The sequence below is a fragment of the Xenopus tropicalis genome, chromosome 9 (assembly GCF_000004195.4).
Source record: "Xenopus tropicalis strain Nigerian chromosome 9, UCB_Xtro_10.0, whole genome shotgun sequence".
NCBI classification, from domain to species: domain Eukaryota; kingdom Metazoa; phylum Chordata; class Amphibia; order Anura; family Pipidae; genus Xenopus; species Xenopus tropicalis.
This window is the reverse complement of record NC_030685.2, coordinates 18,495,069-18,783,426: the sequence shown is the minus strand read 5'-3', so window position 1 is coordinate 18,783,426 and position 288,358 is coordinate 18,495,069. Positions and strand designations below refer to the sequence as shown.

Below are 288,358 nucleotides of genomic sequence, written 5' to 3'. Positions count from 1 at the left end.
TTCTTCTAACCATTTGGCCTTATTCATGGTCATTTCCTATTCTCTATGGCAGGGGTCCCCAACCTTTCTTACTCGTGAGCCACAGCCAAATGTAAAAAGCCTTGGAGAGCAACACAAGCACCATAAAAGTTCATGGAGGAGCCAAATAAGGGCTGTGATTGGCTATTAGGCAGCCTCTATGCACACTATCAGCTTACAGGGGGCTTTATTTGGTAGGAAATCTTGTTTTTATTCAACCAAAACTTGTCCCCAAGTCAGGAATTCTAAAATAACTCCCTGGTTTGGGGGCACTGAGAGCAACATCCAAGGGGTTGGGGAGCAACATGTTGCCCCGGAGCCACTGGTTGGGGATCACTGCTCTATGGGAACAAATTGACTAAATATAAAGAAGAATAGATTATAGTACATAAAGATAAAAACTAGGAAAATATAGAGGTTGAGTGATAAGTGGATGAAAAATATTTCAAAGGGTGGGCCCATGGTCTAAAGTTTTCTGGTGGGCCCCTGGCATCCCAGTCCAACACTACTAGTGATGAGGTTTCAGGTGGGCCCATATACCCCAGTCCAAAACTGCCATCGAGGTTTAACCAGTGCATTTCCACTTATACTGGGGCACTTGTGCCTGGGGCAGTCCTCCCGATGCTGCCCCACATATTTACCTATTCTGTGCTTTGATGGGGGAGAAGCAGGTCCGCTAATGCACTCTCTGCACTAGAAGAGACAAATTTCTGGTTAAAAAAATGGAATTTCACCTGTATCATCATTACCCGCCCCTCATCCTAAGGGCCAGTATTAACAGCGCACAAAGGTGGCAACCCTACAGATAATAAAGTTGCAACCCTACTATCCCAAACAGACAGCAGTTACTGTTTACCAGTCTACGGTAGTGCAATAATACAAATAATCTGATAGCCCATTATGCATTAAAGCAGGGGTCCCCAACCTTTTTTTCACCACGGACCGGTTGCAAGCCAAAATTTTTTTCCACGGACCGGGGGGGTTGTTGCGCGCGCACGGCGTTCATTCGCACGTTCATGCGCGCCTTCTGTGTCTCTTTGCGCGTCTTTATATGCGCGACGCGTAACTTTGAACGCACAGCACTTTATTTGGTGGTTTTATATGTGCGCCGCTTTGTGTCGCCTGCATTTTTACTGCGGGCAGGAACAGAGGCGGCTCGCATGAAAGCCGCCCATGGCAGAGTCGGCTCGAGGGTTGGGGACCCCTGCATTAAAGGACAAATTTCTAAGTCTATTTCTGTAGGCACTATTTCTGTGTCGGTGCATATATCTCCTATTATGTACTATGTACCTCTATATAAACATTTATATATCATATATTGTGGGTCAGGGGTGTTTATATTGCCTTGTACTTTCAGTGAGAACCCTAGCGGTCAAGACTCCCACAGAAAAGAATGAAACCTCAAAAAAAAAAAGTTTGCTTTGGCATTCCTGGGTGATGTGTGCCTGTCACTGACTGTGTGTGCCATAGGAGTATTTGTAATGCTTCTTTATGGGAAGCAGTGGCCAGTGATTAAGGGTTTTAGCCACTGTGGTTCTCCCTAATAGCAAAATGCAATCTAAACAAACCCCGTGCCTGGGCCTTAAGGTCTCCATACACTATAAGATCCGCTCGCTTGGCGATGTTGCCAAGCATGCGGATCTTCACCCAATATCCCCACCTACGGGTGACCCTGGGGCCAAACAATCTGATTACATTTGCGGCCATGGGGCACTCGGTTCGGGGACCGCATCAACGAGCCGATGCGGTCCCCGATCCGACTGGATTTTCTAACCTGGCCGATCGATATCTGGCCAATTTCAGGCCAGATATCGGTCGGCCAGGCCACTCGGTTCTGCCCATACAAGGGCCGATTAGCTGCCGAATCGGTCCAAGGGACTGATATCGGCAGCTCCTATCGGCCCGTGTATGGGGATCTTTAGCTCTGCCTAAGCAGCCATTTCCTCTTTCCAGACTGCTCACAAGCCCCTCCTACTCCTATAACAGGAAGCCAGAAGGAGCCATTACTGGAAGTTTCGACATTACCTCACATTTCTTATTATTGCTTACATTACCGTCTACGCATAAAATAACATGTAGGGGATGCTTGAATCAACCTGGTTTTATTGATGATAAATTCATATAAAGCAAACATAAAAAATAAAAGGACATATAAATAACATGGTATTGCTAGCAAGCTATTTCCATCTAAAAATAAAATGTTTTTCTTTTTTTTTTTTTGTATTTTTTTTACAACAATTTTCCCTGTTGAAACATCACAATGCAGAACTGGGAATTATAGTAAGTTCCAAAGGTGCAACCATTAATAAATTCACAGCAAGTGCAGGCATATAATGTGAATATGACAAAAACAATATTTTTTTATGTATTATAGGATCAGGCCTCCTTAGAGCCATCCATTGTATGTCACGTCACACCACAAAACAATAGGCTCCACCCATTTACACAATATTCTATATGAAAAACTAAAAAACCTATGAATTGGGTACACAATTTAGTACAAGGCTCCTGGAGATCTTTATCCCCAGTCACAATTAATGTCTTCAACCTACCCCCACTATCCTCCCACATTTCTCAGCCCAACATTTGGGATTATGAGCTGGCCACCGGCTCACTGAAGCCCAGGGGTAGGGTTGGGGTACTCAACTGGGTACTCAACTTATATGGAACTTCAGGAGCAACAATATGGAGTACATATTCATTCTTGGAGTACAAAAAAACCATAGGATTGTTAGATAATGTCCCTGGGATGGGAAGTTTGCCTTTTATTATCTTCGGCAATCTTCCTTCTAAGTTGTGCCCTTGTGTGCCCACAGACTATTTTCAGCCAATGGAGACTGTGGCAAACACACATAATTTTTATGTTACTTTTATGGTACTTACTGCACCCAACCACTTCCTTCCACAGATTTATGAAACAATAGTGGTCCAGCTGGAAAACTTTGTTGGATGGATTGGACTTGGGATACATTAAACTCTATGAAAAGTCATTGTTGGACTGCCCCACCAGGATACCAGGAAATGTCCTAGTGGGCCCTCCTTCTCACCCACTATTTTGGCTTTATATAGTTATACTATATTCCTGTATCAGAACAAAGATGATAAATGGAGGGAAGAAGAGGGGATGTAGAACAGGGGTGGGCCAAGCCAACTGGGCACCCTAGGCAACCTGGTCAGCCACCTTGCCCACCCCCCACCGTGCTTTGGCATGCATGCGCAGTTCGAGGGGGGTCGGTGCCATGCAATGGGTCATTGCCCTCACCGCTAATGACAAGTGGCGGGGGCAATGACAAAGGAGGAGGACTAGGGGTAGGCAGGAGAGGCTCCTGTCTGGTGCCCCCTAATCGTCGCACTCTAGGCAGCTGCCTCTTCTGCCTACCCCTAGTTGCGGTCCTGATGTAGAATAGACAAAGAGAATAAAGGAAAGGAGATAAAATAGTACTGAAAATAGGACTGTGGTCTAAGGTTTTCTGGTGGGCCCCTGGCATCCAAGTCTGACACTGTATACAGGCCAGTCTTTGAAATATATTGTCAGCCATTTTTACAAAATCACCTGTTCACATAGGAATGAATAATCAGTTGACAGAGAAAAACTTAGCAAGTTTCCCTCTACTCAACTGGAGCAATTACAACTTGTCCTGTTGGGGAATTGAGTCCAAGGGCCGACCAGGAGTGGAGAAAGTTTATAGGGACAAAAATGCAAACATCCTAACATATTATTTGGCTAATAGACACCATACCACATGCATTAACCTTAATGGTTGCACCAATGGATACAGATAAGTTTGGTCAATGACAAGAACCACATTGAGTTCAACCTTGAGTCCAACGGCCTATGTGTTTTTAATGGAGCCCTTCAAGTTCATCTGTTGTACTTCTCTGTCTTCTGGCTCTCAGTGGGGTCTGAGACAAAAAGCGGAGGCTGGATTGACAGAGGAACTTGTAAAAAATCAGTTTGAAGTCATCACAGGAGATATGGTCCTCATTCCAGGATCCAGAGGGAACGCTCTGTGAAATAAATATGGGTAAATATGATTTAGATGGAACTAATTGCACACTTGGAGATTGTTATCTTACACAATCAACCTGGAGCTATAACGGGGGATAGTTATAGCAATGTCCCTGAAGCCAAGCCAAACTCAAGCTGGGGCAAAATGAGCACAAGGGACACAGTAGAAACACATTTAAAACTAAAACCTCTCGTATTATACATAGGACTGGTGTATGATTATTATTGCTGAGCTGGAAGGTGAGACAAAAAATGTGATTATACACTGTCCATGTAGGGGTGAAAATAGTGGCAACAACCCCCTGTTCTGCACATGGTGGAATGTCCTGAAGAGCAGCAGTTGCAGATAGCAGGAGGTGGCAGTATTATAATATGGAAACAGGTGGGGAGATGACTACTGTAGGTCAAGCTGGCACTGAAGGACAAGTTGGCTGGGCACCAGGGCAATATGGTTGCAGTGCAGAAGTAACACTTTATTTTAGTGTGCTGCCCTTCTGCTCTTGTTAAAGTACTGCCAGCACCCACCACCACCAGTCAAAACACTACAGATGAAGTTCTGTACCCCCAGTCCCCATTACTACTGAACATGGCCCCGATAAAAAAGCAGATAAATTAGATACCTCATTAGAAGAGCCAGATGGCTGCTGATATTTCATACACTCTAAAGAGACATCAAGCGCTATTGCTTCTGCCTCACACAGAGTGGAATTGGGTTATTATACAGAATCCCTGTGTGCAAAGTCCAACTGTTTTAATGCAAGAGCTTAGATGACAAGAAGCCCATAATGATAATAATGTGACAGTCCTGGGAACGATTCCTCAGAAGGAACCACATATTTTGACACATAAGTAGCCCCGCCGTGGGAGAACGGCCACACGCTATTACATTCTATTTGCAAGGACAATGGGAAGATATTAGCAGGAGAATATTATCTCTCCAATAGAACATTAGTCTTGATACACTCATTAGTCATGAAGTGCCTCGGCCTCCCTCGGAGGCTCACACAATAATAAGTTCCAGACCACACGATGGCTATGAACACTTCATTTGTCTTAAAAATCCATAAACATTCCCATATAATAACTTATGGATTTTAATAAACTGATTGGATTTTAAACTCTTGAGGGCTGGAACCGTTTCCCTCTACTAATCTCTATGGACACCTGGTACTTCATATGCATTATCAAAGGGAATGCCCAACTCTTACATCATTTGCGGCTGGTATTCCCTAATGAAGTGATATGCTGGAGTGGTAGTACAGCAAGAGCTGGGGGGCTGCAGGGACATTCCTGATTTAAGAATCTCCCCCTTCCAGCATTGCTAAAGGCAGCCATAGTGGGGGGAGTTAAAGTTATTTTTCCAACTGAAAGCAGTATTTGTTTACACCTTTCTGCACTCTGGTGCTGGCCCCTAATGCAGTAGAAGTGACTTCTACTCAAGGTTTGTAATCAATGAGCAGTGTTTCAGTAGTCAGAACCAGCAGTGCAGAGAACAGAAACAGCCACACTGCTTTCAACAGCAATTGCAGTGTATCAAAATAATGATATTTTATTATACAGTTATGGTTACTGAGGTCCCCCTGTTGTAGTAACATCTGTACTATTTATACTATACTGAAACTAGAGACCAAGGTAGGATGCCTCACTTTATCTGCTACTATGCCTGGTGCCCCTGTTATTGCCAGTATGTGCATGTTTGTTGGTGTGTATCCCTGAGTCTCCCTGTACACCATTATATGATATCAAGGAAAAAAGTGGTAATTACCTCAGTGTCCAAAGTGTGAAGATCTGCCCTACTTTGCCTAGTCCATGGCTGGTTGGACTCCCCCTGCATTTGCAGCTCCCTCTCTTGGTCCCCTGTCCCCTGTTCCTCTGGTACAGAGAAGTTGTCCAAGGCTGGAGGTCGGTCCTCTCCTCCTGGGAAGGTGCTTCTTTCCTCTTTGTATAGACCCAGATCTTCTGCTGGTGAGGGAAGTCTCCTCTTCTGCTCCCCTGAGCCCTGAAGGCTTCTCCTGCTCCACTGGAGCTCTTCTTCTTTCTCCTGCAGGTCCCTTCTCACCTCCTCCAGGCTCCTCTCTTGCTCCAGCTGCTTCTCCCACCTCTCAGGGGTCTCCCTGGGATCTGAAAGGAAGTTGCTTCTCTCTGCACCCTGTGTCACCTTCATGCCCTCAACTTCTCTCTGCTGGTTCTCTTCAACTTTGTCCTCTGTCATTTGTCTTCTCCATAAATAAGGCGACCTGCGGACCCCAATCAGAAGTCCAGAAGCTCTGCCCACTGTGTGATATCGGGGGCTGGCCGAATGCTTGTACCAGGGGGTCCCTGGATGGGGGAGAAGAAGCAGCAAAAAGCCAAGAAACCACCAACCGACCGTAGCAGCAGGTCGCACCATCGTCTTCCACAAGTGAAGGAGCGGTACTAGTGCGGAGCGCTATTTCCCTGTGAGGAGCGCTCAGTGCGCAGGAATGTTCCAATGCTGTGACAGCTGTATGTATATACGGGCAGGGAGCTGCGCTATATGCAGGGCACAAGGCAAGTGGGCGCTACTGGAAATGTTCCTCCAACCTGCAGAGATCTGGAATTTAGCGATGTGATTCCCCCTCTGGGAGTGGCGCTTGGGGTCTCCCACTGCTGCGCAGCAATAGCTTGTGTGTGACCCGTTAGGCTCCCACCCTATATACCCACATGGGAGGGAGGGGGAGTCATTACACTCACAGACTCACCCAGCTCACATGGATCATCCTCAGTGTTTGATATTCATACCCCCCCCCCCTCCCAAAAACACAGATTTTCTCATTTCTGTGTTTTCTGTGCCAAAAAGACACTGGGGGAGTCATTTATAAAATTTGCCCAGTGCAGAATTATTTGCCCAGTGACTATATCTGCCCTACATGCAGGGGCACTTCTGTATAAATTCCACTTTTGGGATTCCGTCCCTCCTCGGCCCCCCACACTTACCTTTATAGCGCCTGAGGGGGTCTGGGGGGGCATTGTTTATACAGGTCCCTGTATTAGAAGAGCCAAATTTCTCAACTTGCCTTATGGCAGCAGCGCTCCTGCCTGTCCATGTTTATATTTATAAAGCTGGACAAGACTAGTGCAGTTAATGTGCAAATATAATTGTGAATTTTTATTCACAGTGCCAATGTCTTTAAAAGCTTTTTAAATATAAAAAAATATATACAAATTGCGAATATTTATACGCACACTCTACGTCCTAGTGTGGCAGACAAAAAACACGCTAAAATGATTTGGCAAATTTATATTCACAAAGTGAAAATCGACGCTATCTTCACACACAATAAACACACACAGAGGCAATGCTTACACAAGCCACAATCTTATTTGCAAATTTTGTGCGCAGTTTGCATTTGACTGCGATTCGCTAAAAAAGGGAGAATGGGAAAAAAGGGAAAAAGACGGGCACAGCCGTGCAAAGGGTAAGTGATTAGGGGAAAAATGCGCAAAACAACCATTTGTGAAAAAAATATGTGCTGCGAAAACGTTATAAATTTCCCCCACTGTCCTGTAGTTAGACTGCAAGCTGCTATATGAATTCTAGATGTGTAGTTATGTACCTGTACAGTAGGGGGCAGCATAGTAGGTCGATATGGGTCCAACACAGTGTTATACATGCTCATTGTACTTGGACCACTGCCAGTCATACTCTGTTACTTACAAACTGAATTGCCCACCATTTTTGCCTGTGGCCCCTGCACCAAGTGGCCTTATTTGGAATAGCACAGGTACAAATACAAAGGTACCTGTCGCCCCCCCCCCCATCGTTGGGCCCTAGGCAGGTGCCTCTTCTGCCTACCCCTAGTTCTGGCCCTGCATTTGGCAGCCCTTTTTTGACAAGCTTTAGGACTGTTCATGGGGCACAGGCATGTCTAAATGCAGAGCAGGACACATGGTGGTTTGCTCCCTAGTGTTTACCCAGGCAGAAATGCAAGAGCACTAAAGGGCAAATGAGCTTGTACCCTAGTGCCTATCCCGAGAGCATTTCTGCACTGTAGGGCTGGCACTAGGGGGTGGCAGAGTAGGCAGCTTCCTAGGGTATAACAGGATGGGGGGGCAACTTGGTGGTAAGTGCAAGGCCCCATTTTGGCTTGTGGGCCACCATCACTTCATACCTTGTGTAGCTGAATAGGGTTCAAGTTAAGGGATGGGTAGAGCGAGGGGGGTGTCTATAGAATGGTGCAAAAAAATGGTGGATAGCACATGTTTTTTGCACTTTGCACCCTGCATTCCAAATCATAAATGACCCCATCAAATTTCCTTTTTCCGACTTGCCAGCCTGAGATTTTCTACTGTGATCCTTTTGCATGGCTCACATTTCTGCCGAATTATTGAAAATTTCTGCAAAAACCCCACTAATCCCACCAGCACTGTAGGACAGGAACCAATCAGCCGCTAGGCTGACCTGATAGGGAACTGAAGCCTGCCTTTGCTTGTTCGACTGCGGGGCTGTGATTGGCTCTCTCCCTCCTACTGTGCCTCTGGCAGGGACCATCAGGCCACGCCCACCCCTAATTTGAAATATGTACAGGGACCTGAGGGGATCTATAGGGAGCTCCAGTAAAGGGGCCATTTTACAATTAATATTAGTGAAACCAGCACCATATATTATTTATTATTGTTTACAAAATAAGAAGTTTTTTAGTTTATCCTATATGTCTCATTTAAACGTACAGGGAGTGGGGGCGCCTGGAACAAGTACTCATACAGTATCCCCATATCACTGGAAGGCATATTTAGGCTCATCTCTCATCAGGGCACTTTGGTAGGAGATAAGTATTTCTAGTTTGGCAGTGAGACATACATGAAGCCTACAGTGTGCAAATAGTGACAGATTCCATAGTCCCTGGGTTGCCATATACCTCAGTGAAATAAAATCCAATATAAATGCTTCCAGATAATGGCATTTTCCGGTTCTTGGGCATGATGGGTGACACAAGGCTTGCTCAGTATGTTCTTATGAAGAGAACAGTTCATAATTACCCTCTATAGTTGATTTGTAATTCCTGCTATTGTGCCTCGTTTGCCTAACTGAACACATGTCGGAATCCTATTATCTCCCAAACAAATGGGCCCCTGTCTCTCCCGTTTAATAATGAAAATTCTAAGCGAGCATTAAACTTTCGGAACATGAGAAAGAAGTGTTAACATTTGCGATAAAAAGCCTATAATTGCTCATTGTAATGGGATTTAAATGGTTGCAAATGTCACGCCGTATAATGGAAGCTCGTTTGGGATCACAAACAAAATCATTTGAATCATCTGACATGAAAGACGAAGTATTGTTCATATATACGTGCTGCACGGATCTGCGCGTTTTGCCTCTCGCGGCCTTCAGGAAAACTTAAAGGGAAAGTTTACAGGTAAAGATAGTATTTGGGTTTTATACCATTGGGTTCAATTGGAGGCTGCGCCAGGGACCTGACTCAGTGGAAGGCTCTCCTCCTCTCTGTAGTGGAGAAGTAGCCACAGCCATTACTTTTATATTATCCTTCATCTATCCTGTGACCACAAAATTCATACAGACAGCAACAAGAGCCCCTCTGCACTCTCCCGCTATCAATATATACAGGATATTAAGACATTCTGTGCATTAAGCTACCAAGCTATGCCCTCCCCCCGTGACACACAGCGTCATTGCACCCTGATCTCACTGAGATCAAGTACAGGTATGGGACCTGTTATCCAGAATGCTCGGGACCTGGGGTTTTCCGGATAAGGAATCTTTCCGTAATTTGGATCTCCATAACTTAAGTCTGCTAAAAATCATTTCAACATTGACTAAACCCAATAGGATTGTTTTGGCTCCAATAAGGATTAATTATATCTTAACTGGGATCAAGTACAGGTACTGTTTTATTATTACAGAGAAAAGGGAATCATTTAACCATTAAATAAACCCAATAGGGCTGTTCTGCCCCCAATAAGGGGTAATTATATCTTAGTTGGGGTCAAGTACAGGTACTGTTTTATTATTACAGAGAAAAGGGAATCATTTAACCATGAAATAAACCCAATAGGGCTGTTCTGCCCCCAATAAGGGGTAATTATATCTTAGTTGGGATCAAGTACAGGTACTGTTTTATTATTACAGAGAAAAGGGGATCATTTAACCATTAAATAAACCCAATAGGGCTGTTCTGCCCCCAATAAGGGGTAATTATATCTTAGTTGGGATCAAGTACAGGTACTGTTTTATTATTACAGAGAAAATGGAATCATTTAACCATTAAATAAACCCAATAGGGCTGTTCTGCCCCAATAAGGGGTAATTATATCTTAGTTGGGATCAAGTACAGGTACTGTTTTATTATTACAGAGAAAAGGGGATCATTTAACCATTAAATAAACCCAATAGGACTGTTCTGCCCCCAATAAGGGGTAATTATATCTTAGTTGGGATCAAGTACAGGTACTGTTTTATTATTACAGAGAAAAGGGGATCATTTAACCATTAAATAAACCCAATAGGGCTGTTCTGCCCCAATAAGGGGTAATTATATCTTAGTTGGGATCAAGTACAGGTACTGTTTTATTATTACAGAGAAAAGGGGATCATTTAACCATTAAATAAACCCAATAGGGCTGTTCTGCCCCAATAAGGGGTAATTATATCTTAGTTGGGATCAAGTACAGGTACTGTTTTATTATTACAGAGAAAAGGGGATCATTTAACCATTAAATAAACCCAATAGGGCTGTTCTGCCCCAATAAGGGGTAATTATATCTTAGTTGGGATCAAGTACAGGTACTGTTTTAGTATTACAGAGAAAAAGGAATCATTTAACCATTAAATAAACCCAATAGGGCTGTTCTGTGATCCCATACCTGTACACAGTTCTGTTTTTAATATTAAAGAAAATCATTTGTAAAGAAGAGAATTATTTGCTTAAAATGGACTCTATGGAAAATGTCCTTTCCGTAATTCAGAGCTTTCTGGATAAGCGATTCCATATACATCAAGATGTCCAACCTGTGGCCCTCCAGCACTTCTTAAATTGCAACCCCCAAAGCCAAAAGCTGGAAACATCCTGCATTGCCAGGGGCCTCCCCCTTCTCTTTTTTGATTCTGGTCGTCAGGTTAAGAGCCATGTGATGCACGGGATGGTGACCAAGCCTAAGACAATGTAGCATAATTCTTACTTTTACACCAAAGCTGTTATATATAAATTCCTTTTGGTTGCAGCTGGTATATTTTTGGCAGGGGGTAAGGGAGCAGGTGTTGGACAAGGGACTGGCAGCAGTGTCTATTCACATGTAAGCTCTTGGGGCTGAGTTCTCTTTCTTGGACTAAGGCTCACTGCATTTAATGGACATATAAATAACATGAAATACATACAAGAACAAGGCCAGAAGTGAATTAAAACAATTATTTACTATGTCCTTCCCAGAATAATACTTACTTTTGTCATTAAAAGCTGTGCTTCTCCTGGGAATAGTTAGTTTACCAATCGCAAGCAGTAGCAAAAATAGCTGGTTTGGTCCTTCTCCATCCATTTGAACCTAAAACCATTATTTTAGAGCCTCTGGTTTTATATCTACATCGGTGGAGATGGAAGAGAGTGATGCATTTATGTTGTAGCAGAAGTTGCTGGGAACAACCAAACCTTTTCGCCTTTTGCAATCCTTGCTCAAGGCCACCCCTTTAGAGATCTTCTTTCCCTATTCTTTAACCCTTAGGTGATCCATCTTGAGTTGGAGGCTAATATTCAGTATGAAAGCTCACATATTTCCCCCCCCCCCAAACTCTCAGGTGATTTGTCTTGTGGTGGTAGCTCATTAACCTTCCTTTCATACTGAATTTCCTTTACATGCTCAAAGCACCTTAAAGGAGAAGGAAAGCTGTTGATGCAGTTCCTTCCCAATAGATTAGCCACAATAGTGCAAGGTAGAACACTATATTTATTCTGTAGAAAGCTTAACCGTACCTGAGTTAACAGCCCTAGAAGGTCCCTGTATTTGTTTAAGATAGCATCTGCCATTTTAGCTTGGTCTCAGTAACATCTATGCTGCAGCTTTGGCAGCTGGTAGCTCAGATTACACAGCAGAGAGGGGAGGGGGAGAGTGGAGATATAGGAGGGGGGAAGGGAGGGGGAGAGGGAGAGAGGAGCAAACTGAACAGACTTGTGCCTTCCTCTGAAGGATTTTTCGGAGAGAAGGAAGTCTGATACTGACGTGTATACAAAAGCAGAAAATAAGTTTTGTGTTTCTTTTGATAGAGGACTCAGAGCAGCTTCTCTGTGAGTGGTTATGGCTATATATACTTAGACCTTTCTGATTTTATTTTTAACCTTTACTTCTCCTTTTCCATTAGGGCTTTCATGACTATGACCACACCTTTCCTTTCACCAAAGTGTGGTGAGATAAAAGGCAGTAATACATTGATGATAGGGGTTTCAAAACCAACTATATCATTCAATGCAAAAAGAGGGTGGAGTTCTTTGTAAATAAAAGAGGGGCATGAAATGCTAGCTTCCTTTCCTATTGTCAGCAGGAGGAGTGGCCTGTGAGTTCACACTCTGAGTAATTACAGTAGCATCCATTGACAGCTGGGAACAATCAAAGCTTTTGGCCTATTGCAATCCTTGGCCAGGGCCGCCCCCAGAAACATCTGCTTCCCATAATCTTAAACCCTTGGGTGATCTATCTTGGGTTGGCCACACATATTCAGTATGAAAGTTCACTCATTCTCCCCCGAAACCTTCCTGAATTTCATACTGAATCTCCTTCCCATGCTCAAAGCACCTTAAAGTTAGGGGATTCATGACTATGACATACTATAACCACCTTTTTCCAAAGCATGGTGGCATAAGGGACAGTGATATATTGATGATATATTGATGATAAGGGCTCTATTACTAACTACATCATCCTATGCAAAGAGGGAGTAGAATTCTATATATATAAAATGGGTTCAAAAGGGATGGTCACCAACCACTTGGTAGCTCCTGAGGTTAACCATCGATACCCTGTTAAAAAGGGTGGGCGGGGGCATATGTAAGTGCATTACAGAGTTTTGTAGCGAAACACATTTTAACAAAAGAGGGGTTAAAGATTTGGGCAATATGTCCCTCTCTAAAATATGGATGTTTGTACGGGAGGAAATGACCTAGGAAGCCTTCTGTGCAAAATTAAATTGTGCTTTCCCCAAACACAAGCTACACTTACAGGTTCCGGCCCAGTGTCACTTGAGCTTCTGAGCCTCAGAACCAATGCCCTTGCCAGAACCAATGCCCTTGCCACACGGTGGGCAGTTCTGCCCTTAGACATGTTCTTCTTGGCACGCTAGTGACCAATACACTATGCTTTTTGGTTCTGACAATGAATCTCCTTGTGTGACTCAAACCTAAGCATTGTCATTAGATGACAGTGCACCAAACAGGAAAAATAGTCCTTTTTATTCCAGAGGAGATATTGCTATATTTATTCACTATACTGCATAATGAAGGTGACTAAGAAAAAAAAACAAAGGCAATTTCTAAGAAATCTGCATAAGTTAAAAAAAAACAAAATACATTTTTTTTGCAGCTTTAGAGAAACTCTTTCCCATTGGGCAGCAAATTGGTTAATACATTTCCCCATTCAACGTTTAAGGTATTATTGCAAAGACAACATCTCCTAAATCCCAGACAGAGGCAGCAAAGTGCACTTTCCATCTGCCACGTACAAGCAAAGTCGCCCACTTGATTAAAAACAGACAATACATTTTTAGCTCTATTAATATGTGCATTAGGTAATTAACCTGCCTCATTATGTCGCAGGCACAAATGTGCTCTTAAGAGATCAGTTCTGAGATGCATCGTATGAACCATGAATAATTTGGCGTCAGTAGCAATTTAACACTTTATCATTAGAAATGACATGGGGATCGGGCAGTCTGCGAAGGAGGTAGCCTTCTCTTTCATGGTGTCGACATGGCGTGCCTTGCTGAGCTTCTGTTATGGAAAGCTGTTCATTCTAGTGGCTGCATGTGCCATTACCCAAAGTGCAACCCTCTGAGCTGGAACCCTTATCTCTTACTTGATCGCCTTCTCTTATTATGACCTCTTGGCTTCCCTTGTCTCCCAATGTTACCTTTTTCCCAGGGTGTTCTTTTTCCTTGGGTTCCCCTCCTTCCTCCTAAAGCAGTGATCCCCAACCAGTGGTTTGTGAGCAACATGTTGCTCACAAACCCCTTGGATGTTGCTCCCAGTGTCCCCAAAATAGGTACTCATTTTTTAATTTCTGGCTTGGAAGCAAGTGTTGATTGAATAAAACCCAGTGTAAAGCCAAACAGAGCCTTCGTTAGGCTGCCAGTCCACATAGGGGCTACCAAATAGCCAATTATAGCTTTTTTCCATTTGAATGTGGCTCACTGGTATAAAAGGTTGGGGATCCCTGTCCTAAATATATGAATTGCATAGACTCATTGTGTTCCAACTGTGACTTTTTCAACTGGGTTTATACTCTACTACTATGACTATTGTACCAATCTACCTTTGGTCTAGTATTACATGTCCTTCTGCACTGGTCTTCTTCTAGTGGGACATTGATCATTTGATCATTGATCCTCTTTGTACCAGCTGGATACTCTGCACAATGTTTCCTGTTCCCCACTAGGATCTTCTGTACTGAACCTTCTTCCATTGGGACCCTCTTCACGCTGTCATCTTTTCTCCCACTGTGACCTCCTACACTAAACCTCTGTCTCCATTTCCACAACATGATCTTCTGCATTAAACCTCCTTTTTGCGTTGGGGCCTGGGCATATTTTCTTCTGTTTCTTAATGTGACCTTCTACACTGAGCCTCCACTTTCCAGTGAAGTCCTCTTGTCTTAATTTTAATTAATCAGTTACATTCTACACTGCACCTCCACCTTCCAGTGTAAGTATTCTTTACTGTGCCTCCAGTAAAGAATCATGACCTCCTGTACTTCTTCCAGTGAGACATGTTGTCTCCTTTTCCCACCATGACCTCTTGTGCTGAACTTTCTTCTATTTCAAACTATAACCTTCTGCGCTAAACATCTTTTAATGCAACTCTATGCACTGTGCCTTAATCTATGCCTTAAATTGTGCATCAGTCAAGACCTCCTAGCCAAGCCCACCATAGTCCTGGGCAACCAACTAGGTCTGCTGCCTCCATCACTACATCCCTGATAGATTTTATTGTACTAAAAAAAGCAGAGGAATATACTCAAGCTTGATCTAAATTTCATTTATGCTCTGCTTAAATTAATCAGTCACATTTTTTAATCTGCCAAAAAAAGCACTCAGAGCTAATTGTAGTATGAATAAATATAAACAGAAAGGCCTCATTTTTAATTAGTGGTTAATAAAACAGCATTGGACTTTACAAGCGTGACAGATCTTCCTGAATGGCGATGAGACATTTATATCAACAGCAAAGTCATTCCAATGGGTTTTAAAAATAAACCTTCCGGCCATGCATTAAAATAATCACTAATAATGACAGTGATCCACAGCACATCACTAGGTACCATTCCTCATTTATATAATCACATTGCACTTGCAACAATCAGGATTCTTTAAATAAATAATAAAAGCTTAAAAAGGAAACATACCTGTTTATATCTTTATATTAAGCTTTTTCTGTAAATGCTTAATGAAAGAGCAAATCCACCCCTCAATTTCCCCCTTAGTATACTGTAATTAATATGCTCTTTTTTAATGATATGTAATTGCAATTGCTCTCTTAACACCATCTTGGCCTTCTGTCACCCACTTTCCCTACTGTTGCCATCTTGTTCTGCCATTGTGATCTGGCTCTACTGTCACCATCTTGCCTTACTAGAAACATCTTCCACTGTTGTTGCCATCTTGTCCTACTGTTATTATTTTGCCCTACTGTTGCCATCTTGCTCTACTGCTGCAATCCTGTTCTGTCCTTGTAATCTTGCACTGCTTTTACTATATTGCCCTACAGGAACCATCTTGCTTTACTATTACCATCTTGTCTTACCATCAATACCTTACCCTACTATCAGTTTCTTGCCCTACTGTTGGCACCTTGCCCTGCTGTGCCATCTTGCCCTTACCATCACCATCTTACCCTACTATCATTATCTTGGTCAACTGTTGCCATCTTGTCTTAAGGTGGCCATACACGTGGCGATCTGACGATGTTTCGTACGACCATCGGTCGCACGAAACATCGTAAGATCCGCCACACACCATTCAGGGCTGAATCGGCAGGTAAGGAGGTAGAAACAATAGGATTTCTACCTCCTTCTGCCGATTCAGCTCTGAAAGGAGAATTTTGGTCAGGCGCCTTCTATGGCGCCCGATCAAAATGTTCAAACTGGTCCGATCAGCGAGTCGTCCGATATCAGCAGCTTCCTGCGATATCGGTCGACTCGCCGACATGCCATACATGCACCGATTATCGTACGAAACGAGGTTTCGTACGATAATATCGGTGCGTGTATGGCCACCTTAACTGTTGCCAATTTCTTCATTGTTATCTTGCTCTTATTCTGTCACAGTGGTTTTGTTTTACTTTACCTTATCTATCTTTCTTAACTGTCATTGTGTTATCCTAGCGGAACCATCATATAGTGTTGCAGTCTTTCCCTGCTGTTAGCGTCTTGCCTACAATTGCCATCATGTTCTGCTAATGCCATCTTGCTCTACTGTTACCATCTTCTTATGCTATTGCCATCTTGTTCTACTGTTACCATCATTTTCTGTTACTGCCATCTTGCTGTACTGTTACCATCTTCTTATACTATCGCCATCTTGTTCTACTGTTACCATCATCTTCTGCTACTGCCATCTTTCTCTACTGTTGCCATCTTCTTCTGTTACTGCCATCTTGCTGTACTGTTACCATCTTCTTATACTATCGCCATCTTGTTCTACTGTTACCATCATCTTCTGCTACTGCCATCTTTCTCTACTGTTGCCATCTTCTTCTGTTATTGCCATCTTGATCTACTCTTACCATCTTCTTCTGCAATTGCCCTCTTGCTCTACTTTTACCATCTTCTTCTGTCATTGCCATTTGCTCTACTCTTAACATCTTCCTTTGCCCTTGCCAATTGTTCTACTGTTACCATCTTCTACTGCCTTTGCCATCTTGCTTTACTGTTACCATCATTTTCTGTTATTGACATCTTGATCTAGATCAATCTTCTTCCGCCATTGCCATGTCACCCTGCTTTACCCATCATTCCCTACTGTTCCCATAGTGTTCTGTGCCTGGTGCAATCATCAGTATCTGAACCACCTGACGACAACTGTAAATAAAAAAAGGATAATTAATTGATGACAGCATATCCAACATCAATAAAAAAAATTCACACCATACTGGACAAACAGAATAATTATTATTGTGACATATATACAATTTTACATTACATGCCCTTTAAATTATTACAGTGTTGAGATTACCAGGGGAAAATGGATGTCTAATTATTTCATTTTCACTGGCCCCAATGACTCGCCTGATCCATTAAAATATGGTAAGGAACCCTGATTCTGTCACATAACTCAGCTTTTCCTACAGGTGGGCAATCCATGTTCTAAAGGGTCACATGGCATCAGCAACTTGGCTGTAGAGTTGACACCATCTCATGGGAAAAAGAATGTGCTGACTGTCAGTAGGTGTAAGATGTGCTGACTGTCAAATTCATGTGACTACTCTTAAGCCTTTGTCACATCCTCATTAGCTGAACAATAAAAGCCATTTTTCTGGGGCAATTAGTGCAATGAGACAATGAAAGATGTGGTAATAAAATGTATTTGATTGGTGTTCAGGATGCGCAGAGAGCTGAATGGGTGAGTCACGCTGAATGATATCACTGTACCGGTAGTTTCAATATCTCTTTTTGTATTGGAGAGAAATTGGTTGATTATTGAAATCCTGGGCAAAATCTGAAATTGTTACTCAATACTGTAGATCTGACATCTGCACACATCCAAACAAGGGATGAACAGTTGTTGGTCCTCTTATTAAGGATGCGGGGTGGAATAAAAACATCTGCAACAAGTCTTCTATTTATAATACGGATTTACGGAATACGGAATACAGAAAACAATCAATTATGCCATCTTGCCTCACAACATACACTATACAAAGGCTATAACCCCTTCTTGTCTCCCTATGCACACTGTCCCCCAGCTACAGGCCCTTTTCTCGACATCACCTTCTATTACTGCACACACTATCTGTGCTTCTAAATAGTCAAATAACAGACAGGCTTGAATTTGTGGGAAGGCCACAATGGCCTTGGCCTTTAGGTAATTATGTAGCCCACAGACAGCAAGGCAGACCATCAATAGTTAATGTATTGATGGTCCACCTTGCCATCTGTGGGCCACATGGTTACTGGGCAGGGAGTCACACTGGGGATTGGGTAAACAAGAGATATGAAGATATGACAGAATCACCTAATGCAGGTCCCTGTTTTTGTTTTCTAGTATGAATGTATGTATATCTTTATTTATAAAGCGCTACTTATGTACGCAGTGTTGTACAGTAGAATACATGCCCTGCGACAAATCTTTGTTGTGGTGGGTGAGTAATCTCCCTGCAATTCCATCCCACCGGCTAGAATGTAACCTCTGATAAATTGGCCACTGTGGGGGTGCAGAGACTGGCGCACAGGGCTGCATGGCTTGTTTTCCCTATGTGTGCCTGTACAAAGGGAAGAACAAAGGAGAATACAGCCCAGCCCTGCTCATTACATTGAGTTTTACAGATACGGCAACCAGAAGCCCCTGATTTACAGTATCAAAACAATTGTCTTGCTGAATGCAGCTTTGGTCATTAATGAACAAATACCCTTGTTATTTTGGAAATACATCCCTATAGTTTCATTTGTAATCGAAGATCAAACGTTTTCCAAGAATGCATAATGAGTCTGATCTTTTATGTGAACTCATTTACCGTACTAGGACCCCCTTTCTATGTCCCACCACCTAAGGCTAAGAGGAATGACCGTGCCCGGTGAAGCCTTTGAAGTGACTCTTTATTACAGCTACAAAGCAAATCCGGTACCTGACATGGCCGGCTCCGGCTTGTGCTTTTAATGAGGCTGATCTTGTTGCCTTCCATATCAGGCCGGGGTTATTAGAGCCCTGATTGTCTGTGTGTTTGAAATGGAGAGCTGCCTCTTCATATAGAGCCATTAGTTCTGGTGGGTCTGAGCTCATTTCACGCTAATTGCTCTCTGCAAAGGGTTATGGGCTATTTTGTTATGAAATCAGATTCCACATTTCTATTAGTCAAAAATAGGGGGGACTTTTTATTTTTATGCTATAATTACCTACAGCGTCCTCGTCGTGTCCTTTCTGTTCTGCTGCCCGCCCCGATGGTTTCTGATCGCTGAAAAAGAGATGGAGAGTTTGGTGCAGTGTTAGAATTGTTTATCTACACACAATGTGGGGTATTTTCCCTTTGTCAAGTGCTGACCTTTGGGCTCTCCTTAAATCTTATCTGTTCTTTATAAATAAGTAAACCTTTAAAAAAAATCTCTAAAATGACTCTGCATAGCCCCTAGAATAACATACCTTTCTCCCTGCAGACAGATTTATTTAGTTTCTTTATTACAGCTAGTTCAGCTGCAGCTGTTTTAGTTACTTCCATGTCTAGCATGATGGCACCTGAAAGGGGTTGATTTCTTTTAAAGGAGAAGGAAAGGCTAATAAAGAGTTAATCTCAAGCTGCAGGCATACCTTCAGCTCTCTCAATAGTGCCCTTAAATCTCCACATATTTCTCCCATTCAGATGATCAGAAGCCTCAGGGAAAAAAAACTGCAGAGCTCTGTAAAGAAAGTTCCCATAATGCCTCACTCCTGCACCAAGACCAAGACCGGTGTACATGCTCAGTTAGTAAGACTATGAGGAAGTTTCCTGCTGATTGGCTCAGATCCACATTCCTAAGGGGGAGGGAGTGAGTTCTTAGCATTCTTGAGAGAGGGGGGAGCAGGAGAGGGGAGAGAGGAGAGAGCTGCGTGTCTCTAGCATTGGAAAACAGAGACAACAAATCTTTTGACAGAGGACTCAGTGCAGCGTTTCAGTGAGTGCTTATGGCTGTATTTACATAGACCTTTCTGATAAAGCTTACTGAGTTTTTACCTTTCCTTCTCCTTTGTCCAAATGTCCAAATCTTATTAAATCACCTACAATGCTCTGCACGTGTTGGGTTATTTAATTTTCCATAAAAAAAAATGAAAGAGACAACTGTAAAAGCTACTTTTTATACCTTTTAAATCAGTCCTTGGATAGGCTTGTCAGAGGAAAAAAACTTTGGCTAGTTTCCAAACAAAAAGCCAAGGTGGGTACCTTGGTGCGTTTGTGCTTTGGAAACCCACCTGGGCTTTAAATTAGTAGCCCAATTTGACGGAAAACCCGCCAACCTGGCAACCCTGGTGTTATGGAATCACAGGAATTACCTGACAGGAGATGCAGCCAATAGGAGTCAAGTCTGCTGCCAGTACTATGTGTACAGGGTCTGTGCCGAAGTGAAGGCTCAGCCAAGGGATGATTCTGAGGTGAATATCTCCTCAGCTGCACATTTTTTGCTCTATTAATGTGAACTCTTAGGCTGATGCCACACGTGGCGTTTTTACGCTGCATTTTTTCTCAGCCTAAAAACGCAGCACAAGCCACACAGCCCCTGACTATGGCGTTTTTCAGCCTAGTACTGGTGACTTAGCAAATCCCATTTCCCATGGTGCTAATAGTGCAAAATAGTAAAAAACGCTGCGTATTTCTGCTAGGTCTGGCAGCTGCCTTTGTGTATACATAGGAATAGCTTGCTGTGCAAATACTGGCGTATTTCGGCAAACGCTTGAAAAATCTGTGCTAAGGCGTTTTCTAGCTTATTTCCGCATTGTGTGGTTTGCTTCGAGTCTTTTCAAGTTATTTCTTTGGATGATGATATCAGGCGTTTTTCAGCCGCTGAGAGAATTAGAAAATACGCAGCGTAAAAACGCCACGTGTGGCATCAGCCTTAGATTTGCAAATGTGGTAAAAACTTGAACAACCCCTCTAAGCCGGTGAATTAGCATTTATTTCCCTTCCAGACCTCATTATGGAAAGCGTAATATTTCCTAGGGTGAAATAATAAATTGACAAAAGGGCTCAATCTGCCATATAAAAATGACTTTTACATCCAAAATAGCAACATAATATCCATACTGAATAAATAATCAGCGTTAATAGAACTGATACCATAGCACGGGACTAGAAGCACTGATTTATAAGCCATGCTAGGCAAGCAACTGGATTAATCATCATTCTGTATTTATTATTTCAAGAGAGAGGCAAGCTGTGATACTCCATACACACATATAGCACAGGGTGATGGCTTAGTTAATACAAGCCCACGGGGAGCATTGATCAGGCCAAGTCCAAGCAAAGACAGATGTAATGTCACATAATAGCCATACTAGTCATGCTTATATGAAATCACACCAGTAAGCCCAGAATGACTGACTGAGCACTGATAATGCCATGCACTCAATTTTGCTTTATGATTGCGTAGTAAATACGAGCCTGCAGGGACAGACGCCTATGGGCTCTGACAAATGCATGGGATAATCCTGAGTCTTCATAGCTGTGGTAATGGCCTCATACATACTAAATACAGTGAGGGAAACTATGCATATAAAATATGCATTGAATCACGGAATGACATCTGAATAAACAATGTGATATCACAATGATGGATTCGTTGCGCCTGCTGCTGATCTGGATGAAAGATGGAGGATGAAACCGGAATGCAGCTGTATTGGATGTATTTACCCCAGGATTAAACTGGATTATCAACCAACCAGATACTGTACAGGTTAAATGCTGGGAGTTGCAGTGCAGTGGGTTTATTTGCCCATTCCTATAGCAAACTAGCCTATTTCCATATAAATATTTGTATTGATTCTCATGATTGTGTGGCTGGAGCTATTGGTGTCTGTACGCAGGTACACAGGGCCTGGGAGCCAAATGTCCACTCCATTTCACTTACCATGAAGGCAGATTAATTGCCAGTGGACCACATGGCTCTTTGCAGAGATTTATTTCTGTATGTTGCTGCCCCAGCCACCATCATCATCATTGTTCATTTATGTAGTGACATTGAATTATGCAGCGCTTTACATTAAAGGGGTTGTTTACCTTTGAGTTAATGTTTAGTATGCTGTAGAAGGTGATATTCTGAGACAATTTGTAATTGGTCATCATTTTTTTAGTTTGTGGTTTTTTTAGTTTTTTCATTTCAGTTCTTCAGTTTGGAGTTTCAGCAGTTATTTGGTTGCTAGAGTCCAGGTTACCCTAGCGACCAGGAAGTGGTTTGGATGAGAGGTATATGAACAGGGAAGGGCCTGAATAGAAAAGAAAGTTTAAAAAAGTAACAATAACAATAATACTGTAGCTTCACAGAGCAATAGGTTTTTTGGCTGCCGGGTCAGTGACCCCCATTTGAAAGCTGCAAAGAGTTGGAAGAAGAAGGCAAATAGATCAAAAACTATAACAAATAAATAATGAAGACCAACAGAAAAGTTGCTTAGAACTGGCCATGCTCTAATATGCAAAAAGTTTGCTTAAAGGTGAACCACCCATTTAATTTATAGCTGCCACCCTAGGCATGGGTCCTGGGGTGCCTATATATATATATAAAAATGGCTCTGGGTCTTAGCTTGTATAACATTATTTTCCATGGTTTTCTAAAAACATCAATATTAACAATGTTCAGTGTATAAATGATTTTTTTAGGCCCAACAGCCCAGTCCATAACTCCAGTATAGTCCAGTATAATAAAGTGCCTCTGCATGTTTTGAATTGAGCTTATTGGCACAAATTATACCAAAACAGAGGCCTCATGTGTCTGACACGCTAACACCTGAAGCCATGGAGGGGGGTGGTGTGTTGTCCCATATACAAATGACAGGATATTTATTGCATCAGGCTGGGTCGGACTGGCCTACCAGAGTAGCCCAGTGTGCCCAGCAACTAGATAATTCCAATTCCCTGACACATAGAGGTAGGCAGTCAATAACTTTTAGGTGGCACTGTTGGGTATGGGATGGCCCCAGGAGAAGCTATAACAGGGGATGTATAATGAGCCATTTTGGCCAATAAAGAAGGGAATAGTGTATGACGCCAGGGAGCCTGTGGTAGACCACCTCAGTAAGGTATTCTCTCAGAGAGGAGAGAATAGGAGAGCTAGTGATAGGAGAGGTTTTTTGGAGCACCCTGCAGGTGGCAATTGTGGCAGGTTAGAGAGATAAACAGTTGTGGCTCCAACGAGGAGGAAGTCAGGGACCAGTGTCCTGGTGGTACTTGCCTAGTTAGGGACCCAGAGAGATAGGGACTAGGGTACGTAGAGCCTATATACCTGAACGCAAGGTTGACCCCCAATGTTGAAAGTCTGTAAGAAGGCACAGCCTCCCTGGAGAGAGAGAATGAGAAGGAGTAGGGAAGTGAGCATCAGGCTGGGGCCTAGCGGCCTGGGGAACCCTAACTGTCATAAGGGTTAGAAGTTTTTACTTAGGGCTGTGCTGTAAATAAATTGTTCTTGGGTTCAATGGTGGCAAGTGTAAGCTTCCAGGTTATTCCAATCTACAGTGAGATACCTATGCTGTGACCATGGTGGGTGAGTCACTCGGCCTAATATCCCAGGGAGGGTACAGAGCACCACATTATACACTAGAATCTGCCCATTGTGCCAATACACATTTTGGTTGTCACATTTCACTGCCTTCAATCAGATTCTATACATTCAGTGAGAATCTCTGCAATGCGCCAGGTCCTGTCTTATGAAGGGCGTGTACGAACAATACATGCCTGTCCCTTGCACTTCACTGACCTAGCTGGAAAAACAATAGCCAAGGCCATTTATTGGCAGTGTTACTGCCAAGGAAACCATATATACAAACATTTGCATGAAGAAGGGATCTCAGTGTCTAAGAAGCTTGCAATGTATTTATTGTCTAATAATCCATTAGCCGAGGATGTTGTGGAGGAAGTTGTCAGGAGAAAGAAAGAGGGCTGGGCTGATGTTCTTCTGGTCAGGGAAGAGGGGAAAGTTATCTGGGGTTTCTAATGTTTTTCCTAACCAGAAGAACATCCGATTAACTTCGACTACTTCATGTGACCAGCAGGTGGAGCTGTTTGTAACAAAATGCATTCATACTAACTACTTTTTACCCTTAATATCTTGGAATTAAAAATAAAAATAATGAATGCAAATTGCAAAAGTGCTTAGAACAGCACTCTCAACAATTTTACATCAACTTATTTTAAAGGTTTACTTATCCAATACATTATGCTTTCTTTTGCCCAAATGATTATGTCTCCTTTTAATTGCCCTGAAATTCCCACTTGATAAAACCACACCTTGTGTCTCAACCCTTTCTCCTTGTAGATTGTAAGCTCTTTTGGGCAGGGCTCTCTTCACCTCTTTTATTGGTTATTGATTGCTTTATATGTTACTCTGTATGTCCAATGTATGAAACCCACTTATTGTACAGCGCTGCGGAATATGATGGCGCTTTATAAAAAAATAAATAATAATAATAATAATAATAATAAAAGAACATCTACTATTTTGTTTTGTCACAATTAGAGAATGAAACCAAAAACAAAATACCAAAAATAGACTTTCCCAAAGTTTAGCTTTCAATATTAATCCTCTGGTGCCACCTTGTGACAGGAAACAATATAATCACCTATATGATAAACATTTTTTTTCATTAAAACACTTGACCTTAACCTCCTGTAAGCAGAATTATAAGAGATGCAGATGTCGCTACAACAAGAGATTCACCAATATTAACCTATAGGATTTTTCCACCCGTAATTAGTATCCTTTACATACACAGCCCCGGTGGAATTTATAATCCCATTCATCACATTCATGCACAAACTATAGTCAATTAACTGCATGTTTTTGGACTGTGGGAGGAAACTCAACGCAGACGCATAATTTTGTAACTGAAAACCCCTGTTTTCGTAAATGTATGCACTTGCTTGGATACTAAATCGCTGCAGAAATGGGACCAGGGAATGTGCATTGATCAATCCGCCTTCTCTTTGGTATGCCCATGCTACCCAGAAGCTCAGTCCATCTCAGAATGGTGCTGATTCCAGGTTACACATCCCTGTATACGCCAAGACTGCACAGGATCACCACTGGGATGGCTGGGGATAATCCTATCTAGTCTGTGGGCTCAGTGATCCGATTGCACACAACTTTGCTATACATGTGTATTGGCAAATTGTACAGATCCATATGCTAACCTTGTGGCTGAACAATCAGAACCCATTCCATGCCAGGGATGTGCATTAGGCTTCTAAATATCTAATCTACAGGGAGACTGCCTTCTAGAGGTAGTGTTTGCATGGTATGTAAAACGTAATACACAGAATGTAAGAAGTTGGGCCTCCAAACATAGCACAGAAGCAGATAAGCCTTAGAAGCTGAATTATGTGTTTAATGCTCCAGCTACTAAGCTGGTCAGGTTTGATTGGGCAGTTTGGTCAGTTTACCTAGGGGGGCAGTGTTTCCCTAGTGCTAACATCCAAACCCAACTAATTATACTCCTAATTTAACTGTAACCATAGGAGATTTTTTACACTCAGGATCCCATTTGTGCACCATAAATTGTACAGACAAGTGCAATATCCCCCCTACTATAGTTCCAGGGTTATTCTAGTAATGGCTGAATGGCTATAAGTAACTATTCACCCCCAAATAGCACCGAACTAGGGTTGGCAAAGGCCAATGAAAATATTGCTTTTATTATTAGTGGTGCTTGCGAAGCATTGTTATCTCACAGGCTTATTTTTCTTCTTAATCGTGCGGCCTATTTGGGAATGGGGTGCTATGACTTTTCTAAGGGGTGGGCAGTTATCCGCCCATAGACTTATCATTGAGACCAACTTTGACTGAGTCCCGCACCGTTTGCCCAGCAAGGGCAATTGTCACAGAGAACTGAAGGAAACATTGCCCCGCAGGGGGCAATTAACCGGCCCAAAAATCCCATAGACTTAACATTGGGGCCAACTTTGACAGATTGTAGCGCAGAGAGGGAATTTTTTAGATACGTGAAATTTACCACATTTGAAGAGGTTAGCAACCTGTGTCAGAAGATACCCTGCACAAGGGTATAAGTTTTACCCCCAGGGCAAGAGAGGTCCCCAAATTTGCCCCACAGACTTATAATGGGGATTTTGGCAAATAACTAGTTTGTCGTAGACCCATGAATGAGGTGTCAAACCGTGCGGCTTATTCGGGAATGGGGTGCTATGACTTTTCTGAGGGGTGGGCGGTTAATTGCCCCCACAGGGGGCAATTAACGGGGCCAAAAATCCCATTGACTTAACATTGAGGCCAACTTTGACAGATTGTAGCGCAGAGAGGGAATTTTTTAGAAACGTGAAATTTACCACATTTGAAGAGGTTAGCAACCTGTATCAGAAGATACCCCGCACAAGGGTATAAGTTTTACCCCCAGGGCAAGAGAGGTCCCCAAATTTGCCCCATTGACTTATAATGGGGATTTTGGCAAATAACTAGTTTGTCGTAGACCCATGAATGAGGTGTCAAACCGTGCAGCTTATTCGGGAATGGGGTGCTATGACTTTTCTGAGGGGTGGGCGGTTAATTGCCCCAGCAAGGGCAACTGTCACAGAGAACTGAAGGAAACATTGTAATATTGGGGCAGAAGTTTTGCCGCGGCAAGCACCACTCACATTTTCTTCAGGAAATGTACCTCTCTAGTTATTATTACCATTTATTTATAAAGCGCCAACATATCCCGCAGCGCTGTACAATAAGTGGGTTACATACATTGGACATACAGAGTAACATATAAAGCAATCAGTAACCGATACAAGAGGGGAAGAGAGCCCTGCCCAAAAGAGCTTCTCAGCAGCGTCATTAAAGGAAAACTATCAAACAATTTTATCAGACTGGGAAGTACACATCAATAATTATTGCTCTTTTACAATTTTTCACTTCAGTCACCATTTTGTGATGTTCTGTCAGGCACTAATCACATGACAGGAAGTCAATAAGAGTGTAAGTCACATTTCTGTCCATTCATTGGCTGATATAATGTAGGCTGTTCAGACATGTCAACACATGACCAAAGGAATTTAATAGACTTTAAACACTATGGCATTAACCAACTACACAACAGAAGAATATTTTATATAGAGAACGTTCAGGGAACTAGTTTCCTTTTAACATAGAAGGTAGGCTAAAAAAATGAGGGTGGACTGTCCCTAGGCACCACTACTGTGCTCTCAGTCCATCCCTCAGTCACAAATAACACGCTGCAATTCTGTGGGCGGGAAAGTCCACCTCATCCCAACGCAGGGGATGCTGGGAGTCGCAATTGCCAAATAGCCGGCCGCCAATCATTGCCCATTGGTGGAACGGAATATTCGGATGACGCGGTGCGCAGAACCAATGGGGAGCAACGAACAAGCGAGTTGGGTCCTCCAGCCGCCAGACAGAACGCACAGGCGCAACTCACTCGACGGCCAACTTCCGGGAAGATGCGTCAGAACAGTGACGTTTCCCTCTGCCGGTAACGTGGGCCGGCGGTGTGGCTAGGGAGGAAAGCTGTGGAACCGAGGAGATCCAGCTCCTCCCCACGGAAACCGGCGGCCCGAACAAAGCGCCATTCCTCTGCGCAATACCGCTTCCCTCTGTGCGGGGCGTAGTTACTGCGGAGCCTGACTGGACTTGGCCCTGTCACCGGGCCCATTGGGTTTATTGGTTCTACTTACACTTGTGCAGGGCGCCATTCCCTCTGCTGTCAGGCCTCACTTTCCTTATCCTTGTCTCTCCTGCCCCTCCCTGCCCTAAGCCTCTCTCAGATTGCCCCCAGCTTTCTGCCCCCACCCAACTACCTACCCATCTACCTACCCACCCACCTACCTACCCATCCACCTACCTACTCACCTACCTACCTACCCACCCACCCACCCACCTACCTACTCACCCATCCACCCACCTACCTACTCACCTACCTACCCACTCGCCTACCTACCTACCCACCCACCCTGTGCTCCCAGTCCTTTGCTCTTTCATATCACCTGTCTGTCTCTTTTCCTGCCCCCTCTTTCTTTCCTAAGGTTTTGCCTTTTTACAGCTCCCCCCATAACACTGACAAGGCCTTGCCCCCACTAACTTTCTAAGGCCCCTCCCATATCACCTTCCTCTTCAAAAGCTTCCCTCCACCATTTGGTGACTGTTTTCCCCACCAAGCATATATATATATATAATCACCTCCTGTCTTCCCTGACCTACTCTACCCACCTCCCTATGCCAGTGCCATAGTTGCCCTTCACTTTGCCCACTTGTCCCCCTTGCATACCCGCTCTTCTTTGTGGCTTTTCTTTCCACCTTCCTCCCCCCCGGTAACTATGGCTTCCAAGGTGGGGAAAACCGTGGACTTGGAGCGAAGTTGTGTGCTGTGCTGTCAAGACCTGGACATTTATGCCGTGGGAAAATGTGATCACCCTATCTGCTACCGCTGTTCGACTAAAATGCGGGTCCTGTGCGAGCAGAAGTACTGCGCTGTGTGCAGGGAAGAACTCGATAAGGTGAGTTTTTAGCTCATTAAAGGCAACCTAATATGTAACCTAATATGTCACTCTTAGCTGGTGCTTATCTTTAAATGCCTTCATTTGGAGTACTGCTTGCTCAGTTCTGCCAACTTCTTCCAAAGTTCCAAGCTTAGGAAGCAAAAGGTCTCAGCTCAGAGTACCCTGGGTGTGTGCCTAAAGCTGGCCATACACGTGGCGATGGTCGCACGAAACATCGTCAGATCCGCCACACACCATTCAGGGCTGAATCGGCAGATAAGGAGGTAGAAACAATAGGATTTCTACCTCCTTCTGCCGATTCAGCGCTGAAGATAGATTTTCAAACTGGTCCGATCGGCGAGTCGGCCGATATCAGCAGCTTCCTGCGATATCGGTCGACTCGCCGACATACCATACACACACCGAATATCGTACGAAACGAGGTTTCGTACAATATTATTGGTGCGTGTATGGCCACCTTAACCGCTCGACGCCTCCAAGTGAGTTTACTTTTCCTTAATGAGCATGAACTACATTATAGCAATATGTCTTGTTTTTTTTCCCTCTCAACTCCTGTTTCCAATAGAGATCCTCCTTGTGTGAGTTTTATCCCAAAACACCTTGAATATGTAAGTGCTATGATTTGGCACATGGGATACCCTTTTTTTTTTTTTACTTAATTAAAACGGCAGGCATATGGGCCGCTGGGCTGAGAACCCCATTGAATCTGACAGAAGATCAAACCTGCCCAACTTTACGACAGATATCGGTCGGGTAGGCCCTTCGGGGGTGCCCATTCATGGGCAGATAAGCTGTGGAATCGGTCTAAAGGACCTGAGTCGCCAGCTGAAATCTCTGTATAATGTAGCATGATTATCCCTCACTATGCTGCCATAACCACAATGGATTATTAATTGACAGTCTTTATAGGCTTGTGATGATGGTGCTGTTCGCATGCCTTCTAACTGATGCGGGTGAAAAATATGTGCTGTTTTTGAGCCGCCCTTCAAAAAGCTGATTTTGGTCTTGCCCTAAAAATGATTGTTTCTTTAATGTGCTCATACTTGCTCTTGGAGTTTGGCAAAGAGAAAAAGTAATATTTTTCCAATGTAAGAAACACAATATGAATTATATGCAGTTACATGTTTCCCTTCAGTGAAAGGAACTATTGTAGGGATTGGGTCATGCTGATCTAATGGCCGAGGGACAAGGCTGCATGTATGACTTCACCTTGCGTAACCTGTTGGCATTTGTGTGTTCTGACTCATACCAGGAGTCCTTCTGGCAGTACAATAGGTTAGTCTGTTGCTGCGTTTAGAAAATTAGATAAGGAATCCGTACTGGTAATAACCACTGGCATTTTATGGGGTGCGTCATCTAGTCTCCATAGGTATAACACCCCCAAATCCATGTCCCCGTTTTAGAATTAGTTACTGTCAGTAAGCACATCCCTACATTCAGAAGAGACTGAATTCAGTTGCAGTTATCGAGGATTGAAATTCTCATTGCAGGTTTCCTTGCTCTTATAGGAATTGACCTTTTGTACTGTTGTTAACCTTTATGGGTGTCCACATTTTGTGGCATAATTTTACGTTCTGTGAAAGCTCTTCCTTGTAGGGGGAGGCCAACCTCGCGTTGTCACCTTGTGCCACAAATGATGTGTTTTAATACATGGCCGAATCTGCAGGCTTGTTGGTAAAGTTGGCAACAGGCTGACTATTGGGGTAGCTGGTCGAATGCATAATCGCATATCCAATTGTACTGATCTGGTCAGTTGTCCAACAGGTTGATTACAGAAGTGCAGCCCTATCTGTCTCCAGGTTGGCTAGTAGAGCCTAAAGCTGTATCTAGAGGCCTAAATGTCCAGCCGATGACTGTGCTTTTTGTTAAACCCAACAAAGTACAGAGGCTTATTAGGTGCTGAGTTGATGTAATTCAGCTGTATTGGTTGTTGTCACAACAGATAATTCATTTTGGCCCAGCATTGTCAATAAGCCATCAGCTGAATTTTACTCTAACAGTGTGGATAATGTGGGCTATAAAGGAATTCTTTTATGAGAATGATTAACCGCCAGATATGGAAGGTAATGGAATGTTTAACAGGCTATTGATTAGATTAGATTTGTTGGTAAATCAAGTACAGGTATAGGATCTGTTATGCAGAAACCTGTTACACAGAAAGCTCCACATTAGACTTCATTTAGACTTCATTTTAACCAAATAATTATTATTTAATGGGGACCTTTCACCCTAAGAAATAATTCTAAATTGTTTTCTTTTGTGTTTGTCAAGCAAATATACTTCACTTACACTATAGAAATTATTTTAATCTAATTTTCTTTAGCTTTGGAATTTACAATTGCAAATTGCAGGCATGAAGGCGAGCTTTGCAGCCTGCCAAAATCTTTTTTTTTTTGTGCCAGAATAGGGGAACCTGATACCCATGTCCGTGCACTGGTTACACAATTAGATGTTGCGGAGGGAGGGGGAATGTGAGGAGAGAAGCAACATCTAAGAAGTGAATTGAAAGCGAAAGTATCTGTCTGCCCCACCTCTAAACGTAAGGCATAGAAGCAGGGCAGGCAATAAATAATTGACAGCTGGGCAATTTAAATGCTTTTAAAATGGATAAGGAAAAATAAGTTTCATGTTTAATTTGAAAAGGGTTTTTATTTCACAGCTTTTTATGTCTGAGTGACAGGTCCACTTTAAAAAAAAATGATTTCCCTTTTCTCTGCAATAATAAAACATTACGCAAAACAATCCTGATAGGTTTCTTTAAGGTTTCAATTATTTTTAAGTAGACTTAAAATATGGAGATTACAGAAAACCCCAGGTCCCAAGCATTCTGGATAACAGGATCCATACCTGTATTGTGAAGGCCATCTACTCATGTACGTCGGTTTAGCAATTCATATGAAGTCTAACTATCGCTGTGCTTTGAATGGTGTGTCAGTTTCAGGACGCCTAATTTTACCTTTGACCACAATTTCCAATTAAATGTACAGGTTTAATATTGGCTGCCGAGACACCCAGATTGTATATCTAGAGCAGTGCTGTCCAACTGGCGGCCCGCGGGCCGCATGCAGGGTAGGGCAGGCCGAGTATGGCACACACAGGCCGAGTATGGCACACACAGGCCGAGTATGGCACACACAGGCCGAGTATGGCACACACAGGCCGAGTATGGCACACACAGGCCGAGTATGGCACACACAGGCCGAGTATGGCACACACAGGCCGAGTATGGCACACACAGGCCGAGTATGGCACACACAGGCCGAGTATGGCACACACAGGCCGAGTATGGCACACACAGGCCGAGTATGGCACACACAGGCCGAGTATGGCACACACAGGCCGAGTATGGCACACACAGGCCGAGTATGGCACACACAGGCCGAGTATGGCACACACAGGCCGAGTATGGCACACACAGGCCGAGTATGGCACACACAGGCCGAGTATGGCACACACAGGCCGAGTATGGCACACACAGGCCGAGTATGGCACACACAGGCCGAGTATGGCACACACAGGCCGGGTAGGGCACACACAGGCCGGGTAGGGCACACACAGGCCGGGTAGGGCACACACAGGCCGGGTAGGGCACACACAGGCCGGGTAGGGCACACACAGGCCGGGTAGGGCACACACAGGCCGGGTAGGGCACACACAGGCCGGGTAGGGCACACACAGGCCGGGTAGGGCACACACAGGCCGGGTAGGGCACACACAGGCCGGGTAGGGCACACACAGGCCGGGTAGGGCACACACAGGCCGGGTAGGGCACACACAGGCCGGGTAGGGCACACACAGGCCGGGTAGGGCACACACAGGCCGGGTAGGGCACACACAGGCCGGGTAGGGCAGGCCGAGTATGGCACACACAGGCCGGGTAGGGCAGGCCGAGTATGGCACACACAGGCCGGGTAGGGCAGGCCGAGTATGGCACACACAGGCCGGGTAGGGCAGGCCGAGTATGGCACACACAGGCCGGGTAGGGCAGGCCGAGTATGGCACACACAGGCCGGGTAGGGCAGGCAGAGTATGGCAGGTTTTTGCTGTACTACAACCATTAATACGGGTATGGTCATGTAATAACATGGGTGTGGTTTCAAGTGGGTGCGGTTTCAAAAAGGGGAGTAGTCAAAACTGGCTTCCATTATCGGCCCTCCACTATGTAGGTCGGAAAAATTCCGGCCCTCGGTACCACAGAAGTTGGACAGCACTGATCTAGAGTAACGATGTTAAACACACACTGTGCACACTGCAAATACACGGAAACACAAGATTTTGTCCCCGAAATGCAGTTTTTCCTCTCTAATTTGGGCCCCCTTAGGAGAATGTGTTTTTGCACTGCACAAAGTCTGCCCTTCCAAGAAAAGAAAAGTAGCCTTTTTAAGATTGTATTTGTCTGCTTCCGTACATTTTTCAGTTTCTAATACAGTTTTTTTTTCTCTGATATTTTTCCTTCTAGGTGGTGTTTGTGAATAAGCTGGCTCCTTTTACAAGCCTCCCTTTGCAGCAGTTGCAATACGAGAAGAAATACGACATTTACTTTGAGGATGGAAAGCTGTTTTCTCAGTTTAGGTAGCAGCATATTGTGCATTGCATGATTGGCATTAGCAGCTGGCAAGCAGGGGCACCAAACACGCACTCATATTTTTCTGGCAACATCTCACTGAGGGACAACTTTGCGTTTAAAGAAAAGCAAAGATATGTGCCAAGTTGTTGGGCAACCCACAGTGATTCCATTTGCTTACCTCCTGTCCTAGAGCAGCACTTGTCTGGTACTTTATTCACAGTACTGTAAAAATTGTGTTCTAGAAAAAAAATGGCAGTACAGCAGACAAAATAAAGTACTCGAAGCATTGCATTTTTTGAAGAAGGTGGTTGCCTGCCTAGCAGTGCCTAACAACATAGCACCTCACAGTGATTTTATTTTTCCTTCTCATAAGGCAGAGGTTCTTTTTGGTTAGTTTGTGGTTTAACATTTATTAAAGCTCTGGTAGTTGGCATGTATCTGTGCCTAATATCCTGCCGTTCTGTGTGTAAACAGGATGCAACGTGCACATAGAAATAATGTTTTCCAGTTTGTTTTATGACACGTGCAACATCATGAGCATTAAGTCATTCAGGAAGTGAGCTCTGTACAAACAAATACAGTTTTAGCTTTTGTGCCATCTTGCTGAAGTTCAATGTGTCTCACCACTTGTGTTCTTTCTGTAGGAAGCTCCTGCAGCACGAATGCACTCTGTGCCCCTCCATGCGACCCTTTCATGCATTTGCTGACCTGGAGCAGCACATGCGGAAAAACCATGAACTGTTCTGCTGCAAGCTTTGTGTCAGACACCTAAAGGTGAGGTCCATGGCTTGCTTCTGCACACTGGAGGTGGCTTCAGGAAGTAGAAGGATTGTATCTTGTATTGGCTGTTATTGTTGGGCACCACCCCAGTAATTATAATTGATTACATCAGACCCTGGGCTAGAGATCCCCTTCACTAAAAAAAGCACCGGCCTGGGGTAGTATTCTAGTTAGCGCTGCACTGCCATCATCTTGTCCCCAGGGTTTTTGCTTTGGCCCTGGGCTGCGGGCTTGTACAGTAGAGCCAAATATGGGTTTTTCACATCTCCAATACCTAACACTTTTATAAACCCCAGTGGTGAAACCTTTTGATCTCCTTTAATATTGCCACTGTGATATATTGTGAAGTGCAAAGAATCACTTCCTACATTTGTAAACACACTCTTTGTAAAGGATAAACAATACAAAAAATATATAAAATTTGAAATGACCTACTGTACATGTCAATTTTTTCCTTGAGGTAGAAGTTATGTTTCCTTATTGTAGTGTGTTTCTAAGAGCCCTATGAAATAAATATATATATATATATATATATATATATATATATATATATATATATATATATATATATATATATTTAACTGCCCCCAAAAGCCCTGCCTTCTAGAAATGGTGCAGAATTTCATCACTTTCATTGTACTTCTTTCAGAACTTTACATATGAACGAACGTGGTATACGCGCAGGGACCTGGCACGGCATCGCATACATGGTGATCCTGAAGATACCTCTCATCGTGGACACCCTCTGTGCAAGTTCTGCGATGAACGCTACCTTGACAATGACGAACTGCTCAAACATCTGCGGAGAGACCATTATTTTTGTCATTTTTGTGACTCTGAAGGTGCCCAGGAATATTACAGGTTTGGGATTATTAATGAATCTTATCTGTGCCGGTATTCAGAGGGGAGGAATTTACTGAATCAGTGCTTGCCATTAACAATATAAACTCTAGATTAGAAGGGAACCAGCTTCATGCAGAGCCTTCACATAGTTACTGGGAAGGTGTTTAAAGACATCTGCTGGGATTGTGGCAAGTTTTAAGACCTATTGATGGTTGTGACCCATTCACTAAGCAGGTGCCAAAAATTATTTAAAAAAACAAATAGAGGCAAGCGCACTGACATTCCAATGGGAAATGACATCCCTTTCATTAAAATAGTTTGTTGTAGATCATGTGTGGCATGCAAAACTCTTTAGGGGGCTCACGTCACCCATTTGCGCCTGAGAGGCACCCTGAAACTTTTTATGCATGCCTAGAGTGCAGATAAGGAAGAGCTAGCTTCTGTATTTGCTGACAGATATCAAGGCTACAGCCTAGGCAAGCCAAATTACTTTTATTTTTATGAGAGAAATTTTAATTTGTGTTCAGAACTTTTTGGTTGCTATAAATGGAAGAAAAAACTTAAGGAAATCAAAAAGGGGTGTTTTAAAGGGGTGTTTCACCTTTAGGTTAACTTCAAATATGTTATTGAATGCCCTGTTCTTAGCAACTTTGTAATTGGTTTTCATTCCTTTTCTAAAAAAACTATTGCTCTGTGAGGCTGCAATTTCATTATTATGACGTTTTATTTCGTATCTGTCTATACAGGCTCCTCTACTGTTAATATTCCTCCTATATATATTTTCCAGTCTTTCATTCAAACCACTGCCTGGTTGCTAAGCTGCTGAAATTCCAAACAGAAGAGTTGCTGAACAAAAAGATAAATTAACTGAAAAGCCACAAATTATAAATACTGAAAACCAGTTGTGATACTTTCCTTCTAATTAATGGTTTTGGCCAACAAGCACGGTGGTAACAGGCAGTTCTGCTCCTATCCAGGGCAGGAAATAAATATTCACCCTTATATGTCTCAGTAACGGTCCATCAGTTTAGTCTATTCACTGCCATAGGCACCACAGTATGGCAGATGCTGCTTTAAGTGGTATCTGTGCTGACCTCCCTTATTCTTTAAGTTTTACTGCCTGTGTCAAAGTACCCATTCTCTCACTACCTGACTTTATAAAGTTACTTTATTTTTCTTAGCTAAGAAAGCTGATAGCCCGGTTTGGAAAGGAGGCATTGTGGTTTGCGTGAGAAGGTGCTCTCTTTTGGGCCTGTTTGACTAAATTTTCAAGCCAAGCTATTAGGTTCCACCGCCTCCTTTACCCCTCCTTAGAGATCAGGGATACTGTGGATTGTGTTAAAGAAAACAGTTTATCAAATCATACATAATAACTCCTTAGTTGAAGTTTAAACGTGACCTTGCACACCCCCAGTCTACTGAAGTCTATTTTGCCAGCTTTAGCCATGCTGGATCTTGCCATGATGTGACAGGACTAGCCATATAGTGGTGTGAAACAGCTCAACAGCTGATTACTTATGTTCAGTTCTACACAACTGACCTTGTGACTGAATCATGAGGGGTCATTCTGTACTAAGAATAGTCCTGCTGGAATAGTTGGTGACTCTTTAAATGTGATTTACATGCTGATTTTAGTGTGATTTAAAAAATAAAAAACAAAAAAACCTTCATACAAATACCATGTCTCCTGCAGTGAATACTCCTTCCTAAGGGAGCATTTCCGCGAGAGCCACTTTCTGTGCGAAGAGGGCCGCTGCAGCACGGAGCAGTTTACTCACGCTTTCCCTACTGAAATAGACTACAAAGCCCACAAGACTGCTTGTCATAGCAAAAACCGGGCTGAAGCCAGGCAGAACAGGCAAATTGATATCCAGTTTAGCTATGCGCCCCGGCACAACCGCAGAGCTGAAGGTACTGTGTTTTTTTGTTTTATTTTTATCCCCTTCTCTTATACTTATTTTATGGGTCTGTGTAAGCTATCTATAAAGCAGCTTGATAGTGTAGTTTGTTCCACTCCATCAAGCAGTCATTACAGCTCTCTTAAACTATCTTACACTGTGAAATTGGAAATCTGCTTATCTGTACACATTGTACTGGAAGGATGTTGCATTCACTCGTATATGTTGAGTTTGCTATTGAGACTGTAAAAGTCTGATTTACAGTGTACAATTTGGGAAATCCTATCCACTAATCAATGCCAAACAAGCGGTTTTGCCCTGTGTCCTCTCACGGAGATGTAACTGCCTTTTGTGAAGTTTGCCTTTTGTCCTTCCATAATTAAATATTCCAACTCTGCACTCCTCTCTAGTAGAGATGAGCGAAAATTTTCGGCATGTACAGGTTCGCAAAAAATTTTTGTTGTGTTTTGCCGCGGACAAAAAGTTTCACAAAGTCGCTCCAAAAATTTGCCACACTTTTAGTTTTAGGCATCAAAAAAGATGTGCGATGGGTGTGAGAAAAACAAGGGCTGGGTTTAGTGTTTGGTAGGTAGGAGTGAGGACCCAGTATGAGGGGCTGTGGAAGAGAGAGAAGGGGAGGGAATGGTGCTGGGCATGCTACCCACAACAAATCTATCTCAGGATCAGACACACAGAATATATTTGTTTTCAGCGGTGTGTGCATTTTTATCGTTCCAGTCTGAGGAACAGTCTGTAATGGTGTGCCAACTCTGCAGGCAGAAAATTTGTAAAGGTCAGCCAGGGTCATACACAGGAATTTCAACTTTACTTTCCTATATGAAACATTATCGCAGCATGGAAGTGGCAGGGAACAGGGCAGTTGTGCTTCCTGCCCACCTCCTGTTCCTCAGGAAAGTGGTGCTATATCCCCATCCCCTGGAGCAAGGGAGGAGGATTCAGAGACTCTCAGAGCAGCTCTTTCTCTTCTGCCACCTCCTCACTCTTTTTCTGTGCAGCCCCTGTCCATCCTGCCCAATGAGGAGAATGAAGGAGAGAAGGACTGGGTGTCTGCAGAGCAGGAGGGATCAATAGACTCTATTGATGTTTAAGACAAAATCTCTGTGGCAACTGCCCAAAGATGTGTTTTTACACAATTTTTCACCATTCTGCAAATTTTTGTGTGGTTTTGACAATTTTTTTTGCTCATCACTACTCTAGGCTGTCACCTCCATGCTATATCCACTCTCTGCTCTCCTCCCTGCATCATCTTCCTGCAGAAATCAAATTCAGCCCTTCTGTCCTCCATTCTTTCTTGTCTGTAATTACATGGGGCCTACATACAAATCTGACACTTTGCTTAAGGTGACCCTACACAGGCAGATTTAAGCTGCCGATTTGAGTCCTTTCGACCAATTCGGCAGCTTATCTGCCCCTGTATGGTACCCCCCGATCATAATCTGGATGAAAATTGGGCAGGTGTCGATGGGGCAGGTTTGATTATCCCGTTAGACCGGGGGACCGCATTGGCTCATTGATTCGGTCCTACGGGTCCTGAACTCGTTGTTGTATTTGATCATTTGGCCCTAGATTTAATTCTTTAAATTATTGTAAAATTACAAAGACAGGTCATTACTTTTGGGCCAAAACTATTGCTGACGAGTGGTGCTGTGGCCATGAACTTTCTACATGTGTACCTGTCAGTGAAGACCACCAACCACTGGTTTATTGCACAAATCAATGTGGCTTTCTTTCAGGGATCGTGGCAGGTGATGACTATGAAGAGGTGGACAGATATAACAGGCAGGCCAGATCTGCAAGAGGGGCGGCACGTGGAGCTCAGCAGCAGAACAAACGGGGGAGCTGGAGATATAAAAGGTAATATATAACTGGCTTCTCAGCAGGGTAAAATATTCATCATTTGTATCAAATCATCTAATTAAGGTCCTGCACAGATGGTTCAAACACTTATGGGTATTCTTACAGGGAGGAAGAGGACAGAGTGATTGCAGCAGCAGTTCGAGCATCCGTGGCGGCCAGGCGGCAAGAAGAGATGGGGAGGAAGCAAGCACCGGAAAATCCTGATACCACAAAGTCCCGACAGGAGCACTCACGAGATATTGAGGAAGGGAGTAAAGGAAAATCCTCCTCCAAACCCACAACTGATATGTCGGGTAAGGTTTTGGTTTTTGAAAATCATGGCCCTTCTTGGGGGAAAAAAATTAAAGTGAATGGAATCACACCCCACAGTTGATGGTGGGTTAATTTGTCTGTACCATGTTTTAGGGGCTTTCATCCCAAAAATGTCTGTCAGTGATCACTCTTTATCGGCCCTGTGTATATTTCTGTATATATTTTCACATTTAGGGGCAGAATCGTTAATGAAATCTGTGTCGCTGGGACCAAAAGACAATGGTAAAACACAGAATGCTACTAATGGAGTTTTAAGTACGGATGATTTTCCTGCAATAGGCTCTGCGCCATTATTAAGGTAAGAAAAGCTATTTACTGCTCTAAAATTGTCATTTAAAGGGTAGCTCACTTTTAAGTGTACTTTAAGTGACACACTTGGAACACGATGATACAAATAAGGTGTAATTGTATGCCAGAGAGCCAGTGCTATCCGCCTGAATTATTGGTGTAACTTTCATTGCATGTAATTGGTTCCCCCAATGCATATTTTCCTATATGGGTTTAGTGTTACCTTCTTTTGCTAACTTTTAAATTGTCTGGGTTCTAGAAATAACACTGATGTTTTGCTTTCATAGCTCAACAAAACCTGTAGCTACTAAGCCGAAGGAAGAGGACTTTCCAAGTCTTTCTTCCATTATCTCCTCATCTGCCAGCTCTTCTGTGCCTGCGTTCTCCACTGGGATCTCTTACACTGCGTCGGCAAGGTCGTCCAATAAGTTTCAAGAGGAGGACTTTCCAGCCCTGGTGTCAAAAATTAATCCAAACAAACCACTATCATCTGTTGGATCAGCGTGGGCCACTGCCTCCTCAAAAACTGCCCCCAAGGCCACAGGGTCCAGCAACGCTGCACCAAGCAAGGTTGTGAAAAAAGCTGCTCCCTCCGGCAATGGGAAAGGGGCAGGCAAAAAGATTTCAAAACCTTCTTCCATTTCAGATGATGATGATGATAGTGTTGGCATGACCACACAGGAATTCCGCAGTGCCCCGACCATGTTTGACATCTCCAAGCTTTTAACGTCGCCCACAGCTCAGTCCTGTGGAAAGGTGAGCAAGAAGAAGAGAGTGGGATCTGAAAAGCAACACTTGTCTTCTGTCGCGCAACCTGCGTCGGACAAACCTGCCAGCTTAAACTCTTCCCTTAAAGAAAATGCCTCAGAGGTAGAACGTACCCCAACTCCGCCTGCCAACTCCATCCTCAGTGACAAATCCAACACTGTGGCAAATGGGCTCCCTGAGAAGAAACTGCCCGATAGGAGCAGTACGTTTAAGGAAACAACTGACCTAAAGAAAGGTCCCATTTCTGTGCATCAGTGTCCCCTACCTGAAGAAGAGTTTCCAGCTTTGATGAACAGCAGCATGATAAGGATGCCACCCCCAGGTAAAATCTGTAACTATGGGACGGAAAAATACTGTTCCATGTGAGTCTGCATGGGCACATATGAGACCACAAGATGTAAAATCTATGGCGCTGGTACTGTGGTACTTTAGTGCTAGCACCAATGATTTTGTTGATCCCTAACACTTAAAGGGCTAACACAAACAAAACACCTACTACCATATTTATCATGGGGTGTTTACCTTTTTATTAATTGTCACTTCAGTTGCAAATTGGGAGGAAGTAAGTTGTATCTGCAGATTAATATGACAGTCCCCACACATTTGTATGTGTGTCTCAGTGTAAGCATGCAGGGAAGGAATAATCTGCGCACACAGCTGACTGTGCCCCTTATACACCACTATATGTTAAAAAGAGGTTGTTAACCTTTGAGTTAACTTTTAGTATGAAGTTGTTCTGCAGACTCCAGTTTGGGATTTCAGTATGTATCTGGTTGCTAGGGTTCAAATTTCCTTAGCAACCAGGCAGTGGTTCTAATGAGGCACTGGGTAATGAATATGAGTAGTTGTAAATAGAAAGATTGGAGGGGTTGGGCTGGGGTTTACAACACCAGTGGGGAGCGCCTGGGCAGATTTAGACCTGTGACCAACTGAAGGACCTAGGTCCTATGGGTTGAGATGCATGGGTGGCAGCCAGGGCTGTATATGCAGAATATTTTACCTCTTTATTGCACACTGAGTGCTTCATGCACTGCTTTTTTTCCCCCCCCCTCTTTAGGTTTTGTTCCTGTTGTCACCGTTGCTCCACTTGCACCCCCTCCAGGTCTGTCCTCATCTGTAGGAAAGCCTCCACCTGGCTTTAATAACTTACCTCCTACTGCTCTTCCCAGTGAGCCACAGAACAAGGCAACTAAGCAGTAAGTACCATAACCATTTCTGCTTTAACATCTGTACATAACCTGCCCTCCTTTGTTCTCTTGCTTTAACTGCATCACTTTGCTTTCCCCAGGCCTCCTTTTTGCACTCGCACTTACCTTGTCCCCGAGAACTTTCAGCAGAGGAACATACACCTCATTAATTCTATTAAAGACTTCCTCGACAGTGATGAGTCCAAGTTCAACGAATTCAAGTCACTCTCTGGAAAATTCAGACAGGTAACAGTTGATTCACAGGGATGCACAGACGAGTCATTCTATACACTGAATGCAGTTTTTACTTTGTGGATGATGGAACCTCCTTTCCTCTAGGATCCATGATTGTCACTTGCACAGTCCTTTAAAAATTTAGCCAGTTAAAGTTAGTCCTATTGAACTTGTATATCCACTTTGTATACATGCAGATGGTCCCAGCTAGTAAATCACCAATATAATTGCTGGTAAATTTGTAATATCCTATAAATCCCCCTTGTCCTTTCAGTGATTGTATGTGTTGTTCTACTTCAAAATAAATTCTATTTCCTCTCTTTGTGTGTGCAGGGCCTAATATCCGCTGCTGAGTATTACCAAAGCTGTCGGCAGCTACTTGGGGACAACTTTAAGCTGATCTTCAACGAGCTGTTGGTTCTTCTGCCAGACACGGGCAAACAGCAAGAGCTCCTCTCTGCTCATAAAGAGTTCCATGTGGAAGAAAAGCCCAGCTCAAACAAGCCCAAGAAAAACAAAAAATCCGCCTGGGTAACGGACTCCAAGTCTCTCGATCTGGACTATTCCGTGTGCCCCAGCTGCGGCCAAGTGCTGGCCCCCAGGGACCTTGCTTCCCATAAAAAACTGCACCTAGAGGACCATGATTTCCCTTCGCTCCAGGCAACCAGAAGGATTATCAGTTAGGAGCCTCGGGAACCCAGCAAGCTTTGTGCAGTGTCAATACAACAACGAAGAAGATCTGTCGTGAGAAGCAACAGGTTCATCGTGTTTTGCCGTTTAGGAGGTTTCTTCCTGTTCCAAGTCGCCAAATAAACTGTTACTTCTTGTGGATGAAGGGTTGTGCCAAGTTAAAGTCTTTATAACCTTGCTGTGCAAGTCTGTGTATCAGATCCTTTCATGGGACACACCAAGCAGCAATGCAGAGAGGGATTCACTTTAAATAAAGTTTGTTTGGATTGGTCCAAAGCCTCCGTTATACAACTTTTAACGCAAGTATTGCTCTGTGGCTTTCAACCCGAGTTCTCCAATGCTGCCAAGCTGCAGCCAGAAAATGGCTAACCGGAGTGGCTGGAAAATTTTGGGTTGCTTAGCACAGAAAAGTGATTTTTTGGGCTGTTGGTACTGAACTACAATTCTCATCATCTGTACAGCATGGAACTTCTAGTAGTTCTGCACACTTGACAAAGACTGAGTCTGGCATGCCTGCTGTAGAACATGGGGTGCAGAACCCTGGTGCTGTTATCCCAGGTTTAAAGCTATGTTAGTTAGTAGTAGTAGTAGTAGTAGGTTTTTGTAACGCCATCAGGGACCATTTTTGTCTTTTCCACTAAAAGGGAGAAATATTAGCAGGTCCAGACTGGGATACAAAATAGGCCCTGGAATTTCAAGTACACAGAGGCCCAAACAGCCCCCCCCAGCCCAATAAATAGTGACTGTCTGTGGCATCTTACAGCAGCCCCTCTGGCATTTGCCAGAACCTACACATTGTCAGTCCAGGCTTGCATATTAGCCGTTACACAAATAAGGATAGAGTGATTATAGTACATACAGTTTATTAACAGCCCTAGAGGAGATACTTTGTATTGAAACACCACTTAGCCTTAGGTCAGTTGCTCATTGGGGCATTATGAGAGAGTAGATCTCTACGAGACTAAATGCTCTGAAAAGGCTTTCTATTGGCAACAATAGGAGTTGTTGGTGGAAAGCCCTTTGCATTGATTTGGTAATCTGAAGTTGCACAAAGTTTCCTCCTGCAGGCAACTTTGTGCAACTTCAGATTATCATAGCGATGCGAAGGGCTTTCCACAGGCGACTCCAACTGTGTGCCGCTGGAAAGATCTATTGCAGGCGACTCAACTGCTCCGTGGGTTCTTGCCCTTATTTCCCATGTCCATAGTTCTGCTCCTGTTTATGAGAAGTCTTCCAAACATTATCAGGAAATCACAGAGATTTAGGGTGAAGACACACGGAGCTACTAGTAGCAGCTACTAAAATAGACAATGCTGATCATTTACTGATAATTGTCTCTATGTGTGTTTTAGCAAAGGCAATTCTCTGTATTGTCTATGGCAGGGGATTTTTTGGCGTTTAGTAGCCGTTATAAGTAGCTGCTACTAAGTAGCTCTGTGCGTCTTTCAGCTGTTAAATGAACGGTTGGTTAAAAAGTGTTACTTTGAAGGGGTTGCTCACCTTTAAATTAACTTTCAGTATGAAGTAGAGAATGCTATTCTGAGGCAATTTGCAACTGGTCTTCATTTTTTCTTTTGTTACTTGCAGTTTTATAATTATTTTGCTTTTCGTTCAGCAGTGTTTCCAGTTTGGAATTTCAGGCGATATCTGGTTGCTAGGGTCCAATTTAATCTAGCAACCAGGCAGTGGTTTAAAAGATAGACAGGAATATGAATAGGCAAGGGCCTAAATAGAAAGATAAATAATAAAAAAAAAACTAACTATACCAAAATTATAGAATCACAGAGCTATAGTTCTTTCTGAAGAGAGAGGCAAATAAAAAAAAAATGAAGACCAAATGAAATGTTGCTAAGAATAGACCATTCTATAACTATAAGAGTTAACATAAAGGTGAATCAGCCTTTGAATGTCAGTGTTTCTCTACTGAATGCCAGTTGTACATGGTGCATGTTCAGTTACTCTGCAGATATGATGTCCTCTAGCTCTGGCCTTCCTGATGTTGGACTACAACTCCCACCATCCCTCTGCAGCCAGTGCTTGGGACCTGTAGTGTGACCGAAGCTGAAGGGCTGCAGGTGAGACAAATGTGCTTTATAGAGACTACTTTCCCTTTAACTTGGAACATACTCATATCTACTGGCCATTCCTATACCCCCAGTAACAAAGCATGAATGAATGTGATGGATTACAGCATAGAAATATAGGCAACTGATGGTTAAATATCTATGTGTTTAAATATCTATTTTTGTATATGGATGAAAAGATTAATGATTAGTATTGAACTGTTCTGCTTGGTTTGTGTATAATTATTATTATATCCAAAACTGTTGCTTGAGCCCCAAGCAGTGTTTGCAATGGACGGGGGAGCTGTGCTGAAGGTAATGGGCAGGTCCAGCTAATGGAACTTACTGCTGATTCAGAGAATTGTTCATTATAGTTGCTGGTCCATGTTGAGTAGATTTGTATTTTTCTGTGGCCACTTATGAATATTAGAAGCAGTGGCACATAACTTGCGTGTTCTAGGGTATGAGCCCCAAGTGCCAGCTCACTGCCAGCTGCCCAACGGAATAATGAAGTTGCAACTGTTAAATAAAAGATTCAAGTTCCATTTATTAAATATATGTAGGCCTGGATTCTGTTGTGCACAGGTTTGACTGACCCACAGGACTCCTGCAATGCGGGGATCCCCCCTGTGTTTATTCCGTCATAGAAACAAAGACGACCCCCCTCAATGTATGTGCTGGAATAAGCACGGGGGGGGGGTCCCTGCATTGCAAGAGTCCTGTGAGCGGTCAGATATGTTCTGTATAAGTTGTTGGGGTTGCCAATCCTTCTAGACTATGTCAGAAGTTAACTTTTAATATGTTAAAGAATGGCTATTTTGAAGAAACTTTTCAATTGGTCTTTACTTTTTTTTTCTTTTATAATCTTTGAGTTATTTGTCGTCTTCTTCTTCTGACTTTCCAGCTTTCAAATGGGGGTCACTGACCCCGGCAGCCAAAAACGATTGCTCTGTGAGGCTACAGTTTTATTGTTATGGTTACATTTTTTATTACTTATCTTTCCATTCAGCCTCTCTACTATTCATATATCGGTCACTCTCTCAAATCACTCCCTGGTTACTAAGGTAAATTAGACCCTAGTAACCAGATGACTGCTGAAATTCCAAACTGGAGATCTGAGGGAATAAAAAGTAAAATAATTAAGACTATCAGTAATAAAGGATATTTCCCCAGCTTGGAGGTGTGGGCTAACAGATTTTGCCAGAAAATGCCCCCGAGTTGCTTGTACTGGGAGGCAGCCCTTGGTATAGGTAGCCATATTGGATCCCGTGCATAATGAGTCCTGTGGCTCACATTTGGGGGAGGAGTCAACTTGCAAACCAGATCCATGTAAGCATTTAACCCCTTTCCTTCAGGATCCAAGTGTTGCATGAAAAGGAATACATATTTATTCTAATGCCGGGCTGCCGGTGAAATATGGGACACTTTTTGGTTACTTTATATTTGCTTGGTAATAATAATAATGAAATGTAGTTTTGTAGCGGTCCATATTGAGACCTTTCACATTAAAAGGGTAAATAAACACTGTTTGACAGCACAGGTCAGCTTCAGTTTATTTTACCATAAACCTGGAAGGGGCATTGGCTATTGTGTAAATAAGAAGCTTTATCTCTGCTTGAATTTATACACAGAAGCTGCCATGTTGCTTGCCTGCGATCACTGCCTGCGCAGTTACATAGGGTTGAAAAAAGACCCACACTCAGTAGGTAAAGGCTGAGTTGTTTTTATTTTTTCTTTGTTTTTTTGAGGCCTGACTTGCATTTGGGATTCCAGTTACATCACACAGGTGCTCAGTTGGGTTAAAGGGATACTGTCATGATTTTTATGATTTACTTTTTATTTCCAAATTACACTGTTTACATAGCAAATAATTCCCTCTGCCATTTATAATGTTATTCTTGAACCAACAAATGTATTTTTAGCTGTAATATTGGTGTGTAGGCGCCATCTCAGTGCATTGTGCCTGAGTCTGAGCTTTCAGAAGGAGCCGGCGCTACACATTAGAACTGCTTTCAGCTAACCTATTGTTTCTCCTACTCCCATGTAACTGGAGGAGTCCCAAGCCGGACTTGGATTTCTTACTATTGAGTGCTATTCTGATACCTACTGGGAGCTGCTATCTTGCTCCCTTCCCATTGTTCTGCTGATCGGCTGCCGGGGGGGGTGGGGATATCTCTCCAACTTGCAGCGCAGCAGTAAAGTGTGACTGAAGTTTATCAAAGCACAGGTCACATGGCTGTGGCACCCTGGGAAATGAAGAATATGGCTAGCCCCATGGGGCCTAAAACACAACTTTTTACATCATATTGTTACTAAATTTATAAGGCTGTAACGCACTGGCACATTTTTGTCCCCAGCCCAGGCCGGATATATCACTTATTTAGAAGCGCTGACCTCTTTCTGTGCAGCTTATAAACATCAAGACCAGAATACAGAAGCTACTCTCTCCTATACTTACAAAGGAAAGCTGGCAGTTATACAAATCTGTATAAAAGAAAAGGCTGAAGCGGAGGTAGTCGAAACTACAAAATTAAGAGATGCTGTGGCCCCATTCAAAAATCAGTGTTTAGCACTGATTTTAGGAATTAGGCCTGGCTCACAGTTTCTCTAGTGAGGACATGTCATTTTCGATGTGTTTCCAGATAATTTTGGCCAAGCGGTGTTGTTTCTCAAGCTCAGGGGTGGGCAAACTACGGCCCGCTGGCCTTTTCAATCCAGCCCGCTGACTTGTGCCCCCTTAAAAGAATTATGGCCCCTGATTGGTTGCGCCCCGTGCGTGCGCGTGGGGGTGGAGCTGGAGAATGCTGGGGGTGGAGCTGGAGAATGCTGGGGGTGGAGCTGGAGAATGCTGGGGGTGGAGCTGGAGGATGCTGGGGGGAGCTGAGAGGCCCCGTGATTTGTGACGCTGGCCCGGCCCGTTGGCAAGTCAATGTGGCCCCTGAGCCAAAAAGTTTGCCCACCCTGCTGTAGCTTATCTTCAAGCCTAAGCAGCTATTGGTATCTCTGATAGATTCGCCTGTGGTGTTGTGTGATCATGTAACATGCTCTGTTGTATGTACCTGCCAGAGGATTGGCCAGTCCGAGGGCTGTGGGCTCTATGTTGTCCACCCCAATAGAGTGTCAGCCTCGAGCTTTAGGTGGCCATAAGGTCCACTCATTTGGCGAGCACCAAGTGAGCAGATCTTGCCACCAATATTTCCACCTAAGGAGGCCAAACGATCGAATTACAATTAGAATGCTTTGGAGCAAGGACTGCATCAAATGAGCAATTGCGGTCCCTGATGTGACTGAAAAATGAAACCTGCCAATTGTCATCTGCCCGATTTTCAGCCAGATAAGCTGCCAAATGAGCCCAAAGGACCCAAACCGGCAGCTGAAGTTTGTTGTGTATGGTCACCTTTAGCTTAATGGCCCCACAGTCAGCTGGTTATCCAGTATTCCATCTTTGAAGGCAGGATTGCAACATGATGATTTCACACACCCAACGTCGGGAGAAAAAAAAAGTAGAACCCTCTGAATGAACCAATAGAAGAGTGAGACACGGAAGCCACTGAACGACCCATTCCGTCCCAATGTCATTTCTTTTATTTCATTTTTTTTTTTTAAACTCTTTTAGAATGTACAGAAAACAACAAACAGGTCGACACAAAGACGCTACTGAAAAATACACAATCACAGATTGTTCTTTCAGGTAATACATTATATACAGAGATTTGTAAACATTTCACTTGTTCCCAGACACACCGGCTACTCTGCGTCAGAAATTGCACGCGTTTGCTGAAAATGGAGGTGAAGTCTCCGAGCGTTCCCGCGATGATTTGGTCACTGTTCGACCATAGAGGAGGAACTATGTTTGAAGAACACTAGAGATGGTGGGGCTATCTATCTACAGCCAAGTCTTAACTATTGTTACTCCTCCCTGGGCATTAAGAGAGCAATATGGCAGCCTGCAGCATATTGGCTACTACAATTATATAGTCTGAGCCTAACACAGTTCAATATGAGCATCTATGAGGAGCATGATCAAGGTGCCATGGAGCTCTTCCCATTCTGTTCCTCGCAGCCTCAATAAGGCCAAGATTTTAGTATACTAGTCATTCCAAATGGGGGTCATTTCAATGGCAAAGCCACTCCCACCAGTTGGAAACTCTCCCTTACCCCAAAGCAAGGATGGGCGGATCTCCAGCGTGCTTTTTTGGAAGGCTGAAGATTGACCACTGAGGCTCATTCAGTAGCTCATTTTGGTTATTTTGCACCTATCGGGAAAAGGAATTGGCAATTCTATGGCACACCATACACATCACCTGAGGATATTCACCCAATCAGCAATCTTTGTTCAACGTTTTGCTCTACAGTTAATGTTTAGAGGACCCCTTTGATTAAGTACTTGATGGTTTGGCACAACAGCAGCCTTTACATGTGAGGGACCTGGACAGCTATGTGTAAACAGACTCTCTGGGTGTTGGCTGAATTTGGTTCAGTCCATTGAGAAGACCATAGACAGGCCCATATTTACTGTGCCATGATAAGTGGAATGCATAGTGGAATGCAGGAGGCCTCCTGTACGCAGATATGTGCTCTTATGGGATAACATTCATGAATACCTGTGTTCTTTATAAATCCCATGCCCTTCTGATACCACACGGTTTACATATTTTGAAATGCCAGTGGAATGTGCCATATACGACATGCATAAAAGGTCTGCTACTCTGATGGCTCTGGTTTAGCCAGTCAACAAGCTTAGACCACATGGCATGGTCTATATATCTTCAGTGATAAATACAGGCCTGGTCACAGCTACCACTTCTCTTCATAGAGTCCCGTCTTAGTTACCTACTTCGACATCAGCACTTTCTCAATGGTGGTGCGTGGGGTTGAGCATCATAACTGCTTAGGAACACATACTGTTGTGACTTTGGGTGCAATGTGGAAAGCCCTTTCTGGCAGTGTCTTCTCTACCTCTGGCAGTAGGTTTCTAATTGGCTTTCGGGGGGGCGGGGCTCCACTGATGGAAAACTACTGACCTCTGGAGTTGTAGTAGTGTAAGTCACTTTCATTCACAAGTGTTGCAGAGTATGCTGTGGTAATGAAGGGACTCAAAGGTTCCCAAGTACTGGGACACTCCCATCATAGTCCTAAGCATCTGAACAGTACAGTATGACTTCCATCAGAGTCCTAAGCATCTGTAGGTATAGTACAACTCCTATCCGTGTCCTAAACATCTGCACAGTACAGTATTACCCCCCTCAGAGTCCAGTGGATCTGCAGAGTACAGTACTGCTCCCATCAGAGTCCAGTGGATCTGCACAGTACAGTAGTACTTTAATCAGAATATTAAGCATCAGAACAGTACAGTAGTACTCCCATGGGGGTCCTAAGCACTTGCATGGTACTGAAGTGCTCTCATAAGAGTCCAAAGCATCTGCACAGAACAGTAGTAACATCAGAGCCTTAAGCCTCTGAACAGTACAGTCATAGTACAGTAGTACTCCCATCAGAGTCTTTATCATCTGAACAGTACAGTAGCACTCCCATCAGAGTCTTAAGCAACTGAACAGTACAGTAGTACTTCCATAAGAGTCTTAAGCATTTGAGCAGTACAGTAGCACTCCCATCAGAGTTTTAAGCAATTGAGCAGTACAGTAGTACTTCCATCAGAGTCTTAAGCATCTGAACAGTACTGTAGCCCTTCCATCAGAGTCTTAAGCATCCGAACAGTACAGTAGCACTACTATCAGAGTCTTAAGCATCTGAACAGTCTAGTAGTACACCCATCAGAGTCTTAAGTATCTGAACAGTACAGTAGTACTTCCATCAGAGTCTCAAGCATCTGAGCAGTACAGTCGCACTCCCATCAGAGTCTTAAGCATCTGAACAGTACAGTAGCACTACCATCAGAGTCTTAAGCATCTGAACAGTCTAGTAGTACACCCATCAGAGTCTTAAGTATCTGAACAGTACAGTAGTACTTCCATCAGATGGTGGATAGTACAGTAGTACTTCCTGCAAAGTCCCTCAAGCAAGGATTGGCATTAATGAAGCCTCCTGACCTTCTATATATTTATTTCTATACCTATTATCAATGTTTTTGGCACAGAGAAGCATATTTATATTATAAATCAACAGCTCTCCATCATCGACGGCTGGCTAGCGGTTACTATGAGACATCCGCCTTCCCCCCCCCCAAAGCCCTAACTGTTAGACAGTCCAGCCTTCATATATCTCATGATATTTATGCACAGGTTAGTAAATGTGGGCCCGTTTCACACTGAACACACAATAGAGGCGCTTTACATTCAGACTGTGCCACGTAACACGCTGAGCAGGCCACCAACCCTGAAGCCACGTTACCTGCCTCCTCACAATTACACAGTTAGCTGTAAAAAAGAGATACGGTGCACAGAACACACATTATCTGACAGGCACATCAACTGAACAGAACATTAGTCATAATATAGCGGCCGGAGGGCCGAAGGAATTCTGCGCTGTTGAAAGGTACAGTGTTCCCTCTAAGGCAAACAGATATTGCTTTTCGGTTTATCAGAGGATAAAGGGCAAGCAATCGCAGGAGGCTGCTACATATTTACAAACGTCTGCCTGGGAGTAGGAAGCATTCAGATGGCTGGGAGTTTTTGGTTATTCCCAATACAAAGGGCAGGGTTATAGTAAAGATCTGTGTGATCCCTTGGGGAGACCCGCACCCAACCCACAAGCTGCACTTTTACCCTCTAGGACCTGCTACCCCATCCCACCCAACCTGACTTATTACCTGCTGGCCACAGTTAAACCAGCAATGATGTCATCATATACTGGATGTGACATCACTATAAACTGGAAGTGATGTCATGAGATTTGGAGGAAGATGGAAAAGGAAGGTGTAAAAAAAGATTTTATTGTGATCCAACCTGCTGACCTTCACCCATACCCTCTTCTGTAAAGCCTACTACAACTGCCAGATATTGGATAGACCCCACCCAACCCAATTGGACCTGCTACCCTATCCGACCCACATTCACTTTGGACCAATTGTCCACAATTAAACCAAGATTGATGTCATCGAATACTGAAAGTGACATCACTGTAAACTGGGAGTGATGTCAAATGAGGTTGGAGGAAGATGGAAAAAAATGTTTAAAAAAAGTTTTATTGCATCCCAACCTGCTGACCCGCCAACCTTCACCCATACCCGCTTCTGTAAAGCCTACTACAACCGCTGGGTATTGGGTAGATCTGCAGCTGACCCACAACCTGCATTTTCACCCTCTTGGACCCGCAACCCACAACCACTTTGCCCGCAACCCAACTTGCTACCTGTTGGCCAGGAGTGATGCCATCATATACTGGAAGTGACATCACTGTAAACTGGGAGTTATGTCAAATGAGGTTGAAGGAAGATAGAAAGTAAAGAAAGGTATAAAAGTTTTATTGCAACCCAACTTGTTACCTGCTGGCCACAGTTAAACCAGCAGTGATGTCATCATATACTGGATGTGACATCACTATAAATTGAAAGTGATGTCACCTGAGGTTTGGAGGAAGATGAAAAAAAAGGTGTAAAAAAAGGTTTTATTGTGATCCAACCTGCTGACCTTCACCCATACCCTCTTCTGTAAAGCCTACTACAACTGCCAGGTATTGCGAAGACCCCCCCCGACCCACAACCTGCATTGTTACCTACTTTGACCTGCTACCCTATCCGACCCACAATTACTTTGGACCAATTGTCCACAATTAAACCAAGAGTGATGCTATCAAACACTGGAAGTGACATCACTGTAAACTGGGAGTGATGTCAAATGGAGGCAGATGGAAAAGAAAGGTGTAAAAAAAGTTTTCTTGCGTCCCAACCTGCTGACCCGCCAACCTTCACCCATACCCGCTTCTGTAAAGCCTACTACAACTGCCGGGTATTGGGCAGACCTGCAGCTGACCCACAACCTGCATTTTCACCCTCTTCGACCTGCAACCCAATCCAAACCACAACCACTTTGCCCGCAACCCAACTTGCTACCTGTTGGCCACAATCAAACCAAACTGTAAGCTGGGAGTGATGTCAAATGAGGTTGAAGGAAGATAGAAAGTAAAGAAAGGCATAAAAGAAGTTTTATTGCAACCCAACTTGCTGACTGGCCAAACCTGCTGTTTGAAATCCTATTGCAATCGGTGGGTGCCTGACTTGCTGCAGGACCCAATTGGTGGCGAATAGATCACACTGACATACTGGTTATATTATCTGTCATAAAGGGAATGCAATGGCCGCCATTACCTTGGCACGGAAGGTCTATCCACCTAGTTTTGTTTAGTATAGGGCTTTATTATAGCCATGAAGGGTATAGGGTGAAGGTTGAAGGATGAACAAATATTATCATTCATGGACTTTGCCGCTATTGTATAGATTTATTGCAGCAGTCGGAACCTGGTTCCTCCGGCATATGTATTATACTGCTTGGAGATTGGAACATATAAAGGATAGACACTACTGGGATGGGGATTCCAGATGATACAGACTGATGGTAATGGAAGACCAGTAAATCCCCAAGTCATGATTCTGAATATGTGGGAAGCATGAACATTGTAGGACCACTATACCTTTAGTTTGTACTTGTCCTTTAAGGTATAAGTAGTTTACTTTTGCTGTATTGCCCCAATAGCTTGGATGAAGGTGGCACTGGCTCAGCTGGCAGTTTTATTGTTCACTAAGCATCCATTGTTTTTAAGGCTGGCTTCCTGATCACCTTCCATAGCCCTCCTGTTGTGTTATAATTATATTACAAGATACCAGTGAGGGATATGTTCTTAAAATCCAGGACACGGTGTGACATAATTGGGGTGGGATAAGCCAAACAGGACCATTCATGGCAATCTTAATAGCAGGGAAAACTGCCTTGTGATCTTGTAGCCCAATGGTATCGGCACCTCCCTGTACTAAGTGCAATCCAGCAGGAACACCTAAGGGTATAGTGGCCCTTTCAAAATAAAAATAATGGGTGGGCACCTATAGGGCGGGGGATTTTCAGGGAAACAATGTATTCCTTCCTGGCTTAAAAAATATTGATTTATAAGAGGTATCTGCATACAGAATCCATTTGCCAACCAGTATGGCAGCAAAGGGCTTCTGCCAGCTCTAATCCTTAGAGGGAACACTGTATTTTTCAACCCCTTTGGAGATATCACATACAAGCAATCGAGACCACTGTACAGCAGAGAGGACTGTACATCTAGCTAATAGAACAAATCACCCAGCACTGGAAATCACATCTAGAAAGTAGAACACTTGAGTTTTCAGCCGATTCTCTGCATCAGCACAGCTGCTCCCTCTGCGTCCAAACATCCCCGGCTCCTCCTCGGCCTCAGTACGACGGCACTTGGTAGCCCTTTGTGCTTGAGTCCATGTTCTCAGTAAAAGGGGGGCTCTGATAGGTATCCGTGGTGCTCTCGATCCCGCTACCCGTGGGGTACCCTGGGTATCCGGCGTTGGGCGCAGAGCCAAACTGGTCCCCGGCAAAAAGGGACATGTCGGTTCCTAGGCGGTATCTCTGCATCGCTTTCACCGCCGATGCGCACTGTGTTGGGGGGAAAAGGGTTACAAGTTTAAAAGGCAATTTAGGAAATAGATATCAATATGGTATCGATAGGGTTTAGAAGGAAAAGGGGAATAAGCAGAGGTAAAATGGCGAGGCACTCACAAAAGGCGTGAGGCTTTGCACTACATACTATATATTGTGGCACCCATTGGAAAACATTGGGGTGAAAATATGCCAATGACTTCACACATTCTACTCTGGCAAGGTAACCCTCTTAAAGGGGAACTAACCCCCCAAATATCAGGCACCCACAGTGACTCTAATCACTTCTATTCTTCTATTCTTAAATAAAACACTTGGACTCTACTTAAGTGCTGCCATCTTGCTATCCCCTCTGGCAAATAAAGCTGGGCACATGAGCAGTACAGTTATAAAGAAAGTCCTGTTCTGGCCATGGTCAAACATAACTGAAGGGACAGTGGGAAAAAACCCAGTGGGCCTATTGTAAAAAGTAAAGATCCCCTCAGTGACTTCTAATATCCTTATCATTTACAGTAGGGGGTACATTATCCCTTATAATACATGAGTGATACTCAGAGTTCCCTGTATAACTCAGCCTGCAGCCTTGTGCCTTTATATGGGCACAGAACCCCTCAGTGACTGCTAATATCCTTATCATTTACAGTAGGGGGTACATTATCCCTTATAATACATGAGTGATACTCAGAGTTCCCTGTATAACTCAGCCTGCAGCCTTGTGCCTTTATATGGGCACAGAACCCCTCAGTGACTGCTAATATCCTTATCATTTACAGTAGGGGGTACATTATCCCTTATAATACATGAGTGATTGGAATCCTCTGCTAAGAAACACATCACAGCTGCTGCAATTCTGACTTCTACCAGAAGATGGCTCTGACTAGCTGCCCATACCAGTGGGCCAGTTCTATACAGTGTGTATGAGAATGTGAGTTAAATAATGTTCCACTGTGTGCGTTAATTTGGAAGCTTCAGGCTGGAAAGTTATCCATAGACTGTACCTGGATCTGAGTTTTAGCCCCCAGTTGGAATCCTGAGTTGGGTGCATGAATTGATGTAAATCAAGCCTACTGGAGATACAATATACAGTGCCACCCAAATCAGCAAATCAGCAGGACACTCACCCAGGAGAAGACAGAGAAGAAGGAGAAAACAATTCCAGCCCTGGCCGCGTCGGCTCCTTGGGGCACATCGTAAGACGTCTTTCGCCATTGGTCAGCCAGGAAACAGAACGACACAAACCACAGGAAGCTCCATATCGCTGCAAGGGCCAAACACACGTTACGTCATCAGCGGCCTTTGGGGCATGTATGGGCTGTGTGGCCCTAAAGGGGAACTCCACCCAAACAGCTTAAACTTTTTGAAAAGTAAACATCATTTCAAGCAACTTTGCAACATACATCAATTAAAAAGTATGCAGCCTTTACATGGTTTTGGTTATGGTTTGTAACAGTTCCCTAAGCCCCACCCCCTGTTCCCCTGCTGATCTGGCTGGCTACTTTGTGACTCAAATTAAATATAACAGTAGTCGACTGTCCTCAGTCTGCCTTCAGCCTGCATCCTCCCAATCCCACAATTCCCTGTTGCACACGTGATGTCAGTAAGGAAAGGAGCATCACAGTGCAATGCATTGTGGGTTATGTAGTTCCTGCATGCTGTCTGTAAACTGTGAAGAAGTTACAATTTGCAACATCAGTGTTTTAGTCCCTCCTCCCCTGCCAGCTTTTCAAATGATGCAGAAAGAGAAGAACTGTTTTGCAGCTGGATTTCAGCCTATAAATATGGTATTTAATTATTTATATAATTGGGGGTTCTGTGTTGTGTGGGGCTCTTTAACACATTTTCGTTTGGAAGCTGGGGTATATAGGGAATATATCTTGTGATCTTTTCCTTGTACAGGAAGGTACCAAATAGGAAGGAGAAGCAGCGAGAAAGGAAGTTCCATATTTCAGTAGGAGCAAGGAAAGATTCTTCCCATTTGTAACGGTACAAATCACATAGTACGACACCCCAGACATATATATACAACACAAGGCAACAATGGAGAACACAGAAACACGCACATGCATGCACAGCTCAGCCACATTTCGCACACAATCACGCAAGCCATCTGTGGAGGGAAGGGACTGATTATCAGCCAGGCCATATGAGTGCAGCCTTTACCTGTGCCCAGTTATAAACGCACCTGCCTACCCTACCCGCCAAACTCAATACAATAAAATGGTAAATGAGCCCATGACCTAGATATGGTAGAAGCATAAAAAAACATATAAAATATCTTTAGTGACGAGTCGTGGTATTCATTTCTCATAGGTGTCTTCCCTTGGCATTGTAATGGCATTCTATATGTCTCAGTATCACCTGTGTTCTGCCAATGGCTAGACCTGGAATGTATTTTGCTATCTTCCTCCCCCCGCTGCTGCCTGCCCTTCAGGTTTGACTGCTTAGTCTTATGAGATTTTATTGCCAAGTGGGAATTTTAAAAGCAGTAAACAGGTCAGGAAGGAGTCTGCCTGGGACCAATTCTAACGAAATGTGCCCCACAACGGTATATTCCACTGGGGAGGCCAAGCTTTAAAGGAGAACTAACCTCAAATTACAAACCCCAGAGCTCCTATACCGGCATGTCTTGACTAAAGGTCCCCATACACGAGGCGATTTCACTCGTTGTGCGATGAATGATTATATCGACAAACGATCGTATGGCGATCGGGTTTCCATACGATATGCCATCCAACGATAATTTGCAAAGATTTCATCGTATCATTATCGTAAAATACGTACGATCGTACATCTACGTACGATCCAATGTCGTGGCGGAAGCGGTATTTATTTATTTATGTTCGTTGACTTCCGCTGCTGGCAATCATGACATGCGCAGAGAACAATCGTTCGAAGACAAATGTCTGACACTCACACCAACTGGCAGATTTTATCGTTAAACGACTAAAATTTTTAAACCTGCCCGATCGATTTTGGGGACGATAATGTCGGGTCGATTAGTGGGCCGACGATTGTTCGCACACCATTAACTATACAATAACTTAACGATAGTATCGGATCATTCGGGAATCGGTCGTTTGACAGTAAAAAATCGGCCCGTGTATGGGGGCCTTTAGATTCAAAGCAGCTTCCAGGCCTGTGTGTAGGTCGCCGTGCCCTGGAGCTTACACCCTTTGGACGGTGCCCCCGGGAAACATAAAATCAGGGTTCTACTGTATATAGATTGTAAGCTCTACGGGGCAGGGACCTCCATCCTCTTGTGTCTTTGACATCTTATTGCAACTGTATCTTGTATTTATTTGTGTTTATTGTAATACTTTGTATTTATCTCAATAACCCCCTGTTTGTATTAATGTATTTTACTGTACAGCGCTGCGTACATAAGTAGCGCTTTATAAATAAAGATATACATACATACATACATACTGTATCTCCCAGATAGAGGCCACTAACCTGAGAAGCCAATATCGATCATCACGGCTTTCTTCCGATCCTTCACGCTGCTGATCTGTGGGAAGTAGATATCCACGACGAAGAAGCAGATGGAGGCGAAGAAAGCGACGACTCCGATGGTGATGGCGTAGTTACAGGCATCGTCGTTTTGGTTATAAACGCAATAAAGCTCGGGGCTGTCGACGTTAATTGATCCCTCGTTCACTAACGAACCGAAAACCACAATGGAGAACACCTGGAAATCAAAGTTGCAGAGGGGGCAGATTAATAGGCTTTTCCTGCAAGGGTGGGGGAAAGAAATCTTCCTGGGTTTGATTTCTTGGAACATACATCATAATTCTATCCCCCATATGTAATAAAAGGCATTAAGTTTGCCCAGGAGCAGTAACCCATAGCAACTAATAAAATGCTTTCAAACAGGCAACCAGTAAATGCTACCTGCTGATTGGCTGCTATAGGTTATTGCTTCTGGGTAAACTTAGTGCCTTTTATTACCTAACCCCTGATGTATGTTATACACTGAGAGGGAATGAGTTAATAAATCCAGAGGCAGCATTGTACCAAAATCCCATTTATTTTTCTCCATCATGCAGCAGGAGAGCGAGCACCAGGTGCTATTTACCCTCAATAACCATAGCAACTGTTTGCGTCCGCTTAGACCCCATCAATGTACTGCACAGTCTCAGCTCTCCCCGCTGTGGCCACGTGGAAACACCCCCTCAGCTTCTGAAAGGGACTAATCTGTTGGAAATGTGGCTGCACAGAAAGACAAATAGCCGCTTATAGCAACAGTGAGAATAAATGGCAGCAACCGCTACGTAGCGACCAATAGCTGGTGAGAATGATTTCATAGTTTGTAGATTGTAAGCTCTTTTGGGCAGGGCCCTCTTCACCTCTTGTATCGGTTATTGATTGCTTTATATGTTACTCTGTATGTCCAATGTATGAAACCCACTTATTGTACAGCGCTGCGGAATATGTTGGCGCTTTATAAATAAATGTTAATAATAATAATAATCCTTCCATGGTTCCTTTTCAGGAAGATCAAAGCTGTGGCCCTTAAGGTGCTACTTTTCTGTGGCTCTCAGGGGCTGTGACCCCAATAGTGAGATTAAACACTCGCACCTCCTGCACGCTTGCATCCCCCCTTGGAGCACCTCCCTGATTGGCCACAGTGGGGACTGGGCAGGTAGGAGATTCAAATATTTGTCAAAATCTCCCATCCAGTTCCCAGTGCAGATGTGGCTAATGGGCAACATGTCGCCCCCAGATCTTTGCTGCCCTAGGCCTGGGCCTTTGTGGCCTGCACACTAATCTGGGCCTGTTGCCTGCTTTCGAGAGCAGTGAATTTATATAGAGTGGGCTCGGGAGGCATGGGTAGCTAGAGATCCCTTTACTCACCACCCAGTTATAGCAACCATAAAATACAGGGTTCCCTTGCATCCAAGAGTGCTATGGGAACACCCAGGCCCGGACTGGCAATCTGTGGGTTCTGGCAAATGCCAGAGGGGCTGCTGTAAGATGCCATAGACAGTCACTACATAGTAGGCTACTGGAGGGTGGTTTGGGCACCTCAGGCATTTAACCTTAGCATAGCAAGGAAGCAGCTGCAATCACTTTATCTGTAGCCGCTGGGCCAGCCTGTGACCCACATCGTTAATTTGGAATCTTATAAAAATCCCCTAAGATTTTTGTGACTTCCATAATTTCACTGTAGCCGTTGTATCTATTACACTGGGTACAGTCAGCCATGAAATTGAGTGGGAGCTTATCATAAAATGGATTGATATGTTCTGGGCATGGATGTCACGCTCAGACTGGGAATCTGTGGGTTCTGGCAAATGCCAGAGGGGCTGCTGTAAGATGCCATAGACAGTCACTATTTATTGGGCTGGAGGGGGGGCTGTTTGGGCCTCTGTGTACTGGAAATGCCAGGGCCTGAATGGGGTAAATTAGGGCTGTGCCCCAAGTGTCATTCTTTTTCTATTCTAATGTTGGGAGGTAATTGCCCTAAATACATAGTGCAAAAGCACAGGCTCACTGATACAAAGCATGTAAGGCTGAAAGAAAATGTGTTTAAATAGCATGAAAAATGGAACAACAATAATTAAGCTCTTCTGCCCTGGAAACCAATCCAGAGACATTCTTTCATGTCTGTCCCAAATATCTGCATCCAACCCATATTGTGTGCAGGGTTATTCTGAATATTCCGGCACAGAGGCCTCTCCCATAAAATGCCAGGTTTGTGTGCTGGGACAGTGGGGGAAGATTAGGCTTTATATTTAACTGTCAGTTACTAATGAATCCTGAGATCCTGCTCTGTGTTCAGTAAGTGGAAAGTGCACCGTCCATAAGCTGATCTGATATTTGCTCTTCTATCACAATATGAAAGACTATTAGATCTGAAGATGTGTTTGCTTCAGTAAATATAGCATTCCTTCAGGGTTGGACTGGCCTCTCAGAGCATCAGAGGTTCCCCAGGTCCCCAGGCCCTAGTGAGCCATATTATTTCCACCACAGGCATTTATATATACACTATCTTCTTTTATATATAGAGAGAGAGGCCATGGCAGGGGGTAGGGTCAGGGGCAAAACAGGAGCAGGAATGGGACAAATGAGGAAAGGGAAGGGGCATGACAGTTGTAGACTCCATTTGTATTAAATAATTCAAATCTTCAAAAATCTCCCAGATTTTCATTTTCTCTGTAATAACAAAACAGTACCTGTACTTGATCCCAACTAAGATATAATTACCCCTTATTGGGGGCAGAACAGCCCAATTGGGTTTATTTCATGGTTAAATGATTCCCTTTTCTCTGTAATAATAAAACAGTACCTGTACTTGATCCCAACTAAGATATAATTACCCCTTATTGGGGGCAGAACAGTCCTATTGGGTTTATTTAATGGTTAAATGATTCCCTTTTCTCTGTAATAATAAAACAGTACCTGTACTTGATCCCAACTAAGATATAATTACCCCTTATTGGGGCAGAACAGCCCTATTGGGTTTATTTAATGGTTAAATGATTCCCTTTTCTCTGTAATAATAAAACAGTACCTGTACTTGATCCCAACTAAGATATAATTTCCCCTTATTGGGGGCAGAACAGCCCTATTGGGTTTATTTAATGGTTAAATGATTCCCTTTTCTCTGTAATAATAAAACAGTACCTGTACTTGATCCCAACTAAGATATAATTACCCCTTATTGGGGGCAGAACAGCCCTATTGGGTTTATTTAATGGTTAAATGATTCCCTTTTCTCTGTAATAATAAAACAGTACCTGTACTTGATCCCAACTAAGAAATAATTCCCCATTATTGGGGGACAAAACAAGCCTATTGGGTTTAAAGAATGCTTACCGTATATACTCGAGTATAAGCCGATCCGAATATAAGCCGAGGTACCTAATTTTACCTAAGTAAACTGGAAAAACTTAATGACTTGAGTATAAGTCTAGGGTGGGAAATGCAGCAGCTACTGATAAGTTTCAATAATCAAAATAAATACCAATAAAATAACATTAAATGAGGCATCAGTGAGGTATATATATGTTTTTTAAATATTTATTTCAAAGAAAAACAGTAAACTAGTCCTGAAAGTGGAGAAGAGGGTCAACAAAAACAATATGGTCTCAACAATGATACTTTAAGAGTACTACCCCCTTAGCTTAATCAGCAACCCAGCTAAAATACAAAGAGTTAAAATCCTTCAAAACTATATATAGTTTATAAAGAATATAAAGTGCAATGTCTGTTGCAGAATGGGACAGGTGAGGATGGTAGATGAAGAAGAATTTGGGAGCAGGACAGGGCACTGGAGGGTCTGGTTGCGGGCGGCCTAATTTGCACACAAAGGACAGAGGGTGCTAGTCTGGAGAGACCCATGGCACCCGACTCGAGTATAAGCCGAGGGTGACTTTTTCAGCACATTTTGGGTGCTGAAAAACTAGGCTTATACTCGAGTATATACAGTATATCATATTTTAGCAGACTTAAGGCTATGGCTAAGGGTATGGCGATCCCAAGTATGACAAGATCCCTTATCTGGAAAACCCCAGGTCCTGAGCATTCTGGATAATGGGTCCCATACCTGTATATCTAACACCCAGAGAAAAATGGTTGCCCTCAATATACATCAGCTATGGAGGGAAATATATATAATCATTAAAATCCTGTCTGATAATTGGGTTTGCCTGCTACAGTTGGGTTCTACTCCACAAACATAAAAGGCATTTATTCTATCAAACAGCAATGGATTTCTTATCAATTTGTATCTTATCAGTAGTGTACTGGTTTATAAGGTTTATAGATTCTATACCTGTCCTATACCTGTGCTCATTGGCCTGATCCTGGGGCTGCGGCATTCACGCTTACAACTTTAGCGTTGGAGCGGGGCCAGAGGGGGCCACATTGCTACTGCAGAGAGCCCTGTCAGCCCTATTTTAAAAATGAAAATTTGGTTCTTAAAGTGACCAGAGGCGGACTTTTAGAGCCCCTGGTAACTGGCCGCTCACTGCCGCCTGGAATTTTCCATTGGTCATTGGGAAATGGTGTAGATGACTGTATATGCTGTAAGGGGGGGGGGGCTTAGTGTGGTTAATTTGTTAAATTTAGCAGGAGGCTGATGCATTTTATGAATGTGCCGCGCCGAGCTGAGTCATTCTGGGAGATGCTAAAAACTGGCGTTTCAGTCATCTGTCTGATAAGCAAAGTGGGGGCAGTTAATTGAATTCTCAGTAAATCCTGCAGCACCATAAGTACCGTAAGTGCCCAGAGTGTGCGTATAACGTACTAAATGGGACTTACGAGGAAGAAATCAAACTTTATTACATTTCTGTCTAACAATAAGGCAGCCCTTACACCCGGGCCCTAAGCCACTTGTGTTTAATGGGCATCAACAGGGACGCAGTGGTCATCATGGTGCAGCGCCGACTCCTGAGTGTCTATAAAGTGTATGTATATCTCCCTGGGCTTGCATGGGCTTCTACACAAAAACATACAGGTAAAAGGAGCTATGTAATAAAAGGCACGTTTGTCCAGAAACAGTAACCCATAGCAACAGATAGCGGTTACTGGTCACCTGTTTAAAAGCAAACATCTTATTGGTTGCTATGGGTTCCCGCTCCTGGGCAAACTTGGTGCCAGCCTGGGGGATAGAGTGCAAGCTCCACTGGGGCAAGAACTGATTGTTGCATTGGCGCTATAAAAATAAGGTTAATGATGCACGGCAGGCACTCATAATTACAAAGGAACCAGAAAGTGCATGTATGGGAATTGCAGCCTTGTTAGGTCACACAAGTTGGAGGGACTAGATTCTCTTTTTCACATACCTGTATGGTAGATATGGCCCTGCCCAGGGGCCCGGACTGACAATCTGTGGGTACAGGCAAATGCCAGAGGGGCTGCTGTAAGATGCCATAGACAGTCACTATGTATTGGGCTGGGGGGGCTGTTTGGGCCTCTGTGTACTTGAAATGCCGGGGTCTATTTTGATTCTCAGTCTGGACCTGGCCATCCCATTTTCTCTAGGGCCATCGTCAGAAATACTGGCGGCTCTCAATACAATATAATGGTTTGGGAACCTTCCCTACAGCAGTCCCGTCTTCCCTTGATCAAGGCCCAGGCTGTGTGTGTGATGAGAAAAGGAACCGACTGTGAGAGACAAAAGCCTCTGAGAAAGTCCCGTTGTCCATTGTACGAAAAATGTGACCCTAATTGCAAGGGCAATGAAACAGTTAAGAGTTTATATAAACAAGAAATACATTTGTTCCACTTTTTACTTTCTGTTGGCCAGTTGTTTTATCAGCCTGTGCTGTGCTTACTCACCTCTGCCTAGCAACAAGAAGCATCACTCCCGTTAAAGGCTTTTGATTGGACAGTGTTAGAGCAGATATAAAAATCTGTTTTTCTTTTGAATAAGGAAATGATATGTGATTCTAGGCAGCCTGTCAGTATGAGTTCAATGTCATTTGTAGATGTAACTGCTACTGATGTAACTGCTGGGCTGCCCAGCAAAATACAACTCCCCCCCCAATATGTATGTTTTTTTTTTATAAATACTGCAATTGCACATTAACACGACCTCACCATTTGGGCCCTCATTACTATTGCCCCCCCCACAGTCACTTCTATTGGTTCCCCCACTTCTATTTTCCCCCTCGCATTTGTGCCATAGCTGTAATAATGGACAAAGAGATTCCTATAAAACAAAATGTACAGTAATTGTGTGAAAGCCCCTGTGGCCCCTGTGGGAATCTGTGTGGCTTAGTGGGAAAACTATAGAAGGAAGTATTAAAGTAGTATTAGTATTGCAACACTGCAGATTTTAGGAACACATTTATAATAAGATTTACGACTGATCTACACAAAAGCTTCTTTGGATCGTGTCCTAAGGGCCAAGAAACTTGACTCCTATTAGGACTAGAGATACTTCTATGGTGGCCATACATGCACAAATAATATGAATTCCGTGTATTACGGATATCAGCTATTCTGGGGACATTATATCAACTGCTGATTGGCTATGGTGGCCAATGTCACAGCTCCTGTCACTACCTGCTGCTCCAGTCATTTGTGTGAATATAACAGTAGAAAGGCGGCCATATTGTGTGTCCCTACCAGTCAGAGAACATAGGACATCGGCCCATGCATGGCCACCATTACTCCCAGCATTTACAGTGAGGGTAAATGGGTTTTTGTGCTGCCAATATCTAACAATAAACCCTGGCCCCAGTGGGCACTAGGGGAAAATAGGGCCACCACAAGGGGTAGGCAGCAGAGGCTATAACCTATGGAACATAGGGCTTATATCTGTTTTAGCCAATCACAATGTTTTTTTCCCTCAGGCCGGTGCTCTTTAGACTTCTTTGGCACCACAATGCCATTTTACTTACTTTTTCCAAACATTTTTATGCCCAGTAGAGTAATATCAAAAAGCTTTACTCTACTACTTATGTGGGAGCCCAAGGGGTGCCTGGGAATATGGCAAGATGGTAGCATGGCCCTGAAAAAGCTTAGTGAATGGATTCTTTGGGGGATCCAAGTGAAAGGTTTTTCCCGGGGCACTGTTGCTTTTACTTGTCCTAATTGTTCCATGTGGATTCACCTGCATAGGGAGTGCAGATTGGCACCATTGCCTTGAGTGCCAAAGTTCTTTGGCTTGGCTTTGGGGGCTGGGTTTATGTGATCTTGGGTCACACCCCTACACCGTGTGGGGAATGGTGTCGGTTGGGGGTGGCCTTCTGTTTAAAATCTCCGTGCAACCACCCACCTGGACAAGATTAAGATAAAGTGCCCCGTGGGACCCTTTGGAGAAGGGACTCAATCGGCCCAACCAGTAAAATGAATTTTAGGGGAGCTCCAATTGTCTCAATAAATATAATAAAATAATCAGTCCCATGCTGCAGGCAAAAGGTTGAATATTAACCAGCAAAGAATTTGTTTCTGGTTTCATTTTTGAATTTATTGGAGCTTTAACATTTCACAGCCCTGCCAGACTGGAATTTCCCTGGTTATCTAAGCAGAAAAAAATAGATTGGGGATTTATATATATAAATTAAATTCAGCTAACAGCAGCAATTTAGTAGCAATGTGACCTGAGCCCTATTCCAGACACAAGAGCTGGAAGTTGTATTTGCAGCCCAATGACTGGTCCCCAATTAGTTTCCATGAGAAATATTAGAGATGGGATTTACTCGCGGGTGTGACGTTTGATCCAGGTTGCAATTAACTTTTACAAATGAAGCAAATGTTGCCAACAAAATAACCCCTGCAGCTATCATATTCACTGCCCGGACAAGCTTGGGAGGCTCTGTATAACCTTATTGTCTCCCATAGCACCAAATGCCTATTCTCTGGGGCACACCACCCCAGTTCCCTGGTCACATGATCCGTGTTTCCATTTTAAACTTTAGTAAATGCTAGCTTTTGATTGGTTTCTATGGTTTACTAGACTTGGCCAGACATTGCCCCTTTTATTACATAATTTGAGTTCCTGATAATGGCTGTTTGGGGCCTTTCATCAGAAGAAGTCAAGCTCGTGCTAAGTAGGCTTTTCATTGGAGAAAATATAACTATATCTATAGCAAAAGCTAAAAGCTTCTAATGCTTCTGTATTGTCCATCAATGGTTATGGGTAGCAGTTTCTGAAGAAAGCCTTACGCCTTACAGAGTTTGGGGTGTCAGGGAACAAAGTGCAAAAGATGCCCCCACCCCCATTTATATTGATAAGTGGGAGTATTTCTGTAATCAAATAGGGGCCTGTGCTCAAGTGCCCGTCATAGCAATGCTGGGGTTTAGGTGACTGGTGCATTGTGGCATATTTACACATGGCAGCCACCTGTGCCATGCACATGAAATGACTAGATCCAGAAACTAGAAAGCACTGGCGCTTTGGCACGGCTGCTAATGTGGGCAAAAGATGGAAGCAATACTCTGTTTACGCTCTGTTCTCTCCAAGGAAGCAGAACATTGTGGAGGCAATAGATATGTCACAGATTCCGTGGGGACCTAAAGTGTTTATCTGCCCCAAGGCACCGTGACACAGATAATTGGCACACACAGTGGGAACACATGGCAATATGCTGTGATAAAGAATTGCATTATCGGGACTGTTCCCCAGTTCCAGCATACGGATAATACCCAAAACCCCATAACGATACAGACTGGTGCCCATGCTGAGCACAAAACGGATGCAAAACACTGGGCTCATTTATAATTCTAAAATATAGAAAGAAATGGCACTCAGAGCAATTACAAGCAGGGCAAGCCCTTGCAAATTTTATTGTGGAAGTGCAACGTTTCGGAGCAAAACAACCCCTTTATTAAGCCGATCCCTCCAGCATTGTGCAACAAGCTCCTCACCTTGGAGTGCCAGGGTGTGCGAGGAAGGTCTCCAAGTTGTCATTTATAATTCTACACATTGTGTGTCTAAATCAATATAAGCACCACATGGGCATGGAGCTGGCATTCTCTTACACCCCTTTCTTTGGCATGTAGTTATTTTGGTTTAAAAGGAAGACAATGCGGGCACAGAGAGCAATTTAAAACCTGGATGTAAAAAGGTGTGAAGTGCTGGTATCCCCCATTCACAAATAATAGCCTCTTAGGAATATGGTAGCTGGTGTGCCCTAACTGGCACATTTCCAAACAACAGTCACTCGAACATTCAGGCTAATGCCATAGTAGAAAATGGAAAGTGATTTCTGGCAATTAAACCCCCCCCAAGCCACTAAGAATCGCAGGTTCCAAAGATTTCCCAGTGCCACATTTGTGAACCTTGGCCCAAGTGGCTACTACAGCAAATAAAGTGCTGTCTTGTATAAAAAAGGGCATTGACTCAAGGGATGAGAACATAATTTTGCCCCTTTATAGGTCCCTGGTAAGGCCTCACCTTGAGTATGCAGTGCAGTTTTGGGCTCCAGTCCTTAAGAAGGATATTAATGAGCTGGAGAAAGTGCAGAGACTGCAACTAAACTGGTAAAGGGGATGGAAGATTTAAACTATGAGGTTAGACTGTCGAGGTTGGGGTTGTTTTCTCTGGAAAAGAGGCGCTTGCGAGGGGACATGATTACTCTGTACAAGTACATTAGAGGGGATTATAGGCAGTTGGGGGGTGTTCTTTTTTCCCATAAAAACAATCAGCGCACCAGAGGTCACCCCTTTAGATTAGAGGAACGGAGCTTCCATTTGAAGCAGCGTAGGTGGTTTTTCACGGTGAGGGCAGTGAGGTTGGGGAATGCCCTTCCTAGTGATGTGGTAATGGCAGATTCTGTTAATGCCTTTAAGAGGGGTCTGGATGAGTTCTTGATCAATCAGAATATCCAAGGCTATTGTGATACTAATATCTACAGTTAGTACTAGTGGTTGTATTTATAGTTTATGTATGTGAGTGTATAGATTGGTAGGTGTGGGTTAGGTGTGCTGGGTTTACTTGGATGGGTTGAACTTGATGGACACAGGTCTTTTTTCAACCCTATGTAACTATGTAACTATGTAACTATGTAAGTGGCGCTTGCCAGGGGCAGTATAAAAACCACCCTGGTAACTGTAACCATGCAATTTAGTGAAGAGGGGTTAATTTAGCACTAGCACTAGCGACCCAATGCCCTCGCCCCCGATCCAAACACAGGAGAATTAAACATGGGGAGGGGGTGGCACTGGTTGCCACTTTATGCAGAAGGAGGGCCAGAAGCGCCCCTGGGAACACAAATTCCCCTCTGACATGCCAGGATAAAGGGCACATCCATTTCTTGCCCAGCTCAAGCTGTCAATACAAAAAAGTTGCGACCAACATCCAGATTTTGTGGAGCGGTGCGGCGAGTGTGTGCCAGGCGTGTGGGCGTCTGTTTCCTAGTTGCCTGAGCATTACATGGAAACAAGCCTTAGCACACAGACTGCTCTTTTATGCGGAGCTGCTTACAACACAGAACCTTCCGCATTTCAGCAGAAACAAATGACTGAGCTATTTCCAGTATCTAGAGGCTTCAGCCTCAGCTCCCCAGTTCTGGGAGCACTGTGACATTATTCTCCAAACTGATTGGCTGACCCAATGCCTGGATTCTGGGCAGGTATTCAGTCCCAGTGACACCGCACATAAGGGCAAAGGGCAGTATTAATGAAGATTTCCTCCAGGAGACAGGTGCTTTTGGAAAGTATTATTGCAGTGGCTTGGCCAAAAACAGCTAAATGCCAGGCCAGGGATTTTCTAGGTAATAGGAGTTTACTACAATATGAAACCCTATGCCTAAGGCCAGGGCTGGGCTCAGAAATCGTGGCACCCAAATAAGGTTGCCAGCTGGCAAGATTAACTAAGGCTGAGTCTGGTATTAGAAATTTACCAGCTAAATACTACGTTTACAATGCCCAGCTGTGGTCCACAATAGCCTCCCAATAGGAGAGCAGGGGCAGCTTTTAGTTTTGCGGAACATGCAGTGCCAGGCATATAGGCAGTTTGCACCACTAAGCCATAAAGCATTGTGGTTTATGTAACGTTAAGCAGATTAGGGGATCCGTATCCTGGGTATGAGCCCAAATAGTGCAGATTCCCCCACCAGCAGCTTGTACTGTAATTGTGGTTTCACTTTCCTGGAAACTGGGACTCACATGAAAACCATTCAACTGAATTTATATTGCTCCATCTTGTAACAAGTGAGCCGTAGATAAGAGGTGCAGCCTCCTGGGCCTTTAAGACTAGAGCTGCGGATACACTGTATTTAATTGTATTATAGGGAACGCATATAGAGAAGGAACTGAGAAGCAGCGGAAGGATACTCAGTGAGGCTCATTCTAATTAAAAGAAGCCTCTTTCCTTATGAGAGATAAATCTGCAGGCCACAATGGATTTGGTTTTATTCTGCATTAAAATTATGCTCTATGGGGGCCAAACAGGGGTAAGGGGTCTCAGTCACAAGCAGTTGGCATGAGAATCTGGACCCACAGATCACTTAACCTTCAAACAAAGCACTAAGGGCTACAGAACATGGGGCGCATTCTCCACCAATCCACCGAATCCACCAATGCCACCTCCCATTTACTGGAATAGGGAATGCATGGCGGCTCTGGTGCTGACGTCACTACCAATGCTGCCACACATTCCTATACAAGTGATGGTGGATTGTAGCGCTTCTCTGTGGGCAAATACACCCCCGGTGCCGTCAGCCTACAGACTGCATAGATGGCAAAGGCTGGTGACAGCATCTATTAGCTTGTGAGCCGGATCTACTCATGTGGAAGGGCACTGCAAGCCTCGGCCCTGCGTAAGGATTCTGTTAAAAGGGCTGGTAACACCCAAAAGACTATATATACATTTTATTATACTAATTATTATTATTAACATTTATTTATAAAGCGCCAACATATCCCGCAGCGCTGTACAATAAGTGGGTTTCATACATTGGAGTAACATATAAAGCAATCAATAACGATACAAGAGGTGAAGAGAGCCCTGCCCAAAAGAGCTTACAATCTACAAGACTGGCAGATTATCGGCCCTTGAAAAGGTCTTGTCTGATATCTGGTCCAAAAAAAATCCAAATAAGAGTTCTAGAACAGGTAGCCAGACAAAAAACCCTATCAGGCTGCAGCTTTTGTAAGACCGGATAAATTAACTTGGTCATATACGGGCCAATAAAAGCTGTCAGCTTGGTCTGGAGAGAGTTTATTGGCCAGTAAACAGATCTATTAGGCAGGTTAGAAAACTCATTCCTCTTTGTCGATGGACCTGCCTCTTCCAATGCGGCCCAACCATTGGCCTAGGTGCCAAACGATTAGATAAGCCAAACCAGGCTACCTCTCCAATGCCTAGAATTTCCAGCCTGACTCATACTAGGGTGACCAAATAGGACTACGTCAGGCCGCTATTAGACCAAGTGCTGCTTCCCCGGCCTTCATGTTTGATTGCCGCTAGGGGTAACTGGTCCAACTGCAGTCACAGTCAGCAGTAGGAGTGGATCCTATGATAGAGCTGCCATGCCGCCACACCATAGCAATTCTTTCATGATCCCACTGTAGGTGCAGACATCTGAATTCATTTAAAATCTAACTAGAATTATCTAGATTGTAAGCTCTACGGGGCAGGGACCTCCATTCTCTTGTGTCTTTGACTCTTAACTTATTGCAACTGTATCTTGTATTTATTGTTATACTTTGTATTTATCTATTATCGTAATAACCCCCTGTTTGTATTAATGTATTCTACTGTACAGCGCTGCGTACATAAGTAGCACTTTATAAATAAAGATATACATACATACATACATTGCTTACAATATATATGGATATATAATATGGCAATTTAGACGGTAAGCTCTCCCGGGTCAGGGACTGATGTAATGACTTCTATTAGAATATATATAGAATATTTTCTATACACCGCTCTTGCCAACTCAGATTGGAATGTGACAGATCATGTATGCATCCCATGTATGTAAGGTGTGGCGCATTATTTCCCCTTTAAACACAGTCTTTGTAGTGGCTCAATGATAACATTTCCCTGGATCTCTCAAATGCCATCGACTATGTGTGAGCCACCGTGCCCCTCATCGCCATCCCCCTGTTGGCGCATATGAACCCCACACACCTTTAGCACATACTGACTATGTAATTAAAGGGGAACTCCACCCCAAAAGTAAATATAATTTTCCAATACACATTCATTACAGCTTTTCCCGGTTTTAAAGTAAAGTAAATCTGTAAACGTGATTGCTATTGGACCCAATGTCTGTCTGTCCCTTTCTCTTCTCTGGTTCTGACTCTTGAAACAGTGTAGGAGACATCATTGTACATTGTTTCGGGAGTCAGAACCATCCGTGCAAAAGAATATAAACAGCTATTGCTTTCAATAGCAATTACATTTACAAATATATAATAATATATATAATAATACTATATATAATATATATTTATCCACAATACCATTTCAGGTGCCACAAATATCTCTATTTATACCGGAAGCCAAGTCTCACACCTGACGTCGGTACTTCACATCTATTCTGGGCCTACAAAGCTTTCATGAGTCAGGTTTTAAAAACAGATTCATTCATAGCATTGGCCGGAATCCCCATAGCAGGACGCACATGTTATGATATTGAATATTCACCAATACCCCTTGGCCTTTATTGGTGATTCCTGCAATACACATTATTGACTGGCCAAATTAAAGGGGAAATAACCGTACTAGTGGTGAATATGTAAAGAGAATAAATACAATTAATGGGTTTGCACTCAACTGCAGAGCAAAATGCACCATTAGCAGAGCACATATCTCTCCCCAGCTGAGCAGCTGCAAATGATATGCATGCATATAAAACACATAATTGCGGCCCCCAGCCTGCCGGTAGTAATAGCCCCCCCTCCCTGCCCTGGCATTGGCTCAGCAGCCTTAAAAAAAAAAAAAAGAGAGGAAACAGACACAAAGGCTGTGGGTAAAACAATATAATCCCCGTATAGTGTGACGGCACCCATAGCGCTGCTTGATCTTCTGCACTCACAGGGACCACCTCTGCATATAAACATTGCACCCTGTCCCCTCCAATCCCATTACAGCGGGAAAGCCAAGGAATAAACCCATAAATGGGGGGGCCCTTTGCAGTCTATTAATGATTTCATCCAGGGCTGTAGCCTCTGGCCTCATATATAATCTTGTTATGGCCCATGTCCAGGCTGAAATAGCAGGTAGACCATAGGTAAAGCAGGGAAATGGGGCCAGAGATGGAATGGATAACACATTGGAATACACAGCAGCCATTCGGAGACCGGTATATATCTCCATCAGCTCAGATACTGCATGTATATATATATATATATATATGTAATATTCACACACATAGTCACACATAGTCACACACGGTGGGTTTGGGAACTGCCCCCCCAGCACCATGACATCTCCATTCTCCAACCCCATCAGAGACAAGGGCATATGGTTGCATGGCTAATGCCAAGGGTGAGTTCAACAGGGGGCAGTTCCACCAGTGCAATTAGACAATTATTTTGGAAATATAATGATAAATGGCTGGTGTATGTTGCACTGGCTTACGTGCTTGTAGACCCTGCCCATGATACATGCTCTGCCCTTGTGATGATCGGTGGTCTGACGTACAAGGACAATATGTGACAGCGGAGGAGACTTACCCAGGATATGATTCTCAGGATGGTCTGGGGCTGCTTCAGGAATTCCACTGGCTCGAATCCTCCACCTGCCCGGCCAGCACCAAATGAGGCTCCTTCCATGTCTTCTGTGTCAGCACTGAGCCCACTGCCTGTCTGTCTGGTTTGTGTCCCTGCTCAGCCCAACCTGCACCTACACCCCCTGCCCTGTCACTGTGCCAATGTCTGGCTTGTCCTGGTCTGTCTGTCCTTCTCCCTCTCCTCCTCAGTCCCTCACCCGTGCCTGTCTGCCTCCTCCTCCTCCTCCCAGCACTCTCAGTCTCTCCCTATTCCCTGCCACTCCGTGCTACTGAGTGTGTGTGTGCATTGCACTGTGCATTCTGTTTGACACTAGCACCTCCTCCTCATCGCTTAGCTGCCAGCCACCCTCTTCTTCCTCCTCCCCTCATCTACCTTATCACTCCTCTAGACTCTTCTTCCTCCCCCCTTATCTTCTCACTGGCTGTGCTGCTTGTGCTCTCAGCTTCTACTCTCCTCAGCATCAGGCTGCCCAAGGAGATGGCAATTTAGCATGGCAGCAGCCTCCCCATCTGTGGGTGCAGAGTGTCTATCTGCACACACTCCTATTTACACACACACACATAATTATAGATCAAGTGTAGGATTTAATTAATAATTATATAAAGCACTGCACCCTCTTAAAAGCAAAAAAATATTTATTTAATCAAAAAGATGAATGCATAGAAAATCCCTACGCGTTTCGACCATCATGTGCTCTTCATCAGGGGCACAGAAAAATAAAAAAATATTTGCGAATCACGTGATGACGTTGCATGATGACGATGGTTTGCGTGATGATGTCATCGTGCACGGTGCCGACATCATCACACACTGTTTTATTATTTTCCAATACGCATTCATTACAGCTTTTCCCGGTTTTAAGGTTATTCGTAAATGTGATTGCTATTGAACGCAGTGTCTGTCTGTCCCTTTCTCTTCTCTGGTTCTGACTCTTGAAACAGTGTAGGGGACATCATTGTACATTGTTTCGGGAGTCAGAACCATCCGTGCAAAAGAATATAAACAGCTATTGCTTTCAATAGCAATTACATTTACAAATACATTTTGGTTTTAATAGATATATATTTATCCTCAATACCATTTCAGGTGCCACAAAAAGATGAATGCGTAGAAAAACCCTACGCGTTTCGACCATCATGTGGTCTTCATCAGGGCACAGAAAAATAAAAAATGATTTGCGAATCACGTGATGACGTTGCATGATGACGTTGATGGTTTGCGTGACGATGTCATTGTGCGCGGTGCTGACATCATCACACACTGGTATGTGCTTTGTCAAGTAACAATGTATGCAGGTATAGGATCTATTACCCAGAATATTTATATATAAAGATATACATATATATATATATATATATACACAGTTAGAATCCTTTCCTTTCAAGAACGGAGGGTTACTGGTTCAGTACTATTTCTCCCAGGCTCCCAGTCGCACTAACGGCTTCTTAGCGTTTTATAATGAAATATAGAATAACACAGAGGGGTAGATGTATGGGCTGGTGGGGCAGAATGGTCTGTGGATTATGTAGGGCAAGGAGGCAAGAGAAACAATATAAGTGCCATTGATTTCCACTTAGGGTAATGGGACGCCGGGCAATATCTAGGATTTTGTCCCCCAAAAGCTAGAAACTGCTCCCCCCCATTTAAAGTGAATGGAAATGACTGCCATGTCCTGGGTCCTCTACTCTATAATACAGATATATGATCCATTATCCGTAAACCTGTTACCCAGAAAGCTCCAAATTAGGGGAAGCCCATCTCCCATAGAATCCGTTCTAAGCAAATAATTCAAGTTTTGAACGTAATTTCCTTTTTCCCTGTGAAGATAAAACAGTAGCTTGTACTTGCTCTCATCTAAGCTGCAAGAATCCATATTGCGGCAAAACCATCCTGTTGGGTTTATTTCATGTTTAAATGATTTTTAGCAGACATAAGGTATGGAGATCCAAATTAAGCAAAGATCCCTTATCTGGAATACCCCAGGTCCTGTGCATTCTGGGTAATAGATCCTATAACTGTATATATTGTTACTTGACAAAGCACATACCACTGTGTGATGATGTCGGCACCACGCACAATGACATCATCACACAAACCATCATCGTCATCATGCAATGTCATCACGTCATTCGCAATTCGGAGAGGCCAATAATTGACCAATTTTTTTTATTTTTCTGTGCCCCTGATGAAGACCACATGATGGTCAAAACATGTAGTGCTTTTCTATGTATTGATCTTTTTGGTTAGATAAATATTTTTGTTGCTTTTAAGAGGGTGCAGTACTTTATATAATTATTAATTCAATCATACATTTGATCTATAATTATGTGCAGATCCAGGCAAACCAGAAGTATAATTCCTCTTAACTGACTTTAAATAAAACCTCAGTGGTACTTTTTATTTTCACTTCCCTCCTCTCATCTTCTTCTCTATTTCCCATGGCCAGCACCTCTCTGGAACCCCCCATAGCATTCAGAATTCTATTGTGCTGCCCCTCTCCTCCAAGGGGATGTAATAAATACATAGTGCGTATTACCCTTCGGTATGCCAAACCTTTGCACCCTGGGGCAGCTTAACTAGAAGACTGGGAGGATGAGGGCTGCGGTATGAAGAAGTTAAGGGTGGATATGCTCAATATTGCTCCCCCATTCACTGGAATGGTAATCACCTGATAGAGTCCAATGCATTTGCTTGATGGGTTGTTACAGTGTCGGCGAACCAGGATACCAGGAAAACTCCCGGTGGGCCCAGGTGTCAGTGGGCCCTCCTGCTCCTGACCATTTGGCCTGTTTCATGGCCATTCCCTATTTCTGAATGGGAACAAAGAGGAGAAATAGATGGAAGAATAGATGCATGATATGTATGTAAATCAAAGAGACTAGGAGAATAAAGAGGTTGGGTGAGGAAAGGAGGAAAAATAGTCTAGAACAGTACTGTCCAACTGGTGACCCCCCTCTGTGTGCCCACCCCCCTGTCTGCCTGCTTTGATGGGTTACCTTTGAGATAAACTGCCCCCCCCCTGCATTGTTCACACCTCAGATTCAGGCTGTAATCCCCCTGTATTGTTTAAAAATGTAATCCCCTGTACTGTTCACAACTCAGACTGTAGGAGCAGTGCCAGCATTATGTCACTGTATGTACTGCCTGCCCTATGCTGCCTGTGTGTATGGCAGACAGAGTATGGCACACACAGGCAGGGTAGGGCAGGCAGTGTATGGCACACACAGACAGAATAGGGTAGGCAGAGAATGGCACACACAGGCAGCATAGGGCAGACAGAGTATGGCACACACAGGCAGCATAGGGTAGGCAGAGTATGGCACACACAGGCAGCATAGGGCAGACAGAGTATGGCACACACAGGCAGCATAGGGTAGGCAGAGAATGGCACACACAGGCAGCATAGGGCAGACAGAGTATGGCACACACAGGCAGGGTAGGACAGGCAGTGTATGGCACACACAGGCAGCATAGCGTAGGCAGAGTATGGCACACACAGGCAGCATAGGACAGGCAGAGTATGGCACACACAGGCAGCATATGGCTGCATGTGTGCCATACTATGTCTGCCCTATGCTGCATGTGTGCATTGTGTACCCCTCCCCCCATTGTGTACTACACTTAGGGGTGTGGGTGTGATTATATCTTTTCTCTAAATCTATTAACAAAGGCTAAGTGCTAAAATGGGTGCACAAATGCAGTCACAAAAATGGGGTGCTCAATGTCATTGAGCTTAATGTGCTGCGTGCCAATTTGCCACTTGCATTCTATAGGCACTGTTGGGAAATTGCCCCCCCCCCCCCTTCCTTACAGTCATTTGTGTCCAACTACCTGCATTTCTTTTGCCAGAAGGAAAGTGGCATTGTGGATAAAAATGGTGATATGTGTCATTTCTTTATTAAGGGCAGCATCATTTGCAATATGGCAGGTAGGTGGCCAAGTGGAGTTGTTGAATACAATAGTGTTTTATCTGTTATCTGCTATGTGCCTGTGCCTTTTCTCCTTTGAATGGCTGCCTCCATGGCTACACAGCAGCTTATTTATATAAATTATAGTAGTGTTACTGTAGCAAACACATTATATTTTAGTTACTTTTATACACTTTCATTTTTTGGTGTTACTGTTCCTTTAACAGCTGTAACCCTCCCTTGGCACACTTCTGCTGAATAGGATCACACTCTCTTTTCTTTGCAATCCAGCAGACCATGAAAACCCCTTTGCTTATCTGTAAGGTACTGGGAACTGGGATTTACAGCACAGTGCCTCCACCTAGTGGGCATTGAGGTGAATTCCGCTAGGAAGTAAGTCACACAGTTTTGCAGCAACTATAATCTTTAAATAAAAGTTTAGAAATGGCAATAACTATTAAATGCAAGCACAACAATATGGAAACCCAGAAACAGAATATCCAAGGCTATTGTGATACTAATATCTACAGTTAGTATTAGTGGTTGTATATATAGTTTATGTATGTGAGTGTATAGATTGGTAAGTATAGGTTGTGTGTGCTGGGTTTATTTAGAAGGGTTGAACTTGATGGACTCTGGTCTTTTTTCAACCCTATGTAACTATGTAACTACGTAACCCATGTGGTTGATCCAACTCTCACAGGACACAGTCCTACACTCCACTCCTGGAGGAAATACCCTTTCCCAGTTCAGTCTCTGGCAAAGTCCCTTCCCCAAGAGCTCTTTAGTTACCCCAGGTAGAGAATTGGTCAAACTGGTAAACTGGTGCAATCTGATAAAGGGTTTGGGTTAGGTCTGGACTGGCATTTCAAGTACACAGAGGCCCAAACAGCCCCAGCCCCATAAATAGTGACTGTCTATGGCATCTTACAGCAGCCCCTCTGGCATTTGCCAGAACCCACAGATTGCCAGTCCGGGCCTGGTTTGGGTTTATGGCTCCACAGGTTCTGTTGCCTCTACTTCAGGGAGATGATAGCAATGCCAACAGGCCCAGAATTGTGGGGAGGCCACAGGCCTAGGGTGGCAGAAATTTAGGGGCATCATGTTGCCCCGCCGCAACTAAATTTTTACATTTTGCCCCCATACGGAGCAAGGAGGACCTCTCCCCACTGCTCCGTATGGGAGTTTGAGTGTTTGCGCTGCAGCGGCGGGGGGGTTCACGCGTTCGCACTTGCGCGCTTGGGGAGGGGCGATCAACGGGGGCGACCTCAGGGTGCCCGCAACACAAATCTGGCGCTGAATGCCAATATGATAACAATGCCAATACTCGACTGTGTCTACCAAACAGCGCATTTGTCACAGCATGGAAATACCCCCACCCAGAGGTACAAGGGAGAAATGAAAGTCTAAAGCAATAGTGAAACTTCCACAGTGCAAATATGTAAGAACGACCTGCTCAAAGTACCTCAGTCGTGAATCGTGCGCACAAATAAGCATAAAAATTCGCATTTCACAATGTAATATTGTTCATTAGACTGTTATTGCATTGCGAACTTTAACTGGGCATTGCAAACTATTTAAGGCATGCCTGGAGCGTAATCTTTTGGAGCAAACGCAACTAGTGATGAGTGAATCTGTCCCGTTTCGCTTTGCCGAAAAATTTGCGAATCTTTCAAAAGATTTGCAAAATGGTGAAAAAGTTGCGCGGAAAAAAATAAATTGTTGCCTGCAACAATTCTTTTGACGTGCAACAATTCCTTTGACGCAGGCGGCAAATTTTTTCATCCGTTTCGCCAAAAAAAAAAGCCAATGGCGAAGCGTGGAAATTCCCTGCGAATCCATGCCCGGTGAAACATTAAACATTTCCCCCATCACTAAACATAACAACTTTTTAATTAAGAAGTTGCATTACATACACTGCGCACTGCACGGCCCCGCCTCCTTCCCACCCCCCCCATGACGTCACCCCTGCCCCCTACCCGGCCTTCTTAGCTGGCAGAGATGGCAACCCTAATATGAATTCAAGCAGCACCACTATCAGGGGGCTACCGGGGGTACTACAGTCAGGGGTGCCACAGCGTAGGGGTTCCCAGGAAACAGGATTGCCACCTTTTCAATACAATTGGTCCAGGCAGGGGCCGGTGACATCAGGGGCAGGGCTATGACATAGTGATTGATCATCTTATCATTTATCTTAGAGTCCTATCCAGGTTTCCTAATTTAAAAATCCAGACAGTCAGTTTTCACCTGTACAGCCCTTCTTAAAACTGGATGGTCTGCGTGGCAACCCTACCGGGGCACTTGAAAGTTACAATTGCAGGTTGTAAAGGGGGTGGGGCTTGTTGTGAGTGGGCAGGGCTTTGACTGATCATGGGCAGGGTTTTAGCATAAAGGGGTGTGGTTTGGGTTGATTAGGAGAGTGGGCATGCATGTACTTGCTTTTTTATTTAATTCTATTTGTTAGCAGGGTCAAGTGGACTAGTAATTAGTGCCCCCTGGGGGGGGGGGGGACTGCAAATTTGGTATTATGGGGTCTTATGATTACTGATGACATTTATGAATCTAGAAAAGTTCTTTAGAGAAAGAGATAATGTGCTGGGTACAAAAAAAATCAACCTGGCCCTTTGTCTCTTTGTCTCTGATGAGGAGGAGTTTATTTAGGAGGGTTTAACTGGGGTTTAACTGAGCTGAAGTCACTCTTTAACATTACAAGATGTTGAAAAGTAATTAAAGGGGAACTTTACCCAAGAACTGTTGAAACCAGTTGAAGAAAATGTTATTCTGAACAACTTCTTTGTATAATTTCAATTCAGATTTTTACAATTCTGTTTAAATTCAATTGCTATTGAAAGCAATGTGTCGCTACCCTCTCTGCACTGCTGCTTGTGACTTTCAGTGAAACGGCCGCAAAAATTCACAGTGACTGAAGTTTGCAAGTGAGGAAAAAGTTGCAGTCGTGTTAAAAAAGTTGTGGTTGCATAACAAAATCATGGTTGCGTAAAAAAAGTGGCGCCATCAGAAAGTAGTAGCACATTGTGCAAGTTTTTCTGCTGTTTCGCAAATTTTTCAGTGAAGCAAAACGGGATTCGCTCATCGCTATCTATAATCTCATAATAAAAGAACAAATACCAACAATTTAATTCCCAATATGTAAGATATACACATATAATTACATAATAATTATATAATTAAAATAAAAGATAGTTGGTAACTACTGACCCCCCCCCCAGGTAAAACAGAATTACACAATGTAATTAGTTAATGGGTCAGCTGCCCTCACTATGGGCATTAGATGTGCCAATTAGTCTCTCTATTATCTCACTAACCCAATACCCATCTCACCCAATACCCATCTATCCCAATGCCCATCTCAATACCCACCTCGCCCAATACCCATCTCGCCCAATACCCATCTCGCCCAATACCCATCTCACCCAATACCCATATATCCCAATGCCCATCTCAATACCCACCTCACCCAAAACCCATCTCACCCAATACCCATCTATCCCAATGCCCATCTCAATACCCAACCTCGCCCAATACCCATCTCGCCCAATACCCATCTTGCCCAATACCCATCTCACCCAATACCCATCTATCCCAATGCCCATCTATCCCAATGCCCATCTCAATACCCAACCTCGCCCAATACCCATCTCGCCCAATACCCATCTCACCCAATACCCATCTATCCCAATGCCCATCTTTATACCCATCTCACCCAATACCCATCTTACCAATACCCATCTCACTCAATACCCACCTATCCCAATGCCCATCTCAATACCCACCTCGCCAAATACCCATCTTGCCCAATACCCATCTCATCCAATACCCATCTATCCCAATGCCCATCTCAATACCCACCTCGCCCAATACCAATTTCGCCCAATACCCATTTCGCCCAATACCCATCTCGCCCAATACCCATTTCACTTACCCAGTAATGGTGCCTGTGTGCGAGGTGGTTGGGCACATCTACATAGGCAAAGATCTCTAACACTGATTCACATATCTCTGATGTCTGGGAACTTACAGTGGTGTGAAAAACTATTTGCCCCCTTCCTGATTTCTTATTCTTTTGCATGTTTGTCACACAAAATGTTTCTGATCATCAAACACATTTAACTATTAGTCAAAGATAACACAAGTAAACACAAAATGCAGTTTTTAAATGAGGGTTTTTATTATTTAGGGAGAAAAAAAATCCAAACCTACATGGCTCTGTGTGAAAAAGTAATTGCCCCCTGAACCTAATAACTGGTTGGGCCACCCTTAGCAGCAATAACTGCAATCAAGCGTTTGCGATAACTTGCAACGAGTCTTTTACAGCGCTCTGGAGGAATTTTGGCCCACTCATCTTTGCAGAATTGTTGTAATTCAGCTTTATTTGAGGGTTTTCTAGCATGAACCGCCTTTTTAAGGTCATGCCACAACATCTCAATAGGATTCAGGTCAGGACTTTGACTAGGCCACTCCAAAGTCTTCATTTTGTTTTTCTTCAGCCATTCAGAGGTGGATTTGCTGGTTTGTTTTGGGTCATTGTCCTGCTGCAGCACCCAAGATCGCTTCAGCTTGAGTTGACGAACAGATGGCCGGACATTCTCCTTCAGGATTTTTTGGTAGACAGTAGAATTCATGGTTCCATCTATCACAGCAAGCCTTCCAGGTCCTGAAGCAGCAAAACAACCCCAGATCATCACACTACCACCACCATATTTTACTGTTGGTATGATGTTCTTTTTCTGAAATGCTGTGTTACTTTTACGCCAGATGTAGCGGGACACGCACCTTCCAAAAAGTTCAACTTTTGTCTCGTCGGTCCACAAGGTATTTTCTCAAAAGTCTTGGCAATCATTGAGATGTTTTTTAGCAAAATTGAGACGAACCATAATGTTCTTTTTGCTTAAAAGTGGTTTGCGCCTTGGAAATCTGCCATGCAGGCCGTTTTTGCCCTGTCTCTTTCTTATGGTGGAGTCGTGAACACTGACCTTAATTGAGCCAAGTGAGGCCTGCAGTTCTTTAGATGTTGTCCTGGGGTCTTTTTTGGCCTCTCGGATGAGTTGTCTCTGCGCTCTTGGGGTAATTTTGGTCGGCCGGCCACTCCTGGGAAGGTTCACCACTGTTCCATGTTTTTGCCATTTGTGGATAATGGCTCTCACTGTGGTTCGCTGGAGTCCCAAAGCTTTAGAAATGGCTTTATAACCTTTACCAGACTGATAGATCTCAATTACTTTTGTTCTCATTTGTTCCTCAATTTCTTTGGATCTTGGCATGATGTCTAGCTTTTGAGGTGCTTTTGGTCTACTTCTCTGTGTCAGGTAGCTCCTATTTAAGTGATTTCTTGATTGAAACAGGTGTGGCAGTAATCAGGCCTGGGGGTGACTACACAAATTGATATTGAAATTGAAAATTGAAATTGATAAACCACAGTTAAGTTATTTTTTAACAAGGGGGGCAATCACTTTTTCACACAGGGCCATGTAGATTTGGAGTTTTTTTTCTCCCTTAATAACCTAAACCTTCATTTAAAACTGCATTTTGTGTTCAATTATGTTATCTTTGACTAATAGTTAACGGTTTTTGATGAGCAGAAACATTTAAGTGTGACAAACATGCAAAAGAATAAGAAATCAGGAAGGGGGCAAATAGTTTTTCACACCACTGTAATAGAAGGAACATCAGGTTTTGCTGAGTTCTGTAGAGAGGAAACATTAACCAGAATATTAACCAATGCAAAATCTGTGTGTGCATGCTCTCCCCCTCTCTATGCCAGCAGTGTCGGACTGAGATGGCAGGGGCCCACCCAAAAACCCTGGACTATGGGCCCGCTCTCAAAACTTTAACTCCTACTCTCCTCCTTCATACTCTTTATTATCCTAATCTCTTTACTCTACATACTATACTCTATTCTTCCATCTATCAAGCTTCCATGTTCCCATACAGAAATAGGGAATGACCATGAAATAGGCTAAATAGTTTTCCTGGTATCCTGGACCAGTCGGACACTGTATGCCAGTTCTGTGCGCAGTTTAACAAATACAGCAAAGTGATCTATATCCCTGAACAATGTAGGTATCTATTAAAATATACAGCATAAAAAGCCCATACGTAAAACCCTCCTCCATCTAAATAAACCATTTTCATAAAATAATACTTTTTAGTAGTATGTGCTACTGGGTAATCCTAAATAGAAAACTGCTGTTTAGGGACTAAGGGCCGCCCCCTGGGATCATAGGATTCACTGTGCACACAAACAAGCCAAGACACACACACATGCTATGTCACATCAGCCAATTAATGAGCAAAGTTCTGCCTTTTTCTCCCACACTACTTCCTGTTACAGATAGAGCTGCATTATTTCCTGTCAGCTGATCTCTGAGGGAGCACACAGCCCATCACTAAATGGCGGCTCAAGGGAAAGGATGTAAAAGGGCAATATTTACTGATATATATATATATTCCAGTTTGGTGAAATTCTTTAATAGGCCACTTAATATGATTTGTGAACTGTTGGTTAATTATTTATAGTGTCGGTATACTTTTTCTTGAAAAAAAACAGGGGCTGTGGGGTTTAAGTACCATGCATTGGTCGACTGAGATCAATAATTACATGGACATGGGGAACCCAAAGCATTTGATACTGCTGCAGAGGAGGCAAGCAAGGAAAATATTGTTTTTGCCCAGAAGATGGCGCTGAAGGACAAGGAGCTGTGGGCAATTTTTCAGTGAAATTTTCACTAGTCATTTCATATTCCATACTGAGCAGTTTGCCTTTCTGAGCTCAGAGTTAAAGTGCTTGTAAACCCAACCATAACACTGGCCCACAGCGCCCCCTAGTTTTGCTATAGAAGTTGCCAGAAAACGTAATTATAAATGCAAGAAAATTCACCAATAAGAATTCTACTGATCAAAAACTCAATTATAAATGTAACAGAACTGACCAATGAGAATGCTGATTCCCAGCACTGTGTCAGGCATCTTGCCGGTACCTTACATATAGAGATAATTATGTCATTATTTCCCCTCATTATATGGCACAGGAATCAGAGGAGGATTTTTTGCATTTTAATGCAGTCGCTGGCTGTGGAGATTTGGGGAAAAGTTTAGGAAAAGTTTTATTGTAGAATATTTTTTTAAGAATACAACCCTGATGTTGCCGGACTACAGCTCCCAGCATGCCTCTACCTTCATTATATGTTACATTATTCTGGGATTTGTAGTCCAGCAACAACCAGTAAAGTTTGGTTGAGCAGTGCAGCAGGGTTTATATCCCCTTTAAGTCCAGTTTGTCAGCACTCACTCACAATCCTGCATATGGTGCCCTAGAGCAAACCAATGAAATTAATGCAAACACAGTGGATCCACCATTGCGCAAAGAATCACAAACTTGTTCCGTTACTAATGAGTGGATATATCTCTGCTCAGGTCTTACATGTTTGTATATCCTTTAGGGTGACAAGTGCTTAAGGATGTAGACATGCCTCACACCTTGTGTCTCAACCCTTTCTCCTTGTAGATTGTAAGCTCCTTTGGGCAGGGCCCTCTTCACCTCTTGTATCGGTTATTGATTGCTTTATATGTTACTCTGTATGTCCAATGTATGTAACCCACTTATTGTACAGCGCTGCGGAATATGTTGGCGCTTTATAAATAAATGGTAATAATAATAATGATAATGCCCCTCTTAAGGGACACGTGCCCCTTACACCTGCCTGATTATGCCCAACCAGGGTTGGACTAGGCTGCCAGGATACTGGGAAAATACCTGGTGGGCCCCGACCCTGTTGCTGCTTCCCCAGTCGCCGATGTCCTCCCCTGATGAGTTTCACATATGCGCATTCATGGGAGGATGTCGGGGGGTCCACACCTTGGGGGGTATGGGGCCTCTGGGGCGGTAGCCCTGGTGGGTCCTGCACCCCCCAGTCCAACCCTGTGCCCAACTCTGCCCACCATCCACCCGAACGCCACCTTTTTAGCAAGAAAACCCACCCATTTTGCAATAGACCAAGATCCCCCATGGGGCGGACAAGGGGTAACGCTACATGGAGGAGGTCCAATTTTTTGCAGTGGCTCCAAAAGTAAATTTACTTTGCTCCTCCCCCCTACCAACTCATCAATATGCAGTCAGTATGCGCTACAATTAGACATTGGTGCAACTCTTTGCAGTTTATTGTACAAGCCTACGGGAGCACCTTGGGAAGGGACAAACTGCCATTGTGTAAACGTGTAGTAATGTAGTCGGGCAGCTGCTTTCCCCCTTAGAACAACCACTGCCATAAGCCCACCACTTGCTTTTATAACAAACTTTGGCCAATCAGCTATAACAGCACTCTGCTACTATACCAAATAGTTAAATAATTCAGGGGGGGGCAAAAAAAAAACCTATTGGCAAAGAAAATGGTGAATGCGCCAAGCTGCACAGCTAATTCCATGTAAAATGATGGCTGCCTGTGTACAATATCTCATGCAGGCATCATTTGCCTGAAAATTCATAAGAAATTCACAAAAAAAGTTTACACTGATTTTGTCCCCCTTTTGGGTCGGGAAATGTTTTCACAAAAACAAGCTAAGAAAATATGTAATTACGTAATGATAAATACGCTTAAACTGTAGCATGTGATAATATATGCAAAGGATTTGCAGTAAAGAAAACAGGCAAAAATACGTGTGAAATCAAGTTAAGAAATGACACAGAGTGAAAATCCGCAGAATGAAAATGTAAATGAAAATTGTACTTGAGTGAAGGCATCATAGGGACCCTCCCCAACTGCAGCCAGCGACCCCCCCAAATAACCCCAGATACCCGAGCCTGAACTCAGAAGGCAGAGCTGCACAGTGGGCTTGGCAGCCCCATTTGGCTGTACAGGTACGGGATTTGCTCTGAAATACGGAAAGGCCATCTTCCATGAACTCCATTTTAATCATATAATTTAAATGTTTCAAATTGATTTCCTTTTTCCCTATTTTAATAAAGCAGTACCTGTACTTGATCCCAACTAAGATATAATTACCCCTTATTGGGGGCAGAACAGCCCTATTGGGTTTATTTAATGGTTAAATGATTCCCTTTTCTCTGTAATAATAAAACTGTACCTGTACTTGATCCCAACTAAGATATAATTACCCCTTATTGGGGGCAGAACAGCCCTATTGGGTTTATTTAATGGTTAAATTATTCCCTTTTCTCTGTAATAATAAAACTGTACCTGTACTTGATCCCAACTAAGATATAATTACCCCTTATTGGGGGCAGAACAGCCCTATTGGGTTTATTTAATGGTTAAATTATTCCCTTTTCTCTGTAATAATAAAACAGTGCTTTGTATTTGATCCCAACTAAGATATAATTACCCCTTATTGGGGGCAGAACAGCCCTATTGGGTTTATTTCATGGTTAAATGATTCCCTTTTCTCTGTAATAATAAAACAGTACCTGTACTTGATCCCAACTAAGATATAATTACCCCTTATTGGGGGCAGAACAGCCCTATTGGGTTTATTTCATGGTTAAATGATTCCCTTTTCTCTGTAATAATAAAACAGTACCTGTACTTGATCCCAACTAAGATATAATTACCCCTTATTGGGGGCAGAACAGCCCTATTGGGTTTATTTCATGGTTAAATGATTCCCTTTTCTCTGTAATAATAAAACAGTACCTGTACTTGATCCCAACTAAGATATAATTACCCCTTATTGGGGGCAGAACAGCCCTATTGGGTTTATTTCATGGTTAAATGATTCCCTTTTCTCTGTAATAATAAAACAGTACCTGTACTTGATCCCAACTAAGATATAATTACCCCTTATTGGGGGCAGAACAGCCCTATTGGGTTTATTTCATGGTTAAATGATTCCCTTTTCTCTGTAATAATAAAACAGAACCTGTACTTGATCCCAACTAAGATATAATTACCCCTTATTGGGGCAGAACAGCCCTATTGGGTTTATTTCATGGTTAAATGATTCCCTTTTCTCTGTAATAATAAAACAGTACCTGTACTTGATCCCAACTAAGATATAATTACCCCTTATTGGGGGCAGAACAGCCCTATTGGGTTTATTTCATGGTTAAATGATTCCCTTTTCTCTGTAATAATAAAACAGTACCTGTACTTGATCCCAACTAAGATATAATTACCCCTTATTGGGGGCAGAACAGCCCTATTGGGTTTATTTCATGGTTAAATGATTCCCTTTTCTCTGTAATAATAAAACAGTACCTGTACTTGATCCCAACTAAGATATAATTACCCCTTATTGGGGGCAGAACAGCCCTATTGGGTTTATTTCATGGTAAAATGATTCCCTTTTCTCTGTAATAATAAAACTGTACCTGTACTTGATCCCAACTAAGATATAATTACCCCTTATTGGGGGCAGAACAGCCCTATTGGGTTTATTTCATGGTTAAATGATTCCCTTTTCTCTGTAATAATAAAACAGTACCTGTACTTGATCCCAACTAAGATATAATTACCCCTTATTGGGGGCAGAACAGTCCTATTGGGTTTATTTCATGGTTAAATGATTCCCTTTTCTCTGTAATAATAAAACAGTACCTGTACTTGATCCCAACTAAGATATAATTACCCCTTATTGGGGGCAGAACAGCCCTATTGGGTTTATTTCATGGTTAAATGATTCCCTTTTCTCTGTAATAATAAAACAGTGCTTTGTATTTGATCCCAACTAAGATATAATTACCCCTTATTGGGGGCAGAACAGCCCTGCCCTCTGAGCTCGTGTATGGGGTAATAGGATGTTTGGGGAGTCCTCTGAGTGTGTTTGGGGAGGAGGGACTGTGCTGGGGCCTTTTGCTATATTCATATCATTAAAGAAAAACCCAAAGCAATGTAGGTCTCTATAAAATTATACCTCATAAAACTCATATATAAAACCCTGCTCCATCTAAATAAACCAAAGTAGATTGTGCTGGCTCCCACACTACTTCCTGTTACAGATAGAGCTGCATTATTTCCTGTCAGCTGATCTCTGAGGGAGCACACAGCCCATCACAAAATGGCAGCTCAAGGGAAAGGATGTGAAAGAGCACTGATATTAGGGTTGTCACCTGTACGGTGTCGATCCAGACTGCCCAGTTTTCCGGAGGGCTGACCTGGCCAAAATGCCTGTCTAGTTTTCCAAATTAGGAAAACTGAACAGCGCCAAAGTCACATCACACCCCTCCCCCAACATCACCCACTTCACCCCAACATCACTTGCCCCCTGTCGTGAGTTGGTGAACCTGGAAGATGGCAACTCATTGATACATATATATATATATATATGTGTATTCCAGTTTGTAGGGGGCCAGGCTGATTCCGAAATGGCTATGAAATGATGCCCCAAGGGGGCTATATCAGTAAAGAAGCTGAATTTCCCAATTGTCTCAAAGGCTACTTCATCTTTAAATTAACTTTTAATGTGATGTAGACGTTGATATTCTGAGACAACTTGCAGTCGGTCTTCATGTTGTGTGGTTTTTCAGTTATTAAGAGTTTAGTTCAGTAGGCCCCCATTTTGGAATTTCATCTGTTCTCTGTCAATGTGAAAATGGAAGATGAATAGGAGCGGGTCTAAATAGAAATACATATCGGGCCCGATTCACTAAAGTGCGATAAAACGTGCGCTATTTATAGCGTGCGGTAAAAATTTTATTGCGTCTTAATTTTCGTGACTTTTCGCACGATTCACTATAAGCCTATTTTACGCGCGGTATTTCATGCAATATTTTTGTCGCGATAAATAGCATGCGCGGTATTTTTCGCATGCTCGCTATTTATCGCATGCGCTAATTGTCGCGACATTACATTCGCGACAATCGGCAGCATAAAACTGGTGACATTTTGCCCTGGGAGAGCTAGAGAGGTGCTGTATAAATGTTTATTTGAAATGAAAAAACCCCAAAAACCAATAAAAATATAAGTAAGAAAAAAAAGAAGTGCTAGAGTTATCACACTCGGCAGAAAGTACGCTACGTACTAATTAACGCAAGTTGTTGCCCGCGACTATTATTTTTTGAAGCCTTTGTCAATTTTTGGACGTGCGGGGAATTTTCGAGTGGCGAATTTATTTATGCGTTTTGCCATTGGCGGATTGTTTTGCGAAACGCATGGAAAAATTTGCTGCGGAAAAATTCGCCGCACGTCCAAAAATTCGCTGCGAATCCATGCCTGGCGAAACATTTCATCACTTGTAGCCGCATATAAATAGTCGCGCAAATGAACGCACGCCATGTTAGCCATACACGCCAATACTTTCGTAAAATTACTGTATTAAAAATGACCATTTCCCTGCAAACTGGCGTCTGCGTCACTCTAGGGGAAACACATACTTGAATAAAGTCCATATTTTATTGGCAAAAGCTCATTTACTGTACTTTTCTATAATTATTATACCTAGTAATGTATTTTGTGCGACTAAAGATTTACCGCTATTGTACTGTATAATATCGCGACAACATATTCAGCGCTATAGTACTGTATAATATTAGCGAAATTCCATACATGCCAAGACTTTAGTAAAATTGAGTAAAAAGACACAGACTTGAATAAATAACACTGTAAGTCCATATTTTATTGGCAAAAACTCATTTACTGTACTTTTCTATAATTTTTCGCCTGCCTGTAGTAGGTGTTAATTTTTGCATAGCCGAATGCGATATTTAGCACGCCTAAGTTATAGTGAATCATGCGATTGTATTCTTTTCAGCGCGGAAATTAACGCATGTGTTAAAACTAGCGCGAAAAATACCGCATGCGAAAATGGCGACTTAACGCACGCGCTAATACTATAGTGAATCGCACGCTAATTTTTGCGACTTATTTGTGCGATTTAGTGAATCAGGCCCATCATGTTAGAACTAATTATACTTCATTATACTTCTCTAAATACAAAAGGATTGTGCTTAAAAAAGTTGTGTTTTGCACTGAATTATTGAGAAATTCCCCCAAAACCCCAGCACCGCATATTATTCATAATTGCCTACAAGATTGGGGTTTTTTTCATTTATACAATATGTCTCCTTTAAAGCTAGAAAGATGCAGAAAAGGAATCCAAATAATTAAAAATAAATAATTAAAAACCAATATAAAAAAAAATAATGAAGACCGATTTAAAAGTTGCTAGGAATAAGAGTATGTATGTATATATAACTTTATTTATAAAGCGCCACAAGGGTACGCAGCGCTGTACAATATTACAATATACAGAATTACACACAGGGAGGACAAGTGTTATAATAAATACAATAAATAAGTATAAATACACAGGGAGTAAGTGCCATGTGGTATGAGACACAGTAGGAAGGAGGTCCCTGCCCCGTAGAGCTTACAATCTAAGTGTATACTATAACATACAAAGGGGGTTATGTAATAAAAGGCACTGTTTGCTCAGGAGCAGTAACCCATAGCAACTAATCACCATTGACTGGTCACTTGTTTATAAGCAATCATCTTATTGGTTACTATTGGTTACTGCTCTTTTATTACATGGGGGGTAAAAGTTAATGTAAAGTTAACTTTTTGCCACTGCCATGCACAAATATATGGGCCCAGTCTGTATTGCCTTAAGTTCCCAGGGTGCATTGCTGCATTGCTCTCTACTTGCACCAAAGTCACTGGAAATCAGAATCAGAAAATGGGCACTTTGGGCATTTCAAGTCTACCCACTCCTGTGATCATTGGTTAGAAAAATATTTGTTTTAAACGTGAATATCCCCCTCTACCCAAGGCGCTAATGTGAGATTATACGCTTCCATAAGCTCATTGCGTGGTGCTGCTTAGAATTGGCAGCAATGAATAAAGCAATAATAATAATAACATTGTTCTGTATGGTACTGAGAAGCAAATCAGAGAAGGGCTACTATAACTGGAATCTGAGCAGCAAGAGGCATGCCTGCAACAATCAATATATATATATATATACACAAAGAGAACAATTAGCAGCAACGGAGGAGGCTGAGTATTTGCTTCAATGCCTCTGTGCTGCCACAGTGTTTTTAATTTTGACTTCCTGTCATCTCTTTAACTAACAGAAAAAAACCCTTTAACATAAAAATACCAGCCCTCTTCCTCTGCAGGCTCAGCGGAGCATAGAGACAGCCTGAAGGCAGATAAAGTCATCAGTGCAGATGTGGGCATCTACCGAATAGTTCCCAGAAAGGAAGCATGTAAGCGGGTGAGTAATTCTTACTGGTTATATCCCCGCAGGGTAGGTTTCTATTAGGTTGAGACTTGGAGTTCTGCTTTATTTTGTGGGGGACAGTGTTGGGAAGGTGAGCCGATATGGGAGAATTGTACTCTATAATGTATAACAGAGCTATTCAGTATTCGCTACTAGATCATTGCAGAGGATATGGGGGGGATATGTGAAGGAAGGGGGGTATTACATTCAGAATGGCAAAGTCATGGAAGTGTCCCCCTGAAACAGCTGTAGTAGCAGATATATTAATAAAAAAGTCATTTTGTAAAGGAATCCCTTTTTAGCCTGATAACTATAGGCCTGTTTGTATGACATCGGTGGTTGAAAAGATTTTGGAAGGGGTAATAATACATAAGATAGTCAAATACATTTCACATCAGAATACTTTGAGTTTTTGCCAGCGTGGTTTTATGCACAATAGATCTTGCCAGACTAATTTAATTGCCTTCTATGAGGAGGTGAGCGGGAACCTTGACTCTGGGATGGCAGTGGATGTCATCTACTTACACTTTGCTAAAGCGTTTGATACAGTAGCACGCAGAAGGTTACTGATTAAATTAAGCAATATTGTACTGGAACATAGCACTTATATTTGGATAGAGAACTGGCTGAATGATATATTACAAAGAGTGGTGGTAAATGGCACTATTTTCTAACTGGACCAGTTTTGTTAGTGGAGTACCTCAGGGGTTTGTCTTTGGCCCTTTGCTTTTTAACTTGTTTATTAATGACCTTGTGGGTGGGCATTGTGCTGCGTTTATTTTTGCTGATGATACTAAATTGTGTGAAACTATAAGTTCAATACAGGATTTTGCCACTTTGCAGAGCGATTAGAAATCTGGGCAGTAAACAAGCAAACAAGGTTCAATGTTAATAAGTGCCTTTGGTAGAAATAATATAAATGCAAGTTATATACTAAAATTGTGTGTTTGGGATATTCATAGTTGAGAAGGATGGGGGGTTGTGGATAACAAACTGTGCAACTCTAGGCAGTGTGAGTCAGTGCATAAAAAAGGGCATTGACTCAAGGGATGAAAACATAATTTTGCCCTTTATAGGTCCCTGGTAAGGCCTCACCTTGAGTATGGGGACAGTTTTGGGCTCCAGTCCTTAAGAAGGATATTAATGAGCTGGAGAGAGTGCAGAGACGTGCAACTTAACTGTTAATAGGAAAGGAAAAACTATGAGAAATGACTAGCAAGGTTGGGTTGTTTTCTGTATAGAAAACGTATTTGCAAGGGGACATGATTACCTTTTACAAATTCATTAGAGGACATTATAGACAGATAACTGGGGATGTTTTTTAATATAGAAAAGAACAAAGACCCATAGGCTGCCCCTTAAGACTAGAGGAACTGAATGGTCACTTGAAGAAGCACAGATGGTTCTTCCTGGTAAGGGCAATGAGTTGTGGACTATGCTGCTAGGTGGTACTCTAATAGAACATTCCCTTATTGGCTTTAAGAGGGGATTGGAAGACTTCTTGGACATGCATAATATCCAAGGCTATAGTGATGGAAGTGTTGGAAGATCATTTTGAATGGTTGAACGTTGTGTTGATCAGGGGTTGGTCTGACTGCTGTTTTGTATTCTTTCTTCCTTTTGAAGTCTCAACTTTTTCTAGAAGAGTTTTTCTTACCTGTCTCTAAATCAATTAGAAGGTAGAATTTTTGATCCAAAGGTTTTTTTTTCATCCTTTGTTATTGTGTTACTGTGCATCAACATATATAATAATGACTTCTTTGGTTTACTCAATGGGCAAAACAAAATCTCATTCATTACATTCATAATTGGTACCTGGCTAAGAGTGGGGCCAATCAGGCTGGCAAAGTGGATGTGCTGATTTCACCCAACAGTGATGGCTAAAACTTAGAAGATGCCCGGGAGCTTTTCAAAAGATCCGGCGAACAGGCCTGTAACTAGGGCATGCATTCAAATGCTGGACCAGCCTGTTTTGCCTTAATGTACATGGAGCATAGTGGCCTGAAAGTAATTGTAAATGCCATCAAATTCCAGAAGGGTTTGAGAAGTAGAAAGTTCAATTTCTAAAGCTAAATGAGGGAAGGTGAGCTAATAACCATGGGCACAAATGCTGTTTCTCAGACCCTTCTTCTCTAACTTGGTGATGTTGTTGCAGGTTGTTGGATCAGTTCTCTTTCCAAGAAGGTCTCTCCACAATCAGCACTGGCCTGCAGACTCCGTTGTTTCATAGATATGGCTGATGTTTGTCCATCCACCAGATATCCAGGGATAAAACTGAGAGCCTAAGGACGGACCCACCCCCGCATCTTTCCCACCTCTGCATGACTTATTGGTACAACTGGCCACACTGAATGTTGGTGACTCCTCTCAGCTGACATGGAGGCAACGGCAATATACAACTTTAAGACTACAGAAAGGGATGAACTGCCATTTAAAAAAGGGGATATAATAAAGGTAAATGGTTTGGGAGGCAGCCTATAACAGGTTGTGCAGGTTAGACATAGCTGATGTGAGCCAAATTAGGGTAAAACAAAAGATTCTGCAGATGCACCCAAAATTATGAGATGGCCACTTTTCAATAGATAATCTCGGAGAATACCAATAAAAGTTTTTTTTTACTCATAGACCACTGGGGACCTTAGCATACTGAAGAGCTCATTTCTAAGAGTGGGGGAGCAAGTGTCTATGTCTCCATGTCCAAGGTCAGACTGGGCCTTCGGGACACCAGGAAAATGCCCGGTGGGCCCCAGCCCTGGTGGGACCCAGCAGCCCAGACCCGACCATATTGCTGCTTCCTCTGACCTCTGATGTCCTCCCCTGACGCGTTTCACATATGCGTTCAGGGGAGGACATCGGACAGGGGCCCCTGCGCAGGGGGGGTTTTAGGGGTGTGCGGCCGGAGGAGGCACCTTGGGGGGTGCGGGGCACCTGGGGTGGCAGCCCCGTTGGGCCCTGCACCCCCCCAGTCCGACCCTGCCCATGTCTGATAATGGGTAATATTTTACATTAGTCTCTAGCAAAGCATATCATCAGTATTTAAAAATATCCATCTTCTTTAGAGAACTGACCATGGGACAGTGATCCCCAACCAGTGGCTCCGGGGCAACAAGTTGCTCCCCAACCCCTTGGATGTTGCTCCCAGTGGCCTCAAAGCAGGTGCCATTTTTGAATTTCTGACAGATAGGCAAGCTTTGTAGGCATTAAGAACATGTACTGCCATGTCCACATAGGGGCTGCCAAATATCCAATCACAGCTCCCCTGGAACTTTTTTTCAGGCTTGTGTTGCTCCCCAACACTTTTTCCATTTGAATGTAACTGAAAATATACAATATGTACAATTATTGTGTGATTACAATTTCTTTCCGACATTCCCATATATGTTTTCATGTTTTGTACAACAACAAAAAAAAAAACTGTTTTGGCTTCAGAGTGAGTTTTGTGTTGTTGTTGAGTGCAGACAGGATGTTTCCTATCTCTGCAAACACAGCACTTTGTCATTTTCCTGCAGCGCTATTGTACTCATCACAGACTGTAAATTATGGGGTTTTCTTTATGTCTCTTTGCTACAGGAAAGCTAAAGGAAAGAGAAAATGCACACGTGTGCAAACATGAACTCTTCTTTTCTAACCCTTATACCATTCCCGTAAGTTTAGCAGGGCGTGGGTAGGGGTGACTGCTCTGGGCTACACATATAGTCAAAAGAAACAGTTGCAATCAGGAAAATATGGGACAATGAGTATAGAAGGGCAAGGTGGCCACAGTTTTGCTTCATACCGATGCTGCCTCGTGTGTGGCCCAGTCGGCAGCAGAGCCTTCAGACAGGTTCTATTAGTAGGTTCCGTGTGTTTTAGTTCCACAACAGCAGGATGAGTTGTATATTAAATAATGGGGCCCTGCAAAGTTTGATTTCCCTCTCTCATGCCCTGACATAGCTAAAAATGGCCTTGTTTTGGCTTGGCTGTCCAGATAAAGGCAGGCTGAGGATCCTGGGAGCTGCCCATACATGGATCAAGTTCTTTGAAATCCAGAAGATGGTCCCATGTGTCGCAGTTGTATATTTACATGATTTTGCCTCATTGCAGTGATTGGCTGGATTAGCCTGCAGAATAAGGTCATCACTGATCCAGTTTTCCATTGAATTCCAAGGGTTTTGATGCCACATTTTGTGTTTGACAATGAAATGGGCAAAATGAACAACATTGTTCCATGGGGAGTTCTGAAATTTTTGATGAATGTTCCACATAGTAAATTATAGGTAATAGAGTATCTCTTATCATTAAGTGCACCCTGTGTAACCTATGTACATAACTCTGCCACCCAAACTGTTGGCTAACTACAATGGCTTCCCAAAAATGTTCTTTACTCCAGCCTCCTCCCTTGTTTCATCATGTAATGCCTTGACACGCCATCTTTTGTTCCCAGATACTCAACATGGAAGATGACCAAAACTGGTTTAAAGCAGAACTTTTTGGAAGAGAGGGCTATATCCCAAAGAACTACATCAAAGTGAAACCCCATCCGTATGTACATTTCAAGCCTGCCTGGTCTTCGTATCACCAAACCTAACCATTCATTCACATGCATTCTCCACCAATTGCACAAAAGGGGAATAAAACATAAAAAAAGCTCAGTCCTAGATCCAAATGCTAGTACTCTAAAACAGGGCTTCACGGCTGGTGGTCCTTTCCAGGGGATAGCCCCCCAACATGCACACAATCTCCATTTACCTCTTTGCATGATATCAAGGTTCAGTGGAAACCTCAGCCCCCATAAATGTGAAGAAGCAGAAAACTGTCCCAAGTCATAAAAAATATTGAACAAGACACAGGTTTCTTTTATGAAAAGAGATGGGACCCTTCTACACAAATGACATGCTTGTGTGCACATAGATACATATAAACCATGATGCACTTGTGATGATAACCACAGTCCACACCCCTGCATTCTGTTCTTTCTCAGTAATGGTTATGCAGCATAGGCACAAATAGGAGGGGTTTGTTTTATAAAGCTCGTTATCTCTTTTTCATCAAACTCTGGTGATTGTAGTAGAAAGCAAACCATGACCCTGAAACTATGGATTAGAAACTGAAATCCTAGTCAGATTTTGTTATTTTTGCAATCCAGTATGAAGCAAGTTGTTTGGGTCAGACATGTCACTCATTCTACAAGACAGAGGCCTGTGGTCTGAATGTGGTCACTAAAGGATGTGTGTGGCCCCAGCCTGTTTATGGGCTCTATACACTTTACTGTAACAGATCATCATGTTAATATAACCCAGCTCACTGGGAGAGAGTTGGGCGATTTCAATCAGAAGGAACAACCACACTCCTAGTTAGACATTGCACCAACACCTATTGGCTGAGTCCTATGTTGGTCAGTCACTAGCTCTGCTCTACGGATTCCAATTCTGTGTGGCTTTTGTCTTTGTGCCAGACACGGAAACCGACAGTAATCACACATCTCAAAACACATGAAACTGGCAACTTGGTTTCAGCAAGATAGTTCCATTAAAGAGCTAATGCAAGAAAATTGAAGTGCTTATGCTACATTGTTTGAAGAGTCAGAACTGAAAACAGAAAGGGGCAGTCAGATACCAGTAACCATAGTAATTACATTTACACGTCATTGATCTCTATGCCATTCAGTCCTTATGGCCTTTACTGATCTTTTACTTGTGTTTCATGTCCCAGGTGGTACGCGGGCAGGATCTCCCGGCAAGTGGCAGAAGAGATACTGCTGAAACGGAACTTTGTAGGAGCCTTTTTGATCAGGGACAGTGAGAGTTCCCCAGGAGACTTCTCCATCTCTGTCAAGTAAGAGCAACTGATTTCTACTCATTATGAGGGATCTGGGGTTTTCCGGATAAGGGGTCTTTCTGTAATTTGGATCTCCATACCTTAAGTCTACTAAAAAATCATTTAAAAATGAAATAAACCCAGTAGGAGTGTTCTGCATCCAATAAGGATTAATTGTATCTTTGCTGGGATCAAGTAGAAGGTATTATTTTATTATTACAGAGAAAAAGGAAATCATTTTTAAAAATTAGAATTATTTTCTTATAATGGAGTCTATGGGAGATGGCCTTCCCGTAATTTGGAACTTTCTGGATAACGGGTTTCTGGATAACGGATCCCATATCTGTACCATATTCAGTTTTAGGTTTCCTGGCAGTCATCTCCAATCATTTCCAACCTGACTCTGGCTTCCAATGCACATTCTCCATATAGAAACAGGGGCAACTTCTGCACTCTGTTCTGGAGTAAAGGCACGACAAGGTCGTTTGTGTTGGGCAGTAGCACTGTGGATCTTTGTGTCTGTTTGTATGCATGTTGCTGCCCCCTTACTTGTGGAGCCCAGATGCATATTTATAATAAAAGCTAAATCCAAGCTCACCCTACAGTGTGCTGGCTGGATTCTAACTTGGGAAAATAATCTCACCTTCCACCAGAGGTCAGTGGAACTATATATATATATATGGGTATGTATACCTGTATCTATGTTATGGAAAGGTCAAGGAGAGTGAAGGAGTTTTGCTACGGTACTGGAAGGCTGCTACTTTTCTTGTACAAATATGGGATCCGGAAACCCAATAGGGCTTGTCCTTTTCTCTGTAATAATAAAACAGTACCTGTACTTGATCCCAACTAAGATATAATTACCCCTTATTGGGGGCAGAACAGCCCTATTGGGTTTATTTAATGGTTAAATGATTCCCTTTTCTCTGTAATAATAAAACAGTACCTGTACTTGATCCCAACTAAGATATAATTACCCCTTATTGGGGCAGAACAGCCCTATTGGGTTTATTTAATGGTTAAATGATTCCCTTTTCTCTGTAATAATAAAACAGTACCTGTACTTGATCCCAACTAAGATATAATTACCCCTTATTGGGGCAGAACAGCCCTATTGGGTTTATTTAATGGTTAAATGATTCCCTTTTCTCTGTAATAATAAAACAGTACCTGTACTTGATCCCAACTAAGATATAATTACCCCTTATTGGGGCAGAACAGCCTTATTGGGTTTATTTAATGGTTAAATGATTCCCTTTTCTCTGTAATAATAAAACAGTACCTGTACTTGATCCCAACGAAGATATAATTACCCCTTATTGGGGGCAGAACAGCCCTATTGGGTTTATTTAATGGTTAAATGATTCCCTTTTCTCTGTAATAATAAAACAGTACCTGTACTTGATCCCAACTAAGATATAATTACCCCTTATTGGGGCAGAACAGCCTTATTGGGTTTATTTAATGGTTAAATGATTCCCTTTTCTCTGTAATAATAAAACAGTACCTGTACTTGATCCCAACTAAGATATAATTACCCCTTATTGGGGGCAGAACAGCCCTATTGGGTTTATTTAATGGTTAAATGATTCCCTTTTCTTTGTAATAATAAAACAATTAATTGTACTTGATACCAACTAAGATATAATTACCCCTTATTGGGAGCAGAACAGCCCTATTGGGTTTATTTCATGGTTAAATGATTCCCTTTTCTCTGTAATAATAAAACAGTACCTGTACTTGATCCCAACTAAGATATAATTAATCCTTATTGGATGCAAAACAATCCTATTGGGTTTAATTATGTTTAAATCATTTTTTAGTAGACTTAAAGTATAGAGATCCAAATTACAGAAAGATCCCTTATCCGGATGACCCCCAGTCCCGAGCATTCTGGATAACAGGTCCCATACCTGTAATAGAACAGTCTTTCCAGCTTTCAAATGGGGGTCACTGACCCTGGCAGCCAAAAACTACTCCTGTGTGAGGCTACAGTTGTATTGTTCTTGTTACTTTGTATTACTTATCTTGATATTTAGGCCCTTCTCTATTCTCTATTCTCTATTCATATTCTGTCTCTTTCAAACAACTGCCTGGATGCTAAGTTAAATTGGACCCTAGCAACCAGATAGCTGCTGAAATTCCAAACTGGATTGCTGCTGAACAAAAAGCCAAATTATTAAAAAAAACCACAAATAACTGAAGACCAAATGCAACTTGTCTCAGAATAGCATTCTCTACATCATACTAAAGTTAATTTAAAGGTGGACAACCCCTTTACGGTCTTAATATTGGTGCATTTTTGTTAAAAACTCCTGTTTATGCCCTGTAAATGTTAGTTTTTATGCATTTAAAGCCTTTTTTTGCACTTTACACCTTTTCACAGGAAACCCCTTATTTTATTTAACCTCATTTTACGTATTCCCAGATTTTACGTTTTTTATTTTCCAGTCCCCTGGAAAACGTAAAATCGGGGTTGGACTGTATGCTATAGCATAGTGTGATTCTTATCAAGGGGAAGGGTTGCCACCTGTCTGGTCTTGGCCTGGACAGCCGGTTTCCAATTTGGAATAAGAAGACTGACATGACAATTGCCCAATCGCCGACCGCATAATAGCCCCCCCCCGCAGGGCCGGAACTAGGAGTAGGCAGAAGAGGTACCTGCCTAGGGCACAACGATTGGGGGGTGCAAGGCAGGAACCTCTCCTGCCTACCCCATGTCCACGCTACCTTGTCATTGCCCCCGCTGCTTGTCATTACACGGTGGGGGCAATGACCCTCCCCCTCGCGCTTGAGGGGTAGTGCAGGGGTGAAGAGGCCGACCGGGTTGCCTTGGGCGCCCGGTCGTCTTGGCCCACCCCTGCAGCCCCTGTGATGACGTGGCCTGTCCCTGTGATGTCACGCCCTGCCGCCATGACGTCATGCCCATCCTCCTTGCCCAGATTTCCCTGGCAGGATAGGTGACAACCCTATCAAGGGGGCAGGCTTGAAACCAGACCACAAAGGGCTCACTTCAGGGCAATAACTTGGGCCTAGGGTTGCCACGTTTTGGAGAAAGTTACATGTAGTTCTGTACAGGGAGTGGGATTAGGGTGAGTTATGGCTGTGGCCTAAAGGATTGGAGGAAGCTGGCTAAGGAATTTTTACCGCCTGGGCAGGAACCCTACATTCAAAATACATTTGCCCTTGGATTCAGGCCTACCAGGCTGTCGAGATCTGTAGGCCTTGGGGGCACTGCTATGCCCAGTCATTCACTTACTACACTTATTACATACATTTCTCAGCTTTCTGGAAGGTTTAGAAAACTGTCAGACTTGTCAGAGATTGCTGTAATAGTAAGCTGTGATTTGAGATAGCGGTGGGGCTGTTTCCATGGAAGATCTGTTTGGCAGGTTATCAGAGATTTTCTGCCGATCAAAACAAATGACGTGGCCCTTATCTGAGATCTTCTCAACTTTGCCCTCGTCTCAACACTGGAGATGTGCAGGGGTGTGAAACTCAATCACATAAGGGGGCCGAAATCTAAAACACAGGCTAAATTTTTTATTAATATACTTAGTAAGATACTAAGGGGTATATTTATCACAATGTGTAAAAAGTGGAGTAAGACATTACCGTTATGTTGCTCATAGCAGCCAATACTGTTGAAATCTGATTACTGATTGGATGCCTTGGGCAACATTCCTGGTAATGCTTCACTCCACTTTTTACACAGCATGATAAATATACCCCTTAGTCTTAGTTACTATGTGAAAATGGAAATTGATCAGGCTGGATGGTCAGACACATTCACCAAGGGCCACATAAAACAGCCAGGTGGGCCGGATTTGGCCCCTGGGCCTTGTGTTTGACATATATGTGCTAGGTGGATAAAACCGTTGTATCCATGATTCATTCTCATGTATATCTCTACTTCATATGTAGCACCGCTGGTGAACAGAGCGTGATTTAACCCTTTTGTCCAGATGCTAAAGTTGGGCATACAGACTTGTTTGGGGAGGTCAGCAATGCATTGGGCCAAACTGGACTGTTCTGATTTCTTAGCCCTGGGCCAACAACTGAATTATGCTAGAGACCAATTTATGCCCATTGGAATAGCATATCTGTGTGCCAATGTAATCCTCCTCTGATGGGATTTTCTAACCCGTCAGAACTTTGACCAGATATTGATCAAGCAGGCCTATAGAAGGGCCCTTAAACCTTCTGCATTGACCCTTCCAGCTATTAACAGGTTGGAGGGGGATAACTGAATATAAATATAAAGGTGGTCTATACAATGAGAAACTGCTTTGTATACCTAGAGCTGTGCCCCCTGGTATTATGTGACTGTGGTGGAGTATGAACCCCTCACATGCTTTTCTTAAAAAGGGTTCCCCTCCCCAACTGCATAATGGTCTCCATGTGTCCAATTGTGCCTTACCTGAATGACGTAGCATAGTTGGTGGCCACCATGTCTGGTTGTACCTTGTCCATGTTCAGCCTCCCCGGCACTGATCCACCAGGTCCTGGGAAGCTATTCTTCTTATTCTGCAGTCAATTTAGACTAGTCAACGCATACAGCAGAGGTGGGGGGTGTATGAAGTGTGCAAATGTGCAAGAAGTAACCTGTGGCTTGTCTGGCCCCTATGTGCAAGGAAAAACTGATCCCACTGGATCCCATTTACATTCATGTGCTGATCACCTTAATCTCCCTGTGTTGCAGGGTAACATTATTATATGTGAGAAAGCCCCCGGCTTCCACCGTTTTTGGGCTGTGGGTGAAACTTGTTCAGATGGGTCATTTTATACTAAGCCCAAAAATATATAGAAAAGTGTTCATTATATGGGAGTGTGGCCTTGGGGCCAATTTATTGTCTGAACAGCTGCTGCCTTTGCTGATCATATGTAATAATAATAATAATTATAATTATAATGATACTGAAGAGTGGAATCATTCTCCAGCTTGGGTAACAGAGACTCTGGGCTGAAAAGGTTAAAACCCAGCTCTGGTCCTAGAGGTGGCTGGGGCATTATAGGATTGCTACTAGGGCATCATATTGAGTCTGGGCTGAAGAGCTTACAGCAGTGGGGTAACTAAGTCACCTTTGCATGGAGCCTGGCTATAGGGGAGGCGATTTCCGCAACATTCTTTCGATTGTCAGGCAAGCAGTGATGGCAATAGTAATTACATTTACAAGGGCTGTTTTTGAAAGGTCGATTTGAATGATAATGTATTTCTTTATACACACAAAAAAAAAATTCAGGTGGTCAACCACTTTAAAATGGGGATTCCCTATCCTAAAGCCAGACGTCAACCGTATCGCCCCATGCTGGATGCCCCTGCCCTGTGAGATGCCCGCACTATAGTGTGAGACCCAAGAACATTAAGCCCTGTTTGCTCACTTCTCTAAACAGATAAACGCAGCCACCCACGCCCCGCGCCCTCCATCCGCACTCTGTTCCTCTCTATTCCCAGGTGGCTTCAGCAGTATCACATGTGTCACCCACCTACACACTATGGGGTATATTTATCATGCTGTGTAAAAAGTGAAGTAAAACATTGCTGGCGATGTTACTCATAGCAGCTAATCACATGCTTTGCTTTGGTTTTCTAACTTTTTACACAGCATGATAAATTTACTCCTATGTATATATATATATGCACATACTGAGGGGCATATGCAGGGTCGGACTGGGCCGCCGGGAAAAATCCCGGTGGGCCCCTGCTCTAGAACCGACCCTTGCCGGCGCTACCCCTGCCTGACTGCTTTACGCGTTCGGGGGAGGACGTTGGGTGGGGGGCCCTGCAAGGGGAGTTAGGTGGGCCCCTGTGGGCGGGGGTGTTAGGGGACGCAGCCGGCGGGAGCCCTGGTGGGCCCTTCACCCCCCAGTCCGACCCTGAGCATATGATAAGGATGGGTTTGTACATAGGATTGCTTTCAGCAGTGATTGGGCTAGTATAGTCATGCAGCACTAAGTTCAATACCAGCCCGGGCACTGTCTGCAAGGAGTGCGTGCCTCCATTGGTTGTCTCCAAGTACTCTGGTTTCTGAATATACAGACTGGTCAATTGGCTGCTGATAAAATCGTCCATAGTGCATGTAAATGTGATAGGGACCTTAGAAATAATTGCTAGGTAAGGTCAATGTACCAACTGGGCTGGAAGACTATTGATTATTTAAGTAATGAGCCCTTGTAGTGTGCTTGTTTGAGTAACCTGACCTACGTGTCCCTCTTCACCCTCAACAAAAAGTCAAGGTGTAAGGCCCATAGACCTTTGCGCCTGTAGATAAGCTGTGCATACACTTGGCTACTGTGTACACTGTTAATGTAAAGCAGCTTTTGTTATGGTACATGCCAATAGAACGAGAGAAATTAGAACCAGTTCTGTTGCACCAACAGCAAAGAGTTTGGCCTATCCCCTCATTACCAAAACAGTAGGGCCCAGGACAGAACTCATGCCGTCGGGCACTTTGATGTCATGTTTTATCATGTTGGATTGTGGCGTCAGAGCACAGCCAGTCCCAACACGCAGCAAATGTCTGAGTCACTGATCAAACAACTTCATTCAAGCCATAGGGCAGAGAGGGAAGCATGCGTTGCACAACTGCTGTTGGAAGCTGAACCAGACTTATATCACAGATATCCGGGCAACCCAAATACGGCTTAGTGTTGTGCAACTTAAAGGCAAAATTACCTCACCAATTTGTTTTAGTTTTTGTTTTACACATACAGCGTGAATGCTAGCTATTGTGTTATGTTGTGTGTATTGTGTATGAGCGACCATAGAGTGTTGTTATGTCTGAGGTATGCTGGCTGCCATTATTCCAGGTTTTATAGACCACGCCCCTGCTGATGTCATCCCGCCCCTTAAGCCACACCCCCTGCTGGTTTATTGTGAGGGGGTTATCACACTCAGATTAGAATGAGAATTATAGGAGGAAGAGAGAAATAATGGCTTTAATAACATAAGGAATAGCCTGGCAACTGCTATATCATTACACAGCCTTCATTATCTCCATCCTTCAATTAAACAAATAAAAAGGGATTGTTATATTACATTAATTATATATTAATGATATCCAATGAATGTCTGTGATGCTAATGATGAGTAAAAGGGGTGGAGGTGTGGTGCCGGGCATTTTTATACTATGGGTCAATGACAAAGGATGCTGGGAAATGTAGTTTATCAGTGGCTGAAGGTTGATGAGATGTGAGTCAAGCCATGTTTATGTTACACTATGTTCAAATCTATTTCATTTATTTTTAATTGTAGCTCTGTCTATATACACACAATCAGTATATGGATACCTGCATTGGGAATGCCACCCTAATGCCCCATACAAACGACTGAGAATAGACTGGCGCTGATCTCCCTGGTGCCCATAAGGGACTGATAGCATCTGTTTGTGGAATCTGTGTGGGAAAGAGTCCAGCCAATACCAACACAAAAACCACGGTCACAACGGATCAGTGCTCTCCATGTTTAGATCAACATAGGGTTGTTGTTTCAGGATGGCCGCCCAGGTTCACATAAGCAGAGCGGATGAAAGAGAGGTGTGGTGCCAGTGTATGGAGTGACCTTAGTCAAATCAGGTCAGAGCCTGTCTCTGTATTGTGTGTTATTAAGAGAATGGATAACAATCTTTGTTTATCCATCCAGTTCAGGAAGTAGCATGGCAGCTCCAGCCTCCTGCTATATCATAACAAAACATAGTGTTATCCATCTGCTATCCTTCCGCTCTGACAGAAAGCACTGACTCACTGATACAACTGCTGCCACTGGTTCCCTAGCAACAACTGACAGGCCTCAGGTTGGGTGACACTGAATGAAATGAAATGAATGAAATGAGTTACTACTGCAGCCATCTTGTTTCTCTTGGCCTGCTAACTCCCTTTCCCTCACACCAATACCCCAGGCTTTTGTCACCTGTTGTAACAAACAAACACACCCGAATGTGACTGGCATTGGAAAAGACAGCTGCTGGTCCTACCTTTACTACCCATAATCCTCTGTGTTACCTAGTGATAGACAGTGATGCATCTGGTCACAACTGTTTTTGAGGGGTAATAAAGGGGATATAAACCCTGCTGCACTGCTTAACCAAACATTACTCAGATGTTGCTGGACTACAAATCCCAGAATAATGTAACATATAATGAAGATAGAGGCATGCTGGGAGCTGTAGTCCAGCAACATTAGGGTTGCTTAAAGCAAATCTCCACAGTCAGCGGCTGCTTTAAAATGCGAAAAATCCCCCAATGAGAATCCCAGCTGATCTGTGTAAATCCGGCTCCCTGTTCTCTGTTCCTGCAATTGGAGTTGGGAGCATTAAGCCCAGTTTCCCAGCACTGAACAAGTCTGTCCCTTTATCCCCATGTCTGATTCCTGTGTCATATAATGAGGGGAAATAATGACATAATTATCTCTATATGTAAGGTACCAGCAAGATGCCTGACACAGTGTCAAACTAACAAACCCCTGTATCATACCACTGATTTTAGTAATATTAAATGGGGTTAATAACGCTGTCCCACTGCACCCCCTAGTTTTGCTATAGAAGTTGCCAAAAAAACATCATTATAGATGCAAGAAAATTCACCAATGAGAATTTTACTAATAAAACACTTCATTACAAATGCAGAAGAATTGAAAGGCAAGGGGCAGTATCCCCTGGGCCACCTAAGGGAAGCACTAGGGGCCAAAACACCTGATGGAGAAAGTGCCAAATTGTGCCAGAGTTTATATAGGTTATATAGGCTTATGGAATGAATAAGAAAGGGCTGATGGGAATCCAGGATAATTCGATCGTTTGGCCCCAGGGCCAAATGACAGGTATAGGAAAAGTCGGTCCGGGGACCGCATCAACGAGCCGATGCGGTCCCCGATCCGACTAGATTTTTTAACCTGCCCGATCGATATCTGCCCGTTTTCAGGCCATATGTGGGTCAGGCAGGCCCGTCGGTAGTGCCCATACACGGGCTGATTAGCTGCCGAATAGGTCTAAGGGACCAATATCGGCAGCTAGAATCGGCCCGTGTATGGGGACTTTAACCATGCTTATAAGAGAAAACAGTAAGTCCATTATCACTTTATTTTATGGACTTCCTAACAGGGTCAGACTGGCCTCTGCAGGGCCCACCAATGGTTCCTCTCCAGGGTCCCCACCATGGACCCCACATCACCCTAGAACCCCCACTGCATTCCCTATCCCTTCCCCCCCAAACGCTCTTTTTTACTTATCTTTGGCGTTTGTTTGTGAGTGAAGCATGCCTCAGAGATAGCCAACCTGTTCCCCCAGCAGCCAAAAATACTCCTATCAGGATTGCCAATACAAGGGCTGGGTCCTGCTTGTGATAACACATGGCACTCTCAGAGTCTAGGATCCATAAAACTGGGCCATCCAGTCGGGATAGCTGGAAACTGGGAAGATCCGACGCCCAAAAAGAAAAGCTAGAAAATGAGGCAAGAACGTGAGTGATGACTGGGCTTGGCTGGGGTGGCAGAGCTATGCCAATAAGCCACAAACTGGCTAAGTAAGCAAACGTATTGCTAGTGAGTCACATCTCTGTGTGATGGATACACCGCCCTGCTTGGCCGGCCTGTGTTCCTGTCTCTAAACCAACCTCCTTGCACTTCTTCCTTAGCAGAAGGAAAGGATCAGTCCAATGCAAAAAAAAATCTATTCAAACTTTTTTTGTTTTGGAATCATTTGTTAATGTAATTGCTAATGAAAGCAGTATCTAAATGTTTGGTCCTTCACTGCTGGTTCTGACTCCTGCAATGTAGCAGGATCTGACTGGTGAATAGATTTATGAAGAAGTATTGCGGAAACTGGAGTCTTGGTTTGAGGTGACCTGGCTTCTGCTACATTGTGCAAGCGACATAACCGGCAGTGCAGAAAGGGTGCCAAAAAAATTGCTTACTAGGGCAATGACATTTACAAATAAATGTAAAACAATAAAGAACTGAAAATGGCACCCCCTTTGTAAGCTGATTTTACTTTTCTGTTACCCTCCTTTTATAGTTCAGTATGGGGTGATGGAATACATGGATTTTGCACAAAACTGTAAAAGTGGCCATACACAGGCAGATTTTAACTCTGATTTGGTTCCTTTAGACCGATTCAGCCTAAATTTGCCCAGATCACGATCCGGCAGGTTTGATTTTCCGTTGGATCGGGGACCACATCAGCTCGTTGATGTGGCGACTATGCCACCCCTGCTCTCATAATCTAACCACGCCGTTACCCTCTGATTGGCAAAGTTACCGACAGAGCAGATGACATGGAAAGGGCAGGAAGAGATAAAGAGTTGGTCTAATGAGCAATGTAACCCCTATTAATACTCCAGGCAGAGGGAAAGAAATGGTGTGGTTTGTGCGTGATGTGGCCAAAAAACTCACCTGGATTTGGTCCCCTGAAATTTGATGTCACTTTACACATGGAAACACCAGTCCACAGGGTGCGGGGATTCCTTAATCAAGTGGCCGAACCTATAGGATGTGTTGACATCAGGTTGTCAGTTGCTGGGAAATCACACCTTCTGCCAATATGAAATGGTTTATGCGAATAGAACAACAAATAGACGCCAAGTAAAAATATTCCTGCCAATGGGCCTAATCCTGTGCCAGCAGTACATGGGGCGCCTTGCACCCTGCCTGTTTTGCTACTGTTGCACTGAATCTTCACAGCACACAGCAACAAGCTTGTTTGTACCCTTGTTAAAGAGGTAGCTTACCTTTTTAGGTAACTTTTAGTATGTCATAGCATGGCCTATTCATAGCAAATTTGCAGTTGGTCTGAAATTAGTTGAAGTTATAATTATTTGCCTTTCTCTTCTGACTCTTTCCAGCTTTAAAATGGGGGTCAGTGGCTTGGGCAGTCTCTGGCTGGCTGACCTGGTTGCCTGGGGTGCCTGATTGGCTTGGCCTGCCCCTGGTTATTGCTACTTAGTGTTACTTGCCTCTCTATTTAGGCCTCTCCTATTTATCTCCAGTCTCTCTTCCAAACAGCTGTCTGATTGCTAGGGTAAACTGGACCCTACCAGCCAGATACCCACTGAAATTTGAGCATTGCCTCATTAGCTTGTGATTGGTTACTTGTTAAGAATTAAATTGTTAGACCTAGTTATCAGCCAATCACCTTGCTAACTTAACTGCTCTAAAAATATGGCCAATGCATAGTTTCAGTCATTAATGGACAGAACTCCTCTTATAGGTTTTTAACTGGGAGTCATGCTACTGAGATACATTTGGACAAAAAGGAGACTATTGTACAGATTTGCCTGTACGGTATAATTAATATATTATATTGGCACACATACAGCTTTATGTATGTATGATACAGCTACCATATTTATTAGAATATACTGTCTGAGATCATGATTGGCTCTTACCTGTTATGTATAGTTGCTTGGCAGTGGCTGCTGCCTAATTCTTACCCATGTGTACATGCTGAGTTATGGATGAGGAAAGGGGATGGAAACTGTCTGCTCCATATGCCACCCTGGGACAGTCTGGTTTTTTTTTCTTGCTTTTTGGAAAATAATGCAACCCCATAATGTTTGGAAAACAATGTAACCCCATAATGCCCTGCACACTTCCATTCACCTTCTTTACCAGCCTGTTCATTACAGAATATGCATGGCATTGTGGGAACTTAAGAATGGAAGTCTTGGCTGGAGGAGAACTGATTCCATGGTACATGTAGTCAGGACCAGCAAAGCAAACGGAGTCATTGGCTTTACATTCAATTTATACTAATTCACATCTCCCACCCCTAGCCCTATGTAGACTAGTGCGGGCCTATATCATTCCAGCCTCTTGTCAAGCACACACTCTTATATCTGAAGGGGATAAAATAGAGCAATATATATCTACATATGCTCTGGGGGAGTAGGGGGGCATATTGTCCTATCAGGTTAAACACTAGCAGAAAGGACATACATCCCTATTGGAGCTGCCCTGAGCTCTCCTACTAATTCTACCCATACTGTAGGTAGGTTCCCTCTCACATACAGGGGCTTTATTCTGGTGGCAGGAGGGGGACTCAATATAGCCACAGGAATACATTTTCCCCTTTAAACAGAGAAAATGGGGAAAACTGTTTTAAGGACAGGCCTGCAGCATCCTATTATTACATAATAAAACCTATTTTTACCTTTAATATAGGACCTAGTGCCTTAACTTCCAGTGCTGCCCTGTAATATGCATTTTATTAAGGCCCACAGTCCTATATTAAAGGTGAGGTATGGCTACCCTACCCATGTGGCTGAGCCCTCCTCTGGTTACATAATATTTAATCTGAGAGTCAGCATGAATCCACAGGTTGGTAAATGACAGCCGCGTCGTTTTCTCCTTATTTAACCAGCAAGGTATTTAATTAGAGTAAGGGCGACCCATGAAATTACTGGGCAGCGTCTTTCAAGAATAGGCTTCTGGGCAGGCACCCCGGCTGTGTCTAACCTGGCACACGTGTCCCTCTTTGGGAGATTACCCTATGGTTGTAGCTCTTAGAATTGAAATTGCTACTGCGGCGTATTAAGGGGGATTTGCTTTATATAGAGCCCAACATGACCTCTGTTATTTGGAATAAACTGCTTATAAAGGGCTTTTCACATTCTTATGGGAGGCGGCTGCAATTGTTCTTGTTTTACTACAGTCAGAACCTCCATTAGGAAGGTGTTGGCACCCACAGTGGCAGCCGGGGCACCATAGTTCCTCACAAAGCCGCTGACTACATGTTGGAGCATTTAATGATTGGTACTTTGGTACCAGGGCTGGGATTGATCCCCTGAGGTGACACTACCATAACGTGACACCTACCCTTTCTCTAACTGACGGGGGAGAAGGGATGGTTCCAACTTGAAGGTCATTTATGGTTAGACTCTTTTAGATACCCATGAATCCCAACTAGAAGGGCAATTGGATTGAGATTTGTTTATTTGCTCCCCTAGATATTCTTGGAACTATGACCAAGACACCAATGGTTTCCTAAATATGTTCTTGGGTGATACCCATTACTTTTATTTTATCACTAATTGGTAGCACATTGTCAGCTCCTCCTTGTATCCTCCTGTTCATGTTTTTATGGGAAAGGGGAGTACTTTTTTAAAGATATTTAAATAAAATGCAATATGTGGGCTTATCTATAAGATTTTTTCATGCAATGTCTGATAGTGGCCTTATAACTACCAGGGAAATGGTTTAATTCACTGAATAAAGGTTATATTATTTGGTTCCTATATATGTATATATATATATATATATATATATATATATATATATATATATATATATAAAACACTATTATAAGATAAGGCAGGGGTGGGCAAACTTTTTGGCTCAGGGGCCACATTGACTTACCGACGGGCCGGGACAGTGTTACGCCATTGTCAGTGTTGTCGCCAGGCCAGATTAAACAGACCAAGGGGCCAGACGTGGCCCGTGGGCCGTAGTTTGCCCACCCCTGAGCTAAGGGAACCCTGAACAAAGGTTGGTTTCCAAGGGGGGCTAGAACCTAAAAACAACCACTGATCTAAAGGAAGACTGTGGCTGTGTTTGCCCCATCCCACAAACATATCAGTTCTGAGGAGAATACCATACAGGCACTTGAGGGCCCGTGCCTAGTGCAGCAGCTTTAGAGGGGAAGCCCTTGGGTGCCTATAGAATAAATAAAATTTGTCTGCCCAAATCCAGCAGTGGAGTTGAAGGGTGGTGGTACATGATTTTCTGAGAATTTGCTGATCAAGGGGTCCGAACTGAAATACATCTCTGAAATCACTGGGGGTGCATGATAATGGGGAAAGGGGAAAAGTGGAAACTCTACAAAACAATGAGTAATGGAAGCCACTAGATTGACAGAGAGCACGTGGGAGAAAGTGGGGTCCAGCAGATGGAGGCAATATAATAGGGGTCTGCTACATACACTTGTATGTGACTAAGGGCCCGGTCTCGAATATAATGCATCGATGGCTCACAGGATATATATGGGTTGCACCTTTGTTTTCTCACGCATTAATCCTGTGAGTCAGTCTAATGACCCAGTTATTAGTTTACAATTAATTATGCACCTCATTTTAATTACTACTGTACCATGAAACTTCACTTTTGTAGGGGGGATCATCACCGACACCCACCTTACACAGGCTGTCACAGGCCACCTTACATGGCGTCACCAAATATTAGTCATTATAGAAAGTGCCCTAGAGTTGCTGATTTGTACCCACCCTATGCAGCACGACACTTCTGATGTAACCAATTAAATAACGCTAAAGCATTAAGAAGACTATGGTTAAACTGCTGCATTTTATATACTGGATTTACTGCACTAGCCCAGAGGCTAAACAGCCCTATAGCAGTAATTATCCAGGCCTTCAAAGTTGCCCCAGCAGGTCCCCATCTTGGATATTGTTATGCCATTGATTGTGTGCCAGTGGCACTGCACATGCTCAGTGTGCTCTGGGGCTGCAATTGGAAAGCTCAGCTTAGGGGTCGTGGGAAATCATCAAGCTGAAAATGAGGTTCCATCAGTTATAGAAGCTGAAGGGCTGAGTATGCACTGGTTTGGAACACAAATCTGTATACTTGAGTAAATAGTCTTGCCTCTTGACTTTTATAAACTCTATAGATATATATACAGTATATTGTGAGTGGGTCCCAGAGCTTGTGCTGGGAATCAGAAGAAAAGAAGATGGGGGGCTACTGGGGGCATCTTCAGGGGCACAGTCCATAGTTTTCACGCTGGATGGTCAAAGTCTAACTTGTCTCCACCCATTGCCCTCCCATTGTTTCATAATCCTCTTCCAAGAGTTAAGAAAGGGACAGGGCCCAACAACACAGGGGCCCTGGCCTGACATCATGGCAGGAGTGACTCCCCAAAAAGGGCCACATAGCTATTGCCAATGCAGTGCGCCATGTTGAGGCTGGCCCTACAGAGCATATGCAATGCATACATTCAATTACACATGAAATAATGTGGCAATGCCTTGTCACACAGTAGCAGAATGTTCCTTAGCTATAATTTTCCCTTAATGAATTAGGGCTTGTGATGCCCTAAGCGGCATCACAAGGCTCTTTCAGACAGATTTACGCCTGCCTCTGCCATTGTGGTGTTTACATTAGTCCATTTATGTGATATATTTATTGCTGCTTGTAACACAACCGGTTCTGATCATTATCAGTTAGTGCCTCTTGTGATAACAAATAGCTAATGTGTCTGACCAGCCTTCAGCATATACATTGCAATTACCTCTCCCTGCATTGCTTTTCTTTCCTTGGGTTTCATATCAGGACCAACCGAGGCACCTAATATCCAGACCTAAACTGGGGGGTAATATCCGGTGTGAATGTAATATATCACCCCTATGGAGTCTTGAAGGAGGTCATTAACTGTAATGATTAACATTTTATGATGTATTGATTTCTGTGTTGTATTCATGTCTGCCCCTGCCTATTATTATTATTACACTTACTCCACGTTTGTCTATTCAGAATGGTATCAATATGTGGGTCCTACCATCAGCAAATACTGGGTGTTCTTAGTTAATATTTAGCACTTTAGGTGCTGTAAAACTGTAATTCCCAATTCTTTGGAAGGGGGATGATGAGAGCTGTAGTCGTACGAGACCTGGGGAGGTAAAGGTTGTCATAATTCTGCAGATATTCCTGCAGAATTGGGAGTGGAATGTGCATTAGTTGATAGTTTGCAGTGTTGGGAAGAGGAACTTGTGCATTATCAGGCAGTCAGGACCAGCAGTGCAGAGAAACACAAACCAATGAACTATTTCCCATACTCCTTTTAGATATTCATTTCATGAAAGGTTGGCAGGTTGTTTTTGTGTGAAAATCCCCTTAAATACGTCCAAGAGACAAATGTAAAGCACGTTGGGCTTGATACCTGTATGCAATTCAGCGGCAAGATCCGGCATGTCTCACTGGCACTGGGTGCAGAGAATTTACTGACTGGGTTGGAAGCCAAATGATCATTTTCCAAGCGCAGTTTCTTTTTCTTGTATCAGGGAGGGGAAAGTCCTATGGCGGTGTTTACATGGAATATCTTAAAAAAAAGTTCTATGTTTCTGTCCTACACCCAATATCATTTTTCTCTATGGAAGGGGCTGGAGCCATTTATATGCTCATAGGGTGTTGGTTTCATTACAGGCAGCCTGATTGTCATTACTTAGATATTAATTTTATATATGGAATTAGCATATGTAATATGTGGCATAGCTGGAAGTCTTTAGCTGGGAGTCAACTGACAGCTTGGTGCCCTGGCTTTGAAATTATTCTCCCTGAAGGCAATGGAGGGCGATTTGGGGCTTGTTTATGTCCCTGCTAATGATGGGAATAAACATCTTTTAGAAATGATCTACCAATGGAATATATTTAGCAAAAGGGAAAACTCATTAAAATTAAGAGTATGTGCAATTATTCTTTTAAAAGTTATTAAATATGAATAGGCTAGTTGTAGCCCCTTGTCCTTCAGATATCCATATTACTAAAGCAACCCAATGTAAGGTGCTGCCAGTAACTTGGAGCTTTCCCATGTTGCCAACATCAAGAGACTTACTGCTCCACCTTCATGCATTGGATCTGGGCTAACTCAAGGTTAGACTATAGGTCCACCCTGGCTAACCCGGTTGCTTGTTTAGCCCAAGCCAGGAGTACCCAACCTTTCTTACTCGTGAGCCACAGTCAAATGTAAAAAGACTTGGAGAGCAACACAAGCACCATAAAAGTTCATGGAGGAGCCAAATAAGGGCTGTGATTGGCTATTAGGGGCCTCTATGCACACTATCAGCTTACAGGGGGCTTTATTTGGTGGAAATCTTGTTTTTATCCAACCAAAACTTGCCCCCAAGTCAGGAATTCAAAAATAACTCCCTGGTTTGGGGGCACGGAGAGCAACATCCAAGGGGTTGGGGAGCAACATGTTTCCCCCGAACCACTGGTTGGGGATCACTGGCCCAAGCCTATAGCTAACCGTATACAGTACAAGCAGATATTATTGTTACATACAATTATTGCTTGGGACATGTGTGTCCATGGTAGGATTGACCAATACATTATTATACTTTAAATACCGCTTTGTCAATGTCAATCAGTTTGACTTTACAAAAGAACAGTGACAGAGTGACATTCCCCATAGTTTCCTGGCCGGCATCTTTACCTACATGGCCAGCCTGCCCAACTGTCTTTCCTGTGAAAAATGACATTTTGAAGACTGCACTTATGGCCATTCATACAATAATATCTATGGCCAGATTAAGGTAAAAAAGGAGGAGTAGAAAATCCAGTTGGAAGGGTTGCACTGGCTGCATTTTACTTAAACATAAGCCATCATCAATCATGGCAACCCAGCAACTCGTACTTTTTAGAAGGGTTCCTAATTTTTCATATGACCAGGTGCTCAGAAGCACAAATAGCCCCCCACCAGTCCAATGAATAGGGATTGTTCAACCCAGTGATCCCCAACCAGGGGGAACATGTTGCTCCCCAACCCCTTGGATGTTGCTGACTTGGGGGCAAGTTTTGGTTGAATAAAAACAAGATTTCCTACCAAATAAAGCCCCTGTAAGCTGATAGGGTGCATAGAGGCCCCTAATAGCCAATCACAGCCCTTATTTGGCTCCTCCATGAACTTTTATGGTGCTTGTGTTGCTCCCCAAGTCTTTTTACATTTGACTGTGGCTCTCAAGTCTATGGCATCTTGCAGCAGCCATTTGCCAGAATACACAGATTGCCAGTCTGGACTTGTTTACATGAGAGCTTCTAATATCCTTCAAATACATCATACAATAAATGACTATACAGCAGGGGAATGACATACCTTACAGTAACCCTTTGACTAGTCACCTATAGTTAAACTATGTGACGCTCCTAACTACAGCAAATAAACTGACGGGTGGAATACAATCCAAACTGTCTGCCACTGAAGGAAATGCAAATGACAAAGCCCAGACACAGACAATACGTGCTTGGAGAACAAATACAGAACAGAGGGATAATTAGAGCTGACAGGATAGAAACACTTGATCAAGGTGTTAAATCAGAACATTCTGTCTTGGCCGAGGGGAAGAGATAACACATAAACGTGCACCTAATCAGTAGAAAAACAGAACTGGAGGAGGCTCAGTGACTTGTACAATAGCAGTTCATCATTGCTGTAGAAGCATTCACACATGGGTCTATTTATAACTGATTTAGTTGGCCGAGGAGCAAAGTGGGGCTGCCCTGATCATATTACTGCAGCACAACCACTTGCAACTATGGGGGCTTTTTATAAAACGAACCACCACAACATTTCTGGGTTTAGAAGATCTAAGACTCCCATTGGCCAGTTTTGCTCATAGTGGCCAAAGTACCTGTAGATGCCATCACCGTGCTTTTTTGTACATCATTGGTATCTCATTGTCTCTACAGCTATGGGCACCACGTGCAACATTTCAAGGTCCTGAGAGACACTGAGAGCAACGGGAAATACTACCTGTGGGAGGCCAAATTCAACTCCTTGAACGAGCTGGTGGACTACTATAGAAGACACTCAATTGCCAAGTTCCACGAGGTCTTTCTTTGTGATGAGGAACAGAAGGTATGTGTTCACAGGGATGGGTTTAAAAACCAGCAATGGCCACTTTTTAGCCCTTCAGGTGGCCTGTTAGTTGCCTAACCGTAATCATTTCTTGCTGAGGTTGCCATGGGAGATAGGAGACACATGGAACTGCTGCCTAGCCAACTTAGCATAGATTAGAGGTGGCAAAATGTATTTTTCGAATGCTACCATAGTATTTGAAAGTACTCTGAATCCACTCTGGTCCATTCTGGTCACCACATACCCTAGTACAGACTTCTTCTGTTGCCTTTGATATTTAAAGAATTGTCCTTTTCATATTTGTTTAATGGAAACCATTTTTATTTCCCCAAACTTTCATGAGGCATTTGCTGGCTCAGTCGGCAGTTTCAGCCTTGCCTTTGATATCACTGCTTCTGGTTATTTGTCCACAGTCTTCCCTACCAACTCTCCTTCCTGTATTACTTATTACCCAATAGCATTTGTTCCATGATTGGTGGAAATGTCTCTGCTGGGAGGTATTGAAACGATCTTATGACCAGAATTCAGTTCTCCATGTCTGTTACCTATTGTGCCTCTCAAGTGGACTTTTATGAAGCTTTTTGGCACACTACAAAGATCAAAAAGGCCATTAACTTTCCAAAGTTCACATACCTTGACCTTGGGAAGCACCACGGGTCTTTCTTTATAAGAGATAATTGCCTTAAAGTGCAACCTGTGACTCTTTCAACCTTGGACTGGCTCCTCTTTTCCTAGAGAACCTGATATCCAAGTCCTCCTTACATAACAAGTCTTACAAGGGTTGATGAGAATCGCCATTGACCAGGGTCCACCAGGAGATCCTCTGGTTCTCTGAGAGGCCAGTCGACCTTTGACTCTTCCCCCTTATGCCAATAAGAAGCAGTTAGTAAAGCTGTTTAAACCCCTATGTGCCATAACTAAAGGCCTTTGATCTTTACTGGCTCTGCTACATTGCAGGAAGGGATCACCGAACCCTCTGATAAATTCCCACAAAGAAACCCTCAAGGAAATCCTCCTGCATTTAGGGTTAACATGAATTTGCCTGCTCTGATTAAGATATAAACCTGTTTATTTTCTGACAAAGTGATCTGTTGCTTGATTCTCAGGCAGGAAGCAGGTGTGCTCTTTCATTTACTTCCCCTTTCATATTCCATAACAATGGAAAGTAATTCGCTGACAGCATGAAATGTTATTATTGTACGAGATGCAAAGTGTTCTGTACATTTTTAGTTATTTTTATTTTCTGCCCAACTGCTCGGAAGAAAGGATGTCTGGCAATGCATGCCACTTCAGAGCGTAAGCTCTTGTGACCAGCGCCAGCCATACTGTTTCATTCTGTAACCCTTATGTGTTAAGGCCCTCTGTATGTTGTAATGGTATAGTAAAGCTCTGTGAACCTTATTGACACTCTATTATAAAATAATGAATATGACGGTGATAATGAAGCTAAGGGGCCATTCCAACACTACAGGGCCATATTTACTCATAAACTTAGTAAAGCAAAACAAATACCCATCCCTACCTACATATCCTCTACTCTTTAGAAGAGTTTTTCTTCATTATGAAGTTATGTATTGTTGTATGAGCAGAACATTGCCCCAAGTAGTACTGGAACCCAACGGTGAGGCATATGCTGACCCCAAGCCTGCCCAATGCTAACCCAGCTGCACCCTGAACTGGTCCTCTAATGATGTTTTCAAACCAGAATCTGACCCACCCCTTTCAGTAAGGTCACAGGGGATAGGGCCTGAATAGCCACCACCCATCTGTGACTTGCCACTGGGGGATAATTTGCTAGCTCAAACCTGCCTGACCTGTAGGTAAGCCCTTGGGTAGTATTGCCAGTGTAACAAATTGCCGGCCTTTCTATATTTTTGTCTTTCTTCCCTATTAATAACATTGGCATCAAGCATTGCTTTACCGGCCAAGTGGTAACCCTACCGATCGGCATTGGGCTGGCCCGTGCACCACTAGTTCCCAAGGCTATACTACTGACCCGTTTTCCAGCCAGTTAATCCCCCCCCCCCCCCTTGGTCTGTATGTCTCTTCCGGCTCTTGCTGCACCAAATACCTTGGCTTTCACACCTCCCCGTCCGCACAAGTCCCTCCTCCATTTTCATGGCCCCTCCCCTGGCTCTCCCAAGCCACTGATAAAACATGTGTCTCACCTTCCTACCCCAAGTTGGATCCATGATTCCCACAGTTCCAAATGAGTGGTTGGTTCATCTCCAAAGAATATTAATGGGATAAGCACATGACAGGTCCTCTTTAATCATCGTCTGTTTTGTACACACAGAGTTTTGCATGACAACCCTCAAACACAAATAAAGCAGTTTATGAATTATATTAGGGCAATTTCAAGGCCAAGCCTCTGATTGCCGTGCTGCAATAATGATATAAATGTGCCCTGCTATAATTGCCCTGTGATACAGTCTTTATATGCCCAGATGCCAAGGGCAGAGTCTAATGAAGGCTTCACATACAAGTCATTATCCTCTGCATGTTATTATCTCACAGAGGATCAGGAGTCGGCATTATGGAAACCACAAGCAGCAGTGCAGCACTAGGAGGTGCTTATTCCCAGCTAGAGCAGTAATGGTTATTTGCAAATGGCTAGTAAAGCCCTGTGATAACGAGGATTTGGTAGACAAACAATCTCTGGTGAGAACTTAAGTCCATATCTTCTTGTCAGATTATGCTGAATGCCGCGCTTTTCCACTCTATCTGTGGTGGACTAAACCTCTCCATATCTTCTGCAAAGCCACCTTTAGGACCGCGTTGGCTTGTTAATGTGGACTTCGCTCTGCTTGTATTGCGTAGTTGTAATCCTAAAGTCAAACAATGTGATTAGCCTGATATTGTCCACCTTAGGTCGGTGTATCAGCAGAAACATCTGGCCTGAAATTGGGCAGATCAGGCAGGTTTAACTTTTCCATTAGATCGGGGACCGCATTGGCTCATTTATGTGGTCCCCGATCTGACGGCACCTACACTGGCCCTAGGGCCAAATGATCGAATTAGCCAGATATCACCCACCCATAGGTGGGCATATAGGGAGAAGATCTACTCTTTTGCCGACCTCGCCAAACGAGCCGATCTTACTATGTATTGCCACCTTTAAGCTATGGAGATGTTGGATAACAAATCCTTTGAGGTGTGGACACCAAAGACATGGGACTTCTGTGTATTTTAGTGGTATCTCTGTGAGGATCTACCTCTTCATTCTGATTCTTCTTACCTCAGTACTCTCCCAGTTAGTTTTCAGTTGAACCCTCTGTGGTGGCATCTCATGGCCCACATACAACAGGAGAAGAACATCTTCAGCAAGTGTACTCTGAGGGAATGAAGAGCAACTTAACCCATAAAGGGCAGTAAAGGCCACGGGACTGCGTATGGCCTCCTGTACCCTAAATCCAGCGTATGGCCTCCTGTACCCTAAATCCAGCGTATGGCCTCCTGTACCCTAAATCCAGCGTATGGCCTCATGTACCCTAAATCCAGCGTATGGCCTCCTGTACCCTAAATCCAGCGTATGGCCTCCTGTACCCTAAATCCAGCGTATGGCCTCCTGTACCCTAAATCCAGCGTATGGCCTCCTGTACCCTAAATCCAGCGTATGGCCTCCTGTACCCTAAATCCAGCGTATGGCCTCCTGTACCCTAAATCCAGCGTATGGCCTCCTGTACCCTAAATCCAGCGTATGGCCTCCTGTACCCTAAATCCAGCATATGGCCTCCTGTACCCTAAATCCAGCATATGGCCTCTTGTACCCTAAATCCAGCATATGGCCTCCTGTACCCTAAATCCAGCGTATGGCCTCCTGTACCCTAAATCCAGCGTATGGCCTCCAGTACCCTAAATCCAGCATATGGCCCCCTGTACCCTAAATCCCAACAACTGCCCTTTTTGCTGCGAACTGAAACACTTGCCTTGAGTAAAACAATGGCTGGCAAGCGTCCCCACCGTCTCCATTATCAAAGAGATCCCTTCTCTATCTCTGTCTTTGAAGTAGGGAGATATTTGCCTAACAGCGATCATCGGGCCGATAGCAAGCAATTCAACTTGATTAAAAACAAATAACACTCCCATCGCTCTCACAATGGCTCGTATTATTCGCTTTGCCTACACAATCGGAAGATTGCACATATCCTTGAGAAAAAAAAAGGACCATCCCGAAAATAAGAAATATTTCAAGGCTAATCAGCCCTTTGCACTTTGATTAATGTATTAAGTGCCTTATTAATGACGCTGGAATATCTCATTAGGAGAAATTACAGGATCTTCGTATTTGGAAAATGGGTGGAACTGTTGTCTTACAATTATATCCTATGATAGGTGCCACTAATTATAAGGTTAAACAAACAATCTAGAGGTTAATGTTACCCAAGTGACCCTGCAGGAGGCAGATATGGGCCCTGGTATTTCTCTGCCAGGTAATGGGCCGATAATAGCTGCCGATATAGGTCCCTTAGAGCTTAGACAGATTCTGCAGCTAATCGGCCCGTGTATGGGCACTACCAACGGGCCTGCCCGACCGATATCTGGCCTGAAATCGGCCAGATATCGATCGGGCAGGTTAAAAAATCTAGTCGGATCGGGGACCACATCGGCTCGTTGATGTGGTCCCGAACCAACTTTGCCTATACCCGTTGTTATAATTCCATCATTTGGCCCCAGGGCCAAACAACCGAATTAGCCTGGATTCTCCCGATATCGCCCACCCGTAGGTGGGGATATCAGGAGAAGAACCGCTCACTTGGCGACATCGCCAAGCGAGCGGATCTGAAGGTGTATGGCCACCTTAAGCCTATATAGGGGCCCCGCACTGGATTGCATTGGGACCCCCAGTGTTTTGTATGTATGTGCCCTTGGGTTATATTCAGGTGCAAAAGGGACAGTTGATTCTTTTGGTTTCTGACCTTTCCCTTACAACGCTACAGTTCAGTCACGCTTTATGGCTGAGGATTTAGCCACGGCCTATAATAAGAAAAAGTTACGTTCTCAGCCGCCCAGTTACATGGGAATCTGACTGGGAAAACGAAGCCACATTCCCAGCCGAGTGTCGGAAGAGACACCTGCTTTATGCCTAACATCATAAGGGGCCTGTAATTAAAATTCCTCATAACAGGGACTGACCATAACCTTAAGGGAAAATAAAAGAAAGGCAGTGTGTATTAATGGGTATGAGCAGTTTGTCAGACTCAGAACAAAAGATGCCATAAATCTGTCCACGGTGCAGGAACGTTGTCCATTTGCTTCTAACAATTAGGTGTGACAGTGTCAGTGCGTTAGTAAGTGAAGAAGATTCCATCTGTACAACATTCAGCTCCGGAGCACTGACGTCTGTCAGCCAGGCTGCTGGCACTCAGTGTTCTACATTCTCAGCAGGGCAATTTATATGGCAGATTTCCAGTGAATCTCATTTGAAAGCTTGGCTCAATGGGAAGGGTACCCAAAGAATGCCAGTAGTTAGGGCAATAGCACACATACTAATAATGGGCGACGACAAATGGATTTCTGTTGCTATTATGTGCAGCATAAATAACGGTAACGAGCAGAACCCAGATGGGCATCACAAGGCTCCATCAAACCCACTCATTTTATATGTATAAAAGTGAACGTTATAAAGTGACCACAAAACCATACAAACGGGTATCTGGAAGATTATCGGAAATGTGCACATTTGCTGAAAAATTACACCTATACCTTCTGAAAATGTCATCAACGTAACTGATTCCAGGAAGCGATTGTACTAAACATGAAAAGGGGTGTTTTGTACATATATTTACTTATTGGGGTGGTCTTCCTTCAAATAATATAAATTTATCATTAAGTTGCCAGAAAGCTATGTGTTTGGGTTTCTGGGGGGAGTATCTGAATTGTGTAACCAGTAAAAAAAAAGTCATCATCATATCTAAGTGATCTAAAAGACAGTATTCCAGGAAGTAATTGTACTAAACATAAAAGAGCATCGTTGAGTCCCTATATTTAGTTATTTGGGTGCCAGGTGAGTTGACTGCAAATAATGGGAGATGTAGTTGCCAGTGGCGGCACAGCCTTGAGTTGCCTGCACTTAGATAGGCGGCCATTATAAATACAGTATATAGCCTGCGGTCTCTCTCATAACAAGAAAGAAAGGTGGGAGACCACAAACATGCAGAAGAATAGTTTCACTTCTCTGTCCTGTCCAGTTTCCTCCCGCGGGGGGGTTTAAGCGGAAGCCTGAGAGAATGATGAGTAGATTCCTGCAGGTGGAGGCAACAGAGCATAAATAAAATGTACTTACCCTCAAGATACATATTGCTTGTGGTATAACTATATATTCCCCCCTTCTCCCCGATTCACTCTCTCTAAACCCAGTTATTTTATACTTTCCTTCTCTTTGTTTTCAGAATATGAGTCAGTATCCTGGTGGCACAAGTTATATAACTGCTTCCCAAACTGCCCCTCAGAGGAGCCCAGTCCAGTGGGGCCAAATAAAAGCCCAGTCAGTGTTAAATAATGACTGAATTTGGTGTAACTGCTGCCCAAGGCCCCACCCCAGGCCAGAAACATCCCATGTCAGATTATTATTCTTTTCTCTCTAAAGGTGGCCATACACGCACCGATATTATCGTACGAAACCTCGTTTCGTACGATAATCGGTGCGTGTATGGTATGTCGGCGAGTCGACCGATATCGCAGTAAGCTGCTGATATCGGCCGACTCGCCAATCGGACCAGTTGGAAAATTTTGATCGGGCGCCATAGAAGGCGACTGACCAAAATTCTCCCTTCAGATCTGAATCGGCAGAAGGAGGTAGAAATCCTATTGTTTCTACCTCCTTACCTGCCGATTCAGCCCTGAATGGTGTGTGGCGGATCTGACGATGTTTCGTGTGACCGATGGTCGTACGAAACATCGTCAGATCGCCACGTGTATGGCCACCTTAAGAGGAACCTGGAAGCCCAGCCTGCAGGTGAAACAGGGCGACCTATGGGAATACATTTTATTAGCTGTCCCAAATACTCCTGGAACTGTGGTGGGACTAAAATTGGACTTTAAAGGGGGTTTCAACTGAAAAAGCCTTTGGTCATAAAGAGGCATAATAGTGTGACTAGTGATGAGCGAATCTGTCCCGTTTTGCTTCGCCGAAAAATGCGCGAGTCTTTCAAAAGATTCGCAGAAGGGCAAAAAATTCAAGAAGCGACGAAAATGTTCTTTTGACGCCGCAACTATTTATTTTGACACCGCGACTATTCTTTTGGCTCTGCGACTTTTTATTTTGACACCGCGACTATTCTTTTGATGCGCGACAATTTATAATGACGCCGCAGCTATTCTTTTGACACCGCGACTATTTATTTTGACGGCACAACTTTTTATTTTGACGCACGGCTATTCTTTTGACGCCCGCGACAATTTTTGGACGCCCGGCGAATTTTTTCATCCGTTTCCCGAAACAATCCGCCAATGGTGAAAAGCAGAAATTCACCGCAAATCCATGCCTGGCGAAACATTTCGCCCATCACTAAGTGTGACCCATCAGAGTGGCTAGTCAGAGAATACCACAGTTGCCCAGGGGTGCCCAGACTCGTCTGCTGTTAAGCCTACCACTAGCGAAGCTACTCACTCTTAACCTGTGATGGGTGGTTTCCATTAAAGTAAATGACGGGTGGCAGTGAGCGGTAGCAGGTGTTTTGCCTTCCAGTAGATAAACATTACATGGGCCCTAGTGCCTACTACTTAGATCTTTGCAGATCCATAGTGGAGCTACTAACATTTCTTTTAATAGCAGTTGGGAACCTGATGACAAAGGAGGGCTTGCTTGAGCCAAAGAAGTCTAACTGCTTCTGCATTAAGCCATTAGGATACTGGAAGTTACTTGGATTGCTGTGACTGGTGCAGAGGAACCTTTGCTGGTGGAAATCAGCAGTAGCTCCATCTCCATCTGTCAGCATATCTAGTAATAATAATAACAGCAGCACAATGTTCTAGGGCAGGGACGCCTAATGCACTGAACAAATGGTCATTAATCACTTTTACCTATTGTGCGTCTGTAGGTGGTTGGGCAAAGCACAGTGTTTGGCATATAGTGTGTTCCCTGCCAAGAACCTCTATTCCTTGTGTGCCACTGGCATAGATCAACAGCAAAGCCCGGGTTATAGAGGAGCTTGAGGAACGTTCCTGTGAGTTGTAGTTGTTTCCTTTATAATAATGCCCAAATACAAGCACAAGGTTATTTTATACAGCAAATACTGCTCTGCATAGAATATCCCTGTGGGTAATCACAGACACAGCAGATAGCTATGAGGCCCCTTGAAAAGAGTATCTGGAGTTACTCCTATTTCCCACTCCCCATAGGCTCACAGTGTCGACCAACCCCTCCCTCACCTCGGCCCATTGTGAAGTGATGAATTCTTTCCATAGTGGGAAGTACATAAATTCTTTGGAAAGCAGAGAGAGACGTTAAGTCCCAGAATCCATCACTTCACAATGCAACAAGCTGAGGTTGGATGACACTATGAGCCTAAAAGGGTTTAGATATGGTTTGCCAGAGCATCATGGTTTCCTTTCAACCTAAGGAATTAGGTATCTCTGTCAATAAAATACATTTATATTTATTTCTGTCAGTTCAGATAGTGTCTATGCTTCTCTTCTACAGAAAAAGGAACAACAGATGTCCGGCCCCAAAGGAGCTTTTTGTTGCATATTTCCATGCCCCTGTGCTACTCGCTGTTTATAGGCTGAACCCATCAAATGTATTTTTAGTCAAGGGACAAGATCATTTGAATTCTGGCAAGCTTGTATCAACTCCCCTTCTCCAGAGACTCCATCTTCTGGGCACAGGTAGCATAGCAGCTCCACGTAGCAATCTATTGATGCACTGATTTCCACATTAAAGCTTTTAGCATTCACTTGTTTTAGTTTTTAGTTTTAGTAGTTCACTTGCTTGGATCAGTGTTTTAGGCCAAGAAAAGGTACATGTTCCATCAGCATAACATATAACCTAAAGCTTCCAGTGTGAGACTCACAGTAGATGAGATGTAACCATGGAGGCAGTAGATGAGATGTAACCATGGAGGCAGTAGATGAGATGTAACCATGGATGCAGTAGATGAGATGTAACCATGGAGGCAGTAGATGAGATGTAACCAAGGAGGCAGTAGATGAGATGTAACCATGGAGGCAGTAGATAAGATGTAACAATGGAGGCAGTTGATGAGATATAACAATGGAGGCAGTAGAAGAGATGTAACCATGGAGGCAGTAGAAGAGATGTAACCATGGAGGCAGTAGATGAAATGTAACCATGGAGGCAGTAGATGAGATGTAACCATGGAGGCAGTAGATGAAATGTAACCATGGAGGCAGTAGATGAGATGTAACCATGCAGGCAGTAGATGAGATGTAACCATGGAGGCAGTAGATGAGATGTAACAATAATGAAAGTAGAAGTAAAAGAGATGTAACCATGGAGGCAAGTAAATGAGATGTGACAATGGAGGCAGTAGATGAGATGTAACCATGGAGGCAGTAGATGAGATTGTTAGCATGGAGGCAGTAGATGAGATGTAACCATGGAGGCAAGTAGATGAGATGTAACAATAATGAAAGTAGAAGTAAAAGAGATGTAACCATGGAGGCAAGTAAATGAGATGTGACAATGGAGGCAGTAGATGAGATGTAACCATGGAGGCAGTAGATGAGATTGTTAGCATGGAGGCAGTAGATGAGATGTAACCATGGAGGCAAGTAAATGAGATGTGACAATGGAGGCAGTAGATGAGATGTAACAGTGGAGGAAAGTAGATGAGATGTAACCATGGAGGCAGCAGGCCCTGTAGTTGCTATAAGGCCTACCTGTGTTCTGACTGGTGTGCAGTTTCAATATATATTTGGAAAACAAGTCACGTTTCCCAAGGTTTCTGATACTAAATTTCAAGTACTGACATCTACACTGGTACAGACATCACTGATTTAAGGCAGATCAGATTTTATTGGATTTTTCACTTTTGATCAAGGTATCAGCCTCAAACTGGCAGTGGTTCATCTTATTAATATGCATATCCTTCACAAGACATTTGATCCCCACGATGCAGAACAAGGCTGCTTCCACCCATCCTTTAGAAATCATAATTAGACAAGTCGCTCTGTCTCTTATTTAATGGCGGCGTCAGCAAAATCTGAGGAGAGTATCACTTTAGAGCTTTGTTTTGGGGATAAGGAGGCAGAAAATCAAGCCATCTCCAATTAGTATCTGTTTAGGGCCCTGCAATCAGCCCTGCACCAGAAATGTTGCAATTTATATCCATGCTTATTTGGGCAACATCTTGTATGACCATTATAAAGTCACATAAACCAGAGAGAGAAGCCAAGCAAATTTTGTTTGCCCATCAGTGGCACAAGGTAGCCAGGTAACCATCTCATCACTTCTAGAGGGACCCATCAAGGTAACATTAGGGTAGACCATGTGGTTACTGGACATGATGCACCAATTCCTGCAGCTCAATACTTAATACCCCCACGTGGTCTTCCAGTCAAAGGTTCTTTTCTGCTCTCCCAATGCAAATAGTTAATAGAGTTGGACAGTATCAGACTGGCCCATCAGGATACCAGGAAAACTCCCGGTGGGCCCAGGTGTAAATAGGCCCTCCTGCTCCTGACCATTTGGCCTGTTTCATGGTCATTCCCTATTTCTGAATGGGAAGGAAGAGTAGAAATAGATGGAAGAATAGATGCTAGCATGTAAATAAAAGAGACTAGGAGAATAAAGAGGTGGGCCCCTGGGTTCCCAGTCTGACACTGGAGTTGGATCAGCTGTGAAAAAGTTGGTGGGAGCTACCATATTTTTGTCCCAGTCATATGTAAATGCTGAAAGTATCTCTCTGATAAAACACTTTTTTCCTGTAATGATCTGGGAATCCCATAGATGGATTTTAGGCTCGGGGATTGTCTGCTCCAGCATGGAGGTGATGATTTATTGCAAGGCTGGCTGTTTTGCAAGGCGTGGGTGCAATATGATCCACACAGCAGCACTTGCAAGTTCCTATTAATGCAAGGGTTATTGGGCAATAACATAGAGGAGCAGACAGGGATTAGGCTGGTCCCTTCTGCTGATACTGCTAAACATCACAGGAGTGGTGATTACATGCGCTCAGATGGCTGAGAATTCGGGATCAGCCGTAGCCTTGGGCAGCCATGTGGAAAGCACCAAAATAATTGTCTTTTATAAGAAATACGCTGATCTGAAGCAGATGGAACCCAGACTCCTTTATTGTACAGTATAACCAGGCATTGTGTTATCAAAGGGATTCTGATTGGTCTAGCCACTTAACTTATCAGAGCCTCGTAGGAGATAAAAGGTGATGTATAAAGTCTTTGGAGGGCCTATTTATTAGCATAGAGCTGGAGTACAACTGGAAACGTACTCAGGGCTCCAACAACCAGGAGCTTGTATGGTGCTGCTTTACTTTGTGCCCAGCGTTGTCTAATTGGCTTGTCTGCCTTGCAGGGTGGGGTATAGACATGTACCTACTACTACAGCACAGGCAAGCAAAGCTTTTACATTCTTTCGCTGGAGAAATCAAGGATGATATGGAACTCCAATGTTCAGTTAGATCAGTGATCCCCAACCAGTGGCTCAGGGGCAACATGTTGCTCCCCAACCCCTTGGATGTTGCTCTCAGTGCCCCCAAACCAGGTAGTTATTTTGGAATTCCTGACTTGGGGGCAAGTTTTGGTTGAATAAAAACAAAATTTCCTACCAAATAAAGCCTGTAAGCTGATAGGGTGCATAGAGACTGCCTAATAGCCAATCTTAGCCCTTATTTGGCACCTCCATGAACTTTTATGGTGCTTGTGTTGCTCTCCAAGTTTTTTAATATTTGACTGTGGCTCACGAGTAAGAAAGGTTGGGGATCCTTGAGTTAGATGAACATCTCTCTCTCTTTGTATCCTTACAGAGAAAAATACGCTATGTCCAAGCTCGTTATGACTTCACCCCAGATCAGCCCACAGGACTTTTTTTCAGACGAGGGGACATCATTGAGGTCCTGGACTGCTCAGATCCAAACTGGTGGAGAGGGAGGATCTCTGGAGTGACCGGCATGTTCCCACAGAACTATGTGCACCCAATCCATGTTAACCAAATGTGAAATGTCAATGTTTTAGTGTCATTAGTAGATTAAATGTAAGGATGGTGTGTATAAATGTATAGAAGGCTTAAACATGGCCGACTTTGACTTTCTGTTTATGAGATTGTAACCTCTGTCTTGAGAGTAGATTCCTAGGGATGGATTTGCCTCTCCTGTATTATTTGTTATATTTGTGTTGTAATATGTCACTCTGAGAATGTATGCGTGCTGTACAATCAATTATAAGTAATGATAAACACATTGAGGAGCCGGTTCCTTTATAATATTGCAATTCCTTTCAGCACCAATCAACGTTCGTTGGCCTGGAGGTGTGTTGCTCCTCACAGTTGAGATCAAGGGCAACCAATCGATACAGGCAAGGACTGCCCTGAGGTGTTGATGCTGATGGATCTTTCTAGGCCCCTATAATGATCCAATTGGGGGAGCTGGGGGAATCAAACATTTGGAACAACTAATTCTGCCCAAATTGATGGCCAAATTGTTTAAATGTCCTCTTATTTGGTGACCTTTCCAATTAAGCAGATGTTACAGTGTGGGACCAGCTTTTAGCTTGTGCTGCCCTTGGTCATTGGCAGTGGCCCCTAGCCTTAAGGTGGCCATACACCTTCAGATCCGCTCGCCTAGCGATGTCGCCTAGCGAGCGGATCTTCTCCCGATATCCCCCCCACCTACGGGTGGGCGATATCGGGAGAATCCAGGCTAATTCGGTCATTTGGCCCTGGGGCCAAACGATCGAATTATAACGACGGGTATAGGCCAAGTCGGTTCGGGTACCACATCAACGAGCCAATGTGGTCCCCGATCCGACTAGATTTTCTAACCTGCCCGATCGAGATCTGGTCGATTTCAGGCCAGCTAGAATCGGTCCGTGTATGGGCACCTTTAGAGAACTATTCCCTTTATATATGCCCCGCCCATTCTGGCTCCTTGCTTGTCTCTCTATTCAAGTCCCCAGAACAGAATTTCCACCAAAACCTGGGTCTCAACTATTGTATTAGGGAATGGGTTACAACAGGAAAGGTGCAAAATACTTTGTTGATCGACATGGAGCTACAACTCCCACCCACTATAGCCACCGGCTAATAAGAACTGGCATTTGTGATTCACCTACCGATTTAACTTTCATTGTGATGTAGACAAATGAGACTACGAGACAATTATGAAACCACAAAGATTAAATGATAAAGGCCAACCGTACGTCTCGGAAGACCGCTGCCTACATCCTATTAAAAATTCATTCCAAGCTGAACTGCCCCTTTCTCCGTCAAAAGGGCACATCTGGGGCACCCGGGAAACATGTCTGCTGGATGAGAATGATGTAAATCATCAGTTCATTTCTCTTTTAAAATAGAGAAGCAGCTGATGAGGAGACAATTAGCAGATGCACGGAATGCCTGCCTGCTGCCTCATGGCTTTAATCTCCTGGAAGCATCTGAAAACTTTGGGCCCGGTGAGTATAATTCTCCTAATGAGAAATAATTTCACAGGTTCTGCAGGTTTGCAGATGGCACAGCAATTTAACAGCAATGTTTGGACTTGTGTTTATCCGTGTGGCGCCATATTCGCCCAGAGTCACAGACAAGCGAGTCTCCTGACTGGGGCCCACTAGGGCCTGGACTCAGCGAGGGACCTTGGGTGCTGTATAGAGCTGTTTCGTGTGAATGGGAATATAATCGACGTGTGTTACGGGTTACACTAGGTCTGAATCATGTAAAATAATGGCAGAAATCATGGTGGTAGTCAAGGTCAGACTGGCCCAGTAGGATACCAAGGGAAATTCCAGGCTGACTGGTCTGTTGTTGCTGCTACAAGATTTCCCCATTGATGCACCACCAATCTCCTTCCCCCCGCTCACTTTTATTCCTGCTGCAGCCAGACACGGGTTGCCCCTGGCCTGTATTTGAATGGCCTAACTGGCAAATAACAAGCTTGGGCTGGCACTGATATAACAAATACTTACAATTACAATGTACTTGCTGGTAAATTTGTAATGGACCCTCTCAGCTGCCAATCAGCCTTTATCATTTTGGGCCCACCTCTGCTCTGCCAGTCCACCCATTTCCCCATCATTTATCAACCCCACCTTCCCCCCCATTTCCACGCCCCTCAGGTCATAGCCCTACCCCAAACAATGTCACATCCCGCCCCCAACCCGAATGGCCGCCATTCAACACACAGGGCCTTGAGGTCAGGCTCTCTGGTGGGACCAGGCCAACCCTGCTGGAAGTCTGGTATAAAATAATCTACTCACCTTTATAATTCAGCCCAAGATCTCTGCTATGAATTATTTTAGCAAATGCAAATCACGCTCCTATAAACTTAAAAATAAAAAGTTGTCTAGTACAAGAACATTTCCAGAGCAACTTAAATATACACCATTTATTTTCCGCCACTTTTTATGACATAATTATATTTGTAACATACCCAATGTGGCTACCGTGGATAAGCAAGCCGTGCTATACTGATGGGACCCACACTGCTTGCCACTTTGTTTTATTGACCCTAGTGGGAAAAGCAACTTGTGACCTAATATAAAGCAAATGCAAAGAGTGCAATGAGAGACTGCCCCCCCCCCGTCCAATTGCATTTGAGCAGAAAGTTGGTTCCTTTTGGGCACCCAAGCTGGCACAACCTTACCCTGGCTACACATGGGCTGACACTATTACTACTCCTTGTGGCACGGCTATATACGTCTATGGCTATATACGGCTATGGCTACTGTATATACTGCTATGGCTATATATGGCTATGGCTATATACGGCTATGGCTATATACATAGAGTTATCTGCCCTAGAAACTAATGGACTAATGACAAACCAACAAAAGAGTCCAGTTGTACATTTTTTGCTTATTAAAGTATAATACATCCATATATATATATATATATATGTATATACCTATGTAGGGGTTTATGTGGATCTCTGCTGAGCGTATGACTTCTACCTGAAGAGTTCGTAATGCTCTTTGGTTAAACACACGAGCCAATAAAGCCCTAGGGGCGTCCAACACGCTGAGATCCCCCCACTTCTTGGGCTCTTCCTTTTCTGCTCAAGCAAAGTATGCATAGAAAAAGATGTTGACACATATCAAGATGATGGCGTTGATACAGCACACCCGCGCCCAGAATGGATCTTCCTTTATGCTTCGGGGTGGGAGGGGTTTGGGAGATTCCACCGTTGCTTCTGGGGTGCTGCAGAACAAGGTGCTCCACGATCTGCTGCGAGGGGAGCAATTAGTGGGAGCTGCTGACAAGAAAAGAAAAAAAATGGGTTCAATGGCAACGAATAGAATTAAAACTAATAAAGAAATCAAGTAGGGTTGCCATCTTTCAGGCTTCTTCTTTCCAGCAAGGGCAGGGGAAAGGTCAACAGGGGCGGGTCTATAAGGTCAGGGGCGGAGCAAAGGCATTAATGGGGCAGGTATAAAGTCAGTGGGCAACACTGAAAGGGAAATAGTTTGAGGGTAGACTAGAAAGGGATCTGGGAGAGGGGAGATGGGGCTGTTGGCAGATAGGAGGTGGGCTTGGGGCAGGGAACAAGGTATTACACTATTTTGTAATATAAGCCCCGGCTGGTATATTACTGGCTAGGTTGGTGAAATACCGGCCAAGTGGCAACCCTAAAATAAAGAAGATTCAAATGGAACAATGGTGCAAAAGAACCAATTAGATGTTTAGACCAGTAAATCCTACTTGCCTATTGGTTGCTATGGACTGACGCTGCTCAACTTACTAAATGTAAGAATGGAAGCCGTTATTTAGAATACAAGTTTGAGCTATGATGTAGGAGAGAACCATATTGCTTTCATCCCACCAATTAATATTGTTATTATTATTGGCTTGAGTGGCTCTTACTATTAGCGTACGTATACAACTAGAACCACCCAATAGATAGACAAACCGCTGGCCTTTTCTTTATATGGCCAGGGAGATGGTAAAAATGGTCAAATACATTGGGCGCAGGATAGGCTTCCCATTAGTGCACATTTCAACTCAACTGAAAAGGCCTACTAAGCGCTTGGGTTTGTAGCCTGAAAATCCCAGGGCATTGCCTAATAAAATACAATCTAGGAACCGTCCCATTACCATCATTGGCTCCTTGTGTTGATTGGCTTCTAGTCGACACTTTCCTGAGTGTGATTTCAGCCGGGGCTCGTCCCTGGGATATGGTCCACCATGTCAGGTTTTTTATCTGCACAAAGTACATGGGACAATGGTCAATCAGCAGTTGAAGATAAGACATTGCAGAGGCACGGGCAAGGCTCTCCCTAGTGCTCCTACTGGTCTTCATACTGGGGCCATAGGTCTTTAACTGTTTATTAGCAATGCCAATGTTTTGCCATGGGAACACGGGTAGAAAGAAATTCAGTGTATGAGAGAAATGGAATTATCCAGTGATAATACATAAGCAGGACTAGGGCTTATTGACTAAAGGAGAGGGAAGAGCCTGGCCTATGATGGGGCCCATGTTGTGCCCAGTGAAGATCCTGTGTATATTTTTGTCTGTGTTTTTTACCTCCAAACCACTCGCCAATCAATAAACAATCCAAACCACAAAATTTGCTCAAATCTAAATAAAATAAAGATGTTTTTGCCACAGCTAATAAAGCCCAGGCAGGGATAATAGAAGCACAAGGACATGTGAAGCCAAAAAAACCATTAAGTCCAAAGATACACACCCATGCACAGCCAGTAAAATCAATTCAAATTAGAAAGCAACTCATTAAAGGAATGTAAAAGGAACCCGGACTCCCCACGCCCCTAACTGAAGATGAACAAATCCCGACACACCTAATAGAGTTATGTCAAGCTGCTGCTGTATCGCTTGTATGTCTCCAAGGGTGAAGACACACAGAGCTACTAGTAGCAGCTACTTGTCACGGCTACAAAAATAGACAACGCTGATCATTTACTGATAACTGTTTCTACGTGTGTTTTAGCAGAGGCAATTCTCAGTATTGTCTATGGCAGGGGATTTTCTGGAGTTTAGTAGCCGTGACACCCTTAGGGTGAAGACACACGGAGCTACTAGTAGCAACTACTTTTTCACGGCTACTAAACGCAAAAAATCCCCTGCCATAGACAATAGTGAGAATTGCCTCTGCTAAAACACACATAAAGACAGTTATCAGTAAATGATCAGCATTGTCTATTTTAGTAGCCACGATAAGTAGCTGCTACTAGTAGCTCCGTGTGTCTTCACCCTAAAGGATACTCAGCACCTTTCTGCATGACCGAGGTGCATGTTTATTTGCTCTTTAAACTGGTGTCGATGTTGGCGCAATGCAGCAGTTACTTACTGAGGCGCCCATGGCCATTTTTGTAATTGCTCTAGAGGGAATTTTTGTGCTATGGTGACTCACATTATAGTATTTATACTTTACAATTAATAATTCAATTCTAAAACAAATATGGCTAGAAATGTTATACTTTATATACAGAACTTACTGTACCAGCCCAGAGGTCCGGCAGCCCTATAACAGTAATGATCCAGGCCTTTACAGTTCTCCCCAGCAGCTCCCCATGTTGGATTTTGTCAGGAGAGTCAGTGGCACTGCACATACTCAGTGGGCTCTGGGGCTGCTGCTGAGAAGCTGAGCTTAGGGGCCACTGGAAATGTTTAATCCATTATTAGAAAGTGAGGTTATATTTGTAGCTGATGGTACAGGGCTGTTAGATGTAGTTGCTGGAGACACTGGTTTCTGGGCAGCCATGTAATGTGAATCTGCACCAATGACTAATTGGCCTTTTGTCTTAGTTTTTATATTATATTAATGCAGTATATTGTGAGTGGGCCCCTAAGCTCAGGTAAGTGACAGCAGCACAGAGAATGTGCTGGGAATCAGCAGAAAAGAAGATGGGGGGCTACTGGGGGCATCTTCAGGGGCACAGATCTTCCCTGCTAAAGGGCTGTTGAAGCCCCAAACATACACTGTATTATGTCTAAGCTGATTTTTTGTTGAGCTTTAGTTCCCCTTTACATTCACCATGATTAATCTTCATGCAAGGCCACCATTTCATTGTTTTTCTCCTACTGGGAGGGTGGGATTAGACCCAGAGATGCTGCTCTGCGGAACCCCACTATGCCCAAGGCCCTGGGGTTGGACCCCCCCATTTACCCCTCCCTACAGACAGCTCTGATTAGGTTATTAATGAAAGACACATTAATTTCTTTTTTAATTAAGTTCTTGGTGGTTCAGGCCTTAGGGTGCTGGGTGGGGCAGTGACATCACTGGCGTTTATATCCCATTCTGGGGTGTCCTCGGGCCAGTGATAGTTATAGGTTTGCTAAATGGGTGACATTATTTATTTGCTTTTTTTATGGAAAGCGTGTTTGGAACCTGCCCGCAATTAGGCTGGAATTATGGGAAAAGTTTTGCATTGTGGAAAAAACCCGCTGGGTTCATAAAGGAGCCTGTTTGTAATTAATGGTAGCGTTTCTGGAAGGGGAAGGAAAGGCGTCAGTTAGTTGGACACCAAACAGGGCTCTACTGTAGGGAAGGCAGCATCTCCTGCTCTGTCTTACGTTAGGGGACGGGTAGGAATGGGTGGGGGAATGCCTACGTGCCCAGTGTCGGACTGGGAACCCAGGGGCCCACCAGAAAACCTTAGACCCTAGGCTTTCCAAACTATTTTCCCTCCTTTCCTCACCCAACCTCTTTATTCTCCTAGTCTCTTTTATTTACATGCTAGCATCTATTCTTCCATCTATTTCTACTCTTCCTTCCCATTCAGAAATAGGGAATGGCCATGAAACAGGCCAAATGGTCAGGAGCAGGAGGGCCCACTGACACCTGGGCCCACCGGGAGTTTTCCTGGTATCCTGGTGGGCCAGTCCCACACTGTACGTGCCTTCCATTGCTAGTCTCTCTTAGATAGAGGCTCATTTTATACAAGAAGATCCTTCACGGAGCCAATCACCTTGTCCTTTTCTCATGGGATCACATTTTTGGACCTATGGCTGCCCTTTTAAAGGACAATGAAAGGTTAATATAAATTAAAAGTAAGTCTAAAGGCATTCTTTTTAAGTACTTACTGCATATCTAAATTCCCAGATCCCTGCTTGCTTCTCTGAGATATGGTGCTGGCAGCCTACAGCAGTGTGAAGCCTACAGTGACATCACTGAAATCTCTCTCCCCTTCCTGTAGGTGAAAGCGGCAGCCTTCCTATTCTCTGAGCATGTGTGTAACTTGATCCTGTCTCCTGTTCTGAGCTACACATACCCACCAGCCAATCAGAAGCGGATATGCCAGAGGGGGGGGGGGATGAAACACATGTGCAGTATGAAGCAAGGAGTGAAAGGAAGGGAGAATACCTTTTTAGAGATGGCTGCCTGTTCTAGAAAATGTGAAGTAAGTGTGACTGAGTAAATATGTGATTAGGTGATCCAAAAGTGTGGCGTTTTTACTAAACAATAGGAGGACTATTGGGCAGTATGCTTTTTACATTTTGACTTGCATTCTCCTTTAAAGAGTATTGTCATCAAGCCACAATTGCCCAGTACTCTCCCTAAGTTAGATGACAGCAAAATGAGTTGGGAAGCAGGATTCTTATTGGAGGCTCTTTTTGCATCTGTAATTATATTTGGGCTGCCAACCCTGGAGAGACTGGGAGCCTCAGGTATAAAACAAGGGTGCTGATAGGGAGACCCAGCACCTTAGACTTTACCTTTCTGGTTCTGTGTAACCCAGTGGGACAAACACATTGCCGAGCACTCACACAGTTAAAGTGTAGCTTTCACACAGAGAGCTGCCAGTGATTATTTATGCATATGGGATGGATTTATGGGAAACACGCAGGGAATGCTTTGCACTATTCTGCCTGCGTCGGACAGACACCTTTGTTGAGGTTTTGCTTTTGCTCATCCATCATTCTACAGCCGGCAGGATCACATGGCAAAACAAGAAAGGCATGACTTAATGTCTGGGCACTCTCACTATGTACAATGTGTCCTTACCGCTACTATTTAAAGGCCCACTAAACCGTCAACATTTAGTTGCATTTTAGAAAAAGACCTACGAGTCACACAACCCGTAAAAACACTTAGTATTAAGGGCTAAACATGCTGTGTACAAGTGTCTTGTTTCAATCAAACAGCTAAACAACTGGAACTTTCCCCTTCCAAATCTTAAAGGGGTTGCAAACCCAACTGTAATGCCTCCCCACTGCGCCCCCTAGTGTTCTATAGAAAAAAACATATTTATAGAGGCAAGAAATGTCATTAATAAGAATTCTACTGATCAAACACTTCATTATTAATGCAAAAGAACTGACCAATGAGAATGCTGATTCCCAGCACTGTGTCAGCCATCTTGCTGGTACCTTACATACAGAGATAATTATGTCATTATTTCCCCTCATTATATGACACAGGAATCAGACATGGGGATAAAGGGACAGACTTGTTCAGTGCTGGGAAACTGGGCTTAATGCTCCCAACTCCAATTGCAGGAACAGAGAACAGGGAGCCGGATTTACACAGATCAGCTGGGATTCTCATTGGAGGATTTTGTGCATTTTAAAGCAGCCGCTGTCTGTGGAGATTTGGAAAAAAAATTATGAAAAGTGTTTTGGGCAATATTGCTTTAAGAATACAACCCTGATGTTGCTGGACTACAGCTCCCAGCATGCCTCTACCTTCATTATATGTTACATTATTCTGGGATTTGTAGTCCCGCAACATCTGAGTAAAGTTTGGTTGAGCAGTACAGCAGGGTTTACATCACAAAATACACAAAAAAACCTCTGGAAAACAATATACAAATGTTACAATTTTTTTAAAACCTGTATTTAATATAAGAGAAATATAAATAAAAAAAAAAAAAAGGCCTGGACACAGGGACATTACACCTAGAGAATCTGGCACAGTTAAAAAAAAATAGCATCCAAACAACAAAGATGTGCGCAAGTGCCCATTGCACATTATTATCATTATTATTATTAACATTTATTTACACTAAACTTGTGGACATTAATGATTCCTCGTGTTTGGTACCCCCTCCACTCCGCTGCCATATTTAGACGCAAGTGTCCAGCGGGGGAAGAATTGTATATATATATATACACTATGTATATTGTGGACCCCCAGGCACCCACCCAAGGCGTGCATCTGGCTGACCTACACAGAGTGGTGGCAGATGGAAAGGCAGACACTTGAGCATTTTTGTATGGGGTTCCATTTGCCTCTGCTTCTTGGGGGTCAGCAGGATCGGACTGGGCTGGCGAGACACTGGGAGAAAAGTTGGTGGGCCCCAGACCCCACAGTATAACACTGTGCCTGCCTTTATATAACATTAGGAGCAGAGACAGGTGGGCACTGGTGTATTGGCAGGCAGAATGCTCCTCGTGCCCCAAACACCTGTAATTCTCAACCAGGGGCGGGCCAAGCCGACCGGGCGCCCTAGGCAACCCGGTCGGCAAACTCCACCCGCCCCCCCCGAACGGTGCATGCGTGCCAAAGCACAGGAGGCGGTGCAGGGGGGGCGGGGCGATTAGATCGGTCATTGCCTCCGCCGCTAATGACAAGCGGCGGAGGCAATGACAAAGTAGCACTAGGGGTAGGCAGGAGAGGCTCCTGCCTGGAGCCCCTCAATCGTTGCGCCCTAGGCAGCTGCCTCTTCTGCCTACCCCTAGTTCCGGCCCTGTTCCCAACACACGGAGGGGCCGACTTATGCTGTGTGAAAATGATTAATGCCAGAAAAAAATGGTGTAAAAAGCTGTGTAAGATAAATGCTGAAGCTATCAAGGTACCGTATGGCTTATATTTTATGCAGCCCAATCGCTGCTGTTATTTTATACTATCACAGACCTCATGTAATGGGGGTAATGGGGATAATTCAAGCAGCAAGTAAATTCTGGGCAAAAATATAAAACCAAGATGGATGAACACTAGGGTTGCGACTGTCTAGACAGTTTTCGGTAGACCTGTCCGGGTCAAAACTACCTGCCCGGTTTTCCGAATTTGGAACAATGGGCAGGATTCGCAAATCCCTGATTGCCGCGGAGCTCCCAGGCAACCCAGGCAACCCAATGAACTCCATATTTTCACATAGTGTTTTTAAATGGCTGCTTCCACTTAAACCAGATTTTTGAAAATCAATACACAGCTTGATAAGTATTGCCATTTTTTTTCCACAACTTGAAAAATGGGCCCCTGTGTAAAACTCTGGCGTAAATGGAAGCAGCCACTTGAAAACATTTGTGAAAATAAGCCTTCATCTGTCGCAGATTTTTTTTTTTAAATTTTCACACTGAAATGTACTTACTGCTTGAATGTTTCCCATTCACTCTAATGGATTATGCAAGGTCTGTAGTGGTGTCAATAATAGGGTGGTGTAAAATAAAGAACACACCTTGATATTATTTTACACTGCTTTTTACACCGTTTTTCTGGTGTTAATCATTTTACCATTAATCGAAAACCCATTATTCAGAAAGTTCCAAATTACGGAAGGGCCATCTTTAATAGACTAAACAAGGCAAATAATTCAAGTTTTTAGAAATTATTTCCTTTTTTCTCTGTAATAATAAATAATAAAACAGTACCTGTACTTGATCCCAACTAAGATATAATTACCCCTTATTGGGGGCAGAACAGCCCTATTGGGTTTATTTAATGGTTAAATGATTCCCTTTTCTCTGTAATAATAAAACAGTACCTGTACTTGATCCCAACTAAGATATAATTACCCCTTATTGGGGGCAGAACAGCCCTATTGGGTTTATTTAATGGTTAAATGATTCCCTTTTCTCTGTAATAATAAAACAGTACCTGTACTTGATCCCAACTAAGATATAATTACCCCTTATTGGGGGCAGAACAACCCTATTGGGTTTATTTAATGGTTAAATGATTCCCTTTTCTCTGTAATAATAAAACAGTACCTGTACTTTATCCCAACTAAGATATAATTACCCCTTATTGGGGGCAGAACAGCCCTATTGGGTTTATTTCATGGTTAAATGATTCCCTTTTCTCTGTAATAATAAAACAGTACCTGTACTTGATCCCAACTAAGATATAATTACCCCTTATTGGGGGCAGAACAGCCCTATTGGGTTTATTTAATGGTTAAATGATTCCCTTTTCTCTGTAATAATAAAACAGTACCTGTACTTGATCCCAACTAAGATATAATTACCCCTTATTGGGGGCAGAACAGCCCTATTGGGTTTATTTAATGGTTAAATGATTCCCTTTTCTCTGTAATAATAAAACAGTACCTGTACTTGATCCCAACTAAGATATAATTACCCCTTATTGGGGGCAGAACAGCCCTATTGGGTTTATTTAATGGTTAAATGATTCCCTTTTCTCTGTAATAATAAAACAGTACCTGTACTTGATCCCAACTAAGATATAATTACCCCTTATTGGGGGCAGAACAGCCCTATTGGGTTTATTTCATGGTTAAATGATTCCCTTTTCTCTGTAATAATAAAACAGTACCTGTTCTTATTGGGGGGAAAACAATCCTATTGGGTTTATTTATAATTTAAAATATTGTAAAGTAGACTTAAGATATGGAGATCCAAATTACAGAAAGATCCCTTATTCAGGTCTCGAGCACTCTGTATAGCTCCCATACCTGTATTAGGGACTACAAGCCTTAGGCTAGTGCCATGAGGGGAAGAACAAGGGGGCAGAAAGTGCCAGTATCACCCCACATCTCAGCATGTTGCCCGAAGAAACTAAAGGAAGCCCAAGGTCTCTTTGAGGTGAGACATTCAGCAATAGCCTGTGAATTCCCTCACCCAGCCTTTGTCTCAGCTTGGTGCCCTGTGTGTAGCCAGGCCGGCATGCACAACTGCACAGTAGCCTCTATACAACTATTCTTTAGTGATATCTACTTCTCCAGCAGGCCCGGACTGGCAATCTGTGGGTTCTGGCAAATGCCAGAGGGGCTGCTGTAAGGTGCCATAGACTATTGATTGGGCTGTGGGGGGCTGTTTGGGTCTCTTTGTGCTTGAAATGCCAGGGCCTATTCTGAATTCCAGTCTAGGCCTGTTCCCTGGTTCCCCCATAAGCAAAGCGGGGCCTGTCGGCTGCCTGCGGCTGAAGCTGTGGGTTACCCTATTTTCCCTGGATCGTCATGAAGGGATTCCTGGGTTGCCAAAATGCATTCCAAGGTAAAGTTGTCTGGGTTCTATTGTTCTGTGTGGGGCAAGATGCACACCCTGGAGACATTTTGCAATGTAAATAAATTATGAGAGCTGCTAGTATTATTCTTGTACAGTGTTTAGATGTCAATGGCAAGATCAGGTCAAGGGATGAGGCTGCACTTATATTGGGGTTGCTGTTATTTCAAGGGGAGATTCTGTCACTGACGGTGCCCTCTGGGGTTTCCTCCATTCTGCCTGGAGTGGGGCGTTAGGGACGGATTGTTCTCTCTGCTGTATTTATGCTTAAATCTCAGCAGCAACAACAGTTCTGCCATGCTTTATGGTTGAGATTCTGCCTATCCTTATAATACAGAGTTCAGACCACAACGGTCAGGGATCTTCATGCCTCAAAACCACTGCTTGCACCAAAAGTACAATCTACTGCTCCCACATGAAAAGACCTGAGAGACTGTTCCTTAGGGCTGTGACACAGGGGGGGATTAGTTGTCTAACTAATCTCCCTGAAATGCCATCTTACTGGCTAGAATGTAAATCGCTGGTGGGATGGCAAACGCGGCGCCATGATTTGCTGAAGTCATGGAAGTTGCCTTGAGAGGACACTTCGGCAAATCGCGGTGCTGCGTATGCTATTTACATTCTAGCTGGTAGGATGGCATACGCGTCGTTGCAATTTGCTGAAGTCGCCCGAAGTTTCTTCTCAAGGCAATGTTAATGTTATGATGCTGTGCCCGGGAAAAGGCTACAGCATGACAGGAACTTACCTGCGACTGCAAGGGCGGCTCTGTCAGGAGACTGACCCCCACTACTACCCCCACAGTCAGGGCGCACAGGATGATGGCAAAGTGCAGGTAGTGCACGTCCTTGAGCACCGACGGCCTTTCATCGGGGATCCCACAGCGAGGGAAGGGGTACACAAATTCCAGGATCATCCGAACAAGGCCAACGATAAGTCCCACCATCAGCCCCCAGAATGCCCCCTGTCAGGAAACACAGAAGGGGGATAAACATGGAGATAGAAACTCTGGCACTTGAGTCCCAGAATGCCCTGCACTCCCTACGGGAACAGTATTATTATTGTGAGTAGCTGTGTATGGAGCTACACTTTATATTTTTCTTTTCCCATAGAGGTTACAATATAAAGCTGCCCATACACACACACACACACACACACACACACATATATATATATATATATATATATATATATATATATATATATATATATATATATGTATATAAAGTCTTGCTTGGCTACATCTATGTATGACAGGGATTGGTGTCTCTTCGCCTGGTTGGTTTTGGCTCAGTGCAATGTCCCTTTGTCCCTTTAAATAGCAAATCTAGAGTCATCATTTTAGCAGGAATCCATATCTGCATTGCTTTGCACCAGAACACTAAATGCCTGACCCATAATGCAAATATGCAGTTCTGCAGAAATACAGTATAAACGCCGGATTGTGACAAGCTAATAAATGCCGTCGTTCAGAGCCAATTCAGCTTCCCATACTAAAAACTTTAGTGCAACCCTAAAACTGGGGCAATTGCTCTATAGTAAATCACCCCCCCCCCCCCCCCGTCTGCACTGCCTCAGGCAATCACTCTAAAAGCCAATAACTGAATTTGTACAACCTCCCCATGTATAAGGGTGAAGACACACAGAGCTACTAGTAGCAGCTACTTGTCACGGCTACAGAAACAGACAATGCTGATCATTTACTGATAATTGTCTCTACGTGTGTTTTAGCAGAGGCAATTCTCAGTATTGTCTATGGCAGGGGATTTTTTGGCATTTACAGTAGTAGGTGTGAAAAAGTAGCTGCTACTAGTAGCTCAGTGTGTCTGCACCCATTAAGGCAGTGCAGCTTTCCCTACTTGTGTCCCTGGGGCTGTTGCTAGGATGAGACCATACAGTAAACTAGTGAAATCCATATACAAATACATAAAGACAATATAATCCTATGTTTAACATACACCTGATACATGGGTTCTGTCTATTGTTGAGATGGATATTTAGGGTAGTGGCTACTAAAATAGACAATGCTGATCATTTACTGATAACTGTGTCTACGTGTGTTTTACCAGAGGCAATTCTCAGTATTGTCTATGGCAGGGGATTTTTTGGCATTTACAGTAGTTGGTGTGAAAAAGTAGCTGCTACTAGTAGCTCTGTGTGTCTTCACCCTTAGGGCTCTGGCACATGGGGAGATTAGTCGCCCGCGACAAATCTCCCTGTTCGTGGGCGACTAATCTCCCCGAGTTGCCATCCCACCGCCGAAAATGTAAGTCGCCGGTGGGATGGCAACTCGGGGAGATTAGTCGCCCGCGAAAACAGGGAGATTTATCGCGGGCGACTAATCTCCCCGTGTGCCAGAGCCCTAAGGGTGAAGACACACAGAGCTACTAGTAGCAGCTACTTTTTTTCTGTGCCAGAGCCCTTAGGGCTGTGACAGACTGGGAGATTAGTCGCTGCGCGACAAATCTCCCTTGTCGCGGGCGTCTAATCTCCCCGAAATGCCATCCCACTGGCTAGAATGTAAATGGGCAGTGGAATGGCATATGCGGCGCTGCGATTTGCCGAAGTCGCGGAAATTGCCTTGAGAGAAAATTTCCGCAAATTCGGCAAATCGCAGCACCGCATATGCCATCACACCAGCGCTAATCTCTCCGTCTGTTACTGCCCTTAGGGTGAAGACACACAGAGCTACTAGTAGCAGCTAGACAATGCTGATCATTTACTGATAATTTTCTCTATTTGTGTTTTACCAGAGGCAATTCTCAGTATTGTCTATGGCAGGGGATTTTCTGGCGTTTAGTAGCCGTGACAAGAAGCTGCTACTAATAGCTCTGTGTGTCTTCACCCTTAGAGGAGATAGTGTTCAAGAGTAGCTCTGCTGTCAGACAGGAGGACATTAAAGAATAAAGTTATAACAGAATGTGAATGAGGAATGGAGGACTATCTTATTATGGGCAATTTAATGTGTGTGTGGCCACTTGCCCTCAGATCTAGGGTTTCAGCCCAATATTCACACAATTCTGCTAATTTCATGGAACCCTAGCCATGTTTCTCCAGCCCAGAGAGCATTTAATAAGTCCCGGCTGTTAGGTAATCCTCACTGAGCTGAGCAAGGCTTCCTGCATACAGGTGTGGGCAGGTCAGGTTTCATAATTGTGTAAAATACAAATTCAAAGCAGGTAGGGAAGTGTGTGTTTAATTAAAGAGATTATAAAACTCAATACAAACTGGAGAGGGTAATTACCCACTTCAGATACGCCTGCCTCATATCTTTGGATTCCAGCAATGGTAGTACTGGGCTATACAGTGGGCTTTTGGGTTGTTAACTAGTAACAATAGCCCATTCTGCTGCCCCCTTTCATGTGACTTGGTGGTAGAGGTGTTTGCATGGTCAGAGAGACCCCATGCCTAGAATGTTATCTAGTAATCAGATCAGGGGTGGCCAAGACATCGATCACGGTCCACCAGTCAACCCCCCGTGGATTTTTGGTGGACCACAACGAGGCCGGGGGATGCGGAAGTGTGGCGTGAATGCGTACGTACGCTGCGTCTTAGATAATGTAATCAAGCCTAACAACTCGTCAATCATCATTGGGGGGCTACAGGTTGCCCAAACCTGCTCTACATGGAAGAAGCTCAGTTTAATCCCCATTACCTGCTCATTGGCTCTTCTCCAGAAAACCGCCAAGGCAAAGACAGCTGTAACCGGGGGGGCCAGGTAACTTGTAACAGACTGGATGTAGACGTAGAGCTGCCCACTGTTAGCGCTTTGTAGAATGGGAATCCACACTACGCTGATGGCCACCAACACCACGGTGACGATCCTGCAGGGAAGAGCACAGAACTCATATCTCAGGCTACGAGGGGCCATCAAATGTCCCACCCAAAACAGGCAACAACCATGAACGTAGAAGCAGGTTAATGACTATTTATTAGATGTGATAGATCTTCAAGGGGATTTCATACATAGTAAAAATCCATAATCACCAGACATTTTCTCCTGGTTTTAATCATTGTTACTTAATAACTTAATTAATGTCAAGCTTTAAGTCAAGACTTAATTATTATCAAGATTAAAGAAACCTTATTACTTAATTGCCAAAAATAATACTGAATTGTGGAACAACAGCTGGAGGCCACAGTATGGATATCTCAGATATTGGTCAGCTCAGCCTCGTTGGTGGTGAATGTGGTGGATTCAGTCAACTAGTGGTTGTCTCTGCCATTGCTAGAACAAGTCCGGTTAGGACCAGATGGATTAAATATGGCTGCCCAATGCAGCTCTAGCGTGTTTAAAGCAAGAACCTCCTATGTCGGAATCAGTCGAACCTCCCTTTGTTCGTGCCAAGACGATGACTTGCTAAAACTGATTTCATCTGCAGCTTTGCTACGCTAAATGACGGTGGAAGCTAATTGAAAGTTTTCATCAAGCAACAAAGGCTGAAAACAATTAGAGAGGTGTGCCCATGTACATTTTAATAGCTTCCCTCTGCGGGGCGGATTTAATAGGCCAGTGACACCTTGGGCGTGACCAGAGCTCTCAAACTCTAGTTCTCCTTTTCCAGGCAGATGGTTATAAAAATGGAAAGGTGTAGAACTGGAACAGGATGTGGTGCTCCACTACAGCTCCCAGAATCCTCTTTGGAAATGGTACAGCACTAAATACTGAGCGTCAAAACATGTTCATAAGTTATTGAAAGGTGTCAAATCTCTTTTGAAGGAGTTCATCTTTTAGTTGCTTCAATGTCATACTGTTTTCAACTGACACCCTTCGGCCTTCGGCCAGGATCCCAACTGAAGGTCCATGAAATGACAATTGATATCGGAAAATATCAGTGTATAGTCACCCCGAATCTCACCCAAACCAACCTTCTACCTGGACTTTTAGGTATATCAGGGGGAGCAACTGGCAAATCTCCCTAATTTTCAGGCTAACTGGACCTCAGACTGAGCCCCCTTAATCCATATCATGCAAAAGAGGCCAGAGTCAATTGTGTATGCTGCCAGAGGATACTGGGAAGAGTTGTAGTTGATATCAATTCATGGAAACATAATGGCTGCTTGGTGGGATCTGAGGGGTCACATCTACTTATAAAGGTGCCCATACACCTTCAGATCCACTCGCTTGGCGATGTTGCCAAGCAAGCGGATCTTCTCCCGATATCCCCCACCAACGGGTGGGCGATATCGGGAGAATCCAGGCTAATTCGGTCGTTTGGCCCTGGGGGGTATAGGCCGGTATAGGCAAAGGCGGTTCAGGGACCGCATCAACGAGCCAATGCGGTCCTCAATCCAACTAGATTTTTTAACCTGCCCGATCAATATCTGCCTGATTTCAGGCCAGATATCGGTCGAGCAGGCCTGTCCGTAGTGCCCCTACACGGGCCGATTAGCTGCTGAAACGGTCTAAAGGACCAATATCAGCATCTAGAATCGTCCCGTGTATGGGGACCTTTAGACCTCCCTATAGCCAACTCCAATAGAGAAAGATAGTGAAGTAGTGGTTGGAAAAGAGGGAACGCAGAATGTTAGGTCTTTAAGTAGAAGACTGTGGCCATATCAGTGAGCTTGGAAAATGTCCCTCAAATGTCTACAAGCTTGGACCTAAAGCAAAGAGGAACAATAATTTGTTCTTCTTACTTGTACCACTGAATAATGAAAGCAAAAACAAATAATTATCCATCTCTGTTATGCAACAATCATAAAACGTCAGTTGATAAAGTTAGGGAAGTTTTACTGGAGCACTTTGTTAAATAGGAAGCTGACCAAGGCCTCCTCCTGTAAGGCAACCACTGTATGGTAGGTTCCTATTCTCTCAGGTAATGTCAGCCAATTACAACACATTGCTTTCTATGATCTTCAGCTGTGTAAATAGACATTTATACATATGACACAAGCTACTTGACTTTGTTTTGTTTAGGCCAATCCCATTTTAGGTGTATTTTTGCTATTTTGTCCCTCTCTGGAGAAAGGAAGCGCAGTCAGTATGAATGCAGAAAGCATCTCACCCACACAACGTCTTATAATGATGGGTATTACGCAGTGAGTCAGTGTTGTCTACCCAAACACTCCTCCTTAATTAGATTCATTTAGATCACTATCCAGGTCAGTTGGTACCAAGCTTGCCTGTAAGCAGCTGATGTCCTACAGCTAACTAAATAGGACGGGGCCGCTTATTCCATTTCCATAATTTGACTTTCCCACGCCTCGCTTACAAAAGGCCTCTGTAGCTACCTGCAAACATGCAGAAATCCCTTTGTACACAAACACACAGTAAGTTCTTGTAGAGTATTTTGGATCATTGGCGTGAGTGGCAGTCCCAGTCAGCAGGAAGTTTTGTTCCCGTCAGCAAGCACAGAATTACTGCAACCAGACTAGCTGCTCTGCTAAACATGGTTTGGAGAATGGGGAAGACCATGGGGCAGTATTGGTATAACTTGAACTCACTCAGAGCACTTCTTAGGAGGCAATTAGTAACCTTTGGCACGTGGATCTCATCATCCCATCCAAGCCCTGGTTAGGAAGGAAGCATTCACTCTATATTATCAGTGAGCCTAATATTACAGTTGAGGTTCACTTGCAGAGAGCCGAAAACAAAGGTTCCCATCATAAAACAATACATTCTAGAATCGGATTCTACGTAATGAGACTTTTTGCACAGTGAAGTGATTCTTCTCCAGCCCAGCTGCTTCTCCAATGTAACCTAACAATCATAGAGTCCTTCAGACAGGGGCATGAATGTAGTCAGGAAGGCAACAATAACTTGCCACTCTATAATTTTAGCCATTCCTTTGGAGGCAGTTAGTAAACTTTGGAAAAGTCAGGGGTGGCATATGGACCTTATCAGCCCATCCAAGCCCCAGTTGGTAAGCAAGAGTTTATTCTATTCTAACACTATCAATGAGCCTAATATTGCAGCTGCAGTTTACTTACAGAGAGCCTAAAACAGGATCTCATCAAAAAATAAGACCTTCTAGAATCAGGCTCTGTCAGTGATGTGCTGTTTGGATGGTGAAGTGGTCTTCACTGCTGCTGGTACGTCAGGCTTTCTTCCTCATAGAGTGAGGAGTCCTTCAAGATGTGGCACGGGTGTATTCAGGAAGAACTGCAATGCCATAGGTATGTAGTCTGGCAGACCCAACAATGCCAAAGCCATGTAGTCTGGCAGACCCAATAATGCCAAAGCCATGTAGTCTGGCAGACCCAATAATGCCAAAGCCATGTAGTCTGGCAGACCCAACAATGCCATAGGTATGTAGTCTGGCAGACCCAACAATGCCATAGGTATGTAGTCTGGCAGACCCAACAATGCCATAGGTATGTAGTCTGGCAGACCCAACAATGCCATAGTCATGTAGTCTGGCAGACCCAATAATGCCAAAGCCATGTAGTCTGGCAGACCCAACAATGCCAAAGCCATGTAGTCTGGCAGACCCAATAATGCCAAAGCCATGTAGTCTGGCAGACCCAATAATGCCAAAGCCATGTAGTCTGGCAGACCCAACAATGCCATAGGTATGTAGTCTGGCAGACCCAACAATGCCATAGGTATGTAGTCTGGCAGACCCAACAATGCCATAGTCATGTAGTCTGGCAGACCCAATAATGCCAAAGCCATGTAGTCTGGCAGACCCAACAATGCCAAAGCCATGTAGTCTGGCAGACCCAATAATGCCAAAGCCATGTAGTCTGGCAGACCCAATAATGCCAAAGCCATGTAGTCTGGCAGACCCAACAATGCCATAGGTATGTAGTCTGGCAGACCCAACAATGCCATAGGTATGTAGTCTGGCAGACCCAACAATGCCATAGGTATGTAGTCTGGCAGACCCAACAATGCCATAGTCATGTAGTCTGGCAGACCCAACAATGCCATAGCCATGTAGTCTGGCAGACCCAACAATGCCATAGCCATGTAGTCTGGCAGACCCAACAATGCCATAGGTATGTAGTCTGGCAGACCCAACAATGCCATAGGTATGTAGTCTGGCAGACCCAACAATGCCATAGCCATGTAGTCTGGCAGACCCAACAATGCCATAGGTATGTAGTCTGGCAGACCCAACAATGCCATAGGTATGTAGTCTGGCAGACCCAACAATGCCATAGGTATGTAGTCTGGCAGACCCAACAATGCCATAGCCATGTAGTCTAACAGACCCAACAATGCCATAGGTATGTAGTCTGGCAGACCCAACAATGCCAAAGCCATGTAGTCTGGCAGACCCAACAATGCCATAGTCATGTAGTCTGGCAGACCCAATAATGCCATAGTCATGTAGTCTGGCAGACCCAACAATGCCATAGCCATGTAGTCTGGCAGACCCAACAATGCCATAGCCATGTAGTCTGGCAGACCCAACAATGCCATAGTCATGTAGTTTGGCAGAACCAACAATGCCATAGCCATGTAGTCTGGCAGATCCAACAATGCCATAGCCATGTAGTCTGGCAGACCCAACAATGCAATAGCCATGGCATTCTGAAAGTACTCGAACCCCACCAGCTCCCTATAAATGTTGTCCATAGACTGCCCACAAATGTGGGAAATCAGGAGTTTTCTGCCTTCTAAATGATCAATTCATGGCCGTTATTCACTATATAGAGGTAGAGAAAGAAGGACTTCTGTGTTTGGGGGTGGAAGTTGGGAAAAGGAATGGAAACTGAAGGAGGCATTAGAAGAGAGGGTCATATGACACATCACACGAGGGACAGAGGTTGGAAAGACAGGGTTATAATAGAAATAGTAGTAGAGTAAATGCTAGAAAAGATAATAAATAGTTGAAATGCAATAAAGAAAAGAGATGGGGAAAAAACACAAGTCAGTAGGATAGATAGTGAGAAATTATGTTTTTTTGGACTAAATATGGGCGGGGCTGAAACGCTAGTCCAACATTTTGTTCTGCCCCAACCCCCCCCCCCCATTCTAAAACTGGATCATTGTAAAACATCCACCAAAGTATCTAATAGAATGCGCATTTCACAGTCGCAAATATTTGCTTTCAAGGCAGGACCTGCATTTACGAATCTGAGGTTATTTTCATACAGTATTTTGTTACTTTGTTTTTCCCTAAAATATTCTGGGCACAGCATGGTACGATTTGCATAGCTGGCAATGACACGTTTGCGTATGTAGGTCAGATGCCCAGGGCACTTGTCATGTGATGTGGCAAATATAGTTTGTGTGCCATCCAAACAGGCACTTAATGGCGTGTCTGGGGTGCTTGGCATTCCTTAGCTTTTATTAACTCATATACAGAGGGATGACAAATGCAACACTGGCAACAATGCCATCCAAATGTCATTCAACCTCTGTCTCTTCCCTGTTGTTGCTGTACTAGGACTCCCAGCACCTTCAGGCAGCGACTCAACTCTCCTCTATGTTTATTTTCTGAAACCTGCTGCCCATTAAAGAACAAACTGAATGTTACAGATGGCAATTGTGTTGCTCACCAACCCAGAACTAAATCCACTGGCAGAGTTTCCTATAATCTCCAGCGGGTACCTGGCACAGGAACATTAGTGAGAAGTAGGGAAATGCTAACAATTCCATAGTAATACATTCATTTCTTCTCTAACTTTTACTGAGATTTCTTGATGACTTTGCTTAATATCCCCACCTGGTGGGGATATCGGGTGAATTTAGGTTAATTCAGTCGTTTGGCCCTGGGGCCAAATGATCGAATTATAACGACGGCAATAGGCAGAGTTGGTTCGGGGACCACATCAACGAGCCGTTGCGATCCCCGATCCGACTGAATTTTTGAACCTGCCCGATCAATATCTGCCCAATTTCAGGCCAGATATCGGTCGGGCAGGCCCGTCATTAGTGCCCATACACGGGCCGATTAGCTGCTGAGTTGGTCTAAGGGACTGATATCGGCAGCTAGAATCGGCCCGTGTATGGGGACCTTTATTTAAACGACTTAGGGGCAGATTTACATTCTGCCCCAGTGAAAATAATTCAGGAAATTTCCCCATATTTATTGCTCTTTTCTAGTTTCAGATCTATCAAAGGTCGGGAAGAAATATTTCCTTTCACGTTTTTTTCACTGGCAAACACAGTTTGAATTGTTTGGACATTTGTATGTATTTATCATCTTTTCCAAGGTTTATCCAGATTTATAGGTTGGGGGAAAAATTTGCGAAACAACAGGAAAATTCGCAAAACGGCAAAAAATCAGCGAAACGCATTTGTAGAGCAACTTTTTTGTTGCCCACATCTTTTTGTTGACGTGACCAATTTGACGACACCAGGGCCGGAACTAGGGGTAGGCAGAAGAGGCAGCTGCCTAGGGGGCAACGATTGGGGGGCGCCAGGCAGGAACCTCTCCTGCCTACCCCTAGTGCTATTTTGTCATTGCCTCCGCTGCTTGTCATTAGCGGCTGAGGCAATGACCCGATCTAATCGCACCGCCCCCCCCCCCCGTGCTTTGGCGCGCATGCGCCGTTAGGGGGGCGGGGAGGTGGGCGGAGTTGGCCGACCGGGTGGCTTGGCCCACCCCTGGACGGCACCACACCAAGAAAATTTCATTTCATGGAAAAAAATTATTTCATTTCGTTTTATCAACGGCGAAAGCATTTATTATCTTTTCACATTGTCACAAATCACTGCATTCCATGAAAATGAAAATGATTTCATTTCATGTTTTATCACCAGAGAAAAAACTGAAAGATATTCCTGTATTTATTTTCTTTTCATTATATTTTTTCCAGATATATCAAAGGTTAAAAAAAAAATTTCTTCCATTTCATGTTTTGTCACCAGTGAAAAGCATTAAATGGTCAGGAAATGTTCCTGCATTCATCGCTCTTTATGTACTTGTATTTATCAAAAGTTGGAAAAAAAATATTATATTTTACATTTAATCACCAGTGAAAACAATTCAGATTGTCGGGAAGTTTTCCTGCATTTATTACTCATTCCTGAAAAAAATGAGAAAGAAATGATACTGAGCTGCAGGGCTTTTCCAGAGGCATTTTCATCCATTTCACCTCAGTTGATTGAAATACATACTTTTTGGCTCATTTTTGTGGAGAAGAAAATAGTAAGGTGCTTTGATAAATTGGTAAATTGTTTTAGATTCTGGAAATGTTGAGAAAAGTTTTACAGATGCAAAAATGTTAAAAAAGCATAAACATAGCAAAATTCTTCCAGGAAAATCGATTTGATCTTTGATACATTTGCCCCTCAGGGAAATAACACAACGTGCAGGGATTTTTTTTTTTTTAACCTTTGATAAATCTGCACCAACCTATTTAACACATTAGTATAAAACCCTATTTGATACATTTGATTTTTTTCTTTTGTTAGTTCATTTTTTGTTTTCCATGATGTCAGCAACATATTTTTTTACATCATTTAGTAATCCCCATTATAGTGGAATTTATTTTAGTGCCAAATGCAATTTACAGGGAGATCATTACTGTGGTGCAACAACAATGTATCACTACATGTATGTAGCAGTAGTCAACAGAATGCTGTAAGAGTTCCCATTGGCTTAAACCACTTTAGGGCAGACAAACACTTCTAAGTGATAAAAAGGCTCAACAAAAGCAGGAACATGAACATGCATTTAACATGAGCAGTTTGTATTATATTGTGCCACTTTCAGCATTAGTAAATAACCCCTAAATAAACAGTAATATACTCTGTGATTGGTGGGCGATATCAGGCGAATCCAGGCTAATTCGATCGTTTGGCCCCAGGGGGAATTATAACGACGGGTATAGGCAAAGTCGGTTCAACGAGCCGATGCGGTCCCCGATCCGACTAGATTTTTTAACCTGCCCGATCGAGATCTGGCCAATTTCAGGCCAGATGTTGGTCGGGCAGGCCTGTCGTTTGTGCCCCTACACGGGCCAATAAGCTGCCGAATTGATCCAAGGGACCAATATCGGCAGCTAGAATCGGCCGTGTATGGGGACCTTTAGGGTGAAGACACACTGGGCTACTAGTAGCAGCTACTTTTTCACGGCTACTAAATGCCAAAAAATACCCTGCTAAGACAATACTGAGAACTGCCTCTACTAAAACACACGTAGAGACAATTATCAGTAAATGATCAGCATTGTCTATTTTAGTAGCCACTACAAGTAGCAGCTACTAGTAGCTCCGTGTGTCTTCACCCTTACAGCCAACGACTGATAAAGCAGTTAGGTAATTTAGGACCTATGTTCTTATATTGCCCCTATTACCTTGTATATTTATGAACATGAGCGTTGCAGTGATTCCATATCAGTTATATAAGATGGCCTTGATTAGTTATGAGTATACTTTCGGAGTTTCACTTTCTATAAGTTCACAAAATGGAACTCTAGAACTTGTGAGAGAAAAAAAAAGTCAGTCGATGTTTCTGTCCCACAGAATATTCCTGAGGAAGATTTCCTTGAGGGACAGAAACACACCAATAGGATTCTCTTTATAGGAGTTATATCCCTAGAATCATTCTATCATGTTGCCCCAAGGCCTCCACTAAGCCACTGCTTGATGGAGCAGGTATAGTCCATCAAGCAATGGTTATTGCTGGCCACTGTGTACCTTCCGACCAGGAGTAGCTCCTTCTCATTGGCATTCTTCCTTATCTTCCTCCAGATATCCATGGTGAACAGGGTGCTGCTGCTGTTGAATATGGATGTCAGGGAGGACATGAGGGCGGCCATCATAACGGCAATCATCAGCCCACGCAGACCTGGGAAAGGCCGGGACAGAAGGAATAGACAAAGAAAGAATGGAGAAGATTTAGATGGAGCTCATCATTATGTATGCTCCTACCCTTTCTACCCCTTTCCACCCCCATGTTGTACCCACAGGGTTTCCTACTCATCAGAACCCTCTCTGGCATGCCCCTCCTCCCATGTCCCATTCTAAGTCCAACTTACCGCTAGGCATAAGCTCAATGACCAGCTTGGGATATGCAATATTGGAACAACCGGCCTCCGTTCCGCAAACCTCCTGGCACACTTCCGGAACTACGCACGCCACAGAATCTGCAAAATGTCACATGATCACATTATTAGAGACATTATTGGATGGTCTAAAATATTCCCAAGCAAGGATTTCCATCCTCTGCCCTTCTACCTCCTTCATTTGCTCTACCAGAACTAAAGGCTGTTAGGGGATGCTGGGAGATGTAACAGCTTAAAAGGGCCCTGGTTAGATACCAATGAGTTTGAATTTAAAGGGACACTCTCATTTTTTATTCAATGATTTATTCTGATGGTGGTGGTCTTCTAGTATGGGGTTTCAGCCCTAAGCAGGGACTCGAGACTGTGTAAACCTATTGGCCATGCAAGTGGCCAAACCACAGGGCAATGTAATGTCTTATTCCCAAATTTAAGGGAGGGGAGGTAAAATTATTTTTGTGGGGCCAAGCAACTCTAGACCACAGCCTATAACTACAGCCAAAAATGTGTACAGGTATGGGATCCCTTATCAGGAAACCCATTATCCAGAAAGCTCCGAATTACGGAAAGCCTGTCTCCCATAGACTCCATTTTAATCAAATAGTACAGAATTTCAAAGCTGATTCCCTTTTCTCTGTAATAATAAAACAGTATCTTGTAACTGATCCCAACTAAGATATAAATAATCCTTATTGGATGCAAAACAATCCTATGGGGTTTAATTAATGTTACATTATTTTTTAGTAGACTTAAGGTATGGAGATGCAAATTACAGAAAGACCCCTTATCCAGAATATCCTTGGTCCCGAGCATTCTGGATAATGGGTCCTATACCTGTATTATGAAGCAGACAGTAAGGGAAAGTACTAACAATACAGCCCCATTTCTGCCTGCACACTTCCTGGTACATACAGGGGCTGCCCGCTTTCTTTCGGTCATGTGACCCCAGCTCAGTGTCATCTAAAAAAATAGTTGCCCACGATACAGTCCATTTTCCTTAGAACAGGACCTACTGATTGGCCTAATTTTTTGCCTGAAGGAAATACAGAATCCTGGGACTTGGTGGAGGCTTACGATTTATTTCACAAGGCCACTTTTTATATTTGGGTTTGCTTACCCTTTTGAATTTTTTTCAGCACAAATTACATTGTTGTCTTCACTTGTAAATGAAATATGTTTTGCCCCTATGGGTGCCTGGCAGATTATACCGTGGCAACCCCACCAGGCGGATCAGCCTGTACCTGCTGTTTAACCATCTCTCTGTCCTCACAGGAACCTGGGAAGGAGAGTTCAGGCTGTTTGGCATCGCTGTATGGAACCTTTGTTCCTAATAACAAATCCCAGACTACAGTCCAAGAACATAAGATTCTCTGGCAGACCACAGACCGTCTGTTATAGCTGCTAAAGGGGCCGCGCTGGCTATTGTAAGTGCAGCTGCTGTGCTGCATTAGCTCTCACCCCCCCCCCCCCCCCCCCGACTAATGCTGCACCTTGGCTATTGGGAATGGCACCGTGCCACTGCAAAGATAACATCAGCTCTACATTCTGTGAACTCTCTAGGCCCAAGTGCTTTGCTTTCCAGGCATATAATGTTATCTGGCATACTGCCTTGTACACGGACTTCCTCTAGGGGTAAGGAGTGCAAATGTAAATGTAGATGTATTCTGCCTCCCAGAAAAAAACAAATTGCTAATATGATCTGCACTGCAAGCAGAGGATAATACAGATACTGTAGGGAAGCCGAATGCATCTACATTTGTGCCCCACAACCCCAGTAGCTCCCTGCCCATTGGTGTATAATCTTTGTGGAATTGTTACTGTCCTGTTATATTTCCACATTGCTGTTAGACGTTAAACGTCTGTTCTTTGCCCTCAGCAAATCTCAGGTCTAGACACAGATGTCAGTCACTTGTGGCACAGCAAGAAAGGATTATTGTTCCTGCCCGTTCCCATCCGTGTAAAACCGCAGTTTACAGTATCTGGGCTTAGGCCATGTCTGTGCTGCCGGTGTGGAAACTGACAGCTCAGTATTATGGCACCCACATTACCCACAATGCTCTGTGTGCCAGAGCGCAACCATTGGCAGGGCATAGTTACAGGAATCAGATCTGTCCCTAGGGGGAGATGGTAGGGACTGGGGGATAACAGCTATAACTTGACAAGATGGCGGCAGAGGGGTGAGGTGGCATCTGATGCCCAATTCAGCTGTTGGTAAAGTAGCAGGGAGTCCCACCTTAGTCACAGTTGAAGGGCCTTAGGTTGGAGAATACAATAATAAAGAATGATTGTGGCCATCACTAAGGACAAGCTTGGCACCTTTTTATAAAGGGGAAGTTGGACCAAGAGATAATAAAATGGCTAATTCTAAGCAACTTTTCAATTGGTCTTCATTATTTATTTCTTATAGTTTTTGAATCATTTGCCTTCTTCTTCCAACTCTTTCAAACGGGGGTCACTGACCCCGGCAGCCAAAAACCTATTGCTCAGCGAGGCTACAATTTTATTGTTACTGTTACTTTATATTCCTTACCTTTCTATTCAGGCCATCTACTATTAATATTCCAGTCTTTCAAAGCCTGGTTGCTAGAGGTAATTTGGACCTTAGCAACCCGATAGCTGCTGAAATTCCAAACTGCTGCATTAAAAGCTAAATAATTAAAAAACCACAAATAATAAAAAATGAAGACCAATTGCAAATTATCTCATAGTAGCACTCTCTACATCATACTAAGAGTTAAGTTGAAAGTGACCAGCCCCCATAATGGGACAAGGGTAGGGGCAAGGGTTCCCCTTGTTATTTATGGAGAACTCGCTGCCGACAGTATGGGGGCCCCCATATATCTGTACTTAGGCACCCACGCAGAAAAGGGGAGAGAACCTATAGTTAGAGTTAAACAATAGTATTATTATTATATGTTATTATTTATATATCATAATTAGAAAAAATTAAATTATGATTCCATTGTAATTATTACATTAAATGAAACTAAAGGCTTAGTTAGGTTGTGACTGACAGACGCTTTAATTTTAAGCTTAAAATGTGCGTGTGTTTCACTTTAAGTAAAAAAAAGCTATGTTGAAATTTCTCATGAAAAGGTTAAAAACAAGCCATAAATGTAGAGGGGTGAGACTGAGGGCACTTGCTGTTACCTGAGTTGGGAACACAGTCAAGGCCGGCAGGTAATAGCCTGGAGTGGGGGGGGGGGGAACAGGGATGTGAAAATAACTGGCTGGGGAGGGTAATTAGGATGCACAGATGGTGGCTTCTTATTATATAGGATCAAAGTATGCTCTGCTGTTACAGCCCCAACATCTTGCCTTACTATACACACCACCCCACAGTAACAGTCCCTTCCCCTGCTTGCCTTACTATACACACCACCCCACAGTAACAATCCCTTCCCCTGCTTGCCTTACTATACACACCACCCCACAGTAACAGTCCCTTCCCCTGCTTGCCTTACTATACACACCACCCCACAGTAACAGTCCCTTCCCCTGCTTGCCTTACTATACACACCACCCCACAGTAACAGTCCCTTCCCCTGCTTGCCTTACTATACACACCACCCCACAGTAACAGTCCCTTCCCCTGCTTGCCTTACTATACACACCACCCCACATTAACAGTCCCTTCCCCTGCTTGACTTACTATACACACCACCCCACAGTAACAGTCCCTTCCCCTGCTTGCCTTACTATACACACCACCCCACAGTAACAGTCCCTTCCCCTGCTTGCCTTACTATACACACCACCCCACAGTAAAAGCCCTTCCCCTGCTTGTCTTACTATACACACCACCCCACATTAACAGTCCCTTCCCCTGCTTGCCTTACTATACACACCACCCCACATTAACAGTCCCTTCCCCTGCTTGCCTTACTATACACACCACCCCACAGTAACAGTCCCTTCCCCTGCTTGCCTTACTATACACACCACCCGACAGTAACAGTCCCTTCCCCTGCTTGCCTTAATATACACACCACCCCACAGTAACAGTCCCTTCCCCTGCTTGCCTTACTATACACACCACCCCACTGTAACATCCCATAGCCAGAAAAGACAGAAGTCTAATTCTTTGTTATTCCCTTCTATAGAGTGTGGGGCAAGGTGAGAGCCCACAGAGTATCTTGTTTTTATCTTGACTGGAAAACCCCAACTCCAAAGTAAAGGTGAGTGACTCATCCTCTTTCCAAATTTCATCCAAAATTCACCCCAGAAACCATGAATATCTGCCTGTGATTCATGGGATTGGCTGAGTAATCCAATAGGATTCAATTTAAATCCATAGGAAATCCATTTAAATATTACACAATCAGGCTTTATATGAAATCCAGTTTATACCCCCCCCCCCCCCCAATGAATCACTTACCTTCACTCTCAGCCAATAGGGGGAGTTGATACATGTGTGCAGGGTGTGAGTATCACTAGGGGGATTTCTATGCATTTATATTTAGCGCTAGTTATTGGCAAGTGCAATGGGCACAGCCTTTGTCTGTGGGAGGGATGCCAGGGAGCAGGCCCAGACTGGCAATCTGTGGGTTCTGGGAAATGCCAGAGGGGCTGCTGTAAGATGCCATAGACACTCACTATTTATTGGCCCTATGTGGGGCAGTTTGGGCCTCTGTGTACCTGAAATGCCAGGGCATTTTTGTATCACAGTCCAGACCCGTTAACAGACTTTTCTGCCCCTCACCCTATAGGCATGTCCTACAGTCGGCCATTTTAGAATCATCTACATTTTAATATTTTCTCTAATTGGATAATGTCATCCTACAATATCGCTTTTCTTTTAAGTATTTCTATTTCAGTTTGGGGCTGGGCAGTTTTCTCTAAATATAAATTTACCGTTTACTACAATTATACATATTAAGCCTGCTGTGGAGTCATTTCCTTTTCCTGCTAAACTTTCCCATCCTAAACACTTTACTGACTGATGCTGTTAAGGTTAATGGCACACAGGTTGTTTTCACCCATTAGCCATTTGCCTGCGCTACTCTAAACAATGGTTTTAGGTAAGATCTCAGACCCCTGTTGTCTGAATGCTCTGTTCTAAAGGTAGGTAGAATCTCAGCCATAAAGTGTAACAGAACTGCTGTGCTGGAGAGAAAGAAATAGAAGGCAGTTGGAAGCCACAAGAGAAGAAGCTGACCCACTCAGGACTGTGGGAGGCCCCTTCAGAGCCCAGACTTACAATTTCAATAAATGTTTATGGATAAGATCATTTTTAGTAAGATTTGGAAGGACCTAAAATACTTTTCATGTGTTCTATAATTTTTTTGTGGCTGGAACTGGAGGAACAGGAGGCCCCCTAACAATACAGGAAGGTTTGGGCTCCTGTTTGGCCAGGGCATTATATATGCTTCCTCCCACACTCCAAAACCATACAGGCAGGTTAATTGGCTTCCAATAAAAAAAATGGCCCCTCTGTATCTAAATATGATAGGGACATTAGATCAAGTCAACAGCTGAACTGGAGTATCTATAGAACATTGCCCATGGTGATAATGTCCCCTTACAGGAGAACTCTACCTGAAAAAGGAGCATCTATCTATCTATCTATCTATCTATCTATCTGTTTATATTGTCTATTCTTCTGCTTCTGACTCCTGAAACAATATAGCAGATGTCAATCTTTCAATGAACTTTTAGTATGAAATGCTATTCTGAGGCAATTTTCAATTGTTCTTTCATTTTTATTAGTTCAGTTTTTGAACTATTTAGCATCCTGTTCAGCAGCTCTCCAGTTTGGAATTTCAGGTGCTATCTGGTTGCTAGGGTCCAGTTTAACCCAGCAACCTGGCAGTTATTTGGAAAAGAGACAGGAATATGAATAGAGGAGGGAGTAAATAGACAAATAAGTAATAAAAAGTAACAATAAGACTGTAGCCTCACTTGTTACTTGACTGCCGGGGTCAGTGACCCCCATTAGAAAGCTGGAAAGTGTCCGAAGAGAAAGGCAAATAGTTTATAAACAATAAAAAATGAAGACCAATAGGAAAGTTGTTAAGAATAGGCCATTCTATAACATATTAAGTTAACCTAAAGGTGAAGCACCCTTTAAACAGGACAGACCGCCATTACTTTGTTTTGCTAGTCAGAACCAGAGTGCAGAAATGGATAACAAAACAGTTTTCAATAACAAATAGTTTTAAAACGAAAGGCAATTTTTAATGAAACTATGGTGGAACATTGCTTAGAAAACACGTGTTCTGTTTTTATGCAGTAAACAGTGTTTGGGTGGAGTTGCCCTTTAGAGCAGAGGCAGCTGAGGAACCAACTCATTACAACTTTGTTTAGGGCGTGTCAGTGCCGGGATGGGCGGGGTTATGGCTGCACGTCACATGATGGGGCGGTGCTCTGTTCCCTACCTGTAAGTTGTGTGAGGAGAGGATCAGTGAGGGGAGCGCTGCCGGCAGGCAGGAGTCGGGGAGAGAGCGGGTATCTGCCGAGGGGCAGCAGGGCACACCATGGCGCTGTCACAGCTCCAATGCCTGGACAATAACCATGTGAACTGGAGGGCCAGCGAGAGCAAAGCCGAGTTCTTCTACAGCGAGGAGCAGAGGCTGGCCCTGGAGGCGCTGCTGGCCCGGGGGACCGACGCTTTCTATGGGGTCGTCAAGCAGGAGAACATCAGGGACTTCCTCTCCGAGCTGGAGCTGAGCAGGATCGCCGGCCGGCTGGAGCCCTTTGACCCCGACTCTGGCCACTGCAGGGCGGCCGGGGAGGATGGCGAGCTGGATAGTGGGGAGGAAGAGGAGGATGGGGGGCAGTCGCTGGAGTACTGGCCCGAAAGATCGGACTGTTCCATTCCAGAGCTGGACTTGGGCTGGCCCGAAGCTGTAGCCTATCGGGGGGTGACCAGGGCCACGGTGTACATGCAGCCCCCGGTAGATGGGCAGCCCCATATCAAGGAGGTGGTCAGGAAGATGATCAACCAGGCGCAGAAGGTGAGTTATAGTTGCACCTATGTAACTTCTGTCTGCCTGTCCAGCAGTCTCTCTCATTCTGTCTGTCTGCCTGTCTAGCAGTCTCTCTCATTCTGTCTGTCTGCCTGTCCAGCAGTCTCTCTCATTCTGTCTGTCTAGCAGTCTCTCTCATTCTGTCTGTCTACCAGTCTCTCTCATTCTGTCTGCCTGTCCAGCAGTCTCTCTCATTCTGTCTGTCTAGCAGTCTCTCTCATTCTGTCTGTCTACCAGTCTCTCTCATTCTGTCTGCCTGTCCAGCAGTCTCTCTCATTCTGTCTGTCTAGCAGTCTCTCTCATTCTGCCTGTCCAGCAGTCTCTCTCATTCTGTCTGTCTGTCCAGCAGTCTGGCTCCTTCTGCCTGTCCAGCAGTCTCTCTCATGCTGTCTCTCTGTCCAGCAGTCTCTCTCATGCTGTCTCTCTCATGCTGTCTGTCTGTCCAGCAGTCTGTCTCCTTCTGGCTGTCTGTCTGTCCAGCAGTCTGTCTCCTTCTGTCTGTCTGTCCAGCAGTCTGTCTCCTTCTGGCTGTCTGTCTGTCCAGCAGTCTGTCTCCTTCTGGCTGTCTCTCACTTTATACATATCTCATGTGTCTGTCTATCTTTCTCTAAGCCTGATATAGACAGACAGAGGGAGATCTATAGGAGACTGCCAGGCAGTGGAGTGATTGTCTGTAGCCACCTGTGACTCCATCTCTCCAACAGTCTGTCTGTCTAACAGCCTCTGGCAACTTGCTGCCCTGCCAGCTGTTGAACTACAACTCCGGCTGTCAGGCAGTCGCTGGGAGTTGCAGTCCATCAATATGGTGAGATATTGCCAGAGGCTGATCTATGGTTTTGCCGTGTTGGCACGTTGCGCCTATCTATAAACTGACACAGTCGCCAATAATCCACGTAGCGCAGACCAAGGTATAGTCATTGAACTCCCATTCTGCTTATATAATACTCTAGGAATTTCCTTCTTGCCCTTGGTCTGTTGGGGGTGCTGGGAGTTTTAGTTGAAAAACAAGATTCCGATACAACTCTGGGAGTTTTAGTTCAACACAAGTGCGTGGATTCCGATACAACTCCCTGTAGGGGTGCTGGGAGTTTTAGTTCAACACAAGTGCGTGGATTCCGATACAACTCCTGGTAGGGGTGCTGGGAGTTTTAGTTCAACACAAGTGCGTGGATTCTGATACAACTCCCTGTAGGGGTGCTGGGAGTTTTAGTTCAACACAAGTGCGTGGATTCTGATACAACTCCCTGTAGGGGTGCTGGGAGTTTTAGTTCAACACAAGTGCGTGGATTCCGATACAACTCCTGGTAGGGGTGCTGGGAGTTTTAGTTCAACACAAGTGCGTGGATTCCGATACAACTCCTGGTAGGGGTGCTGGGAGTTTTAGTTCAACACAAGTGCGTGGATTCTGATACAACTCCCTGTAGGGGTGCTGGGAGTTTTAGTTCAACACAAATGCGTGGATTCCAATACAACTCCCTGTAGGGGTGCTGGGAGTTTTAGTTCAACACAAGTGCGTGGATTCCAATACAACTCCCTGTAGGGGTGCTGGGAGTTTTAGTTCAACACAAGTGCGTGGATTCCAATACAACTCCCTGTAGGGGTGCTGCCGGAATGGGTTGATCCACCCGTGTGATTCCCCTAGGGACCTGCTTCATTGCTCAGGAATGCTGACATTCCCCCGAGGTGCAAAGCAGGGGAACATGGGGGTGAGACACTTCCCGTAGGAGGAAAGCCATTTCCTGTAGAAGGGTGGTGCCACCCATTGCCCAACTTGTTTGGGAGAATTGCACCCATGCCCCTTGATTGAGGATTCACCGTAAGGTGATGCAATAGAAACCTTCAGCCGTATGTATTTAGAAGACTTGGGCACGGCTATGGGCACACAGGGCAATTTGGCAACTATGGTTTAGGTGCTGGGGTCCATCTCACCCCCATGGCATAAGCTTGCAGGGAACAGACATGTGACTCGGGGTACGGGCACCAAGCTGCTTGTACGCCCAGGATGTGATCCTTTTATTGCCCGGCAGGCAGTGGTGCCAACCTGTATGCCAAACCTTTCTTCACCTTCTGTCAACAAAAGCAGCAGATTAAAACTTTTTAAAGACGCACAGCTCTGTTATAGAGAGAATAGCCAGTGTAGTGAGATCCTTGCAGGGGCCCCTGACGTACATTGCTTTTGTTTAACGGACAGAAGTCTGTATATGAGCCTGAAAACAACCTATGATATTCAGTAACGCAGTAAGTTGGTAACTGGATGGGGTTTTGCTTTCTCAGAGAGCAGCATTTCTGTCACACTTTATGGCTGAGGATCTAGCTATCATTATAACGGCGGTTTTCAGACCACAGTGGTGTGATATCCTGTATCTGAGACCTGCTGTTTACATCAGTGCAGACTCTTTATTTAGGATAGTGACATGTTTTATGCACTTAAGCAGCACTTTTACCATTTACACCATTTACTTTCCCCTGCCCCAGTGAGCTTACAGTTCAGTATCACATACACTCACGCACTGATCCTGTTTTTGGTGTTTATATAGTAAGGCAACTTACTAAAGTGCCCTGACTGGAATTGAACTCAGGCTTGCCCTTCTGGGGGCCTTAGGTTCGATTCCAAGCAGAGATACTATTTATAATACAAATTATTTGTTTACTGCGTGTCTGTGTATACATTGAAGCAGGGCCATTAGGGAAAATGTTCCAATTAACGTACATCCCATGGCTTCTCCTGAGTCACATATGCACTGTGTGTCCCAGTTAGACGTTGGCAAGCTCCCATGTTAGATTAACAGCCCTGATAGAGGCTGCCATAGCCTCCAAGTCATAGCGCAGCTGTTAACTTTGCTCAGACACGCAGGCAGCCATGCTGGGCTGGAATGCTGCACCAATCGCCTGTCTATGGCAGAGGAGATAAGGTGATATCTGCACGTGATGCGCTGATTGCTTCTTTTTATGAATCATCAAACCCGGTAATAAAATGCCTGGAATCTCAAACCGGAGAGGCACCTTCCGACGCAAATACATGTCCCAACTCACTCACAGAAATAAAGGGGATATAATAAAATCATTGCTTGATATAAGGAGCTGACCTAGTGCTTTAGTTGGGGGCCATTATGACTCCAGGTGAGGCAGTCGGTGCACAAGGGAGTCAGAATAGTCGGCATTTAGTTGGTGGGCAGCTACTGTACTGTGAATAAAGGTCATTGGCTACTGAGTTGGCATTGTCTTAGCCATGTACTGTGATGGCGCCTCCCCTTCAGCTCTTCAATTGGATCTCCATGCCCATTGTGTGTTATTCTGAGACAAATTGCAATTGGTCTTGATTTTTTTGTGTTTTTTTTACTTACGATATTTAGATTTTTGTTCAGTATCTGTTCTGTTTGGAATTCCAGTATCTGTCTAGTTGCTAAGGTGTTATTTACCCTAGCAACCAGGCAGCGATTTGAATGAGAGACTGCAATATGAAAAGGTGAAGGACTGAATAAAAAGTAAAATTTTGTTTGCCAGGGTCAGTGACCCCCCCCCCCCCCCCCATCTGAAAGCTGGAAAGAGGTATAAATGCGAGGGAAATAATTAAAACAACTGTAATAAATAAATAAATATAAGACCAATTGCAAAGTTGCTAGCAATAGGACAATCTATACCATACTCAAAGTAATCATAAGGGTGAAGACACACGGAGCTACTTGTCACGGCTACAGACATAGAGACAATGCTGATCATTTACTGATAATTGTCTGTGTGTGTGTGTGTTTTAGCAGAGGCAATTCTCAGTATAGTCTATGGCAGGGGATTTGTAGCTGCTACTAAGTAGCACTGTGTGTCTGAACCATCCCCTTTAAATGCCACAGCTTAATAAATAGGTATCTCATTTCAAGTCTTGCTGGAAGTATTCGAGAAAATAATATCCCTTATTTTTTTGGCCGGCCAACATTCCTTCTGCATTCCTCTTGGTGTGGGAACCCTTTTGGGAACGCTTGTGCGTTATGAGCCTCGTCTCGCTGTAATACAGCAGAACTGAAACGCACCGGGGCCAAATGAATAAGTGATGACAAAGGCTGTTCCAATTGCCCCTTGCAGTTAGGAACTAATTACATTTTTTAGGATTTAGTGTCCTGTTTCTCAGGCCCGGCGAGGCCGACTGGAAACCCTACCTGGCCAGGGTGGAAGGCAGATCCCACAGTAATGTCACAGCTCTGTGGCTAACCCGGCTATTGTTTACCCACAACTCCCAGCATCCTTGGGAAAGTGTCAAGAACCTATAAGGTAGCCCATTTTTATTACTTTGTTTAGCAGGGATAGTAATAATCCTGGCTATACCTCTTGGCATTTAGAAACTACAACTCCCAGCATCCTTAGGAAAGTGTCAGGAACCTCTAAGGTAGCCCAAGTGTATTACTTTGTTAAGCAGGGATGAGGCTTGAGGTCATAGTAATAATCCTGGCTGTCCCTCTTGGTATTTAGAAACTACAACTCCCAGCATCCTTAGGAAAGTGTCAGGAACCTCTAAGGTAGCCCAAGTGTATTACTTTGTTAAGCAGGGATGAGGCTTGAGGTCATAGTAATAATCCTGGCTGTCCCTCTTGGCATTTAGAAACTACAACTCCCAGCATCCTTAGGAAAGTGTCAGGAACCTCTAAGGTAGCCCAAGTGTATTACTTTGTTAAGCAGGGATGAGGCTTGAGGTCATAGTAATAATCCTGGCTGTCCCTCTTGGTATTTAGAAACTACAACTCCCAGCATCCTGCAGGAAGTTGTCGTTTCAAAGAGGCTGCATTCTAAATCCTAGCATATACAAGGGGTTAAGCAGTGGGATAATTATCCTGAATGCAGAAGAGGAATTTACCATCTCCCTGCTGTTTTTTTCTGTCCAGACATGGAGATAGTGGTTTAACCCTTGTTTCCTCATGCTCCTTTGTCAGCTCAGGGCTGGTAAATGCTGCCTGCTGATTGGTTGCTATGGGTTACTAGACCCTAGGATTAGGTTGAGGCTCTGGAGTTTCTGCATTGAAAATAACTGAACTGAAAAGATGAATATATGGGTGCTAGCGCTTATGATGGCACAGAGAGGGTTAAATGTATAATGCCCTTTTATATTTTTTAAACGTATTACAAAGAGAGTGGGTGGTGTGGGAGCTCTTGGGCCCACAATGATGCTCCTGAATCAGCAGACAAGGTCATTCTATTTACGTAAAGGGGTGTCTGTACGCTCAATAGATAACCATGAATGGTGGAAAGCGCTGAGTAACTATTTTAGTACCCCCCCCCCCAACGCACCCAGTGAGTCTGAGATTCCCAAGCAAACGCGTGAATAAACTGCGGCACGGCAGAGCGATTCCCATGTAAGCTGTGCTTTATCTCTATTGATAGCTAAAATAATACAGCCCTTGTTTAAAGGGTAACTTATACCAATTGATACCGGTTACAAGGGGAAGTAGCACACGGTGTATAACTTGCTTTATACAAAGCAAACTGAATTGCAGAAGGGTGGCATTTATGGCTATAGCGCCTCGTACGCTGTTTATAGCCGTGTTTTACTGGGGGTGGGGGGATTTGGGAACACTGAAGGGGCCTTGAACTAAAGACACTGTGCATGGAGGGGGGTTTGCTGGCATGGAGGGGGGTTTGCTGGCATGGAGGGGGATTTGCTGGCATGGGGCTGCTGTGTGAGTTTGCACCTACAGTCGCTCTGCGGAAGCACAATTAGAGTCTTTTGGCCCCAAGGCACTCTTACTTTCGGGGTGCAGACTCTCTGTGCCTGAGGGGCACCCATAAATATGGCACAGGCCATAAATGAGGACATCCCTCCACTCTCAGTAACTGGATTTTTATGGCCCAAAAAACCATTACTTTTGTTTAGTGACAATTCCTTTGTCCCCAAACACTGACCCACTTTCCTGGGAAACAGACAGATTTTTTGGGGCAGAGAAATGAGACACAAAAACAAGACAAACAGAACAGACAGGATGTTCAGTCCTCGGGCTCTTCTGTAGCTCAGTGACAGTGCAGCCTTTCCCTCTGTCCCTTTATTATTGGCACTAATAACATATAATGGTCACCTCACAGTAGCTAATAGCGGTGTGTGTAATTGCCTGCAGCCTTGTGCCTTTATATGGTCACAGAACCCCTCAGTGACTTCTAATATCCTTATTATTTACAGTAGGGGGTACATTATCCCTTATAATACACGAGTGATACTCAGAGTTCCCTGTATAACTCAGCCTGCTGCTTTGTGCCTTTATATGGTCACAGAACCCCTCAGTGACTTCTATTATCCTTATCATTTACAGTAGGGGGTACATTATCCCCAGAATTCCCTCTAATATCTTTCAATTTCCTATCAGCCAATAGCTGCTCTGCTTGTTATGCCCCCTGGCTGGAAGATAAGGTGTGGGACATACCCAGCAATCTCATTTCCTTCTGGAAAAGCTGGAATTCACGTTTCACACCCTATTGGGTCAATAAGGCAAAGCGCTGACACCTCCCTGCTTAATACCCCTCTAGGGTTTGTACACATGGGCAACTTCGCAACTTTTAATCTCTCAGCCATTTGTCACGCTATTTAATGTTTATGTAACACTTCTGTGTTCACCCTAGTCCCTGCACTCTCATGTAGCCATGATGTGTGTGTGTATATATATATATATATATATATATATATATATATAATATAGTTAATATGTGTACACTGGTCGGTTGGGGAACACACAGGCAGCCAAATTGGCCAGTACAGACCCTGAGCTGTTCAGTTGCCCAAATGTGCCATTTTCGGTCACTGGGCAGATTCTGGCTGGAATTTTGGGTTGTTTGGGACTGAAGGCAGATGTCAGGCACCTAGGTCAAACATTGACCCACAATTGTGTGTGTATGTGCTGGGCTTCAGAGGATGAAACAAAGAAGAAACAAAGCAGAATGTGAAAAAGAGCCATAAATTGTGCCGGATGCCGGTGTCACTGAGGAATGGGCAGTATGGGGAGCAATGAGGGAGGGAAACTAGGCCAAATGGCCAAGCACACACACAGGGCTGGGCAGCAGAGATAGCGATTAGCCTGTAAGCACCCTGGGGACCCAAACAGTTTCAAAAGTGCTGAATAAGTGCTGATTAGTTTCCTATTGCTGATCCTGATCATTTCCTGATCCTTCTTATCTCTCTCATTATCAAATCCTGTTAAGGGCTTAGTATTCTGCACTGATGGAATTAATGAACTTTAGATAAGAGGGGTCATTTACTACCTGCGGGGCAGAGTGCAAAAATAGGTGCAATCGCCCATGTTTTTTTGCAGGTAGCAGAATTGCTGCAGGTCTGAGAGACTTACATTCACCCCTGAATACAACATTGCCTGCGTGTGGCACCATGAAGGTGCCCAAAAAACCTCTCTTGATAGCCTGTTGGTCCATGTATGGAGCCAAACTGACAACCTGGCCAACATGTGGATGAAAATTAACCGCATCTATTGGATAGGTTAATCCCATAGCGTGAAGACCACATTGGCCCAATGATTTGGCCATATAGGATCTTCATAGGTCCCCATTATTATCCTGGGGGTCAAATGACTTAGTAAGTTCCATTTTGGTAAGCCACACTGGTGGGCAAATTAGGGATCAGTGTCCCATTATTAGTATAGAACCTCACTGTACTGTATGATGGAAGTATGCCTACTAAGGAGGCACCGTGGTTGGTGGCACAATGCGCCTATGGCTCAGGGTGGCATTTGAGTCCTAGGCCGGCTAATCCTGTGCTCACACAGCGATGCTTTATTAGTTTGTGTCCTTTGTGCCGAGTCATAAATGAGCCGGAAAAGGCCAAACAATAAAGGCTATCAGACGGCAACTGTTTTTGTCACTTTTTTTTAAAAAAGACCTTCAGGGGACGCGTCAGCCGCTTCTCATGTTACCGAACGCTCTCTAACAATAAGAGCCACACGAAAATACACGCTCTCCTTCCATGCCCAGTAGTCTCGCTTCCCCTGCCTAGCTATTAGACAAAAACTCTCATTCCAGGTACCGGCACTTTAAGCCGGGGTGACCTTTGTTGCAACAACAAAAAACAAAGTGCCGCAACACATCACTTGAAATAAATCACATGAGAGATTATCATGCCGGGTCTTGTAGCTTCAGAAACTAACATGTTGGGGGCGTCTGGGCAACAGGTTCGGGGATCCAGATTGAGTTTAAAGGGGATGTAAACCCTGCTGCATTGCACTGCTCAACCAAACTTTATTCCGTTGTTGCTGGACTACAAATCCCAGAATAATGTAACATATAATGAAGGTAGAGGCATGCTGGGAGCTGTAGTCCAGAAACATCAGGGTTGTATTCTTAAAGCAATATTGCACAATAAAACTTTTCCCCAAATCTCCACAGCCAGCGGCTGCTTTAAAATGCAAAGAATCCTCCAATGAGAATCCCAACTGATCTGTGTAAATCCGGCTCCCTGTTCTCTGTTCCTGCAATTGGAGATGGGAGTATTAAGCCCAGTTTCCCAGCACTGAACAAGTCTGTCCCTTTATCCCCATGTCTGATTCCTGTGCCATATAATGAAGGGACAAAATTATATGATTATCTCTATATGTAAGGTACCAGCAAGATGGCTGACACAGTGCCGGGAATCGGCATTCCCATTGGTCAGTTCTTTTGCATTTATAATGAAGTTTTTGATCAGTAGAACTTCCCCTTGTCATGTATTTCATTAGCTCAGGTAATTATTTTAAAGCTGTCAATGCCATTGTTTTGGACACGCTATCTGTCTCCTTCCTCTTCACCTTATGTTTTATAATGCTTTTAAGCCAGCAGAAGGCATTGTCTAGTAGCCCAGGGGTGTGGCCTGACCATTGTGGGTTTGGCTTGCGGAACAGGGCAGCAAATTTGAATGTTCTATGGCTTGGGACAGCTTGTTAAGTTTTAAAATAAAGCTGAAGCAGCATACATATTCCCCTGTGCTAAGCAGAATTCTGCAGGGTATTTAGGGCCACAGTGGCCCTTTAAGACTATAAATGTTAAACATACATATTAGTGAGCTAGAAGCTTAGCTTGCATATTAGTAGCCTCCGAGCAGGCTGGGCGAGGCTCCTGAGTATTTATACAGCATTTTTTATCTGCTGAATTAGCCACATAACGTCATTGTTTGAAGCCAAACAAACACATTGTTTCTGCCCAGGGCACTGAAACAGACTGTTCCGGCCAGGGCACTATCTGACGCTTCGTGGGTTTCCTCCCACACTCCAAAAACATTACACGTAGCCAATCGCCCTGCACCTTTCTAAGAAATCGGCTACAAGAGACCGGGACACGGAGCCCCAGTTTTAAGCTTAATTTGTGCTATTACTTGATTTCCTTTTTAGTGGCTCAAGGAATGACGAGATCCTGATGCCCAGTGTTGGCCCATGACTAAAGGTCGCCAAGTGAGCGGATCTTCTCCCGTTATCCCCACCTACGGGTGGGCGATATCGGGCAAATTCAGGCTAATTCGGTCGTTTGGCCCTGATACCGACCTGCTCGATCGATATCTGCCCGATTTCAGGCCAAATGTTGGTCGGGCAGGTCCATCTTTTGTGCCCCTACACGGGCCGATAAGCTGCTGAATTGGTCTAAGGGACCAATATCGGCAGCTACAATCAGCCCGTGTATGGCCACCTTAAAGCCCTGCAGTCTTGACAGTGCTACCTATTGTTGCCTGCCATCCCGCAGCATCAGTGCGGTCATTATTACACCTGCCTGCCCCCAATAGCCATACGCTGAATACACTATTAACATAGTGTTATGTTGTATTGAGTAGCAAGATACCAACCAGAGTTGGCTAAACCAGCACAAGGTTTGGGCACTGCAGGCTGGCATGGAGAAGGCTCACAGCATTTGGCAGCACCAACAGGTATTGTAGAGCAGCCACGGTTGGTCAGTTCCAGGACTAAAGGTGCCCATACACCTTCAGATCCGCTCTCTTGGCGATGTCGCCAAGCGAGTGGATCTTCTCCCAATATCCCCCACCTATGGGTGGGCGATATTGTGAGAATCCAGGCTAATTCGATCGTTTGGCCCTGGGGCAAACGATCGAATTATAACGACGGGTAAAGGCAAAGTCGTAACCTGCACGATCGATATCTGGCTGATATCAGGCCAGATATCGGTCGGGCAGGCCCGTCGGTAGTGCCCCTACACGGGCCGATTAGCTACCGAATCAGTCTAAGGGACTGATATCGGCAGCTAGAATCAGGACCTTTACAAGTTCTGTTTGGGAGCAGAGAGATCTGCTGAAGTGGAACAGTGTAGCACCAGCAAGGGAATGTTGGGGGGCAATTCAATTAGGCACTGACCCAATGGCAGTGGCACTAGGGTGGCATTTTAGTCCCTATTACTCGCAGCGAGTTGGGGACCCAGTAGTAGTGGTAAGGGTAGGACTCCTTTTGCAGGAACAGAAACTCTGATTTAATGGTGGTCAGCAGGTCAGGCTGTGAGTCCTAGAAGGAAAAAAATATGGGTTTCAAAAATTAGACCCGCGCTATGGGTCTTCCAAGCACCAGCTGACCCCACAAGGCTTCTGTAGGATGTCAGTGTGAAGCAGGGGAGTAGGAGGAGATCTGGTTACCAGTATAAGCAGCAGCAATCAGAATGCCCATTGTGACATTGCCAAGGTGTAACAACCCCTACTTTTATACCCAAAACTCAGAGCTGCACAGTGAGGGTTACATTACAGGCAGCGGGTTGGTGCTTATACCCTTCACAGTGAAACCCATTATAAACAGATGTATTCTCTTGTCTCAGCACAGATCCTGCGGTGAGTTTCCCTCACATGTCGGTGTACGGCAGCTCCATGGCACAGACTGGTATAGGAATAATTATACAGCAGCAAGGAGCTTCCAGTTCTAACCCAGACACGGCACCAATTAGATTTCTCGTTAGCTCGGCTGTGGGTGTGTGGGATAATGACACAGATGAAAGCGTTGTTGCCTTTAAACAGACGCCACCAATTTGGAAGTTGCTCAAAATGACATCACATGCGTTCAAGCAGAATCTAGAACATTTTGGGATTAATGAACCAAAAATAATTTCCTCCAATTATACACAAAACCAGCGTCTTCTCTTTTAAATCCGAAGCTCTCATGTGAGGTTTACAGTACGAATGGTCTGGGCTATTGCACAGCTGCTGTATAATGTAGCATGTACAGGGGCACTAGTAGCCATGGCCCGGTAAATGGGAAAGTGGCCAGTAGACCGAGGGCAAAATGAAAGGAGGCTAAAGGAGGCAACCTTATCAGTAAAACTCTGTGGGTTTCAGACTGAACGTTGGCGCCCCATGCTGCTTGTAGTGGGGCCCCATGATGCCTGTTAAACCACTATATTGTTCCCCTACAATAACCAATATTAATTAAAGGAACAGTAACACTAAAAAATGAAAGAGCTTTAAAGTAATAAAAATATAATGCACTGTTGCCCTGCACTGGTAAAACTGGTGTGTTTGCTACAGTAACACTACTATAATTTATATAATAAGCTGCTGTGTAGTCATGGGGGCAGCCATTCAAGAAAAGGCACAGGTTACGTAGCAGATAACAGATAAGCTCTGTGGAATACAATAGTATTTTATCTGTTATCTGCTAAGTGCCTGTGCCTTTTCTCCTTTGAATGGCTGCCCCCGTGGCTACATAGCAGCTTATTTATATAAATTATAGTAGACTTTCTGAAGTAAACACACAACTTTTACCAGTGCAGGGCAGCAGCACATTATATTTTAGTTACTTTTACACACTTTCATTTTTTTGTGTTACTGTTCCTTTAAAAGCAGGTAATTCTGGGGTCTCAAGGAGAAATCCCAGATTTATTCAGGGTCCCATTAAATCAAGGCAAAGTAAACTCTGGCATAGGTATTTTCCAGCTCTAAATAATGAAAATCTTCACTGTGCTAAAACAGGATTTCAATAAGAACTGTGACTGCTGTGGTCTGAATGCTGTGTTATACAGATAGCTGGAGCCTCAGCCATAAAGCAAGGAGGAACTGCTGCATGAAAATAATTTTATCACTTCCCTATATGAGCAGAAAAGGGATTGTGAAGTTATTTCCCTTTATTCACTATATATATAGGCATATGTCACTGCTCTAAAAATTCCCATAAGAGGTGACTGGATGCTAATTACTGTTTTCTCCCCCCCCATAGGTAATTGCTGTCGTCATGGACCACTTTACGGATATAGATATTTTTAAGGACCTGCTAGATGCCGGCTTCAAAAGGAAGGTCTCCGTGTATATCATTCTGGATGAAACAGACGTCAAGTACTTCCTGCAGATGTGCGAGAAAGCTCAGATGCACAAAGGGCACCTTAAGGTGAGTGGTTTTTGGGGTTGGGGGGTGGTGGCCCCCAGTTCAACATTTTCATTGATTTTAATGTCATTTGTCAATGTTGAAATCATTATTTGTCGGATATTCTCAACATGGCCGGTTCTGACTCCTGAAACAATGTAGCAGAAGCAGCTGATTAAAAGACCTGACTTGTGCATTATTGTTTCAAGAATCAGACCCAGGCAACGGAGAGGGATAAACAAACGCTGCTTTCAATAGCAATTACACGTGCAACTATAGGGAAAGTTGCTTAGAAAGGCATTTTTTTCCATTATGTATAAATGCTGCTTTTGGGTGGAGTTGCACTTTATTAAGTCCCGTTCAGCTTGTGCTTAAAGTGAAATGAAAGGCATGCCCATGCAGGGGAGACTTCCTGTGCGTAGCAGGTAAGTGCGTGCTCGGATCAGGACCACCTGGACGCACCGTGACTTGATAGGGGAAGTTAGCGGCCTGCCCCTGCATGGTTGGGAGACGCTCTGCCCTGTGGGGGGCACTTGTATCGACATGCACAGCAGCAACTAAAGGCAGCCTGTAATGTGATACACAAGCCCCCGGGGCTAATGCAGCCTGACTGTGCTTTAGGGCTTCCCTTCTATCTCTTACACCTGACTCAGTACAAGAATTACTGTTGCTTAAGGTGGGAGACGATCTGCTCATCTACCTACTGTGGGCGATATTGAGCTAATATTGGGTATATGGGCCATCAGGCCAAGGACTGCATCAGCGATCTGATGTGGTCCGTGATCCAACGGGAAAATCAAACCTGCCCGATAGAGATCTGCCCAATTTTAGGGTAGAAGGTCTGAAGGACCTGAAGCAGCAGCTGCAATCTGTACATGTATGGCCTACTTTCTCTCCCACCACAGCATCTACCTGTGTCCTTTGTGAGTCCCCTTTGGCTGCATGTGTTGTGTAGAGACACTAGGGGTCATTTAATCACCACCATGATTTTGCACTTTGCACCCTGTTCAACTGATAGCACCCACAACAACTAATGAATTGGGTGCAAGGAGCAGAGCACAGAAGGACCCCCCTACCACGCTTGGGTATGTAGCTAGTCCTATGGGTGAAATGGACTTGTATCACTTTATGGTTCTAAAGTGACAGTATTTTTCGTAGGGCTGTGTTGCTTGCCCGTTGCTAAGGAGCGATTGTATCTCCTATAAATATTACAACCAGGGGGCAATTAAGTTGTAAATATCTCGTTATCTGATTAAGCGAGCGCCACCAGTGGCATGGCAATGTGACATCCCTGGGGGAGGGATGAGTGGCGGCTTTATCTACCCCCGACAAGGCCATAATAATAATAACAAGTATCAACGTACAATAGTAAGTACATGCGACTACCCCAAGGCACAGGGAGGCAAAGGGGCAGTGGGAATAAAGACCGGAGTAGTATAATGCCTAATAATAGACACAGATTGATGCACCCTCTCCTAGTTCAGCCTCCTCTCTGTTTTTACAATGAGTTGCAAGCGTCCAATCCCTCTGCTTTCAATGCCAAGTTTGTCCGCTCTGGGGCCACAAGGGCTTCTGTTGACCCTTAAGACACATAAACGTTGTGCCAAATAACAGCAGCAAAAAAAATTGCATACATTGTGAGTAAATAATACTAAAATTGCAGCCAAGACTTTAAAGTCTTTAAAGGGGAACTTAAGCTCAACAACGAATTCGGCTGCACCTTAAATTGCAGGGTTCTGTATCAGCCCAAGGCCAGCCCTTTAGCAGGGAAGATCTGTGCCCCTGAAGATGCCCCAGTACCCCCCCCCCCCCCCATCTTCTTTTCTGCTGATTCACGGCACGTGCTCTGGGCTGCTGTCTAGTAATGTGCAGGTCAACGGATATTTAACCCACGCCCAACGCGGCCCACGCATCCGTGTCTAATTATATACCCACGCCCGACAGACGCATGTCTATAAATAGATGCTGCCCGGAGTGGGGCACAGTTAGGGCGGCAGAAAGAACTCGGCCAGAAACCTGCCCGCAACCCGAATATGTTGTACGAGTGTCAGCCCCGACCCTTCCGGAACATGGGTCCCACATGTTTCGGCCCGGCCTGCACATCACATACAGCTGCCACCTACCGGATCTTAGGAACCCACATTATACTGTATATAAAAGTCCCAAGACACGGCAAGTCAGTAAGTAATTAAGACTTGCATTACATGGCAGCTCAGAAACCAGTGTACCCTGCAGCAGCATGTAATTATGAGCCTTTTGCATCAGTTTCCATGACAGACGAACACCAGTTTTAGCTTAATGATTTCCCACAACCCCTAAGCTTAGCTTCCCAACAGCAGCCCCAGAGCACACTAAGCATGTGCAGTGCCACTGACACACACAAGATGGCCGAACAAGATCCAAGATGGGGACCTGCAGGAATGGAATCATTACTGTTATAGGGCTGCTGAACCTCTGGGTTCAGTGTATAAAATCAGCATTTGTAGCTGTATTAATGTTTAGCCTTTACTTTCCCTTTATTGTGTAAGTTCTAGTCTGTGAGTGGGACAGAGGGGCCCCGGGGCATGATGCTGTGTTTGCAGAATAGGCTGCCAGCTGTGTGTGTGTTTGCTCTGTTACATACCCGCCCCACCCTGACATCTGACTGATCTATGGCCAGGTCCAGGCTGATATATGGCTTTGCTCTGTATGGGGGGGGGGGGGGCACAGGGGCACACCAGGCTTAATTAAAGGGATATCGCCCCATAACATTCCCTATTTGTACTCGCTCATTCACACAGGCTGTAATAGTGCCGTTATTTTCAGTGATGCCTTTATATAGGCATTTTACATTTCAGAGGGTTTATTGCTCTACATTATCTAACCTTTCTTATCTATTTTGTTGTCATATCTGCTCAGTCCCAGGCATCTACAGGCAGCAGTGCTGCTGCAGCAAATGCAAATGATTTTGGATAAAGGGGAATGGATCCTTCCCAGGGGGGTGGTAATGTAATTATAGTTGAAAGGTTTTCTAGTGGTCTTGAAACCCATAGCAACCAATCAGCAGGTACAGTTACCGGTCAGCTGACAAACTAACAAGTTTTACCTAAAACATTAAACAAAACGTTTTCTGATGACAACTATGCCTTTAATGGAAAAGGAACAGTATACTTTCTGGGGGTGCCAAATGTTAGGGGGTGCAGCCAGGGTCTCGGGTAAGTGATTAAAATGACTGGGGGGAAAGGTGCTTAACATTTTGGATTCCCCCATTTATTATACCTTTACATAGATAATTCATATGTAGAGGCAGATTAATATTACCCAGCTGGTACATGTTGCCACTTAGTGGGTGTGTGCCCCAAGCTTCCATCCAAGGCATTGGGGCCCTAAAATGTTTTCAGTGTGGGGCCCACTGTAGCCATTGGCCCGCGTCCTGCAATAATGCCCTGACTAGCACATAGGTGGCACTGCCAGGGAAGGCTAATTACTGGTCTGTATTGCAGCAGCTCGTTAGCTGTCAGTTTGGGTGGTGCTGGCAGTCAGTGCGCTCATTACCCAGAGCACATGATCTGAAAGACAGTCATTTCGCCAGGGGGAAGGGCGAGGGCCTCAAAATGTACGGAATGTGAGATAAAATAGAGAGGGAGAGGGACTGGCGGCTGAGAGAGAGTGCGGCTATAACCTTTCACTTGCAGTCTTAATTATATAGGAACGTCGTTAGAAAGTCCTGTTAATATTATACTAACCATACCCAACCTCGGAGCAATATATAGGGATCTACAGAAGAGATAGGCAGCCCTCAGTACCTCTGGCAAGGGATTCTGGGAGAAAACAATCTGTATCTGCTGGTTCTGACTCCTGTAACAGACTGGGAGGAGAACTGGCTCCTGCTACAATGTTTCAGCAGTCAGAACCAGAGGAAAGAAAGGGATACAGAAGTACTGCTTTCAATAGCAATGACATTTACAAACAGCTTTAAGTTGAAGTTGCTCAGGATGGCATTTTCTTTCAGAGGGTGCAGGTCTCAAATTTAAAGGGGAACTATACCCAAAAACACTGAGGGTGCCAGTTTGTTAGGCATCTACAGAGGTTAGTAATGCAATTAAAGTTTTCGGGGTGGAGGAGGGAGGGGCACCTTTGCTTTAGGAAAAGCCCCAGCCCTGGGTAGTTTAGTGTAGATGCGTATTGGTCAGTGTGTAACCAATGAGAGTATATTGCTTTCAGTAGCCTCACCAAAGCTGAACTGCTGATTGGTCATTAGGGGTAACTATTTAAAGTAATGAAATTCGTGTAAATAAAATCTGACGTACATTGGAGAAAACACGTATAGAGCCAGTCCAGCCCCCCATCCATGTATGTATTAATACTGGCAAACACCAGACTGTTACGCTGCCATCAAGTGCGCACATAAGAGCCCTTAAACATGTCAGCGGCTTTAGTAAGTGTTTGGAGAGGGAGGGCGAGACAACACGGGGTTAACAGAGGCTAAAACCAACCAAAGCACCACTTACTATATAATGGCCCTGACTGCATGTCTGTTGGAACTTGACATTCCTGGCGAGAGATAAACCTGTAACCACATTAAAACAGGGGATAATGTACCCCCTACTGTAAATGATAAGGATATTAGAAGTCACTGAGGGGTTCTGTGCCCATATAAAGGCACAAGGCTGCAGGCTGAGTTATACAGGGAACTCTGAGTATCACTCATGTATTATAAGGGATAATGTCCCCCCTACTGTAAATGATAAGGATATTAGAAGTCACTGAGGGGTTCTGTGACCATATAAAGGCACAAGGCTGCAGGCTGAGTTATACAGGGAACTCTGAGTATCACTCATGTATTATAAGGGATAATGTCCCCCCTACTGTAAATGATAAGGATATTAGAAGTCACTGAGGGGTTCTGTGCCCATATAAAGGCACAAGGCTGCAGGCTGAGTTATACAGGGAACTCTGAGTATCACTCATGTATTATAAGGGATAATGTACCCCCTACTAGAATTAAGTCTAAAACAACTGGACTTTTCTGAGTTTTTCTTGAAAACGTTTCACCACTCATCCGAGTGGCTTCTGACAGGTGTAAGAAGGTATGATCCAATCACAATGGTTCATCAATGAGAATCTTGGTACCATTGTGATTGGATCATACCTTCTTACACCTGTCAGTTTCAGCTAACACCTAACTGAACAAGTTCAATGGAACCATTGTGATTGGATGTCTGTGACTCTACTACCATCAAGAGTTTAAATACCAGGGAATTCCCTACCAGTCATTTGAACTGAAGAAGCCACTCGGATGAGTGGTGAAACGTTTTCAAGAAAAACTCAGAAAAGTCCAGTTGTTTTAGACTTAATTGTACTAGATACTGTATATCATGACCTGGATGAATGAGAATCTTCATAGATGTACCCCCTACTGTAAATGATAAGGATATTAGCAGTCACTGAGGGGTTCTGTGCCCATATAAAGGCACAAGGCTGCAGGCTGAGTTATACAGGGAACTCTGAGTATCACTATGACCATATAATGGAAGGAGGCTTCAGACATGTTTTATGCAAGTCACATAATCATGAGCTGATCAAATTAGCAGATTTTTGCCCCATTTGGCCACCCACATTCTAGCCAAGCCTGCTGATCTGATCTTTTGCCCCTAAGCCAATGATTGGGTCACAATGAATGCTGGTCCAGTTATGCGGCAGCCCCAATATATACTCTACAGATTTAAGCCCTGGCAGCGACTGCAAGTTTTTGGGAAATCTTGGGGAAATTGTTGCTCCCTGGCAATCATTGGGTAAAATGTGCCAGGAGTCGCGCCCTGCTGTCAGAGTGAATAGCCCACATTGTAAATTTGCAGCAGCTCTGGACTTGTCGCTGGGATTATACAGGGCAGAACAAGCCCATTGCTGTGCAGCTTTCCTTACCATTAGGAATGGGCATCGTGTTTATTGCCCCCCAAATGTATCATACTTGGGTGCTGTGTAAGGGAGAGGGAATATATATCTGAGATTCCACTTACCAGCTGCAGGGGGCACCTACTTAGTTACTGGTCTGGCTACATTTATGGATCACCACAACCTAGATATTAAATTTTCTAGTGTGTTTTTTATCCCATTGTGTTTTATGTATTTTTAGTATTTGTTTTTTGGGGTGAGGGGAGTTCATTTGATGACCTAAAGCTTCCATGTTGCGCATGTATGGGGCCTGCTTTGGCTACGTATTGTGATTGTAAGTCCAATATATTTTTATATTTCAGAACCTGAGAATCCGCAGCGTGGGGGGCTCCGAGTTCTACACGCGCTTTTCCACCAAATTCAAGGGGTCTTTGGGGCAGAAGTTCATGTTTGTGGATGGAGACAAAGCAGTGTGTGGCTCCTACAGGTAACTCGGGGGGATGTCTTTAATATATGGAACAGCTTCTAAATCCCACCTATCCAACCCGACTCAAGGTCTGACCATAGATGCACTGAATGGCCAAAACCAAGGGTATTAACATGAGGTTGGACCTTCCTCTGCTGCCATAACAGTCTCTGCTCTTCTGGGAAGGCCTTCCACTAGGTGCTAGAAGATTGTTGGTGGGATTTGGGTGAGGTCGGACACTGATGTTGGGGATCAGGCCTGGCTCATATTTGTATTCCAATTCATCCCAAAAGTGTTCAATTGGGTTGAGGTCAGGGCTCTATGAAGGTCGGTCATTCTCTCTTGACTAATGGGGCAGCCTTTTGGCTAACGTGTGATTGGGGCTTGTTCAGGTGCCCAGTTCTTTGACTACAAAGCTGCACATTTTACATAAGGTTTTCACACTCTTTCCTTTCCTTTTAGTTTCACCTGGTCAGCTGCAAGAATCGATCGGAATATTATCACCATGCTTTCTGGACAAGTGGTAGAAACCTTTGACCGGCAGTTCCAGGATCTCTACCTCATCTCTAAGGGAGTCAGTCTCAAGAATATTCCAATGGAAAATGAACCAGAGCCTGAACCAGTGTTGCAACCAACCTCTGTACCTTCAGGCCCCTCAGAAGCAATTGCCAAGAAGCTCATTAATCCGAAGTATGCACTGGTCAGAACCAAAAGTGCCAGTGATACAGGGGCTGAGCTGAAACAAGAAAAAAATTCAAAATGCAATAATATTGTCGCTAAACCCAAAGCAAAGCTCATAGAACAGCCACCCCATGAGCAACAGAAACACCCAGGCCTACAAAATATGGAGAAGGCAAACATGTTTGACTACCTGCCCACCTGGGTGGAGCCAGATCCTGAACCAGGAAGTGATATTTTGGGATACATTAATATTATCGACCCAAACATTAAGAATCCTCAGCTTTACCAGATGAATAGGATCAAGATTTGTGATACGTCACAAGCCACTGCCCAATTCCTGCAAGACAAGGAGCAGGAGCTGAAACAGTCTGAATGCCAGGGAGAATCTGAGCCGAATTCTGAGAAGGAAAAGTCTGGATGTGGCAATAGTGAAACGACTACAATGAGAAAAGAGGAGGAACCTTCTGAAACCCTTGTTCATACAAATAAATTGAACCAAGGCAGAGAAGAAGTGGAACACTCTCCTAGCCCGGCCAAGGATTCTACACAAACCAGTGAAGTCAAGAAGTCTTCTCCAAGCCAGAGCAGTGGTTCCAAAGTAAGTCAGACTAGCCAAGGTGAAGCGTCTATGCCAAGCCAGACAAATGTCTCAGCCAGCCAAGATAATCAACCAGCTTCATGTCAGGGCAAGGACATTGTTTCCAAAAATCCCAGGCAAGAGGAGGCATCTAATGTTAGCAGTAGCAGTGGAGCTACACTTGTACAGGGCAGTCAAGGGGAGCCACCCGTGTCAAGCACAGAGGAAGCATCAGCACCATCACCAGCTCCTTGTGGGAACTTGGAGAAAGAGCCTGTAAAAGACACTGTTGATAAACCACCAGAAACTAGTGGTAAAGACCCTCCACTAGAGAATTTTGAGTCCCTGCTGAAAAGTCAGCATCTTGTCATTCCCAGTAACAAAGAGCCAACATCAGGACCACCAGTGCCAAAGCCACGGACACTGCCGGTAGTGGACTTTATAAGCATGAAAAATGCACAGAATGCCAAAGCAGGAAGTACGAGCCCGTGCCTAGCTGAAAGCATCATGCCTTCCGTCAATGGATTGGACACGGAAAGGACAGAAGACACCACTCAGAATGAGAAAGCAGAGGATGACAGTGACGAGGGTTTGCAATATTTCTCCAGCGGCTCCGGCTCTCTCCCCCCTTCCAGTAATTCTTCTATATCAGAGGAGTACTACTTGCCCACTCAACTGCAGAGAAGGAACTCAGAGGATCTTTTCAATGGGGAATACTATCCTGGGCAGAGGAAGATGAGCGACGGCCACATAAGCCGAGGAAGCTTCCTTAGTCCTCTCCAGACAATGATGGACATGGGGCAGATGGAGAACGGAAGAAGGAGGAACCCCGCTTTTGAGCAAGAGCTAAAGATGGCGATGGCCAATAGCCACCCGATGCATGGGAATGAAATGATTTATTCTATGGAACCTAACCAGGTATGAATCATTGCCAGTAACTGTCCTTCTTCTTCATAGATCGACCCGTTTTGAGCAACTTTTTAATTGTTCTTGAGTAGAGATTTGGTTAAAACCCTAAATCCTCCACAAAATATCCGGCTGGGATTTGGTGCATCCCTAGTTGTCATTTTTATTGTCTATAGTTTTTAAATTATTAGCCCCCACTTTTACCACTTTTTGGCTTGCAACTAAATATGCTATATGGCTGAGGGGGTCGCTGACCCCGGCAAAACAACCACCTTTTATGGCTTATCTTTCTTCTGAGGCCCTCTGCTACCTCCTCCAACTAGTTAAAATCCCAAGCCTGATGGCTGCACCACAAACAATTATGTATAATTTTAACATGAAGACCAGTTGCCAACTGTATTACAAAGTAGATTATCACTGCCCACCACTGCCTACTAATAGTTAATTTAAAGGTGTACTACCTCTTTTAATAGCACACAGTCCAGTGCAGAATAAGTGAAGTCTTACATTTACACTGAGTTTATAAATGCAATGATAACAATTTAAAGGACCAGTAACACCATGAAGTGTTTTTACCTGTTTGTCCAGTACCTGTAAATAAACTATTTATCGACCACAAATGTCCTGTTTAATCAGAAAGCAAAGTTTTTCATTGATCGGAAACCCACAAATGACTTTTGATCCCTGTTTATCTCTGCGCTTAAATACCAGAACCATTGTATTGTACACTGATTATCAGCTTACCCATAACAGGTAACTGTACATTATATTGAAATGCACAGAAAACCCTTGGTTGATCTGTGCTGTTTGCATAAGGGTAATATATACCTTGGCAGGAGAAGGAAGATGTATGGGATCCATTATCCAGAAACTCGTTATCCAGAAAGCTCCAAATAAAGGGAAGGTTATCTCCCATAGACTCAATCAAACAAATCTTATCAATCTATAAGATTGATTTTTCTATTTCTCTATAGTACTTAAATAGTACATTGTATTTAATCCCAACTAAAGGTGCCCATACACCTTCAGATCGCCAAGTGAGCGGATCTTCTCCGGATATCCCCCACATACGGGTGGGCGATATCGGGAAAATCCAGGGTAATTCGGTGATGGAATTATAACAATGGGTATAGGCAAAGTCGGTTTGGGGACTGCATCAACGAGCCGATGCGTTCACCGATCCGACTAGATTATTTAACCTGCCCGATCGATATCTGCCCGATTTCAGGCCAGATGTCGGTCGGGCAGGCCCGTTGGTAGTGCCCATACACGGGCCAATTAGCTGACGAATCGGTCTAAGAAGCCAATATCGTCAGCTAGAATCGGCCCGTGTATGGCCACCTTAAGATATAATAAATAATATAATAAATAATCCTTATTTAGTAGACATAAGAAATGGAGATCCAAATTACAGAAAGACCCCTTATCTGAAAAATCCCAGGTCCTGAGTATTTTGGATAACAGGTCCTGTGCGTTCCTGTAAGATCAGTGATACCAGGGCGCTGGGTTCTGTTGAAGCTGCCCTAGAACTAGAATAGAGGGCGCCATATGCTGGGAGGTTTCTGATTAAAGGAACCGTCTGTGTAGAGAATTAACCCCTGATGTTTCAGCTGTATAATATTCAGGAAGAGCCACTTGCTTTCTTAATGTGTCCCTTTATGTAATGCTGCATAATGGTATGTGTTATACATACAATATATCATTGGTTTGTTTATTAACAGATATCAGAAGTCACAGAGTAGCCCATAGCCATATACAGGGGTGAGGCTACAACATGACCGCTAATATTCTTATATTTAGGGGTGCAGTAGTTATAATACACACGTTTCATGCGTTTGTTACACTTTAAGGTAGTATCAGAGTAGATAGTTCATCCCTGTGGCTACTGGGGTACCATTTTGCTTTTGGCTGTGGGGCTCCATTTTGCTTTTGGCTGTGGGGCCCCGATACTGGCTTTATAGACTTTCTATGTACAAATAATAAAGGAGCGTGTCCATATCCCCTGTAGCTACATAGCGCAGCCCCTGCCATGCTGTGTGCCCGGTCAGACAGAGGGAAATGGCTGTATTCGTACAGACCCTATGGGGTTACAGATTAGTCTGGGAATGCAATCTGCTGTTGTTCAAAAGGAGCCTAAGGAATGCTGGGAATCTAGGGGCCGCTTTCATGCCTCTCACTCAATCACGGAACCAGCTATTCCTGTTCTCACGTTCGTTTTAATGATTTCAGCCTGTTTATGTCCTTATCAAGAAACATTTAAAGCCTTCAGGTTGTTATAGGAAAGGGCGTTTTCTAATGCTGATGGGAATATGTAGAAAATAGCAAATTCTCACTAGAAATGATTGGTCAGTCAGGGCTATTACCTGGTTACACTGGGCAGAGGGAAGAGACCCCTCAGATTCAGTATTATCCCCCCCCAGCCAGTGGGATAGACTTGCCCATCATACTCTCGCCCTTCCCTGGCATTTTGGTTGTGCCAATCTGTGGGCCTTACCTGGATAAAGAGCTCGGCTGATCATCCCTGGCATAATGATGAATATCATGGGAAGCATCTTTAGGTAGCTGGCGAGGATGGATCCGGCCTTGGCGTGACTCAGGTTCTTTGCAGACAGGGATCTCTGTACAATAACCTGGAAAAAATGGAAATGGTTGGATCCGTTAAAGAGCAGGTGTGAGTTACTGTAAGGGAGCTGCTAGCTACTATCTCGCATATATATATATATATATATATTATATATATAATATGTACATACACACACTAAGGTTCCATGAACTGGGATTAATGCTGTGTTTTATAGGCAATTTCTGCAGTCATCTTATCAGCATGTCTGGGGTTAATGTAGTGCTTTGAATCCTTTTTCTTCAGTGGTCTTGCTGGCATGTCTGAGGTTAATTCAGTGCTCAGAAATCCTCTTTCTACAACTGCCTTACTGGTATGCCTGGAGTTGATTTAAGACTCTGAATCCATTTTATGTAGTTGTTTTACTTTTACTGGCATGTCTGGACTTATCCAACAATCTGAACCGTAGTCTTGCTGATATCTCTGGGGATAATTCAAGGCTTTGAATCCATTTTATAAAGTTGTCATACTGGCATGCCTGGTGTTCATTGTTGGTGTTGAACCCATTTTATACAGCTGTCTTGCTGGCATATCTGAGGTTAAATCAGTGCTCTGCCTTACTGGAATGTTTGGTATTAATGCAAGGCTTTGAACCCATTTGATACAGTTGTTTTACTGGCATGTCTGAGGTTCATTTTCTACAACAGCCTTACTGGCATTTCTGGAGTTAATTCAGTATTGTAAGCTGTATGAATTGCTACGTGTTGCGTGCGTGTTAGGAAGGGTACTCTGTATCAGAGGTAGGGTTTTATTTGATATAGTTTGTAAGGGGTTAAAATGACAGCTACATGGGTCATACCTACACACTCATCCGTGTTTACGAGCACTTGAGACAGGGCGTGGGCTTAAAGGCTTTGTTTTCCTGTGCCCTTAGTATGGTGTGAAAAAAGTACAGCTTAAAGGGACAATATTTTAAACAATGAGGGATTTGGAAGCCTATAAATAACACCAAGCGCTTTCATTACTGAGGAAAACAATTTTACTCTGGTGTCGGTAATGTGTTCCAGTCGGTAATGTGCTTGGTAAGGTGAGCAGGAGTGCCGCCATTTTTCAACCTTGTGAAGGGAATCTTCTTTAGTGTGGGGATTATTCTCTTGTATTGGACCCTGGGGACAATTCTCCTGTATTGGACCCTGGGGACAATTCTCCTGTATTGGACCCTGGGGACAAGCTGATTTTGAAAGTATCTAAACAGGGTTGGTGGAGAAGCCCAAATGAGAGGAGCAATCATGGCTGCCCCAGCTGCTAGTAATAAGCACAAACATGCAGAATAAGCTGTTCCACTTGCTCCTTGTGTTCCTTATTGAGTCCCCCCGCTAATGGCGGCTCTGATAGGGGTACATGAGAAGAAAGCAATCTCAGACCACAGGCTCTTACTCAGGTGGGCCTAAGCCAGAATCACGTGCCTGTATGAAAGCTGATAGGCCCCCGTGTAGCATCGCAGCTTGTGCAATACAAATGTCCCTCTTCTTGTATGATAACATTTCTTTCTCTTTCCGATCCCAAAGGGGTATCCATTTGGCAGTAACGGCCCGTCTCCAAGCTACGACAGGTTGCACATCCATCATCAGGCCAAAAACCCAGGGAGAGCCAGAGGCAGGAAAGAAAGCACGGGGGTTCTCCGGGGGTACCCTCAAATCAGAAAGCCTGAAGGACTGGCGGCACGGCACGGCTTCTGGGGGCCCAATCACGCGGCCAATCCTCCCAGTCCTCTAACGGCAAACCCCATGCCTGTCGAGAACCCGACCACTCCATTCGGAATCCCCTTCTCTAAGCTAGCTCAAGCCAAGCATCTCAAAACCAAAATGGGAGCTTCTAATCTGGACTCGAGGCGGAGAGGACACGGGTACCTAGGACACAAGGACCACTGAGTTTATCCTTGGCACCTCGGCCTCTGGGATGTCTTCCTTCTGATTTCCTCTCTCTCCAGTCCGGGTCCGAGTCACAGGTTCATGTTGCGGACGGCAGAAATGCGCAGATGAATGTATATGGAAATACGCCCAATACTTGGGTACCGCCATATTTAGTTTTTTCTTTTCCGCTCCACTCATGGAGAAGGACCAAAAATGTGCTGCTAAGGTTTCCCTCCCTACAGGTGTCTGTCTGTCCCAATACAAATGTATATACCTAAGTGTAAATAGGCACTGGGCAGTTTGGGGTATGTTACATAAGCTCTGCACCTCGTCCAGTCTCGCTCAAGCTGTTTACTGTCTTACTTGAAACAGGTCATTTATAGAAGCTCCGTTGTTCCACCCATGAAGGCTTCTTACCCAGCTTTGGCTGTAGGTTGAACCTTATGGAAGTGGGATGATGGGAGTGGGAGTTTGTTTTTTCAGGACCTGCAGATTGCCCACCCCTTGGATCATGTGAATTTTTAGCCCATTAGGACCCCTTTTGAAAGAGCGGCCTCTACTGGCCCAACAGGGTTCCGTGCACCTTGTGACGAGCTCCATAGCAGCGGTGCACGTCGGCGCAGCCTCCTTTTCTAGCACTGGGCTGGCGTCAGCCCGACGGTGGGCTTTTTTTCAATTCGGAGGGGCGGTCTGCAAGTTTCCAGGCTGATGATTAATATTATTTTGGTGTTTGTAAATTTGAACTTTTTTTTTTTTACTGTTAATATTTATGAGATTGTATAAAATGTGCAACCTGGAACTGTACAGTGAATAATGTACTGTATGTGAGTAATTGGTGTTATGGGGAAGCTACAGTACACGTTTTACAGTATTTTGCAGGGCATCAGTATATTACATTTAGATAGATAGTGTGCCCTTCCTTTGGTTTGTTTTTTTTATTTCAGATTCATTGAATTCCAGTGGCTGTGTGATCTCTAGGATCTCTGGCACAGGGATTAACAGTCGCCTACCTATGGGGGCCAGCAACAGCGAGCTTGGCACAGTCAGCCATGTTTCTGCACCTTGTACCCTGCCCTGCTACTAAATGGTGCAGATCTGGGTGCTCCTTTTGGAACACTGACCCCAACAGGGCCCTGTAGAGCAGGTATGGGGACAGGGCTGCAGTGACAATGAGCACTAAGGAGCCTACTAAAGCGCCCCTATTGCTCTTCTGCCTGGGATTTCTGTATATGATCTATTTTACATTTTGCCCTGGGTGGCTTAAATGTCATATCTAGGCAAGATGACAGTTTGCTGCCGTTACCCTAGTTTAAGGCTACAGCCATGCAGGGCTGGTTCTCGGCCTGTGGATAAACACAAGTCAAGAATCGGCCCCCCCTGCACCCAGAGCCACTATGTTGGGCACATGGAGTGGATTTTGGCTCTGAAATGCCTGCCTCGTGTGCCTGCACCTAGGCCAACGCTATAGCTCCGGGGCCAGGCTTGTGGAAAGGCCGTTTGGAGCGTAGGTTCTGAGAACATGGCTGTAGCCTAAAGGGTTATAATACCAATTGATCCACTATGAATGTAAATCTGCCCCAGGGTACTGCATTCTGTATACACCTCCTGTGCAAACTACTGCCCTTTGCTTTCAGCCATTTTGGACCCAGAGCTCCTCCCTGCATTGTGCGCCAGTAGATGTACAGGCAGGAAGTCTGATGTGGGTTGAAAAACGCTTCCCCTCCCTTACAATTGTGGTCATACCCTACATATCTCCTTAAAAAAAAAAAAAAAAAACTGAAAAATTTGCACTTGTTTTTGAGTCGATTCCCAGCGACTCTCATGTAGAATATGAACTGTTTTAATGTATAAGGTGCACCTTAGCTATAGCCTGCCTTTCCCTGGCACTAAATCATTCCTTTGCCCTGTTAATGGGATATGTCAGCAGTAGGCTGTTTGCTGGAACAAGGGAAGGTATGTAATAAACAGGTACATCATGTAATAAAAGGCACAGGAGCAGTAACCCATAGCAGCCAATCAGCAGGTAGCATTTCTGGTCACCGGTTTAAAAGCCAAACATCTTATTGGTTGCTATGGGTTACTGCTCCAGCTTTAAAGAAATGACTTTTCCTTTAAAACAGCTCTGCGAGTGAATAATCTGTAGGAGAATGCTCCTATCTCTCTGACCTGTGACAATATTAGGTATTGTTTATGGGTGCTCTCTAGTGCTCATAGAGATATATTTCTTCTGCACTTTATAAGAAAAAGGGGTGCCTTGTTAGGGTTCTGTGGGTGCTAGGTGGTAGTCATTAGGGTGCTCAAATGTGAGGTGACCCTGCGTACACTTTGTACCTTCGCACACACCATATTTTCTTACTGGATTTCCACGGCTATATGCTGCTGTTCTATAAAACCTATTCCGATTGGCCAAAGCCCTCTCCGAAAAGATGCTTACCTGGTCTGTGCACCAGTACCAAGCGGCGAGGATAGTCAGGCCAAATGTCATGCCGGGCCACGGGAGATCACCGGAGACAGGGTCTCGGAAAAGGTGCATGGCGTCGTGGCGCGGAAGGTGGCACGTGGTGTTCGGGACAATCTGGGATGGAACGGCTTGTGCGTAAGCCACCTCCAAGTTTTGGTACCCTCCTATTTTGTTAAATGCTGGAAAAAAAATAAAATGTATAAAGATTTATTTTGTAAAATGCAAGCTGATGAGTGTGTGTGTGTAACTGTTCTAAAGCGGTGCCTGCAGTATGGCAGCTCCTCCTCTTACTGAGAAATTATAGGACTTTGTGCCCACGGAGATATTGCTAGAAATGCCATTCTGCTGGGAAACTGGTTCCCCCCAGGGTGAATGTACAGGGTTCATACATCCCTATATATCAGTAACAATGAAAGGAACTGCGCAGGAACACTAATCATCTCAATAGCCCCTGTTAATGTCAGATTTTTAAAATAACAGAATGATTTATAGTTTATGATGGTCTGTTTGCATCAAATGTTGCCATTGGCTTACTTGGCCTTTTTATAGGTTATACATGTCTCCAATGGCTCTGTGCCAGGCTTTAGCTGAGCTTGGGGAGCATGCTCAGTAGGGTCCGTAGAAATGTATTGACTAATGTATCAAATTGCTCTCTGATTGGCAGTAAAGTTCAGGGCATGCTCAGTAGGATCCATAGAAATGTATTGACTAATGTATCAAATTGCTCTCTGATTGGCAGTAAAGCTCAGGGCATGCTCAGTAGGTGCCGGAGCTGCTGCTGCTGAGAGATGTATCACCAATGTAACCACTGGGAGAGTTGAGAAAACCAGCAAGGATCGCAACAAATTGGAAAATGGCATTATTTGGGGCTTATAGTTGAAAGCAAAAAGGGTTTTGTAAAGGTCACCCTTCAACTGTCACCTTAATAAGGACAGCTGGCAGTTTTAGTGTGTTACACAAGGAAGAAATTGAAAAGTTGCTAAGAATTGTTTATTCTACAACATAGTTGACCCTAGGCAGGGTCGGACTGGGGTGTCTGTGACTCACTGGGACTGCCAACCGGGGGTCCCCCACCCCAGTCATGACATCCAACCCTCCCCAACACATACTGCTCTTGCTCCTCGTGGATGTGATAGAGGGGAGATGCACCGGTGCCTGCAGTTAGCTGAGGAAGCAGGCCTGGTTCGGCTGGGGCTACGGGGCTCATTGGATTTTTTTCCCCGGTGCCCCTCCAGCCCAGTCTAATCCTGACCTCAGGGGGCCAGTGTGGGGCCACACAACTGTACTATTTTGATCACTTGGTGCAGAGAGCAGGATTCTCTGGGGTGAAAGTGCTTGGTACAGAGCGCACTCTTGCACCCCTTAGTGCTCTAGCTCTTGCCCCCCCCCCACCAGGGAATAATAAATGACTGCTGGGTAAGGACCACATCCAACCTATATATTACCAATATGCATCTGAGCCTCATTCACAGGGGGCGGCCCATGCACAGGCCAATAAGCTGCTAATCCAGAGTAGCCAAAGTCGGCCTTTCTGTGGCCAGCTCAAGAGCCAAAAATACTATTCTATCCTCCAAAGCCCCCCTCTCATCTGCAGTGTGGTCTTCACCAAAGGGTCCCAAACTGGCAATAAATCCCAGCCTTCCCCTATAGTAAATGTAATTCCATATGTTGTGCATTAAGGTGTTCCTCAGTTTCGGTGCAGCCCTGCTGGCACTCTGAGCTACAGTGCCTTGGACCTGAGGATCATGGATCTTGTAGTTCCCCAAGAGCCGAGGGGTTGCAGTTAATACATCCCTTGATCTCGACATTCTGGCTCAGACAACTTGCAAAAAGGGACTATTTTTGTACTGTGTAAATAATTTTAAAACCATTTGGAATAAATGCAATATTTAAACCGGTTTGCCTTCTGTGGGTGCTTTCATTCGTCCGCATACCAACGCTCTCTCGTACAATAGGAGCCGATGGAAAGAAATGCTGGCCTATTTATATTCTGTTCAATAGGAGAGAGCATAAGGCCATAGTTTGCTCATCTGCATCTATAGGAGCTTCCATATAGCTTGCCTTGGCTCTGAATAGAATATCACTAACTCATGGAAACCAGGTGAAGTTGTCGAGGCAAGCAATTTCTACCCTACATTGGACCTATGCTGTTGGGTCATCCACCGGACTACTATCCAGCCAATCTTATTGGGTAACTCTGGGGCACCATGATATGTAGAATTTTTTAGCTGGATCATACCATCCATTACAAGAAACAGATTGCTGTTCAGCCTCATTGGACATTTGGGCTAGTTTTAGGCTAGGGCCCACACCAGTAAAATTCAGACTTGGCCAGCAGAACACTGGGAGATATCCTGATAAGCCTCAGGCTCACTGCCTGCCCTGGGAAACAGTTTGTGGGGGTAGGGTGGGTGAGGGGAGGCATGTTCAGGGTGTTGGACCCCAAAAGCCCCACTCTGACATTGATATTTACATTGTGGAGGCTCCAGGGTGGGTCCTTGTGATATATATAATTCCACCCATTAGGTAGGCACAACAGCCTCCTTGTATTACTGCCCTACACTGGGAGCGGCACTAGTAACCCAAAGTAAATGGTTACCCACCTATCAGGATTAATGCAATCGCTGGCTAAGCAACTTCTGGCTACTATGCCACCCATGTGTTTTAAGCTGGTAAAATGTGGGTAATGTCCTGACTGCCATAGCCCTTAGGGGCTCCGACTGCTAATTCAGCTTTTATAGTGAAACCTTGGTGTCACAGTGCTAAGAACTGACTGTCGTGTAATAACGGGCATTTGTGTGAGAGAAGCTGGCCCTTGGGTGACATTCCTGGCGTGACTTGCTGTACAGAGATAAGCCCTATAAGTAATTGTTCCATTTATACGAGGTGTAGAAAAATATTTGTGCTGATACTGAGTGTTCCCATGGCCCTCAGCTGCACAAACAAGCCCCCGTGTAACCGCGCAGGGCGGCTCAGCTGCAAACAAACACGCACACACACCTGGGGCAAGGGGGAATGTTACACTCATGGGACCAGGCTGATACCCGATCACTGCCGCTATGTTGTCCTTTATGTATTAGGGAAAGACTTCCAGCTTGGGGCACTGCTCATCCAATCAATATACCCTTCTTTTGTCTAAGCCCAGGGGCATTGTGGGTCTATCTAGGTTTTGCATATGCCCAGTGTTGGACTGGGACCCCAGGGGCCCACCAGAAAACCTTGAACCCTCGGCCGGCTTTCCAAACCCAACCTCTTTATTCTCCTAGTTTATTTTATTTACATGCTAGCATCTATTCTTCAATCTATTTCTCCTCTTCCCATTCAGAAATAGGGAATGGCCATGAAACAGGCCAAATGGTCAGGAGCAGGAGGGCCCACTTACACCTGGGCCCACCGGGAGTTTTCCTGGTATCCTGGTGGGCCAGTCCGACACTGCATATGCGTAGACCTTGCCACCTGTCCAACAACTCTTGCTGGTGGAAAGGCATTTTGGAGCAGTTAGTTACCCAGAGTAGCCGACATCTATCACAGGTGACTAAATCACTCCGTCGGCCATAAGCCTTAAGGAGCAGCAGAGGGCACAGGCCACAATGGGGCCCTAAGGCAGCCAGTAAGGACAGGGCCAGCCTGCACCCACTCTGCACCCAGCACAGAGGACAGTATTCCCCAGGGTGCAAGTGAACCCTAAGCTCACCTCTCTTGCACCCTTTAGTGCTCTAGCACACATTGCCCCTTGTGTCTCGTTACTCTCTATACTTCGTTACCCCCTATGTCTCGTTACCCCCTATGTCTGCCTCTCCACCATGTGTTTTTCTCTATCACAATCCCATGAAAAATAACAAAGGTTTCCATCCTGAAGGCATGTAGAGAACCATGTATGATCCTTGGCCCCCATTTCCCAGCAATAACCACTAGAGCCGAGGGGCTATCATACGGGAATAACACCATTCTTAATTATGATTTTGAGCAATTAGTATAATCCATGATTTTTAGCGCTAAAAACCAAAATTAAAAAAATATGAATATTAGTACTTGGGCCCCTAAGTGTTTTAAGCAGGGTCCCCCCCTGTCCCCTGGGCCCCCCCCCAGTGATCACAGACTGTGCTGTACGGTAGATACACTGCAGGAGGGGAGTATTTAGTAGGCAGAGAATTGTTATGATGCAAACAATCCGATATACAGCGACTCCCTCCATTGTTTTCTACAAAACTTTGATCCCAAGGAAAAGAGGGTAAATATTAGCTTGCAAGGCGCAGAAAATTAAATTCTGTTTGTTATCGTGGGTGTGCAGCTGAAGCTGGGCTCCAACATGTACTGTATAGAAACAGCGATTGAGCAACTCCCCTTGGCATCCATCTTGGCATCAAGACATCGAGTAGAATAGGTCAGGCCCCATATACACAATAATTCCCATACTCACAGGTCCCTCAGCTATCAATTACTCAGCCAAAGGCAGATGGAGGGTCCTGGGAGTTGTAAATTCATTATAAGTATGTTTTCTGCCTTCCTCACCTGTGATTGTCAGTATAACCGCTCCGACGATCATAATCACTGTTTGCAAAGCATCTGTATAGATAACTGCGGCCAAACCACCTAGAATAAAGCAATATAAGGGGTTAAAGATTTGTAGGGTTAACTGAATTTCTATATATAATTACTATATTCTGCACTGTTCAGTATATAGGCACCATAGTCCCTCCCCAGAGGCTATTATCCCCCTCTGTTACTATAGGCACCATCTCTCCCTACTATACCTGCTATCCCACAGCCCCAGTCCCTTCCCAGAGGCTACTATCCCCCCACTGCTACTATAGGCACCATCTCTCCCAACTATACCTGTTATCCCACAGCCCCAGTCCCTTCCCAGAGGCTATTATCCCCCCACTGCTACTATAGGCACCATCTCTCCCTACTATACCTGCTATCCCACAGCCCCAGTCCCTTCCCAGAGGCTATTATCCCCCCACTGCTACTATAGGCACCATCTCTCCATACTATACCTGCTATCCCACAGCCCCAGTCCCTTCCCAGAGGCTATTATCCCCCCCACTGTTACTATAGGCACCATCTCTCCCTACTATACCTGCTATTCCACAGCCCCAGTCCCTTCCCAGAGGCTATTATCCCACTGCTACTATAGGCACCATCTCTCCCTACTATACCTGCTATTCCACAGCCCCAGTCCCTTCCCAGAGGCTATTATCCCCCCACTGCTACTATAGGCACCATCTCTCCCTACTATACCTGCTATCCCACAGCCCCAGTCCCTTCCCAGAGGCTATTATCCCACTGCTACTATAGGCACCATCTCTCCCTACTATACCTGCTATCCCACAGCCCCAGTCCCTTCCCAGAGGCTATTATCCCACTGCTACTATAGGCACCATCTCTCCCTACTATACCTTCTATCCCACAGCCAAGATCCCTTCCCAGAGGCTATTATCCCCCCACTGCTACTATAGGCACCATCTCTCCCTACTATACCTGCTATCCCACAGCCCCAGTCCCTTCCCAGAGGCTATTATCCCACTGCTACTATAGGCACCATCTCTCCCTACTATACCTGCTATTCCACAGCCCCAGTCCCTTCCCAGAGGCTATTATCCCCCCACTGCTACTATAGGCACCATCTCTCCCTACGATCACCACATTAATGACATTACTAAGCAGTTTATTAGGCATATAATTTAAAGGTGTAGTAGGTGGAGTATCTTCCAGAACCAGTAAAGCCTCTGTGAAGCATGTTTTTATATTATGCTTTTCCTTTACTGGGAACAACACGCACTTTCTCTTTAAATGATGTATTCAGATACAGTAGGTATGATACTGTATCTGGGTAGTTCAGGAACTTGGCATTTAGGAGGAATAAACGTGTGTTCTCCATTGCACAGTCTGTGCCTGTAACATTATACATATACTTGCCTCCCAGGTATATATATATACTGTATATATTGTCATTGGAGATGCTTATCATGAATGACAATTACTTGGTTTCTCCACCCCATGTCGGTGCTGATAGAAGTTAGAATTTGCTCTCTTGTGAATTTCCTAAGTAATATAATTCAGCACAGTAAAAGAACCTACTCTAACATTGCAGTAGAACCTATACAAGTTAGGCAGCTGTTATTACCCGTCAGCCCTGTTTTCCTGGTTCTGAGACAATCAGACTTACCAACTCATCCTCATTTCTAGAAGTCACCCTAATTTGCCCCCCCCCCTCACCTTGTCACCTGTATGAACAGCCCAGTCACCCTAATATTACTTACCTGCCCCCACTGAAATGCACCCCAAATCCCCCCAAAACAGACAGGTTGGTATCCCTGGACAATGGCAGCAACCTCGGGTAGGTATATCTTATACAGTAATCAGGAGCCAGAGGACTTCTACTACCCCTGAGACCAACCAATATGTATCTTACCTGCAATAGTGTACAGGGCGGTCACCACCAGCATGAGAACCGTAGAGAGATAGAGGTTCCAACCCAAACACACTTGTATAAACAGCGCTCCGGAATACAGGTCAGTCTACAAGCACAGAAAGGGGGGAAAGTGTTAATCAGCTCTATGGTAGAAATAACAGAACCTTTGGGTTGTACAGTTTGGGTCATAACATTTGGCCCCCGGGAGGTTCCCTGCTCTCCTGATAGGCCAGTGCCTGCTGATGGTTTCAGCACATCATCATCCTAAAGATGTTTTTTTTGGGTTTACCCCAGGGTCCCACCAGAAAACCTTAGACCAGGGGTCCTCAACCTTTTTCTCCTGTGAGCTGCATTCAAACGTAAAAAGAGTTGGGGAGCAACACAAGCATGAAAAAAAATCATGGGGCTGTCAAATAAGGGCTGTGATTGGCTAGTTGTTAGCCCCTATGTGGGCTGTCAACCAACAGGAGGCGGCACACCTGTTTTTATGCAACCAAAACTTGCCTCCAAGTCAGGAATTCAAAAATAACTCCCTGGTTTGGGGCACTGAGAGCAACATCCAAGGGGTTGGGGAGCAACATGTTACCCCCGAGCCACTGGTTGGGGATCACTGCCTTAGACCATGGGGCAACTCTCCAACCTTTTTATAATCTTTTCTTCACTCAACCACTTTATTCTCCTAGTCTCTTTTATTTACATGCTAGCATCTATTCTTCCATCTATTTCTACTCTTCCTTCCCATTCAGAAATAGGGAATGACCATGAAACAGGCCAAATGGTCAGGAGCAGGAGGGCCCACTGACACCTGGGCCCACCGGGAGTTTTCCTGGTATCCTTGTGGGCCAGTCCGACACTGTGTTTACATAAAAATTAGGGATGCACCAAAGCCACTTTTTTGGATTCTGCCGAACCCCCAAATCCTTCCAAACTGAACCGTAGCATATGTATTGTAGCATATGCTACAAAAAATTTTTCCACTTCCGTGTTTATGTGACAAAAAGTCACAAGATTTTTCGGATTCGGTTTGGCCAGGACTGTGGATTCAGCCGAATCTGAATCCTGCTGGAAAAAGCCGAATCCTGGCCAAATACCGAACCGAATCCTGGATTCGGTGTATCCCTAATAAAAATCTATAAAAATGTATAAAATGAGATATTCCTTCTTCAGGACAAAAGGAAGACACTTGCATGCAGAGTTGTATTTGTATTTATAGCTCTGAAAGCAAAAGGAGACTTTTTTACAGTAAGTATTTTTTTTAGTTAGTACAGAAGGACAAAAACATTCCCTAACAGCAAGTTCTTTTATTTAATAGATGCACAAAAGAAACAGAAACTGCTAATTTATTCTTAAACCAAGGGTATTTTCCATTAAACCAGCTCTCCAAAAATAGCTGGTCCATACGTAATCACAGATGCAAACATATCGTCCAATCAGCATCCTGCCTGCCAGACGTAGAGGCTACTTGCTGGTATCTCACATAGGGAGAGTACTGTGGCATTGTGACTTGCTGATATAACAGTGTAATGAAACTGCTTGGGCCTTTAGTGATCAAAACACAGGTTTAATGCCTCCAGCACTGGTTACATGGACATAGAACTGGGAGCTGGATGTACACAGAACAGGCAGGATTCTCATTGGAGGTTCCTCTTGCATAAAATGGGCCGCTGACTCTAGAGAGCTGGGAACATTCATAAAGGGAAGCATCTATGATGATTAGGAAACAAGCAAGTATATGTATTTCCAGTGCTATTCATGGAAAGTGAAGCCCAGTGGTGTAACTAAATGCTGCTACCCCCCCACACAAAGAATCATGGGAGGGCCCAGCGCACACTCCAAACTCCCCCCTCCATGCCCGCTCACATGTGTCACGCCTGCTCACATTTTCTTTGTAGAAAAGTGTCTATAGTCCAGCCTACCCCCACAACAATGGGGTCTGCTTCTCTATAGTTACGCCATTGGTGAAGCCACTTCGTGTCTGGTCTCCATTCACCCTTGGTTGTGACTGTTTTGGCTTACAGATAAGCATAAGTCCATTATACAGGGGGATTATCTATACCTAATTACCTGCCTTGCAAGAACCAAACATGGAGTAGCTTCAGTTGCCCTGTTCAGCACAAGAAATGACCACAAAACAATAGTCAGAAAGTCTATTCACTCACGTACAACAAAGAGGAATACTGCCTCTTCAAAAAAAACAAAATAACTAGGGTTAAAAAAAAGCTGGCAAATATGGGGGCGGCAAGTACAAAACAGCCGGGGCATTTTTATAGAAAGTTTGCCTTGAGTTAGTTGGTGGAATGGGTTAAAAAATAGGACAATATTATACTGATATAAAGGAATGCTCCTGTCACAGATGCCATTCATCTTTAAGGTTAGCTGTCATCCCATATAATTGTGGGTATGTGCCTGACATTTCTGTATATTGTACTAACCAAACTGTGAGCAAACAGACCAGGGCTCCCTACAGCCACCTGCTTCCCAGGCAAATATCCTCATATCAGCAGGTCCAATGAGCAATTTATATTATCCACATCATCAATGTTCCATACTCCAGAGGGGGTCCCAGGGTCTCCCTAAGCTTAAAGGAACAGTAACACCAAAAAATGAAACTGTTTCAAAGTAATTAAAATATAATATACTGTTGCCCTGCACTGGTAAAACTGTTGTTTTTGCTTCAGGAACCCTACTATAGTTTATATAAATACCCTGCTGTAAAAAGGAGAAAAAGCACTGATTACATAGCAGATAACAGATAAAACACCATTGTATGCTACAGAGTTTATCTGTTATCTGCTAAGTAACCTGTGCCTTTTCTCCTTTGAATGGCTACACAGCAGGGTATCTATAACTATAGAAGTCTTTCAGAAGCAAACACACAGCTTTAAAATTACTTTAAAGCATTTTCATTTATTGGTTCCTTTAAAGATGCCACTAAAGGTCCCCATTCACTATAAGATCCGCTCGCTTGGCGATGTCGCCAAGCAAGCGGATCTTTACCCGATATCCCCACCTATGGGTGGGCGATATCGGGTAGCAAGTTGCTTTAAAAAAAAAAATAATCCGATCGCTTGGCCCTGGGGCCAAACGATCGGATTACATTTGCGGTCATGGGGCAGTCGGTTAGAAAATCCAGTCGGATCGGGGACCGCATCGGCTAGTTGATGCGGTCCCCGATCCGACTGGATTTTCTAAACTGCCCGATCGATATCTGCCCAATTTCAAGCCAGATATCGGTCAGCCAGGCTGCTCGTTTCTGCCCATACACGGGCCGATTAGCTGCCGTTAACGGTCCCTTGGACCGATCTGGCAGCTTATTGGCCCATGTAGGGGCAGAAACGACGGCCATACCCAACCGATATCTGGCCTGAAATTGGCCAGATATCGATCCGAACCGACTTTGCCTATACCCATCGTTATAATTCGATCGTTTGGCCGCCAAGTGAGCGAATCTTCACGTGTATGGGGACCTTAAGTATCGTAACAAATCCCCTGCTACAGTTCTACTATTATCCAAAAGAACATTTCACCCCACCCATTTAGATTGGACCCTTCAGTAGGAGAAAGTGGCCACTAGAGGGAGTCCAAGGGTGACTGGCAGCTATGCCTATGTCAGCTCCCTATCCACTCCCCTGTCATAGTGTCCCAAAGGCACAGGAAGTGTTAAAAGCAAAGAGTAAACAGGCTTTTATTCCCCAGACGCTAAGGAGAGGATGGTGTGCCTGTTCACCTCTATGAATACACACGTCATGTCATAGCTCGGTGGCCTGACAATAACGCAAGCCGAGACAGGTGACACTGTCTAACCCAGTTGCACAGAATGGAATACAAGGTGTGTCTGTCCCTCTGGAGAGAGGAATAAAAGCCACGTAAATACCATTGCTGGGTGTGAGAAGACGCCCCAATTTAACAGAAGAAAGGGGACGAGGAGAAAAGAAAGGAGACCAAATCCTTCCTGGTACTGAGGGACTGCCATGGGGCAGATACAGGCACCACGGAAAGGTCGGCCGGTGAGGCGAGGGCAGCGGTGTCACCATAAGGTTAAAGGATGACTGTGGCCCTAAGGTGCCCTAATAGAGACGCCTCCACCCAGAGCCATCCCACCACATGAAGGGTAGCTGGCATAATGTTTGGTGGGAGGTCTTGCATGGTAACCATAGAGGGAGCAGATCCTGTGACTGCTGGGGGGCCCAGTGGGTCACTGACTGATGTCCTGTTTTAATATAAGTACAGGCAAAGGACCAGTTATCCAGAATGTTCAGGACCAAGGGTATTACGGATAAGGGCTCTTTCCGTAATTTGGATCTCCATTCCTTAAGTCTACTAAAAAATCAATAGACCATTAGTTAAACCAATAGGATTGTTCTGCCCCCAATAAGGGGTAATTATATCTTAGTTGGGATCAAGTACAGGTACTGTTTTATTATTACAGAGAAAAGGGAATCATTTAACCATTAAATAAACCCAATAGGGCTGTTCTGCCCCCAATAAGGGGTAATTATATCTTAGTTGGGATCAAGTACAGGTACTGTTTTATTATTACAGAGAAAAGGGAATCATTTAACCATGAAATAAACCCAATAGGGCTGTTCTGCCCCCAATAAGGGGTAATTATATCTTAGTTGGGATCAAGTACAGGTACTGTTTTATTATTACAGAGAAAAGGGAATCATTTAACCATTAAATAAACCCAATAGGACTGTTCTGCCCCCAATAAGGGGTAATTATATCTTAGTTGGGATCAAGTACAGGTACTGTTTTATTATTACAGAGAAAAGGGAATCATTTAACCATGAAATAAACCCAATAGGACTGTTCTGCCCCAATAAGGGGTAATTATATCTTAGTTGGGATCAAGTACAGGTACTGTTTTATTATTACAGAGAAAAGGGAATCGTTTAACCATTAAATAAACCCAATAGGACTGTTCTGCCCCCAATAAGGGGTAATTATATCTTAGTTGGGATCAAGTACAGGTACTGTTTTATTATTACAGAGAAAAGGGAATCATTTAACCATTAAATAAACCCAATAGGGCTGTTCTGCCCCAATAAGGGGTAATTATATCTTAGTTGGGATCAAGTACAGGTACTGTTTTATTATTATAGAGTAAAAGGAAATCAGTTTTAAAAGTCTGAATTATTTGATTAAAATTGAGTTTACGGGAGACAGGCTTTCCGTAATTCAGAGCTTTCTGGATAATGGGTTTCCAGATTAGGGATCCCATACCTGTATTTGAAAAATGTCTTATTCCCAAAGTTTAGAGGGGCCTAAAATGATGTTGCTGTGGGGCCCAGTATCTTCTGCTTACACCACTGGACTCCCGGGCAATATCCTATTTCCCAAGCCCGACCCCACCCACACCAACCTTTCTCTATCTTTGACATCATCCGAGGGGGCAGGGTGAGCACGAGTAAGCACCACTCATTGGTAAGGCTGGAATAGAGCAGAAAGGTTGGGGCTGGGTGCAACAATCCCAGAATAATGTAACATATAATGAAGGTAGAGGCATGCTGGGAGCTGTAGTCCGGCAACATCAAGGTTGTATTCTTAAAGCAATATTGCACAATAAAACGTTTCCTAAACTTTTTCCCAAATCCCCACAGACAGCGACTGCTTTAAATGCAAAAGAATCCTCCAATGAGAATCCCAGCTGATGTGTAAATCCGGCTCCCTGTTCTCTGTTCCTGCAATTGGAGTTGGGAGCATTAAGCCCAGTTTCCCAGCACTGAACAATTCTTTTGCATTTATAATTAAGTTTTTTTCAGTAGAATTCCCATTGGTCAATTGTTTTGCATTTATAATGAAGTTTTTCTATCAGTAGAATTCTCATTGGTGAATTTTCTTGCATCTATAATTATGTTTTTTGGCAACTTCTATAGCAAAACTAGGGGGCGCAGTGGGACAGCATCATGGCTGGGTTTACAACCCCTTTACATTAAGAGTATCAATTTGTAATACTGGCCCCAGCCATGGTCTTTTTACCAGCTAGGCTAGTAAACTGGATGGGTGGCAACCCTAGGGGGCTGATTTACTAAGACACGAATTCGAATCCGAATTGGAAAAATTCCGATTGGAAAACGAACATTTTGCGACTTTTTCTCGATTTTTTCGTTACCAATACAATTTGCGCGAAAAAACGTGAGTTTTTCGTAGCCATTCCGAAAGTTGCGCAAAATCTGGCGATTTTTTCGTAGCGTTAAAACTTGCGCGAAAAGTCGCGATTTTTTCGTAGAGTTAAACCTTGCGCGAAACGTCGCGCATTTTAAGTTTTAACAAGCAAGTTTTAACGCTACGAAAAAATCGCCAGATTTTGCGCAACTTTCGGAATGGCTACGAAAAACTCGCGTTTTTTCGCGCAAATCGTATTGGTAACGAAAAAGTTGCGATAATTTCCGAAAAAATCGCAAAATACCGATCATTACGAAAAAAACGCAATCGGACGCATTCGGCCCGTTCGTGGGTTAGTAAATGTGTCCATAGGAGTCAATTGGTTGGACCAAACAATGAGTTTCAACAGGCTACTGAGCTGCAATACTCATTGTCCTCAAGAGCAGCTGATCTTGCAAGACCGGGCAAACTTGGCCACACATTATTACTGTGGGCAAAGCCATCTTGCTGGTACTTAATACTGGGAGAATTTGGGCTTGTTAGTATTAAACTGCAATCAGCAGAAAGGTGGAAAGTGTTGTTTAGATGTTGCTGGTAAAAACAGGCAGGATTCCCGCTCATCAGTCTAAAGTCCAGTTCCTGGAAGTAGTTGCGTAACTAGATGTTACTTGGCTCCGCAGCTAAATAATTCTAGGGCCCCCATAATTCTGCCCCCCTCCGAAGCCACTAGCCCGGCTTCCTTTATGGTTACTCCCCTCTGTGGAACTTTCCTGGGGAAAAGCCCTACCAGGACAATGTTGCATTAACAGTCCTTGCCGACTGTTTATTGGACTACAGCTCCCAGCATACTTTAACACTTGGCATAAGTTGAAAGATGTAGGTCTATGGAAGGTGTATGTGCCCTTTAAATGGGGCCAGGGCCTATTTTATATCCCAGTCCGGACCTGATTACAGCAGTGAGATATGTTGCAAGTCGGTGCCACATTTTTGGATGATACCTTGGTTGATGTTCTGCCAGCACCCAACTCCTCATCGCCCCATAATTTTAATACGCTGAATCATCGCTTCACAGAGGAGACAAACCCCAAGCGGCTTGTTTGCCACTGGGCCAGTGGAGTCATTGCCTTGGCACCCAGATCTGATTGGTATCTGTATCCATATTTGGGAAATATAGGCTAGAATGATGGGAAATATCCCACTAGGGCCCACCTGGAGATCCTCTGCTAACCTGGCAGGCCAGTTTGACCCTGGGAAATATACTCTATATAGCACTTTATCTTTGGACCATAAACATACTTGATCCTCCAGTAGCCTTGTGTGCGTCATGTATGTATGTATGTATGTATAACTTTATTTATAAAGCGCCACAAGGGTACGCAGCGCTGTACAATCTTACAATATACACAATTACACACAGGGAGGACAAGTGATATAATAAATACAATATATATATATATATATATAAGTGCCATGTGGTATGAGACACAGTAGGAAGGAGGTCCCTGCCCCGTAGAGCTTACAATCTAAGTGGTTGGGATGGTCCAGAAGAACAGCATACCCAGGTCTCTCTCTGCCCACAAGTGGCTACTAAGGGTGTTATAAGTTCTGTGTCTTTAAGTAGCCCAAATAATGTAGCGTCAAAGCCCCCAAAGCAGCCCACCATATACTATTGCCTGACAAGGGTTGATACAAGCGTTTATCAGAAGATGTATGTTTAGTTCTGGGGAGGGGGGTGTCCATAGCCAACACCAATTCATTTAAGGCACCCCAAGTAAATAGGGTTACCACCTTCTGATAAGGATCATACTTGGAAGCTGTGGTGGGTGGGGCAGTGAATCAAGGGGGTGGGGCAGTGATTTAAAGGGGTGGGGTGGTAACTTAGGGGGTGGAGCAGAAGCCCTGTGTGCCATTGTCCAAGGGATACCAAGGGGAAGAGCAAATATGGGGTAAAATAGGGTAGGAAGCAACAGCAGAAAAGCAAGTTGGGAGGTAAGGCCGTATGCACCGCACATAAGCACATTAGCTCTATCAGCCCCACAGCCGTTATAGTAACAGGGTGATTTTCCCCCTTTCATTTTACTTCAGGGGCATCTTTATATTGTAAAGGAACCTGTGAGTAGCAAAGATAAGTTACAACTGACCAGAGATATCCTATATACACTTTAGGCCGGGGCAGCTCATTTAGTGACAGCGGCGGTGGCTCGGTGACAGCGAGTGGGTTAATGTGGGATATTTCCCAGCAATGTGACCTTTACGCAGCCTGGAACTGAGCGAATGGGACCTTTGTATACTAATATTTTGACACTCATCCTTCAAATATAGTGACAACCTGTGACTGTTTGGGCTCACGTTACACACACACCATGCTCTGGGCAATAACACTGAGGTTGTGCCGATTTGTTGCACTTTGCCTGGTTTAATAAATCAAGTCCCCAGTGTTTTGTTTCGGGAGTGAACTCCAACTTGCTCGGGGCAGGGCTCCACTAAAAATATTGGACATCTACAGCCTACATGGCTAAGTAGCAATTAATTTAGATGAATGCTGCAGACTGAACTGATTTATGTGCAGCCATGCATCTAAATTAATTGCTAACCAGCCATGCAGGATGCACGTTTAATATGTGGCTGGTAATAAAGGGGTGAGGCGGCAGCCCTAGCCCCTTTAGCAGTTCCCCATATCACTGTGAGATAAAGGGATTCTGTCATGACTTTATGGGGTACTTTTTATTTCTAAATTACACTGTTTACATACTATTTAATATTTTATACTTGAACCAACAAATGTATTTGTAGCTGTAATATTGGTGTGTAGGCGCCATCTCAGTGCATTGTGCCTGAGTCTGAGCTTTCAGCCAGCGCTACACATTAGAACTGCTTTCAGCTAACCTATTGTTTCTCCTACTCCCATGTAACTGGAGGAGTCCCAAGCCGGACTTGGATTTCTTACTATTGAGTGCTATTCTGATACCTACTGGGAGCTGCTATCTTGCTCCCTTCCCATTGTTCTGCCAACTAGGCTTGCCATCTCTCCCCTTTAATACCGCCCATATATTGAATCCACACCCTGCATGGCTAATTAGCAATTAATCTAGATGCCTGCTGCATGGCTGCACATAAATCAGTTCAGTCTGCAGCATGCATCTAAATTACTTGCTAATTAGAGATTCAGAATGTGAATACAAGGGGCAAGGTGGAAACCCTATGCACAACATTCCTCCCACTCCTCAGGACCTATGCATTAAATGATACCCTCACACTTTACTGCCTTACTGAAAAGAGATCAAATCTCCTTTGAAACAAAGGCATAGTTTCCCTTTAACTTTATTACCTTTCACAGCTTTTTATTGTCTGGGGGTCATTATAGCTTCCCATAGACCACAAGGCAAGTTCCATAAATAAACTCACGGCGGCGTTCCATTGTGTTCATTAGAGGTTTGTAATTAGCCCCAATTCCCTGATAATTATTCACAGCTGCAAAATTTGTTCCGACCTCGCAAAGCAATGATCTCGATGACAGATGTTAATTTGGTGGGGATGAGAGGTAATGTTACTGTGGGTACAGGGTGTATCTTTATAGCTATAAACCTATAATTAGAGGGTTTCAATGACTTCCTACTGACAGGACTTTGATTTATTGCCACGTTTATAGAGCCAAGTGCAGATGTCTTAATTGTTGTGTTATTAGATTAATCAGCAGGAGCCACAGGGCTCACAATCAGATCATACTGCAGGCCCACCGAGACCCGCCAGTACAGCTCATACGTGGGCCAATCAGCTTCTAGACTGCTACCACTACATTGGCTTGTGTAGTCAGAACCAGCAGTACAGAACAGAGCCAGATACATATGGGAAAGTTGCCTAGAATGACATTTGCTTTCATTATGCAAAATTGTATGTTTGGGTTTATATTCCCTTTATTGTTAAGCACATTATGAGAAAAAAGCTAATTTAATTTCCACATGTCAGTCTCTGGCGCCCTCTGGTGTCCAATGGTATGAATGGTATGATCTCAATCTGGCAGGTTTGATTTTTCTATCGGATCGGGGACTACATCGGCTTATTGATGCGGCCCCCGAACCAACGGTACCTATACCCGCTAATTAAAATCAAATTAGCCGGATATTGCCCACCCGTAGGTGGGTATATCGGAAGAAGATCCGCTTGCTTGGCAAACTCACAAACAAGCGGATCTTACCATGTATGGCCAACTTAAGGCAAGCAGATTTTTAAAGGGAATGTAAACCCTGCTGCACATTTGTTCCTGGACTACAAATGTATGTATGTATGTATGTATGTATAACTTTATTTATAAAGCGCCACAAGGGTACGCAGCGCTGTACAATATTACAGAATACAAAATTACACACAGGGAGGACAAGTGATATAATAAATAAATACAATAAATATATATATATATATATATAAGTGCCATGTGGTTTGAGACACAGTAGGAAGGAGGTCCCTGCCCCGTAGAGCTTACAATCTAATCCCAGAATAATATAACATGTAATGACAGGTGAGGCATGATGGGAGCTGTAGTCCAGCATGGTTAAGACACACTGTTATTGTTGCTTTACATGCCATTTTACTGAGACACATAGAATCAGAGGGCAGACTAGCCAATCACAACAGGAACAGAAATTGTTGCTTTGCAAAGGCTCAGCTGTATGTGGCCCTGCTCTGAAACAAAGTTCTTATTGTTCACCACTAGGGGGTGCTGACTTACAAGGTAATTTATACTTTCCTAGTGCCAGGTTTCTGCTTCTGACCAATGAAAGTGAATAATATACTAGCAGTGCATTTTGTTTGTATGATATATAAGTTTCCTAGTTATCCTTGCACCCCACCCCGCACCATTTCCAAGTTAATTCTCTGTTTATTAATGCAGATCTCATGCTTATGTCACACTGGCCTATGTTGCCACTATTTCTGCCAGGAATAAGTGCTAAAACTGCCCGTGCCACCTCTTAATGATTCTAATGGAAAGTGTCTGCCTCTGCCTGATGCTTACAACTTTATCATTGGAGCAGGTCGGGGGTGTCTGTATTGCTAGTGCATAGAGCGCTATATTAAAAAAGGAATTTGTCTCTTACAGCTACCGGAGGTGGTGTTTTGCCACTTACTGCCGCCTGTGGGAGCAGTCCTGGCCTTAGAATCCCATTTATTAAAGGTCACATTAACAGATGTTTCTAGACTGCTTAAACACTGCTTGTTACACATGAACCAGGGCCAGCGGTCCATTTTCAAAAAGATCCTCCAACCAGAACCTTGCGTTCTAGCTATATAATCCTTCAGAAATGATTACAGGGGTATAACTTAATTTGCCCTCCCTGCCTAACGCCATGATTGTGCTTGAGAGTGGGCCATATAATGCCTACTCACTTGAGTATGACCTATAATGCATGGGCACTCTAATGAGACCCACAATTCACTTTCTCCTGCCCCAGGCCCCCCTGTTCCCCTGCCCCCCCCATCTCCTCCTCTTACCTTTAGACAAGGTGATCAGAACATCACTTTAATCTTAGATAACTATGGAGGGAGACAGACATTCGGCATGGCTGCTTAGAAACCAGTTCAGCAATGAACACTGTCTGCATTTAAGGGGGAGCCCTGGTTACCCCACATGTAATTTCAAATACAATATAATTTCCTACTGATTGGGGACCATTCAGTTCATGAGGATACACAGATTTTTTTTATGTTGCCAAGGCATTATTATTATTATTATTTATTAACATTTACTTATAAAGCGCCAACATATCCCGCAGCGCTGTACAATAAGTGGGTTACATACATTGGACATACAGAGTAACATATAAAGCAATCAATAACCGATACAAGAGGGGAAGAGAGCCCTGCCCAAAAGAGCTTACAGTACAATCTGCATTGACCCTTTTATCTTAGAATGTTATTATTTACAAAGGATATGAAAGTCCTGGCTAGCTGAGAATGCTGGGTATTGTAGTACAAAACACCTTGAATAACGAGGGAGTTTACACCTCCTAATTTTGACTACAAATAATCACTATATGTCCACCTGTTAATGAACCAGAAATCCCAGAATCCTCAGCGGATACAGCAATTAACTTGGTGTGGATTTGCCCCAAACCTATTATGTGTCAGCGCTATATAAATAAGGAATAATAATAAAATGCAAGGGGGGGGGGGGCACTCACCGAAATCTTGGTAAACACCGATAGCAACAAGGAGAGACCGGAAAGGTACATCTGGATCCGCTCTCCCCCGAACCTTCTCTGCAGGTACTCGGGCATAGTCACAATCTGATGGGAATAAACACATATTGTGTAAACGACAAGAATGTGTCAGTGCTTTAAATATAGGAGGAATGTGTTTAAAAAAAGATGTGTTTCAGGCCGATTTATCGAAAATTTCTCGAAAAACCCTACTAGCCCCGCCCCCCTGTTCCATTTCCTGCTGTCTCTTTTCCCAGACAAGGGGGCGGCAGCACTCAGCCCACTGCAATGTAGGATAGGAACTGGCTGACCTGATAGGGAACTGAACTGATTTTGCTTGTGTGACTGCAGTGCTGTGATTGGCTATTACCCTCCTACTGTGCCTCTGGCAGGGACCGCTAGGACACACCCACCCCTCATTTAAAACATGAACAGGGACCAGAGAGGATCTATTAGGAGCTCCAATAAAGTGCTCTTTTTTATAGATAATATTCATTTTTAGTCCAAAGTAAAACCAGCATCATATTTATTTGTTCATCATTACTGCCTACAAAAGTAGGGGGGTTATCAGTTATGGTATATAAGCACATATACCCAAGAAACTCCATATTAGGGAGGCCCCATATCCTTGGGACACTCCCTGCCCAAGAGTTGGAACATAATAAGGAAGGATGTGGCTAGCCAGCCCGAGACATAATGGCAGCTTATCTAAGGTTAAAACTGGGCCTCATTATCAAGGATACTGGGGAATGAAGGACCAAAGGACAATAATATAAAATAAGATTTTAATATTAAAATTATACAGATCCAAAGGTTAAACTAGTAAATATAACAATATAGTAACTACCAGCCAGTGAGTCTGACACCAGTCTAGGGAGACTGGTGTCAGACTCACTGTCTGGTAGTTACATGCAACCATGTTTAATACTGTTATTAACAGGCACAGCTAACTACAGAGTTCAGACAAAAGTCACCAAAATCCAATCACACGTACAGTCTTATTGGCACAAACACAATTCCCTTTAATGTTTTGACTGTCTATACACACATTCAAACGCTTGATTTGTTTGTACAGACAACAGTGTCTGTTTGCTGTACAAACACAGAGCTCTATATGGATCACCGTTTTTCAGGGAACAATCCTGCCCAGCCAGTTGGTACCTACCCCAGATGAGATGTAGACTGGTACGAAGATCCAAGCCAGAGCCAGCAGGATGTAGGTAGCCTGGAAAGGGCAAGCGTAAATATTCTGTTAGTGCTAGTAATTTAGACTGTTTTACACACAGGACTAGGTCTGGATTTACTAGAGGCTACATGGACACCAAGGCTTCTATACACTGATACATACTGGTCATACCAATAATAGTTTCCAGCTGGCAAATCGGGTTTAACTAAGCCTTCGCAGATGGGCATTTTGAGAAACATAGGACTAAGCCCTTAGAGGGGCCCTGAACTGTGGCTGCTGGCATAAGATTTTAGGAGAATGGCTATTTTGTCTCCTAAGAACCTAGAAGCCCAACCTGAAGGTCAGTTAGGATCATCCATTTAATATAGTGGTCCTCAGACACTGTGGTTAAGTCTTATATGGGGCTTAGTGCCTTGGCAAGGGGGCTCAGCATGAAGGCTTTTCCAGAAAGACTGCCCTAGATGCACCTGGAAGCCCATCTTGGAGGAGAGTTAGAAGACCTTGATGTCTTAGATATTCTTTGAATGGTAGCTGAATCATTAATTCTGTAATGTTGCCATATGTGTGCAACTTGTTATGAGCTAAGGGGTGGCCTGGTCATACATTGGGTCTCTAAACCCAAAAAATTCCGACTGCCCCTGGTATAATGGAAGAGGAATACTTGCTCCCTAAAAACCTAGTATATCTTTCCCTTAGTTATAAGTTCACCCAGACAAGAATTCACGTTGAAAGGTAGGAGGTTTCCATAGCTCTGAGGAATGTGCCGGTCTCACCATTACTAAGCAACTATCGGTTTAGATTCCCATAGTTCCTTGCACACAAGGGCTTGCTGAACTTTTTATCTCCCCTCAGGGTTTTCCAGCTGGCAGAGAAGCACCCAAATCATTTGTGCCATGAGCCATTAGCATTAATGGAACCAATGTAGGTCCATATGTAGGGACTTGAACCCAGCAAGACCTATGCCCACGGCCAACCTGAACCGAATATTAGGAGCTCTGATCTGCGCCTGATGTATCTACTTACATTCCATTCGAAGCCTGCAACCGCGATGCCCCCTGCTGCTCCGGTACCTGCCAAACCGATAAACAGCCCCGATCCCTCGCTGCTTGCAAAGAGAGATGCACCAATCTGTAAAACAAGAGTAGGGAGTTGGCATAATATATATCTGTAGGAACCCATCCACAAAGCAGGCCTTTCCCAATTGCTATCTGAGCTGAACCAAGTGAGGATTTCACTAACTTGAAAACAACTCAAGTGATACTCAATTTAATTTAATAAATTGGAAATACTGACTGTCCATGGGTGCTAAACAACAACAGGGCAACACTGATATAAACAGTTACCAATATACTTACTATTACCCAGCAACAAAGCATAGCAACCCCACATCTACAGAGTTTATCTCAACTTCTTATACCTGCTATCCCACAGCCACAGTCCCTTCCCAGAGGCTATTATCCCCCCACTGCTACTATAGGCACCATCTCTCCCTACTATACCTGCTATCCCACAGCCACAGTCCCTTCCCAGAGGCTATTATCCCCCCACTGCTACTATAGGCACCATCTCTCCCTACTATACCTGCTATCCCACAGCCACAGTCCCTTCCCAGAGGCTATTATCCCCCCACTGCTACTATAGGCACCATCTCTCCCTACTATACCTGCTATCCCACAGCCACAGTCCCTTCCCAGAGGCTATTATCCCCCCACTGCTACTATAGGTACCATCTCTCCCTACTATACCTGCTATCCCACAGCCCCAGTCCCTTCCCAGAGGCTATTATCCCGCTGCTACTATAGGCACCATCTCTCCCTACTATACCTGCTATCCCACAGCCCCAGACCCTTCCCAGAGGCTATTATCCCCCCACTGCTACTATAGGCACCATCTCTCCCTACTATACCTGCTATCCCACAGCCCCAGTCCCTTCCCAGAGGCTATTATCCCACTGCTACTATAGACACCATCTCTCCCTACTATACCTGCTATCCCACAGCCCCAGTCTCTTCCCAGAGGCTATTATCCCCCCACTGCTACTATAGGCACCATCTCTCCCTACTATACCTGCTATCCCACAGCCCCAGTCTCTTCCCAGAGGCTATTATCCCCCACTGCTACTATAGGCACCATCTCCCCCTACTATACCTGCTATCCCACAGCCCCAGTCCCTGCTTTGTTATTTTGGATTTTTGGGATACAAGGTGCTTTCATTCTAAAACAGATTTTTGCAGACTATGATAGTTGCGTGGAACTGTACAGTATAATAAGCACTGTGCATATAGACCATTACAGGGAGCATTCTGTGAATATTAATGGTGTCACTTAGTAATAAAAAAATTTTTGTGCCAAGTAGTTGAACAAGTTCAAAAGCCAGGAAGCTCAAACTAATCCTTACAAATCCCACAGAATCCTTACAGATGTAATTTCCAGGACTTGTCTCTTAACTCTTCTGTTTTGCCAGAGTACAACAGCCATTCTCATCAGTGCTCTTTAGGCACCATCTCATTATGCCACATGTCCCACAGAAGAACCTTTATTTGGCAGTAAATCTTGTTTTTATTCAACCAAAACTTGCCCCCAAGTCAGGAATTCAAAAATAACTCCCTGGTTTGGGGGCACTGAGAGCAACACCCAAGGGGTTGGGGAGCAACATGTTCCCCTGAACCACTGGTTGGGGATCACTGCCTTACATTTTACTAATGATTATGTTATGACGCAAGAACCCATAAATAATCTGGAAAACATATTTTGATTTATGCTGCTAGAAATGGTACGTAGTGATGCTGAGACTCATGGAAATTAAGTGACCTTAATAGGAGGGGGAGCTGGTTCTGCCATACTTACTGGCCACCAAGCCATGTTCCTTCCTGCCAGGAAATAACCGCTCAGCGTGTTCCTGTTCACCCGACAGGACGACTGTGAAGAAAGAATATAAAGAAAATTCACAAGTTATGCTTTTGCTTTAGGCCCTCAGGATTAAAAAAAAAAATGGTGCTTGGATCTTTATGTAGAGCCCGTATGTTACACAGATCTTAGGGAGATCTCATTCACATCGGCCCTCAGACTAAGGTGAACCAGATGCACCCAAGCCATCATGCACTTTTGGGTAAATTCTGCCACTTTGGGGGTCCCTGATTCAGAACTGTTTTGGAAAGCATGCCAGTCGGGTTCTCTACACCCCAGGACCCCCATACATTTACGGGGCACATTTAATGAGTAAATGATTTATAAAAGCTTAACTTCTACCATAGCTACAACTTATAGCAGGATAGAAATATATTCCATATTCTTTATAAGGAGCAGTTAGTCTATATGTATAAACCCCCAAGCAGGGAACAATGCAAGTACAGATATGGAAACCCATTATCCAGGAAGATCTGAATTATGGAATGACCGTCTCCCACAGACACCTTTATAAGCAAATAATTCTAATTTTTAAGATTGATTTCCTTTTTCTCTGTAATAATAAAACAGTACCTTGTACTTGATCCCAACTAAGATATAATTACCCCTTATTGGGGCAGAACAGCCCTATTGGGTTTATTTAATGGTTAAATGATTCCATTTTCTCTGTAATAATAAAACAGTACCTGTACTTGATCCCAACTAAGATATAATTACCCCTTAATGGGGGCAGAACAGCCCTATGGGGTTTATTTAATGGTTAAATGATTCCCTTTTCTCTGTAACAATAAAACAGTACCTGTACTTGATCCCAACTAAGATATAATTACCCCTTATTGGGGGCAGAACAGCCCTATTGGGTTTATTTAATGGTTAAATGATTCCCTTTTCTCTGTAATAATAAAACAGTACCTGTACTTGATCCCAACTAAGATATAATTACCCCTTATTGGGGGCAGAACAGCCCTATTGGGTTTATTTAATGGTTAAATGATTCCCTTTTCTCTGTAATAATAAAACAGTACCTGTAGTTGATCCCAACTAAGATATAATTACCCCTTATTGGGGGCAGAACAGCCCTATTGGGTTTATTTCATGGTTAAATGATTCCCTTTTCTCTAATAATAAAACAGTACCTGTACTTGATCCCAACTAAGATATAATTACCCCTTATTGGGGGCAGAACAGCCCTATTGGGTTTATTTAATGGTTAAATGATTCCCTTTTCTCTGTAATAATAAAACAGTACCTGTAGTTGATCCCAACTAAGATATAATTACCCCTTATTGGGGGCAGAACAGCCCTATTGGGTTTATTTAATGGTTAAATGATTCCCTTTTCTCTGTAATAATAAAACAGTACCTGTAGTTGATCCCAACTAAGATATAATTACCCCTTATTGGGGGCAGAACAGCCCTATTGGGTTTATTTAATGGGTAAATGATTCCCTTTTCTCTCTAATAATAAAACAGTACCTGTACTTGATCCCAACTAAGATATAATTACCCCTTATTGGGGGCAGAACAGCCCTATTGGGTTTATTTAATGGTTAAATGATTCCCTTTTCTCTGTAACAATAAAACAGTACCTGTACTTGATCCCAATTAAGATATAATTACCCATTATTGGGGCAGAACAGCCCTATTGGGTTTATTTAATGGGTAAATGATTCCCTTTTCTCTCTAATAATAAAACAGTACCTGTACTTGATCCCAACTAAGATATAATTACCCCTTATTGGGGGCAGAACAGCCCTATTGGGTTTATTTAATGGATAATGATTCCCTTTTCTCTCTAATAATAAAACAGTACCTGTACTTGATCCCAACTAAGATATAATTACCCATTATTGGGGGCAGAACAGCCCTATTGGGTTTATTTAATGGTTAAATGATTCCCTTTTCTCTGTAACAATAAAACAGTACCTGTACTTGATCCCAACTAAGATATAATTACCCCTTATTGGGGGCAGAACAGCCCTATTGGGTTTATTTAATGATTAAATGATTCCCTTTTCTCTGTAATAATAAAACAGTACCTGTACTTGATCCCAACTAAGATATAATTACCCCTTATTGGGGGCAGAACAGCCCTATTGGGTTTATTTAATGGGTAAATGATTCCCTTTTCTCTCTAATAATAAAACAGTACCTGTACTTGATCCCAACTAAGATATAATTACCCCTTATTGGGGGCAGAACAGCCCTTTTGGGTTTATTTAATGGGTAATGATTCCCTTTTCTCTGTAATAATAAAACAGTACCTGTACTTGATCCCAACTAAGATATAATTACCCCTTATTGGGGGCAGAACAGCCCTATTGGGTTTATTTAATGGTTAAATGATTCCCTTTTCTCTGTAACAATAAAACAGTACCTGTACTTGATCCCAACTAAGATATAATTACCCCTTATTGGGGGCAGAACAGCCCTATTGGGTTTATTTAATGATTAAATGATTCCCTTTTCTCTGTAATAATAAAACAGTACCTGTACTTGATCCCAACTAAGATATAATTACCCATTATTTGGGGCAGAACAGCCCTATTGGGTTTATTTAATGATTAAATGATTCCCTTTTCTCTGTAATAATAAAACAGTACCTGTACTTGATCCCAACTAAGATATAATTACCCCTTATTGGGGGCAGAACAGCCCTATTGGGTTTATTTAATGGTTAAATGATTCCCTTTTCTCTGTAATAATAAAACAGTACCTGTACTTGATCCCAACTAAGATATAATTACCCCTTATGGGGGGCAGAACAGCCCTATTGGGTTTATTTCATGGTTAAATGATTCCCTTTTCTCTGTAATAATAAAACAGTACCTGTACTTGATCCCAACTAAGATATAATTACCCCTTATTGGGGGCAGAACAGCCCTATTGGGTTTATTTAATGGTTAAATGATTCCCTTTTCTCTGTAATAATAAAACAGTACCTGTACTTGATCCCAACTAAGATATAATTACCCCTTATTGGGGCAGAACAGCCCTATTGGGTTTATTTAATGGTTAAATGATTCCCTTTTCTCTGTAATAATAAAACAGTACCTGTACTTGATCCCAACTAAGATATAATTACCCCTTATTGAAGACAAAACAATCCTATTGGGTTTATTTCTTGTTTAGATGATTTTTAGCAAACGGAAGTTATGGAGATTCAAACTACGGAAAGATCCCTTATCCGGAAAACCCCAGGTCCCGAGTATTCTGCATAACAGGTCCCATACCTGTAGTAACTAATAAACTAAAGTCTAAGGGCACTGTCACATAGGGCAGGATGGGGGGCTGATGGCAAAATGCTCCAAATTCTTCCACCATTGGCTTGAATGGTAATGGTCTGGACCCAAATGGTGCACTCATGGGTCAGGCAATAACCACATGGAAACCCTTAAGCTGGGCATACACGCACCGATGATATTGTATGAAACCTCGTTTCGTACGATATTCGGTGCGTGTATGGCAAGTTGGCGAGGCGACCGATATTGCAGGAGGCTGTTGATATCGGTCGACTCGTCGATCGGGCAGGTTAAAAGATTTTGATCGGGCGCCATAGAAGGCGCCTGAGCAAAATCTGCCGTCAGGGCTGAATCGGCAGAAGAAGGTAGAAATCCTATTGTTTCTACCTCCTTATCTGCCGTTTCAGCCCTGAAGGTTAGTGGCGGATTTAACCGATGGTCGCACGAAAGATCGCCACGTGTGTGGCCACCTTTAGTGAGGCTCACCAATCTGTAATTAGATTCTTCCAAACAGCTGCAGGTAGAACAATGAAAGCAGACTTCTGATTGGTTGCCATGGGTTACTGCCCAGGTGCAAATTTACCCAGTGTTTATAAATTACCCCCACCGCTGCTGACCCGAGTGCCCCGACAGGGTGCAGGCAAACACTATAGAAGCGAATGAAGGTGCCTGTGATTCTGTGTAATCATATGAGCGGAGGAACATAACAAACCACTGAACTTTACAAACTCATTCACACAAATTTCAAAATACAACATAAAATAGAACATTATTTTAGCTTTGTGGGGGGGAAAGAATCTATAAGAATAATAGGGATAATGATGTGATGGCAGAATATTCATACCACTGTATGTAGAGGGTGTATCGGCTTATGGTGTGACTATGAAAGGGCTGATGGGAATTGTCCCATTCTGGGGCCCACTGGGAGATGCAGCGGTACTCGGGGCCCTGAATGCTACAGTGTCTGTACTGTATATGAGTAGCAGAGTTTATCCAACAAGTTCCATTGTCTCCCAATGTGTCTGTACAAGCTCAGTGTCTGACACTGTGTAATCCATTCTCTGACACGTGGAATCTCTTTGTTGTGTTAAAAACTCAACCTCCCGGCTTCTTCTTCTTCCTGCAGATTCATCGGAGCCACATTTCTGCTCGAAACTAGAATTCTTTATTCTCTTACACGTTAATTCTTTTGGGTTGAGGCAAGCAGCCATATAACCCAGAGGGCAATGGCAGCTATAGTAAAACTAGGTGGGGTAAGTGAAGCAAGATGGGGGCAGTAAGTAGGCCAGGATGGTGACTGTAGTGCGAAGGGGAATCACTGTGTGTCCAGTGCTCATCAGGGATGAGGGATGCTGGGAAATGCAGTTCGGCATTAAGAGTTTGGTTGAACAATGCCACAGCCTTGGCATTGTGATAGGAAGATAAACTGTCATTTATCTTATTACTCTATTACATTAGAAGGCATTGCAGATAGAGGGGGACCTCTTTCCTCCCATAAAAAAGATCAGTGAACCAAAGGCCAACCCATGCCCACTGCCTGTCTGAGCCTAGGGAGGGTGGCATTGTTTGTGGGGGCAGCAAAAGGAGGTACACCGCAAGGTAGTGGAGGAGGGTTTGTGACAGCGGACTGGTGGCCCCTTGGGTGACAGCCCTCGGTAAGCACCAAATACCTACAGTTCCACACTGAGCACACCTTTGTGAGCAAATATAGATACCTGAGTGCTCAGTTATATGTGCGATTAGTGTTGGTTACAGTACAAAATAGAAAACCAATAAGCAACACCAAGCAATGTAAAACAACCAAATGGCTAAAGACTGGGAAACACTGATATAGTTAATGATGCCATTATCCCTATCTATACCTGCTATCCCACAGACCCAGTCCCTTCCCAGAGGCTATTATCCCCCACTGCTACTATAGGCACCATCTCTCCCTACTATACCTGCTATCCCACAGCCCCAGTCCCTTCCCAGAGGCTATTATCCCCCCACTGTTTCTATAGGCACCATCTCTCCCTACTATACCTGCTATCCCACAGACCCAGTCCCTTCCCAGAGGCTATTATCCCCCACTGCTACTATAGGCACCATCTCTCCCTACTATACCTGCTATCCCACAGCCACAGTCCCTTCCCAGAGGCTATTATCCCCCCACTGCTACTATAGGCACCATCTCTCCCTACTATACCTGCTATCCCACAGCCACAGTCCCTTCCCAGAGGCTATTATCCCCCCACTGCTACTATAGGCACCATCTCTCCCTACTATACCTGCTATCCCACAGCCACAGTCCCTTCCCAGAGGCTATTATCCCACTGCTACTATAGGCACCATCTCTCCCTACTATACCTGCTATCCCACAGCCACAGTCCCTTCCCAGAGGCTATTATCCCCCCACTGCTACTATAGGCACCATCTCTCCCTACTATACCTGCTATCCCACAGCCACAGTCCCTTCCCAGAGGCTATTATCCCCCCACTGCTACTATAGGCACCATCTCTCCCTACTATACCTGCTATCCCACAGCCCCAGTCCCTTCCCAGAGGCTATTATCCCACTGCTACTATAGGCACCATCTCTCCCTACTATACCTGCTAGCCCATAGCCCCAGTCCCTTCCCAGAGGCTATTATCCCCCCACTGCTACTATAGGCACCATCTCTCCCTACTATACCTGCTATCCCACAGCCACAGTCCCTTCCCAGAGGCTATTATCCCCCCCACTGCTACTATAGGCACCATCTCTCCCTACTATACCTGCTATCCCACAGCCACAGTCCCTTCCCAGAGGCTATTATCCCCCCACTGCTACTATAGGCACCATCTCTCCCTACTATACCTGCTATCCCACAGCCCCAGTCCCTTCCCAGAGGCTATTATCCCACTGCTACTATAGGCACCATCTCTCCCTACTATACCTGCTATCCCACAGCCCCAGTCCCTTCCCAGAGGCTATTATCCCACTGCTACTATAGGCACCATCTCTCCCTACTATACCTGCTATCCCACAGCCACAGTCCCTTCCCAGAGGCTATTATCCCCCCACTGCTACTATAGGCACCATCTCTCCCTACTATACCTGCTATCCCACAGCCACAGTCCCTTCCCAGAGGCTATTATCCCCCCACTGCTACTATAGGCACCATCTCTCCCTACTATACCTGCTATCCCACAGCCCCAGTCCCTTCCCAGAGGCTATTATCCCACTGCTACTATAGGCACCATCTCTCCCTACTATACCTGCTATCCTACAGCCCCAGTCCCTTCCCAGAGGCTATTATCCCCCCACTGCTACTATAGCCACCATCTCTCCCTACTATACCTGCTATCCCACAGCCCCAGTCCCTTCCCAGAGGCTATTATCCCACTGCTACTATAGGCACCATCTCTCCCTACTATACCTGCTATCCCACAGCCCCAGTCCCTTCCCAGAGGCTATTATCCCACTGCTACTATAGGCACCATCTCTCCCTACTATACCTGCTATCCCACAGCCCCAGTCCCTTCCCAGAGGCTATTATCCCACTGCTACTATAGGCAGCATCTCTCCCTACTATACCTGCTATCCCCCTTCCAAAAGGCTATTATCCACCCATTTACAGATACTGCTTGATCTCACATGTATGCAGAAAAGTACAATTATTGATTAAACAAAGGTAGATATTAACAGATAAGTGGATAAATATCAAGGAACATATACTGTAAATAAGTACAATACACACTCACCCAAATGCCAACGGCCACATTGAGAAGAAAGTAGGCAGCAATGACTATGATGTCTGAGATATTGAACTGTTGGACTGGGATGGATATTCTGGATGTGATGTTCCTGTCCATGTCTCTTCGTTCTGCTGGATCCTCTTGCTGAAGTGAGAATCTTATGGCAGTAGAGGGTCAGTGGCAGAACTGCTGACTGCCAGAAACAGGTAGGGGTAATTGATCATTAATCCAGCAGGACAGTGCCTGGTGCTCATTGAGGCGTTCGAGCAGATATAAATGACACAAAGTACAATCTATGTATTTTGTTTAACTTACTAATTGCGCGGCCATCACCGTAGCGGAAGTCAGGCCCTTAGAAGACCAAATAGTGTTGGGCCAGCTGAGATATGAGCACACACTCAATCTGAGATCTTTAGTATGAAATAAGGGCACCATAATAGTTATGGTCCTGTACAAAAGGTTGTTACATGTTCTTTGAATTTTCCATTTATTATCTGCCTATTTACATTTACTGTAAGTCTATGAACAGGAGCTGCCTCGTTACATATGTGTCCAGAATTGTGTTTAACAGAACATACAAGACACCTGTATTCCCAGGTTAGGAGTAGATAAGAAGGATATCAGACAAACTGTCCATCTGTCACTACACCTTGGAACGTGATAGATCTGACTGTCTAGCCACTTCAGCCAAGAGAAAGCCTAATTTTGAACAGATTGTATATTATATAGGAAATAACGTACCCCTCTTGCAAAGTATAAGGATATTAGACACCAAAGTCCATTTACTTGTAGCATGAGGCCCCATTACCTTGCAAGTCATGGAGCTCCACCCAGACCCCAACATCCCTCTATCCTCATTTTATAAAGAAGAGTAAATAATTTTTTATAATACACATAAGTCACGGCACACAAGTGGGGTCCAGGGTCTGACTGGAATGTGCGAGGCTCACTGGCTGCTACTCCAGTGGCCCCCAAACCCCCTCTGCTCACTCATCACCAGCCCCTTCTCAGCAATCGAGGGAGAAAGTGCAGCGGGGAAATAACAAGGAAGGGCAGGCGGTGCTTGGTGGGGTCCATAAAGGTGCCCTTACACGTGAAGATTCGCTCGCTTGGCGAGGTCGCCAAGCTAGCGGATCTTCACCCAATATCCACCTAGCGGTGGGCGATATCGGGGAACCTGTAAGCTAAAGGTGCCCATACACCTTCAGATCCATTTCCTTGGCAATTCCACCAAGTGTGCAGATCTTCTCCTGATATCCCCCACCTACGGGTGGGCGATATTGGGAGAATCCAGGCTAATTCGATCGTTTGGCCCTGGGGCCAAATGATCGAATTATAACGAAGGGCAAGGTCGGTTTGGGGACCGCATCAACGAGCCGATGCGGTCCCCGATCCGACTAGATTTTTTAACCTGCCCAATTTATATCTGCCCGATATCAGGCCAGATATCGGTCGGGCAGGCCCGTCGGTAGTGCCCATACACGGGCCAATTAGCTGCCGAATCGGTCTAAGGGACCCATATCGGCAGCTAGAATCGGCCCGTGTATGGGCACCTTAAGCAATGATTATAGAGGAATATGTATCCCTTGCTTTAAAACATAAGGATAGAGGAAATCACAGAGGACTTTCATGACCGTATAAAACCAATTCTTGGAATTCATAAGTGGAACTTGTCAGTAGCATATCCCCCACCCCTCCAACTTTTGGTAAAGAAGACCTGTTTTATACAGATATATTGTTAAACCCCAGCAGGACCCTTGATGGGCTGGTGAGTTGAGGTTCCATAGTCCTTGAGCTTTGAATCCTAACATCTCCCAGTAGGCCACACACGACAGATTGCCCCAATGAAAATTTGCGCAGGCCGCTGTGGGAACCCTGAAGCTTCCACCATCTTCGAGCTATAGTAATAATAAGTACCCCAGAACTGAAGTCATGTGACAACTGGACATGACGCATTATATGCTAGCGGTTAGTCTCAGGATTAAATAATTGATCAGCCTATACTGTAGTACTTACATTAGGGAAGTAATAAGTCCCCTTTGGCAGAGGCTATAAATTCACGCTCCATTAATTGCATTTTAAACGCACGTCTGGCACAATCCCTGAAGGGCAAGCGGGTACGTGCCTCATTGTGAACGGGAAGAATTAAGACACTAGATTTCATTTTACTCTCTCTGTTAATCTAACAGCTGCGGGCCTGTGCCACTGAGAATTACTATCCCTTCCCTGCATTAAATTGAGATTTTACTCACACAAACAGGTGGTGCTCCTGTTGCTTCTTATCAGGACAAGAAAGAGGATACTGGGTATCGGATGAGAGGAAGCTCTGTTCAAATTCAAATCTGCCCTGGATCACCCCAGCCATCTCAAAGGGACCCTTAGTAAATGTATAAAGGACATATTATTTTAGTTTAGTAACTGATGCTTTTAGTAATTAACAAGTCTTTAACAATAGTAACACCCCCAGAATCCTTTGTGTCACGTAGATTCCATAAAGGGGTTACTAGCTCAGTTTTAGCCTCTCCTAAGGTCTCTGTAGCGAGCTCAACTAAAGCTCTTTATATCCTCCCATAGTCCTTCTATTGTGTAAGCAGTAAAGGCATGGCGAGCCAAATGGGCCATAAATGGCTTTCTCCATAACAGGGACAATTCCATGGCTTTTCTCATTTTGTATAGAAAGTTTCAAAGCCACCATAGGTAATAAAGTCACCAAGAGGAAACACCAAACCTGCCTTGTGTGCCATTGTCCCTAAATGCAAATACATGGAAGATAACGTTTTTGTACAGAGAATATTTTTCCCGTCAGAGTTGTTGCTATAAAATAACTTTGGGGTAAAGTAATAATGACGGCAAGGTTTGCATCAGCTCTAGGACCCGATAGGGGTATTATGGATATGAACAATATAAGACATGCGTTATAAGGGAATGTGCTGTATAGCCCTAGGCTGTTTATGTTTCCTTTTATGCAACGGAGCACAATATCCATGGTGTCGGGACAAGAGAGGAGGTTGTTAGCTGCAGGTGCCTAATATTAATCAGTAACTAGTACTCCAAGTAAATTAACTGCACATATTTGAAAGGAGCATACAGACTTAAAGGGAAACTACTGCAACAAGTGGTGGTAATCAAAATGCTGGGTGTGCCATAGCAAGGGCATTTGAGCTATTAGGGAATAATACATCATTCACATCAGTCCCTGCCTCAGTGAAGCTTAACTTAAGGTGGCCATACACGGGCCGATTGTAGCTGCCGATATCAGTCCCTTGGACCTATTTGGCAGCTTATTGGCCCATGTAGGGGCAGAAACGACAGCCATACCCGACTGATATCTGGCCTGAAATCGAGATATCGATCAGGCAGGTTAAAAGATTTAGTCGGATCAGGCTTGTTGATGCGGTCCCCGAACCGACTATGCCATTGCCGCTGTTAGAATTCAATCGTTTGGCCTCCTACATTTGCCCAATATCGCTCACCTGTAGGTGGGGATATCGGGAGAAGATCCGCTCGCTTGGTGACCTCGCCAAGTGAGCAGATCTTAACATGTATGGCCACCTTTACATGCTACAGTCAGTTTTATTAGTTGTGTTGGGGAAAACAAAAGTACCTGGAGGAAACCCATGGAGCCATGGTGAGCATATACGAAGGCTTGCAGACAGATAGTACCCCAGCTAGAATTGAACTCAAACCCCAGCTCTCCAGAACAGTGGAATGCTTATTATTACATGAGGCCTTGGAGTAGAGCCACACTGCATATTGTATTAAAAAAAAGGCCAGTGGTGAGGTCACCAAATGAGCAGATCTTTAACTAAATTGGCCACCCATGTAGCACGTCCAACCTATGCTCATCCTATTGGTTTACCCCTTAATGATCAGATCACATGTGCATATCCATCAGTATGACCTGGCCTGAGGCTGTTACATGGGCTGATAATAGCTTCGTTCAGACAGTCTACCTGACGATATCTGGCAAAAAAATCAAGTCCGGACTATAAGCGCATTGGCGTGTTGATGTGGCCTTCATCCTGACGACCTCTATCCAAGCAATGTGATCTGTCACCTCAAGGTTGGCATCTCGGGGAAAGAACTGTTTATTTGGCAACCTCAGCAAACGAGCGGATCTTTCAGTGTATGGCCACCTTAAGGCATTTTCTAGCCTTTACAATCAATATGTGACCAAGCTATTGTCAAACTGACTGAAGAAGCCTTAGGTTGGGCAGAGCAGTTTGCTTAGTGTATCTTTATCTCCCAAGGTCTCGTTGAATACTGTGACTGCTAAGAAGGTTCTCTATACTGAAGAAAATCTGCCAATCACTGGAAGAGGTGAGATACCATCATAAAACTGTTTAAGTCCCACCATCACTACGTATCCAGTCTTCATTAAAGCCAGAGTCTCCCTCTCCTATAGTATCATAAAGTACCGACCTAGAAGGATAGAGTTGAAAGAAGCAAGATTTCAGATGCATTTTTGGATTACGGAAACTTAGTCAACTACACTGCTAGGGTCCATGGGAGACACAAATTAATTCAGGGTTTAATTACTGATATAATCTCTTTATATATGGACAGGGAGTTTTCATTTTTTAGCACTCATATATTTGCGCCAGTAAGAGGAACCAAAGGCTCCAGCCGAGAATTTTAAATTGGGAACTATTAAGCCTATCGGTTGCTCTTCAGGCTGAGAGCCCTGAGCTATCCACTGGTGGTGTATGTTGTATATGTTCACTGAAAGTTCAATGTTATTTACACCAGGCAAATGTTCCAAGAAACAAGCCACAATTTAAATAGTAGGCAGTTTGGGCTCCTCGTTGCTTCCAAAATAGGGCAGCTTGGCCTCTCTTGTGACATCTGAAGTCATCATTAAAGATATTCAAGAAGGACCAGACAACTAAAGAAGATAGTGTTGCCGATATTCCAATCAAGGCTTAGCCAACAGGCCTCCCGGTAGAAATGGGCTTTCACGGAACCTCAATAAGCCTAAAGGCTAATGGGGGACCTTCAGGACAGGTTAGGTGGCAAGATGGAAACCAGAAGACAAGAAGTTAAGGGAAGATGGACGGAAGGAGATCATGTTCTGAATGTAGATGATGTTTAGGGAAGATATTTTTGGTGTTACTTGTTATGATTCCTCTACGCAGAAGAGTAATAGAGATAGGAGAGCAGGGATTACTGGGAGCTCAGATGTGTCATGGTCTGGTGAGGATTCTGACTGACACAATTTCAGCTTTGGAGTCCAAAGCAGATCATCTTTATCTAGTTTGAGAGCACTAAAAATATCACAAAATGCAGATTATGGCAAGAGAGCAGCTTATGCTACCTACAGTAATCTTATTAATATGGGGTGGGTACTCTTTATATTAAGGATATTCTTTACAATATTATATATGTTATATGGTTTAGCCAAGTCTGGTTTTTAGATGACCCCAGTTATCTCCAAGAACTGCAAGGCCATCACTGAGAACGGAGAAAATGTGGTTTTACCATTAGTGTAAGGTTTCCGTACTGTAATGGCAGTCGTGCTATGGAATTCCCTAACAAGGCTGATGGTGATGAGTGATTCTGTGGCTTCACAGTTAGGATATATAGTTACGTTGTATCTGGCGCCTAAAAAATGACATTGGTCCATCACGCTCAATGTATTGCTCACATGAACCCTACATAACTTCCTAAACTGAAATGGCCCCTTGTTTGCCTAAAAAAAGGGGGGGGGGGGGAGAATATTCTTTCAACGACAATAAGAGCAATCCTTGGCTCAAGATTGTACAGTGTAATGTTGGTAATGTTGCTTAAATGGAATCCAACTCTATCCTGAAACTATCATTCCTGCAAGTACAACCACTTACTTACTTACTTATAACCTTAAACAATGCCCTAGGGTTCACTGAAAATATCAACTGGAAATAAATGCTAGAGGGTATGGTTCCCTTATATGTGTATACATGAGGCTTCTCCGCGCAGAGCCTCTCCATCACATAACTAAAGAACATTGGCGCCAGGGAACTGCAGAATTCTGCTGACTGTACCAGAAAGAAACCTGATAGAGAAGGGTGGCCAGTGACTCACTCCTAATGAAGCACAGACATATTAAATGAACACTCCTAGCAAGCAACAGATAAATGCTCCAAATTGGCCTAATGGAGCACAGGAAAAAAAACACAGGTGGGGGGGGGGGCATGTATTCCTGTGTTTGATTTAGACTCCCCCTTCTGCCATAAGGCAGATCTGCACACTCAGCATCCAATTGCCTGACATCTGTGTTGTGACATGTTTACGTCAGGCTGCTGGGAGTCCGTGCAGGCCTGGGTGGCACAGACTAGTCGGAGCGGCACGCTGCACCCAATGAGAGAGAGTGATGCCACAATTATTATGTTGAAATAGCAACGTGTTCATTCCATTTGACCTTAAAGATATGTTTCCCAGGAAAACAGTGAATAATATCCACTATTCAGGCCAATTCAGATTTAAACAAGCCCTAGAAAAGACAGGGCTTCCCAGATAGTGGCCCGGGTTTAAGGGGGGACATATTGTGTGAGAAACAATGTTGTGCCAATGAATTGTACTCGTCTAAATATAGAAGGAATGTGCTTTAAAAAGTGTTTTATGCTGATTTATTGAAAATTTCTCCAAAAACCCCACTAGCCCCTCCCATTGTTTCCACTTCCTGCTGCCTCCTTTCCCAGGCTGTGCAGGGGGGGGCGGCGGCGGCACTCAGCACACTGCACTGTAGGATAGGAACCAATCAGCAGCTAGGCTGACCTGATAGGAAACTGAAGCCTGTTTTTGCTTGCCCACCCTCATTTGAAACATGACAGGGACCTGAGAGGATCTATAGGGAGCTCCAATAAAGGGGCTATTTTTACAGATAGTATTAATTTTCAGACCAAAGTGAAACCAGCACCATATATTATTCATAATTGCCTACAAAATTTTTTGTTTATTCTATATGTCTCCTTAAACGGGGTGTTCACCTTTGAGATATATTCTATTGCTGCCTGCTATTAAAAACACAGGAAATGGTAGCAGACTGGCAGAACTTAGAGAGGCTTGCCTTCCTTGGCCTTTACCCACTGCCAGCCACCTACTTCTGCCAGTTTCACCTACAGGGAAGGCATTTTCCATACTTTTATAAATGCAGGTTTAAGGAGCCTTTAAAACCAAGAAGGGATAGGCACACCTAATGCCAGTTTAGAACCAGAACTACCATAAAACAACCAAAGAACTGAGGAGTGAAACCTGCACATGGAATTGTGGGTATCAGTATATAGATACCAGTGCCCAGTAACATTATAGCGCACACACAGCCCATCCTGACTTCAGCATTGTATTGGCTGTGCAACTGATGGCATGCCCCATATCTATTTCACTGGTTTAAAATCCCCATGGGGCAAGGCCCACATCAGGTTTGTTTAGCAGCCTTGCCAAATGGGTGGAGAGTTTTGCTTAGGTCCAGCTTAAGATACCAGTTCAAAATATACCTTATAAATCTGCCAGTGGCTGGGTATGGGTGGCATTAACCCAGCAGCTGGACTCAGACTGGACTCAGAATGCAGGGATCCACTGAACTGTCTGAGTTAGATTGCATTCACAATGGCAGCAGTGTGCATATCCCTTATGTATTATCAGAATCTCCGCTAAACTGAGCAGGTTTAACACTGAATGTTTGTGCTACAGTATAAAGCACTATATACTACAGTATAAAGCAAACTGGAAAATGAGGTTCAATGTTGACAAGTGCAAAGTTATGCACTTTGGTAGGAATAATATAAACGCGAACTATCTACTGAATGGTAGTGTGTTGGGGGCATCCTTAATGGAGAAGGATCTAGGGGTTTTTGTAGATCACAAGTTGTCTAATGCCAGGCAGTGTCATTCTGTGGCTACTAAAGCAAATAAAGTGCTGTCTTGTATAAAAAAGGGCATTGACTCAAGGGATGAGGACATATTTTTGCCGCTTTATAGGTCCCTGGTAAGGCCTCACCTTGAGTATGCAGTGCAGTTTTGGGCTCCAGTCCTTAAGAAGGATATTAATGAGCTGGAGAGAGTGCAGAGACTGCAACTAAACTGGTTAAGGGGATGGAAGGGTTAAACTATGAGGTGAGACTGTCGAGGTTGGGGTTGTTTTCTCTGGAAAAGAGGCGCTTGCGAGGGGACATGATTACTCTGTACAAGTACATTAGAGGGGATTATAGGCAGTTGGGGGATGTTCTTTTTTTCCCATAAAAACAATCAGCGCACCAGAGGCCCCCCCCTATAGATTAGAGGAACAGAGCTTCCATTTGAAGCAGCGTAGGGGGTTTTTCACGGTGAGGGCAGTGAGGTTGGGGAATGCCCTTCCTAGTGATGTGGTAATGGCAGGTAATGCCTTTAAGAGGGGCCTGGATGAGTTTTTGAACAAGCAGAATATCCAAGGCTATTGTGATACTAATATCTACAGTTAGTATTACTGGTTGTATATAGTTTATGTATGTGAGTGTATAGATTGGTTAGTATAGGTTGTGTGCTGGGTTTACTCGGATGGGTTGAACTTGATGGACAATGGTCTTTTTTCAACCCTATGTAACTATGTATAACCAGCATATAAATGCCTGTATGTTGAGAATTCAGATATTTTTCAGATCTGGAGCACACCTTATAGCCGCCAGCAATTCTCCATGCAGACTGTGCTTTCTGCCCTGTAGTGCGTCAGAGGAGGAACTGGAACATCTCAATTGCACGAACTGTGATCTGTGCTTTGCTCGAATTGGCGGATTCATCTTCATATCTCTCAAAGCTTATGGCCTCTTAAACTCCCTGACACCCTAATGAGTAGAAACCTAAGTGGGTCGGGGTCCTTCCACAACTGTTCTCCTGAATTGCAAATAAAAAATAAAACACACAATCACACAAACAAATATTTTATTACATTTCCCATCTTCTTTTGCAGAAAATAAATACAAGTGCATTTCTCCCCATATGCTTTCCTACAAAAAAAAAGCATTAACATGGAGAGCGCCTCCCACCCACCCTTCAACTCTATACCCCTTGCTCCTCGAGCAGTAGGTCTTATACTCTGATTGGGTGGGGGCAGATTTTGTTTTGGGTAGGAACCGTCACAAACATTTCCTGAGTTTAACCCTTTTTTGGCGCCAGGTGGGCAAGCAGAGCGCTTATGTACGCCCCCCCCTGGGCAGGACTGACTCTTGCTTCACACCTTTGGTGCTGTTCAAGGAGCTCGCAGCTAACTGATCCACACGTACGGCATTGCTCAGCAATGCTTTACAGGCTACCACAGGCAGTGAAAGGGTTTAGGGCACAAAGCAGCAGTACAGGTATGGGATCCTTTATCCGGAAACCCGTTAACCCGAATTATGGGAAGGCCATCTCCTATAGACTCCATTTTAATCATATAATTCAACATTTTAAAACAGATTTCCTTTTTCTCTGGAACAATAAAACAGTACCTTGTACTTGATCCCAACTAAGATATAATTACCCCTTATTGGGGCAGAACAGCCCTATTGGGTTTATTTAATGGTTAAATGATTCCCTTTTCTCTGTAATAATAAAACAGTACCTTGTACTTGATCCCAACTAAGATATAATTAATCCTTATGGGGGGAGCAAAACAATCCTACTGGGTTTCATTAATATTTCAACGATTTTTTAGTAGATTTAAGGTATGGAGATTCAAATTACAGAAAGATCCCTTAAGCGGAAAACCCCAGGTCCCGAGAATTCTGGATAACAGGTCCCATACCTGTACTAGGAAACTAAAGAGCACAATATAAACAATACACAAAAGCTAAGCGTGACAACTGAAGTGCTGGGAAAGACTTGCTGTCCACTACAGAGGCCAAGGGTGCCTGTTCTGAAGTGCCACGAATGCCCACTGCAACCTTCTGCCATACTGCAGTCCTCCCTCAATATGGTGGCCCGGTGATTTCATGTGAAATGTCACAACAGAGATGAAATGTTACTTCTGCCTATATACCGACTCTCAAGATGTCGAACAGTATTTCGGAGACATCCAATGAAAGGATTAAAGTGCCAATTTGGCATGTGAGAAGCGTACAAGGTGCACAAAGCGGACATTAAAGGTTCCATCAGTGGAGCAAAAACCACTAAATTCATCCGGCATCACCTGCCAAGTACAAAAAAGAAATATATCCCTCCCCTCCCCAGGTTTCCTGACCTCGTGTAAGACGTGTAAGTACAACAAACAAGCCCACAGCAGTTTCATTATAACTAGGCAAAGGGTAAAAAAAATAAAACAAAAACAAAGCAGGCCCTGCAGAATGGGAGCAAAAACCACAACCGTTACAGGGCACAATATGAACTAGTAATGCTGCTTTAAACACCGTCAGACCTAGTGCTCTTCGTGAGTGTGACATTTTGTTCACAAAAAAAAAAATATCAAAAACAGAAACTGACCAAAAAAACAAAACTCTGATTGGTGAATCTAAAGATAAGAGAGATCAGCCTGAAAAAAAAAAATGGCCTTGTTGAAATATTAAGGTAAGCGCTTTTGTACGGCACAGATACACTGTACAATTCCAGTTTTGGCCCTTGGTATATACCTAAAAATATATATATATATATTTATAACCATACGGAAGGAACTGTTAGTCGTCGACGCCTATATTTCTGAAAAGGTAAGACATGGATTCTCCGTTGTGAATCCGCCGGATGGCTTCGGACAGGATCATACTGATGTCCACCGTTTTGATTTTGGGGCACTGGAGCTTCTGGATTTCATGTGGAATTGTGTTGGTGACCACAACCTGGTAGGGGGAAGAAGAATATTTAGGGGAGTGTTTAAAGGGCCATGTTGGTAGGTGGTGGATTCTACAGAGATGAAATATGGCGTAATTTCATGGGTCTTGCCCATCCACAGGTAATACCGTAGGGTAGAACTGTAAGAATATAAAGATCGACAGCCAGTGGTTCTAAAGGAGTAGAGTAAGGTAGTTACTATGCAGACTCATATGGGGTTATATAATAAAAGGCACTAAGTTTGCCCAGAAGCAGTAACTCATAGCAACCAATAAGAGGTTTGCTTTTAAACAGATGACCAGTAAATGCTACCTGATTGGTTGCTATGGGTTACTGCACTGGGCAAAACAGTGCCTTTTATTAGTATTTCCCAACCCCAACATTGACTTGAATTGAAAATTGTACACAGTTAAAGGAACAGTAACACCAAAAAATGAAAGTGTATAAAAGTAACTAAAATATAATGTGCTGCTGCCCTGCACTGGTAAACGTTGTGTGTTTACTTCAGAAAGTCTACTATAATTTATATAAATAAGATGCTGTGTAGTATGGGGGCAGCCATTCGAAGTAGAAAAGGCACAGGCACATAGCAGATAACAGATAAAACACTATTGTATTCTACAGTACTTGTCTGTAATCTGCTAAGCAAACCTGTGCCTTTTCTCCTTGAATGGCTGCCCCCGTGGCTACACAGCAGCTTATTATATAAATTATAGTAGTGTTACTGTAGCAAACACACCAGTTTTACCAGTGCAGGGCAACAGTGCATTATATTTTTATTACTTTAAAGCTCTTTTATTTTTTGGTGTTACTGTTCCTTTAAGTGTAGAACAGTGCCTCACCTCATCGATAGTCGATTCTTCTATTAACCTGGGGGCTTCAGAGGAAAGCAGACCATGTGTGGCCATCACAAAGATCTTGTAAGCCCCTCTTTCTTTTAGAGTGTCAGCTGCAGCAACAAAACTGTCTACATCATCAATGATGTCATCCTGACAGAGAAAGGAGGTTGAAAGCATTTTACATAGCATTGGCTAAGAAGAGAGCCACTGGCACCATTAGCACAAATGAACACCACATTATGCTTATTAAAGGAAAGTCATTTTGGCATTTTACTGCCAATAGATAAGTCACATTAGTGCCACCTAGAACACTATATTTATTCTGCAGAAAGCTTTACCATACCTGAGTAAACAGCCCTATAAGTTCCCTCTGTTTGTTTAAGATAGCAGCTGCCATTAGCGCTTGGTCTCAGTAGCTTCCTTGCTGCAGCTGTAGCTGTAGCTGCTGGAAGGTCAGATTACACAACACAGTTGGGGTGGGGGAGAGGGAGAGAGCTGCGCAGACTCGTGCCATGCCCTGAAGGATTTTTCTGAGAGAACATGTATACACAAAGGAAGACAAGAAATCCTGTGTTTCTTTTGATAGAAGACTCAGTGCAGCTTTTCTGTGAGTGCTTATGGCTGTATTTACATAGACCTTCTCCATTAATAAAAGAGCGAGTCTGTCACTAACCAAAATAAAATTACAAGAAACATTAAGTGCTTACCACAATAATGGCTATCCTTCCGCCTACATCCCCAACGACAGTGATTGGAGGCTTTTCCTTAGGAAACATTACTGAAACACAAAGAGAATATGCCTTTAATAACTATTCACACTATTACCATTTATTTCAGAGCAGCATGTGACATGTGAAATACAGCAGCTGTGAACAAAACTGTTCAGGGCAAGAACTGGACAAGAAACACTCCCTATCTGCACAGAGCAAGGAGTATAGGGAAGTCCAGTAAGTAAATCAGACCTTCATAACCATTGTATAAATGCCCTTCAAGCAGGGCCCTATGTACTATAAGCAGGGACCTCCTTCCTACTGCGTCTCATACCACATGGCACTTACTCCTTGTGTATTTATACTTATTTATTGTATTAATTATAACGCTTCTCCTCCCATAGGCAGCTTTTTCCTGTCCCTATGATAAGTGGGGACAGGTGGATATTGGGTGCTCTGCACCTTGGGGTAGAGTCCCGCATTGGGTCAGGTACCTGCAGAATCCCTGCAAAGAGGTTCAGACTCGGGCAGAACCTACATGATGTCCCCTACGATGCGTGTAACCTGCTGCAGAGGGGTGGCCAATTAGAGGATAAACTAAAATCTACTTTTCACATTGTCAAAACGATTGGTGTGCGATGTCACTTCTGGCTTATGTCACATCACTACTGGTCGGTGTGACCTTTACTGCAAGAGCGGGTCGGGCTTAGGGTAAGCAGGGACAGGTTGAGCACAGGTCTGAAAAAACAGACCCGCAACAGCTCTCTAGCTTGGGCGAAAATACAAACCAATTACAAACAACCATCAACAACCCAGCACATGAGGTCAGAGGGCCCAAGAGAGCTTACAATCTGGGGGTTGTACATATTTACTATCCGTATCCCCACTGAAGGCCCAGTATTCCCACTTCTACAGAATGAGGGAAAGAAGTGAATCTGAGGCAAGAAGGAAGCAAATCGTCATATGGAGCCTCTGGTCTAGGGGCACCCCATGCTTCCGACTCCAGCCCACAGGGCACCCACAGAGCCCCATGCCAACTTTGAAGGGTCTGCTTCAAAATTAAGGTACAGATACGATCCCAGAGCGGCCATGTTTCTTGCAGTGCGTAAAGTAGTATGATCCCACAATCCAATGTACTGTTAATGGCAGTTATTGCAGGCAAACTATGATGAGGGCAGATCATTGGCTGTGAATTAATGCTACTAAATTATTTCTATCCTGTTCTAGAAATAAACACTTTAAATGCTCGCAGGAAGACATCACCAATCGCTAAGTGCCGCCATGGCCCCCATCTTCAAATACAGCACCTCCAACTGCCCCACCCCCCCATATAATCAGCACATATAGGGTGGCTAGTTTCAGTCTATGATGGCTTATAGATCAGTCTGAAATAACTTGCAGCTCTCTTTTCTCATTATAATGCAATTGAATCCTATATCCTACCTACGGTTTTGTGTTTCAAATGTGTTTGCTTAGTGGAGCACGGGATAAAGTTTCCACATTATTTTCTACTGCTGAAAGTATGTGAAACATAAACCAAAATGAAAAGGTCCGCAAACTCCCAGTTTGCAGCATTATTCCCCCTACATAAAGAGGCATCTAACTGTTTGCTGCTCGGCTAATGTTAGAGACTGGGAGTGGGCACGGCTTAGTGTATAGCTGATAGCTGCTTTTGTATATAGGTTACATAGGACTCTTTAGGGGTTATGCACTAAAAGACACTAAGTTTGCCCAAGAGCAGTAACCCATAGCAACCAATAAGATAAATGCTTTTAAACAGGTGATAAGTAAGTTCTTCCTGCTTATTGGTTGCTATGGGGTACTGCTCCTGGGCAAACTTAGTGCCTTTCTGTACATAACCCCCATATGGTCAGGTAAAGGTCATTTCTTAATACCAAAAAAATAAATATATATATCTATATATATATCTATATATATATATATATATATATACACACACATTTTTTTTTTTTTATTTCTTTATACATAATATATGGAATGTCCCCTTATGGATCTGACCCCTTTACATAGTGCCAAAGCTGCGAAGGATCAGCCTGTAGGCCAAATGCACTGTTTAGAAGATACTTTGCGATACGCTGCCATTGCCCTGCTTTGTCCAGACATACAGGTAGATAGGAGCACCTCACGTATACTTTAAGCAATGAGGAAGGAAGGGGTTAAACCCCAGCACCCATTCTCAGTGTAAGAGGAAATACTGACAGCATATTTTCACAAAACCCTTTCCTCCGGACCTTCCAGCAGGCTGATGTACAAAGTACAGCTGTTTAAATGAACTGCTGAGCTTCCTGAAGGTACTAGGGAGGAAGCCTCCCCGCCACGGAGTGTTTGTGTCGGAAGCGGTTGTACAGCACATGCGAGACGAAGAACAAACAGATTCAACATACACACACACACACAGGGCTCAGTCAGACACAGAAACAATAAAGGCAAAGCATGCCACACAACTGGAACTGCCAATTCACTGTGTTCCTAAACAACCAGACATGAAACACTACAGTAAACAATGCTATTTATTGTCCTACTGTCCTAATTCTATATTAACCAGTGCCACCAGCGCTCTCAGGTTTTGCCACGCAGTATGTTGCCTGACAATACATGGGAATGGCACAGATCAAGAAGCATGCATTAGACAGGCTCTACAGCAGTGGTCCTCAACCAGTTGCTCTCCAATCCCTTGGATGTTGCTCCCAGTGGCCTTCAAACAGGGGCTAATTTTTGAATTATTGGCTTGGGGTAAAGTTTTGGTTGCAAAAAAAACAGATGCACTGCCAAACAGAGCCTCCTGTAAGCTTTCAAGTCCATATAGGGGCTTCCAAATAGCCAATAACAGTCCTTATTTGGCACCCCCAGGAACATGTATTATGCTTGTGTTGCTCCCCAAGTCTTTTTACATTTGAACATGGCTCACAGGTAAAAAAAAAAAAAAGGTTGGGGATCCCTGTTCTACAGCCATGGCAGTGCTTTAAAGTCTGTTCATCCGGCGGCACAGGGTTATTTGGACTAAAACAGGTGTGGTCTCTTTAAGGATGCATTCATTGGCTGTACTTGTACTTGGCTGTAACACACGTAAAGATGTGCTTACTGGGTAAGGTGCCAGTTTGGTCACCCCTGTGCCGAGCCAAAATAGGGAGTCCTGTTTGTTTGTTGGGCTCAGGATTGATTACCCTTGCATTTTGGTTGGGATGGACTAAAGTAACCCTAAATATGTTATAGCTCAAAGGCTTACAATCTGCTTGCTGTTTGGATATCTGGCAGAGAACATACACAGAGCAATAAGCTCCCGACTAACACCATAGTTAACAGCCTACCTGTATATCCTGTAAATGAGGTGCTTCCCATACAGGGACTCTATAGTCTCCCCACCATGATCACAACGTGCCAATAGCAGATACATACAATAATTCAGACACGCAGAACTCACAGGTAGAAGCGTGCTACTGGCACCCCTGGCAGAGTTCCAACACTTAACCCCCCGAGGATTATGATGAAATGCTGAGTGAGGAGGCAGCAATCCCTGCAGATGTCACTGTTTAACTATAGTGTTACATGTGCTTGGAAGGACAGGCTTGGGCTATAACGTACATCAGCACTAAAGCAGCCCAGCATTACTACCTGTAAGAGCCCATGACGAATGGTGGGATTGCCCATAAAGCATCTGTGTTGAGATCTCAATTAACTGGTGCACATTGCTTTACTGAGTGCCATATAAATGTGTATGGTTATTGCAATTCAAAGGCCTGGGAAAAACAAGGAACAAGCAAAGCCATCTGTGATCAGTTCCGTAACAGGCAGTTTCAAGTTCATCCATTTAGGTTTTTCCGTTATAGATCACGGTATTTGTGATTCCGGAGTCCTCTCATGGGGAACTATGGAAATAAACACCTAGGCCAAACAGGAATTACACAAGAACTGAACTTGATGGGCATCCTAAATAACTTTATCAATGTATATACTGAGGAAGTTTCCCCATAGGGTGGGAGTAGATTCTATAATCTACTCCCACCCTATGGGGAAACTTCCTCAGTTTTTTGGGATTTGGTTCATGTCTAAGGATGAGCTTGTGAATGTAGGCACGAATGCTATCGTGGGTTATTACTTACAGGGAATTTCCAATGACGGATGCATGGCAGCGCCAATATTTTTGACTACTGGGGGTGAATGCCGTCCGTCCACCATATCAGATTCTGCATCCTGAGCTTCTCCGTGGATCACAGCGAGTCCCAGCCGTAACCGCTCGGCAAAGGACTGTGCTCTGTAATAAGGAATATTAAGCTTTGACAATTCTGCACTTTCTTATTTGTGGCAATAGTTTGAGGGAAGTTCTTTCCTGTTTTAGCGCAATAAAGCAGATAAGGCCCCGATACATAATGGCCTACACAGAACCCTTTCCTCAATCCAACTGAACACCCACAGAACCTACATAGAACCCTTTCCTCAATCCAACTGAACACCCACAGAACCTACACAGAACCCTTTCCTCAATCCAACTGAACACCCACAGAACATACACAGAACCCTTTCCTCAATCCAACGGAACACCCACAGAACCTACACAGAACCATTTCCTCCATGCAACTTAACACCCATGGGTTGTATTGGATCCCCAACTCCGTGCCAGGCCTAAACACTCCGCATTAGTGCCCAAACTCCTAGGTATAAATGGAGACAAATCCCACCAGTGTATTAGCACCTACAGTGAAACAATATTAAAGGGTTGGTTCACCTTTAAGTTAACTTTTAGTATGTTATAGAATGGCCAATTCTAAGCAACTTTTCAACTGGTCTTTATTATTTATAATTTTTGAATTATTTGCCTTCTTCTTCTAACTCTTTGCAGCGTTCAAACGGGGGTCACTGACCCCAACAGCCAAAATACTATTGCTTTGTGAAACTACAGTTTAATTGTTATTGCTAGTTTTAGCACTTATTTTCCTATTCAAGTCGTCTCCTATTCAAATACTAGTCTTTTGTTTAAACCACACCCTGGTTGCTAAGGTAATTTGAATAGCTGCCGAAACGCAAAACTGGAGAGTTGCTCTACATCATATTAAAGGTTTATTCAAAGGTGAACAACCCTTTTAATAGGGATGCACCGAATCCACTATTTTAAGATCTGGCTGAACCCTAAAAGATTAGGCCGAATACCAAACTGAAGGGTTAAAGACATCCGTGCAAAGCACGTGGTGAAAAACTTTCAACATCTGTGTTTATGTGACAAAAATCAGATGATTCTAAGAATCTGGTTTGGCCAGATGCAAGGATTCGGCTGAATCCCAGATTTGGTGCATCCCTATATATTAATAATATGAAAAGCCTTGGTTTGGGAATAGGATGTTGGACTAGGAGGCATTTGCGTACTTCTGGTAAAATAGTCCGTCTCTGTAATACGGACCATTCCAGAAGTGTCCTATATGTTCTAAGTGGATATCCAGTGGGAAAGGGGATATCCAATGGGAAACTGTTCAGGTAGCAGTAAAGCAGCTCTCAGGATTTGTTAAGCATAAAACAAACAAATGACATGTTCTGCATAGCTAAAACAAAGAATACTTGTCTGGCACAAATATTAGCACAGCTAGAACACGACAGGTTCGAGAGAGAGTGTAACCTGTAATTAGCAGGTCGCCACAGTAATGACATGAATACTGTAACTGGGCCCCAATCCTTTGAGGTACATCCGGGTGCAAAACAAACTGACAATTCCCTGGTGTCGGTTACTAAAGCTGAAAATGGCAAATACCACCCTGGGGCAAACAAACAACACAAATCGCAACCTGTCATCCTTGAGTGCTGCAAAGAGCCTTAACTATTCAGCTACTAGCGGATGATTCTTCTTGAGACTGCTTGCCTGGCTGAATTTCCTGCTCACCTTTTTGCCGATGATGGAGATTTGGCAACTATCACTGCGTTTCTGTAATCGGGAATCTGTAGAAAATAAAATATTATTTCTTCTCTGTCAATGGCTTCCTGCTACACGAGACAATTGAAATTCTTGGTATTGTGAGAGTTAACAGGATGTGATCAACATAGGCACGTTAGCTGCCAAAATGTAAATACAGAACAGGTATGTGAAAAGCTTTATGGCTCTGTGCTTGGGTGAATGCGGGTACCAAATATAATAGAAAATGGACCCCAGCAGGAGAATGGGCCAGTGACATGGATGTATTTTGCAGCACAACAACATTAAATACTAAGGACACAGAAAATAAGTTGTTTTAGGTGTAGCCTTGCAACTGGCCGACCTTGCAAAATTAACAGGTTAATTGCAACCCAGTTCTTTAGTGAGAAATGCGATAGGGCTGCAAGTTGCCAGCTCAGGCATTTAAAATGCATGGCTTCCTATATCTGTTCTGTAATTACGATGCAGAAAGATCATCTGTCAGGTTGCTTCACATTTTGTGTTTGAGGCGGCCGATGCGGCACTGTCAGACAGTGGCATAAGTATGTGTGGCCTGCCAAGTGATGAGAGTGCTCACAATAACAGAATGCAAGGTGCGGTGTTTCAGATGTGCATCTTTCCGTTGTGAAACCAATAAAGCTTTGTGTTCTGTCTTAGCTATTATAGGTTGGGGGTTCACATGCCCTGCTTACAAGCCTATTATATGTTTTAGTTACCCTTTATGGTCACTATGGCCCATAAGCAAATCTAAGAGGAAGAATGATTCTGCACTTGGCACCAACAAGCAGAGATGGGTTATAAGGGTTGTGCCAATGCCCTATCAACATGGGAAACAAAATATGTTGATCTGCAGTCTGGACCCTTCAAGGTTACGGGCACAGAACAAGATAAAGGAGGGTACCCAGACTAAACACTGTGCTGCAGGATTATTTGGGTGTTCTTTACATTAAGTAAACACAGAACTTTGGGAAAATAGATTTGGAATTGAATTATGATGGTGTGACCTTCCCACACAGATACAACACAGGAGGAATGTGAGCAAAGAGAGAAACAGAGGAATATTAGCTACAGTGGAGGAAATAATTATTTGACCCCTCACTGATTTTGTAAGTTTGTCCAATGACAAAGAAATGAAAAGTCTCAGAACAGTATCATTTCAATGGTAGGTTTATTTTAACAGTGGCAGATAGCACATCAAAAGGAAAATCGAAAAAATAACTTTAAATAAAAGATAGCAACTGATTTGCATTTCATTGAGTGAAATAAGTTTTTGAACCCTCTAACAAAAAAAGACTTAATACTTAGTGGAAAAACCCTTGTTTGCAAGCACAGAGGTCAAACGTTTCTTGTAATTGATGACCAAGTTTGCGCACATTTTAGGAGGAATGTTGGTCCACTCCTCTTTGCAGATCATCTCTAAATCCCTAAGGTTACGAGGCTGTCTCTGTGCAACTCTGAGCTTGAGCTCCCTCCATAGGTTTTCTATTGGATTAAGGTCCGGAGACTGACTAGGCCACTCCATGACCTTAACGTGCTTCTTCTTGAGCCACTCCTTTGTTGCCTTTGCTGTATGTTTTGGGTCATTGTCGTGCTGGAACACCCATCCACGACCCATTTTCAGTTTCCTGGCAGAGGGAAGGAGGTTGTCGTTAAGGATTTCACGATACATGGCTCCGTCCATTTTCCCGTTAATGCGAATAAGTTGTCCTGTGCCCTTAGCAGAAAAACACCCCCAAAGCAAAATGTTTCCACCCCCATGCTTGACGGTGGGGACGGTGTTTTGGGGGTCATAGGCAGCATTTTTCTTCCTCCAAACACAGCGAGTTGAGTTAATGCCAAAGAGCTCTATTTTGGTCTCATCAGACCACAGCACCTTCTCCCAGTCACTCACAGAATCATTCAGGTGTTCATTGGCAAACTTCAGACGGGCCTGCACATGTGCCTTCTTGAGCAGGGGGACCTTGCGAGCCCTGCAGGATTGTAATCCATTGCGGTGTAATGTGTTTCCAATGGTTTTCTTGGTGACTGTGGTCCCTGCAAATTTGAGGTCATTAACTAACTCCTCCCGTGTAGTTCTAGGATGTAGTTTTTCACCTTTCTCAGAATCATTGACAGCCCACGAGGTGAGATCTTGCGTGGAGCCCCAGAGCGAGGTCGATTGATGGTCATTTTGTGCTCCTTCCATTTTTGAACAATTGCACCAACAGTTGTCACCTTCTCTCCCAGCTTCTTGCTAATGGTTTTGTAGCCCATTCCAGCCTTGTGCAGGTCTACAATTTTGTCTCTGACATCCTTGGACAGCTCTTTGGTCTTTCCCATGTTGGAGAGTTTGGAGTCTGCTTGATTGATTGATTCTGTGGACAGGTGTCTTTTATACAGGTGACTAGTTAAGACAGGTGTCCTTAATGAGGTTGACTAATTGAGTAGAAGTGTCTAACCACTCTGTGGGAGCCAGAACTCTTAATGGTTGGTAGGGGTTCAAAAACTTATTTCACTCAATGAAATGCAAATCAGTTGCTATCTTTTATTTAAAGTTATTTTTTCGATTTTCCTTTTGATGTGCTATCTGCCACTGTTAAAATAAACCTACCATTGAAATGATACTGTTCTGAGACTTTTCATTTCTTTGTCATTGGACAAACTTACAAAATCAGTGAGGGGTCAAATAATTATTTCCTCCACTGTATGAGCAGAGCACAGGCAAGGAACCTTCCTTTACACTCACAGAGCAATGGCCCAAATCAGACTACAGTTCTGTATTATTTCGGCTGTATTTTTCCATAGCCCTAGAGGTGGGATTGTGCTTTGGACCCTTTACACTGAGCATTTCTGTGGTGAAATATCTCATTTTTCTGTGTGTATGTTAATGATGTACAAGTTGGGCCAAAATTAGTGCGGCAACAAATGGGTTCAGACCGATATACTGCCTCCAGGGTTAGGTTATGGGTCAAACTTCTAGCAAGGCTCCCTCCCCAATCATGCCATATGGCCCTACCCTGCCCTCACCAGTGATACTGCCCCTGCAGAACAGAGAGATACTTAGTAGCAGCTACTTGTCATGGCTACTAAACGCCAGAAAATATTGTGTCAAGACTAAGAATACCGAGAATTGCCTCACATAGAGATGATTATAAGTAAATGATCAGCATTGTCTATTTTAGTAGCCATGATAAGTAGATGTTACTAGTATCTCTGTGTTTCTTCACCCTAAAGCCCAGCAGAGAAGCTGACAATTAGGGCCCGCTGTAACAAAATTTGATAGATACAGCAAAAAGGTATACGTTTCATATAGACCTATGGTCGGAATATGAATGGGCTGCACCACTTTAGTTTCAAGAATTGAATCAGTAACTACCAGACACTCCCCATTCGAAGACTCACCTCTTCCTGAATATACTGTAAGAGGAACGGAGATGCTCTAAGGTTATCCACAGGAATGTTGAAGAACCCCTGAATTTCTTTTTGATGCAAGTCCATGGTGATAAAGTGAGTTAATCCTTTGGAACAAAAGGACAATCCAGAAGTAAGATTAGCTGTGGGGTCCTTAACACTGGCTTCTGAGTTCTGCCCAAAGGCAGCTCATATGCTACACTAACAGAGAGCACCTACAAAACTAAACTTGCTATTTCTAAAAAAAAAAAAAAAAAGTCTAGAACCCAGAAATAACTAGAAATGGACCAGCAGTTTGTTATGGAAAAGGGCCCTTTAACATATAATTTGGTTCCCTTGCCAAGCTTCATGCTCTTGGCAGGTTAAACCTCCTAGAAGGAGATCTTGGTAACTCCCCTACAGAACTGTAATGAGATGCTGATATGCAAAGGCTTATTGCACTATGATTCTATACTGCAGTATTCTCAGTCCCAGTGTATTCAGTGATGTAAAAGAATTACAGTTATATTGGCACTCACTGGACTCCAATTCTATTGTAACCTTAAAAATAACTCAAATGAAAGCCCAAGGGTATTTGTACCTGCACTGAATACATAGTTAAAGGGAAAACATACCCTATTTAGGTATTATCTTCAATTTATATTGCAATTAAAGCAATGGAAGGAATATCCTTCTGCAAGGGATATACCATTACTGTAACTGGTTCTATAATATGCTACTCCCATAGGCTACTTCTTGGCTGGTAGCTGATTCCTTGCAACAAGTCTACCTTACCAGCTTTGCACATCATGGAGGCTAATAACTTGGACACAATGGAGCCTCTTTTCCTCATCTTGCACTGCTTGCTGTAGGGGAAGTAAGGGATGACGCCACTAATGGTCTTAGCACACGACGTCCGGCACGCGTACACCATGATTAGCAGCTCCATGATTGTGGTGTTCACATCCCTGGAAACATCGGAGAGACCCAACTGGAACGCTGTTTCGCTTTCCCATGTACAAGTGCTACTTACACTATTGCCTCTATATACCAACATTATATTCAGCAAATAACTGACATGACAGGTCCATTCTCAAGGCTGCTTAACTTCTTGCCCGTGGCCTGTCACGTTATTGGTCTGCCTGCCACGCAGTAAGCACAGATCTGCCATGGCTTCTACCACTTCTGCTCTGGCACAAGAACCTTATGAAGAACATGTTTATGTCAGTTTATTGCCAGACTGCGGCGGCCCTCTGGTTACAATGCTGCATGCATCCAAATAAAGTGACAGATTCACAAAACATCTTGGCAATGGACCCTTAATAATTCCACGGTCATGTATAAAGAGAGTTGTAATTTAAAGGAGCACTAAAGCTAACAAAGAATGGGCTATAAAGTGCTAAAACCCATAGCCACCCCAGCCCTTTAGCAGGGAAGATCTGTGCCTCTGAATAAGATGCCCCCAGGAGCCCCCCCATCTTCTTTTCTGCTGATTCCCAGCAAGTGCTTTGGGCTGCTGTCACTTACCTGAGCTTAGGGACCATACTATACTGTATATATATATATATATATATATATATATATATATATATATATATATAATATTACATTCACAAAACTGATCAGTAATTAATTCACATTGCATGGCACAAAATGAATTAATAACCAACCCTATAGCACCAGCTTCTATGTCAGATGCAGCCTCACTTTCTGTTGATGCTTTGATAATTTCCCATAACCCCTTAGGTCAGCTTCTCAACAGCAGCCCAGAGCAAACTGAGCATGTGCAGTGCCACTGACAATCAAATATGCCCTTATAAGATAGGGAGCTGCTGGGGACAACTTTAAAGGCCTGGATAGGGCTGCTGAACCTCTGCAGTCATATTATTTTAGGCTTTAGTTCTCCTTTAAATCAACAAACCCCAAAGTTGTATATGAGCAAAGGAAGTATGCCCTTTTTCTAAGGAAAACAAAATAGAAATATCTACAACTGAAGCTGTGACAGCTATCACTATTTTCAATTGCAATAAACTCTATGAATTAAGCACCTCAGACTTGCCATTGCTCCTAGGCGCAGGACTTCCCTGCACTCTCTCTTTAGATCACTATTTACACAATAGGAAGAGATGCCATTATGACACCCCCCCCCCCCCCCACAGTAATATAGATAATTATTAGATATCAACAAGATATTCTATGCCTATATAAAGACACAAGGCCACAGTCCAAGAGCTTCTATACAGGTCATAGAAAATCAAGTTGACTTCCAAGCCCAAGTGGGTGGTTCTTTATTATGACACACAAGTTTTAATGAACCATGATTATAAAATACCTAAAGTTAAACTTAATGGACAAGCAAACCCAAAATATAATTTTTTGCCTAATAAAAGAAAACATAATTCTAAGATACTTTGAAATATACATTCATTCCAATTTTGCAACGGATTTTGACTTATTTGTATATATAACTGCTATTAGAAGTAGTGTTTGCCAGTCCTTTTCTATTCTCTGCCCCGGTGGCTCTGGCATTTGAAACAATGTAACACAATTTAACAATGTAACACTGCCCTTTGCAACATTGTAAAAAGTAACAACCCGGAGTTCAGCAAATGCTGCTTTCTATAGCAATTACATTTACAAATAACTTTTAAAGCGCTAAAAAAATTCAATAAATTCGCATTGGGAAGTTGCATGGAATTATTGCTTAAGAAATTTTCTTTTATTAGGCAAAAACTTACTTTTAGGGTTAACATACGTCCTATAGGTGAAGCACCTCTTTAACACTGAGAGTGCCAGAACACCTGAAAATCCCCCTGTTTGCCACTGCCCTTACAATAAATTCAGCTTATTTCTGTTTGGCTGCTGTTACAGGACTGGGGAGGGGGAATTTCCTGGTTTGTCGTTCCTCAATGAGTAATACAATCTTGTGACCGGTAGGAACCACAAAACCTAAAAGACTCTGCCCCAGTCTTGCTAAAACCACTCAAGAACTGACTAGGTTAAAGAGCTGTATCTCAACTAGAGCTGGTAGCTAAGTAAGAATGAATATTATCCTCTGGCACTAATAGGGCTTCCCAATACAGCACACATTGTCTTTTGCATAGATATATTTTTACACAACCCTGAGGCACTAGGCTCACTTGCTAAAATAAGAAATATTTGGCTAGGCAAATATACATGATTTTGTTTGTACGACAGGTTCAGTAAATCTACTACTAACGCTGAAACTGCACAGCATAAAAGTAGCCGTGATCTACTGGTATAAATACAATGCACCTTCCTAGATTTTAGCATCTGAAACTGCCCTTCTCCCCCCTCTGTCCTTCATCTATCTGTACAGGGTGTCACACAAGTGTGAATTAGTGCAACAGGATGAACCGATGGAATTGGCACGGGCACACAGGACACAGGCCCTCTGTTTACACTAAATAGAAAAAAAGTGAGCCGGGCTTCACATGAGACGATTACTCACTTGGAAACTGTCTGGATGATGAAAACGTCCTTTCCGCGTACGGACTCCTGAATCTGAACTCGGGTTTCTGGGAGAAGGGACAAAAAAAAAAATCTATATTTAAATTTGTATTGTAAAAACAGCAATACTAAGTTCAACTGTACTCATAAATCTTGGAGTAACTAGAAAAGCTTATGAAAACACAAATGTTTTCATATATAGTTAAACATAGTACAGATACAGGATTTCCTGTACAAGATGTTTAAATTTGGTCTCTCTCCTTTCTGCTCCACATTATATGTTTACTTCATGGTCTCTCTGACTGCCCTGACCACTGCCACGTTTACTGCCTGGCCTACACATCCCCCCCCCCAATGAACAACTGCCCCCTTTTCTTTCTGCTTTACCATTCTACTACTTTATTTGCTGTACTCAGTAAACCACATGCACTCTGCCCCACTAACCCCCTACCCTCTCTTCTCAGCTACAAAACTTCATGACCAGTTCCTTTCTACTCCAATCATCTGTGCTCAATATACCTATACCCTCTCCACCCTGCTCCACTATCCTCCTATTGCCACCTACCTGCTCCACTATCTCCCCAACCCCAACTGAACATTCTCTCTCTTTTAGCAGAAAACCAATGCCTTCCTATAAGCTAAATCTACCAGACTTTAGCCAAAAAATACACAGTACAGGTATAGGATATGTTATTCAGAAACCCTTTATCCAGAAAGCCCATCTCCCATAGAATCCAGTTGAATCAAATAATTCAAATATTTTAAAAGTTTGGTAAAAAGCAAACTCTTGGCTGAAGACTTACCACGATTTGGCTCCTGATACACTTGCACCTTACCAAGTTCCACCCCCAGCCGCCTGTAACAAGAAAGGAAAGAGGCAGCTCAGTAACAGACGAGAAGTAGATCAGCAAAAGAGAAGATGTGCATTAAAGGTGCATAAAGGGTGCATTAAGAGGTGTGCCTGCGTATATAGGCTCAAACGACCTGAATACTGACCTGAACCAGCTTGCAATGTGCAGATTCCAGTGTTGGAGAATTTCACCAAATGTATAGCTGTATAGATCACTGATTGATTGTACAGATCACGGATTGTACAGATCACGGATTGTACAGGTCACGGATTGTCCAGATCACGGATTTACCCCCTAGCCATTGGTTCAGGCCTGCAGTAGTCAATTTTGGGCACTAGTGGATACTAGGATATGAAGGCCATAGGCACTTAAGGTAGCCTTTAACTTTGGGTTATCTGATCCACCTACCAGCTGAAGATGTTCACAGGAGTATCTGTAGGTGCCTGATGGTCCCTAGAAGAGCATTTGGGAAGTAGTTGGCCAACCAGCATATGCAATGAGCCACTACCAATGCAGTTCCATAATCTGGCCCTGACTAAATGCATGCCATTTGCTCATAATCAGATGTAAGTAATTTAAAACACCATCTAGTGGTTAGGCAGCACATATAGACTTTGCATAATCTAGGCTGGGGTCAGAGAGAGAATGGGAGAAGGCTGCCTGTGTTAAAAAGCCTAGCCTTAAAAATTGGCAGCACTTGTACTAATGTGGCAGAAACATCTAAAAACACCTAAAAAAATTGCCTAGAAGTGACTTGGTGTTGACATGCACAACTTACTGGAAAGTCAGTATTAAACCAACTGTTATCCACAGTACAACCATATTGGGGGTTTCTGCACTGTGTGAGGCTCTTTAACTAATTTTTGGTTTCGGAGTTCCCCTTTAAATACGGCATGACAGCACTTCGGTTGATAGCTTCCTAAGCAAATGGCCCCCCTGAATCCAAACCCTGTATCTGGCAAGGCAGAAGGATATTTATCTCTTTATGACCTTCCCGCACAGATAAACTTTTGGGAGCCACACATCTGACCCTAGAAGATTTTGTTGCAACATATCACTGTATGGAGGGACTCCGCAACTCCTATCGCTACTACTTATGGAATGTTATTTCTTTTCTAATATTACTCAAAACGTACCCCCTTCCCATAAATAAACCTAGTGCACAGACAGATAGCATGCAACATCATGGTTGGAAGCATGGGGCTGGCAGTTAACCTTCGGCACTGGAGGTGTGAGCAATGCCATTTCAGGTAGCTACAAACCTATCACATACCTAGGACTTTAACCCTACCCGGACACAACAATCTGGTATGCGCTGCCAACTAGATCTGCACTCGGGAGTCAGGCAGAACTGGTGCCCTACTCCCTCTCTGTTCCAAAGTCCTTAAACAGAACTACAGTTTGTACAAGGCAATCATTATACTAGGAATCCTTATACCATGTGTCATTGGCTTATGGAAATGTTCCTACATGAACACACATGGATATTCCTGTTGCAGGGATTTCCTTCACCAAACTACTTATTCTGCCTACAGAGCAAACCCTCCCTGGCATGACTGTTTTGTTATTCGGAGTCCATAATCTGAGCACCGTTTATCTAAATAATCTTTTGCAAGAACCAAACGTGGAGTCCTTTCTATTTCCCCCTTATATATAGTAAAAAAGAAAAAAAAAAAACAGGGGAAGTGAGGCACATGCATTGGGTTGGTTATGTGAACTATAGTGACCCCTAGATAACAGCTCAGGGTTCTCTTTTTTCTATTAATGTAAGGCTTAACCCTTAAGCTGCCACAACAAGCGTATACAAGAAGAACCTGCCGACACAGTTAACACAAATATATAGTGGGTTTTGTGACAATAACACTGGCCCTGATCCATGAACAGCACAAAATATCTTACTGGTTGCTATGGGTTACTGGACTGAAATAAACTCTGCCCACATCACTATGTAAGCCTTATAAAGGACTTTGCATGGTTTTAAAAGATGTCTTATTTTTGTGCATTGTAAAGGGGAACTACAGCCAAAAATGGCATCCATTATTTGGAACCCTGTTATCCTGAATGTAAGTCCATCCGTTATCCAGAAAGTAAGATAATCATTCTCATTTTTTAAAAATTATTTTCTTTTTCTCTGTAATAATAAAACAGTACCTGTACTTGATCCCAACTAAGATATAATTACCCCTTATTGGGGGCAGAACAGCCCTATTGGGTTTATTTAATGGTTAAATGATTCCCTTTTCTCTGTAATAATAAAACGGTACCTGTACTTGATCCCAACTAAGATATAATTACCCCTTATTGGGGGCAGAACAGCCCTATTGGGTTTATTTCATGGTTAAATGATTCCCTTTTCTCTGTAATAATAAAACAGTACCTGTACTTGATCCCAACTAAGATATAATTACCCCTTATTGGGGGCAGAACAGCCCTATTGGGTTTATTTCATGGTTAAATGATTCCCTTTTCTCTGTAATAATAAAACAGTACCTGTACTTGATCCCAACTAAGATATAATTACCACTTATTGGGGGCAGAACAGCCCTATTGGGTTTATTTAATGGTTAAATGATTCCCTTTTCTCTGTAATAATAAAACAGTACCTGTACTTGATCCCAACTAAGATATAATTAATCCTTATTGGAGGCAAAACAATTCTATTTAATGTTTAAATTATTTTTTAGCAGACTTTAAGATTAAATTACGGCACGATCCCTTACCAGGAAAACGCTGGGTCCCAAGCATTCCAGATGATATACTGGGAAGTTGCACTGAATTACCTTTTCTTTTATTATACAGGTATAGGACCCATTATCCAGAATGCTTGGCACCTGGTGTTCTCCAGATAAGGGGTCTTTCCGTAATTTGGATCTCCATACTTTGTCTACTAAAAAAATCACTAAACATTAATTAAACCCAATAGGATTGTTTTGCCTCCACTAACGATTAACTATATCTTAATTGGGTACTTGACAAGGGCCCCGGGGTTTTCTGGATAAGGGGTCTTTCCGTAATTTGGATCTCGATACCTTAAGTCTACTAAAAAAAAAAACAAAAAAAAAAACAATAAACATTAATAATACCCAATAGAATTCTTTTGCATCCAATAAGAATTAATGATATCTTAATTGGAATCAAGTACAAGTTACAGGTATGGGACCCGTTATCCAGAATGCTTGGGACCTGGGGTTTTCTGGATAAGGGGTCTTTCTGTATTTGGGATCTCCTACCTTAAGCTAAAAAAAATTATATAAACAGTAATTAAGCCCAATAGGATTGTTTTGGCTTCAATAAGGATTCATTATATCTTGATTGGAATGAAGTACAAGCTTCTGTTTTATTATTAGAGAAAAAGGAAACCATTATTAAAAATGTGAATTATTTGATTAAAATGGAGTCTATGGGACCCATTCAGAACTTTCTGGATAATGGGTTTCCGGATAAGGGGTCTGATACCTGTACTGTTATTATTACTGAAAAAAAAACAATTTAAAAATCTGAATTATTTGATTAAAATGGCATCTCTGGAGACAGCTTTCCCATAACTCAGAGCTTTCTGGAAAACAGATCATATACCTGTATAATTAACAGTATTGGATAGAGATCCCCTTTAAATAATATTGCCACAAACTATAGAGCTGGCACTAATGGTCTTACAATACAGCAAAATTCTGCGTTTTTATTGGCCAGTTACTGGCTAAAAGTAAAGCTACTTTGGAACGGCCTGTGCATTTCCGTGTGCTGAACCCGTGGGTGTTTAACTGCACGCAGCATTAAATTACTTTATGAATGCAAAACTGTTACACTTTATTGCCTCTTTAAAAATAGCACCCAAAGAACGTAGAGAAGACTTTCCTGGGTTACTTTTACGACTCCTCCATCGGCCGATGCTGCTTGCATCTTTCTTACATGTCTGGCATATTACTAACAGCTGAACTTAGCCTTTAAAAATCATTTTCTCAGAAAAAAAAAAAAGAAAACCGCTAAGAGGAAAATGGATATTTACATCCAGAGGTGCATAAATCTCAACTTGTTTTACTTACAGCCTGGGGAATGAAGATTGTATTTCTAGCTATGGAGTCAATATAAAAAGCAACCGGTTATGTAACACAGGCGGCTCATCCAGCTTCACCCTAACAGGTTAATTTTGGAAGGCAAAAAAAAGTAACAAGAAAGAAAAAACACATAAAAACTGGAATTTTAACGAGTATGCGCAGGAATAAGTAAGTGGAATCTGATTCACATTTCCAGCCAATGGGGGATGGAAGAGAAGAGAGACTGCCTGTCTGGCTGCCCCCAGATACCACTAAGGGAACTGGCCTGATGCCCTTTATCCTGAAACGGAGTTCTACAGGGTTTTCCCCTTCTGTGTATCCCACACTATAGGAAAAGCCTCAGCTTGTTACATTATAAATATACTCATAATATTCACTCTGTACAATGGGACAAAACACTCAACTGCACCCCCCCCCCCCATTCACTTATATGGCCACCAACTGCAGGCCAGGGTTCAGACTGACTGCCACATTTCCAAGCAACAAACTGCTGACAAGCAAATGCACTGGGGGGGGGGGGGGGGCAATTAGGAGCAGGGACAAACAATGCAGAGGTAACAGAAAGGAGGGTGTCTCCTAGCAGTGCCTAAACAGGGTAACATCAACATGTAACAATGCGCTTTTCTGTGCCGTGGAAACAACATGCAACTGCTTAAAGGGGAAGTGGTTGCTTTATTTTAACTCTTTGGGCAGGTCATGACTGCACACACGGACGGACGGACGGGACTGGTTTAAGCACGAGGAAGTCTACTAAATCACCCAGAGGTTGTATGAAGCCTCAGTATGTGTGTCATTTAGAAAATCCCATTGGGGGAAGATTATAGCAAGAAACAAACCAGGAGTCGTCCTTTCTTATGGGTTATGGGATCGCTTATAGCCAGGTACATTCTTCTGGCAAATGTGCAGTATATAAATGTCACCCCATTAACCCAGTTTTGTGTTTGAAACCCAGAGGACTGTATTTATTTTTTCATCATTATATAGACTAATATATTCTAAATAAATATTCTACAATCTTTATAGTACACAATAGGCATTTTCTGTAAATTATATTTTTAGAAATGGTGCTCGGTGATGTAATTTTTGTCACATGACTCACTGAAACTTGTGTGTTATAATCAGGGTCGGACTGGGGTGTGAAGGGCCCACCGACCCAGGGGCCCTGCAGGCGCGTCCTCTCACCACACCCCCTAACCCCCCTCGCAGGGCCCCCACTCAACGTCCTCTCCCGAGCGCATACATTTGATGCGTCAGGGGAGGAGCGTCGGCAAAGGGTAGCGTCTGGACCGCCGGGGCGCACTAGAGCCGGGGCCCAGTCCGACCCTGGTTATAATAAACCATGTGCCCCATGTTGTAAATATAAGGATGTCACCTTGGAGTTCCATGACCTGTAAAAAAAAACAGCATTTGGCCTTTGCCACTTCCGCTTTGGGCCTTTATATGGTCATGGAACTCCTCAGTGACAAATAATATCCTTATATTTTACAGTAGGCACTACATTAATTAAATATGCAGCCATTAGTATATTTACTTTTACTTCTTCTTTAAAGGGATATCACCACTGCCAGGCACTGCCTTGGGTGCTATCAGTACTCATGGGGCACCACACTACCAAGAGAACAGTAATAAGCCGGGGCCTCCTGGATGGTGGCCCCTTCCAACAGCATCCCTCTGCCACAGGGCCCTTAACTACAGTACCCTGCGATGGTAGCCCTCGCCATTGGCATACTGTCAAAGTAGCATCAATAGTAGGATTTGGGCATTAAAGGAACAGTTCAGTGTAAAAATTAAACTGGGTAAAATGGATAGACAGCGCAAAATAAAATATATTTTCAATATAGTTAGGCAAAAATGTAATCTAAAAAGGATGGAGCAGGCAGATGTCTAACATAATGGCCAGAACACTACTTCCTGCTTTACAGCTCTCTAAGCTGTTAGCATTCAGTAACCAATCAGTGACTTGAGGGGGGCATATGGGAGATAACTGTTCAGTTAGTTTGCATTTGAATCTTATAAACTAACTATGTCCCATGTGCCACCCCAAGTCACTGACTAACTAAGAGGTTAGAGCAGTGATCCCCAACCAGTGGCTCAGGGGGCAACATGTTGCTCCCCAACCCCTTGGATGTTGCTCTCAGTGCCCCCAAACCAGGTACCGTATATACTCGAGTATAAGCCGACCCGAATATAAGCCGAGGTACCTAATTTTACCTAAGAAAACTGGAAAAGCCTATTGAGTCGAGTATAAGCCTAGGGTTATTCAATCATTAAATCAATTTCAGAGCATGATTATTGAGACTGACGCGCGGAAGCCAATTTGATATATTTACACTCATTGTGCATATGTGTGTGTGTGTGTGTGTGTGTGTGTGTGTGTGTGTGTGTGTGTGTGTGTGTGTGTGTGTGTGTGTGTGTGTGTATATATATATATACATATACACATATATACACAATCAGGGGAATCTTAAATAGTCACATTCAGTATGTATACACTTATGGGGAAGGGACACTGGTGCTAGATACAGGGGATGGTCGTTATAATTAATACTATTGTAGGGTTAATTTTTCAGCAGCAGCCTATGAGCTGCAATAGTGCCTGATCAGAAAGGTCTGGATAACTGCCCTCTCAGAACAATGGCATGGCACCCACCCAATGAGCAGCAAATCTTGATGGTGGTAATTGCTCAGTATAGCATTGTCTTTTAGGGCTCTGGCACATGGGAATATTAGTGGCTGTACTAATAGGATGAGGGAAAAGCAAGGGGTGCAGAGCTGGTGTGCCCCACACTAATCCCCACATGCCCAAGCACTGACCTGATTAAGGGTTGGCAAGAGGCTCAGGCTCATGGTCCTCCCACTTCCAGCCTCCTCTTCATCATCATCCAGATCCAGCAGAAGCTCCCCACCAGGGCCGCGGCTTAGCCCACATCCGAGCACCAGGTTAAACATCTCTATTCCAGCGTCGGCCAAAGGCAGAGAGGCACAAGACACGGTCGCAGGCAGCACAGAGCCCCGATCCTCCAGAACTAGGACCCACACTATCACCTCCCCTCGTGGGTAGCGATCCAATCGCATGGCCAGCTCCAGGCTTTCCTGTAGCTGCAGCCCGGCCTGGTGGGGAGAGGGCCCGGCGGGGCAAGAGCCAGACCAGGGTCCGCGGCGGGAGAAAGGAGCCCAGTGCAGGTCACAGAGCAGGTGGCCCCGGGTCTCTGCTCCCATCCCGCAGCGATCCTCCAGCACTAGGACCCACACTATCACCTCCGCCGAGTACACGGGGGGATGCGGCTGCATCGTGGGTGCCGCACTGAGCTACTGTATTCAGCAATAGCAAGGTGAGGTGGATGCTGGAGGAAAAACTTATCTAGACGCTCAGGTGTAAGTATTGAAATGCTGCAAATCTAGGCAGGATAGATGGCATGATCATTAAATGTGCGGCTGCGGCGTGCACTCGATGCCAGTATTCACTCGATGCCAGTATTCACTCGAGTATAAGCCGAGCATGAGTTTTTAAGCACATTTTTCGTGCTGAAAAACTCGGCTTATACTCGAGTATATACGGTAGTTATTTTTGAATTCCTGACTCGGTGGCAAGTTTTTTTGAATAGAATAAGGGTTTGCGCACAAAAAATAATACAGGCACAGCGGTAGTATTAAAAGAATATAGTATTTTATTCAAGGATTCCCCTTGAGAAAGGCTCTTTGCCGAAACGTTGGTGTAATTCTCATCCTTTGGCAAGTGTATCCGCTAACCTGTGTGACTTCTTTTGCTTATGCACATTTTTTGGTAGGTATTAAAACTGGCTGCTGTTAAATTTCTGTATACTATATAAAAGACTATATTCTTTTAATACTACCACTGTGCCTGTATTATTTTTTGTGTGCAAACCCTTATTCTATTCAAAATTACTGTTTTTGGTGCCCTATATGGGGTACTGCTTTTGGGGTTTATTTTTTTAGTGTGCATAGAGGCTGCCTAATAGCCAATCTTAGCCCTTATTTGGTTGATTTGGTGATTGTGACTCACGAGTAAGGTTGGGGACCCCTGGGTTAGAGAGCTGAAGCATGAAGTAGAGTTCTGGTTATTATGTTAGACATTTGCCAACTTCAGCCTTTATAGATAATAATGGTGCCTACCGTAAATGCAATAATCACCGACCGCATAATCAAGTAAGCACCACATAAGCGCTTCCCCAGCACCGTGCACGCATGCCGGCGGGACCTTGTCTGTCGGGGGTGGGGGGGTGCTACCGTATATACCCGAGTATAAGCCGAGAGTCCCTTTTTCAGCACTTTTTTGGTGTTGAAAAACTCTGCTTATACTCGAGTATATACGGTATATTAGAAATATTTTTTATTTTGCACAGTCTATCTATTTTATCCGGTTTCATTTTTGCACTGAACTGTTCCTTTAAAGTGAAGGTGCGGTATAACAATCCAGGATATTCCCTTATATGCTGATAGCCATACAAAAGAACTGTCACTTATAAAGAAAAAAAATAAAAATCCCCTACTGAAGTCACTGGTTAAACCAGTACATATATTATAGGTCATTGTTTGCACTGCACTACTGCCACAAAGCAGGGTTGTGTAGAAAAACATGAATGGTTAATTTATGTGTCACTTCAAGCTTATATGTATGAGAAACAAAGAATAATGAGAACTATTTGTGGAAAAAAGTGTAAGTGAGATCCACCACAGTGTAAAAGCATGTTTATATTAATAACAGCTCCACTTTAAGAAATGCACTTTCTATTCTATTTAGAGAGCTGTATGACAGGTATGGCAGGTTACCAGACTGCTCAGGAGCCCATCTAGCCATAAGCTCATTGGTGACCTCTGCCCAGCTAATTATATGTAGGGGTGAGACACAAACATAACCTGCTTATGCTGGGATTTTAACATTTCCACATTTTAAATCCTTCAAACAAATTACTCCCTGCCAGGGGAAAACATTTGCCGTACTTCCCAGAGCAACAGCAATGCTGAAAATCTATATATTATCTCAAGGCCCAGGTTTTCTTCTAACTGAATATAGCTAGCCAACAGGAAGGTACAGCGGAAACAAGAAGGAATACAATAGATATAGTAAAGTGTATCCCCACAATATAATCACCCCTGGGTTTTCATTGTTAGTGGAGGGGCCCCAAAGTAAATGTAAGCTGCATTAGAATCCACTCTGTCTCATCCACCCTATGGCTCTAACACAGTTATTCAAGAGAATGGGCAAACCCTGATATAAAGCATTGCTGATATCATCTTGCCTTATTATTCACAGTACCTTACCATTTCAGCTCCTTCCCCTGACATCATCTTTCATTACTAAATATTATTCTTCCCACATTAACAGCCCCTTTCCCTAGCACCAATAAGCCTCACTGTGCACGCCATCTAACATGTGCAGCCTTGACTGATACCATCTTCCCTTACTATACACATTTTCCCACAGTGATGCCTTCTTCTACCACACTCTAGCCTTACTATACACATCCAACACATGCAACCTGTTCCCAAAAACATTCTGCTGTAATGGTGGCCATACACAGGATGGTATAACCTGTCCACCCAAAGTTGGCAGCTTATTTATTTGTGTGTGGGGCCCTCCCAATGGCCTTCCTGATTAATATCTGGATAAAAAAATTGGCCATAAATCCCCTGGGGGACAAACAATATCAGTCAGATTTGGCCGAACCAAACAAGTGGATATTTAGGTATAAGGCCAGCTTTACTGTGTGCACTATCCAAGTGTTACACTCCGTTACCTGCCATTATCCTACCTTACTATGCACGGCACCCTACAACTAGCAGTACCAGAAACTGGTCTTAATATACACACACTGTCCCACAGTTAAAGCCCATTCCCCTAATACCAACCTGCCTTACTACACTATTACATGGATGCAACCCATTCCCAGAAAAGGAGATACATGGATGGGGTGCAAAGGGAGTTTCTTCACTGTCCCTCTGTACGAGATGCCATTGTGCCTTTCTGGCATCTGAACAGATTTACGAGCAAGATAGTATATGGCTTAAATTACAGTAAATGAAATATTCTCATGTATTCCAAATGGGAAGGAAAAGTCCCACGGGATTGATTGCAGCAGATAAAGATGACAAAGCGCAGAGTCAGGCGTAAGGGAACAAGAGAATGAACCAAGGCTGTACAGTGTGGGACTGGGGGATAAACATTCCTCGGGCTCACACATCCATGCCAGATTCTATACTTACTCTGCAATTCTCTTGGCTAGCTCCACACAAGATGCATTGGAATTGGCAGAAAAGAGAACCAGTCCCCCCTTTGTCACATTCATCTTGGGATGGTCTGGCTGTGTCCCCCGCTACTTCAGGATGGCCAGTCCTAGTAAAAAGAAAAGAAAATACATTACAATCACGATTAAATTAAATAGCCCAAAACTGGTTGCCAAAGATGTTAGCATATATTTTTTAGGTAAATGGAAGCCACAAAGCTAATAGGATGACCATACTAATATGTTACCAGCCTCAGCTGCTGCAAGCCAGAAGAGCAGAGAATTCCAAAAACGGCTCTAAGAATTCTCCTCATTTGCGGCATAATGGAGGCACATAAAAATCAGAGCTGCATTATGGGGGTTCAGAGAAGCGTATGGAGTCCTCACCAGAACACTGTAGCTTCAAGAGAGTTTGCTATGAGAAACTAATTTTATTCTTTATAGGCGATACTACCCCTTAAATGGTAAAGTGCTGCTTGCTCTATAAGCATTCACAGCTAGGTAATACTTCTGACACAGATATGCTAGCTTTATAGTTTAGGGAATCCCCTACCACCTAAGTTTATCAAGGCCTTTCCATGCTGCAGTGTTGTAAGCAAGAAAACCCTAGAAAGTGTTGTACAGTAGATCATTTATCTCAACATGACTGCAGGTTCTGATCCCTTTTTAGCAATAGATTGTCATGCACTTTACTGGCCACCAAATGCTGCAAATCCATGTGTCCACATTACTGAGATGCTGCACATTTGTAGGCTGGCTTATAGCCCCTTATTAGCTGCGAGCACATGGCTAACCAGTCACTAGCACCTTACTGTTATTTCTAGCACACCACAAAATATCTATACAGAGTCTGCGGTCCCCTGTAAAGGGATACTAGACCCTATATACAAGAACAATATTGCATACCTTGATACTTATTAGATACATTTTTGTCAGTTACATCTTCAAATGTAGAGTAAAGAACGATACATTCGGGGAAATAAAAAAATAAAGGTATAGTGGCCTTTTAGTTAGAGAACTATTATAATTACAATTAACATTAAAGGGGATGTAAACCCTGCTGCACTGCACTGCTCAACCAAACGTTACTCAGATGTTGCTGGACTACAAATCCCAGAATAATGTAACATATAATGAAGGTAGCGGCATGCTGGGAGCTGTAGTCCAGCAACATCAGGGTTGTATTCTTAAAGCAATATTGCACAATAACACTTTCTAAATTTTACCCTAAATCTCCACAGACAGCAACTACTTTAAAATGCAAAAATCCTCCAATGAGAATCCCAGCTGATCTGTGTAAATCCGGCTCCCTGTTCTCTGTTCCTGCAATTGGAGTTGGGAGCATTAAGCCCAGTTTCCCAGCACTGAACAAGTCTGTCCCTTTATCCCCATGTCTGATTCCTGTGTCATATAATGAGGGGAAATAATAACATAATTATCTCTATATGTAAGGTACCAACAAGATGCCTGACACAGTGATGGGAATCAGCATTCTCATTGGTCAATTATTTTGCATTTATAATTAAGTTTTTGTCAGCAGAATTATCATTGGTAAATTCTCTTGCATCTATAATTATTTGGCAACTTCTATAGCAAAACTAGGGGGCAGCATAATGGTTGGATTTACAACACCTTTAATAGGATATAAGCTTTTATTTTACTTAAAGGCGTTATACATCTATCTACAATTATTTTTTTCGTCAGAACCAAAATAAATAGAATTCTGAAAAATACTTTCTGCCTATCATTTATTTTAACAAAATCAAAATATTTTAATTTTTATTATATAGCATTAACAAAGAACTGTTTTGGTTTCACAGTTACTCCTGTAATTAGTTTATTATGATCTCTGTGTAAACAACCCCCTCCTTTGTCCCCATTGTTGCGACTGTTTGGGTTCACAGATAAGCAGAAGTCCATTACCAGGAAGAATATCTGTGTGCTTATAATATATTGACCTAAAGAGAACCAGTAAGTTAGAAACATGGAGCAGCTTTGACAAAAACATACATTATTGTGAATTTAAAAAAAAAGACCACAAATTTGTTCAACACAAGCCCTATTCACTGATGTTTAACGCCGGGGGTGGGGTATAGTTTCAATTTACAAACAATAATTGAGCAACTCCTGCTTCCACTAAATGCTAGTTTACTACACAGAAAATCAGAGAATATTTACCTTTTGAAAACAAATCAGCAGGTGAAAAAGGATCAAATGGAATTTCCGCCCGTGAATAGAAATAAGGCAATGCCCCTATTCCAGGGTAGTGCTGAGTGAGCAACTGGAGAAGTCCCTCCTTACATGGGATGAGGACATCTGCAGTGGTATTTGCGAGCAGAGGGCTGGAAGCCCGCCACTACGTCTATATATACAAAGTCTGCTCTTATCAGAGATTTACAACGGGCCAGAATGCCAGCTGTGCCCATCTATGCTGTGTAAATGTCCACGGGGGGGACCCAGTTTGGTCCAATGAGCTGGACAAGGGCAATATTTATACAAAAACAGTGAAGGAAGGAGGGATGCACAAATGGAACAGACTTTAGTTATCACACTGGGCACCCCACTGTAAGAAAATTCCCTGATCCAAGTTCTTTTTGTCACACAAATAAGGAGATCGAGGTTCTTTTTTACACAAATTTGAACAGGATTTAGTTCAGGCTATGTCCAAATCCTTCATGAAACGTGCAGGATTCCGCTAAAGTACAAAATCATGGATTTGATGCACCCTTTGTCCTCGCACTTAAATATCTTTGTAGAGCAGGGATCCCCAACCTTTTATACCCGTGAGCCACATTCAAATAGAAAAAGTTTTGGAGAGCAACACAAGCAAGAAAAAAAGTTCCTGGAGGTGCCAATAAGAGCTATAATTGGCTACTTAATAACCCCTATGTTGACTGGAAACCTACAGAAGGTTCTGTTTGGCATTATACTGGGTTTTTATGCAACCAAAACCTGCCACCAAGTCAGGAATTCAAAAATAAGCACTTGCTTTGAGGCCACTGGGAGCAACATCCAAGGGTTGGAGAGCAACATGAGAGTCACCAATCTGAGTGATTTTGGCCCATTTTTCCAGGCAGATTTGCTATAGTTTTTTCAGGTTGGATGCACCTCAGTTCTCATTCTTGACCCACTGATATACAATTGCATTGAGATGAGGGCTTTGGCTGGGCCCCTGTAGATGCTCTCGACTTTTTTCTTGAGACCATCTTTGTTGGATTTGGATCAGGCTGATACATTAATTTGGCCATCTGGAAGAGGATCACATCAATGGCATGGTGTAGTCCTTTTCAAACCTGCCTGATAGGTACCTGAGAAACACTGGTCATTCTGGCTTCATTTAGGGCCCGATAAGCTGCTGACTTGGTTTGGAGTAGCCAATGTCTGTGTGCGGGCAGCTTGCCTTGAATTTTGAATTTGGGCACAAGTTTAACTTTCGAAAGGACAATTATCCCAAACTCAAAGTAAAGGTGGCCATACACGTTAAGATCCATTCACTTGGCGAGGTCGCCAAGCGAGCAAATCTTCTCCTGATATCCCCACCTACAGGTGGGGGCAATATTGGCCGAATTCAGGCTAAATCAAATTAGAACGGCGGTGATAGGCGCAGTCGGTTCTGGAACCGCATCAATGAGCCGATGCGGTCCCCAATCCAACTAAATTTTTTACCTTACTGATCAATATCTGGCTGATTTCAGGCCAGATATTGGTCAGGCAGGCCCGTCGTTAGTGCCCATACATGGGCAGATAAGCTGCCTAATCGGTCTAAGAGACCGATACCGGCAGCTAGAATCGGCCCGTGTATGGCCACCTTAACACTGGAGTGGCTTAAGAGCCAAAAGGTTTGCTTTAATGGCCCAGTCATAGCCCTGACCTCAGTCCAACTGAAAATCTGCAATACTATATAAAAATTCACGTGGGCAGGTATCACCCAGCCAACCTGGACAACATGGGGCAAATCTGCCTGGACAAATGAACCAAGATCTCTCCTGAAGATGGATAGTTATTTGCTGGTTAAAAACAACTTTCCAGATGAGTCAAAGTGGCGGTGAATAGGAACAAATTGTTCCGGCCCAGTATAAGAAAGTATATAATGGTCTCTTTATAATCTCTTTATATACAGGGAAACCATCTATCCATTTAAGATAATTCCCTTACTCTTGCTAAGCAGTATGTATAACAATTCCGAAGCCATTAAAAACAAAATGGACAAATATTTCAATTAAAACAACCAGTGGAAGAGATTCTGAAAACAAACCCAATTTATTGGGTTTCTGCTGAACATAACATTACACTGTCTGCTCGGGCAGAAAAATACTGAACACCATAATTATGGAAAGAAAGGAAAAAAAACCACAATCAAAATGAAAAGCCAAACATTTACTTTAAACAATGGCCACCTTGATTCAGCGCTAATTATACTAACGATCACGTTACAATTTGCTTCTGGCTCTGCTGACAGTAAAGGCGTTAAATGGAATTTTTCCACAAACACCTCACTGAGTGCCCTTACTGAAAAAGTTCTAGGTGTATTTTTGGAAGTGTATTACATTAAAGGAGATATAAACCCACAAATAAATGTGTATCTAGCGAACAAAAATGTAGTTTTCAAATTTATTGGCAGTGTTAGGTTCCCCTTGCCCCCTAATCAGAGCACTATTAATCAACTTGTGTTTGATATTAACCTGGCGGCTGTAATTATGCTGGGATCACGGGGGGGGGGGGGGGGGATTAGGGCATTAAAAGAACAGTAACACCAAAAAATTTAAGTGTTTTAAAGTAACTAAAATATAATATACTGTTGCCCTGCACTGGTGCATTTGCTACAGAAACCCTACTATAGTTTATATAAATAAGCTGCTGTGTAGCCCCGGGGGCAGCCGTTCAAGCTGGGAAAAGGCACAGGTTACTTAGCAGATAACGGATAAGCCCTGTAGAATATAATCGGCTTTATCTGTTATCTGCTAAGTAACCTGTGCCTTTTCTCCTTTGAATGGCTGCCCCCATGGCTACACAGCAGCTTTGGTTATATACACTATAGTAGGGTTTGAGAGGCAAACACACCAGATGCACCAATGCAGGGTAACAGTACATTATATTGTAATTACTTTTATACACTAATTTTTTTGTGCTACTGTTCCTTTAAGGGGAAAATATATGGTGACTGTGCTCAAAACTGCACCTTGCCAACTATGGTGCACTAAGTAAATGGCCCCTTATGTCCCCTAAACCAATGAAAGGGAATCAGCCTTGCATACAGTGGCATAACCACAACACACCAGGCCCCCCTTGAAAAAATAAATCCTTAGTGGGGCCCCTACCTGGCCCTCCCTACACCCACCCGATTGTGTCTTCTGCTTCCTAACTGTTTATGTCGGTATAATTGCAGGGGAGGTAGGATTTATAACAACTATACGGAAGCAGCTCCCTGCAATCACAAGGTTTGCTTCCTCTATAGTTATACCACTGCTTCTTCATAGATCTGTTTATAAGCTGGCTTCTGCTACATTGCTTCAACAGTCAGAACTATGCGGGCAGAGGAAAGAAACAGACTGTAATAGGGGCCAGCTGTGAAGAAGCTGGAAATGCTGACTGCTGCTACATTGCTTCAACAGTCAGAACTATGAGGGCAGAGGAGAGAAACAGGCTGTAATAGGGGCCAGCTGTGAAGAAGCTTGCAAGGCTGACTGCTGCTACATTGCTTCAACAGTCAGAACTATGGGGGCAGATGAGAGAAACAGACTGTAATAGGGGCCAGCTGAGAAGAAGCTTGCAAGGCTGACTGCTGCTACATTGCTTCAAGAGAAATTACCAGCAGAGTCACAGAAAAATACTGCTTCCATTAGCAATTACACTTAACCTGAAAATTAACTTGAAGAATAAATGAAGTGAATATCAGAAGGCTGAATAGAATTATAATTCCATTTCAATAGGCAAACACATTATTTGTGGGTATCCCCTTTAAGAATCTGAAGTTTGGCTGGGAAAAAAAGCAGTAAATACAGATCACTGCGCAATACAAGACATAGCAATTAATTTGGTAAAAACATAGTCATAAAAGGCCAAATCAGAGCCAATAAAGCCTTTTCATACTTGTTATTTGGCATTGAAGCTGCTGCAAGGGGAGGAATCACACAAACACGCTGCTTTCTTGTAGGCCGTCTGCAACAGCAGGCAAAAACACAAAAACCAAAGATTAGCTAGCCAGCCATTACTGCATAACTTTATATGGCAAACAAATAAAGGGAAATCATGTTTCAAATAAAGGGGAGTCTTGGCAGGAGAGCTGATTTTTCATACATGGCTTCTGCAGCCAGGCAAGGAATGAAGGAAATTATTGTTTTTAATACAAATCCCCTTTAAAGAAAAAATGTTTCATGTTCATTACCCTATATATATATATATATTCTCTATTCAAAAACTGAATTTCACTATAAATCCATTACGATATGCACACTGATCAGCATTGTCTATTTTAGTAGCCATGACAAATAGCTGCTACTAGTAGCCCTGTGTGTCTTCACCCTTAAAGTTGTAAGTTGTGGCTATGTACATGTGATTTCTATTGAAAAGCAGTATCTGTCTGGCTGTTTATCTGTATACAGCTGCTCCTGACTCCTGCAACTATGTAGCAGAAGCCAGCTGATTAACAGGCCTGGAAGAAAACGTAACCTCTGCTGCTGTTTTAGGGCGAAAAAACACAGAGCTACTTATTCTTGTGATAAACACCAGAAAATCCCCTGCCATAGACAATACTGAGAATTGCCTCTGCTAAAACACATGTAGAGACAATTATCAGTTAATGATCAGAACTGTCTATTTCTGTAGCCACAACAAGTAGCTGCTGCTAGTAGCTCTGTGTGTCTTTACCCTTAAAGGTTTGAACCCGTGAAATGATACTGCTTTCAATTGCAATTATATTAACTAATGCATATTGGAAATGTGACATTTCCTTTCATTATGCAAAAAAAATATGTGTTTTTTGGTATCCTAGTAATGCTATATATAAATAAAGTTATATATACATGCATAAAAATTCAGAACCGCATAACCCAGTGTTTCTCAACCTTCCTAATGCCGCGGCCCTTTAATACAGTTCCTCATGTTGTGGTGACCCCCAACCATAAAATTATCCCTAAGACCATTGGAAAGGGGTCCCGACCCACAGGTTGAGAACCGCTGGCATAACCCAACATGCAGAGCAAGTGTGTTAAGGGATCCTGTGGTTCAGTCAGATCCTTCTCTCCCTTCTAAGCTGTATGTTAAAGTCTTGGAGACTTTACTGATAAAAAATGAATAGATCTTTTTCCAATATTGCCAATGACAGAAATGCCCAAATTGGCTGGATCCGATCATTGGGCCAGGGACGCAAACAATCATCCTTTGCACACTGCCCACACCCACGTTGGGAAGGTGCTCCTGGCACCGGTGGCCATGTTGTGGCACAAAGTGGGCACCATGAGAAGCGCTCATTATGTGCAGCACTAAACATAACCACCTATGGCCTAGCACTCGCAACCAAAGCGCGGGCTGGCACTTCCAGTAGGGGAGACAATTTAAGGGTGACAGGTGCCCTTTAAGCGTTAACTGTTCCAGCTTGAGGTCGCTGAGATATGAAGGCTGCCAAGTTAATGTTCTACAGCTAACCTTGCAAGAGATCCTCAAGAACAGTGAGAAGTGATGGATACACTAACACATAAAGAAATAAAACATAAGCCTTTAAGCTTGATTAGATTAAATGATATATAATGCAAAATACTTTATACATGTGTGCTGTAAAGGCTCAATGAATCCAGTTTATCACTCCCCTCTACATTAGCTGCAAATCCTTGAAGGATATGGTCCTGGATATTATCCTTTATTTATATAGTGACAACATTTTACACAAGCTATTTATCATTTCTGTCAATCCCTGTGCCAGGAGAGCTTACAATCTAAGGTCTCTATCACAGTCACACCCACTAGGGGCAGTCTGATCAGGAGCCAATGAACCTGCCTGTATGTTTCTGAAATGTGGGAGGAAACAGGGGTACCTGGCGCAAACCCACACTAACATGGGGAGAGCTTACACACTCCTTGCAGATTATACCCAGGTTGGAATCAAACTCAGGACCTGCAGGATAAGTGCTAAAGACAGTATAAAGGTTTCAGCACCCAGTGCATGTCCCACGGATCCTTACTGGAAGCAGTGACAACAGCTTCATATCAACTACCACACAAGTGGCCAAACAGGCTACAGATCCAGTTATTTAAAAGTTAGTTAAAGGGGACCTCTTATCCTAAGAAATAATTCTAAACTGTTTCCATTGTGTTAATGAATCAAAATAAACTTATCTTACAATATATAAATTATTTTAATTGTATTCCTTTCAGCCTTGGAATTCACAGTTTCAGCAAGCAGCCAGCTGCCATTTTGTGGACACTTATTAAGGTAAGCTTTGTATCACCCAAAAATCTTATTTATGTGCCACAATGGGGGACCTGATGCCCATGCACTGGCTAAACAAGAAGTTCTGAACAGAAAGTAAAAGTAACTGTCTGCCCCACCTCTATGCCTAAAGTTCCCCATACAAGAGCCAATTTTAGGCCAGTTATCGGTTGGCCAGGCCCCTCGGTTCTGCCCCTACATGGGCCAATAAGCTGTCGAATTGGTCCAAGGGACCGATATCGGCAGTTACTATCGGCCCGTGTATGGGGACCTTAAGGCATAAAAGCGGAGCAAGCAAAATATGATTTACAGCTGTGATTTTTAAATGTTTTTATAATGGATAAGGATGTGTTAATAAAAAAATGAATTTAGGTTTCATGTTTAATTTAAAAATAATTTTTATTATACAGCTTTTTATGTCTGGGTGACAGGTCCCCTTTAAGAGGCCAGAACTGACCATATGTGACTTACATTATAGTCTCCAACTCCATAAAGAGAAGCATATTTGTATACAACTGACCCGGCAAAAACTGCATTAAGAGCAATACAGCCCATGGTATATGGGGCCCCTAGGGCAGAAGATTAACCCTCTGTCTTACTGTAATAGAAATTCATAAAACTCACATGAAAACGACAGTCTGAAAGTACCCAGGGTGGCGAAAATGAAGACTAATGGGTTTGGTTTATGGGTTCATCTCTGCTACATTATAAACTATCTCAGGAAGGCCTGGGTTCCTTTCTCATGTCAGCTTCGTGTGACTTTGCTCAAGACACAATCTACCGGTGCTTTATGTCCTGTTCTTGAAAAAAAAAAAAATTATATATGTAGTGCTGTGATAAATTAGAAGAGATGTACAGGTATAGGACATATTATCCAGAAACCCCTTATCCAGAGAGCCATCTCCCACAGACTCCATTATAATCAAATAAAAAATTCTCTGTAATAAATAAACAGAACCTTGAACTTGACCTCAACTAAGATATAACTAATCTTTATTGGAAGCAGCACAATGCTGTTGGGTTTATTTAATGTTTAAATGATTTTTTTAGAAGACTTGAAAAAAAAAATATTACGGAAAGAACACTTACCCGGAATACCCCAGGTCCTGAGCATTCGGGAGATATATATATATATATATATATAGGGTTTCTGATTCTTTTTAGCTGTAATTCCTCGGCTGGAAAATTACTAAAACCACTAGTAGAAATGAACTGCCTGAATCAGTAAACCTAGGGTCAGGCAGTCCATTTGTCGCCAGTTTCCCAGCCCATTCCTGCAGAATATCCGTCTCCTTTCAATGCAATGTCCTGTGTTATCTTCTCTGCTCACTAATATGTTGCCTGTATGGGAATCAAAAGTCATATCCACTGACAAGATAACTGCATTTGTTTTCTGGTACCACAAAAGGTGGGACCTGTTATCCAGAATTCTATCATTAGCTTTTAGGTCTGCTAAAAAAAAATCATTTAAACATTAAAAAACAAAACAATAGGATTGTTTTGCCTCCAATAAGGATTAATTATATCTAAGCTGGGATCAAGTACAAGGTATTGTTTTATTATTACAGAGAAAAGGGAATCATTTAACCATGAAATAAACCCAATAGGGCTGTTCTTCCCCCAATAAGGGGTAATTATATCTTAGTTGGGATCAAGGACAAGGTACTGTTTTATTATTACAGAGAAAAAGGAAATCATATTTAAAAATAAGAATTATTGCTTATAATATCTATGGGAGATGGCCTTTCCGTAATTCTGAACTTTGTGGATAACTGGTTTCTGGATAAGGGATCCCATACCTGTACAGACATTCTGAAACAAAATAAAACTGTTGGACTCGGGAGGAAACAATTTTACTCAGCGAGATCAGTCACATTAGAAATTATTGATTTAAAATCCTTAAGTGGTCAATGGATTCTCCCTTTTATAAATCCTGCCCATGTCGGAGAGAGATCCATCACTAAAATAAAAATGCTAAATACATTTAGAGTCAAAAATAATGCTTCTAGTAGTATCCCCAAGGGTTAAAACGAGCAAGGAATGTTGCTTGTGAGCCTAAATTATCATCATCATAACCATCATCATTTATTTATATAAAACAATAGCTATGCGCTGTGGATGTGGACTGTACCATAGTAAGTAGTAGTAGTAGCTTATAATGCTAGCGGAGGTCAATGTACACATATTCCAAATATAGCAGGGGACAGGCCGGTGACAGTACAAGATCGCATGGCCTGATAACTACAAATCTGACGGTTCCGGAAGCAGCAAGTTAAATCAAGTTTAGGGAAGACTAACCAGAAGGAGCAAAGGCAGGGCCGATACTTATAATGACAATTTAATCAATTATCTGGGCGCTCAAACACGAGCCGGGACAAGCCAGGCTGCAATAATTTGATATATCAGAGAAAGAGCACACCCAGCATTCCCCGTCGGTTGGCCACGCTCACAACAAAAGGAGCTGCACTTCCACGTGTGACCAGCACCGACACAGGCCAGCAATGCTGGAATACCACCGCCACAAGTCTTTGTATCCACAAGCCCATGATTTTATTCTCTTATCACCAGTGCAGAAGCATGAAAGGGCACAGTGGGCACATCTGTACCACTATATTAATGTTATTACGAGGTAGAGAGGCCAGCGAGCCATCATGCTGCAGCCTAAATGTGTTCATATAGAAGCACCCAAAAAGCACACATGCAATCTGACACCAGATCAGTGCTATTCCTACCAGCTATAAAACTGCAAGCCTCACCCACATTTCCAAAGCTTTTCTATTTCTCCAAAAAAAGGGGACAAAGTCCCAGACACAGAACATAAAAAACTCCCAGCAACCCCCACCACACACAAACAGCCAGGAATGCTGGGAACTGTAGTTCCGTGGCAGCAAGCGGAATGATTTTTAAAAGTCAATTAAGGCAAGGAAGTAAAATAGCATTTATAATGCCCCTGCGCCATAATAGCTTTTCATAATATGGAAAGAGCATACAAAAAGATAAATGTGTACTGACGGGTTATGTCCTTTAGCCGCACATGGGATATGACAGAGTTGTCATTCCAACATTCAAGGCTCGAGACAGGGAAGGGGCCCCTTCTTGGGGCTTTGAATACTCTTACAGGACTCCCTGTAAGAGTATTGGTAAGTGCTGACTGTCACTCCCTGCAACCCCCATAAGCTGCTGAAGGGTTGCAGGGAGTGACAGTCAGCACTTACCAATGCCCTGATGTATATACTGAAAATATCTCAATAGGCTGAACATTATATCATATCCTTTATAAATGTTATATACTTCACACCCCCCCCCCCCCCCTTCCTGTCACACCGAGACATCAGTACAAATGCCCTCTTTGCCAAATGTAGCTGGAGGGCCATGGGTTGGACACCCTCTATCCTGTGAGCTCCAACAAATAGGCCCCTGTCCTACTACTGGCATAGATAGATGGATAGAAAGATAGAAAAGAGATAGAAAAGATGATAGATAGATAGATAGATAGATAGATAGATAGATAGATAGATAGATAGAGATAGATAGATAGATAAATAGATAGATAGAGAAAGATGATAGATAGATAGATAGATAGATAGATAAAGATGATAGATAGATAGGAGATAAATAGATAGATAAATAGATAGATAGACAGATGATAGATAGATAGATAGATAGATAGATAGATAGATAGATAGATAGATAGATAGAGAAAGATGATAGATAGATAGGAGATAAATAGATAGATGATAGATAAATAGATAGATAGAGATAGGGCCTCAGAAGTGTAGAGGGCTTAGTGGGGCCCTAATTAAAGGGCAAACTCTATATATATTATTACTTAGCGGGCCTAAAATTAATTCCCTGTGGGGCACAGTTTCATCTATTTACCTTACTCTATGTATGAATGTATCTGTGTGTGTATGTATGTATATAGATATATAGAGAGAGAGAGAGAGAGTGTTAGTGTATGGATAGATTAGATGATATATAATATATATATATAGATAGATGGATAGATAGATGGCCAGACAGACATAGCAGAAGGCAGTGAGTGTGAGCAGGCAGAGCAGGGCATGAGAGTCAGTGGGGTTAATAAGGTGGGTATGTGCCAAGTGCCAGTGTTACAGACAGAGGAATCCCATGCCCTGGGGGAAAGGACTCCCTCACCAAGCGGCTACAGCTACATGTGTGACAGGCAGCCCTCCTGCCTCCCATTCCCCTCACTTACCTCCCCGCCAGCCAGTTCAGCCGCTCAAGGAACCCTCCTGCTTCTTCTTTCTCTGGGGCTCTCTCGCTCCCTCTCTCGGGCACTGAAAATGGCGTCGCAGCAAGAGCCTGCCGAGTGCCGATGGGATCGATGGGAACCCAGACTTTTCCCCGCCCACTTTCCGCGTCATGAGACTCTAAGGCCTGTCAATGGCAGGGAGGTAAGGAGCAGCGAGCGCCGAGCGCATCGATCGCCATTGACTTGGTGGTAGGGGGGGGGAGGCATGGCCGGAGCTGCCCATCTGAGACAAAGAGGAGTGCCCAGCCGCACCCTGACTGTGACAAGTGTAGAGCGATAAAACGCTACAAACGCAATAAAGAAAACGGTTAGCAACGCAGGCTTGTCTGTCTGTCTGCCAAGTGCCTTGATTAAACAATGTAGCAGGTTACCACAGAAAGGAGAAACAAGTGATGCTGGTAGAAGGGTTTAGTGATGTAAAATCCCAGAAAACTTAAAGAATATCCATCTGTCTTGAAATATAATGTGGTAATAACAGGTGCAAAGTTTGCACCTGTTCTAGTAAGCAATAGCAACCTATCAGCAGGATGCTTTTGCTCATCTGTTGTTTAAAAGCAAGACTCTGATTGGCTGCCATGAGTAACTAGACCTGGAATGAATTCTCAGCCCACATGACATTACCAGAGATGTCAACCAACCTTATGTTATGAGGGAGATAATGATCCTAAAGCTGGCCATACACGTGGCGATGGTCGCACGAAACATCGTCAGATCCGCCACACACCATTCAGAGCTGAAACAGGCAGATAAGGAGTTAGAAACAATAGGATTTCTACCTCCTTCAGCGCTGAAGGGAGATTTTGGTCAGGCGCCTTCTATGGCGCCCGATCAAAATTTTCAAACTGGTCCGATCGGCAAGTCGGCCGATATCAGCAGCCTCCTGCGATATCAGTCGACTCGCCGACATACCATACACGCACCGAATATCGTACGAAACGAGGTTTCCTACAATATTATCGGTGCGTGTATGGCCACCTTTACTGGGGTCAAAATGGAATTCATGGCTCTCAGAACTAGCAGGGTGAATACCCTTTTCATTCAAAAATATGCAGTTAAAAAGACTGTTGATCAGTGTCAGCACAACGACGTAACTTGCTTAAATCAAATGTGAAAAGTAGGCCTCCCTCTGTTTCTTAAGCAGCCATGTTGCTCAACTAGACATTTAGCAATAAAACAGTGATAGCATGCGTTCCGCTATAATACTGTTAGGGTGAAGACACACGGAGCTACTAGTAGCAGCTATTTGTTGTGGCTACAAAAATAGACAATGCTGATCATTTACTGATAATTGTCTCTATGTGTGTCTTAGCAGAGGCAATTCTCAGTATTGTCTATTGCAGGGGATTTTGTCGAGTCTAGTAGCCTTGAAAAGTAGCTGCTACTAGTAGTCCAATGTGTCTTCACCCTTACTCGTGTAGAGAGTTTCTCTGGCATTTGTACCTAGCTATGGCAGGCCTATGGGGTGTTTGACCTCTGTAGCCAAGCAGGGCACTATAAGGAAATGGATCAGCAGACTATCACCATTATCCTTTAAAATAAACAAATAAAACAAAATACAGTAAAATCAATATTTTTTTATCGGACTAAAAGGCCAGACGTTGCAGACAGAATTGACCTGTGGTATATAAAGGGAAATCTTAGTTTATAGGCTTTGTTTATAAAGCACTGGATGCCATAAAGATCAGCCAATCTGTGGTCACCTAAGCACTTTTCAAGAGACAATCATATGGAAATCGCCCATACCAGTGGCATCCATGAGAGGTGGCATTTTGAACTTCAAAGAAACTGCTCTATGTGGTGTCTGCCTAAGCACCTTTAAAGGAACAGTAACACCAAAAAATGAAAGAGCTTTAAAGTAATTAAAATATAGCGTACTGTTGCCCTGCACTGGTAAAACCGGTGTGTTTTCTACAGTAACACTACTATAGTTTATATAATAAGCTGCTGTGTAGCCATGGGGGCAGCCATTCAAGCTTGAAAAAAGGAGAAAAGGCACAGGTTACATAGCAGATAACAGATAAGTCCTGGAGAATATAATAGTGTTTTATCTGTTATCTGCTATGTGCCTGTGCCTTTTCTCCATTGAATGGCTGCCCCCATGGCTACACAGCAGAGTATTTATATAAACTATAGTAGCCTTCTGAAGCAAATACACAACTTTTACCAGTGCAGAGCAACAGTACATGATATTTTAATTACTTTTATACACTTTCATTTTATGGTGTTACTGTTCCTTTAACAAAACAGAAATACATTTTGCAGTAGTACCTATAGCAACCAGTTGGAAATCGTGTTTCATTAGTTTTAATGGAGTTGACTCTTGAGTAAAACATATTACTCACGGCAATCTGGCTTAATCTGGGAAACTGTCACCCTTCGCAATTTCCCACTATTAAGACAGATTGCCGCTAGTAATATGTTTTACTCACAGTGATCCCAATGGAAGTTATGGTTAAGGCATTTTCACAGAGATTTGTAGCCAGGGGTAGTAATTTTTTTTTAACACTGGCTACTACTTTCCCTGGGTGTCATTACAGTAAGAGATGGGACTGTGGCTGTGGGATAGCAGGTATAGTAGGGAGAGATGGTGCCTATAGTAGCAGTGGGGGGATAATAGCTTCTGGGAAGGGACTGGGGCTGTGGGATAGCAGGTATAGTAGGGAGAGATGGTGCCTATAGTAGCAGTGGGGGGATAATAGCCTCTGGGAAGGGACTGGGGCTGTGGGATAGCAGGTATAGTAGGGAGAGATGGTGCCTATAGTAGCAGTGGGATAATAGCCTCTGGGAAGGGACTGGGGCTGTGGGATAGCAGGTATAGTAGGGAGAGATGGTGCCTATAGTAGCAGTGGGGGGGATAATAGCCTCTGGGAAGGGACTGGGGCTGTGGGATAGCAGGTATAGTATGGAGAGATGGTGCCTATAGTAGCAGTGGGATAATAGCCTCTGGGAAGGGACTGGGGCTGTGAGATAGCAGGTATAGTAGGGAGAGATGGTGCCTATAGTAGCAGTGGGATAATAGCCTCTGGGAAGGGACTGTGGCTGTGGGATAGCCAGTATAGTAGGGAGAGATGGTGCCTATAGTAGCAGTGGGGGGATAATAGCCTCTGGGAAGGGACTGGGGCTGTGGGATAGCAGGTATAGTAGGGAGAGATGGTGCATATAGTAGCAGTGGGATAATAGCCTCTGGGAAGGGGCTGGGGCTGTGGGATAGCAGGTATAGTAGGGAGAGATGGTGCCTATAGTAGCAGTGGGGGGATAATAGCCTCTGGGAAGGGACTGTGGCTGTGGGATAGCAGGTGTAGTAGGGAGAGATGGTGCCTATAGTAGCAGTGGGGGGATAATAGCCTCTGGGAAGGGACTGGGGCTGTGGGATAGCAGGTATAGTAGGGAGAGATGGTGCCTATAGTAGCAGTGGGGGGATAATAGCCTCTGGGAAGGGACTGGGGCTGTGGGATAGCAGGTATAGTAGGGAGAGATGGTGCCTATAGTAGCAGTGGGGGGATAATAGCCTCTGGGAAGGGACTGGGGCTGTGGGATAGCAGGTATAGTAGGGAGAGATGGTGCCTATAGTAGCAGTGGGGGGATAATAGCCTCTGGGAAAGGACTGGGGCTGTGGGATAGCAGGTATAGTAGGGAGAGATGGTGCCTATAGTAGCAGTGGGGGGATAATAGCCTCTGGGAAGGGACTGTGACTGTGGGATAGCAAATATAGTAGGGCAAAATGGTGACAGTAACAGCTTTTATTAGTGTTGGCAATTGCCAAACTACAACTCTCATAAACCACCTAGAGCGCAAAGATCAAAAGTTCCTACTTTATATAAATAACAGGCCGTGAAAAGTCTATTTTGCCCCTTGACCTGCCACCACTTAAAATCTGCGTAGTAATGAGGTAAAAATATAAATGAGCCTGGTGCTGAATGTAACGTATGTGACCCCTTGATAGATCTCAGCTGCCGGCTCTGGAGAAGTGCTGTTCCATGCCAGAACCCAGCTGGGAATGTGAGTAGCAGCCAGTGTGTGAAATGAATCCTGTTCGCATAGCACAATCATTGATAGCATAAAAAGGGAGAGAGTTCTACATTGCTTTCTGTAGTGAGGAACACATGGAGGGGTCCCTGGTTACTGTAAAGCGATGCCTCCTCAACAGGAAGTTACAGCAGCAAAGAAAATATCAGGATATATCATATCTTCTATCCTAGATGGATACACAGATACTGGAAATCTCAAGGCTTGTATAATTTGTTTGAATAATATTCCACAAATGGTTAACTAAATGGATATTAGAAGTCACTGAGGGGTTCTGTGCCCATATAAAGGCACAAGGCTGCAGGCTGAGTTATACAGGGAACTCTGAGTATCACTCATGTATTATAAGGGATAATGTACCCCCTACTGTAAATGATAAGGATATTAGAAGTCACTGAGAGGTTCTGTGCCCATATAAAGGCACAAGGCTGCAGGCTGAGTTATACAGGGAACTCTGAGTATCACTCATGTATTATAAGGGATAATGTACCCCCCTACTGTAAACAATAAGGATATTAGCAGTCACTGAGGGGTTCTGTGACCATATAAAGGCACAAGGCTGCAGGCTGAGTTATACAGGGAACTCTCAGTATCACTCATGTATTATAAGGGATAATGTACCCCCTACTGTAAATGATAAGGATATTAGCAGTCACTGAGGGGTTCTGTGACCATATAAAGGCACAAGGCTGCAGGCTGAGTTATACAGGGAACTCTCAGTATCACTCATGTATTATAAGGGATAATGTACCCCCTACTGTAAATGATAAGGATATTAGAAGTCACTGAGGGGTTCTGTGCCCATATAAAGGCACAAGGCTGCAGGCTGAGTTATACAGGGAACTCTGAGTATAACTCATGTATTATAAGGGATAATGTACCCCCTACTGTAAATGATAAGGATATTAGAAGTCACTGAGGGGTTCTGTGCCCATATAAAGGCACAAGGCTGCAGGCTGAGTTATACAGGGAACTCTGAGTATAACTCATGTATTATAAGGGATAATGTACCCCCTACTGTAAATTATAAGGATATTAGAAATCACCACAAAGTCATGTCCCTATTCAAAGGAGCAAGGCTGTGATCTAGGAAGAAACAAAAGGTCCTCTGCACTCACCCATTATCAATATATACAGGATATTAAGGGCTGTGGCACACTGGGAGATTAGTCGCCAAATGGGCCTCTAAAAGGGCAAACATTTGGGGGTTTTATTCCTGAAAGAAAGCAAGTTGCAGGTACAACTGAATCCCTGTGAAAAAATTTATTAAGAAGCAGAGGACCTCTTGTCTCTACCTGTATGAATTTTGTTGTCACAGTCTTATTGTGCCCCCCACCAATGCACTATCCCACTATATATATCCCCCTATATAATGGACAATGCCACTTAGGGGTGTAGCTATACAGGGAGCAGACCCTGGGGCAGGTGGGGCAGCACAGGACAGGAGGTATAGGTGTCAGAGGACACTGCCAAACTGAATCTGTGGATTCTGCCCTTTGCCAGAGGAACTGCTGTAAGGTGCCATAGACAGTCACTATTTATTGGGCTGTTTGGGCCTCTGTGTACTGAAATTGCCAGAGCCTATTTTGAATCCCAGTCCAGACATGTAGGGGGCCCAGTGGGGCAATGACTGATAAACAGTTTCAATATATGTTTATAAGAAATGTATTGCTCACAAATTTTACGGGACCACAAAAATTACTTTTTGCATGGGGCTTAGTAACCATTATGCCACTCTTGGAAAACAAACATTTGGTTTTTCAAAAATCTCATAATTTACGTGACTTTAGAGCTCCCTCTTATGTCAGTTTTAAGGTATTGCAGTTATTGCGAGGCAGCTATGCTACACAGTATTTTCTCGTTTACTCTCCACCAGCCTTTAGTTGGTAATACTTTGACTAGAAATGTTCAGTAAAATACTATCATTTAAAATGTATAAGAAAATGTTCCCTACCCTTCCCCTCCTTCCCCTTTTCCTTTCTGTACCCCTCCCCATACCCTTCCCCATTTATGCAAAATTCAAAAAATAAAGAATTGATAAAAAAAAAAAAAAAAAAAAAAAATACTATCATTTAACCCAGTTGTGCCCCCTTTCTAGGCTGTATCTCTGGAGACGCTTTACTGGGAGAACAGCAGGACAGCGGAGCATGTAAGCTCTCAGCTCTCTATGCTGTGTCTGGTTTGGCGCATGTCCTGGAGACTTCACTGGCGGCTCTGAACCCCACACAAGGCATAGAGAGCTGAGAGTTTGGGTGAACATGTACCTTGGGCACACACACATGCCAGCACAAATAATAAGTAAAACAGATACGGAAGAGTAGAGCTGAAAAATAATAAATTTAAAAAGCTAGATGAGCTCCCCTGATCACATGGGCCCCTAGGCTATAGCCTATGTATGCCAGGGGAGAGAAGCAACCCATATGCGTGGCAGCCAGTGGGGGGAAAAGGCCAGGAACTAGGGATAGGCGAAAGAAGAGGTACCTCACCATTGCGCCCTAGGCACGTGCCTCTTCTGCCTACCCATAGTTCCGGCCCTGCCCCCCCCCCCTCCAGTATTTACTCTACTAGGCTAAGTTTTCCCTATTGCTCATGAAGAGACCTATGCCCTGGCATAATATTGGAAAGTGAGCTGGGAGAGGGCATTGGAGTGGAGGTGTGCCTAGGGCAGAAGGACTAGTTATTACACATTTAGGGTGAAGACACACTGAGCTACTAGTAGCAGCTACTTTTTCATGGCTACTAAACTTCAGAAAATACCCTGCCATAGGCAATACTGAGATTTGTCTCTGCTAAAACACAAGTAGAGACAATTATCAGTAAATGATCAGCATTGTCTATTTTAGTAGGCACGACAAGTAGCTGCTACTAGTAGCTCCATGTGTCTTCACCCTTATTGGCCTGGTCTTGGCCTCAGTCACTTTCTGGACTCCATAATGGCAGGAGGTGGATCTGCCAGAGGCCTGGAGGTGGAGAAGGTCCTCAGTACAGGAGTCCAAGCCCAAAGGTAACCAGTAGTGAAGCACAAGGACACCATGAATAAGGCTTAGCAAGTACAAAGCTGTTAATCCCCCCTATTTTTTTGGGAGTTACCTGATTTTGTGCCTTTACCCCAGTCTCCCATCCCCTAACAGTATTCTCCCGATTTTTCTGAAATCTCTGGAAGTCAAGCTTCTGTGTCGCTAGTTTCTGTGATGGTGCACCCAAGGGGTGTAAGATAGTCCGGGTTAGTGAGCAAGGGTAGTCCTGTGATCCACCAATGAGAAATAGAGGGGTTAGAATTCCCCAGGAGACACCCACCTATGTGTAGGGGCCACATCAGCGCTTACCCGCTAGCCTCCCTTTCCTGATCGTGCCTAGGTAAGTATGAGGTATGCATACTCAGGGGGTGGGCAGGCAGCTAGGGCCCCCGTGGTGGCAGCCCCAGTGGACCCCGCACATCTCAGTCTAACCCTGCTATCCATCTCCAACTGGACAGAGCAAAGGAAGTAGCTTTATTTCTGTACAATCAACATTTAGTTTATGGTTAGAAACTACTGGGGCCCATTTCTCTCATTCTTTATACCAGTACTGACCCAACACCACTTTTCCTCCAGACTTTTTCAGCGGCGCCTCAGCTGACCAAGGGCCGCAGTCCAGCAATATTGTACTGTTTAGCAGCTGCGGTTTTGAAGGGGAATAATTGGACCCCCTTATTTACCATTTATACCCATTACCCTATTTGTGCAGTAGAATAAAATAAAACCATATATAATCGCACCGTAGACTTTAAGCATTATCCTAGTATATAAGATAAATATTTTTATTTCATTAATGTAAATAGTAAAGCTATATGCAGGTTAGTCAGTAGGTGGTGCTAAGTCCACTTGCAAGCGTATATAACAGAGTGCTTTGCTGATTCACTTATTTTTGGCCTGAAAACACCAGAGGCAGCAGCAAGACCTTGTGACCAGATCCTTTGGGGAGGTTGGTACAAAGGCTAGCTAGTGATAGTAGTGGCAAGTGAGTTCACTCCAGGAGAGAAAGGCAGAGAGTGCTAGTTAGCAAGGAAAGCCTGGTGTGCCGACAAGGAGTGCTTAGAGAGTAGATCCCCTGAGACAAAGTGTGCGCCAGAGAGGGAACTGAGCGTTTAGGTGTAGGTCGTAGGAGGACATATGGGACAGAGGTCCAGTAGGCAGAGCCGGGCCAAGGCCAGGCGCACTAACCCCCCCCCCCCATGCGCACAACAAGTATTGTGCATTATATTATTGTCATCCTTTGTTGGCAAACAGAGCCCAGTCTTAAAGGGATTAGCCCTTACTGCTTTCATTTGCTGCACTGCTGCTCTAATAAGTGAACAGTAGGAATCCTGGGTGTATTCAGTGTCCAAATGAGCCCTTAGGGCCAACCAGAGAACCTGATCGGGGGGCATATTGGCCACACTTGGTATGCCCGGCCCTGCCTCCACAAATAAATACCATTTACAAATTGACTCCCTTATCTGGAAACCTGTCATCCAGAGAGCTCTGAATTACATTTCCCATAGAACCCAAGTTTTAACAATGATTTCCTTTTTCTCTGTTTTAATAAACCAGTACCTTGTACTTGTTGGTAACTAAACTGCATGAACCCATACTGGGTTTATTTATTATTTAAATAATTTTTAGCAGACATAAGGTATGGTGATGCAAATTAAAAGATTCTTTAAAAGATTCTTTATACATTCTGCATTTTGCCACTAGGTGGAGCATTCAGGGAAGACCATCTTGCAAGCATCTTAGAATGCGGCATTGCTGAAAAAACGCCAAAATATGGGACAGTTATTGCTGTATATATAAATGTAAATTATTATAGGTGCAAATTAAACCCTCTAGTGGCCATTGCTGAAAAAAATGACAAAAATCTCAAAAAGTAGCCTTCTCAGCATTCTTATTGATGTGCGGTCATAAATTGTTCAACAAGAAGGAACTTGAAGCTTGCCCCGCCCCCTTAGAAGACATCAGAGATGACGTCTTATTGTACAGCTCTGCGGAATATGTTGGCACTTTATAAATAAATGTTAATAATAATAATAATAATAATAATGATGCCAGAAGAAGGCGGGCTCCAGAAACTCTGAGCCACCAACAATAAAGGTGGCCATACATGGGCCGATTCTAGCTGCCAATATTGGCCCCTTAGACTTGGCAACTTATATCGGCCTGTGTATGGGCACTACTGACGAGCCTGCCCGACCGATATCTGGCCTGAAATCAGCCAGATCTCGATTGGGCAGGTTTAAAAATCAGTCGGAACCGGCAGACACCTATACCCCCAGTGTCAAGGGCCAAACGACCGAATTAGCCCAATATCGCCCACCTGTAGGTGGGGATATCGGGAGAAGATCCGCTCGCTTGGCGACCTCGCTTATTTTTTGGCCCAGCCGCTGACTAAATGACAATGACCTGAAATCATTTAAAATATACATTAATCAAAAAATATAACTGGGGTTGAATTTGAAAATGCAAGCGTTTAGCCCCTAAAGCTTTCTTCTTTGTTATGGGCAAACCCAGTGAGTAGACAGCTGTACAATATTACAAACCCTATCATTAAATTTCATCTCCGCTTATGGACTTCTGTGAAACAAACTAGTCTCCCACACTTCACGCAGCCATTTACAACTCCTAGTTGGAAACCCAGACTTTGCGCCAGGGCCTAAGCCACATAACTTTCAAATGTTGGACTGATAATGGGTTTATATCCCTATATAACTTACCAGGGTCGGACTGGGCCCCGGCTCTAGTGGCCCCCGGCGGCCCAGACCCGACCCTTGGTGCTCCCCCTCCCAACCGCTCCTCCCCTGACGTGTTAAATTTACGCGCTCGGGGGAGGATGTCAGGTGGGGGGCCCTGCAAGGGGGGTTAGGGGGGCCCCTGTGGGGGGGGCGGGGTTAGGGGACGCGCCCGGCTGGGGGCACCTGCAGGGCCACTGGGACTGGAGCCCCAATGGGCCCTTCACCCCCCCAGTCCGACCCTGTAACTTACTGACCCCTCGGGGCCTAAAGTCACTATCTCTGCGACGGGAATCAAATCTCCTCAAATCCGAAATATTTTGCTACAACCAAATTGTGCATTTTTATAAGTCTCATTTCCCACAACAAGCTACACAAGAAGGTTCTGCATACGAACTTTGTTGCCGTAACCTTTCCGGTTTATCAATAATTTATTCTTAACTCATAGACACTCCTAACACCTCCCATCCTTACATGAAAGCATGGGACAAAGACCTTGGTCTAGCGTCGGATACATGGGAGAATATTTGGCTATCCATCTGTAAATTCTCTGCCAATGTAGGGGTTAAAGAAACTGCTTATAAAGTGATATATCACTGGTACCTTACTCCTACTCATAAACATATTATTGATCCTAACTTCCCCCCCCGCTTGCTTCAGAGGGTGCCCTGATAGAGGAGACTATTTGTATACATGGTGGCACTGCCCCATTGTTTCTGCTCACCAGTCGGAAGTGTCCCATCTCATTTTGCATTCCTATCTACACCTATCCAACTTACTGTAGAAATTGCACTATTACTATCTCCTTACCCCACCCTACCCTCTGAACAACGTATGCTGACTGCACAAATTTTAGCAGCTACTCTCTGGGTTACAGCTCTACACACTTTCCAAAACAATGGTTAAAGATAGACTTAAATTTATCCACTCTCTCCATTATTTATCAGCTATTTTGGACGATAAGATGGAGCTCCATAATAATATTTGGTCACCTTGGGTAACTTACCTCTCTACCGACTGATTCATATTCCCCCTTTAGTCAGTTTTCTCTCTTGTAATAATCTCTCGATCAATTAAGACTAGTGATGAGCGAATCTGTCCCGTTTCAGTTCGCCGAAAAATTTGTGAATCTTTCAAAAGATTTGCGAAACGGCAAAAATGTTGCGTGTCAAAAAAAATTTCGCCCGCGGATATTCTTTTGTCACGCGACTATTCTTTTGTCGCCCGTGGCTATTCTTTTGTCGCGCGGCTATTGTTCTGGCGCCCGCGGCTATTCTTTTGGCACCCGCGGCTATTCTTTTGTCGCCCATGGCTATTCATTTGTCGCATGGCTATTCTTTTGATGCCCGTGACTATTCTTTTTGAAGCAGGCAACAATTTTTGGACGTGCAGCGACTGTTAGTCTATCACATATTGCCATCACTAACTTATATTCTTACTTTTATGTTCCCCTTTTCTTTTGTTTTTTCCTCCTGATTCTTTAAGTTAAAAAACAACAGAAAGCTCAGTATTTGTATTGTACTGATACTGATTTTTGATGCACTGTTTGAAAATGTAAAAAAGTTATAAAAGTGATTTAAAATTCATTTTCAGTAATTGAAAGCAGTATCCCCCATATGTAATAAAAGGCGCTAAGTTTGCCCAGGAGCAGTAACCCATAGCAACCAATAAAATGCTTGCTTTTAAACATGTGACCAGTAAATTCTACCTGCTGATTGGTTGCTATGAGTTACTGCTCCTGGGCTAACTGTCCCTTCCTGTTCTGTGGTTCTGACTCTTGAAACAATGTAGCAGAAACCAGTTCTCCTCCTGGTCTGTTACTCTGTTGCCTTGTGCTACGGTGTTTCAGGAAACATGTTAAAGTGGAAAAATGTTTGAATGTTTTTTGGGTGAGATCCCGTTAAAGGGGACATGCACTAGCTTATACTGTATAGGATAGTTTAATCACAGCATTTTTAAACATAAACATGTTATTTATGTTAAATTAAGGGGATGAAAGGATTTAGATTAAAAAAAAATGAGCGTCCTATTATGAACCCTGTGACTCTGCATTTATTTTCTACCAACTGCAATGTGTTCTATTTATTACAGCTACATAGTTACATAGGGTTGAAAAAAGACCATTGTCCATCAAGTTCAACCCATCCAAGTAAACCCAGCACCCACAACCTATACTTACCAATCTATACACTCACATACATAAACTATATATACAACCACTAATACTAACTGTAGATATTAGTACAGGTATCGGACCCCTTATCCGGAAACCCGTTATCCAGAAAGCTCCGAATTACGGAAAGTCTGTCTCCCATAGACTCCATTATAATCAAATAATTCAGAATTGTAAAACTGATTTCCTTTTTCTATGGTAAAACGGTACCTTGAAATTGATCCCAACTAAGATATAATTACCCCTTATTGGGGGCAGAACAGCCCTATTGGGTTTATTTAATGGTTAAATGATTCCCTTTTCTCTGTAATAATAAAACAGTACCTGTACTTGATCCCAACTAAGATATAATTACCCCTTATTGGGGGCAGAACAGCCCTATTGGGTTTATTTAATGGTTAAATGATTCCCTTTTCTCTGTAATAATAAAACAGTACCTGTACTTGATCCCAACTAAGATATAAATAATCCTTATTGGATGCAAAACAATCCTATTGGGTTTAATTAATGTTTTATTGATTTTTTAGTAGACTTAAGGTGTTGAGATCCAAATTACGGAAAGACCCCTTATCCGGAATACCCTTGGTCCCGAGCATTCTGGATAATGGGTCCTATACCTGTATCACAATAGCCTTGGATATCGGCTGAGTCCCTCAGTTACCACTAGGGTGCGCTATGGACCAACAACTGCGCCTGATCTGTTGGAGTGGCCCCAGGACACAAGCCCACGTTGTGCTTAATACACAGAAGGGAGACTGGGGCGTACCCAAACCACACGATGGAAAAGTTTCGGTCGTTTTTCCCTTTTTACATCTCATTTCCTAAATTTGAACACTTGAAAGAAACCTTGCTGCCAGCACTGTGGAGTCAGGGGGGCCATATTGGGACCCATGGAGGTTACACAAGCTGGAAATGGGGGGGCTATATACTACAGTCAGTGTTGTACTGGCCAACCAGGTTACCAGGAAAACTCCCGGTGGGCCCTCCTGCTCCTGACCATATGGCCTACTTCATGGTCATTCCCTATTGCTGAATGAAAACAAAGAAGAGAAATAGATGGAAGAATAGATGCTAGCATGTACATAAATGGGACTAGGAGAGGTTGGGTGAGGAAAGAAGGGAAAATAGTTTGGAGAGTGGGCCTATGGTCTAAGGTTTCCTGGTGGGCCCCTGGGGTCCTAGTCCGACTCTGACTACAGTTGCTGGTTATGATTTGTGCTTGGTGTGTTTCAGCCGACCAGGAGCCTGTTTATCCCAGCAGGAGGCTGTGACCAGCTGGGCACGGTGACCGCCAGAACACTCTCTGGGCCGGGACAATGTGGCAGTTCTGTGCCGTTGGCTGAGATTTGCAGTTAATGCACCAGCGGTGATGTTAGGAAGCCCTTAATAGCATTTTAATGGGACACATCCCCACTCTCTGCTCTATGTGCCAACAACCACAGGTGCTGGGGAAGGGACCCTAGGGGACTGACTGTGGAAGCAAATACAGCTCCTAGGGAGGGGGCCAGGGGGGGGCCGAGAGGGAACAATTAAACAAGCCATCTCCTAAGATAATGATGTGAGAGGAGCCCTGCTAATTGCACTGTGTTGCAGATACATAGAAATAAATCCTATGTGCCTGTAAGAGAAAGGCAATATCAGTAAAAAAATAGGCCCTGAATGTTAAAGGGTAAATAAAGCCCCTAATAAAATTTACTTGCGCTTGTGGAGGGGGGCATCATAACAAAATTGGCCCAGGTTGGTATTAATTCATTCCTCTACACCAGGGGTGGCCAGACTTTTTCCATCGGCGATCAACCGATGACTCCTCCCCCAAGATGCAGCATACATACGAGACGCAGTGTACGTACGCATTCACGCTGCACTTCCGCATCCGCGGCTTCGTCGCGGTCCACCAGAAATCCACGGGGGATCGACTAGTGGGCCACGATCGACATCTTGGCCACCCCTGCTCTACACCTATCAACAATGCAGGGTTGACCTGGGCTGGAGGGACACCAGGAAAAAACCTGCTGGTCCCCAGACCTTATCCCCACTGTGACAAGGTAAGTATGAGGTATGGGTGCTCAGGTGGGGGGGGTGGGTGTGGGGGGGCCCCAGAGGTGGCATCCCTGGTGGGCCCCACATGCCCCAGTCATTACCTGAATACTGAGCAAGTTAGGGGATTAGCAGGGGTTGGGATTGGAGAAGCCTACGTGCCTAACTCCATCCAACCCTCCTGCATACAGTGCTGTTGAATCAGGCAGCAATGTATTCATAGGGGGAACGCAGGTCTGGAAAACATGCCTGTGTTTTGCAAGTTGAACCTTGCCCATACTAAGTAATTAAATATATGTGACTTACCTTGGCGCAGTACTGTCTCCTCATTAATAAGTGTGGTCAGCATTAAAATGGCTTGACCCTGACTTCCCCTATGTTTCCTCAATTTGCAGTAAATTACAGGAAAATCCTACTGGGGTGGGGTGGGCGGCCTATGTTCAGTGCCACAGTTCTGATACATTGCTCCCTGCCTATGACAGCCAAGCAATAGCCATCCCTGGGTAATAGTGAGTGCTGGGAAATGCAGTTCAGCTGGGCAACCACAGGCTTTCACATTAGTGACTCATAGGAAACGGAGCAAATGAGTAGAGGTTAAAGCTCCTGAGCTGCTTCTCTGGAGTAGTACAGCGTGGGAGAGCGGACAATGACACAGTGTGCAGGGAGACTGTGGAGGAAGGAAGAGGTGGTTCAGCTTTTAACACTTTTGGGTTACGCCATCCAGACAAGGGCAGCTGGAAGGAATGACTTGAGGTCTCCTGGGACCTGTCCCACCGCGCTCCTGGGAAGGGAACAAATGGAAAGTGATGTACGGTTGATTTTTGTACATGGCAGGTTTCACTATAAAAAGTGCATTCATTGCCATTTGGTATTAGACGGACCCAAAACAGTATCCTGGATCACTATGGGTACATGGGGGAACACAGTGTTGGACTGGCCCTTTAAGGGGCCACCAGAGAACCTGACATCCAGCCAGTGTCATGGAATAAGAGTGCTGATGGGTCCATTACCATCAGGCATGCTGCGGGGGGGGGGGGGGGCAAATCTTTATTTATTAGTGTGGGGCATTATTGCCCATATAAAAGGGAAGGGTGAAACCAGAATTGTTTTTACAGTTCTCCACATATCTGGGTGTCTGTCTGGGTGTCTTTAGCCATTACAGGTTTGGTGATTTCATATGCTGCATTTATACAGAATATGGAACCAATGGGCGGGACCTGTTTTAAAAGGGCAGTTTACCTTCAAGTTAACGTTTTTCGTTTTGAATTTTTTATAGTTTCTGAATGATTTGCCTTCCTCTTCTGACTCTTCCCAACTTTTACTCTGAGGCTACAGTTTTACTGTTACTGTTGTTTTATGCTTGTCTTTCTATTCAGGCCCTCTCCTGTTCATACTGCAGTTACCTGCCTGGTTGCTAAGGTAGTTTGAACCCTAGCAACCAGAAAGTTGCTGAAATTTCAAACTGAAGAGCTGCTGAACAAAAAAGCTAAATAAATAAATAATAAATTGTGTCAAAATATCACTCTCTACGTGAACAACCCCTTTAAGAACTTTTGGAATGAAGGCCACTTGTAGGGAAGGTAATAGAACATAAAGCAGAGATGGGCAATATCAACCTTTCCACATGTTGGCCTGCAGCATCTTAGGGGGCAGAGTTTTCCTATCACCGATGTAAATAATCCCACTTAATTCCAGTTAGCGGGTACCCTAGTGCCCTCCCTGTGTGGCAGTGAAATGGTTACAGAGGCAGCGGATTTGCTTTGAAGCTTGCCGGAATGTTCCACACCTGCTGTTCCTATTGCTCAGGCAGAGCTGGGGGGCGGCTGGATGTGTTACTGGTATCAAGATGGGAATGTGGTGGCAGGTTGGACAGTGAGTGTCAGCAATCCTCCGCTCTCAGCAGCTTTGCTCTCTCAGATTTCTGCCTGGGGAGCCTTCGAGCATTCTTATGAGGGACCTGCATCCCTTTTTTTAACCAAAGTCACTTTCACTGATGACATGATCAGTAATTCATAGCAGTCCCTGCCTCAGAGGAGCTTACAATCTAAGGTTCCCACAGGGTTACCTTTATCAGGAGACAATTAATATATATTAATATATTATAGCTCCCCAGCTGGAATAGAACTCAGGACCCCAGCTTTGTAAGGTAGCAATGTTGCCCTTATGCTGCCATATGAGCAAACTTGTCTTTTCAAATTTCACAATTTATTACAACATTGCTGGGGCCCCATGCATATCCCATACCTGACCATACCCATACACTGTACTGACTTTTCCAGCCTCAGTGAACACAACCATCCCATAACCAGTAGTGACTTTTCCAGCCTCAGTGAACACAACCATCCCATAACCAGTAGTTGTTTTTCCAGCCTCAGTGAACACAACCATTCCAACCTGTAGTGACTTTTCCAGATTCAGTGAACACAACCATCCCGTAACCAGTAAAGACTTTTCCAGCCTCAGTGAACACAACCATCCCATAACCAGTAGTGACTTTTCCAGCCTCAGTGAACACAACCATCCCATAACCAGTAGTGACTTTTCCAGCCTCAGTGAACACAACCATTCCAACCTGTAGTGACTATTCCAGCCTCAGTGAACACAACCATCCCATAACCAGTAGTGACTTTTCCAGCCTCAGTGAACACAACCATCCCATAACCAGTAGTGACTATTCCAGCCTCAGTGAACACAACCATCCCATAACCAGTAGTGACTTTTCCAGCCTCAGTGAACACAACCATCCCATAACCAGTAGTGACTTTTCCAGCCTCAGTGAACACAACCATCCCATAACCAGTAGTGACTTTTCCAGCCTCAGTGAACACAACCATTCCAACCTGTAGTGACTTTTCCAGCTTCAGTGAACACAACCATCCCATAACCAGTAGAGACTTTTCCAGCCTCAGTGAACACAACCATTCCAACCTGTAGTGACTTTTCCAGCTTCAGTGAACACAACCATCCCATAACCAGTAGTGACTTTTCCAGCCTCAGTGAACACAACCATCCCATAACCAGTAGTGACTTTTCCAGCCTCAGTGAACACAACCATCCCATAACCAGTAGTGACTTTTCCAGCCTCAGTGAACACAACCATTCCAACCTGTAGTGACTTTTCCAGCTTCAGTGAACACAACCATCCCATAACCAGTAGTGACTTTTCCAGCCTCAGTGAACACAACCATCCCATAACCAGTAGTTACTTTTCCAGCCTCAGTGAACACAACCATCCCGTAACCAGTAGAGACTTTTCCAGCCTCAGTGAACACAACCATCCCATAACCAGTAGTGACTTTTCCAGCCTCAGTGAACACAACCATCCCATAACCAGTAGTGACTTTTCCAGCCTCAGTGAACACAACCATCCCATAACCAGTAGTTACTTTTCCAGCCTCAGTGAACACAACCATCCCATAACCAGTAGTGACTTTTCCAGCCTCAGTGAACACAACCATTCCAACCTGTAGTGACTTTTCCAGCCTCAGTGAACATAACCATCCCATAACCAGTAGTGACTTTTCCAGCCTCAGTGAGCACAACCATCCCATAACCAGTAGTGACTTTTCCAGCCTCAGTGAACACAACCATCCCATAACCAGTAGTGACTTTTCCAGCCTCAGTGAACACAACCATTCCAACCTGTAGTGACTATTCCAGCCTCAGTGAACACAACCATCCCATAACCAGTAGTGACTTTTCCAGCCTCAGTGAACACAACCATCCCATAACCAGTAGTGACTATTCCAGCCTCAGTGAACACAACCATCCCGTAACCAGTAGAGACTATTCCAGCCTCAGTGAACACAACCATCCCGTAACCAGTAGAGACTTTTCCAGCCTCAGTGAACACAACCATCCCGTAACCAGTAGAGACTTTTCCAGCCTCAGTGAACACAACCATCCCGTAACCAGTAGTTGCTTTTCCAGCCTCAGTGAACACAACCATCCCATAACCAGTAGTTGCTTTTCCAGCCTCAGTGAACACAACCATCCCATAACCAGTAGTTGCTTTTCCAGCCTCAGTGAACACAACCATCCCGTAACCAGTAGAGACTTTTCCAGCCTCAGTGAACACAACCATCCCGTAACCAGTAGTTGCTTTTCCAGCCTCAGTGAACACAACCATCCCATAACCAGTAGTTGCTTTTCCAGCCTCAGTGAACACAACCATTCCAACCTGTAGTGACTTTTCCAGATTCAGTGAACACAACCATCCCGTAACCAGTAGTGACTTTTCCAGCCTCAGTGAACACAACCATTCCAACCTGTAGTGACTTTTCCAGCCTCAGTGAACACAACCATCCCATAACCAGTAGTGACTTTTCCAGCCTCAGTGAGCACAACCATTCCAACCAGTAGTGACTTTTCCAGCCTCAGTGAACACAACCATCCCATAACCAGTAGTGACTTTTCCAGCCTCGGTGAGCACAACCATTCCAACCAGTAGTGACTTTTCCAGCCTCAGTGAACACAACCATTCCAACCTGTAGTGACTTTTCCAGCCTCAGTGAACACAACCATCCCATAACCAGTAGTGACTTTTCCAGCCTCAGTGAGCATAACCATCCCATAACCAGTAGTGACTTTTCCAGCCTCAGTGAACACAACCATTCCAACCAGTAGTGACTTTTCCAGCCTCAGTGAACACAACCATCCCATAACCAGTAGTGACTTTTCCAGCCTCAGTGAACACAACCATTCCAACCAGTAGTGACTTTTCCAGCCTCAGTGAACACAACCATTCCAACCAGTAGTGACTTTTCCAGCCTCAGTGAACACAACCATCCCATAACCAGTAGTGACTTTTCCAGCCTCAGTGAACACAACCATTCCAACACCTGTAGTGACTTTTCCAGCCTCAATGTACACAGACCTGTTATTCTCCGCATTTGCTCTGTCTCATAGAGCCTGATCAGCCAATAGAGGTGGGGACTGGTTAGTGAAACAGCTGGTGGTTTACAGTGAATAATGACTATTGCAGGTAACGGAACTACTTGCGCTGTGGCCCAGTGACAGATGTTACCACACTGCTTCCTGTGGTTGGTCAATTTCATTAGGCCTGTGTCATGTCAGGGACTGAGAGATTGTGTCAGGGTGCCCCAGGCGTGAGTGAAGAGTGGAGACCACAGAAAGTGTCACAAACACTCCTCAGGGCACCAACCTGCTCATTTAGTTGCCTACATATAAGTGCCAGCTACAGGAAGGCTAGCAGTGACCCACGCACCCATTAGTCCTAGGTGACAACCCAACTACAGCTCCCTTGTCTCTGGCCGACATGGAACTCATCACACTGGGCACGGTAAGTGCAATGAACCTTCTGACTTCTACTACCTTCTACCCTATTAACAACATTGGCACTAATGGTCATTTATACTGGACAGACACAGACTGATTGTAGATTGCAAGCTCTATAATGCAAGGACCTTAATCCTACTCAAAATTACCTCAGATACAGGCAGAGCTGGGGGCATGGCCAGGGGGTATAAGAGCAGGTGTTCCCTTACAGTTATCCCCTGGGTGGTGGGTCCTGCCAACAAGTAAAATGGAGCCCCAATGAAAGAAAATTCCCCTTGCATCCATGGTCACACTGCTGAATTGCCCTGACCACAATTTTGCTAAAACTCCAGCTATGATCTGCCCAATCCCATCTCTCACCACACAAGCCCAACCCCTTAGGTGAATCATGGCATCTTATGGCCCCTGAATGCAGTACCCCCCTGCCTTCCTATTACCATGGGCAAATAGGTCCTGTGCCCAATACAAGTACATCTTGCCCATAGCCAGGTTTGGAACTGGGAAAAAACAGGTTAGCCCCAGACCTTATTGGCCCGCCAACCCAAGCCTGCTCCCCCTGAACGTTGAGAAACCTCCACAGTCCTTCTCCCCCCATCACAGCAATGGTAAAAGGGGAGGACGCTATGGGTTGGGGGTGCAGGGGGTACATTAGGGGGATGGCCGTTAAGGTTGCAGCCAGTGGTGTAACTATAGAGGAAGCAGACCTTGTGATCATAGGGGAGCCCAACAACATGGGGGCCCAGGCTGTAGGTTCTGCATCCTCTATAGCTGAAAGCAGTGCCCCCTACCCTCCTACTCTTCCTACCAGCCGGCTGGGGGGCAGCAGATCAGGTTTGGATAGCTGTTCGCCGGGCCCCTTTGAAGATTTTTTTGCAGGGGACCCAGTGCACACTGGCGGGCCATGAATACCACTGTCCAGCACTACCCCTAGCTTACCCCCCTCACCTGGGTACATGCCTCTGCTGCCAACCTCTAGTTCTGACCCTGCCTATTAGCACCCCCTGTAGACAGTTCTACATATAAGGACTCATTTATGTACACAGTGCAAAGTGCAAAATTCAGATGGAAAATGCCATGTTAGGTCCAACACAACATGAGATTACTGGATTTGTAAGCAGTCGCCCCTCAGAATTCAGCAGCACGTTGCATGCCGGGGGCTAATTATGGGAGATGCCATGTACTGACATGGCACAGAGTGGTGCTTGCCGGCTGCCAGGGCAGATGCAGTGACTCAGCCGCTCACCGGCTTTGGAAGAGGGTGTCAGGAAGGAAGTGAAGGAAAGAATGAACGACTTTCTTCCTGGGGTCTGTAATGTTTTCCTGGCTGGCTGGAATCAGCACAGGAGGCTGGGCAGCGTGCCAAGCTGGCACTGAGTCTCGCTACAGCGCACTCTTAATTGGCATCTCGTTAATGCGTCGGAAGTCAAGGGCAGCTCTTGATAAGGACCACACAATAGAGGAGAGAATCCGGCTGGGTGGTGGAACAATCAGGACCTGAGGATTGTGCATAGAAATGGGCAACGTGGCCGGCCTGCCAATTAAAGCTGGCCGCCACCTGTTCCAGTAATATTTATCCTACCTTCCCACGCATACTGGCCGCTGGCTGTTAAAGGAACAAAGCTACATCAAGCGGTGGTGCAGTGAGATGTACGGAACATGTACAAGGTACAAGATATACCCCAGTTGGGGTCATTTGTAAACACTGGGCAAATTTGCTCCTGGGCAGTTACTCATGGCGACCAATCAGATGTTTGATTTTATTGATCTACTTGCACCTGGCCCTAAAATGCTAATCATTGATTGGTTGCTATGGGTTTCTGCCCAGGCACTAATATACTCAGTGTTAAATAAGCCCCAGTCCAGGTACCCAGTGTATATTCTTGTACTTGTGCCTGTGCCTTTATCAGATACAGAAGGAGCTGGTTGCTGGAGGGTAGAACCCTGGCAACCATGGTAAAACAGCTGTCTGTTTTTCTATTTAAAGGAAAACTATAGCCCAGGGGTGGGCAAACTTTTTGGCTCACGGGCCACATTTACTTACCCCCGGGCCAGGGCGGGCAGGGCCAGGCCAGCGTTACGCCCCCTTAGTCTGTTTAATTCCGGCCCGCCAATGACACCAAGTCTTGCGTGATGAGACTTGGCGTCGTCGGCGGGCCGGATTAAAAAGGCCAAGGGGCCTGCTGTGTATATAGCTTTAAGCTTTATTAACATGCATTTTAATGTATAGGTTCTGCCCTGTATAGGTCACATGGTGGGCTGTGTATTGCAATTAGGATATATTATGGCACAAGGAGGAGGTAACTGTTCCAGATCAGTAATGAGACATTTAGTTTCCTTGTCCCTACATCCCTATGTATTGCTGTCTATACCTTAATGATTCATATATCTGCCCCTCTATCAGCAGACATCCCATAATAAAGAGGACAAACTCGGGAAGAAGAAGGGTGGTTGTACTAAGCTTTTCGCCAATTTCCAAATGCTTTAACGGCCCCCTCCCAGGGGATGATGGGACAGAGATGAGGGTTGTTTTATGGAGTTGGGTTAATGGATATCAAGCTATTTAGAAATAGGCAAGATGGACGGTCCATACCCTCAGCATGGAGCTCTGCCTGCTCTTGTGAGACCCAGTTATTCATTTCCAGTTCCCCTGCCAAGCCCCAGCCCTGAGCTGGCCATAAACAGAAAACCAATAACTAGACTGGCTTGTGAGAGTAGCAAATGGCCAGTTCAGCCTCCCACAAACCATCAGGCAAAACAGGCATGTACTGTGTTTGGCCTTGGTCGAGGGAATTTTCTGCCATCTTTAGTACTGGCAAGTGTTTGGAAAGAGACACTTTATAAGACCTCATTACTTGAATAATGTATAACTGTCCAGCATTCCATATAAATTGTTCCTTTTAGCAGTGCAAGCTTGTGCATACAGCGAAATAACTATAACTTACAAGGGGGTCCCCGAAATGATTCTAGGGCTTATCTTCATATTCATAAACCTATGTAGGAGACCCCTAGTGCTATATATACACACAGGCCTGGATCTGTGGCTAGGCCACAAAGGACCGGGCCTAGGGCAGCACAAATTTGGGGGCAGCATGCCGCCCAAGCCGCATTTAAGTTTTGCTGGGGGACCTGTCCCCACTGCTCCGTACATGATTTAAAAAGGACGCGTGAATGTGCTTGTGCGAGCGGGGGGTTTAGCAAATGCGCATACACGTGGTGGGGGGCGCAAATGGGGGTGGCCTCAGGGCTTCCGGATAACAAATCCAGTGATGTATATACAGCAGACCCAGTGGTCACGGGGGGGCCCAGGCAGCAGGGGGGGGCCCGGACCACAGGGTCTGCTGTACCCTTAATCCTACCTTAAATATACCAGCGCAGACGGGGCTGGGAGGACGGGGGAAGAGGGACTGTTTGCACCGAGCCCTCTTAAAAAAAATGTTATGCAGGGGGGCCCAATTACGCTCTCCTGGAGACGTTACATAAGACCGACTTTATAACCAAAACCCCAATGTAGAATCAACGCCACTGTCTGTAAGATAACATCAATGGCAATGTGGTCCATAGCAACCAATCACATCTCTGCTTTTGTTACCTTACTTGCAGGTGACTTTTCAATTCTAATTGCTGATTGGTTGTTATAGGCAACATCACCATTGCTGTTGTCTTACACACTATAATAAATATGCTCCTAACCGTAAGGACCCCTCATGTTCGGCTAAGGATGGAGATCACAATCCTTATGTACCACTGCCCTAGCTGGGAAATTGATCCCTGTACCCACTACTCTGTAACCATTATATGGGTACCTTATTTTGGCCAAACGGTTGCATTTCTTATTACACCAATAATGCCCAATTACGCTCTCCTGCAGACGTTACATAAGACCGACTTTATAACCAAAACCCCCAATGTAGAATCAGGAAAAAGATTTCAAATCCAGTCGGAGAGATGATTTACTATTCTGCCCACACGCTTTATCCGAGGCGCAGGGAGGAGTGAATAAATATTACATGGAAAGGAGCTTCATTAGATATTCTCAGCTCTTCTCTCAGTGCTATCATAACCCACATAGAGGAGAGAACTGTCAAACCAGCACCAAAAAATGAAGGGGTTAAAAGGGGGACACTTTGATGCTTGAGTAATAACTAGTAATGCCGTATACTAGATAAAATTATGGAAAATAATTTGGGATAAATAGGGATTTGTATTGAGTTTTTTAGAAATGTTGTAGTT

General features: G+C 43.7%; 7 protein-coding genes across 11 annotated transcripts; 3 read left to right on the top strand and 4 right to left on the bottom strand.

Annotated features, from left to right (window-relative positions):
- Nucleotides 1–3,345: 3,345 nt before the first annotated feature.
- Nucleotides 3,346–6,678, bottom strand: npw (neuropeptide W). The gene is made up of 2 exons (XM_004918054.4): nucleotides 5,793–6,678; nucleotides 3,346–4,026 (listed from the first exon to the last, which is right to left on the bottom strand). Exons 1-2 carry the CDS (start codon nucleotides 6,414–6,416, stop codon nucleotides 3,862–3,864), a joined length of 789 nt encoding a protein of 262 aa, XP_004918111.1. The 5' UTR covers nucleotides 6,417–6,678; the 3' UTR covers nucleotides 3,346–3,861.
- Nucleotides 6,679–27,638: 20,960 nt separating this feature from the next.
- On the top strand, nucleotides 27,639–42,322 carry znf598 (zinc finger protein 598). Its single transcript, NM_001126071.1, is given in 12 exon segments — nucleotides 27,639–28,602; nucleotides 33,065–33,177; nucleotides 33,817–33,946; nucleotides 34,602–34,813; nucleotides 36,489–36,706; nucleotides 38,448–38,568; nucleotides 38,677–38,864; nucleotides 39,058–39,181; nucleotides 39,459–40,261; nucleotides 40,997–41,135; nucleotides 41,228–41,372; nucleotides 41,694–42,322. Coding segments are annotated over 12 exon segments (2,724 nt in total). The 5' UTR covers nucleotides 27,639–28,422; the 3' UTR covers nucleotides 42,045–42,322.
- A 5,353-nt stretch (nucleotides 42,323–47,675) lies between these two features.
- On the bottom strand, nucleotides 47,676–72,169 carry syngr3 (synaptogyrin 3). Its single transcript, XM_002932443.5, has 4 exons — nucleotides 71,767–72,169; nucleotides 57,133–57,367; nucleotides 54,801–54,937; nucleotides 47,676–53,676 (listed from the first exon to the last, which is right to left on the bottom strand). Exons 1-4 carry the CDS (start codon nucleotides 71,863–71,865, stop codon nucleotides 53,464–53,466), a joined length of 684 nt encoding a protein of 227 aa, XP_002932489.1. The 5' UTR covers nucleotides 71,866–72,169; the 3' UTR covers nucleotides 47,676–53,463.
- A 17,683-nt stretch (nucleotides 72,170–89,852) lies between these two features.
- On the top strand, nucleotides 89,853–126,668 carry grap (GRB2 related adaptor protein). Its single transcript, NM_001345939.1, is given in 6 exon segments — nucleotides 89,853–89,918; nucleotides 92,080–92,378; nucleotides 94,348–94,445; nucleotides 95,616–95,738; nucleotides 114,124–114,292; nucleotides 126,238–126,668. Coding segments are annotated over 5 exon segments (660 nt in total). The 5' UTR covers nucleotides 89,853–89,918; nucleotides 92,080–92,300; the 3' UTR covers nucleotides 126,430–126,668.
- Nucleotides 126,669–128,793: 2,125 nt separating this feature from the next.
- Nucleotides 128,794–217,091, bottom strand: slc5a10 (solute carrier family 5 (sodium/sugar cotransporter), member 10). Of its 2 annotated transcripts, none has more exons than XM_018097449.2 (15): nucleotides 215,948–217,091; nucleotides 208,921–208,992; nucleotides 207,097–207,201; nucleotides 206,053–206,112; nucleotides 204,870–204,974; nucleotides 192,586–192,691; nucleotides 190,680–190,760; nucleotides 186,141–186,346; nucleotides 181,728–181,863; nucleotides 151,448–151,555; nucleotides 151,107–151,257; nucleotides 142,221–142,389; nucleotides 139,314–139,529; nucleotides 130,515–130,620; nucleotides 128,794–129,675 (listed from the first exon to the last, which is right to left on the bottom strand). In XM_018097449.2, exons 1-15 carry the CDS (start codon nucleotides 216,056–216,058, stop codon nucleotides 129,479–129,481), a joined length of 1,929 nt encoding a protein of 642 aa, XP_017952938.2. In that variant the 5' UTR covers nucleotides 216,059–217,091; the 3' UTR covers nucleotides 128,794–129,478. The 2 variants fall into 2 exon arrangements, with proteins under 2 accessions (XP_017952938.2, XP_004918114.2); XM_004918057.4 differs by having other exon boundaries at nucleotides 128,794–129,672; nucleotides 215,948–217,090.
- fam83g (family with sequence similarity 83 member G) lies at nucleotides 157,852–185,482 on the top strand. The gene is made up of 5 exons (XM_004918055.4): nucleotides 157,852–158,427; nucleotides 170,586–170,753; nucleotides 176,966–177,090; nucleotides 177,532–179,245; nucleotides 183,362–185,482. The coding sequence occupies exons 1-5, from the start codon at nucleotides 157,948–157,950 to the stop codon at nucleotides 183,722–183,724; spliced, it is 2,850 nt and encodes a 949-aa protein (XP_004918112.1). The 5' UTR covers nucleotides 157,852–157,947; the 3' UTR covers nucleotides 183,725–185,482.
- Nucleotides 217,092–224,816: 7,725 nt separating the features above from the next.
- prpsap2 (phosphoribosyl pyrophosphate synthetase-associated protein 2) lies at nucleotides 224,817–264,938 on the bottom strand. 4 transcript variants are annotated; one of them, XM_012970479.2, is made up of 12 exons: nucleotides 264,792–264,938; nucleotides 261,197–261,372; nucleotides 252,128–252,257; nucleotides 241,800–241,852; nucleotides 240,998–241,064; nucleotides 238,321–238,493; nucleotides 237,538–237,653; nucleotides 234,127–234,182; nucleotides 232,361–232,512; nucleotides 228,237–228,307; nucleotides 227,533–227,679; nucleotides 224,817–226,698 (listed from the first exon to the last, which is right to left on the bottom strand). In XM_012970479.2, exons 3-12 carry the CDS (start codon nucleotides 252,208–252,210, stop codon nucleotides 226,540–226,542), a joined length of 1,077 nt encoding a protein of 358 aa, XP_012825933.1. In that variant the 5' UTR covers nucleotides 252,211–252,257; nucleotides 261,197–261,372; nucleotides 264,792–264,938; the 3' UTR covers nucleotides 224,817–226,539.
- Between the last annotated feature and the right edge of the window lie 23,420 nt (nucleotides 264,939–288,358).

Coding starts and splice junctions, on each gene's coding strand:
- fam83g (XM_004918055.4), top strand. CDS start 157,948: ATGGCGCTGTCACAGCTCCAATGCCTGGACAATAACCATGTGAACTGG. Junction 158,428..170,585: donor TGATCAACCAGGCGCAGAAG/GTGAGTTATAGT, acceptor CCCCCCCCATAG/GTAATTGCTGTCGTCATGGA. Junction 179,246..183,361: donor ATTCTATGGAACCTAACCAG/GTATGAATCATT, acceptor CCGATCCCAAAG/GGGTATCCATTTGGCAGTAA.
- slc5a10 (XM_018097449.2), bottom strand. CDS start 216,058: ATGGACAGGAACATCACATCCAGAATATCCATCCCAGTCCAACAGTTC. Junction 192,692..204,869: donor CGGTGTTTACCAAGATTTCG/GTGAGTGCCCCC, acceptor CTGTGCTTGTAG/ACTGACCTGTATTCCGGAGC. Junction 181,864..186,140: donor GGTACTGGTGCACAGACCAG/GTAAGCATCTTT, acceptor CATTTTTTCCAG/GTTATTGTACAGAGATCCCT.
- npw (XM_004918054.4), bottom strand. CDS start 6,416: ATGGTGCGACCTGCTGCTACGGTCGGTTGGTGGTTTCTTGGCTTTTTG. Junction 4,027..5,792: donor TTCACACTTTGGACACTGAG/GTAATTACCACT, acceptor TTTATTTCACAG/AGCGTTCCCTCTGGATCCTG.
- syngr3 (XM_002932443.5), bottom strand. CDS start 71,865: ATGGAAGGAGCCTCATTTGGTGCTGGCCGGGCAGGTGGAGGATTCGAG. Junction 54,938..57,132: donor GATCGATATTGGCTTCTCAG/GTTAGTGGCCTC, acceptor TGGCCCTTGCAG/CGATATGGAGCTTCCTGTGG. Junction 53,677..54,800: donor TCTTCTCTGTCTTCTCCTGG/GTGAGTGTCCTG, acceptor CCCCCAACACAG/TGCGCATCGGCGGTGAAAGC.
- prpsap2 (XM_012970479.2), bottom strand. CDS start 252,210: ATGAATGTGACAAAGGGGGGACTGGTTCTCTTTTCTGCCAATTCCAAT. Junction 241,853..252,127: donor CTAGCCAAGAGAATTGCAGA/GTAAGTATAGAA, acceptor TTCTTGTTACAG/GCGGCTGGGGGTGGAACTTG. Junction 226,699..227,532: donor AAGAATCGACTATCGATGAG/GTGAGGCACTGT, acceptor TCCCCCTACCAG/GTTGTGGTCACCAACACAAT.